At 50.5% G+C, this 231,788-nt stretch overlaps 1 protein-coding gene across 1 annotated transcript; it reads right to left on the bottom strand.

Moving 5' to 3' along the window:
- Nucleotides 1-69,482: 69,482 nt before the first annotated feature.
- LOC140428701 (uncharacterized) lies at nucleotides 69,483-219,340 on the bottom strand. Its single transcript, XM_072515431.1, is given in 15 exon segments — nucleotides 69,483-70,045; nucleotides 101,485-101,634; nucleotides 101,859-101,978; nucleotides 107,336-107,595; nucleotides 108,555-108,577; nucleotides 114,489-114,719; nucleotides 118,509-118,604; nucleotides 121,342-121,952; nucleotides 145,132-145,237; nucleotides 146,526-146,646; nucleotides 197,013-197,312; nucleotides 205,471-205,493; nucleotides 209,415-209,645; nucleotides 211,970-212,065; nucleotides 218,718-219,340. Coding segments are annotated over 15 exon segments (3,498 nt in total). The 5' UTR covers nucleotides 219,285-219,340.
- Nucleotides 219,341-231,788: the final 12,448 nt, after the last annotated feature.

The raw sequence follows: 231,788 nt of genomic DNA, 5'->3' as shown, positions 1-231,788 counted from the left end.
AGGGAAGAGAGTCAAGTGACACTCAGGAATAAAGGCAAATGGAAAATTAAAGATGTAAAGTGATTAAACAAGGAGAGCAAAATAAGAAATGTGAGAATGAAACATTAGAACAGAAGGACATGTTCCCCGTTAAGTCTGTTGATCTTTGCTTGTTTGTTACAGTAAAAGTCCTAAAATGTGAAATCGTGACCTACGATTCTTTCATTTGTTTGCTGAGGAATTCATCTCTTTTTCTTCATAGTTACCAGTCTCTATGGCGACTGTAGTGATTGTGGTGTCTTTCTCTTTCAGGCAGTACAGCCAAAAATGGTCATCTGACTTGAGGGACCAACGGGAACCGAGAGCAAGTGATCAGCCTAGAGGGGGGAAGTCCTCTCTTGGGCAGAATACATCTAGCAGGCATGGAGTAAGCATGTTAGAATGACAGACGAGTGCTGAAACCCTTCTGTACCAAGTTAATCTTTGTAGTCTGTTGACAACATCACAAGTGTGTCACAATAGGTAACAGGGACCATAACAGGAGCCAAGCTGCAAGATGGTCAAGACCAAGAACTAAATATACCAGGTTATGAAATCCCCAGGAAAGATAGGAGAAATGGTAGAGGAGAAGGAATAGCTTTCGTAATTGTAACTTCTGGAAGAGAGGGATATAGGTACATCAATACTTTAAAATGTCATAAACTTACTCGAGGAGATGCATCAGCTACCAAAGGGAAATAGGTTCCGGTATCTGCAGGTTACGGACTTTGTTAGGAAGGAGGTGTCATCCTTTCTGGCATTGCCATTCCCAGTGCTGCAGGATAAGTTGTTGTCCGAGGATGACGCTGGGGAGGGTCAAGTGGCGGATATGCGTGGGAATCTGATGAAGAGGGAGGGGGCTCCTTCCTGTGGAGGAGGATCGGCACAAGTGGGAGGAGGACTTGAGGTGGAGTTGGGGGCTGGAGTGCGGAGGGAAGCCTTTCGGAGGGTGAATGCTTCCTCGTTGTGCGCAAGGTTAAGCCTCATTCAATTTTAGGTGGTGCATAGAGCCCACATGACGGTATCCAGGCTGAGTCGATTCTTCTCGGGGGTGGAGGATAGGTGTGGGAGGTCTGCGGGGGGTCAGCGAATTATGTGCACATGTTCTGGGCATGTCCGAGGTTGAGAGAGTTGTGGAAGGGGTTTTCCGGATGTAGTGTTTAAGCTTCTGGGGGTGGAGGTGGTTCCGAGTCTGGAGTTGGCAATATTTGGAGTGTCGGAGGATCCGGGAGTCCAGTTGGGGAGAGAGGCTGACCTCTTGGCCTTTGCCTCCCTGATAGGCCGGAGCCGGATTCTATTGGGTTGGCGGGACTCGGAGTCGCCAAAGGAGAGGGTATGGGTGAGTGGTCTGGCAGAATTTCTGCATCTGGACAAAGTTGCGTTTGCCATTCGTGGGGCGGAGGAGGAGTTCACCTTGAGGTGGAGGCTGTTTATTGTCTTCTTTAAGGAATATTGAGTCATCAGCGGGGCGGGGGGGAGTTTATTTGTTCTGTTGGTGGGGGGGAATAGGCTGAAAAAAGGAGGCAGGCTCTGAGGTGGTAGGGGGGTTAGTGGGGTTGGAGGGGTGGGGGGGGGGGGCAACGCAGGCAGGGTGGGTTGTGGGTTACCTGTTGCTTTTGTCTTTTTGTGATTTTGTATATCTGAAAAATGCCTTCAATAAAATATTATTCAAAAAAAAAATGACAAACTTGTACAGAAAATAATTAGAAAGACACATGGCTTGTCAAATGCGATTTCAAACGATATGCTAAAAACCCAGACAGCCTTAAGGAATGGGCATAAGTCAAATTTATGACTTCAGTCTCCCAGGATTTTATCCAGAGTAATTTGTGACTAATCCAGGATTTAAAGTCAGAGTTCGCTGTGGACCCGGGTTCGAATCCCGGCCCCGGGTCACAGTCCGTGTGGAGTTTGCACATTCTCCCCATGTTTGCGTGGGTTTCACCCCCACAACCCAAAGATGTGCAGGGTAGATGGATTAGCCAGGCTAAAATGCCCCTTAATTGGGGAAAAAATAATGGGGCACTCTAAATTTATTTTAAAATAAATAATGTCACATCTTTGGACTGGGGGAAGAAACCAGATCACCCGAAGGAAACACACGCAGACAAGAGGAGAAAGTGCAGACTCCGCACAGTCACCCGTGGTCGGAATCAAACCCGGGTCCTTAGCACTGTGAGGCAGCAGTGCTAACCACTATGCCACCATGGTGTATAATCTAGGAAGGTTGCTGGAATAGGGTCCAATGCTTTTTTATTGCGAAGTTGCTTCAATTGGACATCCTGCGTTACAGGGAGAGGAAAACGAGGCCGAAGGAATAACAAAGATCCCCCTCGTCTACCTCACCTTGCACATCCTAACAATGGGGAGGCCTGGTTCTGCCAATCTGGGCATGATCAAAAGGTCATGGGGCTTCCTTCAGTTGATGTATTGGGTGTCTGCTCTCTTTTCCTCTCCTTAGCATTAAGGAAATCAGTGCGCCTGATGAGGAATTTTGGGGCCACAAAGTTTTAAATAGGAATAGGACATATGAACTGGAGTAAGTCATTCAGCCCACCAAGCCTGCTCCGCCATTCATTACAATCATGGCAGATTGGACACTTCTATGCCTTTTATCCACACTAGCCCATTAATCAGAAATCTAAAAAATCTCTGCTTTAAACATCAGTGACTGACCTTCCAGATCCCTCTGTAGTAGAGAATGCCAAAGATTCACAACCCGCTGTGTAAAGAAAGTTCTCCTCATCTCGGTCTTAAGTGGCATCCGTTTTATTTTAACATTGTGCCCCTGATTCTAGACTCCCCAACCTGCATCTACCCCGTCTATTCAATTAAGTATTTTGTAGGTTCCAATGAGATCACCTCTCATTCTTCAAAATGCTAGTGAAAGCAGGCCAGTTTCCCCAATCTCTCTTCGTAACACAGTCCCACCATCCCCAGAACAGGTCTGGTGAACCTTTGTTGCACTCCCTCTATGGCAATAATATCCTTTCTGAGGTAAGCGGACCAAAACTGCACACAGCACTCCTGGTGCAGTCTAACCGAGCTGCTATACAATTGAAGCAAGACCACACTCCTCCTGTACTCAAATCCTCTTGCGATGAAGGCAAACATTCCATTAGCCTTCCTTATAGCTTGCGGCACCTGCATGTTAGCCTTCAGTGACTTATGAGCAAGGACACCCAGGTCCTTTTGTACATCGACACTTTCCAATTCCTTAACATTTAGGGAATAATCTGCACAGCTGTTCCTTCTACAAAAGTGGATTACATTTTTCCACATTATACTCTATCTGCCATGTTCTTGCCCACTCACTAAGTCTGTTCAAAGCATCCTGTAACCGCTTTACATCTTCCTCACAACACACATTCCCGCCTAGCTTTATATCATCCGTGAATTTGAAAATATTACATTTGGTCCCCACATCTAAATCATTGATATAGATTGTGAACAGCTGGGATCCAAGTACTGATCCTTGCCGTACCCCACTAGCCACAGTCTGCCAACGTGAGAATGGCCCGTTTATTCCTCCTCTCTGTTTTCTGCCTGTTGGCCAATCCTTAATCCGTGCCGGTACATTGCCTCCTATCACATGTGCTTTTATTTTGCGAATTAACCTCCTGTGGGGGACTTCATCAAAAGCCTTCTGCAAATCCAAATATACCACGTCCATCAACTCGCCTTTGTCAGTTTTGTCAGTAACATCTTCAAAAAAACTCCAACAAATTTGTCCAATGTGATTTCCCATTTGTAACTCCATGCTGACTGTGCGCAATCAGATTGTCCAAGTGTCTATTTATCACAACATTGAGAATAGATTCCAGTATTTTCCCTATGACTGATGTAAGGCTAACAGGTCTGTAATTCCCAGTTTTCTTTCTCCCTCCCTTCTGAAATAATAGGGTGACATTTTCTACCTTCCAATTTTCAGGAACCATTCCAGACTCTATGGAATTCCGGCAGCTGATCACCAATGCATCCACTACCTCAAAACTCTAGAATGCATCAGCTTCCAGAACGAATCAACTTTCAGTCCCATTCGTTTCTTCAATACAACCTTCTTACTTATACTAATTTCCTCCAACTCCACACTCTGCCTAATCCCTTGGATCTCGACATCTGGGAGGTTTCCTGTATCTTCTTCAGTGTAAACAGACACAACACAGTCATTCAGCCACTCTGCCAAGGGCAGGGAGAGGGGGTTGACACGGTGGCGCAGTGGTTAGCTGATTGACTCCGCCGAGGACCTTGCTCGATCCCTGCCTCGGGTCACTGTCCATGTGGAGTTTGCACGTTCTTCCCATGACTGCGTCGGTCTCACCACAACAACCCCAAAAAGGTGCAGGATAGGTGGATTGGCCATGCTAAATTGCCCCTTAATTGGGGGGGGGGGAAAATTGGATTCTTAAAAATTTTTTATAAAGCTTTTCTACCATTTCTCTGTTCCCCATGATGAATTCTCTTGACTCTGCAATGGACCGGCAACACGGTGGCACAGTGGGTTAGCCCTGCTGCCTCACGGTGCCGAGGTCCAAGGTTCGATCCCGGCTCTGGGTCACTGTCCATGTGGAGTTTGCACATTCTCCCTGTGTTTGCGTGGGTTTCACCCCCACAACACAAAGATGTGCAGGCTAGGTGGATTGGCCACGCTAAATTGCCCCTTAATTGGAAAAAATGAATTGGGTACTCTAAATTTATTGAAAAAAACAGACTCTGCAATGGACCCACATTTGTCTTCGCCAAACACTTCCTTCCTACGTACCGATAGAACTTTTACAGTCCCTTTCTATGTTTTTTTGCGAGATTGCATTCATATTCTGTTCTCCCTTTATCAGTATCATGGCCTTCCTTTGCTGTATTCTAAAAACCTTCCAATCGTCACACTACTATTTCTGGCAATCTTATACAATCTTAGACAATCCTTAACTTCCTTGGTCAACACGGTTAACTGGCTTTTTATGTGTGTTTGCACCCTGAAGGAATGTATAGGTGCTGCAAGCTATGAAATAGTTCTTTGAAGACAAGTCATTGCCTGCGCACAGTCACACCTTTGAATGTATTTTCCCAGCCAATTAATAATAATAATACGAATCTTTATTGCCACAAGTAGGTTTACATTAACACTGCAATGAGGTTATGTGAAAAGCCCCTAGTCGCCACATTCCGGCGCCTTTTCGGGTACATGGAGGGAGAGTTCAAAAAGGCTAAATTACCTAACAGCCCGTCTTTCGGGACTTGTGGAAGGAAACCGGAGCAACTGGAGGAAACCCACGCAGACACGGGGAGAACGTGCAGACTCCACACAGACAGTGACCCAAGCCGGGAATCGAACCCGGATGGCGCTGTGAAGCAACAGTGCTAATCACTGTGCTACCGTGCCGCCCAATTGGTCCCTCATGCCTTCAGAATTTCTTTCATACGACTTTAACACCCTGCCCTCAGATTGAACTTCCTCGCTTTCAAACATAATATAAAATGTCATCATAATGTGGCCGTTCATCCCTAAAGGTTCTTTTATTTTTTAGAACTTGATTATTAACCAGCCCTTTCTCATAGAACTTACAGTGCTGAAGGAGGCCATTCGGCCCATCGAGTCTGCACGGCCCTTGGAAAGAGCACCCCATTTAAGCCCACACTTCCAACCTATCCCCTTCACCCAGTAACCCCACCTAACCTTTTTGGTCACTAAGGGTAATTTATCACGGCCAACCCTCCTAACCTGCACGTCTTTGGACTGTGGGAGGAAACCGGAGCACCCGGAGGAAGCCCACGCACACACGGGGAGAACGTGCAGACTCCGCACCAGACAGTGGCTATTTGGCCCACCGTGCCTAGGCCAGCTCTGTAAAAGAGCTTTCAAATCAATCCCAGCACCCTGTTCCTTCCCCAGAGCTTTTCATTTTCCCTCTGATTGCATATCTCAAAGAATAAGAACAGCCAGTATAAGCATATTCCATTCTGTAATGTTTTTATGCAATCTGCCTCCACCATTCTTTCAGGCTGCACATTCCGGAATGTAAGAGCTCATTGTAAAACATGTTTCCACATGTCACCTCGGATTCTGTCACCGATCACCTTGTACTCGCGCCATGTAGTTACCAACCAACCTGCCACTGAAAACAATTTCTCGAACAAAAGCCATTGGTGATCATGGACACGAATCAGATCTTCCCTTAACTTCCTCTGCAGCAAGGAGCATAACCCCAGCTTCTCAGGTATTTCCTATTCGTTATTTGCACTGTGAATTTCTTTGGTGAATTTTGTTCACCATACTCCGGTGTTGAGATTGGGACACACTTGCTCGATTGTCTATTCGGTGTTTGTTAAACCTGACTGCACTCTGCTGGGGATATTGTTACTGACACCCATACCTGACACAGGCTCTGGGTCATGGAACCAAGTTACAACCATTTATTGTTCCATGTGAAATAACATTGGAATAAAAATATGCTAAGGCCTGAGAGGGTAGAGGAGTTGTCTAGAAAATTAGACTTTTTAATAAACTGGTATTTTCCTCATAATGGAGAATCACAACAGCCGGAGAATTGTGGTCTTCCATTTTTAAACAGCTGCTGGAAGTGGCAAGGTCAGGTGGTTGAGGTGGCCATTTTGGCACAAATGAAAGTTGGCTGGATGGCACCTTGTGTACCCCTCTTATCAAAGTAAGTGTTTAGAAAGGGTCAGGAAATGTCCCTCAGCATGATGTAATCTGCTCAAACGGGGTGAACAGGAGAGGAGGTGACCACCTTGACATTTTGGGTACCTGTGCTGTATCCATTGGTCAGGAGGATTTGAACAGATGATTGACTCTGTGAAGACGGCCAGCCCCCAGAAATGGGCATATTAACAAGTGCTCGGGGACAGGGGGCAGTGTTCATTAGGCAAATCTTCAGGTTGCAGGGGAAGAAGAGGATGATGAAGATTAAGGGAACAATTTCCTAACACTTACCCGAGATAGCAGAATGCTGATATCATAAGCTACTGAGGTCAATACACCTCTCTGCCAACCCACTCTCTGGGATCGTAACCCACTCTCAATTGTCACAGGCCATATAATTTTTCTGTCTAATAAATAATGCATCATATCTAAACTGATGCTTCTTCATAAACTATCTAAAATTACTTATGAATAGGGCGGCACGGTGGCGCAGCGGTTAGCACTGCTGTCTTGTGACGCCGAGGACCTGGGTTCAATCCTGGCCCCGGGTCACTGTCCGTGTGGAGTTTGCACATTCTCCCCTTGTCTGCGTGGGTCTCACCCCCACCACCCAAAGATGTGCTGGGTAGGCGGATTGGCCACGCTAAATTGCCCCTTAATTGGAAATATTAAAATAAATAAATAAAATTACTTACAAATAATTGACTGCCTATCTTAGGTATCTATGATCCTGAATCCAAAACTCTTACATTGGTATTAATATTGCCCCAGTGAACAGTTGTGTTTTGCTCTGCCATCTCTTCAGGCCCTCCTTGGCCCTCTGATATCCCTTTTCAGCTCCTCTGGACTAATTCTACAAAATGGGCAGGATTTGTATCCTGGAGGTCGGAACATTTCATCTCGGCAAGCCCGCCTCGTTGGAAAGTACCTGCAAACATTGGAATTTCATTCCTCGGGAGAGGGAGCTAACTGGAATTAGATCTGCTGGTCTTGGGGTGCCACAGGGCGTTGCCGGGTGCCAAGTTGGCCAATTTAAAAGCCCCAGCTCGGGTCTCTGGGGCTTCAACCCAGATATAATAAAATCAATGGAACAAAAATCAGCCTTCATACCTCACCCGAAACAGCACCTCACTCCCCACATTCTCCCCATGTCCACTCATACCCCCTCATTCCCCCTACCCATGCCCTCTTGGCCCCTCTTACCTTCCATGCCAACCTATGGCCATCCCCCAAACCCCTATGGCATCTCATACCCTCCATGCCCACCTATGGCATTTCTATACTCATTCTCCATGTACACACTCTGTAGAAAGACACTATGGTAACAATAGTATGTGTGAAAAAGATTTGAAAACAGTCATTCATATCTTTGTCTTTTAAAAATACTTGCTTTTACTGCAGCCCTATAAAAGTGTCAATCATCCAGACCCTTTAAAGTATCAATAGGTGAAATTGTATGCACTTTACACTTCGCTATCTTCTGTAAGTAAACAATGTGAAATCACCAGAATGGATTAGAGAAAGAGCTGTCAATCAAGTATTATTTTCCTTGAGGTGCAGCTGTTTCAACAGAAAAATGGATGCATGGGCTCTCAGCCAAGCCCCATTATACATTCTTAACTGTCCAAGTTGCAGCAGGTTTTATTGGTGGAGGTTGGTAGGAGAGAAGGTACTATGGTTCCACAAGGGGCTGAGAAGCTCTCAAAAAAAATAGTCGGAAAGGATTAAATGCAAATGTCCTGGGAGGTCATTTCTGAGAGTCTCAAAGCAAGGACTTTGCAGCAGTGCCATAAGAAGTCTAATGACCTTGTGTGAATGATTAAAGTCAGCGAATACATCGACACGTGACATCTCCTATCCACCAAATCACCGGTTTCATTTTGCTCAATGAACTCCATCACTCTCCATCCAGCACTGCCTGACTCACATGTAACATTAAAATACTCCACTTCAGCCTCAGAATTCGACCAATGTGACCAGCCTCAACACCAGGTGCTTCAACATACCTCGAGCTATTTAGCTGTGGTAGGCTAACAAACAAACACAATGCTACACAATCACTGACATTCTTTCTTCCCTCTTGCAGAACAACAGAAACAAGCAGAGCAGAGCCAATGGGAGGTAAGGATACCTGAATTCCTGGCCCTCGACTGAGGAGATGATTCTCTGCATCGTAAGGCTGGCTACAACAGAGGCCCTGGCATTACTAAGAATATTGAAGATATTGAATATTGAAGATAACGAAGTGTGCCTGCCTTATACTCCTTCCCAACTCCCAGCTGACCATCAATCTGCTATCTGACATAATGAACACGTCGCTGATAGTGCCACCCTGGACTTCCCGCCCCACCCCCCACCCCTCCACTTTCCTTTACGAAGCTTTCCCCTTCTGTTTTTCTGCTTTCAGACATCTGAGAACTGCAGCCTGCTCAGTTGCAGTAGGCCCAGCAAGTCGAGAGTATAGCAGACAGCACTGACGAGGAGGCCCCATCACCTCAAGTTTTTTAAATAGTTTTATTCAGTTATTTTTAATTATACATAAATACAAACAATAATAATAACAACAAATTATTTCCCAATAACAACAACAGCAACCACCTACCCCCTTTCCCTGCCCCCATTTCTTTAACAGCCAATGGTGATCAACTCTTCAAAGAATAAAATGACCGTCCGCCATCTCTGGTAGAACCATCAATTGAGCCCTTCATGGTGTACTTAATTTTACGAGATATTGGCCGGGATTCTCTGAAATCCCGGCCAAGTGTTGATGCCGGTGTCGAAACTGGCGCGAGCCCAAGCATTCACCCCTTCTTCGGGAGCTTGTACGGCGCCGGAGTGCTGTGCGCTCGTGAACCGGCGTGACACAGCCGGCACGGGTCCGCGCATGCGTGTGGGTTGCCGTCTCCGCGCCGGCCCCCGGGCAATATGGCCGAGCCCGACAGGTGCCCGGTGTGGAGGAACATAGCCCCCCCCCCCCTGGAATTAGCCCGCCCGCCGATCGGTGGGCCACGATCGCGGGCCTGGCCACCGTGGAGGCCCCCCCTGGAGTCGGATCCCCCCACCCCCCCTACCAGGATGGCCCCCGCAGCCAGAACTCCGAGGTCCCGCCGGGTAGGACCGTACATAACCCACGCCGGTGGGACTCAGCCCTTGAATGGTCTTCTCTGTAGGTACTTTGCACTTGCCAAGGGTTAGCATTCATCACAGGACACTTACTGGGGACGGAGGGGGAGTGGCATTTGTCAGGATGGAGTTAGCAGTAGGACACTTGCTGGGAAGTTAGCATTGGCGTCGATATTGCCAGTCAATGGGAAATTGTCACAAGCTAAGGGGTTGCTGCAAGAATCCAGTAAGAATCAGTGAATCCAGGGCTTGCCAGGATTAGCAGGGTTGAAGTCATAGCCTCAAGAGAGTGGGGCTCAGCAAGCAGCTGTGCAGCTGTGAAGTTTGGAATTTCAACAGTTACAGTAGACTGGTAAGTTGTCTTGAGGGTGGCATGGTGGCACAATGGCACTGCCTCTTCACATCGTCAGGGACCCGGGTTCAGTTCCAGCCTTAAGGTAACTGTCAGTATGGAATTTGCACTTTCTCCCCTGTATCTGAATGGGTTTGCTCCGGATGCTCCAGTTAACTCCCACAGTCCAAAGATATGCAGGTTGTGGTGAATGTATTTCACCTAATGTATGAGCTGTCTGTACTGTCTGTATAATGATGTGACCCTGGAAGTGATGGTACGGGCTACTTCCAGGTACTGTACTGGAACCCCGGTGGGCTCCGCCTTCACCGGGGCCATATATAGTCCGGCCACCTGTGGGTGGCACTCATTTGTACAGCTGACTCTGGCAGGCAAGTTCATGGATATTAAAGCCTAATGTTCGCTCGTTCCCACGGTCTCACAGTGAATTGACAGTATAACACAGGTATAAATTGCCCCTTAATGTCCAAGCAGGGGATGTACCCTTGGGTTTACGTTTAGTAAAGTCCAAATCCCTACACAACACCCCATCCGCACCAGGGCAAAACCTGTCGTCATTTAAAATTCAACCCGTTACTAATAACACTGATAAATTGAAACCTAATCATATATTAATCCCAGCCACTTTCACTTGACAACGAGAAATCAGATGACATTTTATTTTTTATAAGCACCAAATCAGAGATAAAATAACACAGGATATCATCTGATCAGGTCTGAAACTCCAGCATGACTGACACCCACTTGTAATGAGTATTTGCAAAGATGAAGCTCTCCTCTAGTGACGTTTCTGTTGCTGCTGATTATTTATTATTCATTGACTGCTGCTTCTTACTGAACGAATTGAGGAAATCAGTATATTTTTGATGCTGTTAGTGATAAGCTCAATGACTTCTGGTTGGCACACTTGTGCTGTATCTTTCTCAGCACAGAATCACCCTGTATCCACATCTCTGAAGCACAGTAGGTCACAGATCACAGGAACTACAGTGCAAAAGAAAGCCATTCAGCCTATCGAGTCTGCACCGGCCCTTGGAAAGAGCACCCTACTTAAGCCGCACGCCTCCATCCTATCCCCTTTATCCCCGTAACTCCACCTGCACATCTTTGGACTGTGGGAGGAAACCGGAGTGCCCGGAGGAAACCCACGCACACACGGGGAAAACGTGCAGACTCCGCACAGACAGTGACCCAAGCCGGGAATCGAACCTGGGACCCTGGAGCTGTGAAGCAACTGTGCTAACCACTATGCTACCGTGCTGCCCATAATCATCTCTGACCCCGCCCCAACCAATCATCAGTGCACTGATTGGCTTTGCATCACCCTCCATTTACTGGCCTCATCTGGGAACATGGGGAAAATTACATCGGAAAAGGCCATTTAGCCCCTTGAACCTGTTCTACTCATCAATTATGGTTCATGGTTGACCTTTGACCTAGCTCAATATATCCACCTTTGCCCCTTATCCCTTAATACCTTTGGAGAAAAAATAGGTCATCAACCTATGTTTTAAAATAACGCCCAATCTTGCATCGGTTGCCGTTTGTGGAATGGAGGTCCACATTGTTACCACCCATTGTAGTAGAGGATCCGAATCACACTCTTGAAAAAGTAGACTCTATTTTTTTTGTTTTATCCCCTAGCCCTAGACTCTCCAACCAGTGTAAAAAGTTAATGGGCTGGATTCTCCGTCAGCGGGGATCCTCCACTTCGCCGGCAGCGCACTCACGCCCGCGGATTTCCCGACGACATGGGGGCGCCCACAATGGGAAACCCCATTGGCCGGCTGCCAGGACGGAGGATCCCGCTGCCGGCGGGGGCACGCCACACCGGAAAACGGGTGCAGCGGGACGGAGAATCCCGCCCCCTGCCTCTCTCCCAAATTTTGATCAAATCATTCCTTAATGTTGTAAATTCCAGGCAGTGCACCCGTAATCTGAGTAATCTCATCTCATAGTTTAATTCTTGAAGTCCAGGTATTATTCTGGAAAGTCTATGCTGCATTTTTTCCGAGGTCGATAAATCGTCACCACAGTGTGATGCCCACAACTGCTCCAGTGAGGTGTGAACCACACCTTACACTCCCTTGTATTGGTATAAAGACCAACATTCCATTCATGAAAAAAATTAGCACTTGTTCATGGTATCTTTCTGATTGTTTTATCTGGACAACAAATCATTTTGGACTTCCGCTCTTTCTAACTTTTCACTGTTTAGGAAGTAACAAATTCTATCCCTTTTCAGGTTCAAAGTGGATGACTCAGCTTTTACAACAGTGAAATCCATTTGCTACAGTTTTGCCCATTCATTTAGTCTATCAATATCTCTTTACAATGATACGCTTTCATCTACACTGCTTACAATACCATCTTTGTGTTATCAGAAAATTTAGATATTTGGCTTCCCATCTCATCGACTGAGTCATTAGCAAATACATTGAATAGCTGAGATGTGAACGTAGATTCTTTTTTTTTTATAAATGTTTTTTATTGGGTTTTTGAACAAGGTATATTTACAGTTATATACACAGAATAAAATTTATATAGAAGAGAAGAAAACTGAGAGAGAAAAAAACTGGTACGATATTGTGCACTAGCTCAACAACAGCAACTCTGTACAGTTAGCAATATTATTTTTAACACCACATGCACCTGTTTGTGGGAGGAGGGGAGGGGGGGTCAAGAGGATAGTGAGACAATGAATGAAATGGGAGTTTAAAAAAAAATGTATTTGGCAGATGCCTTGAAATCTTCCCCCCGTTTTAACCATTTGCAATTGCAGTCAAAACGTCAGGGCAATGCAGGTGAAGAATCTGTTAAAATGGATCATCAGGAATTTCAGTAGGGAGTCTATCACCTTCTAGATGGACACCTGGGGCGAGATTCTCTGACCCCCCGCCAGGTCAGAGAATCGCCGGGGGGAGGCATGAATCCCACCCCCACCGGTTGCCGAATTCTCCGGCACCGGAGATTTGGCGGGGGCGGGAATCGCGCCACGCCGGTTGGCGGGCCCCCCCCCCCGCGATTAACTCCCGCTGCTAGAATGCTTGTCCCGCCGGCGTGGATTAAACCACCTACCTTACCGGCGGGACAAGGTGGCGCGGGCGGGCTCCGGGGTCCTGGGGGGGGGGCGCGGGGCGATCTGGCCCTGGGGGGTGCCCCCACGGTGGCCTGGCCCGCGATCGGGGCCCACCAATCCGCGGGCGGGCCTGTGCCGTGGGGGCACTCTTTTCCTTCCGCCTTCGCCACGGTCTCCACCATGGCGGAGGTGGAAGAGACTCCCTCCACAGCGCATGCGCGGGGATGCCGTGAGCGGCCGCTAACACTCCCGCGCATGCGCCGCCCGGCAATGTCATTTCCGCGCCAGCTGGCGGGGCACTTCCGTTCAGAATGAATTTATCAGCTTTAGCCTTGTGTTATTCTCACAGGAAAACGCTGGACACACATATCCAGCAAATGTGGCCCCAAATGTGTGTAAGTGTATCACTGTGTCAGCGATCTGATAAAATGACACAGTCCCTCCGTCATAGTTCAATGTTACTCGGATCCTGCTGATAGGGAGCTGGAGTGGGAGGCGAATACACTTGCTGTTATGATGGGCTTCCAAGTTGCTAAAGCAGAGATGCAAGCACCAAGCTTTGGCGGTGTTCCGAAGATCAGAATTATTACCCACCTTCTGTATATTCCCAAAAGCGATCCCGATCCCCCACCAATTACCATCAGTTTCCACATCCCAGGAATGGCATCCCAAGTAGAAACTCTGTGTGCAAAGGACTTGAGAATGGCCTTTAAACCTCTCTGAGTTAGTTAATAGGACTGTTCCTGATTACTGTATGTCATCGAGCTCAGATTATCTGACAGAATCAAGTGCTTGTTTGCTGTATTTGGATCCATGGTCAACCATGAAAGTTCTCCTAGAAAGGAAAGGAATAGGTTTATCAGATCAATGATTGACAGCTGCACAGTAAGACTGGAGGCATTTTGCAGATTATAGGAGATGAACATACTTTTCACACTGTATTCTGTGCTCGTTACATATACATATATCAAGCTGAATCATTATTGATTAGATTCCCTTTCCAATTGCGGCAATATGTACAAACACTCACAATTCAACAAATGCAACATTGACGTCAATGTCTAGGCGGTCCCTTGCTCAGAAGAGGCCTACTTGGAGTAATCTCCTGATTGAAGGAAGTTGACAAAGGAATTTATGGAATGCATCAAAGCAAAAGAGAAAGCCTATAATGTGGCAAAGAGTAGTGGGAAGTCAGAAGATTGGGAAGGCTGCAAAAACAAACAGAGGATAACAAAGAGAGAAATAAGGAAAGTGAGGATCAAATATGAAGGTAGGCTAGCCAGTAACATTAGGAATGATAGTAAAAGTTTCTTTAAATACATTAAAAACAAACGGGAGGCAAAAGTAGATATTGGGCTGCTCCAAAATGACACTGGTAATCTAGTGATGGGAGACAAGGAAATAGCTGAGGAACGAAATAAGTACTTTGCGTCAGTCTTCACAGTAGAAGACATGAGTAATATCCCAACAATTCAGGAGAGTCAGGGGGCAGAGTTGAATATGGTAGCCATCACAAAGGAGAAAGTGCTCGAGAAACTAGGAGGTCTAAAAATTGATAAATCTCCGGGCCCAGATGGGCTACATCCTAGAATTCTAAAGGAGATAGCTGAAGAAATAGTGGAGGCGTCAGTTATGATCTTTCAAAAGTCACTGGAGTCAGGGAAAGTCCCAGAGGATTGGAAAATCACTGTTGTAACCCCCCTGTTCAAGAAGGGAACAAGGAAAAAGATGGAAAATTATAGGCTAATTAGCCTAACCTCGGTTGTTGGCAAGATTCTAGAATCCATTGTTAAGTATGAGATTTCTAAATTCTTGGAAGTGCAGGGTCGGATTAGGACAAGTCAACATGGATTTAGTAAGGGGAGGTCGTGCCTGACAAACCTGTTAGAGTTCTTTGAAGAGATAACAGATAGGTTAGACCAAGGAGAGCCAATGGATGTTATCTATCTTGACTTCCAAAAGGCCTTTGATAAGGTGCCTCACGGGAGACTGCTGAGTAAAATAAGGGCCCATGGTATTCGAGGCAAGGTACTAACATGGATTGACGATTGGCTGTCAGGCAGAAGGCAGAGAGTTGGGATAAAAGGTTCTTTTTCGGAATGGCAACCGGTGACGAGTGGTGTCCCGCAGGGTTCAGTGTTGGGGCCACAGCTGTTCTCTTTATATATTAACGATCTAGATGACGGGACTGGGGGAATTCTGGCTAAGTTTGCCGAGGATACAAAGATAGGTGGAGGGGCAGGTAGTATGGAGGAGGTGGGGAGGCTGCAGAAAGATGTAGACAGTTTAGGAGAGTGGTCCAAGAAATGGCTGATGAAATTCAACGTGAGCAAGTGCGAGGTCTTGCACTTTGGAAAAAAGAATAGAGGCATGGACTATTTTCTAAACGGTGACAAAATTCATAATGCTGAAGTGCAAAGGGACTTGGGAGTCCTAGTCCAGGATTCTCTAAAGGTAAACTTGCAGGTTGAGTCTGTAATTAAGAAACCAAATGCAATGTTGTCATTTATCTCACGAGGCTTGGAATATAAAAGCAGGGATGTACTTCTGAAGCTTTATAAAGCATTAGTTAGGCCCCATTTAGAATACTGTGAGCAATTTTGGGCCCCACACCTCAGGAAGGACATACTGGCACTGGAGCGGGTCCAGCGGAGATTCATACGGATGATCCCAGGAATAGTAGGCCTAACATACGATGAACGTCTGAGGATCCTGGGATTATATTCATTGGAGTTTAGGAGGTTGAGGGGAGACCTAATAGAAACTTACAAGATAATGAATGGCTTAGATAGGGTGGACGTAGGGAAGTTGTTTCCATTAGCAAGGGAAATTAGGACCTGGGGGCACAGCCTTAGAATAAAAGGGAGTCACTTTAGAACAGCGATGAGGAGAAATTTCTTCAGCCAGAGAGTGGTGGGTCTGTGGAATTCATTGCCACAGAAGGCGGTGGAGGCCGGGACGTTGAGTGTCTTTAAGACAAAAGTTGATAAATTCTTGATTTCTCGATGAATTAAGGGCTATGGAGAGAGAGCGGGTAAATGGAGTTGAAATCAGCCATGATTGAATGGTGGAGTGGACCCGATGGGCTGGCTTTACTTCCGCTCCTATGTCTTATGGTCTTCTAGTCTTATGAAGGGACACAATTCTTTCAGGACACCTGGCAGCAAGAAGAAGCCCGGAAAAGGAGCCTGAGAGAGCAATAGAAGTGACCTAAAGTTCAAGGACCAATCCCACCGCCTGAAGGAGGCCATTCAGCCTATCACGTCTGCACTAAGCCTCTGAAAGTGCACCTACACCACTCCCCCACCCTACATCTGTAAACCCACCTAACCTATCCAACCCTGACACTAAGGGACAATGTTTATCATGGCCAATCCACCTAACCTGCGCATCTTTGGACTGTGGGAAGAACCTGGAGCACCCGGAGGAAACCCACGCAGACACGGGGGGAACGAGCAGACTCTGCACAGACAGTCACCCAAGACAGAAATTGAACCCGGGTCCCTGGCGTTGTGTGGCAGCAGTGCAAACCACTGTGCCACCCTGTTTTGGGAGGAGTACTCCAGATTTCCACTGACTTTTGTGGGAAGAAGTGCTTCCTCACTGACTCCGGTATTGCCCATCTACACATACTGTGTAAAGATTACCAAACCGGTGAGCTTAAATTCACACTCTTTTCCATCCTTGGAGAATGGTGTGAAGTGTTGGAGGGGTCTGCAGCCTGGATAACAACCAGCTGAACTACATCGCGAGCTCTCCTTCCAAGAAGTCCTGGAGTGAACTAAAAACAGAAAATGCTGGGAAGACTCAGCAGTTCTGGCAGCATCGTGGAGTGGGACTTCAACCTGGCTCAGGGGCAGGAGTGCTACCCATTAAGCCACACGATCTCCATGGCAACATACAGAAATGCAACTCCATTGCATCTCATCATTCCAACTGAGTGTTCAGTCACTACATACCTGGAGGCCAGGTTCTGTGTACGTTTTATCTTGCTATTGTAAAACTGAGCCAGAGGATGGGATTAGATCTAGCCTTAGAAACTCAGCAGTTTTTCACTAGCCTGTTAACATAGGTTAGAAATATTAATGCATGTTTAGCACTTCAGCACTCGATATAGATGTTCCTCGCATGAAAATCCTAGTTACCAAACAGCGAGGGAAATTTTTTTTTTTTTTAAAACTAGCTCAGCAATGGCCAAGTACAACTAGCTGTATTTATAACATGGGGATTAACTCCATCTACCCCTCTCGCTGCCTGGGGAAAGCGGGCAGCATAATCAAAGACCCCTCCCACCCGGCTTACTCACTCTTCCACCTTCTTCCATCGGGCCGGAGATACAAAAGTCTGAGAACACCCACGAACAGACTCAAAAGCAGCTTCTTCCCCGCTGTCACCAGACTCCCAAACAACCCTCTTATGGACTGAACAGATTAACACTACACTTCTGTATGCTTCACCCGGTGCCGGTGTCCATGTATTTACATTGTGTACCTTGATGCCCTATTATGTATTTTCTTTTCTTTTCTTTTCATGTACGAAATGATCTGTTGAGCTGCTCGCAGAAAAATACTTTTCACTGTACCTCGGTACATGTGGCAATAAACAAAATCTAATCCAATATAGTTTGCAGGACCAGAGAACAAAACCTGACCCTGAGCCAAAGCAAGGAAACAGGGCTTCACGGAAAATAGCTTGTCTCAGCTGACAACAGTTCGGTGTCTGCAAAAGGACACTCCTTTAAGACACTCCTTAAAATCGACCTCTTTAAGGCAGCTGGTCATCAGCCCAGATGATCCATATCAACCACCTGCAGAGCTCCCTGATGTCATAGATGCCAGTCTTCAGCCAATTCGATTCAATCCACATAGTATCAAGAAATGGCTGAAGACACTGGATACGGCATGACAATGGGTTCAGACAATATTCCAGCACTGGTACTGAAACTGTATGCTCCAGAACCTTACACGCCCCTAGCCAAGCAGTTTCAATACAGAATCAACACTGACATGTGTGTGATAATGTGGAAAATTGACCGCGTATGCCCTGTACACAAAAACAGGACAAATTCAACCTAGCCAATTACTATCCCATCAGCCGACTTTCAATGATCAAGAAAATGATGGAAGGGATTGTCATCAATGCTATCAAGCAGCACCTCTTAGCAATCATCTACTCACTTATGCTCACTTTGAGTTACATAGATTATCATAGAATTTACAGTGCAGAAGGAGGCCATTCGGCCCATCGAGTCTGCACCGGCTCTTGGAAAGAGCACCCCACCCAAGGTCAACACCTCCACCCTATCCCCATAACCCAGTAACCCCACCCAACACTAAGGATGTACGGCAAACAGGTCTGTAGTTCCATTATCTCTCTCCCCCCCTATTTTTTTTAAATAGTGGGGTAACATTTGCAACCTTCCAATCTGCAGGAACTGTTCCAGAATCTATTGAATTTTGGAAGATGATCACCAATGCTACCTCTTTCAACATTCTAGGATCATGGGCGAAATTCTCCCACAACGGCGCGATGTCCGCCGACTGGCGCCAAACCAATCAGACGGGCATCGCGCCGGCCCAAAGGTGCAGAATGCTCCGCATCTTTGGCGGCCTAGCCCTAACATTGAGGGGCTAGGCCGACGCAGGAGGGATTTCCGCCCCGCCAGCTGGCGGAAATGGCGTTTGTTGCCCCGCCAGCTGGCGCGGAAATGCGGCGCATGCGCGGGAGCGTCAGCGGCCGCTGTCAGTTTCCGGGCGCATGCGCGGGAGCGTCAGCGGCCGCTGTCAGTTTCCCGCGCATGCGCAGTGGGGAGAGTCTCTTCCGCCTCCGCCATGGTGGAGGCCATGGCGGAGGCGGAAGGGAAAGAGTGCCCCCACGGCACAGGCCCGCCCACGGATCGGTCGGCCCCGATCGCGGGACAGGCCACCGTGGGGGCACCCCCCGGGGTCAGATCGCCCCGCGCCCCCCCCCCCCCAGGACCCCGGAGCCCGCCCACGCCGCCTGGTCCCGCCGGTAAATACCAGGTTTGATTTACGCCGGCGGGACAGGCAATTTCTGGGCGGGACTTCGGCCCAGTCGGGCCGGAAAATCCAGCGGGGTGTCCCGCTAACCGGCGCGGCCCGATTCCCGCCCCCGCCCAATCTCCGGTACCAGAGACTTCGGCGGGGGCGGGATTCACGGCGGCCAACGGCCATTCTCCGACCCCCCGCTGGGGTCTCACTTCCAAGAAAGTGAGAGGGGAACACACAAATAGCAGACTGCAGGCATCCAGAGGGAAAAAATATAAACTGATAGCATGCGTCTTTTCTACGTGAAATCCAAATTAGAAACAAAAAACAAAATAAATTAAGTCATATACACAGTTGCAAGAATATATCTGCTAATGTATATATGAGGAAGGAGGATCACACATTTGTGTGTGAATTTTAGCGTAAGGAATATTAAAAATTATTCTGTGGTGCATGGTAGGGGGGACCAATAGCGTCTAAAACAGGATATTTTGCCAAGGTCACTCAGCTCCTGACCTCATTACAGCCTTGGACAAAATATCGGAACTCCAGGGGTGGGAGAGAGTAACTGCCCTTGATGTCAAGGCAGCATTTGACCAAGTGTGGCATCAAAGAGGCCTAGCAAAACTGGAGTCAATGGGAATCGAGGGAAAACTCTCCACTGGTTAGAGTCATACCTGGCACAAAGGAAATTGGTTCTGGTTATTGGAGGTCAGTCATCTCAGTCTTGAGACATCACTACAGGAATTTCTCAGGGGAGTATCCAAGGCCCAGTCATTTTTAGCTGCTTCGTCAATTACTCCCTTCCATCATAAGGTCAGAAGTGCAGGATGTTTGCTGATGACTGCACAATGTTCAGCACCATTTGTAGCTTAGAAACTGAAACCATCCATGTCCAAATGCAGCAAGACTTGGACAATATCCAGGCTTGGGGTTGGCAATTGGTAAGTAAAATTCATGCCACACAAGTGCCAGGCAATGACCATCTCCAACAAGAGAGAATCTAACTATCACCCTTGACATTCAATGGTATTACCACTGCTGAGTCCCCCACAATCAACATCCTGGGGGGTTACTATTGATCAGAAACTTAACTGGACTAGACATACAAATACTGAGGCTACAAGAGCAGATCAGAGGTTAGGGATCCTACAACGAGTAACTCACTTCCTGACTCCTCAAAGCCTGTCCACCATCTAGCGGGCTCCACTCTGGAGTGTAATGGATTACCCTGGATGAGGTCAGCTCCAGCAACACTCAAGAAGCTTTACACAATCCAGGACAAAGTATCCCGCTTGATTAGCACCCCTTCCACAAACATTCACTCCTTCAACCAGCAACGCACTGTTGTGGCAGAGTGTACCAGCTATAAGGTCCGCTTCAGGAACTTACCAAGCCTCCTTAGAAATCATCTCTCAAACCCACGACCTCTACCATCTAGAAGGACAAGAGCAACAGATACATGGGAACACCACCACCTGCAGGCTCCCCTCGACGTTACACACCATCCTGACTTGGAAACATAACGCTGTTATTAGGTCAAAATCCTGGAACTCCCTCCATAACTGCACTGTGGATATATCTGCACCACACAGAGCCATAGAATTCCTAGCGTGCAGAATGAGGTCATTCGGCCCATCGAGTCCACATTGACCCTCTGAAATCGCACCCTACCTCTGCCCACCTCCCCGCCCTATCACCGTAAACCCATAACCCCATCTGACCGGCACATCTTTGGACACTAAGGGGCAATTTAACATGGCCAATCCACCTAACCTGCACTTCCTTGGACCATGGGAGGTACCCAGAGGAAACCCACACAGACACGGGGAGAACATGCAGACTCCACTCAGACAGGAATCAGAATTGAACCCGGGTTCCTGGTGCTGTGAGGCAGCAGTGCTAACCACTGTGCCGCTGTGCCACCCACGGACTTCAGTCGTTCAAAAAGGCAGCTCACCATCAAGTGATAAAAGGGATGGGCAATAAATAATGGCCTAGCCAGCAAAGCCCACACGCTGTAAATAAATAAACTAAAGGATATTAAGGAGCAATCCAAGGTGAAGAGATCAGCCCAACATCACAAAAAGCATCTATCAGAAACCCATAGGAGCCCAACATACTGTACAACAACTTGTATTGGAATGGTGTCATTAATGTAGTAAAATGCATGACAGGATCGTAAGCCGGAAAATGTGGTGCTGAAAATGTGACATGATGGAAGGAGACATGAGGAAAGTTGAAGAAGATTTTATGGAGCATCTTAAAAAAGCAGAGATGGAGAAGTTTAAGTGGGGTGTTTGGGGCCATAGGGACAGGATTAGCTCATGCAGACTCCCAAACCTGTTCTGCAGTCAATTGGATACTGTTGGATCTGGGTCTTAACTCCATCTACCCACCTTGGCGCCATAATCCTACATATCTCGTAAAATGTTGTCAGTGCCAGTTTTGACATTTTCAATCGTCATTCCATGTTTTTTGCGTGACGGATCCAGATTTCTACTATCCTTTGTAAGAAAAAATGCTTCGTGAAACCACCCTTGAACTACTTAGCTTTTTTAGGGTTGTGTCCGTTAACTCTGGATTCCCGCACCCGAGGGGATATTGCTATCAACCCTATCAAATCTATTAAAGATCATAAACAACTCAATTAGACCATCTCTTAATCTTCCGTACTTGCGTAAAGAATACAAGTCTCGTCTAATTCATCTCATAACTGAACCTTTGCAACCCTGGTGTCATTCTTGATATCTTTCTGCTGCATCATCGCCAAGGCAAATCTATCCTCGTTGGGATGTGGTCCCCATGGTTACACCATATGGGATCGAAGAGAGCATGATAGAATTGGGCCAAAAATTCAACCTTTCGTATTCAAGCATCTCGGAGATAAAGGCATTCGCCTTTTAAATCATTGTTTTTGCACTGGTCCACTAACTTCTAGTTATTTCATTTCTCGGACCACTATACTATCGTAAATGCATATGTTAAATCATATCTGCTACTTATAATAAAAAGAGGAAGCCCTGGAAAAACTCAGCAGGTATGACAGCATCTGTGCAGAGAGAAACAATTAATCTTTCAAGTCCATTATGACTCTTCTTCGAAATATAAATGGAGTTAAGATGGAATTCCACAGTGTTTTGCTTTCTTACATATAAACTGCTTTGATAACTGGTCTCTTATCAGGATGTTCATATATAGAAGCAATATTAAGAGCAAATTTTGCCCATCCCATCCGTGGCGGGTTTTATGGTGGGTGGGTATCTAACTGCAGGAAAAAAGGCGGAATCCCGCCAATTTGCAAGTCTCCTAATAGCAGGTTAATGTCCGGTCTGTTATCCCAATGTCTAATATCATAAACGCCATTTGCCCTCATTTAAATTCCATGAATGCTCATTTTTGACAGCTGCTCGCCAAATCTCCTCCCGCCTTCCAATCTTTACATTGGCCTCAAACTCAGTCCATCACATGAACCTGCCTCCCATCCATTGACTCTGTCTACACCTCCCGTTGTCTTGGGAAAGCGGGCAACATAATCAAAGACCCCTCCCACCCGGCTTATTCACTCTTCCAATTTCTTCCATTGGACAGGTGATACAAAAGTCTGAGAACACGCACAAACAGATTCAAAAACAGCAGTTACCAGACTCCTAAATGACCCTCTTATGGACTAATGGACTTATGGACTGATCTGATCTCTTCCCAGATCTTCTCTACTGAGCAGTACTACACTCAAGTATGCGTCACCCGATGCCTGTGTCTATGTATTTACATTGTGTATTTTATGTTTGCCCTATTATGTATTTTCTTTTCATGTACGGAATGATCTGTCTGAGTTGCATGCAGAACAATACTTTTTACTGTACCTCGGTACACGTGACAATAAACCAATCCAATCCAATCCAGTCCAATTCACTTGAAAATGTGTGGCACGCACAAGTCGGACCTCAGTACACTTGTGACTTTGAAGTGATTGCAACCGATATAGCCTAACTGCCATAGCGCTGCGCTGCCCATGTTGTGCTGAACACCATTCTGCTGGGGCTGCAAGGCTGGTCAGCTCCTGTTCTTTGCCGATATTGTCCACAAGGACACCACCGTACTGCCCTAAGCATTCAGCGTCCACTTTCAGACACTGACCAGTTCTGCGCCCAGGGTTGGGGGGTGCAGGTGTCTTCTGCTCCCAGTGTCTAAAAGGACACCACTGTGCTGTGGTACTCAGGCAGAACTCCACTTTCACAAATGAGAATTTAGACTGGAGATGGGGTGTGAGGGGGTGGGGATGATAAGCGCAAGGGGGGCAATGAGGGAGAAATGCTGTGCAAGGACTGTGAGTGCGAAGACAAGGGGATCAATGGGGTAGAAAGACTGTGCAAAAACACTGAGGAAAGAAAGGAGGCGCAATGGAAGGCAAAGGGGCAAGGAAGTGGAGGAGGATGAATAACAATGAAAGGCAGAGAACAGAATGAGTGGTGGAAAGCTGGCAAGGGTATATGAAGCACTGACAAACAAGGGGGTCAAAGGGATAACACATTTTTGACTGGAGGGGGTTCACGCAGGTTCTGGAATAGGATGGCGAGGGGTTGTTAGTGTTGTATGTGACGGGTGGATCACACAAGACTGGAGAGGTTTGGGAGGGGCACAGTAGTCTTTAGTCCTCAGAACAATGGGGAACACTGTGAAAGTCCAAGTCCTTGGTCTCAAGCTTGCAGTGAGGAGTCACAGAGTGTAGACATTCCTATAGTGATGTGGGAAGGAGTGACAGATTACAGGCAGTCCAACGGTTATGTGGACCTCATAGTCAGATGACAGAGACAGGAGGAGCAAGGTCTTAGATTCCAGGATGTTATAGACGGACTGGTTAGATGGGTAGAAGTGTGGCAAATGGAATTTAACCATGAAAAGTGTGAGGTGATGTATTTTGGGAGGACTAATAAGGCAGGGCAATGTACAATGAATGGTCGGACCCAAGGAAGTGTAGAGAATCAAAGGGACCTTGGTGTATACGTCCACAGAATCTCTGAAGACAGTGGGACTGGTGGATAAGGTGGTTAAGAAAGCTTATGGGATTTTTGCCTTTAGTAACCAAGGCATTGAATATAAGAGCAGGGAGGTTATATTGGAGCTGGTGAGGCTCCAGCTGGAGGACTATGAGCCGTTCTGGTCATCACACTACAGAAGGATGTGAATGCACTGGAGAGGGTGCCGAGGAGATTCACCAGGATGGTGCCTGAGCTGGAGTGTTTCAGTTATCAAGAGAAGGCTGAGGTGACCTGATTGAGGTGCATAAAATTATTAGGGACATGGATCGGGTGGATAAGAAAGTACTATTACCCGTAGTGGAGGGATGAATAACCAGGGGCACAGATTTAAGGTAAGGGGCAGGGGGTTTTCATCCAGAGGGTGGCGGGAATCTGGAACTCACTGTCTGAAAGGGTGGTAGAGGCAAGAGCCCTCACAACATTTAAAAAGTATCTAGATGAGCACTTGAAATGCACTTGAAGGCTACGGGGCAAGTGCTGAAAAATGGGATTGGAATAGATAGGTGCTTGATGGCTGGCACAGACATGATGGGCGGAATGGCGTCTTTCCGTTTTGCACTGAGTGCTGAATTTGGTGCTTTTTGAGTGCGATAGTGAGAGTTTGGTGACCGAGGGAGTATAAGGCTTCATTTTTATCTAAAGTTTAGTCTTTCTTTTATTTAGTTAATAAACTTAAAAGTTGCTGTTTGGTTTAGAAGAAGGTGAATTTTCAATCAGCTTTAAACAGGCTTCTACTTCTAGGCACTTGCAGCTGGAGCTTGTTAATTAGTTAATTGGATTAGGCCAGTTTTTCAGAGGCTAGATTCACAGTATAAAAGTGATCCCCTACAGTGCAGACTTTGTTTGCACTGAGTGCTGAATTTGGTGCTTTTTGAGTGCGATAGTGAGAGTTTGGTGACCGAGGGAGTGCTGAATTTGGTGCTTTTTGAGTGCGATAGTGAGAGTTTGGTGACCGAGGGAGTTAGGTGAGGAGGGAGTAAGGTGCTCCTTTCATTTTGTTTCCGACATTTCCGCAAAGAATGCAAAGAGAGCCAGGTGTTTACAGGAAGTGTAGCTGACTGGGAGCAGAGTCGGAGGGCGGAGATCTAGTTAGTCCACACAGCAGCTATATTCTTTAAGGTAAGAGGGGATGGAGGCTAGGCCAGTTACATGCTCCTCCTGTAGGATGTGGGTGGTGAGGGATACCACCGGTGTCCCCACTGACTATACCTGCGGGAAGTGCACCCAACTTCAGCTCCTCAAAGACCGTGTTAGGGAACTGGAGCTGAAGCTGGATGAACTTCGGATCATCCGGGAGGCAGAGGGGGTGATTGAGAAGAGTTACAGGGAGGTAACCACACCCAAGGTACAGGACAAGAATAGCTGGGTTACAGTCAGGGGGAAAAAAACAAACAGGCAGACAGTGCAGGGATCCCTCGTGGCCGTTCCCCTTCAAAACAAGTATACCGTTTTGGATGCTGTTGGGGGGGATGACCTACCGGGGGAAGGCCCTAGCGGCCAGGTCTCTGGCACTGAGTCTGGCTCTGGGGCTCAGAAGGGAAGGGGGGAGAATAGAAAAGCAATAGTTGTAGGAGATTCAATGGTTAGGGGAATAGATAGGAGATTCTGTGGTCGCGAGCGAGACTCCCGGAAGGTATGTTGCCTCCCGGGTGCCAGGGCCAGGGATGTCTCGGATCGTGTCTTCAGGATCCTTAAGGGGGAGGGGGAGCAGCCAGAAGTCGTGGTGCACATTGGTACCAACGACATAGGTAGGAAAAGGGGTGTGGAGGTAATAAACAAGTTTAGGGAGTTAGGCTGGAAGTTGAAAGTCAGGACAGACAGAGTTGTCATCTCTGGTTTGTTGCCGGTGCCACGTGATAGCGAGGCTAGGAATAGGGAGAGAGTGCAGTTGAACACGTGGCTGCAGGAATGGTGTAGGAGGGAGGGCTTCAGGTATTTGGATAATTGGAGCGCATTCTGGGGAAGGTGGGACCTGTACAAGCAGGACGGGTTGCATCTGAACCAGAGGGGCACCAATATCCTGGGAGGGAGGTTTGCTAGTACTCTTCGGGAGGGTTTAAACTAATTTGGCAGGGGAATGGGAACCGGATTTGTAGTCCAGCAACTAAGGTAGCCGATATTCAGGACGCCAAAGCATGTAATGAGGCAGTGGGGAAGGGAACACTGACAAAGGAGAGTATTTACAGGCACGGAGATGGGTTGAAGTGTGTATACTTCAACGCAAGAAGCATCAGGAATAAGGTGGGTGAACTTAAGGCATGGATCGGTACTTGGGACTACGATGTGGTGGCCATCACGGAAACTTGGATAGAAGAGGGGCAGAAATGGTTGTTGGAGGTCCCTGGTTATAGATGTTTCAATAAGATTAGGGAGGGTGGTAAAAGAGGTGGGGGGGTGGCATTATTAATTAGAGATAGTATAACAGCTGCAGAAAGGCAGTTCGAGGAGTATCACCCTATTGAGGTAGTATGGGTTGAAGTCAGAAATAGGAAAGGAGCAGTCACCTTGTTAGGAGTTTTCTATAGGCCCCCCAGTAGTAGCAGAGATGTGGAGGAACAGATTGGGAAACAGATTTTGGAAAGGTGCAGAAGTCATAGGGTGGTAGTCATGGGCGACTTTAACTTCCCAAATATTGAGTGGAAACTCTTTAGATCAAATAGTTTGGATGGGGTGGTGTTTGTGCAGTGTGTCCAGGAAGCTTTTCTAACACAGTATGTAGATTGTCCAACCAGAGGAGGGGCAATATTGGATTTAGTACTGGGTAATGAACCAGGGCAAGTGATAGATTTGTTAGTGGGGGAGCATTTTGGAGATAGTGACCACAATTCTGTGACTTTCACTTTAGTAATGGAGAGGGATAGGTACGTGCAACAGGGCAAGGTTTACAATTGGGGGAAGGGTAAATACGATGTTGTCAGACAAGAATTGAAGTGCATAAGTTGGGAACATAGGCTGGCAGGGAAGGACACAAGTGAAATGTGGAACTTGTTCAAGGAACAGGTGCTACGTGTCCTTGATATGTATGTCCCTGTCAGGCAGGGAAGAGATGGTCGAGTGAGGGAACCATGGTTGACAAGAGAGGTTGAATGTCTTGTTAAGAGGAAAAAGGTGACTTATGTAAGGCTGAGGAAACAAGCTTCAGACAGGGCATTGGAGGGATACAAGATAGCCAGGAGGGAACTGAAGAAAGGGATTAGGAGAGCTAAGAGAGGGCATGAACAATCTTTGGCGGGTAGGATCAAAGAAAACCCCAAGGCCTTTTACACATATGTGAGAAATATGAGAATGACTAGAGCGAGGGTAGGTCCGATCAAGGACAGTAGCGGGAGATTGTGTATTGAGTCTGAAGAGATAGGAGAGGTCTTGAACGAGTACTTTTCTTCTGTATTTACAAATGAGAGGGGCGATATTGTTGGAGAGGACAGTGTGAAACAGATTGGTAAGCTCGAGGAAATACTTGTTAGGAAGGAAGATGTGTTGGGCATTTTGAAAAACTTGAGGATAGACAAGTCCCCCGGGCCTGACGGGTTATATCCAAGGATTCTATGGGAAGCAAGAGATGAAATTGCAGAGCCGTTGGCAATTATCTTTTCGTCCTCACTGTCAACAGGGGTGGTACCAGGGGATTGGAGAGTGGCGAATGTCGTGCCCCTGTTCAAAAAAGGAACTAGGGATAACCCTGGGAATTACAGGCCAGTTAGTCTTACTTCGGTGGTAGGCAAAGTAATGGAAAGGGTACTGAAGGATAGGATTTCTGAGCATCTGGAAAGACACTGCTTGATTAGGGATAGTCAGCACGGATTTGTGAGGGGTAGGTCTTGCCTTACAAATCTTATTGAATTCTTTGAGGAGGTGACCAAGCATGTGGATGAAGGTAAAGCAGTGGATGTAGTGTACATGGATTTTAGTAAGGCATTTGATAAAGTTCCCCATGGTAGGCTTATGAAGAAAGTAAGGAGGCATGGGATAGTGGGAAATTTGGCCAGTTGGATAACGAACTGGCTAACCGATAGAAGTCAGAGAGTGGTGGTGGATGGCAAATATTCAGCCTGGATCCCAGTTACCAGTGGCGTACCGCAGGGATCAGTTCTGGGTCCTCTGCTGTTTGTGATTTTCATTAATGACTTGGATGAGGGAGTTGAAGGGTGGGTCAGTAAATTTGCAGACGATACGAAGATTGGTGGAGTTGTGGATAGTAAGGAGGGCTGTTGTCGGCTGCAAAGAGACATAGATAGGATGCAGAGCTGGGCTGAGAAGTGGCAGATGGAGTTTAACCCTGAAAAGTGTGAGGTTGTCCATTTTGGAAGGACAAATATGAATGCGGAATACAGGGTTAACGGTAGAGTTCTTGGCATTGTGGAGGAGCAGAGAGACCTTGGGGTCTATGTTCATACATCTTTGAAAGTTGCCACTCAAGTGGATAGAGCTGTGAAGAAGGCCTATGGTGTGCTCGCGTTCATTAACAGAGGGATTGAATTTAAGAGCCGTGAGGTGATGATGCAGCTGTACAAAACTTTGGTAAGGCCACATTTGGAGTACTGTGTACAGTTCTGGTCGCCTCATTTTAGGAAGGATGTGGAAGCTCTGGAAAAGGTGCAAAGAAGATTTACCAGGATGTTGCCTGGAATGGAGAGTAGGTCTTACGAGGAAAGGTTGAGGGTGCTAGGCCTTTTCTCATTAGAGCGGAGAAGGATGAGGGGCGACTTGATAGAGGTTTATAAGATGATCAGGGGAATAGATAGAGTAGACAGTCAGAGACTTTTTCCCCAGGTGGAACACACCATTACAAGGGGACATAAATTTAAGGTGAATGGTGGAAGATATAGGAGGGATATCAGAGGTAGGTTCTTTACCCAGAGAGTAGTGGGGGCATGGAATGCACTGCCTGTGGAAGTAGTTGAGTCAGAAACATTAGTGACCTTCAAGCAGCTGTTGGATAGGTACATGGATTACGGGAAAATTATATAGTGTAGATTTATTTGTTCTTAAGGGCAGCACGGTAGCATTGTGGATAGCACAATTGCTTCACAGATCCATGGTCCCAGGTTCGATTTCGGCTTGGGTCATTGTCTGTGTGGAGTCTGCACGTCCTCCCCGTGTCTGCGTGGGTTTCCTCCGGGTGCTCCGGTTTCCTCCCACAGTCCAAAGATGTGCGGGTTAGGTGAATTGGCCAATGATAAATTGCCCTTAATGTCCAAATTGCCCTTGGTGTTGGGTGGATGTGTTGAGTTTGGGTAGGGTGCTCTTTCCAAGAGCTGGTGCAGACTCAGGGGGCCGAATGGCCTCCTTCTGCACTGTAGATTCAATGATAATCTATGATTAATCTAGGACAAAGGTTCGGCACAACATCGTGGGCCGAAGGGCCTGTTCTGTGCTGTATTTTCTATGTTCTATGTTCTATGTTCCGTGCTGTAAACTCTCTGACTCTCTGAGACTGTCCAGCGTGCAGTGGGCATGCAGGAAGAGGAATCATTGGGAGCAGGGTGCATTCCAGCTGCTGGGAGAGGCAGGGGCCGTGTGCTCCAGAGGAAAAAGGAATTGATAGCTTTCTCACAGTGGCTGTCCCTGGGCCTGGCTGTCGCTGTACTGGGCTGCAGCCAGTAAAGCTATAGCAACTGGAGGCATCGGCAGCCTGTAGATTGGAAACACACAGTAAAGGTGGTGGGGAGGAGGGCAGTGCAGTATATGAAGCTCTCCTCGGTGCAGAGATTGACCTCGGTAGGTGACAAGGCACACAGCTTCTAAATGGGGTGCGTATAGATCCACATTGGGCATGGGCATTTCACAGGTGCTCGGCTTGGGGAGAAGGATAGGAATGTCCACCGCAACAACTATAGAATCCACTATTATTGGGTGAGGCTGGAGAACAACACGAGGAAGCTCGACCTCCACGTCGTGAGGATTGGGGCATATATCTGGCTCATGGACAACGAGAGAATTCCGTCTGGAAATAAAAGTGAAGGACCACCATCTTGCTAAAGTGTTGGCATTGGCTCAAAACAGAAGTAACGGTCAATCTGATTGGGAGGGTTCTAAGGCAGTGGAACAAGGGTACTCAGAACTCAGCAGCTTCACATCACAGTCGCTGCATCTCAAGAATAACACTTAAGACTGTAGTCTTTGTGAATTCAGGCAATATTGAGGCACAGCTGCATCATATATGGCATTTCATCAATGAAAAATTGACATTCATAATGGGCCAAAGGACATCCACCCACTGACCATGAGGAACTGATTGGTCAATAGTATGCCACATTTGAGGTTGGGGCATGTAATGATATATATAGCATATCATCTTTGTATGTATGAATGATCATGTAGAATAATGTGTAATTACAGCATCCAGCCACGAGATGGAGGAAGAGCACATCACACAACCCACACGGTGGTCCACGTGCTCTTGGAGTGAGTTAGGAGAGAGGATTGGAGACAGTCGTGTTTTTCAGTAGTTCTGTGTATTGTAGTTATTTGATTTAATACTTTTTCGGCATACTGAAGAATTCACAATTTATAACGTACTATAAATAAATTGACTTTGATTTAGTACAAAGTCTGCATGTTCTTTGTAACAACACTACAACCTTAATAATATTAATTTAAACAAACAAAGAACATCACATGGTACCAGGAAATGGCTGTCAGAAAGAAAAGGGTATTTAGATCTAGCAATTCGACAGAAAACATTGAAGAAAGAAAACATTGTACGAAAATTGAAAAATCCAAAGATCGACTGTGAAGAAAATAGTGTACCTCATAGCAGATGAAGGATGGACTGCTTGAAGACTCCATAATAGCTGTGTGGTATTATCAGGTATTGCAGTACCCGAGAGGCTGAAGACCATTGGTTAAACCTAGGAGCTGTTTGGTATGTAGCTCCACCCTGACAGGCGGGGTATAAGAACCGGTACCGTCCCAGCAGCCCTCATTCTGTACCGAAGCTGCTGGGGAACAGTTCTAGTCTATTAAAGCCTTCAGTTATGTTACTACCTCATCTTTAATCGTAATTGATTGTGCATCAATTTAATAGACTACACTTAAGCTGAAAGGATAGATCTCCGAATCAAGCCGGAGTGTCTACAACTCAGCCCCCACACGGAGAACTCGGCGGCGATATTTAAGCACTGGCTGGCATGCTTTAAAGGCTACCTCGAGACGGCCGGAGGCACCCCCTCAGGAGAACAGACACTGCATCTCCTGCATTCAAGGGTAAGCCCTGGGATCTACAACCTCATCGAGGAGGCGGAGGACTGTGATGCTGCGATCGAACTGTTAAAAGGACATTATATCCGCCCTGTAAATCAGGTATACGCACGTCACCTGCTTGCAACTAGACGGCAAAGCCCCGGGGAATCGTTGGAGGAGTTCTACAGTACGCTACTGGTGCTGGGCAGAAACTGTGGCTGCCCGCAAGTTTCGGGGAGCGAGCACACGGAACTTCTAATCCGGGATGCCTTCGTAGCAGGTATGAGCTCCTCAGAGATCTTCCAAAGACTCTTAGAAAAAGACACCCTGGGATTTAGAGAGGCATGGGCCCTGGCAGGGTCCATGGACGTTGCCTCCAGAAACGCGCAATCCTATGCGCCCGACCGTGCGGCGGCCCCCTGGGCTGCGTGGCATCCCGCAGCGGCAGCCCCACAGACCTTCCCCGTGTCCCTGCAGGCCTGCGCCGTAAGACGGCCCGCTAACTCCGTCGGGCCCCGCTGTTTCTTCTGCAGGCAGGCGAAGCATCCCTGCCAGGGCTGCCCGGCCCACACCTCCACCTGCAAAGGGTGCAGCAAGAAGGGCCATTTTGTGGGGGTCTGCCAGGCACGAGCTGTGGCCGCGGTCTCCAGCGACTCTGGACCACCACAGAAACCTTTCCTTCGGGCCCCAGACGGCCAGCACTCACCACCACCCCCCTATCATCGGACCACGTGCAACCCACGGGCGCGGCCATCTTGCCCCTTGGACACCACGCTGGACGGATGGACGCTGCCGCCGCCAGGACGATGACCTGAACCATTACTTCCACTCCCACCCTCCACAGCACCTCACAGGAGGGTCAGTCCTCCCGCCACTCCTGCCTAGGCCCCCCCACCCACCGACGGCCCCTACAGGCGCCCCCCTCTTGTGTCAACCGTTTGCCCCACCAGCGGCATCTAGGGGTGACGAAGCTGCCATGGAGGCCGAAGCCACGCTCCCAGAGTCGCAGACGCCCGGAGCCCCACCAGAATCACCACCGAAGCCCAGACGATCCAGGAGGACGACCAGGCCACCGGACCGACTGATTGCTTCAGTGCAACTATAACTGTAAATGAACACTGACTGTATATATCTTCCACGCTTGTAAATATTCTCGACAACTCTGTAAGGAGGTATCACGGTACCTCCATATCTGATCATACCATGTTAGATGCAATTGTAACCACTGGCCACCACCCCCGCCGGACTATTTTTTAACAGGTTATGAATGTGGTGTTATCAGGTATTGCAGTAACCGAGAGGTTGAAGACCATTGGTTAAACCTAGGAGTTTACCATTGGCTGTTTGGTATTCAACTCCGCCCTGACAGGTGGGGTATAAGAACTGGTGCCGTCCCAGCAGCCCTCATTCTGTACCGAAGCTGCTGGGGAACAGTTCTAGTCTACTAAAGCCTTCAGTTATGTTACTACCTCGTTTTTAATCGTAATTGATCGTGCATAAACCTGCGCACATCAGGTAACATAGATGTGAATTGAGGTGTTTTTAGACAGCAGTTCATGCTGTATTTACAGGCTCTTGGCTTACAAGATGCCTTCGACGAGAGAAAAATTGCATTATTCTTAACAGGAGCGGGTCCCAAGGCTATTGAATTGTTTAACTCTTTTCAATTTGACAACAAGGAGGCCGAAAAGATCTATAAGAAGGTAATAGACCTATTTGATCGGCATTGTAACTCTCAGACTAACAAGAGCATCGAAAGGTTTTATTTTTCGAATGCATTTGCATGAAACGGCCGAAACAATAGATAGCTTCGTCAGAGATCTGAAGTTAAAAGCACAGACCTGCAGCTTCGCAGAGCACATGGTTCCTTAGTCAGAGACCAGTTCGTGTGTCGCTTCCAGAGCGCTAAACTGTGTGAGCGTCTGTTAAGAGAATCCGAATTAAAGCTTGCTGATGAGATTCAAATATGCAAAACAACCAAGTAACACTGAAAAGAGATTCACCTCCATGAAAATGGCGTGAAAACGGCAGCTTCCAGCGATGACATTAATGCTGTGTCGCTGCTCATCCAAAAATATGGTCCGAGCGGCCATTTTAGAAAAAGTGTTGAGGTCAACATTTCATGTAAGAGGTGTGGATAGACTCACCCTCGATGAAAATATCCTGCATCTGGAAAAATATGCGCCAAATGTGGCAAAAAGAACTATTTTGCGCCACAAAGCATGTCCAGTGAGATGCAACAAGTGACAAAGGTTAATGAAATCCATAAAATGCAGAAGATAAAAAATACATCAGTGAAAGATAGATTAACTGAAAACAAGCACTATGTTGATGAAAAGAGAGCTGTAAGACTGGACGATACATTTTTTGTGGGTGTAGTCACTGCCAATGAAGAATCAAAAATAAAGAAAACTTAAAAATAAATCTCAATAGTCAAAAATACGGATGATTGGCCAATTCAATAATATTCAACAAAACTCTAATTGATATGAAACTGGATACTGGCTCTAGAGCAAATCTAATAACTCAAGACGATGTAAAAAAAACTCAAGTTAAACCAACAATAGAAGACAGCAGCTATATTTTAAAAGACAATAACGGAAAACAAATAGCGACCTTCGGAACCTGCAAATCTGCAGATCGAAGTTAAGCGACAAAGATTTTTCATCAAGTTTGCAATTGTACAAGCAAATAAAATGTCTTTTTAGCATGTGAGAAATTGCAGCTAGTGCAGCAAGTAGATAGCGCAGACTGAATACAACTGCCGCGCAAGGCAACCACAAATGTAAAGTTAACACAGGCTCCGAATGATAAAGCCAATCAACTGGCTTATTTTCCATAGACAGGGAAGAGAAAAGAAGATTCCACTGAGCGGATGATGGACCGAGAAGGTACGGTGCTTTCGAGAGAGTGAAACAATCCACAATTTTCATGTCTGAAGTCGACAAGGACAAGAGAAGTTTCAAAGGAAAACCAGCAGAAGCTTTCAAAAGAAAAGCAGAGAAGCCTGACAGTGATTTCATTGGGAAGCAAGGCAGAAATGTCAGTCCGGGAAAGTGAACTGCAAAAAGGATGGATCTGAAGAGGACAAAAGAAACTTTGAAAAGCTCAAAGATAAATCAGATAAGCCAAAGGGAATGATCTTGAGCACAAAGAGAAACGACAGAGCGATAATGCTTAGACTAGAAGAAGAAGTCAAAGCAAGAAATACAACCATCCGCAACAAGATCAACACCAGAAGAAAATGGAAAAGAAATAATATGATAGGTCGAGTAAAGAACTATCTAAATTGAACCTGCGCCAACTTTAGTGGATTCACTCTATATGGATATTGCTTACTTGGAACAGTACTTTCTGCATTTACATTGTGTATAATTACCTTTGAACTTCCTAATATGTTCCCACATATGTGACTGTAATAACTCTTTCAGGTCACTCCGATTTCACTCTGGATTAATTAGCCAAATTTCTTATTACTTCCTCTTGTACAATCTAATTTGAGGAATGTCAAATTCAGAAACATCTGGATTCATCTCTCCTCCCTGAGTTACAATGATGAATCCATCCTCCTTCTTTCCTTCCCTTTCAAAATACCTTTCGAGCAAATTAACATTACACACTGTCAGTTCTCCTTCTATCTGGCCTTCTTATCAAATAATTCACCTTATTCAAATTCCTTTCAATTTGATAAGGCCCACTAAATTTTGCCTTTAAATGTTCATCTACCACTGGCAGTAACACTAATACTTTCTCCCCACTATCAAAACTACCTGTTTTTGACTTCTTATCCACCTCTTTTATCAGCACATGCTGTGATAATTTTAAATGGAATTCCTAAATCGCAATCCTCTGGATCATCCTGACTATAGGCCTTCAATATGGTCAGTGAGGTTTGGTGCCACCTCCCTTACACACCCTGAGATTCTGGTTGATAAGCAGGTGATTTAAATTGCATTACCCCAAAGCTATCCATAACTTCCCTGAATAACTTCAACATAAAAATTGATCCTTGATCTGACTAGATTTCTTTTGGTAATCTGTATCTGGTAATACAAAAAATAGTTAACTCCTCTGCAACCCTCTTAACTGTAATATTTCATAATGGAATTCCGGAAACCTAATAGATACATCCACCATAGTCAACAAATACTGATACCCACTTTTCATTGTAGGAAGGGGTCCCATGCAGTCGGACCCTAGTAAAAGGTTCCCTGAATACCAGAATAGTGTATTAAAGATACTGGTTTGATTGCTGCTTGACGTTTTCCTATCACGTAACATGTGCAATATGTACAACAAAATTCAATTACATCTTTTTGAAGTCCAGGCCCATAAAAAATGTTTGTATTTCTGCACGAGTGTTCCTTACTCCAAAATGACCCCGACTGGAACCCTATGCACTACCCACAATTCTCCTCTTCTGGTGTCAGGATTCTGCCATAATTCTTCCTCCGTTCTGTGCTTCCATTTTAATTCCTGTCCTGCTGACTGCCTTTAATCTACAGTCATCTTGTTAGCTGCTGCAACATTGGAATTTTTGCTTAAGCTACAGACTAAGCGACAGACTTTAAGAAAACCTGACCACCCCTGTGGTCTAATGAACTAGCCCAAGAATTCCCAATTTTGCATTGTAGCAGAGCCCATGATGTCAGTTTGATAGACTTGGCAAGCAGCCAATTGGTGAGTTTGGAATTCAGAGACATCACCTGTTTTTGCTTGAGATAGTGGAGCCATTCAGAACATTCCGGAAGAAAGGTGGGTCATGTGAAGAGCTCCATTTTTGTCCTGAGTTCTGTGAGAAGATTCAGTCAGGAAACAGCTGGAAGACACTCGTTCTCTGTTCTCTCGTTACCAGATGATTTAAGAGGCTCCTAGCCAGACCTGGGAAGGCACACCTATTTAAAAGACACAGGCAGCAGCCCGTTCTGTGAAGGAAACTATTGGAGTGAAAGGCTGCATACTGGTTCTTCCAGCAGGTATGTAACACTTTAATACTCTGTCCGAATGACTGGGAAAACACAGCTGAGAACTCTCTTCATGATACAGCCAGAGTTTCTGCACAGAGATCAGGTGGACGGAAAAGTCTGTAATTTCTCAGGCATAAAGCACCAGTAATATCTCAGGGATACATACGGAGGTTGCATCTGATTGTCAAAGGACAGAATTGCACCGACTTGAATCTCTTGTGTAAAGCAATTCCCCAGAGGGTCGCATTCGGAGAAGACTGGTGTTTACAGAGACTACAACCCCAGTGGTGAAGATCCTCAAATCTCTCATACCATTTAACCCCTGTTATTTATGAACCTTTCCTTCCCGCCCTTACCGTGTGTTTGTCTTGTGTATGTCTGGTTGGAGGGATTTGGGAATAGGTAAACTAGTAGACCACTGTTCCATTATTTCCATTACATGTTCATCGTTTACTCTTGTTATAAATAAACAATTTGTCAATGTTTTACTGGTAAATCTGGTGCCTGTAACACATTGGAGAAGTTAAGGGTTAAAGATCTCAGGAAAACACACAAAATATTGGTTAATTCACTTATGTTGTTATCCCAGGGACTGTGGGGCTGGAACTGAGGCACGCTCACCCTGAGTGTTGTGACACTGGTAATAACTTGATGAACTTCTGCCTGTTTCTCTTCTGCCCGATTACATAAACAGCTCCACTTTCTTATTAATACATTATTTCTAATGTAATAACTCTTAAGTATACATGCAGATTCTATTTCTGTATATGCTTTCTGATACAACTGCTTTATCTATGAATCCGTCTGTTGTAACTCTACCACCTTTCCTGAACTAACGATATCAGCTTCATCCTTCACCTTCCCTTGTTTTTTATCAGCAATCTGGTCAAAGATTGTTTCTGAGAACTGAACCTCAGCCTCTGTGGCTTTGTGGTCTTGTTGTTGCACAACCTGGAAAAACCCTAGGATATGCTTCATGCAACACTTCAGTTGTTTGACTTTCCACTGGCTCTCCAACCACAGTAGGCATCATTCCCACCAATGATCCAGCTATATCATTACTCAGGATAAACTATACTCTTGAAAGGGGTAATTTCCCTTTTACTCCGACCACTATTTCACCATTTTTACCAGACTCTCTTACCTTACCTTACATATTAGCATATTTTCTGGCAACACTCATTATGTACTACAGAGCTCCTTATCCCTCACCATTAAAGATTGACTTTCTGCTGTATCCCTTCAGATTTCAACGTTCTTACCTCTTCCACCTTGTACCAATGAGTAAATCTTATCCTCACAAATAAAATCTTTAAACAAATCTTATCATCCAACCTCTGAACAGACTGTACACACTTTTGCACCTCTTCAGGTGCAACCATGGTTGCTTTTGGCACCTGATTAAAACCCGACTGGCTTATTATGTTTTAAGGACTCTGGGCTGGATTCTCCGCTCCTGACGACGAAATCGCTTTTGGCGACGGGGCAAGAATCCGTTTTGGCGCACAAAATCGGGACCGGCGGCGGCTCTTCAATTCTCCGTCCCCCCTGAAAATCGGCGTACTCATGGAGTATGCCGCGCCGAGTATCCACCGCCTCAGGCCATTGCCTGAGGCCCACCCCGTGATGCTCCAACCCCGGCCGGCCGGATTCCCGATTGCGTGAGCCTCTCATGCTCCCACCATCCAGGATCCTCGCGTGGTGGCGGTGGACTCTGTCCTGGGCCACCACAGTCGGAGGAGGAGGAGGAGGGCTGATAGGCAGTCAGGGGGGGGCTTCATTCAGAGCTGGGGGCAATGTGTGTGGGTGGCCTGGGGTGCGCGAGCGGCAGTGCGCGGCATTATTTTGCCGGTCCAGGTCTGCGGGCTGAGTCCGCCATGGAGCTCGGCGCGGCCTCTGACCCAGAAGTGCGGGGGGCCGCATCGGCAGCTCTACAATGGCTGCCTGCTAGCCCCCAACAAAACGGGGAATCTGTGGCCTTTTCCTGGCGTAAAAGGCCACAATTCCCCCGACAGCGGGGGGGGGGGGGGGGGGAGATAGTCCCAAAATATCAGAGAATCCAACCCTCTATCTTCCCAATACTTTTCTTAAGCAACCAACAATGTGTCTTTGTGTCCAAATGTATTACAATGAAAACACTTGATTTTTCTTATCTCTCTTCCACCCTCATAAGGTTCCTCTTTACCCTGAGGCAAAACCTCTTTAATATATCCAACCATACTTTTGCCTTGACCACCTGTGGATTTCTCATTTCCCCAGTTTCTATTCTTCACAGACTGTAAATGATATTGGAAACCAAACCGTGATTTATTAATTATCTGCTATTTCTGCAGCCTGTCTAGCAGTTTTAACCCTTTTCTCTTTCACATGAGTTCTCATTGCAGGGAAAGTGAATCCTTCAGAATTATAGTTTCCCTAAGAGCGTCATAAATTAGGCAATTTCAATGTTATTATCCACCTCAAAATTATTTTGTTTGATCCTTTCAAATTCTATATACATCTAACCTGGCTCTTTCCTCAAACATCTAAACCTCTGTCTAAACTTCTGGCACTAGATTATATGCACTTAAAATTGTTTTTCTCACCTCATTATAATCTCTAGCTACCTCCTCTGACAATGATACAAACACTTTGCTACCTCTGCCTACTAATTTTGATGGTTTCTGGCCAATTCAATTGCTTAGCTACTTTCTCGAAAGAGATTTAAAAAACGGCATCCACATCTTTATTTTCAAACCTTGACACTGCTTGAACACAGTGAAACATATCCCCAGTGGCTTTTGGACTAGGAAGGGATACTCCTCCTTCTAAGATTTTCCTTATATTCCGCCGTTAACTCCAACTTTTTAAGTTGATATTTTCTATGCTTTTCCAACTCCCTCTCCTTCAGGTCTAATTTCATGGGCGAAATTCTCCGTTATCGGCGGAAACTCCGCCGATCGGTGCAAAAAACGGCGCAAATCCCACTTGCGTCACGTCATAAAAATGAGCCGATAGTCTGCGGCCCGAAATGGGCTAGCAGCGACGTAACAGGATCCGCGCTTGCGCAGTGGTTCACGCCGTGCAGCGTCATATGCGCTGCACGGCGTGACGGCTCATAAGGCCGCGCAGCTCCCCCCCACCCGACCGGAACAGCCGACCGCAACACCCGACTTGATGGCTGGCCGTCGCTCAGCCCCGAGGTTCGAGTCACGCGATGTGGAGGCGCTCCTGGATGCGGTGGAGCAGAGGAGGGACGCCCTGTATCCCGGGCACGGCCGCAGAGTTGCCCCACGCCACAGCCGGCGTCTGTGGAGGGAGGTGGCAGAGGCCGTCACCGCTGTGGCCCTAACACCACGGACAGGCACCCAGTGCCACAAGAAGGTGAACGACCTCGTCAGAGCAGGCAGGGTGAGCGTCCCCCATATCCCCCATATCCCCTCTCCCCCAAATCCCCCCCTCCCCCATATCCCCCCCTCCCCCATATCCCCCCCTCCCCCATATCCCCCCCCCATATCCTCCCTCCCCCATATCCCCCATATCCCCCCTCCCCCATATCCCCCCTCCCCCATATCCCCCCTCCCCCATATCCCCCATATCCCCCCTCCCCCATATCCCCCCTCCCCCATATCCCCCATATTCCCCCCTCCCCCATATCCCCCCTCCCCCATATCCCCCATATCCCCCCTCCCCCATATCCCCCCCTCCCCCATATCCCCCATATCCCCAAGTGAATCCAGCCCTAACCTTAACCTCTGCAATGCACGCGCAACCGATGGCGTGCATTCATATACCTGCCTAACACTGTTGCCTTTTACCCCTGCCACCACCCCCCCCCCCCCCCCAGGAGAAGGGCGCACACAACAATAGGGAGCATGTGAGGACTGGAGGAGGGCCCGCTGATGAGAGGCCACTGACCGTACACGAGGAAAGGGCCCTGGAACTGGCTGGCGGACCTGAGGGCCGGGAGGTTGCTGATGCAGAGGTCGGGGCCCCACGAGCAAGTGAGCCACCAACAGCCCGTCCCCATATCCCCCCTCCCCGATATCCCCCTCTCCCGTATCACCTGATCACTGCCTGATGTCTAACCATGCATGCTTCATTGTGTATCACAGGACCAAACGTCCAGGCACCCATCCCCGCAGATGCAGACCGCCCGCAGGATGCCCCTCGGAGACCACGGGAGACGGAGAGACCCGCACCCTCCAGCATGCGACGCCCGCAGGATGCCCCTCGGAGACCACGGGAGACGGAGAGACCCGCACCCTCCAGCATGCGACGCCCGCAGGATGCCCCTCGCACACCACGGGAGACGGAGAGACCCGAACCCTCCAGCATGCGACGCCCGCAGGATGCCCCTCGGAGACCACGGGAGACGGAGAGACCCGAACCCTCCAGCATGTGACGCCCGCAGGATGCCCCTCGGAGACCACGGGAGACGGAGAGACCCGGACCCTCCAGCATGCGACGCCCGCAGGATGCCCCTCGGAGACCACGGGAGACGGAGAGACCTAGAGCAACAGGGAGACGACACCCCCGTCACGTGCGGGAGCGACCACCCAGCGATGAGGGGGGCAGCCACAGGCCCCCGTCACATCCGAGCCAGGACACCCCTACCCGGGACACCACTACCCAGGACACCCCTACCCGGGACACCCCTACCCGGGACACCACTACCCGGGACAGCACTACCCGGGACAGCACTACCCGGGACAGCACTACCCGGGACAGCACTACCCGGGACAGCACTACCCGGGACACCCCTACCCGGGACACCCCTACCCGGGACACCCCTACCCGGGACAGCACTACCCGGGACAGCACTACCCGGGACAGCACTACCCGGGACAGCACTACCCGGGACACCCCTACCCGGGACACCCCTACCCGGGACACCACTACCCGGGACAGCACTACCCGGGACAGCACTACCCGGGACAGCACTACCCGGGACAGCACTACCCGGGACAGCACTACCCGGGACACCCCTACCCGGGAAGACGAAATACCGGACAGTGACTCAGAGTGGATGGGTGGAGACGAACCCCCACCCCAAAGTGCCATGGACTCAGAGTGGGACGAAGAGCACGACACAACGCCACTGCTGTCACCAACACCCTCCACCATCGCAGAAACACTCACCACGGTTGGGCACTTTAGTGATGAGGCGTCTGGTACACTCACTGGTGCGCACAACACAGCCGTCCCGGTACAGCAGGTGGAGGTAGGAGCAGCAGAGGGACCGGGCGGTCGGAGGGCAGCCCAGGCCAAGCGAACATCTGCCGCCCAGATGGATCCCGGGTTCCTGCAGTTACCACACCCACACATAGATCCGATGCAACCACTGACACGGAGACGAGCGAATAGGGTGACGGGTGGCTTGCGGCGGCTGCGGTCGCAGGTGGAGGAGTCCACCCGCGTCCAGGAGCTGGGAGTGGTCCCGGTCATGCGTGCCACCCAGGCTGACACCGCACGGGTGGCGTCCGCGGTGGAGGCAATGGGTGCGACGGTGTCAGACATGGGGAACGGTTTGCGAGGCCTGGGGCCTTCCGTGCAGGCGGCGTCTGTGGCCCAGGAAATGGCTGCCCTCTCACAGGAGGCCATGAGCCAGTGCCAGCGCCAGATGGCAGAGGCGCTCAACGCCATAGCCCAGTCTCAGCACGCCATAGCCCAGTCTCAGCAGGCCATGGCCCAGTCTCAGCAGGCCATGGCCCAGTCTCAGCAGGCCATAGCCCAGTCTCTGCAGGCCATGGCCCAGTCTCTGCAGGCCATGGCCCAGTCTCAGCAGGCCATCGCTGAGGGCATCGGCGCCAGTGGCCATGTGCGAGCTGGCGTCGCACTGTCGCAGACAGGGTTCGACAACCCCCTGGGCTCCATGGCTGCAAACCTGCAGACCCCTGTCGATACCAGCACGGGCCTCCAGGACTGGCAGCGCCAGATGTCGGGGGCGCGTCGGATGGCCAGTCCGTTCGCATCCCCCACCCATGTAGAGGCCTGGGGGCCATCGGGCACCCCGAGGGAGGAGGAGGTGGTGTGGTCCGTCCCGGCTCCCTCTGTAGGGGAGGTCCCGGTACACCGCGACACCTCGGACTCCCCCCCTTCCGTCCCAGGTGCATCGGGTGGGCAACGGGCAGGACAGGCTGGCAGCTCGCCATCCCAGTCGCCCGGGCCGCAGCCTGGCCCATCTAGGCCAGGACGCCCCAGGAAACGGCCGCCAAAGGGATCCAGTGTCAGAGGGCAGGAATCACAGGAGTCCACCTCCAGTTCTGCTGTACCGTCTGGGGAACCACGTAGACGTAGTCAAAGGGCCCGTAAGGCCAAACAATTAGACACTGAGTAAGTTGGCACGGGTGCAGGGCACAGATGAGTTTTAGGCGCTAGGGCACGTGCATGAACTCCTTTGGTTATTAAAGTCAATGTTACACCTACCGAAGCTGCCTTTGTGCTCTGTCCAAAGTGTGCGGGGGTGTCATGTACGTTGAGCGCAAGTGTGTGTGTGAGGGGTGGTCTTACCTCAGCCCCAGGTGAGTCTGCCCCCTTCCCCCTGGGCCGCCATCAACATCCCCCGGGCAGAGGACGGGACCGTGCGCTGCAGTGTCACAGCCGCATGCAGGGATGGTCCGGGTGGATGGTGGTACTGTGGCCATGGGTCAGACATAGTCCAACGATGTAGAGCCAGGAGCTCATCGGAGGCGGGTTGTCATCATTCTCCATGGCCTGCGATAGACACGCGTCCACCCGCAACTGGGTGAGCCCGGCCCGTTGTGCCGCCGGTGGATCGGCAATTGGGAGTGGGGGGGTGGTGTGCATGCGGGTGGGGTGTGTGGGGTTGGGGAGGGGGGTGAGGGTGCTGGGTGGGTGGATGGGTTGGGGGTGTGGGTGGTTGGCTGTTGTCATGGTGTGCGGTCTGTGGCCATACTACCCGATTCCCACGCCCATCTAGTCAGTGAAGCGGGCGTCTATCAGTCTGTCCCGTGCCCGCTGGGCCAGCCGGTAACGGTGGACAGCCACCCGTCTGTGTCTACCCCGTCTGCCCTGACCATTGCCCCCATCCCCCTCATCTGGGGAGGACTGGGCCTCTTCCTGCTGCTCCTCCACTCCGCCCTCCTCTGCCTGCGGCACATCGCCCCTCTGCTGGGCTATGTTGTGCAGGACGCAGCACACCACAATGATGCGGCCGACCCTATCTGACCGATACTGGAGGGCGCCCCCAGAGAGGTCCAGGCACCTGAAACGCATCTTCAGCACGCCAAAGCACCTCTCGATCACTCCCCTTGTCGCTACATGGGCATCATTGTAGCGGTTCTCCGCCTCATTGCGTGGCCTCCGTATAGGTGTCATCAGCCACGATCGCAATGGGTAGCCCCTGTCGCCCAGCAACCAGCCCCTCAGCCGGGGATGGCGTCCCTCGTACATGCCGGGGATGGATGACCGCGACAACACGAATGAGTCGTGTACACTGCCTGGGTGACGGGCGCAGACGTGCAGGATCATCATGCGGTGGTCGCAGACCACCTGTACGTTCATCGAATAGGTCCCCTTCCTATTAGTGAACACGGCCCTGTTATCTGCAGGTGGCCGCACGGCGACGTGCATCCCATCGATCGCGCCCTGGACCATGGGGAACCCGGCAATGGCAGAGAAGCCCACGGCCCGGGCATCTTGGCTGGCCCGGTCCACGGGGAAGCGGATGTAGCGGTGCGCCATGGCATAAAGGGCATCTGTCACTGCCCGGCTGCACCGATGCACCAATGTCTGCGATATGCCGGACAGGTCCCCACTCGGTGCCTGGAATGACCCCGTTGCATAAAAGTTCAGGGCCACCGTAACCTTGACGGACACGGGGAGAGGGTTTCCCCCGCCAGTGCCACGCGGTGACAGGTGTGCCAGCAGGTGGCAGATGTGTGCCACGGTTTCCCGGCTCATCCGGAGTCTCCTCCTGCATTCCCGGTCCGTGAGGTCCTGGTATGACTGCCGGGGCCGGTACACACGGGGCGCCCTCGGGTGCCTCCGTTGCCGTGGGGCCGCGACGTCCTCCTCCCCCTCCTCGTCCTGTCGGTCAGGTGTCCCTCCAGCCTGGGCGGCTGCCGCCTGCCCCTCTGCGGCAGCCTGCGCCGCCTCTCTGGCAAGCTCCTCCTCCTCCTCCTCCTCCTCCTCATCCAGGGCAACATAGACATGAGCGGCTGCCACCACGGCGGCCAACATCGCTGGATGGTCTGAAAACATGACGGCGTGGTGGGGGGGAGGGGAACGACGACATGTCATCATTGCCCATATCCCCTCCTCCCCCCAGCCAGGTGGCATGGACCGCATGGGTCCAACTGTTGGAGGCTGGCACCTGGCCAGGTGGACCAACTCATTTGCCCTCCCATCACCCACCCCGGCACGGACCCCCACCCCCCCCCAACCTCCACCCCGGCACGGACCGCCCCCCCCAACCTCCACCCCGGCACGGACCCCCTCCCCAACACCCACCCCGGCACGGACCCCCCCCCAACCTCCACCCCGGCACGGACCCCCCCCCAACCTCCACCCCGGCACGGACCCCCCCCCCAACCTCCACCCCGGCACGGACCCCCTCCCCAACACCCACCCCGGCACGGACCCCCCCCAACCTCCACCCCGGCACGGACCCCCTCCCCAACCTCCACCCCGGCACGGATCCCCTCCCCAACCTCCACCCCAGCACGGACCCCCCCCAACCTCCACCCCGGCACGGACCCCCTCCCCCCCAACCTCCACCCCGGCACGGACCCCCTCCCCAACACCCATCCCAGCACGGACCCCCCCCCAACCTCCACCCCTGCACGGACCCCCTCCCCAACCTCCACCCCGGCACGGACCCCCTCCCCAACCTCCACCCCGGCACGGACCCCCTCCCCAACCCCCAACCTCCACCCCAGCACGGACCCCCCCCCCCAACCTCCACCCCGGCACGGACCCCCTCCCCAACCTCCACCCCAGCACGGACCCTCCCCAACCTCCACCCCGGCACGGACCCCCCCCCCCAACCTCCACCCCGGCACGGACCCCCTCCCCAACACCCAAACCAGCACGGACCCCCCCCCAACCTCCACCCCGGCACGGACCCCCTCCCCAACCTCCACCCCGGCACGGACCCCCTCCCCAACCCCCAACCTCCACCCCAGCACGGACCCCCCCTAACCTCCACCCCGGCACGGACCCCCCCCCAACCTCCACTCCGGCACGGACCCCCTCCCCAACCTCCAGCCCGGCACGGACCCCCTCCCCAACCCCCAACCTCCACCCCAGCACGGACCCCCCCCCCAACCTCCACCCCGGCACGGACCCCCTCCCCAACCTCCACCCCGGCACGGACCCCCTCCCCAACCTCCACCCCAGCACGGACCCCCCCAACCTCCACCCCGGCACGGACCCCCCCCCCCAACCTCCACCCCGGCACGGACCCCCTCCCCAACACCCATCCCAGCACGGACCCCCCCCCAACCTCCACCCCGGCACGGACCCCCTCCCCAACCTCCACCCCGGCACGGACCCCCTCCCCAACCCCAACCTCCACCCGAGCACGGACCCCCCCCCAACCTCCACCCCGGCACGGACCCCCTCCCCAACCCCCAACCTGCACCCCAGCACGGACCCCCCCCCCAACCTCCACCCCGGCACGGACCCCCTCCCCAACCTCCACCCCGGCACGGACCCCCTCCCCAACCTCCACCCCGGCACGGACCCCCTCCCCAACCCCCAACCTCCACCCCAGCACGGACCCCCCCAATTTCCACCCCGGCACGGACCCCCCCCCAACCTCCACCCCGGCACGGACCCCCTCCCCAACCTCCACCCCGGCACGGGCCCCCTCCCCAACCCCCAACCTCCACCCCAGCACGGACCCCCCCCAACCTCCACCCCGGCACGGACCCCCTCCCCAACCTCCACCCCAGCACGGACCCCCCCCCCAACCTCCACCCCGGCACGGACCCCCTCCCCAACCCCCAACCTCCACCCCAGCACGGACCCCCCCCCCAACCTCCACCCGGCACGGACCCCCTCCACAACCCCCAACCTCCACCCCGGCACGGACCCCCTCCCCAACCCTCAACCTGCACCCCAGCACGGACCCCCCCCAACCTCCACCCCGGCACGGACCCCCTCCCCAACCTCCACCCCGGCACGGACCCCCTCCCCAACCTCCACCCCGGCACGGACCCCCTCCCCAACCCCCAACCTCCACCCCAGCACGGACCCCCCCCAACCTCCACCCCGGCACGGACCCCCCCCCAACCTCCACCCCGGCACGGACCCCCTCCCCAACCTCCACCCCGGCACGGACCCCCTCCCCAACCCCCAACCTCCACCCCAGCACGGACCCCCCCCAACCTCCACCCCGGCACGGACCCCCTCCCCAACCTCCACCCCAGCACGGACCCCCCCCCCAACCTCCACCCCGGCACGGACCCCTCCCCAACCCCCAACCTCCACCCCAGCACGGACCCCCCCCCCCCAACCTCCACCCGGCACGGACCCCCTCCACAACCCCCAACCTCCACCCCGGCACGGACCCCCTCCCGGCACTCCCCCGGAGCCCAGCCTACTCTAACCACCCCCCCCCCCCCCCCCCCCCCCGCCGCACACACACACAAGCCGAGACACACCTCTCCTCAGGCAATCAGTCTGCGGCCACGCCATTTCCTGCCCAGAGCCAACCCCCCAGGCCGTCACTCACCTCCTCGCTGGTCGGCGTGAGCCTGGAGCACCGGGTCACGCCGATGAAAAGGAGGTTTGATTCACGTCGACGTGAACGGTCATCACGTCGACGGGACTTCGGCCCATCCGGAAGGGAGAATATCGGCAGGCCGAAAATCGGCTGCCTTGCGCAGACCCGTGACATTCTCCGCGGCAGCTGCGCCATTAACGCCCCGCCGACTTTTCTCCCTTCGGAGACTTCGGCGGGGGCGGGGGCGGGATTCACGGCGGCCAACGGCCATTCTCCGACCCGGCGGGGGGTCGGAGAATGACGCCCCTGAAGTTCAAATTCTCCCCCATACATTTTTCTCTTCCCATTACTCCACTCTCTTTTTCTTTCTCAGCCCTCTCTTTTTCCTTTGCTTCTAATTCCAACTGTTTAATGTCTTTAGTACATTGTAATTGTTTAATTTGCAGCTGGGTCTTAGTTAATTCCAATTACTTTCGCCACAACTCACATTGTATATCTTCCAAATTTAAATGCTGAGCTATTGCTTTAATTATCTCTATACCTACCTCCTCATCCCTGCAGGTAACATGAACTGCAACTTATCTACCAATTCCAAAAGTTTTGTTTAAACCACCTTTTGCAATCCACCCAGCATTATCTCTCCAACACCCAGGAAACGTAGCCACTGAAAGAGTCATTTTAAAGTCACTCTCTATTAAACTATTAAGCATCAACACTTGAAAGCAGCTGCTCATAGAGTCATAGATGTTTACAGCATGGGAACAGGCCCAGCTTGTCCATGTCGCCTAGTTTCTACAACTAAGCTAGCCCCACTTGCCCGCATTTTTCCCATATCTCTCTATATAACTGCCCAAGTAACTGTCTAACTGCTTTTTAAAAGACAAAATCATACCCACCTCTACCACTGCCTCTGTCAGCCGGTTGCAGATCTTCACCACCCTCTGTGTGAAGAAATTTCCCCTCTGGTCTGATTTGTATCTCTCTCCTCTCACCTTAAACCTATGCCCTCTAGTTCTGGACCCCTCTACTTTTGGGAAAAGATGTCGACTATCTACCTTAGAGCTCTTCGTAATCGCTGTCCTTTATTTCAATAATCCCAAACCGAACAATGAATTACACTTTTTAAAACCCTGGCAAAGAGCCCTCAACTTTGTCAGGTTCGCGGACAAGAACCTAATTATTTACAATTTGGCAAACTGTGAGGAAATGTTCCTGCATCACAGGAGTGACAACACTGACCCAGTGGTATCTTTTATGTTAAAGCAAACTTTAATTTAAACACAGAATGAACCACGTTAACAACAGAGAAATGGTGTTACGGTTAACAGTTGTTAAGAAAAAGAAGACATTTTGACTTACTTCCTAAACATGCTAACATGGGCTGGATTTACCGACCAACCCGCCACATGTTTTACGGCTGCGGAGGGGACCCTGGTAGTGCGATCTACTGGTCCCTCCATTGTCAACAGGATTCCCCTTTGGCTGCACCCCTCGTTGCCAGGAAACCAGTGCACCGGCATGGGACCGCAACAGCTGGTAAATCCCGCCCCATACTTCAATTAAGCAATATAGTTCAAATACCACTCATAAATAAAACAACCAAGGTTTTTACTTGCTTTTCTCTGTGCAGGATCTTTGGAGAGAGAACCTTTCTGGACCAAACTGAAACACCCCTGTTCAGATTAAAATCTGAGGAAGAATTAACTATTCAGACAGACTTGGCTCCTCCCTTAATTACATAATCTGTACCCAAAGCATCAGGCATTCTTCTGTCTCCTCCCACAAAACATCCAATTATCTGTTTAGCCAGGAGCACACAATACCTCTTATAGATTATTTACACCCCAGTTTCCTTTAAAAATAAACAATATTCCATTAACTAGTTAACTGTAAACAAGTAAATGGTTCTCAAATCTATTAGCAGAGCACTTCACCTGCAAGATCAATGATTGCCTCACTTTTACGATCTTTTCAACACAGCTTTATTGGATTGGATTTGTTTATTGTCATGTTTACCGAGGAGCTCAAACAGATCATTTAATACATGAAATTAAAATACATAATCGGGCAAGATTAACATAATAGGGCAAGAAAATACATAATAGAGCAAAAAAATACATAATAGCAGACATACTGACTTTATGCATCTTAACCCAGGTTTTAATAACATTACCGCAACAAATATTTAAAGTATGACAATTTCTTACATTCATAACAGTATAATAATCCAACTTTTCATGTTTTTTTTTTCATTTTGTTTGAACTAATTAGTGCTCCTGTGACTGTTCATTCACATTTTATTTTTTAAATGTAAAAGTTACTGTCTTTCGTGCCAGGGTTCCATTCTTGGACTTTACCATCCAGTTATAACATCAACTGGGGTTATAACAAAAGTTATAATAAAAAGATTGATGATCTTATGAGTGAATGGACTGCAGCGTTACAATCTCTCCTGATTTTCATTTGCTTTGAAGTGAAAGACAAATAATTATCCAGTCTGCATAATTTGCATTTCACCGTGGCTCCTTTGACATAACATTCCAAACCCACGACCTCTACCACCTAGAAATACAAAGGGCATCGGATGCATGGGAACTTCACCAGCTAGACTGTCTCCTTCAGGTCACCCACCGTCCTGATTTGGGACAATGCCCTTCACTGTCACTGGGTAGAAATCCTGGAACTACCTTCCCAACACTGTGAGTGGATCTACACCACATGGACTAAAGAGGTTCAAGAAGGCAGCTCACCACCACCTCTTTTCAAAGGGAAATTAGGGATGGGCAATAAATGCAGCTCTAACAAACGTCACCCGCATCCCATAGACTAATTTCAAAAAACATCATCTGATATGCTGGGTAATTCCGACGAAGAGTCTGTCAAAAATGGGTCATCCATGGCAATTAATAGGGCTTCTTTTACCTTGTAAGTGGACACCTGTCTGTCACTCACCTGGGGCGAAATTCTCCGGAAACGGCGCGATGTACGCCGACTGGCGCCCAAAACGGCGCAAATCAGTCAGGCATTGCGCCGCCCCAAAGGTGCGGAATGCTCCACATCTTTGGGGGCCGAGCCCCAACCTTAAGGGGCTAGGCCGGCGGCGGACGAATTTCCGCCCCGCCAGCTGGCGGAAAAGGCCTTTGGTGCCCCGCCAGCTGGCGCGGAAATGACATCTCCGGGCGGCGCGTGCGTCAGCGGCCGGTCACGGCATTCCCGTGCATGCGCAGTGGAGGCGGTCGGAGAATCTCGCCCCTGATCTTCAGTGCAGTAATTCCACAGAAGCTTAGGAAACAGTCAATGCAAGTGTATAAGGCACAATTCTATGAAACTGAATGTCCTATGAAAGTGGTTTCTCAGAACACCTCCGCTATTAAGCACTTATCAATACCTCATGCAAAGGTCAGTGTGGTAATAACTTAGGCACCTGGAGTAGTTTCACATAAAAAGAAAGAGAGATTGACACTTATAATGTGAATTTCACAAGCTCCAGATGTACAAGGTACTTGAGAGACGATTTTGTTTTGAAGTCTCATCACTATTTTAATATAGGAAACATGGCTAATGTGGGCACAGTAAGAAGTCTTACAACACCAGGTTAAAGTCCAACAGGTTTGTTTGGAATCACTAGCTTTTGGAGCATTGCTCCTTCCGCAGGTGATGAAGGAGCTACGTTCCAAAAGCTAGTGATTCCAAATAAGCCTGTTGGACTTTAACCTGGTGTTGTAAGACTTTTGACTGTGCTCACCCCAGTCCAACGCCGGCATCTCCACATCATGGCCAATGTGCAATATCCTACAAACAGCAATTCAATTAATGACCTGATCAACTCTTGTCTTACTCCTGGTTGAAGAAGAAATATTGGCCAGGGCACAAGGACATCTGCTGCTCTTCTTCAAAATAAAGCCATGGACTTTTTATTGATCCTCCGGTCCATTCGCAAGCTGGACCCAGACCTTCCTGTCGCTGCCATTCCAACCCACCATCATTCTTTCATGTCCACATGTCCGTCCTTGGCCTGCTGCAACGTTCCAGTGAAGCCCAGTGTAAAATGGAGGAACAGCACCTCATCTTCTGATTAGGGACGTTACAGCGTTCCAGGTTTAACATTGAGTTCAACAACTTTATAATCTTTATTAGTGTCTTACATTAACACTGTAATGAAGTTACTGAGAAAATTCCCTTGTCACCACACTATGGCACCTTTTCGGGTACACTGAGGGAGAATTCAGAATTTCCAATTCACCGAACAAGCACGTCTTTCCAGGCTCTGAACTCTCTCCTCCGTCTTCACCCCATTTTTATTTCTATCAATTTATTTTCATTTCTTTTATTGATATGTTTTCCCCTTCCATTGTTCCCCTTCACCCACTTGAGCCATCTGTTCCCTGTTCCTGTTGCCCTTTAGCTCACTGCTCACCTTTATTTTGCCATTCTCAAATTCTAATCTTTTTATGTGCCCCTATCAGGACCCTTCTTAACCTTAATCACCCACATTTACATTCCTTTTGTCTTTCTGTCCTCGATATCTTTGTCAATCTCCTGTCGTTGGTCCCCTGTCCAGCCACCCCCCTCCCCCCCCCGCCCCCCCCCCCCCCCCCCCCCCCACAACAGTATAGATCTGACCCTATTACCAGTTCTCTTTAGCTTTGACAAAAATTCAAAACATTAGCGCCCTCCTCTCTACACAGATGCTGTCAGACCTGCTGATATTGTCCAGCATTTTCTGTTTTTGTTTCATGGATCTTTTATGTCCACTTAGTGGGCAGACAGGGCGTTGACTTGATGTCTCATCCAAAAGATGGCACCGCTGACAGTTCAGCACTCCTTCAGTACTGCGCTTGAGTTTCAGCCTAGATTTGGTGCTGACAATACTGTGGGAACTCACAAGAAAAGGCCAGTTAGTTCAGTGGCTGGCAACCACTTCTGCTTTCTCAGCTGCAAAACTCTCCAGCCACTGCACATTTATAGAAACCCAGAAATCAGATGCAGTGAGCTCAATAGCACATGACATTGAGGATGAGCAGCGTGTGAAATGAGAAACCACTAACACATTACGCACGACAGTGAACTAACAACAGTGCGGTCTAAACATTGTATCGTATACTCACTTTATTCAATGGAATGTACTGCAATCAAAAATTAACAACTTCAAAAATAAATGGACATGTGCAGCTCATAGGGTCATACCTTTGCATTCAAACAATATAAATGTACACATTAATCTGTATTCTGTCATCCTCAGAGATGACTGAAAAAGAACAGTTGGCAATCGTCCAGGCTTACCACACTGTCTTCAGTACCTTGTCATTCCCCCCATTCCCTCTGACCAAAGAATTTATTTCACACGCTCACAAGCTATTTCTTCTTTTATAAAATAAATTTAGAGCACCCAATTATTTATAAAAGAAATGCAGTGACGGCTCAAGAAATGCATGCAGGAGGTGTATGGTGTAAATGTTTTTAAAAATAAATTTGAGTATCCAATCATTTATTTTTCCAATTGAGGGACAATTTAGCATGGCCAATCCATATTTTTGGGTTGAGGGGGATGAGATCCATGCAGACACGGGGTGAATGGCAAACTCCACAGTGACCCAGGCCCGGATTTGAGCTTGGGCCGTCAGCGCTGTTAGGCCGCTCTAAGCTATTTTTTCTGAACAATAACATCGCAGCACAGTGGTTAGCACTGCTGCCTCACCGCTCCAGGCTCCCAGGTTCAATTCCGGCCTCCGGTGACTGTGTGGAATTTGCACGTTCTCCCCGTGTGTGCATGGGTTTCCTCCGGGTGCTCCGGTTTCCTCCCACAGTCCAAGAATGTGCAGCTCAGGTGGATCGGCCATGTTAAATTGCCCCTTAGTGTCCAAAAGGTTAGGTGGTGTTACTGGGTTACAAGGATAGGGTGGAGGCATGGGCTTGGGTAAGGAACTCTTTCCAGTGCAGACTCGATGGGCCAAATGGCCTCCTTCTGCACTGTAAATTCTATGATTATATCGTCAGCCTCTGACCATTTGGAGAGCACAGGCATATCTGTTGTAACATTGTGTTACGGTTGTTAGAGGTGAATCATTTCAGCCCCAAGACAACCCTGCTGGAGTTCTGGTTCACTAATGTCCTTCAGGAAAGGTCTTACCTGGTCTGAGCAATATCTGATGCCAGCACCAAACCAATACTTTTTGATCTTCAATGCTGTCTCAAGTTATCTGGTCAGGCAGCTTGGGATGACCACAAATCCAGCCTTGCCAGAGACACCGACAATTTGAGAACAAATACTAAAATAAATTAAAATCTCTCAGAAATACAAAATGAATTGGGCCATATAGTTAATTGTAACTCAATCTAACTCAATCATTGAAAACAGCGCGAGAAGAGAGAGAGCCGGGACAGTGAAAACAGCGCGAGAAGAGAGAGAGCCGGGACAGTGAAAACAGCGCGAGTGGAGAGAGAGCCGGTGTGGTGTTGGGTGCTCTGATGCACAGATGAACCAACACAGTTGTATTTGGTACAACTCTATTTTATTTCAACTTCTATATACAATTCGTTCTGGATACTCTGCACGTGGTGTCTCCCTGAGTGTGTAGTGTAACAGGTCTGTCCTTGTCCTGGTCCCCAGCTATACTGGCCACCAGGTGTCATGTTTGTCCTTTTATACTGTCCCTGTCCTTGTCTGTGATTGGTTGTGGTGTTGTGTGTTCTGCTTTGTCTGTTGGTGTGTCTATCATGATGTGTGTGTTTGAATATCATGACATCCCCCCTTTTTCCAAAGATATGTGCCTACTTGGTTATAAATATAATCGTGTCGTGTGTGCATCTAAGAGTGTGTGTGAGTGTTATTTACAGCATGTGCATACGACGTAACTATATACATGGGGCGATGTCGGGTGCGTCATGCTAATGAGGTTGTACCGTAACAAAACATGAATGCAAAAAACTTTGACTAGTGGTCCGGTCAAACGATATCTGGAACGATAAAACAACAACAGGTTATAATACAGCAGTGTTTAACGTTTAAACGTATGAGCAGTGTTATAAGTCTAGTCTAATAGGTGTGCGACGAATTCGGGTTGACCGCCTCAAGGGTGGGTCAAGAACCACCGGCTGATGTGCAAGCCTGGCCACGGGTGGCGATGGAAGGGGCATGATCCATGGCAGCTCCACAAAGTCATCCTTGGGAACCAGGGGAGGATCCGGCGTGTGCGTACGGTTCCGTTGCGAGCGTGGAAGGCGGCGCAAGGCTCGCCGATTGCGCCTACGCACCAATCCATCCGCCATGCATACCAGGAATGAGGTGGAGTCTTTTTTCTTTTTATGTTTGTGGTGGTGCCGCTGGACGGCATCTTGTAGCCGATGGGTCGTTGCCATTGAAGAGGCACCATCACTAATATCATGCAAGGCGATGAATGTGCCAGATGTTGAAGTCGGCCGAGACCGTGCATGCTGGTTCCGGCCACATACTGTGCTGGAAGGGCGACTCCGCAGAGAAACGTCGAAGCATGTCGCCTTGGAGAGAGAATTGCTGCTCGCATCAACGTCTGGCGATGGCGCGAATTGGTGTATCCGTCTTGGACCGCCGGTGCTGGTCATCACTGCCGACCCAGTGTGACTGCCACGCGATCCATTCCCTGTCGCCGTGGCATCCGCCGTCACCCTGAGCGTGCCATCACCGAGGCCGCGACACTGCCCCTCTGGAGCAAAGTCTGGCGTACGCGAATCAGAGCCGGCGCTTGGCTGCTCCCCATCTGGAATCCGGTCTGCCTTCCGTCGATGCTCCCCGTCCGGAGTCCCAACAGGTTCACTGGAGGTAGCCGAGATTCCCTGAAGCTGCACTTCTGGAGTCGGAACATGCAGGAATGCACCGACCAGTGGAGAGGCTCGAGTCATCAAGGGTGGAAGCGGTGCGGCGCAACCACAGTCATCAGTGGTCCCACCGTGATCGTCGAGTGCCTCTGTACGCACTAGGCGAGGTCTGTCACCTTGCACCTTTTGCATGGTGTAGCGCACAAAGACTCCGTGAGACGAATAGAGTGAAGTCGATGAGGCTTTATTAAGCGTGTCTGTTCCCCAGCAGCCCGATAGTAAACTGGCCTGCGGGGGAAGACACCGGCTTCTTATACTTCGCCTTCAGGGCGGAGCTTGAGGTCAACGGCCAACCAGGACAAGGGATCTGTCAGCCAATGACATTAGGGCTTCCAGTCCCACATGACCCCCAATACATACTACCACATTCACCCCTTGTCAAAAATGAACCCGGCGGGGTGATGCTTCGTATGGTGGTAAGGGTTTACAGGGCTGGTCCTGGGAGGATAGAACAGTTACATGGTAGTACAGTATTGGACAGTTTCATCCTGTTACAACTATTTACAGAGGGTATAGGAAAAACAAAATGTTCATTGAACAGTCCATCTTTGTTTTACATCGACGCCACGAGTCGGTCGGGCGGTCTGGTCGTCCGTGTCGATCGCCTCGGCCCCGGCGGTGGTGGTGGTGCTTGTACCAGTGTTGTCGCCTCCGGTTTCAGCTGTCAGTGCAAAGGGGAGGGGGACTGATCCTCCTGGGAAGGGGGCGGTCGCGGGGTGCGGCGGTGGCAGGAAGGGGGGCGTTTGGGTTGATGGTGTTGGGGGGGTGTGCGTGGTGCCGGCGGGCGCCAGATCCCGCAGGGAGACCGTGTCCTGTCGGCCGTCGGGGTACTCCACGTAGGCATACTGGGAGTTTGCGTGGAGGAGGTGAACCCTTTCGACCAACGGGTCCGCCTTATGTGCCCGCACGTGCTTTCGGAGCAGGATGGGTCCTGGGGCCGCCAGCCAGGTCGGCAGCGACGTTCCAGAGGAGGACCTCCTAGGGAAGACAAGGAGACGCTCGTGAGGCGTTTGATTAGTGCTTGTACATAATAACGACCGGATGGAATGGAGAGCGTCCGGGAGGACCTCCTGCCACCGTGAAACTGGGAGATCCCTGGACCGTAGGGCCAGTAGGACGGCCTTCCAGACCGTGCCGTTCTCCCTTTCTACTTGCCCGTTCCCCCGGGGGTTGTAGCTGGTCGTCCTGCTTGAGGCTATGCCCTTGCTGAGCAGGAACTGGCGCAGCTCGTCACTCATGAAAGAGGACCCCCTGTCGCTGTGGACGTATGCGGGGTAACCGAACAGTGTGAAAATGCTGTTCAGGGCTTTAATGACTGTGGCCGCGGTCATGTCGGAGCAGGGAATGGCAAAAGGGAAGCGGGAGTATTCGTCCACTACATTAAGGAAATATGCGTTGCGGTCGGTGGAGGGGAGGGGCCCTTTGAAATCGAGACTGAGGCGTTCAAAGGGGCGGGAAGCCTTAATCAGGTGCGCTCCATCTGGCCTGAAAAAATGCGGCTTGCATTCCGTGCAGATGTGGCAGTCCCTTGTGACTGTACGGACCTCTTCTAAAGAGTATGGGAGATTGCGGGACTTGATGAAGTGGTAAAACCGAGTGACCCCCGGGTGGCAGAGGTCCTCGTGGAGGGTTTGGAGGCGGTCAATTTGTGCGTTGGCACATGTGCCATGGGATAGGGCATCGGACGGCTCGTTCAGCTTTTCGGGACGATACAAGATCTCATAGTTGAAGGTGGAGAGCTCGATCCTCCACCTTAAGATCTTGTCATTTTTAATCTTGCCCCGCTGTGCATTATCGAACATGAAGGCTACCGACCGTTGGTCAGTGAGGAGAGTGAATCTCCTGCCGGCCAGGTAATGCCTCCAATGTCGCACAGCTTCCACTATGGCTTGGGCTTCCTTTTCCACTGAGGAGTGGCGGATTTCTGAGGCGTGGAGGGTTCGGGAGAAGAAGGCCACGGGTCTGCCCGCTTGGTTAAGGGTAGCCGCTAGAGCTACGTCAGAGGCGTCGCTCTCGACCTGGAAGGGGAGGGACTCGTCGATGGCGCGCATCGTGGCCTTTGCGATGTCCGCTTTGATGCGGCTGAAGGCCTGGCAAGCCTCTGTCGACAGAGGGAAGGTCGTGGTCTGTATTAGGGGGTGGGCCTCGTCTGCGTACTGGGGGACCCACTGGGCGTTGTACGAAAAGAACCCCAGGCAGCGTTTCAGGGCTTTTGGGCAGTGCGGGAGGGGAAATTCCATGAGTGCGCGCATACGTTCGGGGTCGGGGCCTATTATCCCATTGCGCACTATGTAGCCCAGAATGGCTAGCCGATCGGTGCTAAAAACGCACTTGTCCTCGTTGTACGTGAGGTTCAAGGCTTTGGCGGTCTGGAGGAATTTTTGGAGGTTGGTGTCGTGGTCCTGCTGATCGTGGCCGCAGATGGTTACATTGTCGAGGTACGGGAACGTGGCCCGTAACCCATGTTGATCAACCATTCGGTCCATCTCCCGTTGGAAGACCGAGACCCCGTTTGTGATGCCAAAAGGGACCCGTAGGAAATGGTATAATCGCCCGTCTGCCTCGAAGGCTGTGTACTTGCGGTCACTTGGGCGGATGGGGAGCTGATGGTAGGCGGACTTGAGGTCCACGGTGGAGAAGACTTTATACTGGGCAATCCGATTGACCATGTCGGATATGCGGGGGAGAAGGTACGCATCTAGTTGTGTGTACCTGTTGATGGTCTGGCTATAGTCAATGACCATCCTTTGTTTCTCCCCTGTCTTCACTACTACCACCTGCGCTCTCCAGGGACTATTGCTGGCCTGGATTATGCCCTCCTTTAGTAGCCGCTGGACTTCGGACCGAATGAAGGTCCGGTCCTGGGCGCTGTACCGTCTGCTCCTAGTGGCGACGGGTTTGCAATCCGGGGTGAGGTTCGCAAACAAGGACGGGGGTTGCACCTTGAGGGTAGCGAGGCCGCAGATAGTGAGTGGGGGTATGGGGCCGCCAAATTTAAACGTAAGGCTCTGTAGATTACATTGGAAATCTAATCCCAGCAAGGTGGGGGCACAGAGTTGGGGAAGGACGTTAAGTTTGTAGTTTTTGAATTTCCTCCCCTGTACCGTTAGGGTAACTATGCAGAATCCCTAGATCTGTACGGAGTGGGATCCTGCAGCTAGGCAAATCTTTTGTGCGCTGGGGTAGGTAGTTAAGGAACAGCGTCTTACTGTGTCGGGGTGTATAAAACTTTCCGTGCTCCCGGAGTCGACTAGGCATGGCGTCTCGTGGCCATTAATTAGGACCGTTGTCGTCGTCGTCTGGAGAGTCCGGGGCCGAGCCTGATCGAGCGTAACCGAAGCGAGCCGTGGTTGTAGTAGTGGGGTGGGGTCCGTTGTTGCCGTCCAAGATGGCGTCGGGGATGGACAAAATGGCCGCCCCCATACATCGCACGTGGCTGGGGGGTCACAAGATGGCATCGGGGGTGGACAAAATCGCCGCCCCCATGCGTCGTACAGGTCGGGGGCGGTCCAAGATGGCGGCGCCCCTCCTCCCCTCGTGGTGGTCGGGACCCAAAATGGCGGCATCTGCGGGTCGCACAACGGCGCCCCTCCTCCCCTCGTGGTGCTCGGGACCCAAAATGGCGGTGTCTGCGGGTCGCACATGGTGTGCTGGGGGGTCTGGGGAGCGCTAGGACCGCGCGGAGTTCCCTCACTGCGAGCGCCAGGGCCGCGGGCGCTAGGACCGCGCGGAGCTCCCTCGCCGGGGACAGCGGTGGCCGGGGCCCAAGTCGGCGGCGCCGGCGGGTCAGGCGTGGGGCCGCGAGCGCAAGGAGCGCGAGGAGCTCCCTCACCGGGGACAGCGGTGGTCGGGGTCCAAGTAGGTGGCGCCGGCGGGTCAGGCGTGGGGCGCGGGACGGGGGTGAGGGTGGCGTTCGGGACGCGAAAAACCCCCTCCTCTACGTGGAGAGTGTTGGCCGGGACCCAAAGCGGGAGCGCCGGCGGCGGGTCGTACATGGACTGCGGGGAGGGGGGTTGGGGGGCGTAGGCGGCGTGCAGGGCTCCCAGTTCTCCCGGGGCCGCGGTGGTCGGGACCCAGAGCGGCTGCGCCTGCGGGTCGTACAAGGCGTGTTGGGGGGGGTTGGGAGGCATAGACTGGTTGTAGGGCTCCCTGTGGCCCCGGGACGGCGGCGACCTCACGGGATCGGCACACCACCGCATAATGGCCCTTTTTCCCGCAGCTTTTGCAGATGGCTGCGCGGGCCGGGCAGCGCTGTCGGGGGTGTTTCGCCTGGCCGCAGAAATAACAGCGGGCGCCCCCGGTGCGACTCGGCGTTTGGACTGCGCAAGCCTGTGGGGTGTCCGGGGGGGGGGTAGGGGGTTTGCCGCGACGGGTACATACGGGGCCAAATGGCCTGCCGCGCGGTCGGGGCCGTAGGCGCGGGTATTACGCGCGGCCACGTCTAGGGAGGCTGCTAGGGCCCGGGCCTCGGAGAGTCCTAGCGACTCTTTTTCTAGAAGTCTTTGGCGGATTTGGGAGGATTGCATACCTGCCACAAAAGCGTCGCGCATTAACATGTCCGTATGTTCATTTGCATTCACCGACGGGCAGCTGCAGGCTCGTCCCAAAATCAGCAGCGCGGCGTAGAACTCGTCCATCGATTCTCCGGGAGCTTGCCGTCTTGTCGCGAGTTGGTAGCGAGCGTAGATTTGGTTAACTGGGCGAATGTAGAGACTTCTCAGTGCTGTGAACGCCGTCTGGAAATCGTCGGTGTCTTCAATGAGGGTGAAAATCTCCGTGCTCACCCTCGAGTGCAGGACCTGCAGTTTTTGTTCGTCTGAGACTCGGCCTGTGGTCGATCTGATGTAGGACTCGAAGCAAGTCTGCCAGTGTTTGAAGGCTGCTGCCGCATTCACTGCGTGGGGGCTGATCCTCAGGCATTCTGGAATGATCCTGAGCTCCATAGTCCTTTTTAGGCACACTTAATAAATTGTAGCACACAAAGACTCCGTGAGACGAATAGAGTGAAGTCGATGAGGCTTTATTAAGCGTGTCTGTTCCCCAGCAGCCCGATAGTAAACTGGCCTGCGGGGGAAGACACCGGGTTCTTATACTTCGCCTTCAGGGCAGAGCTTGAGGTCAACGGCCAACCAGGACCCGGGATCTGTCAGCCAATGACATTAGGGCTTCCAGTCCCACATGACCCCCAATACATACTACCACACATGGGAAGTGGGATGCTGTCGTCACTCGTCTCACATCCCGTGGATAGATCCTCATTAGCAGCTTGCTGTTCACTAGTGTTGGGTAAATTGTCAAAGTTTTCATCTGGTGGTGCAAACCATGTCGGTGGACTGTCATTGTCTTGCCGTTGTCCTTCATTTGGGCTTTTCTTCTTTGGAATTTTAAATCTTCCCCCAGACATTGCAGAACCTTGTTTATTACCCTCAAGTTCTCCCATATGTATGGCCTCGAACGTAGGATCCAATGTTTCTTTCGACATTGTACTATTTTCCAAAGAACATTCCGTTTCAATTTTCTTCTCAGTTACCTCATATGTATCTTTGTCTAATGTACATGCCTTCATAGTCTCTGGTTCTGATTTTGCTGGGACTGGCATAGTCACAGTCTCTCTGTGTTTTTGCCCACATTATACTCCCCAGACATAACTGCTTAATCTCTGGGGTTAGTGTGGTACAATGGATAATCGGGTCGACCTTATCTGCATCTTCAACATTAGTGGAGAGCACACTTGGTTCACTTGAAACTGCTACGGGTTTTAAGTTCTTTATCTGGCTACTCGATGTCGGTGTCCTCAGGATTCTTGCTCCAATGTTCTGCTCATTTATCAGTGGAGTGTATATAGATTCAATGCAGTTAATGTTCCCCTCAAGGTTTGAAGAGTCATTACTGACTAACTGCTGGTCTCCGAAGTTGAGACTTTGCGGTGTTGTGTTGAAGGGAGACATTTGTCCTGCTGTAGGTATGATTCAGGTTGTGTTATTTCCATTACCTGAGGATCAATGTCTTGTCCATTTTTTTTATCCGTACTAAAACACTGGCAATTCTCAGTCTGCTCCTTGCAAGTTAAACATACAAGTAATTTCTTTAGCAAATCCTCAGCATCCTTCTGTGACCATGCAGCATTATTAATCTCTGTTCGGCTATAATGATCCTGAAGGTCAGCGCATAAACCTTTTTCCTTCGGGCTTGGAAGAGGAGATTCCTTTGGCTTGTCTTCAGTTGGGCTTGAACAGTCATCAGCGATGTGCCCTTCATTGTAGCATGAGAGACCGTCATGGTCATGCTGCTGTGTAGTGGAGCATGGTAGGCTGTTATAGCCTTCTTGCTGTTCACGTGAGCATGGCAGACTTGCATCGTCTGCCGCTGGTTGGTCAGGAGAGGTTGCTAGACCATCATGATCATGTTCCTGCAAGGACTGCGCATCGGAGTCAAGCGTTTCTTCTATCGTGGAGGCTGTCCACGAGCTCGCTGTGGAGGCTTGTGACTCTGGAGTCACTTCTTGTTCGCGCAAGGACTGCGCTCTGGAGTCTTGCATTCCTTCTATCGTGGAGTCTGTCCACGAGCTCGCTGTGGAGGCTTGTGACTCTGGAGTCACTTCTTGTTCATGCAAGGACTGCGCTCTGGAGTCTTGCATGTCTTCTTTGATAGAGTCGGGAACGCTGAGCGGGACGTGGACCATGCTCTGTGTGGCAGCAGGCCGCTCTCTGTGGGCTTGCACCGCTCCCTGTCTGTTAATTTCAGGCTGCGGCACAATCCTGCACTGATGAGTTGGGACGTCATATCTGCTGGATTGAAGATCCTCACATCCGAAAAATGAATCCGCATCTGCGTCGGATTCAATGTGGGGGTCGCCAATGTGCAACACGAAAGGTTCGTCCGAGTCGTAGTCGTCTAGGACCATGGAGCTATCATTGGGCTCGCGAGGTCCGGAAACACTGTAAAGATCGTCATCGAAGTATTCGAGGTCGGAATCATCGGCTTGTGCGTAGGTAACTGCTTGTCGGAGGGTTCTTCAGCGGTCAAATTCATCTCCTGGGTCAAATTGCGGCAATATGCTGTCATTCCAGGTGAGGGAAGGTTGTTTTACAGCTTTAACAGATTTTTGTTTTTTTGATTTGGGACGTTTCCCTTTTAAATTGGATTTGGGACGTTTCCCCTTTAAATTGGTGCGGTCTGGGGCCTCTGACATCCTGACGCTCGGTATGTAGTAAGTAGGAATCGACTGCGCATGCGCAGGTCGCTGTTCCTTTCCCGATGGCCGTTTTCTTGACTGCGCACGCGCAGCGTCTCGCGCATGCGCAAATGAAACTTCCGGTTCTGCGCACTGCTCGCGCAACTGTGCTAGCGTGATACCTTTAGCAAGATGGCCACCGACCTCGACCCAACTCTCTCTCAGGCCCGGGATTTCGGCCTCTGGGAATTCGGCCTCCGGGATCCCGGCCACGAGGTGAGTACTGACGCTTTTCTTACCGTTACTTGCCGATTGGAGTGCGTTTTCCTCACAGTATTTGGCGAATTTGTCCAGGACTGCCTGGTAATCGTACCTTTGTTGCCTCCTGAAGAACTTGAACCTTGTGAAGATTTCTTTTGCTCTTGCACCGGCGATGGTGAGGAGAAATTCAATTTTTTCATTATCATCCAGGTCTTTGAGTTCAGCTGCCACCAGGAACAATTCAAACACTTGCCGGAATCGCCGCCAGTTTTCGTGGAGATCGCCGTGGCACTGGAACGGATGCGGAACCGGGAGCCAATACATCTTGCCTGGGTACTGCTAGTTGTCTCTGTACACTGAGGTATGCGGGCAGGTATCGATCCACTCCTGTACCATGTGGTGTTGGGTGCTCTGATGCACAGGTGAACCAACACAGTTGTATTTGGTACAACTCTATTTTATTTCAACTTCTATATACAATTCGTTCAGGATACTCTGCACGTGGTGTCTCCCTGAGTGTGTAGTGTAACAAGTCTGTCCTTGTCCTGGTCTCCAGCTATGCTGGCCACCAGGTGTCGTGTTTGTCCTTTTATACTGTCCCTGTCCTTGTCTGTGATTGGTTGTGGTGTGTGTTCTGATTTGTCTGTTGGTGTGTCTATCATGATGTGTGTGTTTGAATATCATGACAGCCGGGACAGCGAAAACAGCGCGAGAGGAGAGAAAGCCGGGACATTGAAAACAGCGCGGGAAGAGAGAGAGCCGGGGCAGCGAAAACAGCGCGAGTGGAGAGAGAGCCGGGACATTGAAAACAGTGCGAGTGGAGAGTGAGCCGGGACATTGAAAACAGCGCGGGAAGAGAGAGAGCCGGGAGATTTAAAACAGCGCGAGTGGAGAGAGAGCCGGGACATTGAAAACAGTGCGAGTGGAGAGTGAGCCGGGACATTGAAAACAGCGCAAGAAGAGAGAAAGCCGGGAGATTTAAAAAGCGCGAGAGGAGAGAGAGCCGGGAGATTTTAAAAGCGCGGGAGATTTAAAAAGCGCGGGAGGAAAGAGAGCCGGGACATTGAAAACAGCACGAGAGGAGGGAGAGCCGGGAGATTTTAAAAGCGCGGGAGATTTAAAAAGCGCAGGAGCTGCGAGTCAGAGCGGAGATTTTAAAAGATCGCGGCCTAGTTTCGGGAGCCGTTCGGAGGAGGAGCAGTCTCTTCAGGGAGAGAACCTGAGAACATCTAAGACACTCAGAAGGTAAGAAGGTAAGTAAGTGATTTTTACTCATTCTTACTTTTATACCTTTTTCAAATTGTGTGTGTCGGGGGGGAAACTGAAGTGACATCACAGAAAAGCTGTGACCTGAGTGGCTGGTTGGGAATCTACACTAAATTAAAAAAATTAAGCATTGGTAACTAATTAAACATAATTACTTAATTATAATTTAGAGGGGTATCTAAGCCAGAGATCGGAGAGTACTATATTTAGCTTTCGCATTTATATTAGAAATCTAGTGCTAGGAAACAGATAGTTAACAGTAACTTTAAAAAAAAAAAATTTTTTTTAAATGTTTAAACTTTTAATTTTAATTAATTGACCCAATGTCAGTTAGAGGGGTGCAGTGCTCTGACTGTGAGATGTGGCAGGTCAGGGAGGCTTCCAGCGTCCCGGATGGCTTCATCTGCAGAAAGTGCACCCAACTGGAGCTCCTCACAGACCGCATGGTTCGGTTGGAGCAGCAATTGGATGCACGTAGGACCATGCAGGTGGCGGAAAGCGTCATAGATCGCAGTTATATAAATGTGGTCACACCCAAGGTGCAGGCAGAGAAACGGGTGACCACCAGAAAGGGCAGGCAGTCAGTGCAGGAATCCCCTGTGGTTGTCCCCCTCTCGAACAGGTATACCCCTTTGGATACTGTTGGGGGGGATAGCCTAACAGGGGAAAACAGCAGCGGCAAAACGGCTGGCTCTGATGTTCAGAAGGGAGGGTAAAAGCGTAGAAGAGCAATAGTAATAGGGGACTCTATAGTCAGGGGCACAGATAGGCGCTTCTGTGGACGTGAAAGAGACTCCAGGATGGTATGTTGCCTCCCTGGTGCCAGGGTCCAGGATGTCTCCGAACGGGTAGAGGGCATCCTGAAGGGGGAGGGCAAACAGGCAGAGGTCGTTGTACATATTGGTACTAACGACATAGGCAGGAAGGGGCATGAGGTCCTGCAGCAGGAGTTCAGGGAGCTAGGCAGAAAGTTAAAAGACAGGACCTCGAGGGTTGTAATCTCGGGATTACTCCCTGTGCCATGTCCCAGTGAGGCTAGAAATAGGAAGATAGAGCAGCTAAACACGTGGCTAAACAGCTGGTGTAGGAGGGAGGGTTTCCGTTATCTGGACGACTGGGAGCTTTTCCGGGGCAGGTGTGACCTATGTAAGGACGGGTTGCATCTAAACTGGAGAGGCATAAATATCCTGGCCGCGAGGTTTGCTAGTGTCACACGGGAGGGTTTAAACTAGTATGGCAGGGGTGTGGGCACAGGAGCAATAGGTCAGAAGGTGAGAGCATTGAGGGAGAACTAGGGAATAGGGACAGTAGGGCTCTGAGGCAGAGCAGACAGGGAGAAGTTGCTGAACACAGCGGGTCTGGTGGCCTGAAGTGCATATGTTTTAATGCAAGAAGTATCATGGGTAAGGCAGATGAACTTAGAGCTTGGATTAGTACTTGGAACTATGATGTTGTTGCCATTACAGAGACCTGGTTGAGGGAAGGGCAGGATTGGCAGCTAAACGTTCCAGGATTTAGAAGTTTCAGGCGGGATAGAGGGGGATGTAAAAGGGGTGGCGGAGTTGCGCTACTGGTTAGGGAGAATATCACAGCTGTACTGCGGGAGGACACCTCAGAGGGCAGTGAGTCTATATGGGTAGAGATCAGGAATAAGAAGGGTGCAGTCACAATGTTCGGGGTTTACTACAGGCCTCCCAACAGCCAGTGGGAGATAGAGGAGCAGATAGGTAGACAGATTTTGGAAAAGAGAAAAGCAACAGGGTTGTGGTGATGGGAGACTTCAACTTGCCCAAAATAGACTGGGACTCACTTAGTGCTTAAGGGGCTTAGACGGGGCGGAGTTTGTAAGGAGCATCCAGGAGGGCTTCTTAAAACAATATGTAGACAGTCCAACTAGGGAAGGGGCGGTACTGGACCTGGTATTGGGGAATGAGCCCAGCCAGGTGGTAGATGTTTCAGTAGGGGAGCATTTCGGGAACAGTGACCACAATTCAGTAAGTTTTAAAGTGCCTGTGGACAAGGATAAGAGTGGTCCTAGGGTGAATGTGCTAAATTGAGGGAAGGCTAATTATAACAATATTAGGCGGGAACTGAAGAACATAGATTGGGGGTGGATGTTTGAGGGCAAATCAACATCTGACATGTGGGAGGCTTTCAAGTGTCAGATGAAAGGAATTCAGGACCGGCATGCTCCTGTGAGGAAGAAGGATAAATACGGCAATTTTTGGGAACCTTGGATAACGAGAGATATTGTCGGCCTCGTCAAAAAGCAAAAGGAGGCATTTGTCAGGGATAAAAGGCTGGGAACAGACAAAGCCTGTGTGGAATATAAGGAAAGTAGGAAGGAACTTAAGCAAGGAGTCAGGAGGGCTAGGAGGTTTCACGAAAAGTCATTGGCAAATAGGGTTAAGGAAAATCCCAAGGTTTTTTACGCGTACATAAAAAGCAAGAGGGTAGCCAGGGAAAGGGTTGGCCTACTGAAGGATAGGCAAGGGTATTCACCAAAGAGAAGAAATTGGTAGATGTTGAGTCTGGAGAAGGGTGTGTCGATAGCCTGGGTCACATTGAGATCCAAAAAGATGAGGCGTTGGGTGTCTTAAAAAATATTAAGGTAGATAAGTCCTCAGGGCCTGATGGGATCTACCCCAGAATACTGAAGGAGGCTGGAGAGGAAATTGCTGAGGCCTTGACAGAAATCTTTGGATCCTCACTGTCTTCAGGTGATGTCCCGGAGGACTGGAGAATAGCCAATGTTGTTCCTCTGTTTAAGAAGGGTAGCAAGGATAATCCAGGGAACTACAGGCCGGTGAGCCTTACTTCAGTGGTAGGGAAATTACTGTAGAGAATTCTTCGAGACAGGATCTACTCACATTTGGGAGCAAATGGACATATTAGTGAGAGGCAGCATGGTTTTGTGAAGGGGAGGTCGTGTCTCATTGACTTGATAGAGTTTTTCGAGGAGGTCACTAAGATGATTGATGCAGGTAGGGCAGTGGATGTTGTCTATATGGACTTCAGTAAGGCCTTTGACAAGGTCCCTCATGGCAGACTGGTACAAAAGGTGAAGTCACACGGGATCAGGGGTGAGCTGGCAGGTTGGATACAGAACTGGCTAGTTCATAGAAGGCAGAGAGTAGCAATGGAAGGGTGCTTTTCTGATTGGAGGGCTGTGACTAGTGGTGTTCCGCAGGGATCAATGATGGGACCTTTGCTGTTTGTAGTATACATAAATGATTTGCAGGAAAATGTAACTGGTCTGATTCGTAAGTTTGCAGACAACACAAAGGTTGGTGGAATTGCGGATAGTGATGAGGACTGTGAAAGGATACAGCAGGATTTAGATCGTTTGGAGACTTGGGCGGAGAGATGGCAGATGGAGTTGAATCCGGACAAATGTGAGGTAATGCATTTTGGAAGGTCTAATGCAGGTAGGGAATATACAGTGAATGGTAGAACCCTCTAGAGTATTGACAGTCAGAGAGATCTTGGTGTGCAGGTCCACAGGTCACTGAAAGAGGCAACACAGGTGGAGAAGGTAGTCAAGAAGGCATACGGCATGCTTGCCTTCATTGGCCGGGGCATTGAGTATAAAAATTGGCAGGTCATGTTGCAGCTGTATAGAACCTTGGTTAGGCCACACTTGGAGTATAGGGCGGGATTCTCCACCCCCCCCCCCCGCCAGGGTCGGCGAATCGGCGGGGGTCAGCGTGAATCCCGCCCCCGCCGGTTGCCGAATTCTCCGGCGCCGGAGAATTGGTGGGGGTGGGAATCGTGACACGCCAGTCGGCGGTCGCTCGCAGAGGCCACCCCGGCGATTCCCGGCCCGCGATGGGCCGACGTCTTGCTCGTTCTATGCAGGTCCCGCCGCCGTAAATTGGACTAGGTCCCTTCCTGGCGGGACCTGGCGGCCCGGGCGGGCTCCGGGGTCCTGGGGGGGGGGGGCGGGGCGGCGCAGGGCAATCTGGCCCCGGGGGGTGACCCCACGGTGGCCTGGCCCATGATCGGTGCCCACCGATCCGCTGGCGGGCCTGTGCCGTGGGGGCACTCTTTCCCTACCGGCGGTCGTGTAAGCCTCCGCAATGGCCGATGTGTAGGTGAACCCCCCCGCACATGTGCGAGGATGACATTAGTAGTCGCTGATGCTCCCGCGCATTCGCAGCCCCGCGCTGGCCGGCGGAGTCCCTTCGGCCCCGGGTGGCACGGCGCCAAAGGCATTCCACGCCGGTGGCGGGGCACCAACCACTTTGGGGTGGGCCTAGCCCCTAAAGGCGCAGAGGATTCGCACCTTTGGGGCGGCCCGATGCCGGAGTGGTTCACGCCACTCCGTCCCACCAGGATCACCCGCCACACCGGGTACGGGAGAATCCCACCCATAGTATTCAATTCTGGTCGCCACACTACCAGAACGATGTGGAGGCTTTAGAGAGGGTTCAGAAGAGATTTACCAGGATGTTGCCTGGTATGGTGGGCATTAGCTATGAGAAGCGGTTGAACAAACTAGGTTTGTTCTCACTGGAACGACGGAGGTTGAGGGGTGACCTGATAGTGGTCTACAAAATTATGAGAGGCAGCATGGTTTTGTGAAGGGGAGGTCGTGTCTCACTAACCTGATAGAGTTTTTCGAGGAGGTCACAAAGATGATTGATGCAGGAAGGGCAGTGGATGTTGTCTATATGGACTTCAGTAAGGCCTTTGACAAGGTCCCTCATGGTACATTAGTACAAAAGGTGAAGTCACACGGGATCAGGGGTGAGCTGGCAAGGTGGATACAGAACTGGCTAGGTCATCGAAGGCAGAGAGTAGCAATGGAAGGATGCTTTTCTAATTGGAGGGCTGTGACCAGTGGTGTTCCATAGGGATCAGTGCTGGGACCGTTGCTGTTTGTAGTATATATAAATGATTTTGAAGAAAATGTAACTGGTCTGATTAGTAAGTTTGCAGACGACACAAAGGTTGGTGGAATTGCGGATAGCGATGAGGACTGTCAGAGGATACAGCAGGATTTAGATTGGTTGGAGACTTGGGCGGAGAGATGGCAGATGGAGTTTAATCTGGACAGATGTGAGGTAATGCATTTTGGAAGGTCTAATGCAGGTAGGGAATATACAGTGAATGGTAGAACCCTCAAGAGTATTGAAAGTCAGAGAGATCTAGGTGTACAGGTCCACAGGTCACTGAAAGAGGCAACACAGGTGGAGAAGGTAGTCAAGAAGGCATACGGCATGCTTGCCTTCATTGGCCGGGGCATTGAGTATAAGAATTGGCAAGTCATGTTGCAGCTGTATAGGACCTTAGTTAGGCCACACTTGGAGTATAGTGTTCAATTCTGGTCGCCACACTACCAGAAGGATGTGGAGGCTTTAGAGAGGGTGCATAAGAGATTTACCAGAATGTTGCCTGGTATGGTGGGCATTAGCTATGAGGAGCGGTTGAATAAACTCGGTTTATTCTCACTGGAACGACGGAGGTTGAGGGGCGACCTGATAGAGGTCTACAAAATTATGAGGGGCATAGACAGAGTGGATAGTCAGAGGCTTTTCCCCAGGGTAGAGGTGTCAATTACTAGGGGGCATAGCTTTAAGGTGTGAGGGGCAAGGTTTAGAGTAGATGTACAAGGCAAGTTTTTTACACAGAAGGTAGTGGGTGTCTGGATCTCGCTGCCAAAGGAGGTGTTGGAAGCAGGGACGATAGTGATGTTTAAGGGGCATCTTGACAAATACATGAATAGGATGGGAATAGAGGGATATGGACCCAGGAAGTGTCGAAGATTTAAGTTTCGACGGGCAGAATGGTCGGCACAGGCTTGGAGGGCCGAAGGGCCTGTTCCTATGCTGTATTTTTCTTTGTTCTTTGTTCTGTGTTCATTGAATCTCACAGTTTTAGCTCAGAATTGTACTCACAGCAAAATGCTGGATACAAAGGCCCAGCAAATGTGTCTTTAAATGTGTGTAAGTGTATCCATGTGTCAGTAACCTGGCAAAATGACACAGTCCCTGCACGATAGTCCAATTTAACTCGGACCCGGTTGATGGATGAACGCAGTGGTATTTTTGTGCAAATGCCATTATGATGGGCTGACAGGCTATCTATGCACATATACAAGCACCAAGCTCTTTCAGTGTACCGAAGATCAGAATGGTTACCCTGCTTCTGTATATTCCCATAAGCAATCCCTATTCCCCACCAATTACCAGCAGTTTCCACATCCCAGGAATGGCATCCGAAGTAGAAACTCTGTGTGCAAAGGATTTGAGAATGAAATTTAAACCTCTCTGAGTTATTTGAGTAACACTGTTCCTGATCACTGTATGCCACCGATCTCAGACAATTAGACAGGATCAAGTGTTTGTTTGCTGTCTTTAAATCCAGCGTCAACGAGGAAAGTTACCCTGCAGAGGAAAGGAACAGGTTTATCATATTCATGATTCACAGCTACATGGTTAGAGTGACAGATAGTGGGGGCTCCACATAACCTTTTTACACTGTATTCTGTGCATGTTGAATTCACATCAAGCAAGCTCAATCCTTGTGAGTTAGTGCTGGCGTCCACTGTGGATAATCTGCACTAACACTAGCAATTCACTAGCAATTCAATATATTCACTGCATGCAGCAAATTGTGGAAGCTATCCTTGTTTATTTTTAATGAGGATTAACCTCCCCCACCCCCGATTACCTACGTTATATCTTTCTTCAAAGGGGTCCAACATTTCACTTTACTCATGCATTCTTCACCAATGTCCCACATTCTACCCTCTGAAAACTTGCTGTCATCCAATGTTCTACTGCTGATGTACTAATCAACATCAGGGCCAAAATTCTCCGTTATCGGCGCAAAGTCCGCCGATCGGCGCAAAAAACGGCGCAAATCCGACTTGCGTCACGCCGGAAAAATGGTTGAAAAGTCTCCGGCCCAAAATGGGCTAGCAACGACGTGACGGGATCCGCGCTTGCGCACGTGGTTCACGCTGTGCAGCGTCATACACGCCGCACGGCGTGATGGCTCATAAGGACGCGCTGCTCCCCCCCACCCGACCGGAATACCAGACCGGAACACCCGACTGGATGGCTGGCCGTCGCTCAGCCCCGAGGTTCGAGTCACGGGATGTGGAGGCGCTCCTGGACGCGGTGGAGCAGAGGAGGGACGCCCTGTATCCCGGGCACGGCCGCAGAGTTGCCCCACGCCACAGCCGGCGTCTGTGGAGGGAAGTGGCAGAGGCCGTCACCGCTGCAGCCCTGACACCACGGACAGGCACCCAGTGCCACAAGAAAGTGAACGACCTTGTCAGAGCAGGCAGGGTGAGCCTCCCCCCCCCGCCCGATATCCATATCCCCCCTACCCCATATCCCCCCTCCCCCATATCCCCCCTCCCCCATATCCCCCCTCCCACATATCCCCCATATCCCCCCTCCCCCATATCCCCTCGCCCCCATATCCCGCCTCCCCCATATCCCCCCTCCCCCATATCCCCCTCCCCATATCCCCCATATCCCACCTCCCCCATATCCCCCATATCCTCCCTCCCCATATCCCCCCTATCCTCCCTCCCCATATCCCCCCTCCCCCATATCCCACCCCCATATCCCCCTCCCCCAAATACCCTATCCCCCATATTCCCCCTCCCAATATCCCCCATCCCCCATATCCTCATCCCCCATAACCTCCCTCCCCCATATCCCCCCTCCCCCATATCCCCCCTCCCCCATATCCCCCATATCCCCCCTCACCCATATCCCCCCTCCCCCATATCCCCCTCCCCATATCCCCCCTCCCCCATATCCACACCTCCCCATATCCCCCCTCCCCCATATCCCCCTCCCCATATCCCCCCTCCCCCATATCCCCCATATCCCCCCTCCCCCATATCCCCCTCCCCATATCCCCCCTCCCCATATCCCCCCTCCCCCATATCCACACCTCCCCATATCCCCCCTCCCCATATCCCCCCTCCCCCATATCCACACCTCCCCCATATCCCCCCTCCCCCATATCCCCCCTCCCCCATATCCCCCATATACCCCCTCCCCATATCCCCCCTCCCCCATATCCACACCTCCCCATATCCCCCCTCCCCCATATCCCCCCTCCCCCATATCCCCCTCCCCATATCCCCCCTCCCCCATATCCACACCTCCCCCATATCCCCCCTCCCCCATATCCCCCCTCCCCCATATCCACACCTCCCCCATATCCCCCTCCCCCATATCCCCCCTCCCCCATATCCCCCCTCCCCCAATCCCCACATCCCCCCTCCCCCATATCCCCAAGCGAATCCAGCCCTAACCTTAACCTCTGCGATACACGCGCAACCGATGGCGTGCAATCATATACCTGCCTAACACTGTTGCCTTTTACCCCTGCCACCACCCCCACCACCCCCCACCACAGGAGAAGCGCGCACACAACAATAGGGAGCTTGTGAGGACTGGAGGAGGCCCCGCTGATGAGAGGCCACTGACCGAACACGAGGAAAGGGCCCTGGAACTGGCTGGCGGACCTGACGGCCGGGAGGTTGCTGATGCAGAGGTCGGGGGCATACTAGCAAGTGAGCCACCGACAGCCCGTCCCCATATCCCCCCTCCCCCATATCACCTAATCACTGCCTGCGTGTCTAACCATGCATGCTTCATTGTGTATCGCAGGACCAAACGTCCAGGCACCCATCCCCGCAGATGCAGACCGTCCGCGGGATGCCCCTCGGAGGCCACGGGAGACGGAGAGACCCGGACCCTCCAGCATGCGACGCCCGCAGGATGCCCCTCGGAGGCCACGGGAGACGGAGAGTCCCGGAGCCTCTGGCATGCGACACCCGCAGGATGCCCCTCGCACACCACGGGAGACGGAGAGACCCTGACCCTCCGGCATGCGACGCCCGCAGGATGTCCCTTGGAGACCACGGGAGACGGAGAGACCTGGAGCAACAGGGAGACGACACCCCCGTCACGTGTGGGAGCGCCGACGCAGGCGTGTGCCACCCAGCGACGAGGGGGGCAGCCACAAGCCCCCGTCACAGCCGAGCCAGGACACCACTACCCAGGACACCCCTACCCAGGACACCCCTACCCGGGACACTCCTACCCAGGACACCCCTACCCGGGACAGCATTACCCAGGAAGACGAAATACCGGACAGTGACTCAGAGTGGATGGGTGGAGACGAACCCCCACCCCAAAGTGCCATGGACTCAGAGTGGGACGAAGAGCACGACACAACGCCACTGCTGTCACCAACACCCTCCACCATCACAGAAACACTCACCTCGGTTGGGCACTTTAGTGATGAGGCGTCTGCTACACTCACTGGTGCGCACAACACAGCCGTCCCGGTACAGCAGGTGGAGGTAGGAGCAGCAGAGGGGCCGTGCCGTCGGAGGGCAGCCCAGGCCAAGCGAACATCTGCCGCCCAGATGGATCCCGGGTTCCTGCAGTTACCACACCCACACATAGATCCGATGCAACCACCGACCCGGAGACGAGCGAAGAGGGTGACGGCCGGCTTGCGGCGGCTGCAGTCGCAGGTGGAGGAGTCCACCCGCGTCCAGGAGCTGGGAGTGGTGCCGGTCATGCGTGCCACCCAGGCCGACACCGCACGGGTGGCGTCCGCGGTGGAGGCAATGGGTGCGACGGTGTCAGACATGGGGAACGGTTTGCGAGGCCTGGGGCTTTCCGTGCAGGCGGCGTCTGTGGCCCAGGACATGGCTGCCCTCTCACAGGAGGCCATGAGCCAGTGCCAGCGCCAGATGGCAGAGGCGCTCAACGCCATAGCCCAGTCTCAGCAGGCCATAGCCCAGTCTCTGCAGGCCATGGCCCAGTCTCTGCAGGCCATGGCCCAGTCTCAGCAGGCCATCGCTGAGGGCATCGGCGCCAGTGGCCATGTGCGAGCCGGCGTCGCACTGTCACAGACAGGGTTTGCCAACCCCCTGGGCTCCATGGCTGCAAACCTGCAGACCCCTGTCGATACCAGCACGGGCCTCCAGGACTGGCAGCGCCAGATGTCGGGGGGGCGTTGGATGGCCAGTCCGTTCGCATCCCCCACCCATGTAGAGGCCTGGAGGCCATCGGGCACCCCGAGGGAGGAGGAGGTGGTGTGGTCCGTCCCGGCTCCCCCTGTAGGGGAGGTCCCGGTACACCGCGACACCTCGGACTCCCCCCCTTCCGTCCCAGGTGCAACGGGCAGGACAGGCTGGCAGCTCGCCATCCCAGTCGCCCGGGCCGCAGCCTGGCCCATCTAGGCCAGGACGCCCCAGGAAAAGGCCGCCAAAGGGATTCAGTGTCAGAGGGCAGGAATCACAGGAGTCCACCTCCAGTTCTGCTGTACCGTCTGGGGAACCACGCAGACGTAGTCAAAGGGCCCGTAAGGCCAAACAATTAGACACTGAGTAAGTTGGCACGGGTGCAGGGCACAGATGAGTTTTAGGGGCTAGGGCACGTGCATGAACTTGTTTGGTTATTAAAGTCAATGTTACACCTGCAGAAGCTGCCTTTGTGCTCTGTCCAAAGCGTGCGGGGGTGTCATGTACGTTGAGCGCAAGTGTGTGTGTGAGGGGTGGTCTTACCTCAGCCCCAGCCCCTGGGCCGCCATCAACATCCCTCCGGGCAGAGGACGGGACCGTGCGCTGCAGTGTCACAGCCGCATGCAGGGATGGTCCGGGTGGATGGTGGTACTGTGGCCATGGGTCAGATATAGTCCAACGATGTAGAGCCAGGAGCTCACCGCAGGGCGGGTTGTCATCATCCTCCATGGCCTGCAATATACACGCGCCCACCCGCAACTGGGTGAGCCCGGCCGTTGTGCCACAGGTGGATCGGCAATGGGGGGGGGGGGGTGTGCATGCGGGTCGGGTGGGTGGGGTTGGGGAGGGGGGTGAGGGTGCTGGGTGGGTGGATGGGTGGGGGGTGTGGGTGGTCGGCTGTTGCCATGGTATGCGGTCTGTGGCCATACTACCTGATTCCCACACCCATCTAGTCAGTGAAGCGGGCGGCTATCAGTCTGTCCCGTGCCCGCTGGGCAAGCCGGTAACGGTGGACAGCCACCCGCCTGTGTCTAGCCCGTCTGCCCTGACCATTGCCCCCATCCCCCTCATCTGGGGAGGACTGCGCCTCTTCCTGCTGCTCCTCCACTCCGCCCTCCTCTGCCTGCGGCACATCGCCCCTCTGCTGGGCTATGTTGTGCAGGACGCAGCACACCACAATGATGCGGCCGACCCTATCTGACCGATACTGGAGGGCGCCCCCAGAGAGGTCCAGGCACCTGAAACGCATCTTCAGCACGCCCCTTGTCACTACATGGGCATCATTGTAGCGGTTCTCCGCCTCATTGCGTGGCCTCTGTATAGGCGTCATCAGCCACGATCGCAATGGGTAGCCCCTGTCGCCCAGCAACCAGCCCCTCAGCCGGGGATGGCCTCCCTCGTACATGCCGGGGATGGATGACCGCGACAACACGTATGAGTCGTGTACACTGCCTGGGTAACGGGCGCAGACGTGCAGGATCATCATGCGGTGGTCGCAGACCACCTGTATGTTCATCGAATAGGTCCCCTTCCTATTAGTGAACACGGCCCTGTTATCTGCAGGTGGCCGCACGGCGACGTGCATCCCATCGATCGCGCCCTGGACCATGGGGAACCCGGCCACGGCAGAGAAGCCCACGGCCCGTGCATCTTGGCTGGGTCCACAGGGAAGCGGATGTAGCGGTGCGCCATGGCATATAGGGCATCTGTCACTGCCCGGATGCACCGATGCACCGATGTCTGCGATATGCCGGACAGGTCCCCACTCGGTGCCTGGAATGACCTCTTTGCATAAAAGTTCAGGGCCACCGTAACCTTGACGGACACGGGGAGAGGGTGTCCCCCGCCAGTGCCACGCGGTGACAGGTGTGCCAGCAGGTGGCAGATGTGTGCCACGGTTTCCCGCCACATCCGGAGTATCCTCCTGCATTCCCGGTCTGTGAGGTCCTGGTATGACTGCCGGGGCCGGTACACATGGGGCGCCTTCGGGTGCCTCCGTTGCCGTGGGGCCGCGACGTCCTCCTCCCCCTCCTCGTCCTGTCGGTCACGTGTCCCTCCAGCCTGGGCCGCTGCCGCCTGCCTGGGCGGCTGCCGCCTGCCCCTCTGCGGCAGCCTGCGCCGCCTCTCTGACACGCTCCTCCTCCTCCTCCTCATCCAGGGCAACATGGACATTAGCGGCTGCCGCCACGGCGGCCAACATCGTTGGAAGATCGGAAAACATGACGGCCTGGTGGGGGGGGGCGGGAACGACGACATGGCATCATTGCCCATATCCCCTCCTTCCCCCCAGCCAGGTGGCATGGACCGCATGGGTACAACTGTTTGAGGCTGGCACCTGGCCAGGTGGACCAACTCACTTGACGCCCCATCCCCCGCCACGGCACGGACCCCTCCCCCCCATCCTCCTCCCCGGCACGGACCCCCCCCCATCCCCCTCCACGGCACGGACCCCCCCCATCCCCCTCCCCGGCACGGACCCCCACATCCCCCTCCCCAGCACGGACCCACATCCCCCTCCCCGGGACGGACCCCGCATCCCCCTCCCCGGCACGGACCCCCCATCCTCCTCCCCATAACGGACCCCCCCCTCCCATCCTCCTCCCCGGCACGGACCCCCCATCCCACTCCCCGGCACAGACCCCCCCCATCCTCCTCCTCGGCACGGACCCCCCCATCCTCCTCCCCGGCACGTACCCCCATCCCCCTCCCCGACACGGGCCCCCCCCCCCCATCCTCCTCCCCGGCACGTACACCACCCCATTCCCATCCCCGGCACGGACCCCCCAACCCCATCCCCGGCACGGACACTCCATCCCCCTCCCCGGCACGGACCTCCCATCCTCCTCCCCGTAATGGACCCCCCCTCCCATCCTCCTCCCCGGCACCGGACTCCCCCCCCCCCCCCCATCTTCCTCGCCGCGCACATGACCCCCCCCCCATCCTCCTCCCCGGCACGGGCACCCCCCCCCCCCCCCCCCCCCCCCCACACCCCCCCCCCCCCCCACACCCCCCCCCCCCCCACACCCCCCCCCACACCCCCACACCCCCCCCACCACCCCCCCTCCACCCCCATCCCCCACCCCGGCACTGACCCCCCCCCCCCATCCTCCTCCCCGGCACGGACACCCCATCCCCCTCCCCGGCACGCACTCACCCCCCCACCATCTTCCTCCCCGGCACGGACCCCCCATCCTCCTCCCCGTAATGGACCCCCCCTCCCATCCTCCTCCCCGGCACGGACCCCCCATCCCCCTCCCCGGCACGGACTCCCCCCCCCCCCCATCTTCCTCGCCGGCACTGACCCCCCCCATCCTCCTCCCCGGCACGGGCACCCCCCCCCCCACCCCCCCCCCCCACACCCCCCCCCCCCCACACCCCCCCCCCCCCCACACCCCCCCCCCACACCCCCCCCACCACCCCCCCTCCACCCCCATCCCCCACCCCGGCACTGACCCCCCCCCCCATCCTCCTCCCCGGCACGGACACCCCATCCCCCTCCCCGGCACGCACTCACCCCCCCACCATCTTCCTCCCCGGCACGGACCCCCCATCCTCCTCCCCGTAATGGACCCCCCCTCCCATCCTCCTCCCCGGCACGGACCCCCCATCCCCCTCCCCGGCACGGACTCCCCCCCCCCCCATCTTCCTCGCCGGCACTGACCCCCCCCCCCATCCTCCTCCCCGGCACGGGCACCCCACCCCCCCCCTCCACCCCCATCCTCCACCCCGGCACTGACCCCCCCACATCCTCCTCCCCGGCACGGACACCCCATCCCCCTCCCCGGCACGCACTCACCCCCCCCACCATCTTCCTCCCCGGCACGGATCCCCCCCCCATCCTCCTCCCCGGCACGGGCACCCCCCCATCCTCCTCCCCGGCACGGGCACCCCCCCATCCCCCCCATCCCCCCCCCCCATCCCCCTCCCCCTCCCCCCCCCACCCCCCACCCCGGCACTGACCCCCCCCCATCCTCCTCCCCGGCACGGACACCCCATCCCCTTCCCCGGCACGGACCCCCCATCCCCCTCTCCGGCACGGACCCCCCATCCCCCTCCCCGGCACGGACCCCCCATCCCCCTCCCCGGCACGCACTCCCCCCCCCCATCCCCCCCCCCCCCCCCATCCCCCCCCCCCCCCCCCCATCCCCCACCCCGGCACTGACCCCCCCCCCCCCCATCCTCCTCCCCGGCACGGACGCCCCATCCCCCTCCCCGGCACGGACCCCCCATTCCCCTCTCCGGCACGGACCCCCCCATCCCCCTCCCCGGCACGGACCCCCCATCCCCCTCCCCGGATCAGACGGAGTTTAAATCGGATGCGAGCCTTGGTAACTGTAAGGACAGCACACCACTCGTCGTCGGGATCCACACTGAGGATCGAGAGGCGTTTCACCGTTGTGGTGGAAGGCAGCGCATGTGTAGTTATGATGCCCACCCGGTATGGGGACTTGAGGCACTCAGCATCAGGGTCTGTTGGGCTGTCGGGTTTGGAATCTGGCGTGTCTTGTTGTATTGAGCGGACACCTCTGCGCCGCAGCTGGGATCGCTGGCTGCTGAGTGGTGGAGCAGATCTGCAAAGGGCTGCGTAGTGGCCAAGCTTGCCACACTGTAGACACCGGCGTCCTTTTGCCGGACTTTGCCACTTTAAGTGGGCGGAGCCACAATTCGGACACATCATGACGCCGACGTCAGCGCGTTCCGTGCGCCATCGCGCATACGCAGTGCGGTCGGTCGGCTTACGCACCTGCGCAGTCAGGTTGTCGGCCTCGTCGTCCACTCGGTCGTGGCGCGCATGCACAGGGACCCGGGAAAAGCGCGCGAAACGGCCACGCTCCTCGATGCTCAGGCCCTGCATTTGTGCAATGGCCTGCACCCGTTTGTCCTCGTGGGAGGCCAGCTTTGCAGTTTCTGCTGCCCTGATGTGGACTAACGATTCTTAGCATGCTCATGGACAATGCACGTCTCGATCGCGACAGAGAGGGTCAACTGTTTGACTTTCAGGAGCTGCTGCTGAAGGGAGTCGGAGTGGACCCCGAAAACGATCTGATCCCGGATCATGGAATCAGTGGTCGAGTCATAGTTACATGACTAGGATGCGCAGATGGGTCACGAAAGACTGAAAAGGTTCATCCTTACCCTGAAGTCTCTGCTGGAAAATGTACCGTTCAAAGCTCTCATTCACCTCAATGTCGCAGTGGTTGTCAAACTTCAGCAGGACTGTTTTGAATTTTGTTTTGTCTTCTGCCTCACGTTCGCTGACGGCGTTGTAGATGTGGATGGCGTGGTCCCCCGTGGTGGAGAGAAATAGCGCGATCTTCCTGGCATCCAATGCTGCTTCGAGGTCGGAGGCCTCGATGTACAAGAGGAACTTTTGCTTGAAGAGCTTCCAATTGGCGCCGAGGTTGCCGGAGATGCGGAGTTGCGGAGGAGGCTGGATGTTTTCCATTTCACCGGGTGGCTGCTTGCTGGACAATGCTGATTCACTCGAGATAGGTCCGTCAAGATCAGTATCACTCTGGTACCATGATGTGTGCGGCAGGTTGGTTCGGTGTGGACTGCACTTGATGCAGCGATGCGAGAAACAGACCTCAAACACTGTAGAAGATCCAACACGTTTTTATTGAATGATCGAACTAACATACATATTTAACTGTGGGTCGACACTATACTGAACTGACTGGAGACCTTGTACTAGCCTGACCAGACTTACTAGCTACCGCATGGTGTTTGCACTGTGCTAGCTCGTGGACTCTGACTGTCTCAGTGGCTGGGTCCCGAGAGAGCGGGAAACCTAGTGCCCTCTGGCTTTATAGTGGTGGTGTCCTGTCTGGTGATTGGCTGCACTGTGCTGTGTGCTTACTGGTCATCCTGTGTGTCAATCACTGCCTGTCTGCATCTCATTATATACATGAGTGGATATTATGACAAAGGCAACACTGCAAATACTGAAAGAGGTTGGAACCTTCTTGGGCTACAACCTTAACATGGGGAAAAGCGAGACATTCCCAGTAAACCCAAAAGGGGGAGGGACAGAGCTGAAGGGGCTCCCGTTCAAAGCAGCCCAGAACAGATTCCGTTACCTGAGATCCAAATAGCCAGAGACTGGACACAGATCCACAAGTGGAACCTGACCAGCCTGGTGGAGTGTGGTAGTCACCACTGATGTATATATTAGGTGCTTTGCGGTAAGGCCCTGTACTACAGGTATGGAGGTAGTTCCCTGCCTGCTGGCTCCGCCCAGTAGGCGGAGTATAAATGTGTGTGCTCCTCGTACAGCAGCCATTTCGCCAGCTGCTGTAGGAGGCCACACATCTTAGTGTAATAAAGCCTCAGTTGCATCCAACTCTCGTCTTTGTGTAATTGATCGTGCATCAATTTATTACACTAAAGTTTTCAGAAGATGGACCTCCGGATCAAGCCGGATCGCCTGCAGCTGGATCCGCAATCAGGCAACGCCAAAAAGGACTTTGAACATTGGCTAGCCTGTTTCGAAGCTTACATCAGGTCTGCACCAGTCCCAATTCCGGAAGCTCAGGAGATTCAGATCCTCTACACGCGGCTGAGCTCCAACGTCTTTCCGCTTATCCAGGACACGCCGAACTACGACGAAGCCATGGCGCTACTGAAGGAAAACTATGCTCAGCGGACTAACACGCTCTACGCCAGACACATCCTCTCCACTCGTGGTCAACTTCCTGGTGAGGCAGTGGAAGGTTTCTGGCGTGCTCTAATTCCCCTAGTCAGAGACTGTGACTGTCAGTCCACCACGGCCACAGAATACTCGAACTTGCTCATGAGAGACGCTTTTGTTACGGGGATAGGGTCGGATTACATAGAACATAGAACATAGAAAATACAGCAGAACAGGCCCTTCGGCCCACGATGTTGTGCCGAACCTTTGTCCTAGATTAATCATGGATTATCATTGAATTTACAGTGCAGAAGGAGGCCGTTTGAGTCTGCACCGGCTCTTGGAAAAAGCACCCTACCCAAACTCAACACCTCCACCCAACACCAAGGGCAATTTTGGACACTAAGGGCAATTTATCATGGCCAATTCACCTAACCTGCACATCTTTGGACTTTGGGAGGAAACCGGAGCACCCGGAGGAAACCCATGCAGACACGGGGAGGATGTGCAGACTCCGCACAGACAGTGATCCAAGCCGGAATCGAACCTGAGATCCTGGAGCTGCGAAGCAATTGTGCTATCCACAATGTACTGTGCTGCCCTTAAGACCAAATAAATCTACACTATATAATTTTACCATAATCCATGTACCTATCCAATAGCTGCTTGAAGGTCCCTAACGTTTCCGACTCAACTACTTCCACAGGCAGTGCATTCCATGCCCCCACTACTCTCTGGGCAAAGAACCTACCTCTGACATCCCTCCGATATCTTCCACCATTCACCTTAAATTTATATCCCCTTGTAATGGTTTGTTCCACCCGGGGAAAGTCTCTGACTGTCTACTCTATCTATTCCCCTGATCATCTTATAAACCTCTATCAAGTCGCCCCTCATCCTTCTCCGTTCTAATGAGAAAAGGCCTAGCACCCTCAACCTTTCCTCGTAAGACTTACTCTCCATTCCAGGCAACATCCTGGTAAATCTCCTTTGCACCTTTTCCAAAGCTTCCACATCCTTCCTAAAATGAGGTGACCAGAACTGTACACAATACTCCAAATGTGGCCTTACCAAAGTTTTGTACAGCTGCATCGTCACCATCGCGGCTCTTAAATTCAATCCCTCTGTTAATGAACGCGAGCACACCTCTATCCACAGCTCTATCCACTTGAGTGGCAACTTTCAAAGATGTATGAACACAGACCCCAAGATCTCTCTGCTCCTCCACATTGCCAAGAACTCTCCCGTTAACCCTGTATTCCGCATTCATATTTGTCCTTCCAAAATGGACAACCTCACACTTTTCAGGGTTAAACTCCATCTGCCACTTCTCAGCCCAGCTCTGCATCCTATCTATGTCTCTTTGCAGCCGACAACAGCCCTCCTTACTATCCACAACTCCACCAATCTTCGTATCGTCTGCAAATTTACTGACCCACCCTTCAACTCCCTCATCCAAGTCATTAATGAAAATCACAAACAGCAGAGGACCCAGAACTGATCCCTGCGGTACGCCACTGGTAACTGGGATCCAGGCTGAATATTTGCCATCCATCACCACTCTCTGACTTCTATCGGTTAGCCAGTTCGTTATCCAACTGGCCAAATTTCCCACTATCCCATGCCTCCTTACTTTCTGCAGAAGCCTACCATGGGGAACCTTATCAAATGCCTTACTAAAATCCATGTACACTACATCCGCTGCTTTACCTTCATCCACATGCTTGGTCACCTCCTCAAAGAATTCAATAAGATTTTTAAGGCAAGACCTACCCCTCACAAATCCGTGCTGACTATCCCTAATCAAACAGTGTCTTTCCAGATGCTCAGAAATCCTATCCTTCAGTACCCTTTCCATTACTATGCCTACCACTGAAGTAAGACTAACTGGCCTGTAATTCCCAGGGTTATCCCTAGTCCCTTTTTTGAACAGGGGCACGACATTCGCCACTCTCCAATCCCCTGGTACCACCCCTGTTGACAGTGAGGACGAAAAGATCATTGCCAACGGCTCTGCAATTTCATCTCTTGCTTCCCATAGAATCCTTGGATATATCCCGTCAGGCCCGCGGGACTTGTCTATCCTCAAGTTTTTCAAAATGCCCAACACATCTTCCTTCCTAACAAGTATTTCCTCGAGCTTACCAATCTGTTTCACACTGTCCTCTCCAACAATATCGCCCCTCTCATTTGTAAATACAGAAGAAAAGTACTCGTTCAAGACCTCTCCTATCTCTTCAGACTCCATACACAATCTCCCGCTACTGTCCTTGATCGGACCTACCCTCGCTCTAGTCATTCTCATATTTCTCACATATGTGTAAAAGGCCTTGGGGTTTTCCTTGATCCTACCCGCCAAAGATTGTTCATGCCCTCTCTTAGCTCTCCTAATCCCTTTCTTCAGTTCCCTCCTGGCTATCTTGTATCCCTCCAATGCTCTGTCTGAACCTTGTTTCCTCAGCCTTACATAAGTCTCCTTTTTCCTCTTAACAAGACATTCAACCTCTCTTGTCAACGATGGTTCCCTCACTCGACCATCTCTTCCCTGCCTGACAGGGACATACATATCAAGGACACGTAGTACCAGTTCCTTGAACAAGTTCCACATTTCACTTGTGTCCTTCCCTGACAGCCTATGTTCCCAACTTATGCACTTCAATTCTTGTCTGACAACATCGTATTTACCCTTCCCCCAATTGTAAACCTTGCCCTGTTGCACGCACCTATCCCTCTCCATTACTAAAGTGAAAGTCACAGAATTGTGGTCACTATCTCCAAAATGCTCCCCCACTAACAAATCTATCACTTGCCCTGGTTCATTACCAAGTACTAAATCCAATATTGCCCCTCCTCTGGTCGGACAATCTACATACTGTGTTAGAAAAGCTTCCTGGACACACTGCACAAACACCACCCCATCCAAACTATTTGATCTAAAGAGTTTCCATTCAATGTTTGGGAAGTTAAAGTCACCCATGACTACTACCCTGTGACTTCTGCACCTTTCCAAAATCTGTTTCCCAATCTGTTCCTCCACATCTCTGCTTCTATTGGGGGGCCTATAGAAAACTCCTAACAAGGTGACTGCTCCTTTCCTATTTCTGACTTCAACCCACACTACCTCAGTAGGGTGATACTCCTCGAACTGCCTTTCTGCAGCTGTTATACTATCTCTAATTAACAATGCAACCCCCCCCCCCCCCCACCTCTTTTACCACCCTCCCTAATCTTATTGAAACATCTATAACCAGGGATCTCCAACAACCATTTCTGCCCCTCTTCTATCCAAGTTTCCGTGATGGCCACCACATCGTAGTCCCAAGTACCGATCCATGCCTTAAGTTCACCCACCTTATTCCTGATGCTTCTTGCGTTGAAGTATACACACTTCAACCCATCTCCGTGCCTGCAAGTACACTCCTTTGTTAGTGTTCCCTTCCCCACTGCCTCATTACACGCTTTGGCGTCCTGAATATCGGCTACCTTAGTTGCTGGACTACAAATACGGTTCTCATCCCCCTGCCAAATTAGTTTAAACCCTCCCGAAGAGTACTAGAAAACCTCCCTCCCAGGATATTGGTGCCCCTCTGGTTCAGATGTAACCCGTCCTGCTTGTACAGGTCCCACCTTCCCCAGAATGCGCTCCAATTATCCAAATACCTGAAGCCCTCCCTCCTACACCATTCCTGCAGCCATGTGTTCAGATGCACTCTCTCCCTATTCCTAGCCTCGCTATCACGTGGCACCGGCAACAAACCAGAGATGACAACTCTGTCTGTCCTGGCTTTTAACTTCCAGCCTAACTCCCTAAACTTGTTTATTACCTCCACACCCCTTTTCCTACCTATGTCGTTGGTACCAATGTGCACCACGACTCCTGGCTGCTCCCCCTCCCCGTTAAGGATCCTGAAGACACGATCCGAGACATCCCTGGCCCTGGCACCCGGGAGGCAACATACCTTCCGGGAGTCTCGCTCGCGACCACAGAATCTCCTATCTATTCCCCTAACCATTGAATCTCCTACAACTATTGCTTTTCTATTCTCCCCCTTCCCTTCTGAGCCCCAGAGCCAGACTCAGTGCCAGAGACCTGGCCGCTAGGGCCTTCCCCCGGTAGGTCATCCCCCCCAACAGCATCCAAAACGGTATACTTGTTTTGAAGGGGAACGGCCACGAGGGATCCCTGCACTGTCTGCCGGTTTGTTTTTTTCCCCCTGACTGTAACCCAGCTATTCTTGTCCTGTACCTTGGGTGTGGTTACCTCCCTGTAACTCTTCTCAATCATCCCCTCTGCCTCCTGGATGATCCGAAGTTCATCCAGCTTCAGCTCCAGTTCCCTAACACGGTCTTTGAGGAGCTGAAGTTGGGTGCACTTCCCGCAGGTATAGTCAGCGGGGACACCGGTGGTATCCCTCACCACCCACATCCTACAGGAGGAGCATGCAACTGGCCTAGCCTCCATCCCCTCTTACCTGACAGAATATAGCTGCCCTGTGGACTAACTAGATCTCCGCCCTCCGACTCTGCTCCCAGTCAGCTACACTTTCTGTAAACTCCTGGCTATCTTCACACTCTTTGCAGAAATGTCGGAAACAAAATGAAAGGAGCACCTTACTCCCTCCTCACCTAACTCCCTCGGTCACCAAACTCTTACTATAGCACTCAAATGCACCAAATTCAGCACTCCCTCGGTCACCAAACTCTCACTATCGCACTCAAATGCACCAAATTCAGCATTCAGTGCAAACAAAGTCTGCACTGTAGGGGATCACTTTTATACTGTGAATTTAGCCTCTGAAAACTGGTTTAATCCAATTAACTAATTAACAAGCTCCAGCTGCAAGTGCCCACAAGTAGAAGCCTGTTTAAAGCTGATTGAAAATTCACCTTCTTCTAAACCAAACAGCAACTTTTAAGTTAATTAACTAAATAAAAGAAAGACTAAACTTGAGATAAAAATGAAGCCATATACTCCCTCGGTCACCAAACTCTCACTATAGCACTCAAATGCACCAAATTCAGCACTCAGTGCAAACACTCAGTACATCCGCCAGCGCCTCTTAGAAGGGGCCACGCTCGATCTCGCGGCAACCAAAAAGTTGGGCTCTCGCTGACGGTCGCTTCGCGCAACATCCAGGCCTACACCCCCGGCCATGCGGCACACCCCTCCTGCACATTGTGGAGTCCGCAGGCGGCCGCCCCAACGGGGACCCCACTCAGCCAACCCCACGCCTGTGTTGCGCGGCAGCCAACCAACCCCGGGGGTCCGAAATGTTACAGCTGTGGACAGCCAAAACACCCCCGACAAAGCTGCCCGGCCCGGAGCGCCCTTTGCACGGCCTGCAGCAAGAAGGGACACTTCGCTGCGGTGTGCCAGGCCCGCGCAGTCGCTGCTATTGTTCCGACCTCCCCTACGTACGGCCAGTGGGCGCCGCCATCTACCCTCCCCAGACCACGTGCGGCCCTTGGGCGCCGCCATCGTACCAGGACCCATGCCCCCCAGGCACCCCATCGTCTGCCACCATCGACGACCAGTTGCGTCTCGCCTCGGTCACAATTGACCAGTCCCTCCCACTCAACCTAGCAACGGCCTCTACCAACGTGAAAATCGATGGGCAAGAGAGCTCCTGCCTGCTGAACTCTGGGAGCACCGAGAGCTTCATCCATCCCGGTATGGTAAGGCGCTGTTCCCTTGCGGTACACCCCGCCACCAGAGAATCTCCCTGGCATCCGGTCCCACTCCGTGGCGATCCGGGGGTACTGCATAGCCACTCTCACTATCCAGGGCGTGGAGTTCAGCGGCTTCCGCCTCTACGTCCTCCTCAACCTCTGCGCTGCCTTGCTACTTGGCCTGGACTTCCAGTGCAACCTCCAGAGCCTAACTGAAATTCAGCGGGCCCTACCACCCCTTACTGTGTGCGGCCTCGTGACCCTAAAGGTCGCCCCACCTTCCCTATTTGCAAACCCCAGATTGCAAACCTGTCGCCACCAGGAGCAGACGGTACAGCGCCCAGGACAGAACCTTCATCAGGTCTGAAGTCCAGCGACTGCTTCGGGAAGGCATCATCGAGGCCAGCAACAGCCCCTGGAGAGCCCAAGTGGTAGTTGTGAAAACTGGGGAGAAACACAGAATGGTCGTGGACTACAGTCAGACCATCAATAGGTACACGCAACTCGATGCGTACCCCATCCCACGCATATCTGATATGGTCAATCAGATTGCACAGTACCGGGTCTTCTCAACTGTGGACCTTAAATCCGCCTACCACCAGCTCCCCATCCGCAAGGCGGACCGCCCATACACTGCCTTTGAGGCAGATGGCCGCCTTTGCCACTTTCTTAGGGTTCCCTTTGTCGTCACCAACGGGGTCTCGGTTTTCCAACGGGAAATGGACCGAATGGTTGATCGGAACAGGCTGCGGGCCACTTTCCCGTACCTGGACGATTTCACCATCTGCGGCCACGATCAGCAGGACCATAACGCCAATCTTGCCAAATATCTCCATGCCGCCACCCTCCTCAACCTAACTTATAACAAGGAGAAGTGCGTGTTCAGCACGAACCGCTTCGCCATCCTCGGTTATGTGGCCCAGAACGGAGTTCGGGGGCCTGAACCCGACCGCATGTGCCCCCTCATGGAACTCCCCCTACCCCACTGCCCCAAGACCCTCAAACGTTGCCTGGGGTTCTTTTCTTACTACGCCCAGTGGGTCCCAAATTATGCAGACAAGGCCCGCCCACTCATTCAATCCACTCTTTTTCCCCTAATGGTCAAGGCTCACCAGGCCTTCAACCGTATTAAGGCTGACATCGCCAAGGCCGTGATGCACGCAGTCGACGAGACGTTACCATTTCAAGTCGGGAGCGACGCATCAGACATCGCTCTAGCCGCCACCCTCAACTACGCAGGCAGGCCCATGGCATTCTTTTCACGAACCCTTCATGCCTCCGAAATTTGGCATTCCTCCGTCGAAAAAGAGGACCAAGCCATCGTTGAAGCTGTGCGGCATTGGAGGCATTACCTGGCCGGCAGGAGATTCACTCTCCTCACTGACCAACGGTCGGTAGCCCTCATGGTTAACAACACACAGCGGGGCAAGATCAAGAACGATAAAATCTTGAGGTGGAGGATCGAGCTCTCCACCTACAACTACGAGATTTTGTATCGCCCCGGTAAGCTCAACGAGCCCCTCAATGCCCTATCCTGAGGTACATATGCCAGCGCATAGGTGGACCGACTCCAGACTTTGCACGACAACCTTTGTCACCCGGGAGTCACACATTTGTACCACTTCATCAAGGCCCGCAATCTGCCCTACTCCGCCGAGGAAGTCAGGACAATCACCAGAGACTGCCAGGTCTGCACGGAGTGCAAACCGCACTTCTACCAGCCAGACCGTGCGCGCCTGGTGAAGGTCTCCCGCCCCTTTGAACACCTCAGCGTGGACTTCAAAGGGCCCCTCCCCTCCACCGACTGTAACATATCCTTCCTCAGTGTGGTGATGAATATTCCAGATTCCCGTTCGCCATCCCATGCCCCGACATTAAGTCTGCCACCGTCATGAAAGCCCTCAACACCACCTTCGCTCTGTTCGGCTTCCCCGCCTACATCCACAGCGACAGGGGATCCTCATTCATGAGCGATGAATTGCGTCAGTTCCTGCTCAACAAGGGTATCGCCTCGAGCAGGACGACCAGCTATAACCCCCGGGGAAACGGGCAGGTGGAGAGGGAGACTGGGATGGTCTGGAGGGCAGTCCAGCTGTCCCTACGGTCCAGAAATCTCCCGGCCTCCCGCTGGCAAGAGGTCCTCCCCAAAGCACTACACTCCATTCGGTCGCTCCGATGCACTGCACACCCCATGAACGTCTCTTTGCCTTCCCCAGGAAGTCCACCTCCGGGGTGTCACTTCCGAATTGGCTCGCAGCTCCAGGACACGTTCTCCTCCGTAAGCACATACGACTCCACAAGGTGGACCCGTTGGGTGAGCGGTACAGCTACTCCACGCCAACCCACAATATGCCTACGTAGCGTACCCTGACGGCCGCCAAGATACTGTCTCCCTCAGGAACCTGGCACCAGCAGGCACACACACACACCCCTCCGGCCCGGCGCCACCCTCCTTCCCCCCCCCGGCGCACCCAGCCGCAAACCCCGCCCCAGGACAATCCGTCCTCCCCCTGCCCACACCCAAGAATGAAGATGATTTTGTCACGCTCCCCGGAGTCACCGAAGACCAGACCGACACTGGAATCACCGCCATCACTGCGGCGCTCCCAACGGCAGATCAAGGCTCAGGGCCGACTGAACCTATAACTTGATCGGGGCTCTTAAAAAAAAATCATCCTTCAGCATAATCCTCCTCCAGCCCCGCTGGACTCAATTTTTTTTCTGTACTTTAAAACATCTACTTGTATATAGTTCACCACCCAATTTTAACAGGGGGTCAATGTGGTAGTCACCACTGATGGATATATTAGGTGCTTTGTGGTAAGGCCCGATATTACAGGTACGGGGGTAGTTCCCTGCCTGCTGGCTCCTCCCAGTGGGCTGAGTATAAATATGTGTGCTCCTCGTACAGCAGCCATTTTGCCAGCTGCTGTAGGAGGCCACACACCTTAGTGTAATAAAGCTTCGATTCCATCCAACTCTCGTCTTTGTGTAATTGATCGTGCATCACTGCCCCCTGTCCCCACTCTTATTCGCGCTAGCGATCAAACCCCGGCGATAGCCCTGCGGGATGCAAAAAGCTGGAAGGGAATCCGGAGAGGAGACAGAGAGCACAGAGTCTCACTCTATGCAGATGACCTGCTCCTCTATGTCTCGAAGCCACAGGAGGGACTGAAGGCAATACTGCAAATACTGAAAGAGTTTGGAACCTTCTCAGGCTACAAACTTAACCTGGGCAAAAGCGAGACATTCCCAGTGAACCAAAAGGGGAGGGACAGAGCTGAAGGGGCTCCCGTTCAAAACGGCCCAGAACAGATTCCGTTACCTGGGATCCAAATAGCCAGGGAAAAGACCTTCAATGGTAGGACTCACCCCCACTCTCCCTGGCGGAAAGAGTGCAGACGATCAAGATGAACGTACTGCCAAGGTTCCTCTTCCTATTATATCCATCCCAATCTTCATCCCCAAGGCCTTTTCCCAAAACATAGACAGGCTAATCATGGCATTTGTGTGGGGGGACAGGAACCTGAGAAATCCCAAACTGACACTGCAAACAGGGTAAGTCAGAGGGGGCCTGGCTCTACCGAATATACAATACTACCACTGGGCAGCAACGGCAGAAAAAGTGAGGGGATGGGTACAAGAACCCAAATGGAAGAGGCATCCTGTAAAGGAACGACCCTCCGGGCCCTGGCCACAGCAGCACTCCCATCCTCCTCAAAAAGGTACACAACGAGCCCAGTGGTAGCGGCCACGCTGAGAACGTGGACCCAGCTGAGACAACACTTCGGGATAACCAAAATGTCCCTTATGGCCCCCATCTGCGGCAATCACAGATTCCCCCAGCCATGCTAGATTTTCAAAAGATGGAGGCGGGACAGGGGCACACTGACGGTCGGGGACTTCTACGTAGGGCGCAGACTGGCGACACTGAACGAACTGACGAGGAAGTGGAAACTAGCAAGAGGGCAGGAATTGAGACACCTTCAAATAAAGCACTTCCTCCGCAAAGAGACAGTAGGGTCCCCCGGGCCCCAGAAATCACACTACTAGGGGACCTGATCGGCACAAGCAACGTGAAGGGGGGCTCTGTGTGAAAATATACGGACAGCTACTGGACAGAGCCCGAACACCACTGGACGGGACCAGACAAAAATGGGAGGACGAACTGGGGACAGAGGTGGGATGGGGACTCTGGAGCGAAGCACTGAGCAGGGTGAGCTCCACCTCCTCCTGCGCAAGGCTAAGCCTAATGCAGCTCAAAGTGGTGCACAGAGCACACCTGACCAGAACCCGAATGAGCAGGTTCTTCCCGGAGGTGGAGGACAAATGTGAGCGGTGCCAGAGGGGCCCGGCCAACCACACCAAAATGGGGTTGGGGGGGGGAGGGGGGAGGTGCGGGGGAGGGGGGGGGGGGGGGACCACAAGAGAAGATGAAGGGTGCTGATACAAATGGGGGGGAGGAGGAAGGGGCGATATCATAGACCGATCCAGAGGGCAGCAAAAGTACGTCCAGTTAGTCAAATGAAGGACAAAACAAATCTCTCTATAAAATAAAGCAAATTAGCGCGGGCAAGAAAAATGAAATGTATATAAGTAACAACTGTTTATAAATCTGAGAAAAGCCAATAAAAAGATTTGTTTTTAATGAAAAAATGATTTGTGAAACCCATTTTTGGGGGGTTGGTCCGTTTGTTCTTGTTTACCGCACCCAAGAATATATTGCTATCTGCCCTTTCAAATCTATTAAACGTTATAAACAACTCAATTAGACCATCTCTCATGATCTTCCATACTTGAATTGGGAATACAAGTCTCGTCTATGTAACCTTGTAACTGAACCTTTGTAATCCTGATATCATTCTGGTGAATCTGTGCTGCACCATTTCCAAGGCCAATACATCCTGGCTGGCATGTAGTGCCCAGAACTGAACATGGTTACTCCATATGGGATCTTAGGAGAGCTCAATAGAACTGGGCCAGAATCTCGACCCTTTGTATTCAAGCATCTTTGAAATAACAGCTAGCATTCCATTTGGCTTTTATATCATTTTTAATTCCTCTTCACTAGCTACTAGTTACTTTGGTACTTTGACCACTAGACAAGAGTAAATGCATATTCTAAATCAGATCTTCTACCTATAATAAAAGCAGAAAATGCTGGAATGTAAACAAATGTGGGTGGGGGGGTGCGGGGAGGGGGGGGGGGCTGATTTATTTTTCTGTTTGTAAGGGCGCATGCCCCACTTTGCTTTGGATTGGGTGTTAAATTGTTAATCGTTTAGAGGGTTAAGTTGCTTTGTTTTGTTGGCATATTGCCCTGTATTTTTTGTATTATTTTCGTTTTTGGAGTGTTCGGTAAAATTGTTGAAAAACCTTGAATAAAAACATTTTTTTCAAAAACTATTGGCCTAAAGAGCCCCTCCGCAGCTCAAAGGGGACCATATCCTTTGAAAGTCTCCAGCATCACATATGTCAGCCTTCAGCAGGTTTAGGAGCATCTGTGGGGAGAGAAATAGCATTTCAAACCCATTTTGAACCTTCATCGAAACATAGGCTGAAGCCACAGTCCTGAAGGAGAGATATATCGGGTTCGAAAAGTTAACTCTGTTTCTCTCTTCACAGGTGATGCCAGACCTGAAGAGTTTGTCCAGCATTTTATGTTTCTATCTCAGATCTCCAGCACCCACAGTATTTTGCTTTACTTTTTTTATATGCATTTGAGACAGCTAGTCTCCATTTGGTGTATGAACCTATTTCTCCGCCTGCTTATTTCTAAACTGTCTAGTATTCATTTATGGAAGCATGATTAAGATTTTCTGAACCACACATTGCTATAATAGAACCACAGAATTCCTACAATGCAGGAGGCCATTTGGCCTATCGAGTCTGCATCGACCCTCAGAAAGAGTACTCTACCTAGGCCCGCTCCCTTGCCCTATCCCGTAACCCCACCTAACCTGCACATTTTATGGCTGTGGGAGGAATTCCGAGCACCCGGAGGAAACCCAGGCAGACACGGGGAGAAAATGCAGACTCCGCACAGACAGTCACCCAATGCCAGAATTGAACCCGGGTTCCTGGCGCTGAGGCAGCAGTGCTAACCACTGTGTCACCATGCCGTTACATAAGAATACCACCCTCACCAAAAAGATATTAGAATAGCTTGACTTACTCATCAATCATCTTAAGGCATTCTAATGAGACCTGCCGAAAAACCATAGAATCATAGAGTTTTCTTCACTTGTATAAGATAAACAATGTGGAACATTAAAATTGTTGCTTCTCCACAGATGACGGCTGCTCTGCTGAATATGTAAGCATTTTCTGTTCTTGTTTTTCACAGTTAGGTTGTCCCTTGTAATGTAGATGTATATGGCAATTTGTATGCACACAGCAAGAACATTCATCAATGAGGCAGATCCATTTTAATGTTTTCAGTTGAGGGTTATGAATTGGACAAAAAAAGAAGGGAGCCTCCACAACTCTTCTTCAAAGAGGAGCAACAGCCTTTGGTGAGCCCCAGCATTACAGATATCACTCTCCAACCAACTCAGTTCATTCCACATGATATCAAGAGACAACTGACTGCACTGAATAATGCAAAGGTTATGGCTCCTGACAGAATCCTGGGGATGCCATAGGGGAATAGTCATAGGCAATAGTCATAGGGGTCTCTATAGTCAGGGGCACAGATAGGCGCTTCTGTGGACGTGAAAGAGACTCCAGGATGGTATGTTGCCTCCCTGGTGCCAGGGTCCAGGATGTCTTCGAACGGGTAGAGGGCATCCTGAAGGGGGAGGGCAAACAGGCAGAGGTCGTTGTACATATTGGTACTAACGACATAGGCAGGAAGGGGCATGAGGTCCTGCAGCAGGAGTTCAGGGAGCTAGGCAGAAAGTTAAAAGACAGGACCTCTAAGGTTGTAATCTCGGGATTACTCCCTGTGCCACATGCCAGTGAGGTTAGAAATAGGAAGATAGAGCAGCTAAACACGTGGCTAAACACCTGGTGTAGGAGGGAGTGTTTCCGTTATCTGGACCACTGGGAGATCTTCCAGGGCAGGTGTGACCTATATAAGAAGGACAGGTTGCATCTAAACTGGAGAGGCATAAATATCCTGGCCGCAAGGTTTGCTAGTGTCACAGGGGAGGCTTTAAACTAGTATGGCAGGGGGGTGGGCACGAGAGCAATAGGTCAGAAGGTGAGAGAGCATTGAGGGAGAACTAGGGAATAGGGACAGTATGACTCTGAGGCAGAGCAGACAGGGTAAAGTTGCTGAACACAGCGGGTCTGGTGGCCTCAAGTGCATATGTTTTAATGCAAGAAGTATTACGGGTAAGGCAGATGAACTTAGAGCTTGGATTAGTACTTGGAACTATGATGTTGTTGCCATTACAGAGACCTGGTTGAGGGAAGGGCAGGATTGGCAGCTGAACGTTCCAGGATTTAGATGTTTCAGGCAGGATAGAGGGGGATGTAATAGGGGTGGCGAAGTTGCGCTACTGGTTCGGGAGAATATCACAGCTGTACTACGGGAGGACACCTCAGAGGGCAGTGACGCTATATGGGTAGAGATCAGGCATAAGAAGGGTGCAGTCACAATGTTGGGGGTTTACTACAGGCCTCCCAACAGCCAGTGGGAGATAGAGGAGCAGATAGGTAGACAGATTTTGGAAAAGTGTAAAAACAACAGGGTTGTTGTGATGGGAGACTTCAACTTCCCCAATATTGACTGGGACTCACTTAGTGCCAGGGGCTTAGACGGGGCAGCGTTTGTAAGGAGCATCCAGGAGGGCCACTTAAAACAATATGTAGACAGTCCAACTAGGGAAGGGGCGGTACTGGACCTGATATTGGGGAATGAGCCCAGCCAGGTGGTAGAAGTTTCAGTAGGGGAGCATTTCGGGAACAGTGACCACAATTCAGTAAGTTTTAAAGTACAAGGACAAGGATAAGAGTGGTCCAAGGGTGAATGTGCTAAATTGGGGGAAGGCTAATTATAACAATATTAGGCGGGAACTGAAGAACATAGATTGGGGGTGGATGTTTGAGGGCAAATCAACATCTGACATGTGGGAGGCTTTCAAGTGGCAGTTGAAAGGAATTCAGGACCGGCATGTTCCTGTGAGGAAGAAGGATAAATACGGCAATTTTCGGGAACCTTGGATAACGAGAGATATTGTAGGCCTCGTCAAAAAGAAAAAGGAGGCATTTGACAGGGCTAAAAGCCTGTGTGGAATATAAGGAAAGTAGGAAGGAACTTAAGCAAGGAGTCAGGAGGGCTAGAAGGGGTCACAAAAAGTCATTGGCAAATAGGGTTAAGGAAAATCCCAAGGCTTTTTACACGTACATAAAAAGCAAGAGGGTAGCCAGGGAAAGGGTTGGCCCACTGAAGGATAGGCAAGGGAATCTATGTGTGGAGCCAGAGGAAATGGGTGAGGTACTAAATGAATACTTTGCATCAGTATTCACCAAAGAGAAGGAATTGGTGGATGTTGAATCTGGAGAAGGGTGTGTAGATAGCCTGGGTCACATTGAGATCACATTGAGATTAGGCGTCTTGAAAAATATTAAGGTAGATAAGTCCCCCGGGCCTGATGGGATCTACCCCAGAATACTGAAGGAGGCTGGAGAGGAAATTGCTGAGGCCTTGATAGAAATCTTTGGATCCTCACTGTCTTCAGATGAGCTTATTCTTAAGACACAATCTACAGCAGTCAGCATAAAGGTTAACAAACAGTTTTTTCTAACTCGACTGAAGGACCGGACACATCTAGCAGGTCTGACACCAAGTATGGAGGTTAGGGAATGATCCATAGAAAGATGAAGGGTAGATAAGTGGAAATAACACTCACTTTGCCTGGATGTACATATGTAACCTCTTTACTGTAACATTTAAAACAGATATGATCAAATGGAATATTCTTGGCTATGTAATCATACTTTGTATATACGTTACTTTTGTGAGGGCCACGAAGAATCCAGCACAAGTTTTAAGGATACAAAGTAATAACATTTATTTACAATAACATATATATATATAACAGCAGCAGCAACTTCCCTTGCTGCACACTATTTCCTGCTGGTTCCTAAACTGGCGAGCTTTATTTATACTAGGAGTTTACAAATGGTTTCTCCGCCCCCCTCATTGGGGAAGCTCATACTCCCACAGGATTGTGGGATTGTCATTAGTCCCCAGCCAATGGTAAGTAGGCAGGTTATAACATCCCTCCCCCCCAAAGTCCAAGGAATCCACCGAAGACCCTGGCGAAGGAGGGCGTCGGACTCGTTTTGCCGCAGGCCGGACACAATTTGCACGCGGCGCTGGATCAGGTGGCGTGTAACGAGACGGAGACCGGCGCTTCCGTGATGAACGGCGCAACGGTTGTACATCCACGGCCCGTGGACCTGAGGATTCCCCCTCTGATGCATCCTGTGTCTCCATCTCGGAGTCAGAGTCTGCTGCCTCCGTCATGTCAGCATCTCTATCTCCATTCGGTTCTGTAATGACCTGCGCAGGCTTCGAGTGAGGCACCAGTGGAAGATTGTGAGGACTACCTTCCCTTGTCTCTGGTCTCTGCGGCTGTAGAAATGAGCTCCGGGGGCGGGGAATCTTTTGAGGGGATAGTCTTCTAGACCGAACGTTATCTACATGTTTGCGCTGGAGACGACCCTGGGCTTGCACCTGGTAAGATATCGGGCCCGTTTGGCGAAAGATTACACCAGGAACCCACTGGGTACCACCAGCAAAATTGCAAACGAACACTGGGTCACCGGGCGCATACTGCCGAATCGGCCGATGCCGAGAAAATCCCTGTCCCTGCCGTTCTTGTGTGCGGCGTACTTTTGCGCCAATGTCCGGGAAAACCATACTAAGGCGGGTGCAAAGTCTCCGGCCCATTAAGAGGTCTGTGGGAGCTACCCCAGTCACCGCATGGGGGGTGGTCCTATACGTAAACAAAAAGCGAGCCAGTCTCGTGTCCATTGATCCGGAAGACTGCTTCTTTAGTCCTCTTTTGAATGTCTGCACTGCGCACTCTGCCAACCCATTTGAAGCCGGGTGGTAAGGGGCAGTGCGGATATGGCGTATGCCGTCCATCTTCGTGAACCTCGCAAACTCCTCACTCGTGAATGGAGTGCCTTATCCGTGACCAGCACCTCGGCGAGGCCATGCGTACTAAACGACAAACGCATCTTTTCAATTGTTGCGCAGGACGTTGTCCCCTGCATCTTATGCACCTCTAGCCATTTAGACTGGGCGTCAATTGATAGAAGGAACATGGATCCTTGAAAAGGGCCTGCGAAATCTGCATGCAAGCGTGCCCAAGGCCGCCCTGGCCATTCCCAGTGATGTAGGGGCACGGCCGGCGGAAGCTTCTGATGCTCCTGGCAAATGGAGCAGTTTTGGGCCACCTTCTCAATGTCGGTGTCGAGGCTTGGCCACCAGACATAACTCCGGGCCAACATTTTCATTTTGGTCACGCCTGGGTGCCCATTGTGCAAGTCTGTTAGTATCAGCTCCTGGCCTTTTTCTGGGACAATCACACGAGTCCCCCACAAGAGGATGCCGTCTTCCACGCTGAATTCTGACAGCTTGGAGGAAAATGCCCTCAACTCGCCTGGGAGCTGTCTATGCTGCCCACCATACAGGGCTATGTGCCGAACCTTTGACAGGACTGGCTCCGTCTGGGTCCACTCACGGATCTGTGATGCCGTGACAGGCAAGATGACAATAAGATTTAGGGTTGCAACCACCTCACCGGTCGTGGGGGTCGACATGGGGCCGGTCGATAAAGGCAATCGGCTCAGTGCGTCGGCATTTGATATCTGTGTACCTGGTTTGTGCTCCAGAGAATACTCGTATGCAGCAAGCAACAAAGCCCAGCGCTGGATCCGTGCGGAAGCAATGGTCGGTATTGGCTTATCCTCTCTGAAAAGTCCCAGCAGAGGCTTATGATCAGTCACGATAGTGAAATGGCGGCCATACACGTACTGTTGGAAGCGTTTCACCGCAAAAACCACTGCCAGGCCCTCCTTCTCGATCTGCGCGTACTTTTTCTCCGCTGCAGTCAATGTGCGGGAGGCGAAAGCTATCGGTCGCTCGGCCCCGTTCTCCATCCTGTGGGACAGGACGGCCCCAATACCATACGGGGATGCATCACATGTGACGAGCAAAGGCTTTCCAGGGTCATAGTGGGTTAGTAACCCAGGCGACGACAATTGTTGCTTTACCCGCCGGAAAGCGGTTTCTTGCGGCTGACCCCAAACCCAGGTGTGATTTTTCTTTAGCAGAAGGTGCAAGGGGGCCAGCGTAGTTGCCAGATTGGGAAGGAACTTCCCGTAATAGTTTACGAGACGGAGAAAAGAACGAAGATGCGAAGTGTCAGTCGGGGTGGGGGCCTGTTGAATTGCACGCACCTTCTCTGCGACGGGGTGCAAACCTTCAAGGTCCACCCGATAACCTAGGTAGACTACTTCCTTTGCCTGAAATACGCACTTTGTGCGACGTCAACGGACTCCAGCCTCCGAAAGGCGTCTAAGGACAGCCTCCAGATTTTCCAAATGTTCCTGCTCCGACGTCCCTGTAATCAAAACGTCATCTAAGTAGACAGCCACACGTGGTAAACCTCTCAAAATGCCCTCCATAACACGTTGAAAATTTGCGCAGGCAGAGGATACTCCAAAGGGCAACCGTGTATATTCATACAGGCCCCGGTGTGTATTAATCGTTACATATGGTCGGGAGGCAGGGTCCAGCTCCAACTGCAGGTAGGCGTGACTCATATCTACTTTTGTGAACGAGAGTCCACCTGCAAGCTTCGCGTAGAGATCCTCTATGCGAGGCATTGGGTATCGGTCGAGTCGGGAAACTGTATTCACTGTAAGTTTATAGTCGCCACACAAGCGAACTGTGGCGTCTGGCTTCATTACTGGTACAATTGGTGTTGCCCAGTCAGCAAAACGGACGGGCCTGATAATACCCAAACACTCCAAACGAGTGAGCTCCCCTTCTACATTCTCGAGCAAGGCGTAAGGCACCGGGCGTGCCTGGAATTAGCGCGGCGTGGCTCCTGGTTCAACATGGATACAGGCTATGGCCCCTTTTATTTTCCCCAAACCAGGCTGGAATACATCTGGGTATTGTCCTAGCACCTCAGTCAACCTTTCAGAAACTGTTTGGAGGATGCAAATGGCGCAACCAGTCCCGACCCAACAGGCTGGGCCCATGGCCGCGCACCACGATAAGTGGGAAACGCCCCTCCTGGCGTCCATAAACAACAGGGGTCATTGTAGTTCCTGCAATGTCCAGTGGTTCCCCCGTGTAGGTGGCCAACCTGGCCTGTGAGTCGGTTAATGTAAGGGTCTGTATACCCTGCTTGATGCGGTCGAATGTCCTCTGGGCGATCACGGAGACCACTGCGCCAGTGTCCGACTCCATCTCAAGCGGGTGGCCATTGACCCGTACTGTCACCTTAATGGGGGCCACACGGGGAGCTGCCACACAATGCAACTGCAGGCAGTCGTCCTCCGTCTCCACGTCCTCAGGAGTAGTTGCCGCAGGTTCATCCACATGGAAGGTACGGCCCCTGGGCTGGTCCCAGATACGGCCCCTGGGCTGGTCCCAGTTTCGGTCGGAACGACGGAGCCTCTGGCGCCCCCAGGACCGCCGTCCGCGACGGGGTCGGCGCCTCCAAGTCTGACACGGACATGGCTCCTCATCCATTGGTTCTGGAGAAGGCTCCCTTCGGGGAGGAATGTCCGACGGCCACTGGCGTCAGTCCGGACGTTGCCTCGCCCAAGGTACCGCAGGAGTGCGGGGGGACGTTTTCGGACGGAAGGGGTTGCGCCCCAAGGCATGCACTTCCATTCCCTGTAGCTCCTGCACTCCTCGTTCTGCGCTCTCTCGGGACAATACTATTTGAATGGCCTGTTGAAAAGTCAATGTTGGCTCAGCTAACAACTTTCTCTGGGTGGCCGCATTGTTAATACCGCAAACCAAACGGTCGCGTAACATTTCCGACAAGGTCTCACCATAGTCACAGTACTCCGCAATCCTGCGTAGCCTGGATAGAAAATCGGCAAGGGATTCTCCAGGGGTCCTCTCAGCGGTATTAAACCGGTTACGCTGGACTATCGTGGACGGGGTTGGGTTAAAATGTTGCCCCACTATATTCACAAGTTCATCAAACGTTTTGGTGTCCGGTGCAGCTGGGTACGTAAGGCTCCTAATCACCCCAACGTATGCGGGCCGCAGGCGGTGAGCAATATGACCACCTGGCACTTGTTTTCGGTGATATTGTTTGCCCGGAAATAGTAACGCATCCGTTGTGTGTACTGGTTCCAGCTTTCCAGCGCAACATCAAAAACATCCAAACGTCCGTAGAGAGGCATGGTATAATAGAAAACAACTTCCAACCTGTATCCAACAAAAATCCAGGGAGGTGGCTTCAGCAGTGTAGACAGCTATTCACTTTAACATTCGGCACCAGTTTTGTGAGGGCCACGAAGAATCCAGCACGAGTTTTAAGGATACAAAGTAATAACATTTATTTACAATAACATATATATATATATATAACAGCAGCAGCAACTTCCCTTGCTGCTTACTTCTTCCTGCTGGTTCCTAAACTGGCCAGCTTTATTTATACTAGGAGTTTACTAATGGTTTCTCTGCCCCCCTCATTGGGGAAGGTCATGCTCCCACAGGATTGTGGGATTGTCATTAGTCCCCAGCCAATGATAAGTAGGCAGGTTATAACAGTTACTCGATTGTTTACTTTGGCAGAGTCAACTCTGGAGGTTTATCTCTGAAGCTGGGCTCTCACAACGCATTGGTCAATAAACCATGATTCTGTACCTGAGACTCCTCCAATTATTTAATGAAATATTCACCTGAGGAAGGAGCAGCGCTCCAAAAGCTAGTTACATCGAAACAAACCTGTTGGACTTTAACATGGTGTTGTAAAACTTCTTACTGTGCTCACCCCAGTCCAACGCCGGCATTTCCAAATTAATGAAAAAAAAACACCACAACACCATGACTTTATAAAAAGAAAGATCCCAACTGATATATTCTTTAACCCCATTCTCCAGCCTTAGTTTTGTAACTATTAAATTTTAGCTGGTCATTGACTTCCAGAAGCAAAGTACTGTACACACCCCTGTCAGCATCAACGGGGCCGAGGTGGAGATGGTTAGCAGCTTCAAATTCCTAGGGGTACACATCACCAAAAATCTGTCCTGGTCCATCCATGTCGACGCTACCACCAAGAAAGCACAATAGTGCCTATGCTTCCTCAGTAAACTAAGGAAATTCAGCATGTCCACAAAAACTCATACCAACTTCTACAGATGCACCATAGAAAGCATCCTATCTGGCTGCATCACAGCCTGGTGTGGCAACTCCTCGGCCCAAGACCACAAGAAACTTCAGAGAGTCGTGAACACCGCCCAGTCCATCACACGAACCTGCCTCCTATCCATTGACTCCATCTACACCTCCCGCTGCCTGGGGAAAGCGGGCAGTATAATCAAAGACCCCTCCCAACCGGCTTACTCACTCTTCCAACTTCTTCGATCAGGCAGGAGATACAAAAGTCTTGAGAACACGCAAGAACAGACTCAAAAACAGCTTCTTCCCCGCTGTTACCAGACTCCTAAACGACCCTCTTATGGACTGACCTCATTAACACTACACCCTGTATGCTTCATCCGATGCCGGTGCTTATGTAGTTACATTGTATACCTTGTGTTGCCCTATCATGTAGTTTCTTTTCTTTTCTTTTCATGTACTTAATGATTTGTTGAACTGCTCGCAGAAAAATACTTTCCACTGTACCTCGGTACACGTGACAATAAACAAACAAATCCAATCCAAAAGAACCAGTCAATATGAACTGCCTGGGATAGGTAATTCATTCAGAGTACATGCGGAAGGACTGTGGGTGATGGTGGTGGGAGGGGAGGGGGCGGGCGGGGGGGGTGCGCAGATTATGTCGTAGAAGGCCGTACAAGTATCCAGCAGCTTATAGGCTATAGTGAATGAACTGCTATAAAAACACTTGCAGCTAATGTGTTTCCATTGGCATTCTGCAAAGTCTCTGCCTCCATTTCCTTCAGTGCTGTCTTCTGATGGGCGTTCTTGGCAGTGGTACCGTAGGCCATTCCTATCCCGCTCAGCACCATCTCCACTTTACCAGCCACCATTTTGAGGGTTCAATGTTAATGCTGCTCTTTACACCATTTCCTGAGCCAGCTCCAGGTTTGTTAGGCATTATGCAGAAAATACCAACTCAGATTTGTAGAGGGACATGTACCTGAACTCATCCCATAAATTCTCCCACATATAACCTCACGCTCTCTGCTGTTCCCATTACTGTCTCGCCACCTGTCGTGTAGATTTCCCCTTGCTGAGCCTCGGCTATATAATGAAACCTCGCAGCACAATAAAGCGTGGGTAAAATAGAATCATCCCCACTCCATGTCATTTACTTTCAGTATTATAATCGCACCTTTGGATACTCTTGATAATCTTTCCAATGCACAGGTGTTCTGTTTGCTCTCACTTGAGCTGGCTTCTGCCATCTGTTGCACTAATCTTTCTCTTGTCGAGGATTTGGATCTGGTTTCTGTCGGCCTATCGCTCTGGTGGGCAACTGTCACTGTAAATAAGAAACAGACCAAGAAGATTAGGAACAGCAGACGGTATTGATGCAAGAGGCAATGACACAGACAGAATGGGGACTACAGATAGCGAGACAGTCTGTTTGGGTACGTTGGACATTAAAGTAAATTCTCAAATCCATAACATGTGATCCCACTGTTGGTGGTCCCTATATTTTACTATTTTTGAGTCTCCTTGTGTAAAAGTTTCCAGTTTACCCACCTGAATAGCTCAGTTGAGATGGGAAGCAACCACGCAGTTCTGTAGTCGTGTCATTTAGAGATGTTGCCTGAGGTTCACTTGATATTGTGTCTTTTAAGATGCTGCCCATGGAAGATGGTGCTGGAAATAAAATTTAACAAATACTAGTAATAATTGAGAGATGGTGTACACAGGGCTGAAAAAACAGGATTCATGCTGGAGGTAGATTCAAGCGCGACTTTCAAAAGAGAACCGGGCAATTATCTGAAACAAAAACAATTGCAGGGCTACAGGGAAAAGTTGGAGCAATGGGACCGAGTAGAACTAAGCCCCTGCAGAGAACCAGCATGGATATGACAGGCCGAATGCCCTCCTTCTGTGCAGTATCCATTCTATGATTCTATGTGTACTTCTGCTGGCTATGCTGTAATGAGAGCTATCAGCTGAATATTAGCTGAGGGCAGACTGGGAGTCAGTCAGTGCAATTTAGGAGATGTCGATACCCCAGTCCACAGACATAATATCATTGCTGCCACTGCTCAGCAGCTGGGGGCTCTTAAAGGTACATTGTGTTAAGAAAACAAATGTAGTTTTAAGGGATTAATATTTGCATTGGTATTTGAACATTTGAAATAAGTTATAGCTTTAAATGGATTTAATTTAGTATTTCTGTGTCTGGAGGGGTAAAATCTATAGTTACATTCATGCTGGACAAAGGTGTTTGTATGTGTTGGGGCTGGTTGAGTTCAATCAGTGTTTCTATTGTGCTTAGAGAGGGCTATGGCATTAAAAATAAATAAACTAGCAGTGGTTGCTTAGCAACCAGGGCCTTGTTGGGTAAAGAAGCTTTCAGTTTTAGTTTAGCTGATCTGATTGCAGTTGATGATACGTAGTGAGAGAGAAGGCAGCTCTCATAGCTCTGCTCGAAGCAGTTGATTTAGAAGGCGAGAGAGGGAACATCTCTCTCAGCTTTGCTACAAGAAAGGCTACACTATGGACTAATGGTTAGGAAAATAGATGCCGGAAATCTAAATTATAGATAGTTAAGGCAGCTAGAGAAATGGAGAGAAGTGTCCTAGAGGTCTGGAGTTCAGACCAAGGTAAGGTTCAGAAGAATTCAAGGAAGAGTAAACAATATATTCTGAGTTAACGTGACAATTGCAGTAACCAAACTTGAAGTGGGACTGCAGCCATCAGAGCTAAAACAAACACCTGAAGCCATTTTAATATAATCCAGAAATCGAGAGTTAAAGCAAGTATAAATGTTTGCACAGCAGTCAAGACATAGAAATCCGAAAGGGGGTGGTGTAAAATCCTGGACTGGATTCACTGTTAGAAGTAGAGCGGAAGCTTTGTTTAAAAGTGTTATTTGGAAAACCTGGTCTGGATTTCAGACTGCAAACCAAGAAAGGAAAAAGCATACTGAGGAGAGACTATTTTAAAGAGTGTTTAGAAGTGTTCTTGGGAGTGGGGTTTGGAAACTCTCATGTGACACTCATTTGTGGGGGTTCTGAGGAAAAATCCACAGATATTAACTTGGGTTCAAGGCGGAGTGTGTATATTTGACCATCACCATCTTGTGTTTTTATAAGGGACCTTTAGTGTTAATGAGACCAATTTAGCTTAAGAGATGTAGTTTGTAATCCATGTTAACCTTTAAATCTGTGTGTATTCGTGAAACTAATTCGGGAGCAAAGGAGCATTGGATTATAATCCAATTTTCCATGCTTGCTAGACTAATGTTCCTCCATGTTTTATAAAATTAATAAATAGTTATGATATTTTGAGTAGGGGCTCCATTCTAGGATCTTCCTGTCCAGTTAAAACATCAACTGGGATCACATCAATTCCTTGGCTTTGGACCCAAGCTCCTGGGTAATAATGTAAAGAAGTAACATTGTATTACAATCTTTCTTAATATTTGAAGTTGGATTGAAATGAAAATCGCTTATTGTCACAAGTAGGCTTCGAATGAAGTTACTGTGAAAAGCCCCTAGTCACCACAGCCTGTTTGGGTTATTCAAGGTGTTAAGAAACCCCGCTGATGTTAAATGTGAGAATATCCTAGAACCCAAAAGTGTAACTTGGAACACAGGTTCTTAGTGGTGTACATTTTCAACGAGGTATTCGGTGAGAAAAATCTGTGAACCAGGGAGGAATAGTCCTGTTATTGTGTAAACAATTAATGAAGAATATTTATTAACGTAAAAGGAAAAAAACTGTCTGTGTTTGTCTCTGTCTCCCTGTTCCCCGGTCCATTTGTGGTATGGATATTCTATTTTTCCCTTTGATGTTATCCACCCTACAAAGTCGGCTTTTTGCATATACATGCCAACTTCCTTGTCTCTCCACTTTGAAGTTACCTTTTCTATACCCCGCATTGTTTTCCTCTCGTCAACTAGGTAAACTCTTGTTTTCTCACTGATATGTTAATTTGTATTCCGCAGACAGCTCCCTGTTTTATTTACTTTTATCCCAATTTAATTTTTTTAAATCTTAATTTACCCCAATTCTCAACAAAGGTCTGGGGTGGGATTCTCCATCCCACCAGCCCCGTTTTCTGGCATGGTGCACCCCCGCTGACAGCGGGTCCTCTGTTCTGGCAGCCGGCCAATGGGGTTTCCCATTGTGGCCATTCCATGCCGTTGGGAAACCCAACGTGTGTGTGTGCGCTGCCGGCGAAGCGAAGGATCCCGCCGATGGAGAATCCCGCAGCTGATGTATCTTCTGTTTAATTTCCCTCAGCTTCAGGCGCAGGGAGCCAGACCCAAGGACCAGCAATTGAGTTATGAGCCCTCCTGACATCTGAATGATGGATTGAAATTAGCCAGAATTATTACTTTCTCCTTGTTAAAGGTTTTACATCTATTTCTGAAATAGATTCCAATTCCCCAAATGTTATGAGGGGTTGAGTGAAACTACTCGATCAACCTTCTTTCCCCCAAAATAACTTGTGAGCCTTTGATACGGAAGTATAAATAGGATGATACAAGTTTTAAACACAAAAAAGTTTATTCTGAGACAACATGCAATTGTGGTGGTTCTACAAAAGGTATAAATTGCAAGCTCGATCAATCCCAAAACAAAAAGCTAGCTTGATCTTATTTACATTAGAAAATCATGTTTAGACTTTACTTGTAACAGATACAGCATTTTACACAGAAATGAGGATGTCCATCAAACATTAAAGTAATATATGTGGGAATCGCTAGGGTCAGAAAAAGGTCAGAATTCAATCGATGAGCATCTAATGAATCTGAAGATTTATGCTGGGGTTGAGATATTTATAACCTAATTTTTCACCTCATATTCTTGTATTAATTAGAACATAGAATTCCTACAGTGCAGAAGGAGACATTTCCGCCCATTCAGTCTGCACCAAAGCTCTGAAAGAGCGCCTTACCCAAGCCCACTCCCCGCCCTATCCCCATAACCCCACCTAAGCTGCACATCTTTGGACACGAAGGGACAATTTAGCATGGCCAATCCACCTAACCTGCTCATCTCTGGGCTGTGAAAGGAAACCGGAGCACCCGGAGGAAACCCACAAAGACATGGGGAGAAAGTGCAAACTCTAGTTACCCAAGGCTGGAATTGAACCCAGGTCCCTGGCTCTGTGAGGCAGCAGTGCTAACCACTATGCCACCGTGCTGCCCATATTTTATATTATTTGACCCTCATTCCTTCACAACATTAGGAGTAGGTAAATGAATCCAGAAGCAGAACTCAACTAAGAAAGTAGACAATGGCCCCGGCTGGAGACTCACCTACAATACTCCCAGAGGAGAAGCTGAGAATTCCACACACGCATTCTAAAGGAAGAGCCAAATACTGGAAACTTGTCAGCAACATATGGACTATAAATTATCTTCTGAACCATACAGTAATCTTAAACATGGAATACAGTGTTAGAATTTTGTAACTAAGCATTGCTAAAGCTGAAGTTTGTTTACAATTGTTTCAATCGTAATTTAGACTCTTGTCATTTAGTAGCATGGGATATAGTGCTTATTGGAATCATGATCGTTTAAGTTGCGTTGTCAGAGATGTTATTAAATAATGCTACTTAAGGAATCTCTATGAATAGCTTCATCGGTGGTGACCTTAAAAAGTGGGATTTAATGACACTTTCCTCAGTCATGCACTACATTCCAGTTGTGACAGAATTGGTTTGTGTAAACCTCAAGAATCCATGCCTTGGCTATGCAAACATGCAGATACAACTTTGACATTATTGTCAGATTGTAATCTAATGTTCCTAAGTGTGGTGACAAAAGGACTGTCACGATTTCCGTGATGCTGATTGTTAATATTAGCTTGTGTGTGTAGCAGAAGAAATGCCAAGGTTGGCACCCTTGACATCTTTCCCTGTAGCTTGGTTCTAACTCACCCTATCATTGATTGCAACATCAAACAGGGTTTCCCTGCATTTTGTAAAATAGTTCCCACTTGTTCAATTGCATCTTTTGTAGTGTTGGGTGTTCTGATGTACAGATGAACCAACACGGTTGTATTTGGTACAACGCTGTTTTATTTCAACTTGTTATTTACAGTTCTGTCTTGATACTCTGCACGTGGTGACTCCCTGTATGTGTTGTTAATCAGGTCCTGTCCTTGTCCTGGTCTCCAGATCTACTGGCCACCAGGTGTCGTGTTTCTTCTCTTATACTGTCTCTGTCCTTGTCTATGATTGGTTGTGGTGTTGTGGTGTTGTGTGTGCTGATTTGTCTGTTGGTGTGTCTATCATGATGTGTGTGTTTGAATATCATGACATCTTTCACCTTACCACCTGTAGCACACCATTCAAGACTCAACTTTAGAAGCAAAGTATTTTACTCACTACCAGTGTGTTTTTATAATTGTAGTTCTGTAAATAGATATGACAACTAGATTTAGCCTGAATACTGGGGTTGGTGTTTACTCCATCATGGCATAGATGGTGATAACCATTGGGCAATACATTGTCTGGAATTTAATAGTATCTCTAGCATGGTTAACTCTGTGCCCGATGTAATGTTATAAATGTCAGACTGTAGGAATTGTGGGGCTGCTTATAGAAATTATAATTCACTTCAATTCATATGAAATATGAAAAAAATGTTTGTGATATATCCTGACACCCAGTTAAAAAGGTAAATTACATAATCTAATGACAAAGGGAAAAAAGTACTAAACACAGGAATATACCAGACAGTGTGACCCAACTGTTTCACCGTGTGTCTGACACTAAGAAGGGCCGCATACTGGAGTATGTAGAAGGCAGTATAAAGAGGATAAGTAATTAGAACAAAGGCAGATGAATATTCAACTATTAGGTGGGGATCACGAATATTTACTCAGAAGATTGAATGGAATCAGCAATGTTTACGGTAAATTTGATTACAGATCATTGATACCATTCCATATAAATTCTCAGCTCTGTGGCTGTCCGTCACAGACTGTGCAACTGTGTCTGACTGCATTTGCCTCAAAGTTTTCTTTGAATTTCTCAAAGACTTATTTCCATGTTTTAAACTGAAACAGAACTTTCATACTTGTTTGAGGCGGGGGTGGGCTTGCTAGTTTTCTCTGTGGTGGAGTCGTTCCAGCTGATTCTTTCCTGCCCACTGAACGGTCATACGATCCTATCACTTGCACAATCGCCAAATCGTACTGTTTCATTTCCTCCATCTTCTTTTTGGCAAGCTGAGATACGTTGGACAGATTCAAGGCGAGCTCTGGAGTATCCGGATATTTGATTTTCTGACACTCAATAACTCTGTAATGGCAGAGAAGGCAATGCTTTAATCCATGGAGATTTCAGGAAGAAATAATACGGTTAACAGGTGATTGCTGCAAAGACGAATGCTCTTTCTGAAATTGGCCAGTTTACCATCCTGAAAAAGTCACAATCCAGGAATCTGCAGCGATTCCACCAATCACAATGATTTCCAGATACAGCCTGGATTGTCACTCCCTGAGGTGGGTAACACGAGTTGGGAAATTTCCCATCTCCCTACCTCTCTGCTGGAAGGAGCTGTGCAAAACCTCATGAAGGAATGTCCTCACGCGTATCTTGAATCTGTGGAATTTTATCGGAATATGTCAATTGTGTCATTTCTGGGGGTTTGGGGGATTACGAAATTTCTCTGTTTCACAATTGAACGATCTGTCATTACTCAGTTAACACCTGATCTGAAAGGCAGTCCCTCTGACAATGCAGCAGTCTCTCAGTGCTGCACCAAATGGTTAAGCTTTGCAATGTGCTGATTCCCCAACTAGAATCCTGTACCAGCAGTACTCGGAGCCAAGAGACCATCAGCTGAGTCACATTGGAATGTTCTCGCTGTCTGTGTGGAGTTCGCACGTTCTCTCCGTGTCTGTGTATGTTTCCTCCGGGTGCTTCGGTTTCCTCCCACAGTCCAAAGATGTGCATAGATGTGCCATGCTAAATTGTCCTTAGTGTCCAAAAAGGTTAGGTGGGGTTACGGAGATAGGGTAGAGGCTTGGGTCTGAGTGAAGTGCCCTTTCGAAGGGTCAGTGCAGACTCGATGGATCAAATGGCCTCCTTCTGCACTGTAGGGATTCTATGGTTCTATGATTTTACCAACACTTCAAACCAGCGCTTTGGAATGCGTGAACGGTTTAGAAAACGTCCTCCCAACCTTTCAGTCTTCTCTCAGATACTAATACAGATTCCCACCAGCAGCAATTAGCCTATGACTGAAAGAAACTTACTTCGAAGTGAGCGCCTCTGAATTCTGTGGATAAAATGAGAGAAGACTGATCAGCATACAATGAAATGAAACAAAGCGAACGAGCTTCAGATCAGAGAGTTGAGAAGAATAGAAGTGAGTCACTGTCATGGAATAAAGAACATTTTGCTCTGGGCCATTCTGAGGGCAGGCATGAGGCAACTCCAAAAACAATGCTTGGGCAGCAAAGAGGTGCCCCAGCAACATCCGTGTTCAACACAGAATCACAAGCTGGTTATCAGGACAGGCCATTCCCCAGCTTAGCTGGTTTAATCAGGAAGACCCTTGAGCTGCAACAACCAATTGGTTTTGAAATGATGCAAGTGCTTTCTGCTCGATAATTCCTGTATTCATTTCTCACTGAAGATTAAGTCCAAAATTTAGTCGCTTTTATAATTTAAAGTAATTTCAGGCCTTATCTTTTTTGTGCCAGGTATCCCCTCCCTCACCGAAGCTGCTCTAACAAAGTCATGACCAATATTCTCGATGAGTGTGGTACATTATTGTTCCTTTCCCTCCTCGGCCCAAGATCGCAAGAAACTGCAGAGTGTGGGGAACTCAGCCTAACGCATCACACAAGTTTGCCACCCCCACATTGATTCTGTATACACCTCCCGCTGCCTCAGGAAGGCAGCCAGCATTATCATAGACCCCTCCCACCCAGGCATTGCCTTCTTCCAGACCCTTCCATCAGGCAGAAGGTACAGAAGTCTGAAGACCCGCACATCCAGACATAGGAACAGCTTCTTCCCCACAGCTACCAGACTCCTCAACGACTCCCCCTCGGACTGATCTGTTCCCTGTAAGAACACTATTCACGACACCCTATGATGCTCTTGTGCATGTATTTGCTTTGTTTGGCCCCTTGTTCCGCACTGTAACCAATCACTGTTTGTTGATGTACCATTTGTCAATGTACTCTGTTGATTATTCTTTTTGTCTACTATGTATGTACTGTGTACGTTCCCTCGGCCGCAGAAAAATACTTTTCACTGTTCTTCGATACATGTGACAATAAAATAAAATAAAATAAAATAAAATCAACATCTCTGCCATATTATTCTCTTTCGTGGTCACAGAGGAGTCCACAAAGAGAGTTCAACTTATCAATGTAAACTATGTAAAGCATAATTCAAATCCCAACCGGGACTGCACACAACATAATAACATCAGAACAAGGTAAAAGATAAATGGGTTGACGGCACAAATCATCGTGAATGAGTATCATTTAATGGTCATTACAGAGACATGGTTGCAGGGGGGTCACCACTGGGAGTTAAATATCCAGGGGTATCAGACTATTCGGAAGGACAGGCACAAAGGTAAGGGGTAGGTCTGATATTTAAGGATGACATCAGGGCGCTAGTGAGAGATGATATAGGTTCTGTGAAGAAAAAGGTTGAATCCATTTGGGTGGAAATTAGAAATAGTAAGGAGAAAAGGTCACTGATAGGCGTAGTCTATAGGCCACCAAATAATAACATCACAGTGGGGCGGGCATAAAAAAACTGATGCATGCAAAAATGGAACGGCAATTATCATGGGGTATTTTAATCTACATGGCGATTGGTCAAACCAGGTCAGTCAATGCAGGCTTATCGCTTCTCGGACTTTTTGCTCAGTGTAGTATCTGCTCTGCCTTTTGGCTCAGATCTGGTATGTCTCTCTTGTGGGGACCATGAATTGGATTCAATTTAAATTTTTTTTGAAGCAGGCAAGGAGCCAGATTCGAGGTTTTCCCCTATCCACACTCTGATCCCTGGTTTTGTAACTCAGAAAAAGTAATTTTAAAAAAAGCCAAGGCAGCCTTGAGGAGGAGTTCATAGAATGTATCCACGGCAGTTTCCTCGAACAGTATGTAATGGAACCTACGAGGGAGCAAGCTATCCTACATCTGGTCCTGTGTAATGAGACAGGAATAATTAATGATCTCATAGTTAGGGGTCCTCTCGGAAGGAGCGATCACAGTATGGTTGAATTTGAACTACAGATGGAGGGTGAGAAGGTAAAATTCAATACCAGTGTCTTGTGTTTAAAGAAACTGCAATGGCATGATGGAGGAGTTGACTAAGGTAGACTGGTAGCAAATACTTTGTGGTGGAACAGTTGAGGAACAGTAGAGGACTTTCAAAGCGATGTTTCACAGTGCTCAGCAAAAGTATGTACCAGTGAAAAGGAAGGACTGTTGAAAAAGTGATAATCAGCCATGATATCTAAGGAAATAAAGGAGGGTATCAAACTGAAAGAAAATGCATACAGAGTGGCAAAGATTAGTGGGAAACCAGAGGATTGGAAAATCTTTACAGGTCAGCAGAAAGCCATGAAAAAAGATATAAAGAAAAGTAAGATAGATTATGAGGGTAAACTAGCTCGGAATATAAAAACAGATAGCAAATGGTTCTGCAAATATAAAAAATGAAAAAGAGTGGTTAAGGTAAACATTGGTCCTTTAGAGGACGAGAAGGGAAATTTAATAATGGGAAATGAGGAAATGGCTGAGGCATTGAACAGGTATTTTATGTCGGTCTTCACAGTAGATGACACAAATAACATGCCAATAATTGATGGCAAGGAGGCTATGGCAGGTTAGGACCTAGAAACAACCATTATCACTAAGGAGGTAATGATGGACAAGCTAATGGGGCTGAAGTAGCCAAGTCTTCTGGCCCTGATGGAATGCATCTCAGGGTACTGAAAGAGATGGCGGGGGAAATAGCAAATGCGCTTGTGGTAATTTACCAGAATTCGCTGGGCTTTGGGGCGGTTCCGGTAGATTGGAAAACAGCAAATGTGATGCCACTGTTTTAAAAAGGAGGTAGACTAAAGGCGGGTAACTATAGACCAATTAATTTAACTTCTGAAGTGGGGAAAATGCTTGAATCTATCATCAAGGAAGAAATAGCGAGACATCAGGATAGAAATTAATTTGGAGTTCTAATGCAGGCATTTTCAAAGTCAGGGGTGCGACCCGTGAGTGGGTCACGGGCGGGTGTCGGGAGGGTCGCGGAGCTGTCCATCGCGGCGCTCCCGATTGCACAAATTCATGCACAACAGCTGCAGTAGCTGGCTTTTAACAATGCTGGCTGCTGCGGTCTTCATAAAGGCTGCGAGCATATATAAAAATGGGGCCGTAGTGCGCATGCGCAGCGATGAGCAGGCATGCATGCGCAGTGCGCCCACATTTTTTTTAAAAGCTCAAAGCCTTTTCTGAACATCAAACAAAATTCCTTCTTAATCCATTTATTTTAATCTTGCGCCTTTCTTTTTTTTTTTGTCACCCAACATTCCTATACAATGTGAGGAGGGCCAGCAGCACTCCCGAAAGGAACCAGCAGTGCATTCCACAGATAGGTTCACTTAGCTGGCCAGCTTCAGTGGCCACAAGCTAGGATGTTGAGTTCCGTTGTTTGTTTTCACATGCTTGAGCACACACTCAAGGGTTTGACCAGTGCGCTTTCGAAGATCTTTTTACAGCAAAACAAAACTAGGGCAAAGTTAATAGCATCAGTGAACACCTTGAGCGCATTCAGCAGCAAAACTCGTTTTCAATTTCCTTATGGATCCAAACAGCTCAGAATCGATCGACACTGAATCGATGGCCACATTTTTATCTTGAGATTTTATTTATGTTGTGATTTTGTTAACAATTTTGTACACATTTTCTTGATATTGTCGCAACCTTTTTGAAGGCTGCTCGCAGCCGGCAAACTTAAAAGCCGGCTGCAAAATATTCGGGAAGAATGATGCGATTGGTTGCTTTCTGAACATTGATGCTGATGAAGTGGAAGTCTCTTACTCCAAGAATGGTCAGGATTTGGGTGTCGCATTTAAGATTGGGAAAGACAGCCTCGCTCACAGAGCCTTATTTCTGCATGTTCTGTGCCACAATTGTGCTGCGGAGCTTAACTTTGGACAGATAGAGACTCCATACTTTCCCACACGGGAAGGCTTCACCTTCATCCAACAGGTTCCATTGGAGGAGCATGTACGAGGACCAAAGGGACCGAGAACCATTTCCTCCATTTTGTCAGCCACAAACAAGGTAAGAGAAAATGGTGGGTCGCGAAGGTCGGCCGTCGTGGGTCGCAAAGGTCGGCCGGCGTGGGTCATGAAGATCGGCCGGCATGAGTCGCGAAAGTCGGCCGGGTTGGGTCCCGAAGGTTGGCCAGTTGGTACAAAAAGGGTCCCCGGAAAAAAAGTTTGAAAAACACTGTTCTAATGTGTCAAAGTTTGCAGATGGCACTAAGATGAGTGGTAGAGCAAATTGTACAGAGGACACTGAAAGTCTGCAGAGGGATATAGATAGTTTAAGTGAGTGGGCAAGGGTCTGGCCGATGGAGTACAATGTTGGTAAATGTGAGGTCATCCATTTGGTAAGAATAACAACAAAATGGACCATTATTTAAATGGTAAACAATTGCAGCATATTGCTGTGCAGAGGGACCTAGATGTCCTTTTGCATGAATCGTAAAAAGTTAGTTTGCAGGTGCAGCAGGTAATTAGGAAGGTAAATGGAATTTTGTCCTTCATTGCTAGAGGGATGGAGTTTAAAAACAGGGAGGTTATGTTGCAGCTGTATAGGGTACTGGTGAGGCCATCCCTGGAGTACTGTTTTGGCGTACAGTTTTGGTCTCCTTACTTGAGAAAGGATGTACTGGCACTGGAAGGTACAGAGGAGATTCACTAGGTTGATTCCGGAGTTGAGAGTATTGGCTTATGAGGGGAGATTGAGTAGACTGGGACTATACTCATTGGAATTTAGAAGAATGAGGGAGGATCTAATAGAAGCAGATAAAATTATGAAGGGAAAAGTTAAGATAGAATCAGGGAGATTGCTTCCACTGGTGGGTGAAACTCGAACTGGGGGGGCATAGCCTCAAAATAAGGGGAAGCAGATTTAGGACTGAGTTGAGGAAGAATTTCTTCACCCAAAGGGTTGTGAATTTGTGGAATTCCCTGTCCAGTGAAGCAGTTGAGGCCACCTCGTTAAATGTTTATAAGGCAAAGATAGATAGTTTTTTGATCAGTAAAGGAATTCAGGGTTATGGTGAGCAAGCGGGTAAGTGGAGCTGAGTCTACAAAAAGATCAACCATGTTCTTTTTGAATAGCAAAGCAGACTTGAAGGGCCAGATGGTCTACTCCTGCTCCTAGTTCTTATGTTCTTATGTACTGAAGATTTGCTCTTCAGAACTAGATTTGGTCCGAGCAAAGATGTTCTGGTACAGATACTACATTGGTATCCATTTCCCACCAGCAGCATTTAGCCTATGAATGAAAGAAACTTACTTTGAAGTGAGCTCCTCTGAATTCTATGGATAAAATGCTCAGTTTGGGTTCTGACAGGGCCACTTGGCTCCAGAGCTTTGTTATCGCCTTGGTACAAACATGGATATCAAGCTGAATTCTGGAGGTGTGCTGGCAGTGACCGCCCTTCATATCAAAGCAGCTTTTGACCAAGTTGGACCCCAAGGAACTCATGTAAAGCTAAGTCAATGGGAAGCAGGCGAATAGCTCTCCACTGGTTGGGTTATGTTTGGCATGAAGGGCCACAAAAGTGTCAGAAAATTATGACATACACCTTGCCTGTGGCTCTTATCAACTAAAGATAACCATATGAAAATCTGGGCACAGACTACCAACTGCTGCTGATTTTAGGTTCATATTGAGAGATTAAAACTGATCCCATATTAACTGGTTATTTATGTCTAATCCTGTCTGGGCACCATATCAACAAGTATCTCACCAATAGTTCTTGTCTTACAAAACCTTTGTGAGATGTCCTGAGGAGTTGATAATGTGTGAAGTTTTTTCAATCACACACTTGAATAGACTTAGATAAGGCACAGCATCAATATCAGTGTCTTCAGAAGTGGGGGAAGAGCAGGACGGAAACAAGGGAAAACAAATTCAGCGTACCTGAATAAATGATATACAGTCCTTCTCCATCAAATTCTGTGCTTCTTCCTTTGTTAAGTTCAGCTGTTCCACCATACTCTGTAACGTTTTTGAACAGCCCTGAATCGCAGAGAGTCGGCAGTGCTCCTCCTTATCAATCATTCTCAGTACATACTCTTCATCTTTGTCCAATTGCTTCCTCCTTTCCGAGAACTTCTGCAACAGTTTTCCTTTCAGCTCACTGGTGATTGTCTGAAAATCCATCCCACACTTTCATTACAAACCACGCTCACACCAGTTTGTTGATCAAGGATACTGTGTAAGTATCGGGAAATGTGCTTTTTATGCACAATTGAATAGAACAGATTGGATTATTCCCAGTTTTTCCTGTCTAGGAACATTGAACATAATTTCATAGGAACAAGAGTAGGTCATTTAAATGCACAAACATGTCCTGCCAGTCAATGAAATCATGACTTATGTGCAACCTCTAGCCACCTTTGCACCATCTCCATCATCTGTGGTTAACATAAATCTATCAACCTCAAATTTAAAGTTCACAATCAGTTACATTTTACTTTAACCAGGACATTGTATAGCTGAAGCAGGACCTCTATCACCTTGTGTTCCAGTCATCCAGATAGAAATAGCATGAACACTTTATTATTATTTTCGGGGACTGTTCCGGCATCATCATGTACATCTTTTTCCACTCTCTCCAGTGCCGCTATGGGGGCGATTCTCCGATATGGCGGCCAAGTGTTCGCGCCGTTGTGAATGCCGTCGCGATTCACGACGGCGCAAACAGGGCCCGGGTACATCCTATTCTGGCCCCCATAGGGAGCCAGCACAGCGCTGGAGCGGTTCACGCCGCTCCAGCCTCCGTGCCGCGCGATCCTGCGCATGCGTGGGTAACTTCTTACACGCGCCGGCCCCAACCCAACATGGGGCCAGTGTTCAGGGGCCGGCCGCGGCGGAATGTAGGCCCGGGGGGGGGGGAGAGGCCGGCCCGCCGATCGGTGGGCCCCGATCACGGGCCAGACCCCTTCGGAGGCCCCCCCCCTCCCACGGTGAAGGAGCCCCCCCCCCCCCCCCCCCCCCCACAGGCCTACAATGGAATCAAATTCTCGTCCCCGCAGAGTTCCCGCCAGCAGCGACCAGGGGTGGACGGCGCCGGCGGGACTCTGTCGTGTCGGAGCGGCCCCGATTCCCGTGGCCTGCTCCGGCGCCGCGCCAAATGCACCGGCGCAACTGCCGCCGGTTCTCCGCACCTCGGAGAATCGCGCGCCGCGTCGGGGCGTCGAGGTGCGAGTCCTCCGATTCTGTGGCCCTGCGCGGGGCTCGGAGAATCGACCCCAATATTTTTTTTTATACTCTGACAATGAGAACTGTACACAATGCTCCAAGTGGTGGTCTAACAATACAAGTTTGGCACTGCATCTTTACTTTAACCCCTAGAGCTTACTTTGTATTTCTGTGACCTCATTAACCTATGTTGCGACTTTTAGTAATTGGTGGATTTATATCCTCCTTATTTTTCTTGCCAAAATATTATAGCCACATTTAATGATGTTGATATGCCCATTCTGTTAGTTTGTTAATATCTTCATGTAATTTTTCACAGTGCTCAGTAATGACTAAATTTGGGGTCATCAGTAAGTTTTGAAATTGTGTTTTAGATCCCAAAGTATAAATTATTAATCTAAATTGTGAACAGCAGTGTCACCACGCTGATCCTTGTGGAACACGACTTCCCATTTTCTGCCGCTCTCAATAACCCTTTATCCCCCACTCTGTACTTATTGTCTTGAGGCCAGCGAGCAATCCATTTTGCTACTGAATCGGGCTCTGCATTCTCTGACCTTAGTCATTCATCTGTTGTATGATACATCATCAAAGGTCTTTTGAAAATCAAGATAAATGACATCTACTGAGTGGTCCTTGTATCCTCTCTCTATTACCTGTTTAAACTATTCAGCAAGGTGATTGAGTAAGACTTTCTCTTCTGAAACCCATGCTGACTATTGTTTAACTGTAACAGGACATCGCTGAGTTAGTAAGGTGGGCAGACAAGTGAAATTTAGTACCGAGGAGTGTGAGGTGATGTATTTTGGCAGAAGGGATTGGGAAAGGCAAATAGACGACATGGCACAGTTCTAAAGAATGTTCAGGAACAGAGGAATCTGGTATCCATGTGAATAGAAGTTTGAAGGTTTCAGGGCATTACCAAAGCAGGTGGGATCTCAGAGTTCACATTGAGTACAAAACCAACAAAGTTAGACTGAACCTGCATCAAATTCTGGTTAGACCATAGCTGGAGTATTGACTGCAGTTCTACCACACTTAGGGAGCATGCGATTGCCCTTCAGAAGGTGCAGAGGAGATTTACCAGAATAGTTCCCTGGATGAGAGAGTTTTGCCACAAGGTTAGGTTGGAGAAACTGGTATTGTTCTCTTTGGAGCTAAGGAGGCTGAGGGGAGATTTGTTAGAAATGTACAAGATTTAGATTTGATAGAGAAAGAAAAGCTGAAGGTGCAAGGACCAGGGACACAGATTTAAGGTTTTGGGTGAACGATATGGGGGGAGGGGGCAGAACGTGAGGGAAAACTATTTTATGCAATGAATTATAATGGCCTAGACGGTGCTGCTTATGTGCATGATTTCAAAAGGAACTTGGATTGTCACTTGAGGGGAAAAAACGTACAGGGCCATAGTGATAGGGCAGTGGAATGAGGCTTGCAGGATTGGCTCAGGGCAGTGTTTTTTAACTTTTTTTTCGGGGACCCATTTTTACCAACCGGCCAACCTTCGGGATCCAACCCGGCTGACCTTTGTGACCCACGCCGGCCGACCTTTGAGGCCTACGCCGGCCGACCTTCGCGACCCACACCGGCCGACCTTCGTGACCCATGCCGGCCGACCTTTGCGGCCTACGCCGGACGACCTTCGCGACCCACCATTTTCACTTACCTTGTTTGTTGCTGACAAAAATGGAGGAAATGGTTTTGGGTCCCATTGGCCCCAATGGTCCCTTGATCCCGTTGATCCCCCGAACTTGGAAAAAAAAAGGTTGCAACCATATAAAAAAAAAATGCGGCCGTACTGCGCATGCGTACCCGATCATTGGTGCGCGTGCGCATCATTTTGTGCATGCGCACCGATGATCGGGCAAGCATGCGCAGTGCAGTCGCATTTTTTAATCTGTTCCTGGCCATTTTGAAGGCTGCTCGCAGCCGGTATTATTAAAAGCCGGCTGCTGCGGCTGTTGCGCGCGGATTTGCGCGATCGGGAGCGTCGCGATGGACGGCTCCGCGACCCTCCCAACACCCTAACGCGGGTCGCGCCCCCGAATTTGCAAATGCCTGGCTTACGGGACCAGCTTTGGATGGGCCACATCAGCCCAAGGGAAGTAAAATAATTCTCAGTCAATGTATATAATATTATGCTACACAATATTCGCTATCTTTCTAGCAGACCTATAACCTGATATATTCACGTCCCAATCTTGACTATCTTGCAGTCATGTCTCAATAATGGCTACCGTGCCACGCCCCTCCCAGCCGAATAAGCATCTCCAGTTAATTACATTCCTTCCTTACAACCCCTGCTTTTGTATAAAGAATACTTATTTGAGCCACAAACCTAAGTTTCCCTCCTGCATTAATGCTTTGTTTGCCCCGTTCTTGTCTTTCTCTCCTGTTTTAATTACGTAGCAACTGAAAACTTTGACATTCCTGCTCTTTCAGTTCGCATATCAAGTACAAAATGAACGTCACTGTAACTGAAACAGGAAGTTGTGTAAATCCATGCCGAAAACAATCCGTTCGTGTATCAGATTTCTGGTGAAATCCAAGAGCATTTTAATGTGAGTCAAACCCGAGGACCCTCAGCTTGTAACATACTCCCAGCGGTGTGTCATTCCCTGTATTGTAAAGAATTCACATTTACTAATCTAACAGGTCCAACTTGATGAAAGGAACAGTTTCTGAGATGGATATTTCTCTGTAGAAATGAAAAGCTCATTGTGCAATAGGTTTTACCTTTAACTCAGCTTCTGATTTCTCCAAGTCTTTATCTTTGATGGAACAGTTCTGTTGAACTCTCTGGAGTTTTCCAACTTCACTCTTCAATTTTTTCTGTGAAGACAATGAAATATTTCAAATCGGAACTCTGAACTTGAATTTATAAAGAAATTGTTTCAATGCCACCTGAATCTTGGCAACCAAGTGGCTCAGGAGATGGTCAGTTTCTGCTCACTGAACATAAATATTAGGCGTAACCTCGTGGTCCCAACGGAGGTTAGACTCATTCGCAGGGGATGGAATTGAACCAAAAGCGGGTGGCTCCCGACGGTGGACTCAGAAGTGGGTGCCACATCTGTTCTGGTGTTGGGAGCGCTCACACATGCAATAACGGGGTAAATTATAAATGCCTGCAGAATGCACGTTTGCGATGGTTAATCACGCAGCAGGTGTGAGAAGGAAGTGCTCTCTCCTGCCGTCACTTGACCCCATTGACCATTCTATAAAAGCCACCCTCATTTTCGAAGACTTTCGGAGTCCCAGGCTGATGATGGACCTTTGGCCTCGGCCAAGATAAACCTGCTGGAGATGCAAAGATAGGCGGGAGAAATTCCGGCAGAGGTGCCAGAGGCGTTTCGGGAACTAGCACAGGTAGCGGAGTCATCAAAAACCTAGAGTTGCACCAAGGCTCCGGCATGTGAGAACATGGCTTCCTCCATGGAGAGGTTTGTGACCACTATAGAGAGCCACGTCGAGCACGGAGCTTGTATGCATTCCTTCCCTCTAGTCATGGGCTCAGTACAGCAGTGACCAAGTGAGAGGGGAACAAGGAGACTGGACCTTGCTCCAGGTGTCCCTTTTCTTGGGGGATACAAGAAGGTACTACTGTGCATGAAAATGAAAATCGCTTATTGTCACAAGTAGGCTTCAAATGAAGTTACTGTGAAAAGCCCCTAGTCACCACATTCCGGCGCCTGTTCGAGGAGGCTGTTACGGGAATTGAACCGTGCTGCTGGCCTGCCTTGGTCTGCTTTCAAAGCCAGCGATTTAGCCCTGTGCTAAACCATTGAGAGGAAGGAGGAGCACCAACTAACCGCCACATTAACATCCTCTCTGGCCTTGGCCAAGGTGAGCAGCTACTCCTCATCCCGACTACTGGTGCCAGAGGGCTTTTGGCAGGCTGGGTTGAGGAGGGAACCACGGAATACCATTGCCATAGAAATTTAGCGCTACCATGAGGCTGACTAACATCAGCTTCCCTCCAAAACCATGGGCCTGTTGTACTTGTTGTCGGAGCATACACAGGGAACTGACTGCTTCCTAGGAAAGCCTTTGCCAAATCTGGCACTGCCTCCGAAGGTATTTAGCGCGTGTTCTGAACACAGGCAGATGTGCTGGTGTTCTGCAGCGATGATGATGGTCCTGGTTGCCTTCTTCATGGCCTCTCACATGCTCGGCTGATGCAGTCTGGGGACCTGGTGGCCAGTGTTCATGTTCAGCCATGGCCTTCCTCTGGTGAATCCTCTCCTCCCCCGACCCATTGTTTTAAAAGAATTGGATGTAATAAGACCCATTTCGGGTCCACAATGCCTTGGAAATACAGGACCAGCTGTTTGCAACTATGGACCCAAACCCTGGATTCTGGCTCCCTTCGGACTCAGTTTCCACCTTGTCCCCACACATACCTCTGCCTTGCTGTACTTCTGTTTGAGACCCCGACAACCACCCGACAACCACCACCACCATCTTGCCAGTTCAACCACTGTGCCGATTGTAATCCTGACAGCTACCCTCTCCACACACACCCACCTTCCTCCTCCCGCTGCCCATCCTTGCCTTTATTGGAGCATTTAGCTTCTCCTGTTCATGACCCTCTTTGCTGTTGATTTAGATGAGAGCAAAACCCTCACCTAACATCCAGAGATTTAAAAACCTCGCCTGGTGTGTGCCATCTTTAAGCCATCAGCAAACAGGAGGCGGACTGACTTAATCTTGAAGAAAGGCTGAATTTGGTAAAAGTCTCATTTAATGAACATTCAAGGAATTTCAGAAGCATGGTGGAATGTTTCCTGACACCGGATGATGTGATGCTAGCTATGCTACTGACACACCATCCCGGCTTGGGTCACTTGCTGTGCGGAGTCTGCACGTTCCCCCTGTGTCTGCGTGGGTTTCCTCCGGGTGCTCCGGTTTCCTCCCACAAGTCCCGAAAGACGCGCTGTTAGGTGAATTGGGCATTCTGAATTCTCCCTCAGTGTACCCGAACAGGCGGCGGAGTGTGGCGACCAGGGGACTTTCACAGTAATTTCATTGCAGTGTTAATGTAAGCCTACTTGTGACAATAAAGCTTATTATTGTTACATTTTATTTTGTGAACTCCACCTGATGTCGGGAAACCGATGCTGTTGCTTTCACGTAATGATATCCTCTTCCCCGCCTTGTTTCCTTTTCCCTGAGGCTCCATCAAATCCGCACAAGGAATGGGGAGGTTATTAAATCATGCCCACAATGTTTTTACCCTATACCCAACTTGTATTCCCTGTGAGTAAAGGGACCATTCCGAGACTGTGCGAATGTAAAACTGTCCCAATTTACTTTTCAACCCAGAGACTTTGACTGCAGTATTTTCAGCCACACATTGGGCTGGATAATCGCTGCAGTGTAGCATTCCTGAAACATGTTTCCACTTGTCAAGGCATGGAGAACATTCACTTTTGGAAACATTCACCAAATGTCACTCCACATAAGGGAGGCTTTTTGCTCTTTTACACCGATAATACTTGAAAAGGTCTTCGGTTGGCAAGAAACCACAAGTCATGAAATCTGAGACAAGAATAAAATTGGATCTTACCTTCCTTGCATCTTGTGCCTCATCCAGGTTCACTATTTTATGGGATCTGTGGTTGCCTGTTAGTCCACATGAAGAACACACACAGACTCCATCATCCTCACAGAAATACTCAAGGATCTTCTTGTGGTCTGGGCATTTTCTCCGAGTGAGATCAGTCGGAGGGTCAACTAGCTCATGATCTTTAAAGATGTCTTTTGTCAAATGCGGCTTCAAATGAAGGGGGCAAAAAGAGGTCTCACATTTCAGACATGTCTTCAGAGCTGGAGATTGGCTCTCGCCGCAGTGATCACAGGTAACAGTGGGGGTGCTCCCCTCCAAACTGGGCTCAGGGTTGAATTTCCTGTGACAGCAAGGACAGCGGAACCCATTCTGATCACTTACTTGAGGCCAAACATCCTCGATGCACTTGAGGCAGAAGCTGTGGCGGCAGGTTAGTGTGATAGGGTCTCTGTACACCTGGTGACACACAGCACAGTTCAAATCCTCTTCACAAGCTCTGGCTTCCATCCTTCTGAGCTCCCCACAGAGGAGAGGCTTCACGGAGTGCAGCCAAGTCAATGAGAGCAGCAATATTATGCCCAGAGAGATTGCAATTGATAGTTTCACTTTCACTGCAGGTTAGCACTCTGCATCGTGTTATACCAGTTCAGCAACAATAGTTCAAGTTTCCAATTTCACAGTTTACAGCCCGAATGTTGTTGGTAAATATTCATTAGTATCAGTGCGTTTCTTTCATTCTGTTTTAGAATATTCAACTGTGGAAACTCTGCAAAAAGTTACATTCAATAAAAATGTCAAGGACTTCTAATATTCAATGATGATTCGTTGATGATGTTACAATGTCTCTTTTTGGATTTAGTGATAACTCCGAACATAGTGGTTAGCACTGTTGCTTCACAGCGTCCAGGGTCCCAGGTTCGATTCCCGGTTTGGGGCACTGTCTGTGTGGAGTCTGCACGTTCTCCCCGTGTTTACGTGGGTTTCCTCCGGGTGCTCCGGTTTCCTCCCACAAGTCCCGAAAGACGTGCTGTTCAGTAATTTGGACATTCTGGGGCGTCATTCTCAGACCCCCCCCAGCGGGTCGGAGAATGGCCGTTGGCCGCCGTGAATCCCTCCCCCGCCGGTTGCCGAAGTCTCCGAAGCGAGAAAAGTCGGCGGGGCGTTAATGTCGCCGCTGCCGTCGGAGAATGGCACGGGTCTGCGCAAGGCAGCCGATTTCCGGCCTGCCGATATTCTCCCTTCCGGATGAGCCGAAGTCCCGTCGACGTGTTGACCGTTCACGTCAACGTAAATTAAACCTCCTTTTCATCGGTGTGACCCGGTGCTCCAGGTTCACGCCGACCAGCGTGGGGTGAGTGACGGCCTGGGGGGTTGGCTCTGGGCAGGCGATGGCGTGGCCGCAGTCTGAATGCGTGAGGAGAGGTGTGTCTCGGGTTGTGTGTGTGTGTGCGGCGGGGGGGGGGGGGGGGGGGTGGTTAGAGTGGGCTGGGCTCCGGGGGAGTGCCGGAGGGGGTTAGTGCCGGGGAGGGGGATGGGGTGTCCGTGCTGGGGAGGAGGTTGGGGTCCGTGCCGGGGAGGAGGATGGGGGGGGGGTCCGTGCCGGGGAGGGGGATGGGCGGGGGTCCGTGCCGGGGGTGGAGGTTGGGGGGGGTCCGTGCCGGGGAGGGGGATGGGGGGTCCGTGCCGGGGAGGAGGTTGGGGTCCGTGCCGGGGAGGAGGTTGGGGGGGGGGGGTCCGTGCCGGGGAGGGGGATGGGGGGTCCGTGCCGGGAAAGAGGTTGGGGGGGTCCGTGCCGGGGAGGGGGATGGGGGGTCCGTGCCGGGGTGGAGGTTGGGGTCCGTGCTGGGGAGGAGGTTGGGGTCCGTGCCAGGGAGGAAGTTGGGGGGGGGGGTCCGTGCCGGGGAGGGGGATGGGGGGATCCGTGCCGGGGAGGAGGTTGGGGGGGTCCGTGCCGGGGAGGAGGTTGGGGGTCCGTGCCGGGGAGGAGGTTGTGGGGGGGGTCCGTGCCGGGGAGGGGCATGCGAGGGCAAGTGAGTTGGTCCACCTGGCCAGGTGCCAGCCTCCAACAGTTGGACCCATGCGGTCCATGCACCTGTCTGGGGGGAGGAGGGGATATGGGCAATGATGACATGTCGTTGTTCCCCTCCCCCCCACCAGGCCGTCATGTTTTCCGATCATCCAGCGATGTTGGCCGCCGTGGCGGCAGCCGCTAATGTCTATGTTGCCCTGGATGAGGAGGAGGAGGAGCGTGCCAGAGAGGTGGCGCAGGCTGCCGCAGAGGGACAGGCGGCAGACGCCCAGGCTGGAGGGACACCTGACCGACAGGACGAGGAGGGGGAGGAGGACGTCGCGGCCCCACGGCAACGGAGGCACCCGAGGGCGCCCTGTGTGTACCGGCTCCGGCAGTCATACCAGGACCTCACGACCTGGAATGCAGGGGAGACTCCGGATGAGGCGGGAAACCGTGGCACACATCTGCCACCTGCTGGCACAACTGTCACCGCGTGGCACTGGCGGGGGACACCCTCTCCCCGTGTCCGTCAAGGTTACGGTGGCCCTGAACTTTTATGCAACGGGGTCATTCCAGGCACCGAGTGGGGACCTGTGCAGACATCGGTGCATCGGTGCATCCGGGCAGTGACAGATGCCCTATATGCCATGGCGCACCGCTACATCCGCTTCCCTGGGTACCGGGCTAGCCAAGATGCCCGGGCCGTGGGCTTCTCTGCCGTGGCCGGGTTCCCCATGATCCAGGGCGCGATCGATGGGATGCACGTCGCCGTGCGGCCACCTGCAGATAACAGGGCCGTGTTCACCAATAGGAAGGGGACCTATTCGATGAACATACAGGTGGTCTGCGACCACCGCATGATGATCCTGCACGTCTGCGCCCGTTACCCAGGCAGTGTACACGACTCATACATGTTGTCGCGGTCATCCATCCCCGGCATGTACGAGGGACGCCATCCCCGGCTGAGGGGCTGGTTGCTGGGCGACAGGGGCTACCCATTGCGATCGTGGCTGATGACGCCTATACGGAGGCCACGCAATGAGGCGGAGAACTGCTGCAATGATGCCCATGTAGCGACAAGGGGAGTGATGGAGAGGTGCTTTGGCGTGCTGAAGATGCGTTTCAGGTGCCTGGACCTCTCTGGGGGCGCCCTCCAGTATCGGTCAGATAGGGTCGGCTGCATCATTGTGGTGTGCTGCGTCCTGCACAACATAGCCCAGCAGAGGGGCGATGTGACGCAGGCAGAGGATGGCGGAGTGGAGGAGCAGCAGGAAGAGGCGCAGTCCTCCCCAGATGAGGGGGATGGGGGTAATGGTCAGGGCAGACGGGGTAGACACAGGCGGGTGGCTGTCCACCGTTACCGGCTGGCCCAGCGGGCAGGGGACAGACTGATAGACGCCCGCTTCACTGACTAGATGGGCGTGGGAATCGGGTAGTATGGCCACAGACCGCACACCATGGCAACAGCCGACCACCCCACACCCCCCACCCATCCACCCACCCAGCACCCTCACCCCCCTCCCCAACCCCACCCACCCCACACGCATGCACACCCCCCCCATTGCCGATCCACCTGCGGCACAACGGGGCCGGGCTCACACAGTTTGCGGGTGGACGCGTGTCTATTGCAGGCCATGGAGGATGATGACAACCTGCCCTGCGGTGAGCTCCTGGCTCCACATCGTTGGACTATGTCTGACCCGATGGCCACAGTACCACCATCCACCCGGACCATCCCTGCATGCGGCTGTGACACTGCAGCGCACGGGTCCCGTCCTCTGCCCGGGGGCTGTTGATGGCGGCCCAGGGGGAAGGGGGCAGACTCACCTGGGGCTGAGGTAAGACCACCCCTCACACACACACTTGCGCTCAACGCACATGACACCCCCGCATGCTTTGGACAGAGCACAAAGGCAGCTTCTGTAGGTGTAACATTGACTTTAATAACCAAACGAGTTCATGCAACGTGCCCTAGCCCCTAAAACTCATCTGTGCCCTCCACCCGTGCCAACTTACTCAGTGTCTAATTGTTTGGCCTTACGGGCCCTTTGACTACGTCTACGTGGTTCCCCAGACGGTACAGCAGAACTGGAGGTGGACGCCTGTGATTCCTGCCCACTGACACTGGATCCCTTTGGCGGCCGTTTCCTGGGGCGTCCTGGCCTAGATGGGCCAGGCTGCGGCCCGGGCGACTGGGATGGCGAGCTGCCAGCCTGTCCTGCCCGTTGCCCACCCGATGCACCTGGGACGGAAGGGGGGGAGTCCGAGGTGTCGCGGTGTTGTACCGGGACCTCCCCTACAGGGGGAGCCGGGACGGACCACACCACCTCCTCCTCCCTCGGGGTGCCCAATGGCCCCCAGGCCTCTACATGGGTGGGGGATGCGAACGGACTGGCCATCCGACGCCCGCCCGACATCTGGCGCTGCCAGTCCTGGAGGCCCGTGCTGGTATCGACAGGGGTCTGCAGGTTTGCAGCCATGGAGCCCAGGGGGTTGGCAAACCCTGTCTGTGACAGTGCGACGCCGGCTCGCACATGGCCACTGGCGCCGATGCCCTCAGCGATGGCCTGCAGTGACTGGGCCATGGCCTGCTGAGACTGGGCCATGGCCTGAAGAGAGTGGGCTATGGCGTTGAGCGCCTCTGCCATCTGGCGCTGGCACTGGCTCATGGCCTCCTGTGAGAGGGCAGCCATGTCCTGGGCCACATACGCTGCCTGCACGGAAAGCCCCAGGCCTCGCAAACCGTTCCCCATGTCTTGACACCGTCGCACCCATTGCCTCCACCGCGGACACCACCCGTGCGGGTGTCAGCCTGGGTGGCACGCATGACCGGCACCACTCCCAGCTCCTGGACGCGGGTGGACTCCTCACCTGCAGCCGCCGCAAGCCACCCGTCACCCTCTTCGCTCGTCTCCGGGTCGGTGTTTGCATCGGATCTATGTGTGGGTGTGGTAACTCCAGGAACCCCGGGATCCATCTGGGCGGCAGATGTTTGCTTGGGCTGGGCTGCCCTCCGACCGGCCGGCTCCTCTGCTGCTCCTACCTCCACCTGCTTGTACCGGGACGGCTGTGTTGTGCGCACCAGTGAGTGTAGCAGACGCCTCATCACTAAAGTGCCCAACCGAGGTGAGTGTTTCTGCGATGGTGGAGGGTGTTGGTGACAGCAGTGGCGTTGTGTCGTGCTCTTCGTCCCACTCTGAGTCCATGGCATTTGGGGTGGGGGTTCGTCTCCACCCATCCACTCTGAGCCACTGTCCGATATTTCGTCTTCCTGGGTAGTGCTGTCCCGGGTAGGGGTGTCCTGGGCAGTGCTGTCCCGGGTAGTGGTGTCCTGGGTCGTGGGCGTCCTGGGTAGTGGTGTCCTGGATAGTGGTGTCCTGGGTAGTGGGTGTCCCTGGCTCGGATGTGACGGGGGCCTGTGGCTGCCCCCCTCGTCGCTGGGTGGTCGCTCCCGCACGTGACGGGGGTGTCGTCTCCCTGTTTGCTCCAGGTCTCTCCGTCTCCCGTGGTGTGCGAGGGGCATCCTGCGGGCGTCGCATGCTGGAGGGTCCGGGTCTCTCCGTCTCCCGTGGCCTCCGAGGTGCATCCTGTGGGGCGTCGCATGCTGGAGGGTCCGGGTCTCTCCGTCTCCCGTGGCCTCCGAGGGGCATCCTGCGGGCGTCGCATGCTGGAGGGTCCGGGTCTCTCCGTCTCCCATGGTGTGCGAGGGGCATCCTGCGGGCGTCGCATGCTGGAGGGTCAGGGTCTCTCTGTCTCCCGTGGCCTCCGAGGGGCTTCCTGCGGGCGGTCTGCATCTGCGGGGATGGGTGCCTGGACGTTTGGTCCTGCGATACACAATGAAGCATGCATGGTTAGACATCAGGCAGTGATCAGGTGATATGGGGGAGGGGGATATAGGGGAGGGGGGATATGGGGACGGGCTGTCGGTGGCTCACTTGCTAGTACGCCCCCGACCTCTGCATCAGCAACCTCCCGTCCTCAGGTCCGCCAGCCAGTTCCAGGGACCTTTCCTCGTGTTCGGTCAGTGGCCTCTCATCAGCGGGGCATCCTCCAGTCCTCACATGCTCCCTATTGTTGTTGTGCGCGCTTCTCCTGTGGGGGGGGGGGGTGGCAGGGGTAAATGCAACACTGTTAGGCAGGTATATGAATGCACGCCATCGGTTTGCGCTGTGCATTGCAGAGGTTAAGGTTAGGGCTGGATTCACTTGGGGATCTGGGGGATATGGGGGAGGGGAGATATGGGGGATATGGGGGAGGGGGGATATGGGGGATGTGGGGGAGGGGGGATATGGGGGAGGGGGGATATGGGGGAGGGGGGATATGGGGGAGTGGGGATATGGGGAGGGGATATGGGGGACGGGGATATGGGGGATATGGGGGATATGGGGAGGGGGGATATGGGGGAGGGGGATATGGGGGAGGGGGGGATATGTGGGAGGGGGATATGGGGGCGGGGGGATATAGGGGGAGGGGGGGATATGGGGGACGGGGATATGGGGAGGGGGGGATATGGGGAGGGGGATATGGGGGAGGGGGGATATGGGGGAGGGGGGATATGGGGGAGGGGGCATATGGGGAGGGGAGATATGGGGGATATGGGGGAGGGGGGATATGGGGGAGGGGGGATATGGGGGAGGGGCGATATGGGGGAGGGAGGGATATGGGGGAGGGGGGTTTATTGGGGAGGGGGGATATGGGGAGGGGGAATATGGTGGATATGGGGAGGGGGAATATGGTGGATATGGGGAGGGGGATATGGGGGAGGGGGGATATGTGGAGGGGGGATATGGGGGAGCGGGGATATGGGGAGGGGGGATATGGGGGAGGGGGGATATGGGGAGGGATGATATGGGGGAGGGGGATATGGGGGAGGGGGGATATGGGGGAGGGGGGATATGAGGGATATGGGGTGGGAGGATATGGGGGAGGGGGGATATGGGGAGGGGGTATATGGGGGAGGAGGGATATAGGGGAGGGGGGATATGGGGAGGGGGATATGGGGAGGGGGATATGGTGAGGGGGATATGGGGGAGGGGGGATATGGGGGAGGGGGGAAATGGGGGGAGGGGAGGATATGGGGGAGGGGGGATATGGGGGAGGGGATATGGGGAGGGGGGATATGGGGTAGGGGGGATATGGGGGAGGGGTGATATAGGGGAGGCTCACCCTGCCTGCTCCGACGAGGTTGTTCACCTTCTTGTGGCACTGGGTGCCTGTCCGTTGTGTCAGGGCCGCAGCGGTGACGGCCTCTGCCACTTCCCTCCACAGACGCCGGCTGTGGCATGGGGCAACTCTGCGGCCGTGCCCGGGATAGAGGGCGTCCCTCCTCTGCTCCACCGCGTCCAGGAGCGCCTCCACATCCCGTGACTGGAACCTCGGGGCTGAGTGGCGGCCAGCCATCCAGTCGGGTGTTCCGGTCGGGTGTTCCGGTCGGGTGGGGGGGAGCAGCGCAGCCTTATGAGCCGTCACGCCATGCGGCGCGTATGACGCTGCACGGCGTGAACCACTGCGCAAGCGCGGATCCCGTTACGTCACTGCTAGCCCATTCCGGGCCGGAGACTTTCGACCCATTTTTCCGACGTGACGCAAGTCGGATTTGCGCCGTTTTTTGCGCCGATCGGCGGACGTTCCGCCGATAACGGAGAATTTAGCCCCAGAATTCTCCCTCAGTGTACCCGAACAGGCGCCGGAATGTGGCGACGAGGGGGTTTTCACAGTAACCTCATTGCAGTGTTAATGTAAGCCTACTTGTGACACTAATACAGATTATTGCTAATCAAAGTGCCCAGTTGTCCTGTGAGCCCCCAATAAGGTTCCAAAAACAACAATAAATAAAGGGATTCTTGCTCTCATAACATTTCCAAAAGTGAACAAACAGCCTAAGCTGGACTGTTTACTGGCATAAAAATGCAGGAAGGAAAACTCCAGGACAGAGACCACATTGCGAAGTGTATCGTTGTGGCTGCCTCTCGGTCACAAGATTGTGTCTTAAAGTCCCACTCAAGTGCATAATCCAGACTGACAGTTCAGTGCAGTACTGGGGGTGCGAAGAGTCAGAGGGTAAGATAAACCAGGGGGCAGTGCCATGGGGCAGTCACTGGCAGTGCCTGGGCAGTTCCTGCCCAGGCGTGGCTCTCCACCCTTGGACTGATCGACCTACCTGAGCTCCTCTGGGCATCCTGCCCGCATGGTGCGCGCCGTGGGAGACCAGTTGTAATTCACAGCGGTATGCACGAAAGGCAACGTGAATGTATCATCCCGATAATGAGATTCAAATTTATCATAATGACATTTTGTCGGGACTCCTGATACGTCACTGGCGGGGTTGATGCAGTCCCGGTGAGGATTCGAGCTGACGCAAAATGTGAATTGGGCTTTGCGTGAGATGTTCCGCTCCCGTCACAATAAAATAAAATCCAGTTCAAAGCTTTCAGCCTTCTAACCAAACACGCAGACTATACTTTAAAGGGCAATTAAATTGACTGCATGAAAACCACTTCAAAGGTTTCCAACATTTTAAAAGGATCATTTTTACCTTTGTCTCACAGACCTTTCCACTTGGCAGACTGACAGAATTTTTAAAGGGTTTAGGGGTACAGATGGGGTCGCTTTCACTTTATTATGAGGGATGTGTATTTCAGAGACACTTAGAGGTGGATTCTTCGTTTGGGAGATGATGGGCGGGATTCTCCGTCCAGCGACGCCGGAATCGGAAATCGTGATCGGGCAGAGAATCTGAGAGATTAGGTGTCCCCCCCTTTCAGTTGAAGTACAGACCCCAGCGTGCCATGCAATAGCACAGGAAAGGCAATTTTGCCCCCAAAATGTCTAACTGCCACGGAATGGCACGTCGGGATTGCTCCTATTGCCAGCAGGAATCACTCTGGCTTTCCCACTGGTGGGAAAACTTTGAAGTGGTTCAGTAAGACCGCATCCATTATGTTCATCTATTAACCTTATATCACCTTTCGTATCTCACCTATCTTTACGTCATTTTTTTTATTGACGATAATTTAAAATCCTTGCATTTTTTTGTTTCCTTATGATTATGACAACGTGATAAGACTCAGTCACATTCTTAAAATGCTTCAGCAAGTCCAGTGTGACTCACATTAATTTTAATTATTGGATGGTGATTGTTCATTTGTCATTCTGTCCACTCTGGTAGGCTTTGCGCACGTGAAGTTAGAGACAACCTGAGTGAGAGAGCCTGAGTGAGGGTTGAAATTTAGCCATTTGGAGCAGTGTGGTAATTCGGTGCAGAGTGGGAGGAGGTGCTTTTTCCCTTTTGTTTTGTTTTCTTTCTTCTGGCTTTGTAACTGTTAATCTGCAGGGAGAGATCCAGAGAGCATCTTGGGAAGGTAAGTGATACAAATACCTTTTCAAATTGTGGGGGGGGGGGGGACCTGAAGTGACATCACAGTAAAGCTGTGACCTGATAGGCTGGTAGGGTGAACAGCCAGAGGTCGTAGTACACATAGGTACTAACGACATAGGCAGGGAGAGCGATGAGGTCCTGCAGAAGGAGTTCAGGGAGTTAATAATAATAATAATACATTAGGCAGTAAGGTAAAAAGCAGGACCTATTGGGTTGTAATCTCAGGATTACTCCCTGTGCCACGTGCCAATGAGGCGGGAAATAGGAGGATAGTGCAGCTAAACACGTGGCTAAACTGGTGGTGTAGCTGGGAGGGTTTCAGATTTCTGGACCATTGGGATCTCTTTCGGGGCAGGTGGGGCCTGTACAAGAAGGACGGGTTACATCGAAATGGGAGGGGCACCAACATCCTGGCGAGGAGGTTTGCTAAATTTACTTGAGAGAATTTAAACTAATATGGCAGGGCTGTGGGAACCAGAGTGTTAGCTTAGAAGGTGTAATAACTGAAAGAGAAATAGAGAACAAAATAAGAGAACAACATCATCCTCAGGCAGAGCAAAAAAGGTAACAAGTGTGAGAAGGGAGGTGGTCAATGCAGGATTGAGGGTGCTATACCTAAATGTGCACAGTATACGGAACAAGGTAAATGAGCTTGTTGTGCACATTGAAATTGACTGGTATGATGTTGAGGGCAGCACAGAGATGTGGTTGCAAGATATCAGGGCTGGGATCTAAATATACAAGGATATGTATCCTATTGAAAGGACAGACAGATGGGCAAAGGGGGCGGGGCATTGTTAGCAAGGAATGAAGTTAAATTGATCGCAAGGAACGATATAGGATCAGAAGGCATAGAATCTCTGTCGGTAGAGTTGAGGAATCGCAAAGGTAAAAAGACCCTGATGGGAGTTATGTACAGACCCCCTAGCAGTAGTCAGGATGTTGGGCAGAAAATAAATCAAGAGATAGAAAAGGCATGTAAAAAAAGCTGTATTACAATAATCATGGGGGACTTCAATATGCAGGTGGACTGGGAAAATCAGGTTGGTAGTGGCTCCCAAGAAAAGGAATTTGTGGAATGTCTATAAGATGTTTTTTTGGAGCATCTTGTGACAGAGCCTACTAGGAAACAGGCAATTCTGGATTTGGTGATGTGTAATGAGGCAGACTTGATCAGGGAACTTAAGGTGAAGGAACTCTTCGGGAGCAGTGACCACAATATGATAGGATTTACCCTGCAGTTTGAGAGGGAGAACCTGCAATCAGATGTAACAGTATTACAATTAAATAAGGGTAACTACAAAGACATGAGGGAGGAGCTGGCAAGAGTTGATTGGAAAAGGAGCCTAGCAGGGAAGACAGTGAACCAACAATGGCAGGAGTTTTGGTTTTTCTTCCGGAAGGCGCAACAGAAGTTCATCCCAAGGAGGAGGAAACATGCTAAGGGGAGGACAAGGCATCCATGGCTGACGAGGGAAGTCAAGGACAGCATAAAAGCAAAAGAAAAGCATACAAAGTGGCGATAATTAGTGGGAAGCCGGAGGATTGGGAAGCCTTTAAAAGCGAGCAGAGGACAAATAAGAAAGCAATATGGGGGAAGAAAATGAAATATGAGCGTAAGCTAGCTAGTAATATAAAAGGAGATAGGAAGAGGTTTTTTTTCAATACATAAAAGTTAAGAGAGAGGCAAAAATAGACATTGGACCACTGGGAAATGGCTGTAGAAGTAATAATAGGAAACAAATAAATGGCAGAGGAACTGAATTGTTACATTGCATCAGTCGTCACGGTGGAAAACACCAGTGGAATGCAGGAGAACCAGGGGGCAGAGGTGAGTGCAGTGGCCATCACTAAGGAGAAGATTCTGGGGAAACTGAAAGGAGAAGGAAAATGGATAGTTCACCTGGACCGGATGGACTACACCCCAGGGTTCTAGAAAAGGTAGCTGAGTAAACTGTGGAGGCATTGGAGGTGATCTTTCAGGAATCACTGGAGGCAGGAAGGGTCTCAGAGGACTGGAAAGTGGCTAATGTAACACTGCTGTTTAAGAAGGGCGGAAGGCAGAAGATGGAAAATTATAGACCGGTTAGCCTGAATGTGGTCATTGGTAAGATTTTAGAGTCCATTATTAAAGATGAGATTGCAGAGTACTTGGAAGTGCAGGATAAAATAGGACTGAGTCAGCACGGCTTTGTCAAAGGAAGGTCATGTCTGTCATGCTGGAACTGTATAAAATGCTTGTTAGGCCACAGATAGAGTATTGTGTGCAGGTCCAAAGTCCATATTATAGGAGCGGTGTGACAGTGCTGGAAAGGGTGCAAAGGAGATTCACCAGGATGTTGCCTGGGCTGGAGAGTTTTAGCTATGAAAAGAGACTGGGGTTGTTTTCCTTGGAGCAGAGGAGGGGCTGGATTAGCACAGGGCTAAATCGCTGGCTTTTAAAGCAGACCAAGGCAGGCCAGCAGCATGGTTCAATTCCCGCACCAGCCTCCCCGAACAGGCGGCGGAATGTGGCGACTAGGGGCTTTTCACAGTAACTTCATTTGAAGCCTACTTGTGACAATAAGCAATTTTCATTTCATTTTTCATTTCAGGAGACTGAGGGGGGACATAATTGAGATGTATAAATTTATGAGGGGCATAGATAGAGTAGACAAGAAGAAACTTTTCCCCTTGGTGGAGGGATCAATGAGCAGGGGGCATAGATTTAAGGTAAGGGGCAGGAGGTTTAGAGGGGATGTGAGGAAAATCCTCTTTACCCAGAGGGTGGAGGGAGTCTGGAACTCGCTGCCTGAAAGACTAGAGGAGGAAGAGACTCTCATAACATTTAAGAAGCATTTAGATGTGCACTTGTGAGCACTTAGGCCATTGTTTTTGACCGGCGCAGACGTGCTGGGCCGAAGGACATTTTCTGTGCTGTAGACCTCTCTGACTCTATGAAAGCAGAGATTACAAAGTGTTGTAGGCGGGAGGAGGTTACCGAGATAGCGAAGGGCAAGGAGATGAGGGATTTGCCGCTATGAAGCAACAGTGCTAACCACTGTTAACGTAACAAAATGTCCCAAGGAGCATGATCAAACAAAGGTTGACACCAAGTGACCAAGAAGGTAATAGCTTGGGCAAAGAGATTGGTTGTAAATTATGTCTTAGAGGATGAGAAAGAAGTCAAAGTGTGTATGGGTAGGGAGGGAATTCCAAAGCTTAGGGCCCGGCAGCTGAAGGCACAGCCACCAATGGCAGAATGATTACAATTACACTTACAACCAGAATTCACTGTGCGGAGATTGCAAAAATATCCGAGGGCTAGAGGAGCTTACAGAGATAGGGGGCGAAATTCTCCCCCAACGGCGCGATGTCCGCCGACTGGCGCCAAAAACGGCGCCAATCAGACGGGCATCGCGCCGGCCCAAAGGTGCGGAATGCTCCCCACCTTTGGGGGCCGAGCCCCAACATTGAGGGGCTAGGCCGGCGCCGGAGGGATTTCCGCCCCGCCAGCTGGCGGAAATGGCGTTTGGTGCCCCGCCAGCTGGTGCGGAAATGCGGCGCATGCGCGGGAGCGTCGGCGGCCGCCGACAGTTTCCCGCGCATGCGCAGTGGGGAGAGTCTCTTCCGCCTCCGCCATGGTGGAGGCCGTGGCGGAGGCGGAAGGGAAAGAGTGCCCCCACGGCACAGGCCCGCCCGCGGATCGGTGGGCCCCGATCGTGGGCCAGGCCACCGTGGGGGCACCCCCCGGGGTCAGATCGCCCCGCGCCCCCCCAGGACCCCGGAGCCCGCCCACGCCTCCTGGTCCCGCCGGTAAATACCAGCTTTGATTTACGCCGGCGGGACAGGCAATTTCTGGGCGGGACTTCGGCCCATCCGGGCTGGAGAATTGAGCGGGGGGGGTCCTGCCAACCGGCGCGGCCCGATTCCCGCCCCCGCCCAATCTCCGGTACCGGAGACTTCGGCAACCGGCTGGGGGCGGGATTCACGGCGGCCAACGGCCATTCTCCAACCCGGCGGGGGGTCGGAGAATGACGCCCAGGGAGTTTCAAAGTCATAGAGGGATTTAGAAGAAGGATAAGTATTTCAAAAATTGTTGAAAAATACATTCATCTTGCACTAATCAAGACAATTCACAAGAATACCATGTAAGGGGAAAAATAAATGAATACAGTGTGAGAAGCGAGTGCAGATTGGTTGGCAATGGACTCTGATTTGTTGAGTCATTGCCATGGAAAATACATCAGTGACCGACAGTTAACTGCTAAGCACTGTTTGAGATCTAAATCATGCAGTTTGACTCTGATTGGACTAGGTATTTCCCTGCGGAATGACCAGTGAATGACTGTCACTTATTTTGTTTAACTGAAACAAAATGTAATGTGTCTACATGTTCTTCCTGGCTTCAAAGATCAGGGTCCTGTGTATTAATATATGTAGCTCCCAGTACATGGACATCTGCCGCACTGCGAGCCCGACTGACAATCTTAAATTGGTTGCCAGCATAATTCTTAGCATTCTGAAGATTATTCAGCTAATGTTGTCCAATCACAGATTCATATCAGGGGCGAAATTCTCCGGAAACGGCGCGATGTCCGCCGACTGGCGCCCAAAACGGCGCAAATCAGACGGGCATCGCGCGGGCCCCAAAGGTGCGGAATACTCCGCATCTTTGGGGGCCGAGCCCCAACCTTAAGGGGCTAGGTCGGCGCCGGACAAATTTCCGCCCCGCCAGCTGGCGGAAAAGGCCTTTGGTGCCCCGCCAGCTGGCGCGGAAATGACATCTCCGGGCGGTGCATGCGCGGGAGCGTCAGCTGCCGCTGACAGCATTCCCACGCATGCGCAGTGGAGGGAGTCTCTTCTGCCTCCCCCATGGTGGAGACCGTGGCGGAGGCGGAAGGGAAAGAGTGCCCCCACGGCACAGGCCCGCCCGCGGATCGGTGGGCCCCAATCGCGGGCTAGGCCACCGTGGGGGCACCCCCCGAGGCCAGATCGCCCCGCGCCCCCCCCCAGGACCCCGGAGCCCGCCCGCGCCGCCTTGTCCCGCCGGTAAGGTAGGTGGTTTAATTTATGCCGCATGGGACAGGCATTTTAGCGGCAGGACTTCGGCCCATCCGGGCTGGAGAATCGCGTGGGGTGTCCCGCCCCCGCCGAATATCCGATGCTGGAGACTTCGGCAACCGGCGGGGGCGGGATTCACGCCAGCCCCCGGCGATTCCCCGACCCGGCGGGGGTCGGAGAATTTCGCCCCTAATGTTGGGCGCTGCGTTTTGAGTTTTGCAAGCAAAGGCTGGTTGGTTACAGTCTGTAATTTGCCCATTACGAATAACGGTTAATACGATTTGCCAATTTCTGGGACATACAGTCTACATACCTAGCATCACATGAGCACTGTAATTCATATACCACATTGTTCATTTGTGTGATAGGCAGAATGCATTTTTGCCTTGAAGACAGTATCCTGTTTGTGGCGAATGCCACTCATGTTGCTGCATTGTAGCAGGGCGAAACAGCTAGCTTCACCTGTTGCTCAAAGTTGTGAGATACATGACCCTTTGGTAGACTCGGTTATTTTCCGACCTGAAGGTGATGGCCTGTCTGCGTGACAGACAACATGACATTATCTGATCAGAATAGCCATTAACCCCCAGGATGTCTTTGATGTGTCCCATTTCAGCATCAAACTTGTATGGGTGAGCAAAAAGCCCTATTTATGAGGTTACCTAGAAGACCAATCTTTCAGCGCATGGAAATTTAAGAACTCCAACTATGAGTCCACTTGCCAACCAATCAGCACTCTCTTCTCATACAGAATAAATTTGTGATCCTGCCTTACATTGGCATTCTTGCAAGATGAAACGCTTGGACAGAAACAAATTTTGGGTGAGGCAAATGTACAGGAAAGGCAAGGTGGGAGAGTGGCCAACCGAGAACATTGGAATAGCTGAGTCTAAAGGTGACAAAGCAGGAATGAGGCAAATAACTATCTGTGACTACAGTGGCTTGGTGTTTGCTAGCATTTTAAAACTACTGCAGGAAACAGCAGGTACATCATCTATGGTATACGTCATGCACCACAGTTTTTCTCTAATTCCACTAATTCACACACTTACACCCACATTTTCTGCTCTCCAGATGGGCGGAGAACAGCCGTACCGCAGAAGTTGCACAATTGGATATTTTGCATGTTCCAACGCAATGACTCCGTGGGAATTTCCCAGGAAGTTTGAACTTGCGATATAATTCCACTGGGGTCCTCATAAAAAGTCTCCAACTCCGAGTTAGAGTTGGAGACTTTGGAAGGATTTCGACTTACTTACCTGGATAATTAGCAAGGAAATGATAGACAGGAAAAATCCTAGTTTAACTCATGGGAAACTATAGAAGTGACCTCCCATTCACTCACACTGACCCCCCACCCCCACCAGTTCCCCCCTCAACGCTCTGACTCTTCCTCCTCCCACCACAACCACCCGACTATCCCAAACTCTCCAATAACCTGCCCAAACCCGCCCCACAAAGAAACCCCCCAAATCGGACCTATCTCCCACGCCACCCAACTGCCCCCTGATGCCACCAACACAACCTCACTAGCCACTCCCCCTGACCCTTATAATGCCACCCGACCTGACCCAACTACCCATTCACTCACCAACTACCCTACCCACCTGCCACCATTCCATTTTACCTAACGTCTACCCAAAAACCTCACTTACCAGTCTACCTACCTTTTTTTTATTTGTTCATGGGATGTGGCCGGGCAGCATTTATTGCCCATCCTTGAGATCATTTAAGAGCCAACCACATTGCTGTGGGTCTGGTGGCACATGTAGGCCAGACCAGGTAAGGAAGGTAGATTTCCTTCCCTGAAGGACATTAGTGAATCAGATGGGTTTTCACGACAATCAGCAATGGTTTCATGATCATTAGACTTTTAATTCCAGATTTTTATTGAATTCAAATTTCACCATCTGCCCTGGTGGGATTCAATGCTGGGTCACCAGAGCATAAATCTGGGTATCTGGATTACTGGCCCAGCGACAATATCACTACCCCGCCAACCTGCCACCCACCATCTCATCCAATTAAATTCTCTTTGTAGTTTTTAAGCTCTTTAATCACCATGTATGGTGCCAAAAAAGGGGCATGGCTTGTCTTTCCCTGATGATTCAGTGCTATGAAGAAACAGCTCCATCTCAGGTGGACTGCATGGGCGGGATTCTCTGACCCCCCCCGCTGGGTGGGAGAATCGCCAGGGATCGGCGTGAATCCCGCCCCCGCCATCCTCCTAATTCTCCCAGCCCCAAAAAACCGGCCTGGCGTGAGTCGCGCCGCCCGCCGCGACTCAATGGCCGCCGGGGCTGCCCGTATTCTCCGGCCCGTGATGGGCCGAAGTCCCGCCTGCCTGTTGCCGGTCCTGCCGCCGTAAATTGGAGTATGTCCCTTACCGGCAGGACCTGGCGGCACGGGCGGGCTCCGGGGTTCTTGGGGGGGGGATCTGGCCCTGGGAGGTGCCCCCATGGTGGCCTGGCCCGCGATCGGGGCCCACTGATCCGCGGGCAGGCCTGTGCCATGGGGGCACTCTACCCTTCCGCACCGGAGGCCGTGGTCCTCCGCCATTCCCGGTGTGGAAGCAAATCCCTCTGCGTATGCGTGGGTATGACGCCAGCACGCGCTGGCGCTCCCGCGCATGCGCCGACTTGCGCCGGCTGGTGGAGGCCCTTTGGCACCGGTTGGCATGGCGCCAAGCCCCTTTCCCGCCGGCCGGTGGGGCGCCAACCACTCCGGGGCGGGTCTAGCCCCCGAAGGTGCGGAGGATTCCGCACCTTTGGGGCGGCCCGACACCGGAGTGGTTCACGCCACTCCGTCCCGCCGGGTAGGGGTGAATCCCGCCCCAGATTTCTGGAGAATCTGGGATCAGAAGTCCCATCCAGAAAGGCAAAGCTCCAGCAGAGAAAATCAGGAGCAGAGAGGGAATCCAATGGTGATTGCCAATCCTCGGATCATTCAGCCCGAAATAAAAGAACATCGACCTGAAATGTTAACTTTGTTTTTCTTTCCTAAAGGTATTGCCGGACCCTTTGAGCATTTCCAAGATGTTCTGTTTGTATTTCACATTTCCAGTATTTGGGATATTTGATATTGAACTCAAACAGTTACCTGTATTCTGTCTCCCCATTGTGTTCTACCATTAGGCATGTCCTGATCCAAATCTCACACATGGGTGATATTTTTGTGTCACCTACTACAGAAGAGTAGCTGAGGTAGTTTCTTGTTGCCGTCCTCAAAGTTTTTCACTTTGCACTACCTGCTCCTTAAATGGGCTGCAAACAGGCCGAAAATGCCCCTATTCACCTTTGATAGAGGACGTATCACTCGTATCCATCAGCTGTGAGTACCCATAGCTCAGAGTTAGCGCTCTGGTCTCCACTCATTACTGGTGGCCATTGTGGGATTAGAAGTCTCTGACTCAGAAGTCGGGACACTACTTTAGAGCCAGTGGTCACTCCATTCAGAGGCATGTATCCTGCTGGATGTTTAGCCGATATGTAAAAACCTTCTTCATCTAGAGGTAACATGCTCAATTATTCTAGGGTTGTCAAACTACTGTCCACCACAGCCAAAATGGGCTTGAACACACTGTTGACAATATTTTGAACCACTCACAAAGATGCATAGCCAACTGAACTAACCATCGCCAATGAAGATTGCAATCAAGTTACTAGGGCAGTATGATGTGGAGTTTACGAGGGCAGTTTGATGTGGAGTTTACAAGGGCAGTATGATGTGGAAGTATAATTTGGAGGTGGAAATTATAGAAATTTGCATTAGGAGATATGTAGGGGGTTAGATTGTCAACGGTTAAATTCCGATGGTGAGTAAAGGCTTTATAACTTGTAAAAGATCATAAATAAGTAAAAGGTGCAGCCACCCAGTTAAGCCAGAAAAGTCTTAAAGTAGTTTGCAAAAAGTAGTTTGTGTCTGACGTTTTTTAGATTTCCACAGCAGAGTGGAAGGTTTTTGAGACGTCTTGTGATATAACTTTCCTACAGCACCGGTGAGTTGGCCTTGTGGTAATATTCCTGGTATTTTGTAGTTAAACATTTACAAGGGAGTGTTGCCTCGAGGGTGTTTACCTCTAACCAAGTGAGAATCTTTTGAGGGATGTTCTCAGTCTTTTACGCTTAAGTTTGTTTGTGTTAATAAATGTTTTAGTTCAATGGTTACAATTCCAAATTTATGACTTCTGAATTTCGTGGACTTTCTTTCTCGTTGTCAGAATGCAGCAAAATAGGTTGTGATAAGTTGGCCAATGTTCTCTTTGGGAATTGGTTTGCATTGCAATTGACATCTGCTGGAACATAATAGTCTCAGGTGTCCAGCAGAATGTGAAAAGTGGGCAGAAACAGATTGGAGTGGGGTTTCTCCCATTGGGTTGGCTGTGAACCTGTTGCAAACAATGGGAAGTCGGCCAATATAATAATTGGGTCCCACATCCTGTGCTTCTGGAGGTAAAATGCAGGAGCCCCTGTTGTTGGGCACATGGGGGAACATATAATGCAAAAGGTAGAAATTTCAAAACAATATTTAAAAAGATAAGAGTCCATGGTGTTGGGGGTGGTATATTAGCATAGATAGAGGATTTGTTAACTGATGGAAGACAGAGAGTTGAGATAAAAGGGTAATTTCCAGGATGGCAACCTGTAACTAGTGGAATGCCACTGGGATCCGTGCTGAGGCCATAACTTTTAAAATGCCCTAGCACTGCCACGGTGCCAGCACCAGTGCCAGGATACTGCCCAATCATGTCTCTCCCTACACCTTACACTGACCTTTACATCCTGGCGAGTGCCCCCTCAACAGCTGCAAGTTTTGCAGAAGTTATTCTAACCCTCGCTGACGTGATGGGGGAATCCCTACCTGGGAATTCCCTATCTTCTGGCGGGGAAGCCATTTAAATACACTGACCGGGAACCCCGTTGCATCACCTTCGAGGGGTGGAGTAAATCCAAGAATGGGATCTCGCCGATGATATTCTCGTTCCCGCAGTCTCGCGGGATTTTGTCGCCGAGGTCTCCCTTTCCGCCCACGGTGAATGCCTCCCCCCACAACCCCCCCCCCCCCCACCGAATCAGCAAAGACAGTTGCAGCTTAGTCAACTGCGCATCTGTTAATAAGTTGGTGAGAAATACTCCAGATATTGATTATCTTCAGCACTATAATTTTGATACGGACAATCTTTTTTTAAAATTTGTTTTATTGGTTTTCAACAAGAGATAAGTGACAGAAAAATAAAGCACAATACATTGATACCGCTCCCCTCCCCCCCCCCCCTCCCCCCCCCCCCCCCCCCGCCCCCCTACCGCAGTAAACATACCCTCTGCAAAAAAAACACACAATTTGAATAAACAATCGGCATTATCATAGAATCATAGAGTCCCTCCAGTGTAGAAGGAGGTCATTCGGCCCATCGAGCCTGCACTGCCCCTGTGAAAGAGCAGCCTTATTAGGCTCACTCCCTTACCCTGTCCCTGTAACCCCACCTAACCTTTGGACACTATGGGCAATTAATCATGGCCAATCCACCTCACCTGCACATCTTTGGGCTGTGGGGGGAAACCGGAGCACCCGGAGGAAACCCACGCAGACACGGGGAGAACGTGCAGACTCCGCACAGACTGTGACCCGAGGCCGGAATTGAACCCAGGCCCCTGGTGCTGTGAGGCAGCAGTGCTAACCACTGTGCCACCATGCCACCCAGTGGTGAACTGTTTAAAGAAACATTTTGCAGTGGATTCTCTTATGGTATATTAAATCTTCTCCAAATGAAGAAAAGACATAGGCCGGTTCTACGTTGCGTGTTTGCCCCGCTACCACTGCCAGTTAGGACGGAGGCTTTGCCCCTCAGCCAAATGTACCATTCACTGCAGCAGAACCGGAGAATCCCGCTGCCGTGAACGGGGGGAGAATCCCGCCGCCGTGAGCGGGCGGAGAATCCCGTTGCCGTGAACGGGGGGAGAATCGCACTGCCGTGAACGGGCGGAGAATCCCGCTGCCGTGAACGGGGGGAGAATCGCACTGCCGTGAATGGGCGGAGTATCCCGCTGCCGTGAACGGGCGGAGAATCCCGCTGCCGTGAAAGGGGGGAGAATCCCACTGCCGTGAACGGGCAGAGTATCCCGCTGCCGTGAACGGGCGGAGTATCCCGCTGCCGTGAACGGGGGGAGAATCCCGTTGCCGTGAACGGGGGGAGAATCGCACTGCCGTGAACGGGCGGAGTATCCCGCTGCCGTGAACGGGGGGAGAATCCCGCTGCCGTGAACGGGGGGAGAATCGCACTGCCGTGAATGGGCGGAGTATCCCGCTGCCGTGAACGGGCGGAGAATCCCGCTGCCGTGAAAGGGGGGAGAATCCCACTGCCGTGAACGGGCGGAGTATCCCGCTGCCGTGAACGGACGGAGAATCCCGCTGCCATGAACGGATGGAGAATCCCGCTACTGGGAATGGACGGAGAATCCCGCTGCCGTGAACGGACGGAGAATCCCGCTACCGGGAATGGACGGAGAATCCCGCTGCCGTGAACGGACGGAGAATCCCGCTACCGTGAACGGACGGAGAATCCCGCTGCCGTGAACGGACGGAGAATCCCGCTGCCGTGAACGGACGGAGAATCCCACTGCCGCGAATGGACGGAGAATTCCATTGCCGTGAGCGGGCGGGGAATTCCGTTGCCGTGAGCGGGCCGTGAACGGACGGAGAATCCCACTGCCGTGAACGGACGGAGAATTCCATTGCCGTGAGCGGGCGGAGAATTCCGTTGCCGTGAGCGGGCCGTGAACGGACGGAGAATCTCACTGCCGTGAACGGACGGAGAATTCCATTGCCGTGAGCAGGCGGAGAATTCCGTTGCCGTGAGCGGGCCGTGAACGGACGGAGAATCCCACTGCCGTGAACGGACGGAGAATTCCATTGCCGTGAGCGGGCGGAGAATTCCGTTGTCGTGAGCGGGCCGTGAATGGACGGAGAATCCCGCTGCCGTGAACGGACGGAGAATCCCGCTGCCGTGAACGGACGGAGAATCACGCTGCCGTGAACGGACGGAGAATCCCGCTGCCGTGAACGGACGGAGAATCCCGCTGCCGTGAACGGACGGAGAATCCCGCTACCGGGAATGGACGGAGAATCCCGCTGCCGTGAACGGGGGGAGAATCGCACTGCCGTGAACGGGCGGAGTATCCCGCTGCCGTGAACGGACGGAGAATCCCGCTGCCGTGAACGGACGGAGAATCCCGCTGCCGTGAACGGACGGAGAATCCCGCTGCCGTGAACGGACGGAGAATCCCGCTGCCGTGAACGGACGGAGAATCCCGCTGCCGCGAACGGACGGAGAATTCCATTGCCGTGAGCGGGCGGAGAATTCCGTTGCCGTGAGCGGGCCGTGAACGGACGGAGAATCCCACTGCCGTGAACGGACGGAGAATTCCATTGCCGTGAGCGGGCGGAGAATTCCGTTGCCGTGAGCGGGCCGTGAACGGACGGAGAATCCCACTGCCATGAACGGATGGAGAATTCCATTGCCGTGAGCGGGCGGAGAATTCCGTTGTCGTGAGCGGGCCGTGAACGGATGGAGAATCCCGCTGCCGTGAACGGACGGAGAATCCCGCTGCCGTGAACGGACGGAGAATCCTGCTGCCGTGAACGGACGGAGAATCCCGCTGCCGTGAACGGACGGAGAATCCCACTGCCGTGAACGGACGGAGAATCCCGCTGCCATGAACGGACGGAGAATCCCGCTGCCGTGAACGGACGGAGAATCCCGCTGCCGTGAACGGACGGAGAATCCCGCTGCCGTGAACGGACGGAGAATCCCGCTGCCGTGAACGGACGGAGAATCCCACTGCCGTGAACGGACGGAGAATCCCACTGCCGTGAACGGACGGAGAATCCCGTTGCCGTGAACGGACGGAGAATCCCACTGCCGTGAACGGACGGAGAATCCCGCTGCTGTGAACGGACGGAGAATCCCACTGCCGTGAACGGACGGAGAATCCCGCTGCCGTGAAGGAACGGAGAATTGAACCAGGATGAAACAGTGGGTGGTTTGGGGGACCTCCAAGTTAATAGAATTTGCCTGAGGGCTATTAACAAAGCAAATGTAATGACGACTGCCTTAATCTTAGTGCGACTGGCCAGTTTGGGTAGGTTGCCAAATATGGGGCGGGATTGTCCGACGCCCCGTCGGGTCGGAGAATCGCCGAGGGGGGTGGGGCACGAATCCCACGACGCCGCTCCAACGCCGGTCCGCTGATTCACCGCCGACCGGAGAACCGCCGCCAATGGCACCGGCGCGGTCAGCGCAGCGCTGGTCAGGGGCCACTCAATGCTGCCCCCCCCCGGCGATTCACCCCACGCAATGGGCTGAGTGCTCGCCGAGTTCGGCTGAGTCCCGCCAGCGTCATTGTCGTGTGATCCTACCCGGCGGGACTTTGGCGTTCATACTGCGGGGGGCGGCCTAGTGGAGGGGGAGGGGGGGCCTCCACGGTGGCTTGGCCCGCGATCGGGACCGACCGATCGGCGGGCGAGCTTATCCCGGTGGGGGCCTATGTTCCTCCGCGCTGGGCCCCTGTAGGTCTCCGCCATGTTGCGTCGGGACCGGCGTGGAGACGGCAACCCACGCGCATGCGCGAACTCGCGCCGGCCGTGGCGCACATGCGCGAACTTGCACCGGCCGTGGCGCGCATGAGTGGACCTGCGCCGCCCGTGCTGACGCCCGTATCGGCAGCTGGAGCAGCGTGAGGCTCTCCAGTGCCATGCTGGACCCCTGTGCAGCGCAGTACGTCTGCTCCTCGGGGCCAGATGACGCCATCGTAAAACGCTCCGGCGTTTACGACGGCGTCAACGCTTCGCCCCAGGATCGGAGCATCCCGCCCGTGGTTATCAAAGGTCAAGGCGGCAAATTAATAGCTAAGACTTTGGAAAGAGTGTCAAAGAAGGATGTCCAAAACCCAGCCAGCTTCGAGCACGACCAGAACAGGTGGGTATGGTCAGGGGCAATGGAACACCGGTCACATTTGATGCTTGTATTGGAAAGAAACTTGTGAATTCTGGCCTTGGTGAAGAGAAATCTGTGCGAAACGTTAAATTGAACAAAGCTTAACTAAGGACAGGAGGATGTGGAGTTGGTCCAGAGAAGGTCCCCCTCCTTCCTCGTCCACAGGTTCCACTTTCCAGTTATTTCTTATTTTGGGAAGAGGGGAGGGACTAGAGGACAGCATGAGGTCATTGCGATCTTGAAATTAAACCTCCGCGAGCTTGAGGCAGAGACTGAATCCCTTCCAATGTGCTGGAGGTAGCTGAGGAAAGGATGAGCAATGGAAGCGAACAAAACTACGGGTCTGAAATGAGCGGCAAAGAGTACATTGGGACAAATTAAATTGGGCTGCAGGCTTGTTAAAGCTGGGAAAGGAGCCATCTACAAACACATCAGTGAAACACTCAAGTCCTTTCTCCCCCCACAAAGCCACCTGACAGAAAAAGAAAAAAGTAAGTAATTTTGCTGTTAGATTATGGAAGGAGATGCATTTTAAGTATTTTAAAAAAATGTACCAATGTCATTGGCAAGACCAGCATTTATTGCCCGTCCTCAATTGTCCTTGCGAAGGTGATGCTGAGGCTCCTCTCTGTGAAGCCACTATTAAAATGCTGTCAGGTAGGAAAATACATAATATTGACCAAGTAATTATTCAGGAACAGCAATATATTCCAAATCAGATGAAGGCAAATGGAGTTTTGGCCTTCATTGCTAGAGGGATGGAGTTTAAGACTATGGAGGATATGCTGCAATTGTATAAGGTGTTAATGAGGCCACACCTGGAGTATTGTGCTCAGTTTTGGTCTCCTTACCTGAGAAAGGACATACTGGCGCTGGAGGGTGTGCAGAGGAGATTCACTAGGTTAATCCCAGAGTTGAGGGGGTTGGATTACGAGGCGAGGTTGAGTAGACTGGGACTGTACTCGTTGGAATTTAGAAGAATGCGGGGGGATCTTATGGAAACATAATAGATTATGAAGGGAATAGATAGGATAGATGCGGGCAGGTTGTTTCCACTGGCGGGAGAAAGCAGAATAGGGGGCATAGCCTCAAAATAAGGAGAGGTAGATTTAGGACTGAGCTCAGGAGGAACTTCTTCACCCAAAGGGTTGTGAATCTATGGAATTCCCTGCCCGGTGAAGCAGTTGAGGCTCCTTCGTTAAATGTTTTTAAGATAAAGGTAGATAGTTTTTTGAAGAATAAAGGGATTAAGGGTTATGGTGTTCGGGCCGGAAAGTGGAGCTGAGTCCACAAAAGATAAGCCATTATCTCATTGAATGGTGGAGCAGGCTCGAGGGGCCAGATGGCCTACTCCTGCTCCTAGTTCTTATGTTCTTATGTTAAGTCAGGATGTTACGCGAAGTGGAGGTGAATTTGGAAATGATGGCGTTCCCATGCGCTTGCTGCCATTCTTCTTCTCAGTGTTGGAGGTTTTGGGTTTGAAGGGTAGAGGAGGGTTTTCCAGCTGTTCTTGCCGGCGGCAACCCCCCACTGCAGGTTTTTCAGTGGCAGGAGGTGGATTCAATGGGAAATCCCATTGACGGCCGTGGGACCTGGAGATCCCATCACTGGCCAACGGAAGGCCATCTCTCGCCACCGAGAAACATGTCGTGGGGGCCCGCAGAAAATCCCCCCTGCAGTGTTTGAAGATGTGATGGCGAAAATCTTCTAGATGGTATACATTGCAGTCACATAACACTGTGTTGCTGTAATTAACGCACTAAACTCTTCTTTACAATGTTCATTATGGCAGTCTGGTGCTCCTGAGATTGTCTCATCCTCTGCGTGACAAGTTGATTGACAGTATCCAGGTTCAGGGTTCTATCCTGAGTTCCAGTTGCTCTGTGAAGAAAAAGGAAACATTATTTATTGGCGGAAACATTTCAGATCAGAAACTCCAAAGGGTAACAACTAATAACAGCAACAACCAAGATTTGTAGTAACATTGACCAGCAAATTGGGTTGTGAAATAAATTCATTCTGTGGGTGGGATTCTCCGGAAAGATTTCTAAGTGTGGTAGCGAGTGGGAATTGCAATAAACGTCCCGGCGCTCTGCCCAGTGAGGCCGGCAACGCTATTCAACATTAATTGGTCCACTTAATGAGGCCTCATGGGCTTCTCGCCGCAAATGAAGGCTGGCCAGCTGATTCGCTGGGACCCGGCTCACCAGCGCCCTCACTAACAAGGTCGAGCAGCACTTAAGCTGCACTTGCTCAGCCAACCCCAGTTAGCTCACACAAGGAGACCAGCCCCACGATTCGGAGACGCTGACCTGGGGAGTCTGCTAAATGCTGTGGAAGCCAGGAGGGATGTCCTCTTCACCCAAGAGTCCAGGAGGGTCAGCCACAGGGCTGCCAGGGACAAGGTGGCGGTGACAGTGAGCTCGGGGAGTGTGACCAGGAGGACTGACCTCCAGTGCCGGATAATGGTCAATAAACAACATTGGCAGCACGAGTGAGTAGACACTAACGTTTACCCCCCCCCCCCCCGAGACCCTACCACCCCTCCCCCTTCAACTCCCCCAACCCTTCCTCCACCCCCTCCTCCCTTCAGCCCCCCAACCCCTCCTTCACACACCCCTCCCACCACTGTGAACTGCGCATGTGGCTAATGATGCCCTCTGTCTGTCTCCTCAGGAAAAGCTCTCCCACAATCGTCAAGAGAGGGCCCAGACTGGTGCTGGTGTGCCATTGAGGCAAGAGTTACCCTCTGGAGCAATGGTGTTCTGCATGGCATGGAAGCCCATAAGGTAGTCCTATGAAGTGCACATGGTGAAGACAGCGAGGGTGGAGCAGCAGAGTCTGGTGGACTCCATTCTTGAGGTGGACCAGCAGTACTCACTTGCCCCTATCTCAGAGTTGTTGGCAAGTAGGAAAAAGCTGCTGACACAATTCGTGCTATTAACAACAGAGGGACATATTTTATGAATACGGGGAGAAAGCCACCAGCTCAGGTGGCAAACAGCTTCCAGGGAAATCGGCAGGTATGCAACACGGGCGGTAGCCTGGTTTCGGCCCCATCTCAAGTTTTGAACCATTGTATCAGGGTCTTTATAGATTGGAGCCGCGAACAGAGGAATCGGTCATGACTGACGTTTTGGGCAGTTTATCCATCCCAGTACCGCACACGCAGCACCCAATATCCAAACACCCAAGGATGGGACACAGCTCTGGAGACATGTCCACGGCCGGAGGGTGGGTGAACGCTACGAGGAGGGGGGGATGCCTGGAGAAATGGGCCACGGGTTCAGAAGTCGGCCCGCATTGCAAAAGGTGACAAAGGGAGGAGATGGAGAGGAGCGATGAGTTGTAATCCCTGTTGGGTCCAGAGGAAACTATAAAATGCATTGGGCTGATCCAGTTTGGCAAGGCCCCTGTCGGGATGGCTTTCCCATTGAATTTTATCAGATGTTCTCGGAGCAGTTTGAGCCCTTAATTTTGGATATTTTTAATGATTCCTTATCCCAGGGTTCGTTGCCCCTCACACAGGCCTCTATCTCCTTGATTCTCAAGATGCTCATCCATTTCCGAGGTGGGATTTTCAACTCTTGCAGGAGGCAACATGTTTTCAAAACTGGATATGAGATCAACAACTCTTGCTAGAAGAAGATTTGAAGCAGTACAAAACCATCAACACACATAAAGGGTTGTTTAAGTATAATCATTTGGTTTTTGGTGAATCCACCACTCTGCAGATTTTTCAGAGGATGATGGACAACCTGTTACAAGGCAGATGGCCGTCTACTTGGATGACATCTTATTTACGGGGAAGACTGAGGAGGATCACCTCAGCAATCTGAACTTGGAGAATAAGGTGAAATCCTATTCAGCATGTCAGAGGAACCAGAGGGTGGAGTCACCAGCAACACTTCATTCTTGGGATTGGCCTGACAGGCCGTGGTCCAGACTGCATGTGGTCTTTGTGGAACCGTTCGTGAATCACATGTTTTTGGTTGTCGTAGATGCGCAGTCGAAATGATTGGAAGCATACATCATGAGTATATTACAGCTTCTGTGACAATTGAGAAGCTACGCCAAATGTTTTCAACTCATGGTCTACCAGATTAGCTTCTGTTGGATAACAACACTGAGGTTACTAGTGAATTATTTCAAGAATTCATGCAAAAGAATGGGATGTGCCGTTTCATTCAGCTTCAAATGGTTTGGTAGAGTGAACTGTTCAAACTCTGAAGGAGGGATTGAAGAGGGTGGCAGGTGATACTCACATAGATACATAGATACATAGAAGATAGGAGCAGGAGGGGGCCTTTTGGCCCTTCGAGCCTGCTCCGCCATTCATCACGATCATGGCTGATCATCCAACTCAATAGCCTAATCCTGCTTTCTCCCCATAGCCTTTGATCCCATTCTCCCCAAGTGCTATATCCAGCTGCCTCTTGAATATATTCAATATTTTAGCATCAACTACTTCCTGTGGTGATGAATTCCACAGGCTCACCACTCTTTGTGTGAAGAAATGACTCCTTATCTCTGTCTGAAATGGTTTACCCTGAATCCTCAGACTGTGACCCCTGGGGCGAAATTCTCCGGAAACGGCGCGATGTCCGCCGACTGACGCCCAAAACGGCGCATATCAGACGGGCATCGCGCGCCCCAAAGGTGCGGAATACTCCGCATCTTTGGGGGCCGAGCCCCAACATTGAGGGGCTAGGTCGGCGCCGGACAGATTTCCGCCCCGCCAGCTGGCAGAAAAGGCCTTTGGTGCCCCGCCAGCTGGCGCGGAAATGACATCTCCGGGCGCTGCATGCGCGGTAGCGTCAGCGGCCGCTGACAGCATTCCCGCGCATGCACAGTGGAGGGAGTCTCTTCCGCCTCCGCCATGGTGGAGACCGTGGCGAAGGCGGAAGGGAAAGAGTGCCCCCACGGCACAGGCCCGCCCGCGGATCGGTGGGTCCCGATCGCAGGCCAGGCCACCGTGGGGGCACCCCCCGGGGCCAGATCACCCCGCGCCCCCCCCCCCAGGACCCCGGAGCCCGCCCGCGCCGCCTTGTCCCGCCGATAAGGTACGTGATTTAATTTACGCCGGCGGGACAGGCATTTTAGCGGCGGGATTTCGGCCCATCCAGGCCGGAGAATCGAGTGGGGGGGACCCACCAACTGGCGCGGCGCGATTCCCGCCCCCGCCGAATCTCCGGTGCCGGAGACTTCGTCAACCAGCGGGGGCGGGATTCACGCCAGCCCCCGGCGATTCTCCAACCCGGCGGGGGGTCGGAGAATTTCGCCCCCGGTTCTGGACACACCCACCATCGGGAACATCTTCCCTGCATCTACCCTGTCTAGTCCTGTTAGAATTTTATAATTCTCTATGAGATCCCCCCTCATTCTTCTGAACTCCACCGAGAACAATCCTGACCTAGTCAATCTCTCCTCATATGACAGTCCCGTCATCCCAGGAATCAGTCTGGTAAACCTTCGCTCCACTCTCTCGATAACAAGAACATCCTTCCTCAGAAAAGGAGACCACAACTGCACACAATACTCCAGGTATGGCCTCACCAAGGCTCACAAAGCACACAAGACTTTTATTCCAGTACCGCATCATGCCACAATCCACAACCGGGCTTTCTCCAGCAGAATTGTTTTTTTAAATAAATTTAGATTACCCAATTATTTTTTCTCCAATTAAGGGGTAATTTAGCGTGGCCAATCCACCTAACCTGCACATCTTTGGGTTGTGGGGGTGAAACCCACGCAAGCACGGGGAGAATGTGCAAACTCCACACGGACAGTGATCCAGAGCCAGGACCGAACCTGGGTCCGCAGCACCATAGGCAGCAGTGCTAACCACTGCACCACCACATGCCCAGCTCCAGCAGAATTGTTGTTAGGCAGAAGGCCGAAATCTCATTGCTTCACCAAGACCTCAGAGAAAAAGTGAACAGGAAACAAAAGAAGCAGAAGGAGGGACATGACCAGCAGCTCAAAGAGAGGCAGCTCAAACCAGATGATCAGGTTTGCATGAGGAACTTTTGTCGTAACCAAAGGTGGTTACCGGGAATAGATTTAAACCAAAGTGATCCAGTTAGTTGAGTCTTGAGTCTACAACACGGAAGAGTTGTTCGTAGACACCAAGACCAATATTCGTTTACGTTATGACTTGGAGTCAGGAAATGTTTCAGAGTCAGCGATCATTACAGGTAGCAGGGCCGAAGGTAACGCTGCTTGTGGTGTTCACCAGGGAGTGGTTCCTGCGTTTCCAGGTTTGCCGGTTGACTCTGCCGAGGTAGTGGAAGAGGAACGCTCATGTTTAGATTCTCAATCTACCTCTTCGCCTGTGGTCTCAGATCCAACACTGGATTCACCAGTGACATTGCTTAAGTTGCAACAGCAAAGCTCTTGACAGACGTTTGTATCATTAAGACATTGGGCGCCATCCTTCGCAAAAGGGAACAAAGTCCCTTAGTGAGCGCATTCATCCAGGTGCCTCCCGGCACTCGCAGTGCCAAGAAACAGGTGGCGATTCGACGCTACTCATGTTGAATAAGGGGCTTGAATGGGAAACGCGCGGCCGAGATCGCAGATAGCCCCGTTTTTTACAATGGGGAGCTCCGCTTGCTCCGTTGTAGCGAGAGATCAGGACGTCATGGCCTATCTCCGAGGCCCACAAAAAAAAATCCCGGACTTCCCCCAGCCCGAACGCAACATGAGAGGGTCACCCCCCCCCCCCCCCCCCCCCCGGCAACATGGGAGCACCCCCCCCCCCCCCCGGCACCCTCTAGCACCCACGGTGGGCAACCCCGGCCCAATCACGTGCACGCAAAGAATGCCAGCTTGGTACCTTGGCAGTGCCAAACTGGCACCACGGTAGTACCCCTGCCAGCTGGCAGTGCCACTTGGGAACCTTGGCAGTGCCAGGATGGCACCAGCAGTGTCAGGGCACCACCCTGCACAAAGGGCATGCAGCTGGAAGCCTCCGATCCCCTTGGAGACCCCGATGAGTGCCATTCCATCTAAACGGCGCTCGGCCGAGGTCTCCGAGGCGAAGGGATTGAATCCCAAAGCCTCAGGTACCTTGGAATTCTGCAAATGAGAGTAAGGCTTACTGCCTCGCTCTAACATGCATATTTGCCAAAACGTGACCCTGCCCATTGTGGGCGGGATTCTCCTCGCAACGTCTCGCGAGATTGTGTTGAATTACGGCTTTCACCGGCCACGCTGCCACACAGCGAGATGCTTTTCCAGTGCAGCGTGGCTGGCAGATCGCGCCAAATATTTTTGCTGTATTTCTATCGTGATGGGGGTTTGAAATCTAAGGGGGGCGTTGTGTTACAGAGTGTCATTTTGAGTGTCGAGTGTTCTTGGGCGAAATTCTCCGGAAACAGCGCGATGTCCGCCGACTGGCGCCCAAAACGGCGCAAATCAGACGGGCATCGCGCCGCCCCAAAGGTGCGGAATGCTCCGCATCTTTGGGGGCCGAGCCCCAACCTTAAGGGGCTAGGTCGGCGCCGGACGAATTTCCACCCCGCCAGCTGGCGGAAAAGGCCTTTGGTGCCCCGCATGCGCAGTGGAGGGAGTCTCTTCTGCCTCCGCCATGGTGGAGACCGTGGCGGAGGTGGAAGGGAAAGAGTGCCCCCACAGCACAGGCCCGCCCGCGGATCGGTGGGCCCCAATCGCGGACCAGGCCACCGTGGGGGCACCCCCCGGGGCCAGATCGCCCCGTGCCCCCCCCCCAGGACCTCCGAGCCGGCCCGCACCGCCTTGTTCCGCCAGTAAGGTAGGTGGTTCAATTTACGCCAGCGGGACAAGCATTTTAGCGGCGGGACTTTGGCCCATATGGGCCGGAGAATCGAGCGGGGGGGCCCGCCAACCGGCGCGCCGCGATTCCCGCCCCCACCGAATCTCAGGTGCCGGAGACTTCAGCAACCGGTGAGGGCTGGATTCACGCCAGCCCTCGGCTATTCTCCGACCCGGCGGGGGGTCGGAGAATTTCACCCCTTCTGAGCATTTCTGTCCACAGATGCTTTCAGACCTGCTGCGTTTATCCAGCATTTTCTTTTTTCACCTCTGGTAACTGGCATCTCTGTTAATAATAACCTTTATTATTGTCACAAGTAGGCTTACATTAACACTGCAATGAAGTTACTATGAAAATCCCCAAGTCGCCACACTCCTGTTCGAGTACACAGGGGGAGAATTCGGAATGTCCAAATCATCTAACAAGCACTTCTTTCAGGATTTGTGGGTGGAAGCCGGAGCACCCGGAGGAAACCCACGCAGACACGGGGAGAACGTGCAGACTCCACACAGACAGTGACCCAAACTGGAATCGAACCTGGGACCCTGGCACGGTAAATTATTTTTTCTCTTAAATTTAAAGTACCCAATTATTTTGTTCCAATTAAGGGGCAATTTAGAGTAGCCAATCCACCGACCCTGCACATCTTTGGGTTGTGGGGGCGAAACCCACGCAGACACGGGGAGAATGTGCAAACTCCACAAGGACAGGGACCCAGGGGCGGGATTCGAACCCGGGTCCTCAACGCCGTAGCCCCAGTGCTAACCATTGCGCCACGTGCCACCCGCTGGCGCTGCAAATTAAGTAAGTAGATCCATCCTATCCACTCCATCAAGGTCACATCATTTCGTGGCCTCAATTATATTTTAAAGATTCCAATGTTAGTTTTCTGAAATGCTAGTTAATATTCTTTAGCAATGTGTATGGTTAGTCGAGACAATGTAGGTTTTTAGTCACACGTGCCTGGGGGTTGGTCGGGGGAGGCAGCAGTACCACTGCACTGAGAAAACATGATGGTGCTGTCTTGGAGCCCTAAAACTGGAAAAATCCTAAAATGATAGAAACATTGGCAGCGAATCTCATTTGACTGCAACGTGACCGGTGAATGCCGGGAGAGGCTTCTTGCCAGCCCCCCGCCAGGATTCTCCGGAGTCCCGCGAGACGTTGAGTCGGAACCCCGCCCCAAATGTCTGTATGGGGGTGACTAGTAACAACCGCTGTTTTACTACTGCTCCTGCTTTCAGAGTTATTACCATTATTACTGTTCTGCTGAGTTACTGTTCTTGTTAAAGAGCGTTATTTAATTATATAAAGAAGTTCCTTCCTTTAAATAACACACTTGACTACCTACTTTGTGGTTTCAAGTTACCACAGGCGTGATTGAGCGGACTGCAGTTTAGGTCCGCTGAAAACTGCATTTTAGCGGGTCGTTTCTCGGCGGCTGCAGCGCCAGAAGACATACCGCTATCCAACGGTACCTCACCATTTATTTTGGCCTCAGAGAGTTCCTCCCCACCGAGGCAGCACATCGGGAGATTTCCGATCACCATCACGAAAGGCTCCTCGCAGATCGGGGCGCCATTTTGTCTGCCGGCCCTTATCTTTCACCACCCCTATCTGGTCCCCCAAGGTGTTTCTGACCCCCCCCCCCAGGGGTAGGATTCCGGGAACACCCCTCACCACCCTCCCCTTCCACCTAGCAAAGACCCTCCGGGCCCTACCCCTGGCAGTGCCAACCTGGGCCCCCGACACCCTGTCACTGTCTGCCTGGCACCCTGGCAGTGCCACCTGGGCACCTGGCAGTGGCACAGTGGCACTGCCAGGGTGCCAAGCTGTCAGTGCCAAGGTGCTCAGGTGCCAGGGGGAGTGCCTTAATGCCACCTTGCCTTGTCCCTGACCACCCGGGGTCTCCAATGGCCTGGGAGACCCCCAGGTGCCGTTACACCTGGAGCGCCTCTGGTGGACCAGTACTAAACGGTGCCCTGGTGAGGTCTCCCGGGCACGGCCATTGAGTACCAGGCACCGGGTGAATCTGGCATCCGGGTATTTAAATGAGCAATTGTGCTCTTTTAAATATCCAGATCTGGATCTCACCCAGCAAGGAAGAGATCCAGATCGTGGCGGGCGGAGTGAGTCAGCTGACACACGCGAGGTTTCGTGTCTGGCATAGAGCCTGGTTTAGGGCTTGCGCCTATTTTACCCATTACTCCCGCATCTGTACCGAGCTCTAAGGTCATGAATGACAAAGTCCCAGAGCGGCACGTGGCTACGGCACTGAGGTCCCAGGTTTGAACCCGGCCACAGCCCACTGTCCGTGCGGAGATTGCACATTCTCCCCGTGTTTTCGTGGGTTTCACCCCCACAACCCAAAGATGTGCAGGTGGATTGGCCAGGCTAAATTGCCCCTTAATTGGAAAAAAAAATAATTGGATACTCTAAATTTATTTTAAAAAAGAATGACAAAGTCCCATAAGGGTGCAGACAACCAGTGAGAACTAGACGCCCACAAAGCTCCTGACAGACTCCTATATAGTTAAGACGTTACTTTTGTTGTATTTCTACCCTGATGGGGGATTGAAATTGTGGTAAACCACGTTATTGTGTTTATTGTATTATATTCACAGTGCTGTATTGTACATGCCTGGGCTTGTCCTGGCTGGCTCCGCCTGTGGCTCCTCCCCTCAGGGCTTCTGTATAAAAGTGGCAAGTCTCCGCCTCCGGACCCAGTTCGGGTCCAGAGGCAGGAGGCTTGCTGTTTAGTGTATTAAAGCCTCAGTTACGTTTATCACTCGTCGTCTATTATTGATGGTGTATCAATTTAATGCACTAAACTCTTCACTCAAGATGAACTCCTCACTCAAGCCTGATTGCTTGCAACTGGACCCACAGGCAGCTGATGCTACAGAGACTTTTGAACACTGGCTAAGCTGCTTCGAGGCCTACCTCACATCTTTCAAAGAAGACTTCACGGACCTCCAGAAGAAGCAGGTCCTCCACGCACGGGTGAGCCCAGGAGTCTTTAACTTCATCAGGGACGCAACCACGTACGCGGAGGCGATAACGCTGCTAAAAGGACATTATGTGAAATCCGTCAACCAGGTATATGCTAGGCACCTCCTCGCCACGAGACGCCAATGCCATGGGGAATGACTCGCGGAATTCCTGTGTGCCTTGCGCATCCTCTGTTGAAACTGTGACTGCCGCTACCCAGCATGCGGAGCTGCTGATCAGGGACGCCTATGTCGTGGACATGCACTCGAACTATATCCGCCAGCGTTTATTAGAGGAGGGGACACTCGGCCCCCCAGAGACAGTCCACCTCTCCAACTCACTGGAGGTGGCCTCCCAGAACATGGGGGCCTACACCACTGACCGCGCTGCACCCACGTGGGCGCAGCCATCAACCGACGCGGTCGCGATGCAAGCCTGCGCCGTGCACCGGTCCTCCAATGCCGAAGGCCCGAAGTGCTACTTCTGCGGCCAGAATAATCACCCCCGACAACGCTGCCCGGCGCGGAACGCGACTTGTAAAGGCTGTGGTAAATAGGGCCACTTCGCCAAAGCCTGCCAGGCCCGAACCCCCCCTAAGTCTTCTAGGCCCAGCAGCACTGCCTGCGGCCTGTCGGGGCCACCCTCAGCTGCCACCATGTGCGACCCGTGGGCGCCGCCATCTTTAATCTCAGCCGACACGTACGCCATCTTGGACGCCATCCTGCACCTCGCCCGCCAGGTGCGACCCACAGGGGCTGCCATCTTGGACGCCATCTTGCACCTCGCCCGCCACGTGAAACTTATGGGGGCCGCCATCTTGGGACTCCTCTGCTGCCTCCCGGGAACCCAGCTCGCCCGACCATATACTGACCGCCGCTACCGCCGGCCGGTCCACCGACCATCTTCTGACACTCGCCTCCGTCACACTGGACCAGTCCCGGCCGCACCACCTCGCGAAGTCTACAATGACCATCCAGATCAACGGGCTAGAAACAGCCTGCTTTTTCGATTCTGAGAGCACAGACAGCTTCATACACCCAGATACGGTAAGACGCTGCTCCCTCCCCATTCTACCCACGACCCAGAAAATCTCCCTGGCTTCCGGATCCCACGCAGTGGAGATCCGGGGGTACTGTGTCGCGACCCTCACTGTGCAAGGTGTAGAGTACACCAACTTTAGGCTCTACATCCTCCCCCATCTCTGCGCTGCCCTATTACTGGGGCTCAACTTCCAGTGCCACCTCCAGAGCCTTACCCTAAAGTTCAACGGACCCCTGCCCCCCCCCCCTCACTGTCTGTAGCCTCGCGACCCTTAAGGTCGCCCCACCCTCCCTCTTCGCAAACCTCACCCCGGACTGTAACCCCGTCGCTACCAGAGGCAGACGCTACAGTGCCCAGGACAGGGCCTTCATCAGGTCGGAGGTCCAGCGACTCCTGCGAGAGGGGATCATTGACGTTAGTAACAGCCCCTGGAGAGCCCAAGTGGTGGTCGTCAAGACTGGTGAGAAGCACCGGATGGTCATCGATTACAGCCAGACCATCAACCGGTTCACGCAGCTCGATGCATACCCCCTCCCCCGCATACTGACATGGTCAATCAGATTGCGCAGTACTGAGTCTTCTCTACAGTTGACTTGAAGTCTTCGTACCACCAGCTCCCTATCCGCCCGGAGGACCGCCAATACACTGCCTTTGAGGCAGACGGCCACCTCTATCACTTCCTCAGGGTTCCCTTCGGCACCTCCCACCAATGTGGTCTCGGTCTTCCAAAGGGAAATGGACCGAATGGTTGACAAGTATGGGCTGTGGGCCACGTTCCTGTACCTAGACAACGTCACCATCTGCGGCCGTGACCAGCAGGACCATGACGAGAACCTCCAGCGCTTCCTCCACACCATGATACTCCTGAACCTAACTTATAATAGGGAAAAATGTGTCTTTCGCACAACCCGCCTGGCCATCCTCGGCTACGTCGTGGGACACGGAGTCCTAGGGCCCGACACCGACGGCATGCGCCCCCTCCTGGAACTCCCCCTGCCCCACTGCCCCAAGGCCATGAAGAGATGCCTGGGGTTCTTCTCTTACTATGCCCAGTGGGTCCCCAACTACGCAGACAAGGCCCGCCCACTGATCAAGTCCACCACGTTTCCCCTGGCGAATGAGGCCTGACTGGCCTTCGATCGCATCAAAGCAGACTTTGCCAAAGCCGCGATGCACGCGGTGGACGAGTCCATCCCTTTCCAAGTGGAGAGCGATGTGTTGGATGTTGCTCTGGCCGCTACACTCAACCAGGCAGGCAGGCCCGCGGCTTTCTTCTCCCGTACCCTCCATGCCTCTGAAATTTGACACTCCTCCGTCGAAAAGGAGGCCCAAGCCATAGTAGAAGCTGTGCGACATTGGAGGCATTACCTGGCCGGCAGGCGATTCACTCTCCTCACTGACCAATGGTCGGTTGCCATCATGTTTAACAATACACGGCGGGGCAAAATAAAGATCGACAAGATCCTGAGGTGGAGGATCGAGCTCTCCATCTACAGCTATGACATTTTGTATGTGCCCGGGAAGGTGAATGAGCCCCCAGATGCCCTCTCCCGCGGTACATGTGCCAGCGCACAAGTAGATTGACTCAGGGCCCTCCACAACGACTTCTATCACCCCAGGGTCACCCACTTCTTCCACCTTATCAAGGCTCGCAACCTGCCCTACTCTATTGAGGAGGTCCGTGATCAGGGACTGCCAGGTCTGCGCGGAGTGCAAACTGCACTTCTATCAGCTAGACAGAGCACATCTGGTAAAGGCCTCTTGCCCTTTTGAGCGCCTCAGCATGGACTTAAAAGGGCCCCTCCCCTCCACTCATCGTTGATGAGTACTCCAGATTCCCCTTCGCCATCCCCTGCTCTGACATGACCTCTGCCTCCGTTATCAAGGCCCTGCACAGCCTTTTCACCCTGTTCGGGTTCCCCGCCTATATCCACAGTGATCTGGGCACCTCCTTTATGAGCGACGAGTTGCGTCAGTTCCTGCTCAGCAAAGGCATCGCCTCCAGCCGAACGACCAACTATAACCCCCGGGGAAACGGACAGGTGGAGAGGGAGAATGCGACGGTCTGGAAGGCCGTCCTCCTGGCCCTACGGTCGAAAAGTCTCCCAGTCTCCTGCTGGCAGGAAGTCCTCCCCGATGCGCTCCACTCCATCCGGTCGCTTCTATGTACGGTCACTAACCAGACTCATGAGCGTCTGTTTGCCTTCCCCAGGGAGTCCACCTCTGGGATCTCGCTTCTGTCCTGGCTGACAGTCCCGGGGCCCGTCCTTCTCCGCAAGCACGCGAGGAGCCATAAAACCAACCCCCTCGTCGAGAAGGTACTGCTGCTCCATGCGAACCCCCAAAATGCATACGTGACACACCTGGACGGGCGGCAGGACGCAGTCTCCCTTCGGGATTTGGCTCCTGCAGGCTCCCCGTCGACAATCAACACCACCCCCGACCTTACACCATCTCACCCCACCTCCCTCACGAACTGATTCCCGCAGGCTCACTGAGGACAAGCATCACCACCCCAGCCCATACACCACCCCCCACTTCGTTGACTCAACATCTGGGTGAAGAAGATGACAACACGCTCCCGGACGCGCAGGTCTCGACGCCGGCGCCAACACCATAGCCAGGACTGAGGCAGTCACAGTGGAAGGTCAAGGCCCCCGACAGACTTGACCTTTAAAACCACTTCATCCCCGCCGGATTTTTTTTAAACAGGGGGTGAATGTGGTAAACCACGTTATTGTGTTTAGTGTATTATATTCACAGTGCTGTATTGTACATGCCTGGGCTTGTCCAGGCTGGCTCCGCCTGTGGCTCCTCCCCTCAGGGCTTCTGTATAAAAGTGGCAAGTCTCCGCCTCCGGACCCAGTTCGGGTCCAGAGGCAGGAGGCTTGCTGTTTAGTGTATTAAAGCCTCAGTTACGTTTATCATTCGTCGTCTATTATTGATGGTGTATCAGAAACCTAAGGGGGGAGTAGTTTACAGAGTATCATTTTGAGTACAGACTGTTCCTATAAATGCTTCTGCCCACAGATGCTGCCAGACCTGCTGAGTTGTCCAGCATTTTCTGTTTTCTCCCCTGGCAATTCTGTGAAGTAAATTGATCCGTCCTATCCTCGACCTCGAGGTCATATCATTTAATTATCCTCAATTAATTTTTAAAGATTTCATTTTTAATTTTCTGAAATGCTACTTAATACTCTTTAGCAATGTGTATGGTTAGTCAAGACAACGTAGGTTGTCAGTCACAATTACCTGACAGGGGTTGGATTGAACCCTGCATTTGATTGAATGCCAATGTTCCTCTGTGGTCGCTGGACAGATCGTTGCATTGAAAATTGATGAGCACTAAAATGATAGAAACAATGACATTTGTTATTGTGAATAAATAATTCATGAAAAATTGAAAGAGCAATTTAACAAATCAAATAAAGTACAGAAATGTTTAATTATTGAAGCGGTTAAGCGGGGACTCCCAGTGGCGTAATGTAGAGGGAAGACCTGCATGAGGTGAATCCTGCTGGAGTACTGAATGTTTTGCTCCTTTTCTTAACACCAACTGAGTGGTTACTCTTGAAAACCCACAGAATTAGTGTAATAACGATCTTATATGACTGAAATGCCCAAAAAAGGCACGGAAAAGGAGGCTGAGAGCAGAATTTCATTGACAGAGTCAGAGGCCTCAGAGCTCATCAGCAGGTAAAATGGTGGAGTCAATTTCTGGTGCTCTGTCCACTCCGCTAACAGCTGATGTACTTCCTCGCTCCTTGGCAAAGGAATTCAAAAAGCACCAACGGACTATGAGAAATGAGCATTTTATGTTGTTTTTACATGTATAACTTTGGTTCATAATTAAGGTGTCAACAATAGGGCTTGATGGGAAATTAAGATGTCAAGTGAAGTTCTGTGTAAGCTACAGTGAGCAAGTTGTTGTAACTATGTACAGGGCTGACCTTCAGGCAGGAACGGGATGTACAATAACAGAAACCATTAAGCAAGGGGGAAGACAGCAGGTGCAAGCAGGGGGCCTCATTCTTATCTTTTAATTGACGGTCCAAGGATATACCAGGAGCTAACAGAAACCACTAAGCAAGGGGGAAGACAAAATGAACATAACAAGTCCAAATAAGGAATCACTGATAAGGAAATTGCCCTTTCGGCAGTTTGTGGGATGTGTTTCTCACAGATTGTATATACCAAAGTGATGCTGTCTGAATTCTTTGTGTCTGCCAATGTTGATGGGCTGCACCCGCTCTTGCAAGATCGATTGAATAAAATACTTCTTCAGAATTTGACTAAGTGTAAATTATTATCAAGTGAGCGGTGTTTCTCACAATTGGGGGCTCGTGCCGGGATAGTTTTCATTGATCGAGGGGGGCGGCTCAAGAGGAACCGAGAAGATGCGTCCCGTTATTTAAACGGTCTCGTACTTTGTCTTGAGTAGTTACCTACAGTCAACTGAACACATTCCTAGGGTAGTCATTCTGAAGAAGCACATAACGTATTATAGTGGCAGGCACGCTGTGAAAGTGAAAGTCAGGCAACTCTGTGCACGGAGCAAGGTAAGAAAAATGACTTTTAAGTATTACATTGTTGACTTGGGTTCGTATCTAGACATTCGTATAAGTGTCTGGGCGGATTGATGATATAAGGACTCTGGAGTTTATATCTAGACATCCGGATAAGTGTCTGGGCGGATTGATGATATAAGGACTCTGGAGTTTATATCTAGACATCTGGATAAGTGTCTGGGCGGATTGATGATATAAGGACTCTGGAGTTTATATCTAGACATCCGGATAAGTGTCTGGGCGGATTGATGATATAAGGACTCTGGAGTTTATATCTAGACATCCGGATAAGTGTCTGGGCGGATTGATGATATAAGGACTCTGGAGTTTATATCTAGACATCCGGATAAGTGTATGGGCGGATTGATGATATAAGGACTCTGGAGTTTATATCTAGACATCTGGATAAGTGTCTGGGCGGATTGATGATATAAGGACTCTGGAGTTTATATCTAGACATCCGGATAAGTGTATGGGCGGATTGATGATATAAGGACTCTGGAGTTTATATCTGGACATCCGTATAAGTGTATGGGCGGATTGATGATATAAGTACTTTCAGAATTGTGATTGTTTTGACGGACCGGTCATAACTAGACACTTTACTTAGAAATAAGTGAAAGTTGATTACATTACAATGGGAAGTAAAAACTCGAAACAAGGAGACGGCGCCGATAAGAAAATCCCTCAGAATATCCCACCAGAAAGTCCAGTGGGTCAGATGTTAGTGAATTGGGATTTTGAGAGTTGTACAAAAAATAAGGACATAAAAACAATGATAAAAGTTTGTTGCTTCATATGGATAAAAGAAGCAATCCGTAAACCCTCAGTCTTTTGGCCGAAATACGGTTCAGACGAAGATTGGGTGTGCCAAATTTTGAATATATATGTCAATGATAAAAGACCCTGTTCCGATAAAGAAGTAAGTTACGCGAGTTGTTGGCTTCCCAGCAGGAACGCCACCAAAATATATCCATTAATCCCACAGGGCGAAGACGTTCCCACCGCCCCTCTTAAACAATGGGACGTCCTAGATAATTTGTCACCCCCTTATAAGAATAAGTCAAACGACGATAACTCGCCAAATGACAAACAAGTGAATAAAGGCAAATCAGAGGAAGCCCCTGAAGAAGAAGGAGAGAGTAAAATGATATTAAGATCCACAAAAGGACAGGGAAAGGAACCAGAAATAACAAAACTGAACCCCCTTCGGGAAGTCTCGATTGGAGATGGAGATGTAGGATTTGTAAATTCTCCTTTAAATTCAGGAGAAGTCAGAGCATTCAGAGGGCAGCACTGTAGCCTTGTGGATAACACAATTGCTTCACAGCTCCAGGGACCCAGGTTCGATTCCAGCTTGGGTCACTGTCTGTGCGGAGTCGGCACATCCTCCTCGTGTGTGCATGGGTTTCCTCCGGGTGCTCCGGTTTCCTCCCACAGTCCAAAGGTGTGCAGGTTAGGTGGATTGGCCATGATAAATTGCCCTTAGTGTCCAAAATTGCCCTTAGTGTTGGGTGGGGTTACTGGGTTATGGGGATAGGGTGGAGGTGTTGACCTTGGGTAGGGTGCTCTTTCCAAGAGCCGGTGCAGACTCGATAGGCCGAATGGCCTCCTTCTGCACTGTAAATTCTATGGTAAAAAAGAAATGAAAACGTTAATGGAAGACCCCTTAGGACTGGCGGAACAATTCGATCAGTTCTTAGGTCCTAATATATACACATAGACCGAATTAATGTCCATTATGAGTATCCTATTCACGGAGGAAGAAAGGGGTATGATTAGAAGAGCAAGCATGCGAAAGTGGGAGAATAGTCACCCGCCAGAGTTAAATGGATCACCGGCAGAAGAAAAGTACCCCAATCAGGACCCACAATGGAACCATCAGGAAGAGAGCCATAGAGATCATATGAAAGATCTGAGAAATATTATCGTATAAGAGAAGTGGTGCCCAAGGCACATAATCTAAATAAAGCATTCTAAATTAGACAGGAAGGGATGGAAACCCCCTCAGCATTCTTAGAGCGACTTCGGGAATCAGTAAGGAAGTATTCTGGACTAGACCCTAACGACCCAGTAGGACAGGGACTACTGAAGGTCCACTTTGTGACCAAATCCTGGCCTGACATACATAAAAAGTTACAGAAAATAGAGGACTGGAATGAGAAATCTCTAGATGAATTACTGAGAGAAGCACAGAAGGTATTTGTAAGACGGGAGGATGTGAAGGAAAAACAGAAAACGAAAATGATGGTTGCAACTGTAAATGAGGTAGTGAGCAAACAGGGACAGGCGGGTACAGGAGAACCAAGAAGAGGGTATCAGGATGTAGGATTCAGAGGAAGAGGACGTGGCAGAGGGAGTCGGAGAAGACGAGGAGGATACAAAAATAGCCAACAGGCGGGTTGTTTTAACTGCGGGAGACGGGGGTCACTTCAGACGGGACTGCCCGGACAGGGAACAGGAAGCCAGAGCTGCTAATGACATGAATTACACAGATACCAAATAGGGAGGTCAGGGGTTCCCCCTCTCGGGGATTCAGCGAGAACCGTTGCTAAACGTAGAGATGGGTCCCCATAGAGAAGATACCGTGTTCCTAGTGGACACCGGAGCGGCAAGATCATCTTTGAATTTCAAACCAAAGGGGGCGGAGGTATAGGAAAAAAAACTAAATGTTTCGGGAGTAAAAGGAGAGAGTTTTGAGGTCCCCATATTTGAACCCATAATCCTCCGATTACAAAATGAGGAAGTCAGGGAAATACTCTTGTACATACCTGGTCTGAGCTACAACCTATTGGGAAGAGACTTGATCATCAAATTAGGACTGGAGATTGGCGTAGAACAAGAACAATTAGTTATCACTATGGCCACTTTAACGGAAGACCAAGAGAAAGAGATAAATCCAGAAGTCTGGGCAATGTTTGAAAACAGAGGTGGACTCAAAATAACTCCTGTTGAAATAACTTTGAGACAGAAAGGGGAGGCGGTGTGTGTGAGACAATATTGAATTTCAGCGGAAGGTAGGTAAGGATTAGAACCCGTGATAGACAGATTGATATCAACCGGATTGATCGAACCCTGTATGTCTCCATATAACATCCCGATCTTGCCCGTAAAGAAGTCAGATGGGACTTACCGAATAGTGCAGGATTTGAGGGCCATAAATAGAATAGTTCAGGTGTGACATCCAGTCGTCCCTAACCCATACACTATTTTAAGTAAAGTGCCCAATGAACACAAGTTCTTCAGCGTCATTGATCTTAAAGCCGCATTTTGGGCATGTCCCTTAGCTCCAAATAGTAGGGATCTATTCGCCTTCGAATGGGAAGACCAGAAAACAGGGCGTAAACAATACAGATGGACGGTCCTCCCGCAAGGGTATACTGAATCTCCCAACTTATTCGGACAAGCACTGGAAAAGGTTCTGGAACAATTCCGGGTGACAAAAGGACGTTCCCTACTCCAGTATGTAGATGACTTGTTGGTTTCTGGAGAAAACAAGGGAGAGGTAGAACGAACCACAAACAAATTGTTAAATTTTCTGGGAGAACAGGGATTGCGGGTATCAAAGAATAAGCTCCAATACGTAGAAAAGGAAGTTAAATATCTAGGGCACCTGATAAGTGCGGGAAAAAGAAGGATTAGTCCCGAGCGAATAGCAGGCATTCTGGCAATAAAAACCCCAAAAACGAAAAGAGAACTCCGAAAATTCCTGGGACTGATCGGCTATTGCAGACTCTGGATAGACATGTACGCTCAGAAAACAAAGGGACTGTATCTAAAGTTACTAGAGGAAGAGCCAAACATCCTCAAATGGACAGGCGAGGAGGTTAAACAGGTGGAAGATCTGAAAAAGGCACTCATGACGGCTCCCATCTTGGCCTTACCCTCCTTAGAGAAACCGTTCCACCTATTTGCCACCGCAGATAAAGGAACGGCGTTACGAGTCCTGACACAAAAGTTAGGGGATAAAAGGCAGCCAATTGCCTTCTTGTCCAAGATATTAGACCCAGTGTCCCGGGGGGTGGCCAGAATGTGTTCAAGAAATAGCGGCCACGGCCATATTGGTTGAAGAAAGTAGAAAACTGACGTTTGGGGGGTCCTTGGTGGTTAGCACCCCGCACGAAGTCCGCACCATACTTAATCAACGGGCAGGACGATGGTTAACGGACTCTAGAATCCTCAAATATGAGGCCGTATTAATGGAAAGAGACGATTTGTGCCTCACAGTGGATTCTTCCCTGAACCCAGCCACTTTCCTGTGGAAAGGGACCAGGAACAATGAACAAACAGAGGTGCAACATGAATGCGCAGACATCATAGAATACCAAACTAGGGTTAGACCTGATCTCCGAGACATCCCGCTGCACGCCGGTAAACGTATATTTATAGACGGGTCGTCCCAGGTCATTCAGGGGAAAAAGCATAATGGGTACGCGGTAGTAGATGGCAGCGAACATAGAGTAATAGAAGCCGACAGGCTACCTAACTCTTGGTCGGCTCAGACCTGTGAATTATATGCATTAAGCCGGGCTTTGAAAGAACTAGAGGGCAATGATGGAAGCGTCTATACAGATTCAAAATATGCATTTGGAGTAGTACAATATATTTGGGAAGATATGGCAGGAACGAGGATTGATAAACAGTAGAGGAAAAGAACTGGTCCATGAGGAATTGGTAAAGCAAGTCCTAACAAATTTGATGCTCCCCAGGGAAATAGCAGTAGTACATGTGAAGGGACACCAACGAGGAGACTCGTTGGAAATAAGGGGTAATAAATTAGCAGACGAGATGGCAAAGGGAGCGGCCCTGAACCCCGAACCCATAACCATGTGTATTATGACCCCAGTCATAAATACTCCCCAGGAGATACCATATTTCACGGAGAAAGAGAAAGAGGAATTAAAACAGTGGGGTGTGGAGGAGGATTCAACGGGAAGATGGCGGATGCCGGATGGCCGGGAAATGCTGGACAAACCAACAATGAGAGACATAATGACTAATTTACACTCAGGAAGTCATTGGGGAATTCAGGCTATGTGTGACATAATCCTAAGGAAATATGGGTGCAAGGGTATGTACACTGTAGCCAAACAAGTATGCGAGGGATGCATGTCCTGTATCAGAATCAATAAGAGAGCCCTTAGAAAACAGACTATGGGTTGGAGAGAACCAAGCCTGAGACCCTTCCAAAGCATGCAGGTGGATTTCACTGAACTACCACCCGTGGGAAGGCTGAAGTACGTGTTGTCCTGGTAGACCACCTTACGGGTTGGGTGGAAGCTTACTCTACAACCACCGCCACCGCAGGCGGAGTCTCTAAAATCATTCTGGAGCAAATAATTCCCCGATACGGGTTGGTAGAAAATATAAACTCGGACAGGGGAAGTAATTTTACCTCTAAGGTTTTACATGAAACCATGAGAAGTTTGGAGATAAATTGGGACTTTCACACTCCTTGGCACCCCCCCTCATCGGGACGGGTGGAAAGGATGAATCAAACCCTTAAAAATCATTTGTCAAAAATAATACCAGAAACTAGGCTCCCCTGGACAAAATGCTTACCGATAGCCCTTCTAAGAATCCGAACTGCTCCAAGAAAAGATTTGGGGTTGTCCCCATACGAAATGTTGTTCGGATTGCCATACCTTGGAACAATGGGAGAATTGCCCATTGCAGAATGTAAAGATATCTATGTAAAGAAATATATACTGGCACTGTCTTCCTCATTATCATTCCTCAGGAGACAAAGACTGCTAGCGCAGACACCTCCCCTTGAATTCGCAGTCCACAAATTTAAACCAGAAGATTGGGTACTGGTGAAATCGTGGAAGGAAACCAAGCTTCAACCCACTTGGGACGGACCGTTCCTGGTCTTGTTAACCACAGAGACTGCCATACGAACCGCGGAAAAAGGTTGGACTCATTACAGCAGAACGAAGGGTCCCGTTAAATCACCACCTGAACAGGAACAATGGCATGTGGAGGCCACTGAGGAACCATTAAAGATAAGATTGAAAAGACACTAAATCCTGAACTGTTCAATAATATGACGAAACTACAGCTAAAATGGACTATGCAATGTATAATAATATTAATGATGTGGGAGTTAGGAATCGGTCATATGTTTACATTGACAATCCCAGAAAATCGGTACCCTCAGGTAATACGGACTGATCTATGCACCCTCATAGACTGCGAGTCAGCGGGGAATGGAAAGGAGTTTAGGGTGGAGTCTCTCCATTATTACCGAGGGGGGATGATTACGGAGAGGGAGGGTTGGCTGAAAAGGTTCTGCCAATTGCCCAGAGGGGCACCACCGGTCGCATCCATTCACCAGATTAATGGAAATTCCCCCTCAACGTGCAAGGCTGGAACTTGTCACCCCGTATACATCACCGTAAAACACACGGCCTGGATCGAGACAGGCAATAGGGTTTGTTCACTTAGACATGAGATATTCGGGGTAAAAATGAGAAATGGCGAGACTGAATGCTGCTTCCGTATCTCATTAGACCAGGGAGCAACTCCCACGAATGGAACTAGGAACGACAAGGCGGAGGAAGGACAGGGAGTCAAAATAATTGAAGTAAAAGATTTAGAGCAAGCCTTTGAGATAGAGACCGGCTATGAGGGACAGAATGCGTGGATTGAGAGGGTGAGGTATTCGGCCCAGTCGCTGAAGAAAGACAATTGTTATGCTTGCGCATCAGGTAGACCACAGGCCCATATGGAGCCCTTTCCAATGGGGTGGACAGAAAATAGAGGGAGCATGGAATGCATGATGGCCTTGTACCAAGATGCGACAGCCTGGGCAACAAGACCTGCACTGCCCTATTTCTGATGTTTCCTCCTGTTAATAAGAAACTATCAGCAAACCCTCCCTCCTTCTTGGTTGCCGTGACGCATCACAAATCGTGTATAAGTCGTTCTGATATGGGGCTAAGTAAAGATATGGGAGAACTCAAGACTTGTATTGAGACTAAGAACGTGACCACCCAGGGCAATTACTCATCACTAAAAATACCACGTGCGGATATATGGTGGTATTGCGGAGGAAAGATCCTAAGACCCACTCTACCCCCCCAGTGGAAAGGGACATGCGCATTAGTTCCTCTCGCCATTCCGTTCAGTATAGCCTATGAAAGACAAGAGGAGAGGGGGAGTGTAAAAGGGGAACGATCTAAACGGGGCATACCCACCTCATTTGATGACAGGATTTACCTGGACCCCGTTGGCATTCCCAGAGGAGTACCAGATGAGTTCAAAGCCCGAAATCAGATTGCAGCTGGGTTCGAGTCCCTCTTCTGGTGGGTTACGATCAATAAGAATGTGGATTGGATAAACTATATATACTATAATCAACAGAGGTTCATCAAATATACCAGGGACGCCGTAAAGGGCATAGCAGAACAACTGGACGCAACCAGTAGAATGGCCTGGGAGAATAGATTGGCTCTGGATATGATTTTGGCAGAGAAAGGTGGTGTATGCGTTATGCTCAAAGGACAATGTTGCACGTTTATCCCCAACAACATGGCACCCGACGGATCGATTACCCGTGAGCTACAAGGGTTAACCACTTTGGCTGAGGAAATGGCAGACAACTCAGGGGCAGACACATCCATGACTGGGTGGCTTGAATCAATGTTTGGGAAATGGAAAGGGTTAATTGTATCCATCCTCACCTCCATCATCGTGGTGATAGGAGCATTGGTGGCAATAGGCTGTTGCATCATCCCGTGTGTAAGAGGCTTGGTGCAGAGGCTCATCGAAACAGCCTTGACCAAGCAGATACCATTACCCCTGGGTAAGGGAGGCCATGATACAATTTGCCTACTAGAAAGAGGGAAGACTGAAGGAGAGGACGACCCCATAGAAAGAGAGGTTGAGAGGATGTTGGACAATTTTGGGGTAGGTTAGAAGGGGCTACATAGTGTAAAAAGCAACAAGAGTAAAAAGAAAAAAAGGGGGAATTATGAGAAATGAGCATTTTATGTTGTTTTTACATGTATAACTTTGGTTCACAATTAAGATGTCAACAATAGGGCTTGACGGGAAATAAAGATGTCAAGTGAAGTTCTGTGTAAGCTACAGTGAGCAAGTTGTTGTAACTATGTACAGGACTGACCTTCGGGGAGGAACGGGATGTACAATAACAGAAACCACTAAGCAGTCGATTTCAGCGGGAGCAGAGCAGGTTAGTCAATTTCAGCGGGAGCAGTGCGGAAGTGATTTCTGGGAGGTAAGTCTCTCCTTTAAAAACACTTGCCATTGCAAGAGCAGGCCAGTCGATTTCAGCGGGAGCGGAGCAGGTTAGTCAATTTCAGCGGGAGCAGTGCGGAAGTGATTTCTGGGAGGTAAGTCTCTCCTTTAAAAACACTTGTCTTTGCAGGAGCAGGCCAGTCGATTTCAGCGGGAGCGGAGCAGGTTAGTCAATTTCAGCGGGAGCAGTGCGGAAGTGATTTCTGGGAGGTAAGTCTCTCCTTTAAAAACACTTGCCTTTGCAGGAGCAGGCCAGTCGATTTCAGCGGGAGCGGAGCAGGTTAGTCAATTTCAGCGGGAGCAGTGCGGAAGTGATTTCTGGGAGGTAAGTCTCTCCTTTAAAAACACTTGTCTTTGCAGGAGCAGGCCAGTCGATTTCAGCGGGAGCGGAGCAGGTTAGTCAATTTCAGCGGCAGCAGTGCGGAAGTGATTTCTGGGAGGTAAGTCTCTCCTTTAAAAACACTTGTCTTTGCAGGAGCAGGCCAGTCGATTTCTGCGGGAGCGGAGCAGGTTAGTCAATTTCAGCGGGAGCAGTGCGGAAGTGATTTCTGGGAGGTAAGTCTCTCCTTTAAAAACACTTGTCTTTGCAGGAGCAGGCCAGTCGATTTCAGCCGGAGCGGAGCAGGTTAGTCAATTTCAGCGGGAGCAGTGCGGAAGTGATTTCTGGGAGGTAAGTCTCTCCTTTAAAAACACTTGCCTTTGCAGGAGCAGGCCAGTCGATTTCAGCAGGAGCGGAGCAGGTTAGTCAATTTCAGCGGGAGCAGTGCGGAAGTGATTTCTGGGAGGTAAGTCTCTCCTTTAAAAATACTTGTCTTTGCAGGAGCAGGCCAGTCGATTTCAGCGGGAGCGGTGGGCTAGTGATTTCTGTGAGACCTTCACAGGAGCAGGCTATTTCAGCGGTAAACACTTACCTGGTCCCTTTTTCGGTCCCACTTTGCTGTTTTTAAAAAAATTTTAGTGTTTAAGGCGGGAACAGGAAGTTCGACCCGCGGACTTCTGGGAAGACCCTCACCAATAAATTCTGGTGGAGAGGAAACCCGAGACACTACACACGTAGTGTCTCCCACCCGCCCACCCTCCTCTAACCTAATAATAAAACCCATTGGTGTGAGGTAAGTACCATATTTTATTATTATTATTTTTTTTTTAAATTTAATTTAGTTGTTAGCCAGATCTTGGTAGAAAGTTAGAGGGATGGCAGGGAAGGGAGTGCAATGTTCCTCCTGCAGGATGTTTGAGGTGAGGGATGCCGTTAATGTCCCTGCTGATTTTACCTGCAGGAAGTGCTGCCATCTCCAGCTCCTCCAAGACCGAGTTAGGGAACTGGAGCTGGAGTTGGAAGAACTTCGGATCATTCGGGAGGCAGAGGGGGTCATAGATAGCAGCTTCAGGGAATTAGTTACACCAAAGATTGGAGATAGATGGGTAACTGTAAGAGGGACTGGGAAAAAGCAGTCAGTGCAGGGATCCCCTGCGGTCGTTCCCCTGAGAAACAAGTATACCGCTTTGGATACTTGTGCGGGGGGGGACTTACCAGGGGTAAGCCATGGGGTACGGGCCTCTGGCACGGAGTCTGTCCCTGTTGCTCAGAAGGGAAGGGGGGAGAGGAGCAGAGCATTAGTAATTATGGACTCGATAGTCAGGGGCACAGATAGGAGATTTTGTGGGAGCGTGAGAGACTCACGTATGTTGCCTCCCAGGTGCAAGGGTACATGATGTCTCGGATCGTGTTTTCCGGGTCCTTAGGGGGGAGGGGGAGCAGCCCCCAGTCGTGGTCCACATGGGCACTAACGACATAGGTAGGAAAGGGGACAAGGATGTCAGGCAGGCTTTCAGGGAGCTAGGATGGAAGCTCAGAACTAGAACAAACAGAGTTGTTATCTCTGGGTTGTTGCCCGTGCCACGTGATAGTGAGATGAGGAATAGGGAGAGAGAGCAATTAAACACGTGGCTACAGGGATGGTGCAGGCGGGAGGGATTCAGATTTCTGGATAACTGGGGCTCTTTCTGGGGAAGGTGGGACCTCTACAGACAAGATGGTCTACATCTGAACCTGAGGGGCACAAATATCCTGGGGGGGAGATTTGTCAGTGCTCTTTGGGGGGGTTTAAACTAATGCAGCAGGGGCATGGGAACCTGGATTGTAGTTTTAGGGTAAGGGAGAATGAGAGTATAGAGGTCAGGAGCACAGATTTGACGTCGCAGGAGGGGGCCAGTGTTCAGGTAGGTGGTTTGAAGTGTGTCTACTTCAATGCCAGGAGTATACAAAATAAGGTAGGGGAACTGGCAGCATGGGTTGGTACCTGGGACTTCGATGTTGTGGCCATTTCGGAGACATGGATAGAGCAGGGACAGGAATGGATGTTGCAGGTTCCGGGGTTTAGGTTTTTAGTAAGCTCAGAGAAGGAGGCAAAAGAGGGGGAGGTGTGGCGCTGCTAGTCAAGAGCAGTATTACGGTGGCGGAGAGGATGCTAGATGGGGACTCATCTTCCGAGGTAGTATGGGCTGAGGTTAGAAACATGAAAGGAGAGGTCACACTGTTGAGAGTCTTCTATAGGCCTCCAAATAGTTCTAGGGATGTAGAGGAAAGGGTGGCGAGGATGATCCTGGATAAGAGCGAAAGTAACAGGGTAGTTATTATGGGAGACTTTAACTTTCCAAATATTGACTGGAAAAGATATAGTTCGAGTACATTAGATGGGTCGTTTTTTGTACAGTGTGTGCAGGAGGGTTTCCTGACACAATATGTTGACAGGCCAACAAGAGGCGAGGCCACGTTGGATTTGGTTTTGGGTAATGAACCAGGCCAGGTGTTGGATTTGGAGGTAGGAGAGCACTTTGGGGACAGTGACCACAATTCGGTGACGTTTACGTTAATGATGGAAAGGGATAAGTATACACCGCAGGGCAAGAGTTATAGCTGGGGGAAGGGCAATTATGATGCCATTAGACGTGACTTGGGGGGGATAAGGTGGAGAAGTAGGCTGCAAGTGTTGGGCACACTGGATAAGTGGAGCTTGTTCAAGGATCAGCTACTGCGTGTTCTTGATAAGTATGTACCGGTCAGGCAGGGAGGAAGGCGTCGAGCGAGGGAACCGTGGTTTACCAAAGAAGTGGAATCTCTTGTTAAGAGGAAGAAGGAGGCCTATGTGAAGATGAGGTGTGAAGTTTCAGTTGGGGCGATGGATAGTTACACGGTAGCGAGGAAGGATCAAAAGAGAGAGCTAAGACGAGCAAGGAGGGGACATGAGAAGTATTTGGCAGGTAGGATCAAGGAAAACCCAAAAGCTTTCTATAGGTATGTCAGGAATAAGCGAATGACTAGGGAAAGAGTAGGACCAGTCAAGGACAGGGATGGGAAGTTGTGTGTGGAGTCTGAAGAGATAGGCGAGATACTGAATGAATATTTTTCGTCAGTATTCACTCAGGAAAAAGATAATGTTGTGGAGGAGAATGCTGAGACCCAGGCTAATAGAATAGATGGCATTGAGGTACGTAGGGAAGAGGTGTTGGCAATTCTGGACAGGCTGAAAATAGATAAGTCCCCGGGTCCTGATGGGATTTATCCTAGGATTCTCTGGGAGGCCAGGGAAGAGATTGCTGGACCTTTGGCTTTGATTTTTATGTCATCATTGGCTACAGGAATAGTGCCAGAGGACTGGAGGATAGCAAATGTGGTCCCTTTGTTCAAAAAGGGGAGCAGAGACAACCCCGGCAACTATAGACCGGTGAGCCTCACGTCTGTAGTGGGTAAAGTCTTGGAGGGGATTATAAGAGACAAGATTTATAATCATCTAGATAGGAATAATATGATCAGGGATAGTCAGCATGGCTTTGTGAAGGGTAGGTCATGCCTCACAAACCTATCGAGTTCTTTGAGAAGGTGACTGAACAGGTAGATGAGGGTAGAGCAGTTGATGTGGTGTATATGGATTTCAGCAAAGCGTTTGATAAGGTTCCCCACGGTAGGCTATTGCAGAAAATACGGAGGCTGGGGATTGAGGGCGATTTAGAGATGTGGATCAGAAATTGGCTAGCTGAAAGAAGACAGAGGGTGGTGGTTGATGGGAAATGTTCAGAATGGAGTTCAGTTACAAGTGGAGTACCACAAGGATCTGTTCTGGGGCCGTTGCTTTTTGTCATTTTTATCAATGACCTAGAGGAAGGCGCAGAAGGGTGGGTGAGTAAATTTGCAGACGATACAAAAGTCGGTGGTGTTGTCGATAGTGTGGAAGGATGTAGCAGGTTACAGAGGGATATAGATAAGCTGCAGAGCTGGGCTGAGAGGTGGCAAATGGAGTTTAATGTAGAGAAGTGTGAGGTGATTCACTTTGGAAGGAATAGCAGGAATGCGGAATATTTGGCTAATGGTAAAGTTCTTGGAAGTGTGGATGAGCAGAGGGATCTAGGTGTCCATGTACATAGATCCTTGAAAGTTGCCACCCAGGTTGATAGGGTTGTGAAGAAGGCCTATGGAGTGTTGGCCTTTATTGGTAGAGGGATTGAGTTCCGGAGTCAGGAGGTCATGTTGCAGCTGTACAGAACTCTGGTACGGCTGCATTTGGAGTATTGCGTACAGTTCTGGTCACCGCATTATAGGAAGGACGTGGAGGCTTTGGAGCGGGTGCAGAGGAGATTTACCAGAATGTTGCCTGGTATGGAGGGAAAATCTTATGAGGAAAGGCTGATGGACTTGAGGTTGTTTTCGTTGGAGAGAAGAAGGTTAAGAGGAGACTTAATAGAGGCATACAAAATGATCAGGGGGTTGGATAGGGTGGACAGTGAGAGCCTTCTCCCGTGGAGGGAAATGGCTGGCACGAGGGGACATAGCTTTAAACTGAGGGGTAATAGATATAGGACAGAGGTCAGAGGTAGGTTCTTTACGCAAAGAGTAGTGAGGCCGTGGAATGCCCTATCTGCTACAGTAGTGAACTCGCCAACATTGAGGGCATTTAAAAGTTTATTGGATAAACATGTGGATGATAATGGCATAGTGTCGGTTAGATGGCTTTTGTTTCAGTGCAACATCGTGGGCCGAAGGGCCTGTACTGCGCTGTATCGTTCTATGTTCTATGTTCTAAGGGGGAAGACAGCAGGTGCAAGCAGGGGGCCTCATTCTTATCTTTTAATTGACGGTCCAAGGACATACCAGGAGCTAACAGAAACCGCTAAGCAAGGGGGAAGACAAAATGAACATAACAAGTCCAAATAAGGAATCACTGATAAGGAAACTGCCCTTTCGGCAGTTTGTGGGATGTATATACCAAAGTGATGCTGTCTGAATTCTTTGTGTCTGCCAATGTTGATGGGCTGCACCCGCTCTTGCAAGATCGATTGAATAAAATACTTCTTCAGAATTTTTTTAAACAGGGGGTGAATGTGGTAAACCACGTTATTGTGTTTAGTGTATTATATTCACAGTGCTGTATTGTACATGCCTGGGCTTGTCCAGGCTGGCTCCGCCTGTGGCTCCTCCCCTCGGGGCTTCTGTATAAAAATGGCAAGTCTCCGCCTCCGGACCCAGTTCGGGTCCAGAGGCAGGAGGCTTGCTGTTTAGTGTATTAAAGCCTCAGTTACGTTTATCATTCGTCGTCTATTATTGATGGTGTATCAGAAATCTAAGGGGGGAGTAGTTTACAGAGTATCATTTTAAGTACAGACTGTTCCTATAAATGTTTCTGCCCACAGATGCTGCCAGACCTGCTGAGTTGGCCAGCATTTTCTGTTTTCTCCCCTGGCAATTCTGTGAAGTAAATTGATCCGTCCTATCCACGACCTCGAGGTCATATCGTTTAATTATCCTCAATTAATTTTTAAAGATTTCATTTTTAATTTTCTGAAATGCTACTTAATACTCTTTAGCAATGTGTATGGTTAGTCAAGACAACGTAGGTTGTCAGTCACAATTACCTGACAGGGGTTGGATTGCACCATGCATATGATTGAATGCCAATGATCCTCTGTGGTCGCTGGACAGATTGTTGTATTGAAAATTGATGAGCACTAAAATGATAGAAACAATGACATTTGTTATTGTGAATAAATAATTCATGAAAAATTGAAAGAGCAATTTAACAAATCAAATAAAGTACAGAAATGTTTAATTATTGAAGCGGTTAAGCGGGGACTCCCAGTGGCGTAATGTAGAGGGAAGACCTGCACGAGGTGAATCCTGCTGGAGTACTGAATGTTTTGCTCCTTTTCTTAACACCAACTGAGTGGTTACTCTTGAAAACCCACGGAATTAGTGTAATAACGATCTTATATGACTTAAATGCCCAAAAAAGGCACGGAAAAGGAGGCTGAGAGCAGAATTTCATTGACAGAGTCGGAGGCCTCAGAGCTCATCAGCAGGTAAAATGGCGGAGTCAATTTCTGGTGCTCTGTCCACTCCGCTAACAGCTGATGTACTTCCTCGCTCCTTGGCAAAGGAATTCAAAAAGCACCAACGGATTATGCTGGCGGTCCTCAGGAAATTAATCAAAGATGCCTTGGCCCTCGGCAGCACGGTGGCGCAGTGGGTTAGCCCTGCAGCCTCACGGCGCTGAGGTCCCAGGTTCGATCCCGGCTCTGGGTCACTGTCCGTGTGGAGTTTGCACATTCTCCCCGTGTTTGCGTGGGTTTCGCCCCCACAACCCAAAGATGTGCAGGCTAGGTGGATTGGCCACACTAAATTGCCCCTAAATTGGAAAAAATTAACTGGGTACTCTAAAGTTATAAGACAAAAGAAAAGACGCTTTGGCCCCCATTCAAACTGCTCTGGAGATAACCAATCAGTCCATGAAAACCCAAGATATGGAAGTGGCCCTGTCGTACCACTGCGATCGGATTGTCTCGCTGGAATTGCAGGTGGCTTCGTTGGTCGAAGCAAATGAATGGTTGAGGGCCAAGACGAATTTCTGAGAAAATTGATCCAAGAGGCAGAATATTTGAATTGTGAGTTGCCTGTGGGGATGGAAGCCAAACGCACATGGTGTACTTCTTAGGCATGTTCGGTGGGATGGTAGGTGAGGGTGGATTCACATCCCCACCTGTGTTGGATCGAGCCCATCGTACACTCCGGCAGAGGCGTTGTCATGAAGTTACACCGCATGCGGTGATAGTGAGGTTCCACCGCTTCAGGGAAAAGGAGAGAGTTTTCATATGGGCGAAGGAGCACGGGACTTTAAAGGAAGGCCACCCTATCAGGTTCTAACAAGACACGGTGCTGAATTGGTGAATAAGACGGCTGCGAACAATGGTGTCAAGGCCACCCTGTACAAAAGTGGAGTCCAGCTCGGCTCAGAGTAACTTTTAAAAAAAATCTTTTTATTGGCATTTCTCATATTTATAAACAGTTGTATAGATACACATCACATTTTTCTCACCTGCGCTAATTTCCTTTCTTATACAGAGATTTAGTTTGTCCTTCGTTTAACTGACCCTACGTGCCATTCATTGTCCTCTGGATCGGTCTATGGTTCCTCCCCTTCCCCGCTCACCCCGAAGATTGCCACGATTGGGCACGGCTTCACCCTCACCCCCACAACGTTGGACATTGCCTCGGAGAAGGCTGTCCAGAACCCAGCAAGCTTGGGGCAAGCCCAGAACATGTGGGTGTGGTTGGCCGGGCCCCTCTGGCACCGTTTACATTTGTCCTCCACCTCTGGGAAGAACCTGCTCATTCGGGTTCTGGTCAGGTGTGCTCTGTGCACCACTTTGAGCTGCATTAGGCTTAGCCTTGCACAGGAGGAGGTGGCGTTCACCCTGCTCAGTGCTTTGTTTCAGAGTCCTCACCCTACCACTGTCCCCAGTTCATCCTCCCATTTTTGTCTGATCTCGTCCAGTGGAGTCCGGTTAAGTTTGTAGCCTGAGAAGGTTCCAAACTCTTTCAGTATTTGCAGTATTGCCTTCCGTCCCTGCTGTGACTTCGAGACATAGAGGAGCAGGTCACCTGCATAGAGTGAAACTCTGTGCTCTCTGTCTCAGAGTAACTTGAGGGAAAAGACTAAGGGTGGGATTCTCCGCTTGCCGACGACAAAATTGCGAACGCGATTGGATGCAGAATATCTTCCAACGCCAAAATCAGGATAGATGCCGGCCTGACGCAAAATCGGCATTTTCCGGCATCCCGAAATTGGCGTAAGTGCGCAAGCTGCGTGGCCTGAAGGTGCAGCAGGCATATCATTAGTGGGCCTGACACCAGATGGTCTGGGGCCTCCACAATTCACCGTCTCCGATGGGTGGGCCGATTTCCCGATGGCGTGGTTCACTTGTGGTTTCAAAACTCGTGAACCTGCCGTCCTAGCTGCTGAGCGACAGGAGGTAGGAAATGTTGTGGAGTGACTACGGGCTGCTGGCCCGGACACTGGCCATGCTAGCTGCAGTGGGGGGCCCCCTGCCAAGGCCGGGGGAGGGGAGGGGGGTGACAAGCTGAGCAGCCGGGGTGTCCCACCCACAGGACTGGGGAGGTACCCAGGCACTGACCGCCATTACGGTAGCCATCTTGCTGCGCACCCATTGGTCACCCACCTCGGCCCCTGGTTCTACACAGTGGCAACCGGCCATATGGGTGTGCCCACCCCCGTACACCCCGCACAGCACACCCCCCACCCCCAAACACCCCGCCCAACTTGCCGTCACCCTCTGGGGCACCACCCAGAACCACAACCAAGGCAGCCCCAGTGAGGGCAGTGCCAGCCAACGGTACCCATGGCAGCAAGGACGGGCGCCAAGCCTGGGGGCACCGATGGTGCCGGATACCGATGGGGCAGGGGTGCAGGGGTACACACATGAACAGTACATTGAAGATTGGAGCAGGAGGAGGCCTTCTGGCCCTTCGAGCTGCTCCGCCATTCATCACGATCATGGCTGATCATCCAACTCAATAGCCTAATCCTGCTTTCTCCCCATAGCCTTTGATCCCATTCTCCCCAAGTGCTATATCTAGCTGCCTATTGAATATATTCAATGATTTAGCATCAACTTCTTCCTGTGGTAATGAATTCCACAGGCTCACCACTCTTTGGGTGAAGAAATGACTCTGGGTCTGTACTGTACATGTCGCAGTTTAGAAGGATGAGGTGAGATCTTATTCAAACTTACCAGATACTGAGACCAAACAAGGCTGCGCAAGAAGTAGGTACACCTGGTCTTTCATTCGGCTTTCCATAAGACCGTAAGACCATAAGACATAGGAGCAAAATTAGGCCACTCGGCCCATCGGGTCTGCTCCACCATTCAATCATGGGTGATATTTTACTCATCCCCATTCTCCTGCCTTCTCCCCATAACCCCAGATACCCTTATTAATCAAGAACCTATCTATCTCTGTCTTAAAAACACTCAGTGATTTGGCCTCCACAGCCTTCTGCGGCAAAGAGTTCCACAGATTCACCACCCTCTGGTTGAAGAAATTCCTCCCCAGCTCTATATTAAAGGATCGTCCCTTTAGTCTGAGATCGTGTCCTCTGGTTCTAGTTTTCCTATAAGTGGAAACATCCTCTCCATGTCGACTCTATCCAGGCCTTCGCAGTATCCTGTCAGTTTCAATAAGATCCCCCCGCATCCTTCTAAACTCCAACGAGTACAGACCCAGAGTCCTCAACCGTTCTTCATACGACAAGCTCTTCATTCCAGGGATCATTCTTGTGAACCTCCTCTGGACCCTTTCCAAGGCCAGCACATCTTTCCTTAAATACGGGGCCCAAAACTGCTCACAATACTCCAAATGGGGTCTGACCAGAGCCTTATACAGCCTCAGAAGTACATCCCTGGTTTTGTATTCTAGCCCTCTTGACATGAATGCTAACATTGCATTTGCCTTCCTAACTGCCGACTGAACCTGTACGTTAACCTTAAGAGAATTGTGAAGGACTTCCAAGTCCCTTTGTGCTTCTGATTTCCTGAGCATTTCCCCATTTAGAAAATAGTCTATGCCTCCATTCCTCCTTCCCAAGTGCACAACCTCACACTTTCCGCATTGTATTTCATCTGCCACTTCATTGCCCACTTTCCGAGCCTGTCCAAATCCTTCTGCAGCCCCCTTGTTCCTCAGTACTACTTGTCCCAATACAGATCTCTGTATCATCTTCAAACTTAGCAACAGTGCCTTCAGTACCTTCTTCCAGATCATTAATGTATATTATGAAAAGTTGTGGTCCCAGCACACACCCCTGAGGCACACCACTAGTCACCAACCGCTATCCTGAAAAAGACCCCTTTATCCCCACTCTCTGCCTTCTGCCAGTCAGCCAATCCTCTATCCATGCCAGGACCTTACCCTTAACACCATGGGCTCTTAACTTATTTAACAATCTCCCATGCATCACCTTGTCAAAGGCCTTCTGGAAATCTAAATAAATCACGTCCACTGGTTCTCCTTTGTCTAACTTCCTTGTTACCTCCTCAAATAACTCTAACAGATTTGTCAGACATGACCTCCCTTTGATAAAGACAGGCTGACTCAGTCCTATTTTATCATGCACTTCCAAGTACTTTGTGATCTCATCTTTAATAACGGACTCTAAAATCTTATCAATGGCCGAAGTCAGGCTAACCAATCTATAATTTCCCGTCTTCTTCCTCCCTCCCTTCTTAAACAGTGGTGTTACATTAGCCACTTTCCAGTTCTCTGGGATCCTTCCTGCCTCCAGTGATTCCTGAAAGATAAACCATCAATGCCTCCGCAATCTCCTCGGCTATCTCTTTTAGAACCCTGGGGTGTAGTCCATCCGGTCCAGGTGATTTATCCACCTTCAGACATTTCAGTTTCCCCAGAACCTTCTCCTTAGTGATGGCCACTACACTCACCTCTGCCCCCTGGTTCTGGAGCTCTGGCATCCCACTGGTGTCTTCCACCATGAAGACTGATGCAAAGTAACTATTCAGTTCGTCTGCCATTTCTTTGTTTCCTGTTATTACTTCTCCAGCCACGTTTTCAAGTGGTCCAATATCTATTTTTACCTCTCTTTCACCTTTTATATATTGAAAAAAACTCTTCCTATCTTCTTTTATATTACTGGTTAGCTTGCATAAATATTTCATCTTCTCTCCCCTTATTGCTTTTTTAGTTGTCCTCTGCTCGCTTTTAAAGGCTTCCCAACCCTCTGGCTTTGCGCTAATTCACGCCACTTTGTATGCTTTTTCTTTTGCATATATGCTGTCTTTGACTTCCCTCATCAACCATAGATGCCTTGTCCTCCCCTTAGCATATTTCCTCCTCCTTTGGGATGAATTTCTGCTGTGCCTCCCGAATAACCCCCCAAAACACCTGCCATTACTGTTCCACTGTCTTCCCTGCTAGATTCCTTCTCCAATCAACTCTGGCCAGCTACTCCCTCATGTCTTTGTAGTTACCCTTATTTAATTGTAATACGAAATTCTTACATTTGATTCCAGCTTCTCCCTCTCAAATTGCAGGGTATATTCTATCATTTGTGGTCACTGCTCCCAAAGGGTTCCTTCACCTTAAAATCCCGAATCAAGTCTGCCTCATTACACATCACCAAATCCAGAATTGCCTGATCCCTAGTAGGGTCTGTCACAAGCTGCTCCAAAAAAGCATCTCTTAAACATTCCACAAATTCCTTTTCTTGGGATCCACTACTAACCTGATTTTCCCAGTCCACCTGCATATTGAAGTCCCCCATGATTATTGTAATACAGCCGTTTTTACATGCTTTCTCTATCTCTTGATTTATTTTCTGCCCCACCTCCTGACTACTGCTAGGGGGCCTGTATATAACTCTCAACAGGGAGTTACCTTTGCAATTCCTCAACTCTACCCACAGAGATTCTATGCCTTCTGATCCTATATCGTTCCTTGCTATCGATTTAACTTCATTCCTTCCTAACAATGCCGCGCCCCCTTTGCCCATTTGCCTGTCCTTTCGATAGGACATATATCCTTGGATATTTAGATCCCGGCTCTGATCCCCTTGCAGCCACGTCTCTGTGATGCCCACAACATCGTACCGGCCAATTTCAATGTGCGCAACAAACTCATTTACCTTGTTCCGTATACTGCGCGTATTTAGGTACAGCACCCTCAATCCTGCATTGACCACCTCCCTTCTCACACTTGTTACCTTTTTTGCTCTGCCTGATGATGATGTTGTTCTCTTATTTTTGTTCTCTATTTCCCCTTCAGTTATGACACCTTCTAAGCTAACACTCTGGTTCCCACCCCCTTGCCATACTAGTTTAAATCCTCCCGAGTGACACTAGCAAACCTCCCAGCCAGGATATTGGTGCCTCTCAAGTTTAAACACAACCCGTCCTTCTTGTACAGGTCCCATCTGCCCCGGAAGAGATCCCAATGGTCCAGAAATCTGAAACCCTCCCTCCTACACCACTGGTTTAGCCACATGTTTAGCTGCACTATCCTCCTATTTCTAGCCTCACTGGCACGTGACACAGGGAGTAATCCTGAGATTACAGCCCCAGAGGTCCTGCTTTTTAGCTTACTGCTTAACTCCCTGAACTCCTTCTGCAGGACCTAGTCACTCTTCCTGACTATGTCGTTAGTACCTAACTGTACTACGACCTCCGGCTGTTTGTTCTCCCCCTTCAGGATCTCCTGTGTTCGTTCAGAGACATCTTGGACCCTGGCACCAGGGAGGCAACACACCATCCTGGAGTCTCTTTCACTCCCACAGAAACGCCTATCTGTGCCCCTTACTATAGAGTCCCCTATAACTATCGCTCTCCTGCACTTTGCCCTCCCCTGCTGAGCAACATAGCCAGTTGTGGTGCCACTGTTCTGGCTGCTGTTATTTTCCCCTGATAGGCTATCCCCCCCAACAGTATCCAAAATGGTATACCTGTTAGAGAGGGGGACAGCCATAGGGGATTCTTGCACTGACTGCCTGCCCTTTCTAGCGGTCACCCATCTGTCTGCTTGCACCTTGGGTGTGACCACGTCTCTACAGCTCCTATCTATGACGCTTTCCGCCAACTGCATGCTCCTCTGTGCATCCAATTGCTGCTCCAACCGAACCACGCGGTCTGTGAGGAGCTGCCATTGGTTACACTTGCTGCAGACGTAGTCGACTGGAACACTGGAAGCGTCACAGATCTGCCACATCTCACAGTTGGAACACTGCACCCCGCTGAGTGACATTTAAGCACTAGTTAATGAATTTATAATAAATACTTGAATTATTGTTAGATTGAGTTACAATTAACTATATGGCCCTTGTGCTAGATTTCTACTGTAAAATTAAATGCTAAATACTAATCTCTGCCCTCAGGTTTAGTTACTCCTCTACCTGGTTAATTAATAAGTTTTAATTAGTTTTTTCAATGTACTTTTTGTCAAATTTAACAGACTCCCTACCAGCCAATCAGGTCACAGCTTTACTGTGATTTCACTTCAGTTTGGCCTCACAATTTGAAAAGGTATTTGTATCACTTACCTTCCCAGAATGCTCTCTGAATCTCTCCCTGCAGTTTACCAGTTACAAAGCCAGAAGAAAGAAAACAAAATAAAAAGGGAAAAAGCACCTCCTCCCACTCTGCACCTAATTACCACACTGTTCCAAATTACCAAGTTCCAATCCCCACTCTGGCTGTCTCACTCACTCAGACTGTCTAAATAAGTACTTTGCGTCAGTCTTCACAGTAGAAGACATGAGTAATATCCCAACAATTCAGGAGAGTCAAGGGCAGGGTTTAATATGGTAGCCATCATGAAGGAGAAAGTGCTAGAGAAACTAAGAGGTCTAAAAATTGATAAATCTCCGGGCCCAGATGGGCTACATCCTAGAGTTCTAAAGGAGATAGCTGAAGAAATAGTGGAGGCATTAGTTATGATCTTTCAACAGTCACTGGAGTCAGGGAAAGTCCTAGAGGATTGGAAAATCGCTGTTGTAACCCCCCTGTTCAAGAAGGGAACAAGAAAAAAGATGAAAAAATATAGGCCAATTAGCCTAACCTCGGTTGTTGGCAAGATTCTAGAATCCATCGTTAAGGATGAGATTTCTAAATTCTTGGAAGTGCAGGGTCGGATTAGGACAAGTCAGTATGGATTTAGTAAGGGGAGGTCGTGCCTGACAAACCTGTTAGAGTTCTTTGAAGAGATAGCAAATAGGTTAGACCAAGGAGAGCCAATGGATGTTATCTATCTTGACTTTCAAAAGGCCTTTGACAAGCTGCCTCACGGGAGACAGCTGAGTAAAAAGGCCCATGGTATTCGAGGCAAGGTACTGACATGGATTGACGATTGGCTGTCAGGCAGAAGGCAGAGAGTTGGGATAAAAGGTTCTTTTTCGGAATGGCAACCGGTGACGAGTGATGACCCGCAGGGTTCAGTGTTGGGGCCACAGCTGTTCTCTTTATATATTAACGATCTAGATGACGGGACTGGGGGTATTCTGGCTAAGTTTGCCGATGATACAAAGATAGGTGGAGGGGCAGGTAGTATTGAGGCGGTGGGGAGGCTGCAGAAAGATTTAGACAGTTTAGGAGAGTGGTCCAAGAAATGGCTGATGAAATTCAACGTGGGCAAGTGCGAGGTCTTGCACTTTGGAAAAAAGAATAGAGGCATGGACTATTTTCTAAACGGTGACAAGATTCATAATGCTGAAGTGCAAAGGGACTTGGGAGTCCTAGTCCAGGACTGTCTAAAGGTAAACTTGCAGGTTGAGTCCGTAATTCAGAAAGCAAATGCAATGTTATCATTTATCTCAAGAGGCTTGGAATATAAAAGCAGGGATGTACTTCTGAAGCTTTATAAAGCACTAGTTAGGCCCCATTTAGAATACTGAGCAATTTTGGGCCCCACACCTCAGGAAGGACATACTGGCACTGGAGCGGGTCCAGCGGAGATTCACATGGATGATCCCAGGAATGGTAGGCCTAACATACGATGAACGTCTGAGGATCCTGGGATTATATTCATTGGAGTTTAGGAGGTTGAGGAGAGATCTAATAGAAACTTAAAAGTTAATGAATGGCTTAGATAGGGTGGACGTGGGGAAGTTGTTTCCATTAGCAGGGGAGACTAGGACCCAGGGGCACAGCCTTAGAATAAAAGGGAGTCACTTTAGAACAGAGATGAGGAGAAATTTCTTCAGCCAGAGAGTGGTGGGTCTATGGAATTCATTGCCACAGAGGGCGGTGGAGGCTGGGGCGTTGAGTGTCTTTAAGACAGAAGTTGATAAATTCTTGATTTCTCGAGGAATTAAGTGCTATGGAGAGAGAGCGGGTAAATGGAGTTGAAATCAGCCATGATTGATTGGTGGAGTGGAGTCGATGGGCCGAATGGCCTTACTTCCGCTCCTATGTCTTATGGTCTCGACTCCATGCGCACAAAGTATTAACACATAATATAATGTAACATTTAACAGGACTGAGTCAAGCTCGCCTTCCAAACTGTGGGAGACCCTTAAGGTGGTCCTTGGGGGGGGGGGGGGATTATTTCCTATAAAGAGCATTTTGTGAGCACAGTGAGGGTGGAACAGCAGAGGCTGGTAGACTCTATTCTTGAGGTGGACCACCAGTACTTGCAATGCTCATGGGGCAAGTTTTACGAATTTGGGGAGAACATAGAACATAGAACAATATAGCACAGAACAGACCCTTCGGCCCTCGTTGTTGTGCCGAGCTTTGCCCGAAACCAAGATCAAGCTATCCCACTCCCTGTCATTCTGGTGTGCTCCATGTACATGTCCAATAACCGCTCGAAAGTGCCAAAAGAGTCCTGAAAGTTTCTAAAGTGTCCAAAGAAGACCAGTCATCTTTTGGCTCACCAGCTAAAACGGCAAGCAACCTCCCGGGAGATCACACTCTGACCAGTAACCTTATTTCCACGTTCCCCCACTCTCCCTCCTTGGGTTTATGCGACTTTTGAATCTTTTTACCACAATCTTTACAAATCAGGGGCGAAATTCTCCCCCAACGGCGCGATGTCCGCCGACTGGCGCCAAAAACGGCGCCAATCAGACGGGCATCGCGCCGGCCCAAAGGTGCGGAATGCTCCGCATCTTTGGGGGCCGAGCCCCAACATTGAGGGGCTAGGCCGACGCCGGAGGGATTTCCGCCCCGCCAGCTGGCGGAAATGGCGTTTGTTGCCCCGCCAGCTGGCGCGGAAATGCGGCGCATGCGCGGGAGCGTCAGCGGCCGCCGACAGTTTCCCACGCATGCGCAGCGGGGAGAGTCACTTCCTCCTCCGCCATGGTGGAGACCGTGGCAGAGGCGGAAGGGAAAGAGTGACCCCACAGCACAGGACCGCCCGCGGATCGGTGGGCCCCGATCGCGGGCCAGGCCACCATGGGGGCACCTCCCGGGGTCAGATCGCCCCGCACCCCCCCCCCCAGGACCCCGGAGCCCGCCCACGCTGCCTGTTCCCGCCGGTAAATACCAGCTTTGATTTACGCCGGCGGGACAGGCAATTTCTGGGCGGGACTTCGGCCCATCCGGGCCGGAGAATTGAGCGGGGGGTCCCGCCAACCGGCGCGGCCCGATTCCCGCCCCCGCCCAATCTCCGGTACCGGAGACTTCGGCGGGGGCGGGGGCGGGATTCACGGCGGCCAACGGCCATTCTCTGACCCGGCGGGGGGTCGGAGAATGACGCCCCCGATGTCTGCCTTTTGGACGGCCTACCCATATCAACTGTTGAGGTGGAGAGGAGCGATGAGTTGGCATCCACTTTGCATCTTGATGAAATTTTAAAGTGTATTGGTTTAATGCAATGTGGCAAAGCCCCTCATCCAGGTGGTTTTCTGATTGAATTCTACAAAAAGTTCTCGGAGCAGCTTGTGTCTTTAATTCTGGATATGTTTAATGACTCCTTATCTTAGGGATCGCTCCCTCTACCCTCTCACAGGCCTCCATCTCTTTGATTCTTAAGGAGGATAAAGAGCTGACAGAGTGTTGGTCGTACCGCCCGATTTCACTGTTGAACGTGGACATCAAGCTATTTGCCAAGGTGCTGCCGCTTTGGCTGGAACCCTGCCTGCCAAATATATTCTCGGAGGGTCAGATGGACTTCGTGAAGGGTCGACAATTTTCGGTCAATATACTTCACCTGTCCAATGTTGTCCTTGTCCCCCTTCTCGGTGCCTGCACCGCAGGTGATTGTTTCCCTGGATGCCGAAAAGTTATCGGATAGAGAAGAGTGGGAGTACTTATTGGAGGTTCTTGGACGGTTTGAATTTGGTAACAAATTTATTTCTTGGATTTGTCTACTGTCTCAGGCCCCCACTGCAAGTGTTCGTACGAATGCCCTGAACTCTGGCTATTTTTCATTGAACAGGGGCACGAGGCAGGGCTGTCCACTGTCCCCACTCTTGTTTGCTTTGGCAATAGCGCCGCTTACTCTCGTGTTTATGTCCTCTGTTAAGTGGAGGGGGATAAATTGGGGAGGGCTGGAGCATCAGGTATCCCTTTAAGCAGATGACCTACTTCTTTATATTAAGGGCCCAGTACCTTCCATGGATGACATAATGAAGATGCTTAGCATTTGAGGCTCCTTTTCTGGGTACAATTTGAACTTGGTCAAGACTGAGTGTTTCCCGGTTAAACCCCCTGGGAGGAGGACCCATCTGGGAATGTTACCTTTTCGCCTGGCCAGGACTAGCTTTCGTTATCTGGGGGTCCAATTGGGCCTCACTTCATAAATGAAACTACACTAATCTGGTTAGCGTATTAAATCGGACTTGCTGAGCGGTATGAGATCGAAATGAGAGGATGAATATAAACATGAGGTGTGGAGGGAGACTCTTCACAGGGTCAACTTCACGCCTTCATGTGCCCAGCTGGGTCTGATTCGATTCAAGGTTTTGCATAGGATGCACTTGACCAGGCTGAGGATGAGCGTTTTTCCCCTGGGGTGGAGGATAAGTGTGAACGTTGCTCTCGTAGGCTGGCTAACCAGACACATATGTTCTGGTCCTGTCCCAAGTTTATTGGCTTCTGGCCCTCTTTCTGGAACACCATGTCAGGGATACTCTGTGTAGGCCATGTCCGCTGGTGGCCATTTTAAGGGTGTCCAATTCAATGGTAGCTCAATGGGGGGTGAAGGCGGATGGGAGCTCCAGGATTTTGACCCAGTGACAGTGAAGGAACAGCATATATTTCCAAGTCTCGATGGTGAATGACTTGGAGGGGAACCTCTTTCTTGGACTGTATTGATGCATCTCAGAGAGCAACATGAAGTATGGAGAAAACCTGAATATTATTGCACTTTGTGTGATGACCAATTTGAAAGGTTTGTAATATTCTTTCAGATATTTTACGAACGAAGTATATTTTTGGAAAGAAAAAAGGGAACCTCTAAGTGGTGGAGTCTGCTGCCCTTGTCCTTCTCAGTGATAGTGGTCATGGGTTTGGAAGGTGCTCTCGAAGCAGTGCATCTTGTAGATGGTACACAATGCTGCCACTGTTTTCATCAGTGGCAGAGGGAGTGAATGAAGATGTGACAATCAAATGGGTTGCTTTGTCCAAGATAGTATTGAGCTTCTGAGTGTTGTTGAGACTGCACTAAACCTGGCAAGTGGGGATTATTCCATCACACTCCTCACTTGTGCCTTGTATTACGGGCCAGTGTTTAGAGAACCACAAAGTGTATCATGGAGTTCACCTGAACATAGAACATTGAACTGTACAGCACAGTACAGGCCCTTCGGCCCATGATGGTGTGCCGATCTAGTCTGAAACAAAGATCGAATCAACCTATTCCCAATCATTCTAGTGCACTCCATATGCCTATCCAATAACCGCTTCAAAGTTCCTAAAGTGTCCAACTCCACTACCATAGTTGGGAGTGCGTTCCACGCCCCAACCACTCTCTGAGTAAAGAACCTACCTCTGACATCCCTCCTATATCTTCCACCATGAACCTGAAAGTTATGCCCCCTTGTAACAGCTACATCCACCCGAGGAAAAAAATCGCTGAACGTCCACTCTATCTATCCCTCTCATCATCTTATACACCTCAATTAAGTCACCTCTCATCCTCCTTCGCTCCAATGAGAAAAGCCCGAGCTCCCTCAACCTTTCCTCGTAAGACCTACCCTCCAATCCAGGCAGCATCCTGGTAAATCTCCTTTGCACCCTTTCCAATGCTTCCACATCCTTCCAATAATGAGGTGACCAGAACTGCACACAAAACTCCAAATGTGGTCTCACCAGGGTGATGTATAGTTGCAGCATATCCCCTCGGCTCTTAATCCCCCTGTTAATAAATGCTAACACACTATAGGCTTTCTTCACAGCTCTATCCACTTGGGTGGCAACTTTCAGAAATCTATGGACATGAATCGAGATCTCTCTGCTCCTCCACATTCTTCAGAACCCTGCCGTTAAACCTGTAATCCGCATTCAAATCTGTCCCACCAAAATGAATCACCTCACACTTATTAGAGTTAAACTCCATCTGCCACTTTTCAGCCCAGCTCTGCAACCTATCAATGTCTCTTTGCAGCCTACAACAGCCCTCCACCTCATCCACTACTCCACCAACTCCATCACCCAAGTCATTGATAAAAATCACTAATAGCAGAGGACCCAGCACTGATCCCTGTGGTACACCGCTGGTGACTGGGCTCCAGCATGAAAATTTACCATCTACCACCATCCTCTGTCTTCTATGTGATCGCCAGTTACTGATCCAATCGGCCAAATTTTCCTCAATGCCATGCCTCCTTACTTTCTGCATGAGCCGACCATGGGGCACCTTATCAAACGCCTTACTAAAATCCATGTATACGATATCAACTTTTCTACCTTCATCTATGTACTTAGTTACCTCCTCAAAGAATACAATCAAACTTGTGAGGCACGACTTACCCCTCACATATCCGTGCTGACTATCCTGGCCCATAACTTTGAATAGATTGTGGTTATGGGGAGCACAAAGGCCCACTTTACAGGTGTGATGCAACAGTGAGCTAAAGTACTTGTAAATTAAAACAATGTTTATTTATGAAACCAGTTAACACATTATAAAACCCCACAGTAAACATCTCAACAATTATCAACACCAATCATCCCCACAGATACAATATTTTATAAGTAACCCTTAATCTTTCCTTGAAACATCCATAAGACAAAAGACCCTTTTTAAACGCAGAGATCAGGTTTAAATTCTCAACTGAGAGCAGTTATCACTTTGAAATCATCCAAATGATCTGGAGACAGTCTTTAGATTGCAGAGAGATCCTTATACAGCTGCTTGCTTTTCCTGCAGCTATCCAGCTCTCCAAACAAAACTAAAACACACCGTGTAGCAGACAGCCCAAAGCGAAAGTAAAAGCAGGCAGACAGCCCAGCTCCACCCATTCTCTGACATCGCTGCAGCCATTTGACAAACATCCATTCCTTAAAGGTACACCCACTCCAGCTATTTTATAAACACCCATTTCTTAAAGGTACACCCACTACAGCTATTTGATAAACACCCATTTCTTAAAGGTACTCTCATATGACACCTCCCCACAAGAAAAAAATAAACCATCGACTTCCAGATGGTTTCATTTTTCACCTTTTCACTTTCCTTTAAGAAATATTGACAGTGTCTAACAAAACAAAATTTGCAAACATTTATAATAACATAGTCCATTTTAGTTCTTCTTCCTCCAACTGGATTCCTTCTTGATTGACAGTCTCTCTGGACCAGAGGGTCTCTGCACGAGGAGAATGTGCAAACTCCACACAGTCACCCAAGACCAGAATTGAACCTGGGCCCCCGGGGCTACAAGGCAGCAGTGCTAACCACTCTGCCACCGTGCAGATTTCGTAGGGAGAGCTGGATAGCTGCAGGACAAGCAAGCAGCTGTATAAGGATCTCTCTGCAATCTAAAGACTGTCTCCAGATCATTTGGATGATTTCAAAATGATGATTGGTGTTGATAATGGCTGTGTTCTAGATTACCCAGCCAGGGAAACATTCTCTCAGCATCTACCTGCCGTGTTCCGAAGAATTGGATATGTTTGATTTCAATCATCTCTTGTTCTCCTGAATTCCAGTGACTCTGGACCACCTTATTTAAAATTAACGTATAGGTTGTGAGTGCCACTTTAAGGCCCAAATTTATTGCATGTGTCTAACTGCCTTGAAAAAATAGAGAGAATGTCTACTCAAACTTTAATCTTTACAGCACCTCGAGGTTTAGTCTGGATTCAAATATCTTGGGCATTCCATGGGTGGGATTTTCCAGTCTGTTTATCCACTGTTGGGATCACCCGGTCCAATGAAAATCAATTAACGTCTGGCATTATACGGCGGTGGGTCCCCCCACAGCCGACATGGAAAATTCCCGGGCATGTGTCTCTAATTGGACCGCATGCAACAACTATTGATACCTTTGCAGATTGCAATACAGATTTACATCACCTGCTTAGGTTCCATTTTTTTGAAACTACTGACTGATATTTCTTGGTATTGCTTACAGTGAGGCAGAAGATACAGGTTGTGTAATAACCCTCACGTGGCCCACGGGGATGCCCTAATCGATCTCCCCCTGGGACCCATGAAATAGGAGCTTCCGCACTAGTGGGTTGAGGCCCACACAGCTGGGGCTCATAATTAGACTGCATAGAAGCCGGCCCACACAGGGACCACAATCTTAGCAGTCCCGATGGGGACATGCTGTGTGTGTGTGTATGTATGTGTATGCGTATGTGTGTGTGTGTATATGTGTATGTGTGTGTGTATATGTGTATGTGTGTGTGTATATATGTGTATGTGTGTGTGTATATGTGTATGTGTATATATGTGTATGTGTGTGTATATGTGTATGTGTGTGTATATATGTGTATGTGTGTGTGTGTATATGTGTATGTGTATATATGTGTATGTGTGTGTGTGTGTATGTGTGTGTATATGTGTATATATGTGTATGTGTGTGTATATGTGTATGTGTGTGTATATATGTGTATGTGTGTGTGTGTATATGTGTATGTGTATATATGTGTATGTGTGTGTGTATGTGTGTGTATATGTGTATATATGTATATGTGTGTGTATATGTGTATGTGTGTGTATATATGTGTATGTATATGTGTGTGTATGTGTGTGTGTATATGTATATGTGTGTGTATGTGTGTGTGTGTGTATATGTGTATATATGTGTATGTGTGTGTGTGTGTATGTGTGTGTATATGTGTATATATGTGTATGTGTGTGTATCTGTGTATGTGTGTGTATATGTGTATGTGTGTGTATATATGTGTATGTGTGTGTGTGTATATGTGTATGTGTATATATGTGTGTGTGTATGTGTGTGTATATGTGTATGTGTGTGTATATATGTGTATGTGTGTGTGTGTATATGTATATGTGTGTGTATGTGTATGTGTGTGTATATGTATATGTGTGTGTATATGTGTATGTGTGTGTATATATATGTATGTGTGTGTGTATGTGTGTGTATATGTGTATATATGTGTATGTGTGTGTATATGTGTATGTGTGTGTATATGTGTATGTGTGTGTATATATGTGTATGTGTGTGTGTGTATATGTGTATGTGTATATATGTGTGTGTGTATGTGTGTGTATATGTGTATGTGTGTGTATATATGTGTATGTGTGTGTGTGTATATGTATATGTGTATATATGTGTATGTGTGTGTGTATATGTGTGTGTATGTGTATGTGTGTGTGCCACTGTAGCAGCCATTTCTTTTCACATTGAATAAACCACCATTTACTCAACTACTCAGCCTCCTGGGTCTTCATAGGTGGTTACTCACATCTACCTCTGGACAGTTGGATAAGTGCATAATTCTCCTACCTTTGTTGATCTGTTTGAAAATCCAATAATGGTGTGTCATCTTCAAAGGGTGAAAATCTAAATGTTGGAAATAATGAAAATAATTTTCAATAATAAAAATGAATGGAAACTAGATGAGTTTCTGAATTTTCTAGACCCTTGAAGAGATGGATTGGGAGGTAGTAGAGATGGCAAAATAGAGGAGAGGTGAGGGAGGGGAGCCTGTTGTTTTCCCACTGCTCTGCCACTTTGCGGTGGGAAGTTCAGTGATTCGGACGCCTGCCAGGAGGCCAATTGAACAATTTCCCTGGCCGGTTAAGGGCCATTTTCCACTTCTGAGGGCAGATTTTCCCTCGTTGAGTGGGCCCGTCACCAGGTGGGAAGATTTCGGATGATGTATGGCTGCCTCTCAGTGGGATTCATCACGTGCTCCTTCTTTATCGCAACGCATGGCCAAAGCTGGCAAAGGCTAAACCTTACGGCCAAGGTGCTGCTGCCCATCGACCCCATCACGTTCTCTCCATCGACGAGGCCTACAAGCCTCAGCACTTGCGCTGCCATTCCTGATTGTGCCCTTAATTTGTTCCTTAATTCCCGTACCAGCCTCCCCGAACAGGTGCCGGAATGTGGTGACTAGGGGCTTTGCAGGGTAACTTCATTTGAAGCCTACTTGTGACAATAAGCGATTTTCATTTCATAATTAGGTGGCCCTGACAACAGCCTGTTAACCAGCCCCTGTCAGCAACACGCTGCCCCGGGTTCCACTGCCGGTGGAAGTGAGATCACCTCCATCTTTCAGTTCCAGCAGAAAAGCTTGTACATTACCAGCAAAATTCAGCCCAATGACTAAGCAAAATGCAGAATCATGAACTAAATTTCATCGAGGAAAATATCGAAATAATCTATTATACAATTGGGCGAAGTAAAATGTTAAAATTATCATTTTTAAATGAATTACAAAACATCTACCACCACCCTCTGTCTTCTATGTGAGCACAGTACGAAGTCTTACAACACCAGGTTAAAGTCCAACAGGTTTGTTTCGATGTCACTAGCTTTCGGAGCGCTGCTCCTTCCTCAGGTGAATGAAGAGGTATGTTCCAGAAACATATATATAGACAGATTCAAAGATGCCAGACAATGCTTGGAATGCGAGCATTAGCAGGTGATTAAATCTTTACAGATCCAGAGATGGGGTAACCCCAGGTTAAAGAGATGTGAATTGTATCAAGCCAGGACAGTTGGTAGGATTTTGCAGGCCAGATGGTGGGGGATGAATGTAATGCGACATGAATATATATGTTTCTGGAAAATACCTCTTCATTCACCTGAGGAAGGAGCAGCGCTCTGAAATCTAGTGACATCGAAACAAACCTGTTGGACTTTAACCTGGTGTTGTAAGACTTCTTACTGTGCTCACCCCAGTCCAACACCGGCATCTCCACATCATGTCTTCTATGTGATAGCCAGTTACTGATCCAATCTGCCAAATTTCCCTCAATGCCATGCCTCCTTACTTTCTGCATGAGCCGACCATGGGGCACCTTATCAAACGCCTTACTAAAATCCATGTATACGATATCAACTTTTCTACCTTCATCTATGTACTTAGTTACCTCCTCAAAGAATACAATCAAACTTGTGAGGCAAGACTTACCCCTCACAAATCCGTGCTGACTATCCTGGCCCATAACTTTGAATAGATTGTGGTTATGGGGAGCACAAAGGCCCACTTTACAGGTGTGGTGCAACAATGAGGTAAAGTACTTTTAAATTAAAACAATGTTTATTTATGAAACCAGTTAACACATTATAAAACCCCACAGTAAACATCTTAACAACTATCAACATCAATCATCCCCACACATACAATATTCTATAAGTAACCCTTAATCTGTCCTTGAAACATCCATAAGACAAAAGACCCTTTTTAACGCAGAGATCAGGTTTAAATTCTCAACTGAGAGCAGTTATCACTTTGAAATCATCCAAATGATCTGGAGACAGTCTTTAGATTGCAGAGAGATCCTTATACAGCTGCTTGCTTTTCCTGCAGCTATCCAGCTCTCCAAACAAAACTAAAACACACCCTGTAGCAGACAGCCCAAAGCGAAAGTAAAAGCAGGCAGACAGCCCAGCTCCACCCACTCTCTGACATCACTGCAGCCATTTGACAAACACCCATTTCTTAAAGATACACCTACACCAACAATTTTATAAACACCCATTTCTTAAAGGTACACCAACTACAGCTATTTGATAAACACCCATTTCTTAAAGGTACTCTCACGTGACACTTGTAGATGGTGGACAGGCTTTGGACGGTTAGGGGCTGATTTACTTGCCACAGGATTCCTAGACTCTGACTTTTTCTTGAAGCCACAGTATCAATGGTAATCCCCAGGGGTTACTGAGATAGGGTGGGGGAGTGGGCCTAGGTAGAGTGCTTTTTTGGAGAGTGCAGACTTGATGAGACCAATAGCCCCCTTCTGCACTATAATGGTTCTATGATTCCATCAGAAATGGATAGTTTGCTGCATGTCCATCATCGTTTACAGATACAAAGATGCCAGCGATGTCAATAACATTGTACATATTGATAAAAACAACATTTATTCTATGGTTGGGCCTGAATCCTCTGTAAATAATTATAATATTGGTGGAACAGCATCACCTGCAGGTTGTCTTCCAAGTCCACATCTGACAGACGTACATATCAGGGGCGGGATTCTCCACTCCCGTGCCAAAGTGCCCACGCTGCCGTGAACGCCGTCGAGGTTCACGAAGGCGCGAAACGGCCCCTATCCCGACCAATCCAGGGCCCGATAATGGGCTAGGATCTGGGCCGCGTCATCTACACGCGCCAGGCCTTGTCGCCGTGTAAAGGCGGCGCCGCATACATGACGCGGCCGGCGCCGCATAACTGGCGTCACCCAGGCATGCGCGGGTTGGCCGGCGCCAACCCGCGCATGCGTGGTTGCCGTCCTCTCCGAGTCCGTCCCGCAAGAAGATGGCGGACGGATCTTGCGGGGCCGCGGAAGGAAGGAGGTCCTCCTTCAGAGAGGATGGCCCGACGATCGGTGGGCACCGATCGCAGGCCATCCCACATTTGAGGTACCATTCCGGTGCAGGATCCACCCTCCCCTCCCCCGCAGGCCGCCCCCCCCCCCCCAGCGTTCCCGTGCTGTTCCCGATGGCAGCGACCAGGTGTGGACGGTGCCGGGGGGAACCCACCGTTTTGGCCTGGCCGCTCGGCCCATCCGGCCCTGAGAATAGCAGGGGTGCCGGAGAATCGCCATTTTGGGTGTCTCGGGCGATTCTCCGGCCTGCGCCGCGGGGAACTCGGCACGGCCGTTCTCGCCGCTTGGGAGAATCGCGGGAGGGCGTCGGACCGGCGTCCCGGGAAATTTTGGCGGCACAGGCGATTCTCCCAACCGGCACGGGAGTGGAGAATCCCGCCCCCTGTCTTTTATTGGGGGTCACTTTCCTAGAATACCTGACCTGCTATTATTGTGAAAACAATATTACAAGAACTGCGATGGTTCAGCTAAAAGGCAAGTAATGCAGTCAGTAATACCGCCTTGGCATTGCTGCCTATATCAAGAAAATATATATTTTAAATAATACAGGAGGTAACTGGATAAAGGTAGGAATGGAGCTCAATCTTCAGTAATGTCAAAATATTTCTGAAGGTAAGGTTTGAAATAACTATTAAATAACTTATTAAACTTAAGCCAATAAAAGACTCGGGATCAGATGCTGGTACGTATGTGGGGAAGATGTTGCAGGAGATGGTCGGGCCGATGTGTTTGACAAGCCGCCGGAGGTGGACAGGGCACATAGGGTGCTCGTACGTAAGCCCCAGGGTCGTGGGCCCCCGAGGGCCATGGTGGTGAGGCTACATCGATTCCTCGACAAGGAGAGTATCATGACGTGGGCCAGGCAGACAAAACGGTACATGTGGGAAGAATCAGAGATCCGGGTGTACCAAGACTGGGGACCAGAACTTGCAAAGAGGAGAGCAAGTTTCAACAAAGTTAAGGCGGTCCAGTTTGCGAAAGACATTAAATTTAGACTGCTATGCCCGGCTCGTCTTTGAGCGACCTACGAGAACCGGGAGCTGTACTTCAACCCTCCGGAAGAGGTGGCTACTTTTATGAAGGACAATAATCTGCCTTAAGAACTTTTAAATTCAAACTGTGGTGGACTGAGTTTGGGGGAAGAGATAAAGTGGGGTGGAGAGAAAACTGGTTCTGTGTTTTGTTTTGACTTGTTTAAAATTTCAGTCTTTCTAAATCTGTGAGTTAAGTCACGATGTTCGGGAAGAAAAGGTTTTTTTTTCTTGTGTAATTTGATATGATTTATTGCTTTATGTACTGGATTACAGAGGAAAAAACTTTTAAAATGCTGATGCGACCATCAATTCACCCGAGACAAGAGTAGAAATAAATTATGGCTTTAATCAAACTAGAACAGTGCCTGCCTGCGACTGATCTAACACTGAGAGCCGCCTGCAGGTCGACTGCACTTTATACCTCCCTTCAAGGGGAGGAGCCATGGGCGGAGCCCATACAGGCCCCAACATGTTACCTTATGGATAATACCATACAATGGCCCATAGGTGGAGCCCACAAGGGCAACAGCATAGCACAGATACACATGGTGGATTATTACTGTAATACATTCACCACATTCACCCCGTTAAAAAAACGAAGTCTGGCAGGGGTGACAAGTTCATAAGTTCAGCCGGTCCGGCGCACGGATTGTACGCTGTGAGCGCCGAAGCTCCGGCATTGTTGCTGGCCCGGGTGTCGAACTCATCCGTGCTGGCATCGGTAGTGAGGGCACCGATGCGGGCACAGGCGTGGACTCCGGGAGCGTCTCTTCTGGAGCTTCATTCCTGTAGGTCGGTGAAGGGAGGATGACAGACGGGAGGGGGTGCTGGTCGGGGTAGGTTGGGTGGGATAGGATGGGGTGGCGGTGGTGGTGGAACCGGCGGGTGCCAGGTCCCGGAGGGAGACCGTATCCTGTCGGCCAGCAGCGTGTTCGATGTATGCGTACTGGGGGTTGCAGTGTAGGAGCTGGACCCTCTCGACCAGGGGGTCGGACTTATGGCTCCTGACGTGTTTGAGGAGCAGGACAGGCCCCGGTGTCTTCAGCCAGGATGGAAGCGAGGCCCCGGAAGTGGATTTCCTGGGGAATACAAATAGGCGGTCATGAGGGGTCTCGTTTGTGGCCGTGCAAAGTAGGGACCTAATAGAGTGAAGCGCATCGGGGAGGACCTCCTGCCAGTGGGAGACCGGGAGATTCCTAGACCGTAGGGCCAGGAGGACGGTCTTCCAGACCGTCGCGATCTCCCTCTCCACCTGCCCGTTTCCCCGGGGGTTTTAACTGGTCGTCCTGCTCGAGGCAATGCTCTTACTGAGCAGGTACTGACGCAGTTCATCGCTCACGAACGAGGAGCCCCGGTCACTGTGAACGTACGTGGGGAAACCAAACAGGGTGAAGACACTATGTAGGGCTTTAATGACGGTGGCTGCGGTCATGTTGGGGCGAGGGATTGCAAAGGCGAAGCGGGAGAACTCGTCGATGATGTTGAGAAAATAGGTATTGCGATTGTTGGAGGGGAGGGGCCCTTCGAAATCGAGACTGAGGCGCTGAAAGGGCCGGGATGCCTTTACCAGGTGGGCCTTATCTGGTCGATAGAAGTGCGGCTTACACTCCGCACAGTTGGCAGTCCCTGGTCGTGGCTCTGACCTCCTCAGTGGAAATGAAATGAAATGAAAATCGCTTATTGTCACAAGTAGGCTTCAATGAAGTTACTGTGAAAAGCCCCTAGTCGCCACATTCCGGCGCCTGTTCGAGGAGGCTGGAACGGGAATTGAATGGTGCTGCGGGCCTGCCTCGGTCTGCTTTCAAAGCCAGCGATTTAGCCGTGTGCTAAACCGGCCCCTGGAGTAGGGCAGGTTGCGGGCCTTGATGTAGTGGAGAAGCCGGGTGACCCCCGGGTGGCAGAGGTCATCGTGGATAGCAAGTAGTCGGTCATCTTGCGCGCTGGCGCATGTGCTGCGGGACAGGGCATCTGGGGTTTCGTTGAGCTTCCCAGGACGATATTGTAATTATAGGTAGAGAGTTCGATCCTTCACCTCAAGATCTTATTGTTCTTTATTGTGCCCCGCTGCGTATTATCGAACATGAAGGTTACTGATCATTGGTCGGTGACGAGGGTAAACCTCCTACCAGCGAGGTAGTGCCTCTAGTGCCATACGGCTTCCATGATGGCTTGGGCCTCCTCTTCAACTGAGGAGTGCCGAATTTCGGAGGTGGTGAGGGTTCGCGAAAAAAACGCTACTGGTCTGCCTGCTTGATTGAGGGTAGCGGCGAGAGCGACCTCTGATGCGTCATTTTCCACCTGGAAGGGGTCAGACTCGTCTACCGCACGAATTGCGGCTTTGGTGATGTCCGCCTTGATGCAGCTGAAGGCCTGGCAGGCCTCAGCTGCCAGTGGGAAGATGGTGGCCTTAATTAGTGGTGGGCTTTGTCCGCATAATTGGGGACCCACTGGGCGTAATATGAAAAGAACCCGAGGCACCTTTTCAGGGCCTTGGGGCAGTGGGGGAGAGGGAGTTGAGTGGAGGAGACTCAGCTTCTGTTCGTTGGTGACGTAAGGCGTGAAGGAGGCGGCGAGATAGGCCTTGAAACAGCGGAGCCAGTGCAAAAAAATTTATTTCACCTCTGCGGCCTGCGGACCGAGGTCCAGTTGGTCAGGTTTGAGGGCCGATTCCATAGTGGCGTTGTAGTTGATTAAATTGATGCGACCATCAATTCACTCGAGATAAGAGTAGAAATAAACTGTGGCTTTAATCAACTAGAACCGTGCCTGCCTGCGATTGATCTAACACTGAAAGCCGCCTGCAGGTCGACTGCTCTTTATACCTCCCTTCAAGGGGAGGAGCCATGGGCGGAGCCAACACAGGCCCCAACATGTTACCTCATGGATAATACCATACAATGGCCCATAGGTGGAGCCCACAAGGGCAACAGCATAGCACAGATACACATGGTGGATTATTACTGTAATACATTCACCACAGTTGCGACGGGGGGGGGGGGGGGGGGGGGGGTTCTATTCTGTAAGAAAGATGGTCGATTCTTGCATGCATAATTTTGCTTAAGCTGCTTGAAGCTTCTTCTATTGTGTTTGATTCTGTTTGAAGGTGATGGGACTGATAAGAATCGGTTAAAGGGAGAGGGGTGGGCCCTGATGCCTGCACGTTATGGGGTGGTGTGTTTGTTTTTGGGGATTGTTGTTACTGTGTTGAGTGTTTGTGCTATGTTTAGGGGAGATAGAATCTGGCAGATGGCAGATTTTTTGACGCCAGAGGGTGGGAGCTGATGGGCTAGCTGGACAGCTAGTTCACGGGAACAAAGTGGGGGGAGAGCTGAGGAAAGACGAAGTGGGGGGGGGAGGGGAGGGGGGAACTGCTGACGGGTAAGGGACAGTTAGGAGACTGGGGATGGAGATCAGGTGGCGGTTGCGGCCAAGGGGCGGATCAAGTGAGGTGTGGAACACGGGCTGGAGCTGGCCTAGGAAAGGTCATGGCTGATCGGCAGGGGAGGTCGGCAAGGGCCCCCCCGACCAGACTGGTTACGTGGAATGTTCGTGGACTGAACGGGCCGGTTAAGAGAGCCCGTGTGTTTGCACACCTGAGACAGTTAAAAGTGGTCGTGGCCATGTTACAGGAGACACACCTGAAGCTGGGAGTCCAAATTAGATTAAAGAAGGGATAGGTCGGGCAAATGTTTCATTCAGGGCTGCACTTTAAAACCCGGGGGGGTGGCTATCCTGATTAATAAAAGGGCGACATTCGAGGTGCGGAGGATAGAGGCAGACCGGGAGGAAGATTAGTTATGGTTAGCGGGAAGCTAGAGCGAATGGCAGTGGTGCCGGTGAATATATATGCCAAACTGGGATGATGTTGTGTTTGTCAGGAAGGTGCTGGGGAAGATCCCAGACCTTGACTCGCACCAACTGATCATGGGGGGTGACTTTAATACAGTCCTGGACCCGAGGTTCGACAGGTCGACTGCTAGGTCGGGGAACCTATCAGCAATAGCGATGGAACTGCGGGGGTTCATGGAGCGCATGGGAGGGGTATATCCGTGGAGATTTGAGAGACCAAGGAGCAGGGAATATTCATTCTATTCCCATGTACATAAGGCGTACTCCAGGATAGATTGCTTTGTGCTAGATAAACCACTGTTAGCAGGGGTTGAGGACACTGAGTACTCAGCAATTGTGGTTTCAGATCATGCACCACACTGGGTAGACCTACTGGCAGACACGGGAATGTCCCAGCTCCCACAGTGGAGACTAGATACAGGGCTGTTAGCAGGTGAGGAGATCTGTGAGCGAGTGAGAGAGCTAGTATTCCTGAAGGTAAATGAGGAGCTGGTGGAGGCACGGGGGGGGGGGGGGGGGGGTGATAGATGAATTGGGGGGCGATCCAATCGGGTAAAGCCCCGGGACCAGACAGATTCCCAGTGGAATTTTATCAGAAGCTCTCTGGGTTACTGGGGCTACTCCTGGTTAAGGCTTTTGACGAGTCCAAGGAGCTGGGAGTACTCCCCCCAACGTTATCACAGGCATCAATTTCTCTCATCCTGAATTGTGACAAGGATCCGGAGAGCTGTGGATTGTACAGGCCAATCTCCCTCTTTAATGCAGATGCCAAATTATTGGCAAAGATCCTGGCCACTCGAATAGAGGATTGTGTCCCGGAGATAATTGGGGAGGATCAGACGGGATTTGTGAAGGGCAGGCACCTGACATCCAACATTAGACGGCTTCTTAATGTAACTATGATGCCAGCGGAGGGGCATGAGGCTGAGATGGTAGTCGCCATGGACGTGGAGAAGGCTTTCGACTGGGTGGAGTGGAAGTATCCATTGGATATTTTATTCAGGTTTGGGTTTGGGCAGGGATTTGTGGAGTAGGTCCGATTACTGTAACAGGCCCCGGTGGCAAACGTAAAAACTAACCAAGTTCGGTCGGAATGCTTTAGTCTATGTCGGGGGACAAGGCAGGGATGCCCGCTCTCCCCATTACTGTTTGCCCGGGCAATAGGACCCTTAGCAATGGCCCTGAGAGCAGCGAATGCCTGGTGGGGTATAATGAGGGGGGGAGGGGGGGTGGAACACAGGGTCTCTCTCTATGCTATAAGTTAAATATGGGAATGGGCGAGATGTTCGTGATCCAGGCACGGGGCAGGAAAGGAGGCTGAAGGAGCTACCTTTTAAAGTGGTTGGGAAGAGTTTTAGGTATCTGGGGATTCAAGTGACAAAGGATTGGGGGTAGCTTCACAAGTTAAATTTGGGCATAGCAGTGGCTCAAATGAGAAGGGATTCCCGCAGATGGGACATGCTCCCACTGACGCTGGTGGGGAGGGTTCAGACGGTGAAGATGACTGTTCTTCCGAGACTGTCTTTCTTTTTTCAATGTCTCACGATTTTTGTCCCGAAGACTTTTTTCAGAAGTATGAATGCGGCGATATTGAGGTTTATATGGGTGGGTAAAACCCCGAGATTAAGAGGGCACTCCTGGAATGGACCCGCGGAGAAGGGGGCTTGGCACTCCCGAGCTTTATTAACTATTACTGGGATGCCATAATATCGATGATCAGGAGGTGGGTAGTGGGGGAGGGGTCGGTCTGGGAGCGGATGGAGGCAGCATCCTGCAAAGGTACGAGTTTGGAGGCTTTACTGACTGGCAACCCTGCCATTCTCGTCGGTTTGATACTCTACAAGTCCGGTGGTGTGGGGGCAATGATATGAGACTGGTCACCGATCTGTGACAATCACCGGTTTGTCCCAGGGGGGAGGCTGAATGGGGGCTTTGCGATATGGCAGCGGGCAGGGATTGAGCAGTTTGGGGATCTATTCATCCTGGAGACCTTTCTGACCTTGGAGACATTAGAGGAGGAGTTTGATATGCCGGGTGGGAACGGGTTTCGGTACCTTCAATCATAGATTATCATAGAATTTACAGTGCAGAAGGAGGCCATTCGGCCCATCGAGTCTGCACCGGCTCTTGGAAAGAGCACCCTACCCAATGTCAACACCTCCACCCTATCCCCATAATCTAGTAACACTACCCAACACTAAGGGCAATTTTGGACACTAAGGGAAATTTATCACGGCCAATCCACCTAACCCGCACATCGTTGGACTGTGGGAGGAAACCGGAGCACCCGGAGGAAATCCACGCACACAAGGGGAGGATTTGCAGACTCCGCACAGACAGTGACCCAAGCCGGAATCGAACCTGGGACCCTGGAGCTGTGAAGTAATTGTGCTAACCTCAATGCTACCGTGCTGCCCAAGTATGGACTTTGTACTGAGGCAGGTCCCAAGCTTTCCTCGCCTCCCCCTGAGGGGACTACAGGATAAAGTGCTGTCAAAAACAGGGGTTTGGAGGTGGGAAGGTTTCGGAGATATACAGGGAATTGTAAGAGTGGGAAGGGGCCCCTATCAGAGAGGTGACGAGGAAGTGGGAAGAGGAGCTAGGAGGGGAGCTGGAAACTGAACTGTGGAAAAAACATTGAAAAGGGTAAATGCATCCTCGTCCTGTGCTCGACTTAGCTTGATTCAGTTCAAGGTAGTCCACAGGGCCCACATAACGGTAGCCCAAATAAGTAGGTTCTTCGAGGAGGTGGAGGACAGATGTGGGCGGTGTGGGGTAGGCCGGCCAACCATGATCATATGTTTTGGGCATGTCCGAAACGGAGGGAATTCTGGCAGGGATTTGCAGATGTTTTGTCAGAAGTCCTGGAAGGTAGGGTAACTCCGAGTCCAGAATTGGCAATATTTGGGGTGTCGGAAGATCCGGGGGCAAAGGTGGGGGAGGGAAGCCGATATACTGGCCTTCTCCTCCCTGGTGGCCTGGAGACGGATCTTGCTGAGATGGAGGGACTCGGAGCCCCCGAAGTCAGGAGTGTGGGTCAGCGATATGGCAGGGTTTCTCAGTCTGGAGAAAATCAAGTTCGCTCTGAGAGGATCAGTACAGGGATTCGCCCGGGGTTGGCGGCCGTTCATCAATTTCTTTAATGAAAATTGAACGTCAGCGGTAAGGGGGGGGAAGGGGAAAAGCGGAGGGGGGGGCGGTGAGGAAAACAGGAGGCAGGGTAATGTTAAATAAGGACCGGGGAACGCAGTTTACAGGTAATTGGGGATGGGGCGGGAGAAGTGGGGGGCGTGGTTTATTGTTTGCTGTTCCTTTAGGGGGTATTTTGTGCGTCGACCCGTGCGGTTGTTTTAGAAATGTCAACATATTAAATTGTGAAAATTACAAATAAAATAAAATATTTTCTAAAAAAAAAAGTGATAATCTTTCAACGGGTGCAGGTTAGGATCAGGTATGGGATCAACTAAGAGGTCCAAACATGGGAAAGCAGGCACAGCTGAAAATTGCCCACCAAGTCACACGCCATCCTGAGCAAATCCTGAAATTCCCTTCCGAACAGCGCTGTGGGTGTATCTACACAACGTGGATGTATGGGCCCATCAGCAACTTCTCAAGGACAGTTACAGATGGGTAACAATGAATTTGAGCTGGGAAATTTAAGAAATGTATTAAACTGAGCGCTGAACTGATAAAATGGTGAATGTTTTCATGCTAAATTGAGAAAGAAAATCTTGTGAGGATTGGTTGTGTGTAGCAGCTATAATCCTGAAGCAACAGTGGGGGGTGGGATTTGCAGGCAGGATTATTGTGCCAATGGGCCTGCAGGCTTGAGAAACACTTGGAAGATTGGCAACAAAAGATGCTTCTAAGGGCCATTAAAAGAAATTGCAAGGAATACAAGAAATAGATGCACCAGGCCCTTCAAATCTGCCTTGCCATTCAAAATGCTCATGGCTGATCTATGCCGGCCTCAAATCCTTTTCTGTGACATTTCCCCAGAGCCCTCTATTCCTTGGTCTATCAAATATTTATCCACCTCCATTTAAATACATCCAAGCCTTTACCAGAGAATTTCAGAGATTAATCACCCTCTGCGAGAAGCAGGGGACCAAAACTGTAAGCAGCACTCCAGGTGAGGAAAACGCACACACAGCTAAGAGGCTAGCACAAATGAAGCAACCAACGGTTACCCAAGCTGGAGGTTAGATAGTTAGGGCCGTGAAGCTGGTCCACTGCACCACTGGTGGGATACAGAATGATGCCAATGATGCAGGTTTAATCCCTGTTTTGGATGTGGCACTTCACTATTTTGCTTTTATTTTGAGGAGATGCTGGCATTGGACTGGGGTGAGCACAGTAAGAAGTCTTACAACATCAGGTTAAAGTTGTTTGCAATCACTAGCTTTCGGAGCACAGCTCCTTCACCAGGTATCATGCTTGTGGAGTGATTCCCTTTAAGCTATGTGTAAACAATTGTCTCTCTTCAATGGAGATAGATACATGTTTGTGGGCTCTGGCCAAATACCCAATAATAGGGATGTAGCTCCATCTTCTGGTAGAAGTCCAACATGGTGGCCACAGAGCTACTCCTTTAATAATGGGAATTTCTACCCAAGAACCACTGTGTGTGTTAGTTGTGTCACTGTGGGTAGCATCCTTATGTCTAAGTCTGATGGCTGTGGGTTCAAGCCCCAACACTATGGATCTGAGAGCAGAAATACAGGCTGACAGTCCAGAGGAGTGTGTCACTTCTGGAGGTGCCATCCTTTGGATGGAACATTAAACACAGGTCTTGCCTGTTCTCTCAGGTGGATGTCAAATGTCCTGTGGCATTATTTTGAGGGAGTGCATCCAGGTGTGCCCTGGCCAACATTCATCCCTCAATCAATATCACTCAAAACAGCTGGTCTGATCACTCTTCGATTGCTGTCTGTTGGAGCTTGCTGTACGCAAATTGGCTGCTGTATTACAACAATGCTTACACTTCGAAATTGCTTCATTGGCTGTAACAATACCTGGGCAAATCCTGAAAGGTAGTGTATATTGACAAATCTTCCTTTCATTTAGGGGCATAAGTGGTGATGCCCAAATTAAAAATATTATAGCTATCAGCCTGCGTGCAATTAGCAGAAGTGACTGAAGAATATTTTCTGGATATTCAGGAAGTAATCCACTTTTGTTCAAGGAGAAATTTTCAAGACCAGTTTTATTCAACAATGAGCAAAGTTTCATTCAATCAAGATGCAAATATCAAACTGTTGTATCCCCACGGACAATATTCCGTCCAGTAATTAACAGGTAAGCCTGGTTCCAACCCAGTTTCCTGCCATCAACTCCACTCCCAGATTCCCAACTACAGCACTTGGTATATAACTGAAATAAACTTACCTGGAAAGGAGTTGTTTAGAGCCCTGTAAATAAAAGAAGAGAAGATCAATCAACAAAGTGAGACAATCCCTGACCAGATACAGAAAGACCTGTGCACTATCCAGGCTTGGGCCAGCAAGTAACATTCCCATCACTGAATGCCCCACTCTCAACATCCTGGGGACGGGCATTGACCAGAAACTTAACTGGACTAGCCATATAAATATTGTGGTCATAACAGCCGATCAAGGCAGGGAATCATGTGATGAGTAACTCACATCCTGACTCCCCATAGCCTGTCCGCCATCTACAAGGCACAAGTCAAGAGTGTGATGGAATGCTCTCCACTTGTCTGGGGAGTTGCCAACAACACTCACGAAGCTTGACACCATGCAGGTTAAGGCAGTCGATCCACAAACATTCACTCCCTCCACTACTGGCGCACAGTACCATCTACACGACGCACTGCAGAAACTCACAAAGGTTCCTTGGTCAGTACCTTCCAAACCCACGACCACTACCATTCATTAGGACAAGGGCAGAAGATACCTGGGACCACCGCAATCTGGAGGTTTTCCTCCAAGTCATTCAGAATCGTGACTTGGAAATATATTTCCATCCCTTCACTGTCGCTGGGTCAAAATCTTGGAACTCCCTCACTAACAGCACTGTGGGTGTACCTACACCTGTACCTCAGGAACTGCAGCGGTTCAAGAAGGCAGTTCACAACTACCTTTTCAAGGGCAATCAGGGGTGGGAAATAAATGCTGGTCGAGCCAACAAAGCCCAAATCCCTTGTGAATAAAAAAAAGTTGAATACGACAAAGGGAATGATATTTAGGTTAAAGAATGCAGCAGGCAAAGTGAATCACAATAATTGAATAGTGAAACATTTGTCTACAGCACATTCTGAGTCAGGTGTGAGGCAGCAGCAACAATGAGTGGATAATTCACAAATTAAAGCAATTCAGGTCTTTTGATGTTTCATAGAACTGGAAGATGTTGTAAGACCATAAGACCTAGGAGCAAAATTAGGCCACTCGGCCCATCGAGTCTGCTCCGCCATTCAATCATGGCTGATATTTTCTCATCCCCATTCTCCTGCCTTCTCTCCATAACCCCTGATCCCGTTATTAATCAAGAACCCATCCATCTCTGTCTTAAAGGCACTCAGTGATTTGGCATCCACAGCCTTCTGCGGCAAACAGTTCCACAGATTCACCACCCTCTGGCTGAAGAAATTCCTCCTCATCTCAGTTTTAAAGGATCATCCCTTTAGTCTGAGATGGTGTCCTCTCGTTCTAGTTTTTCCCACTAGTGGAAACATCCTCTCCACGTCCACTCTATCCAGGCCTTCGCAGTATCCTGTAAGTTTCAATAAGATCCCCCCTCATCCTTCTGAACTCCAATGAGTACAACCCCAGAATCCTCAACCGTTCCTCATACGACAGGTTCTTCATTCCAGGGGTCATTCTTGTGAACCTCCTCTGGACCCTTTCCAAGGCCAGCACATCCTTCCTTAGACACAGGGTCCAAAACTGTTAACAATGCTCCAAATGGGGTCTGGCCAGAGCCTTATACAGCCTCAGAAGTACATCCCTGGTCTTGTATTCTAGCCCTCTTGACATGAATGCTGACATTGCATTTGCCTTCTTAACCGCCGACTGAATCTGCTCGTTAACCTCAAGAGAATCTTGAACAAGGACTCCCAAGTCCCTTTGTGCTTCTAACCTCACACTTTTCCACATTGTATTTCATTATTTGTTACAGATGAACAGCTTGTAAAGAGTAACAGAGCCAAGGAAAAGGGTGGGGATGCGAAATTCGCCTCAGACACAAGAGAGAAAACAATCTGTAAAATAGGTCGGCAGAGGATAAGAGATGGTAAAGTAACAGAAGTGGTAATAGCTCAGTAGGTCTTGTGACACAGAGGGTAGCCTCCCTTCCTCTGAGCCAGAAGGTCTGGGTCCAAGTCCCACCCCAGGACTGGATGGCCAAGGATGGTGCATTCATAATGCGGCCAAACAAGCAGAGTGGCAACCTGCAAAATCCCTCCAACACGCCAATGGCTGGTGGTAAGATTGGGAGAGAGTCCTGAGTCAGCCAGGTTTTTTAAATAAATTTAAAGTACCAAAATCATTTTTTTCCCATTAAGAGGCAATGTAGTCTGGCCAATCCACCTAACCTGCACATCTTTGGGTTGTGGGGGTGAGACCACGCAGACAGGGGGAGAATGTGCAAACTCCACACAGGCAATGACCCGGGGCCGGTATCGAACCCGATCCTCGGTGCTGTGAGGCAGCAGTGCCAACCACTGTGCCACCGTGTCGCCCAGGTCAGCCATCCTCAAGCTATAGGCCCCTGGCGACAGACTATCCACCTGTTCAAGGAATTACTAGCCATTGGAATGTGAGAGGACTGAATGGGCCGGTCAAGCAGTTGTGTGTGTTCATGCGTTTGAGGAGCCTCAAGATGAATGTGGCATTATTACAGGAAATGCACCTGAAGATCGAGGATCAGAGTAGCCTGAGGAAAGGGTGGATAGACCAGGTCTTTCACTCACGATTAGACAGGAAGCTGCGTGTGGTGGCGGTGCTAATAAATAAGCGGGTAACGTTTGAGGTTGGGAACATAGTAGCAGATTCGGGGGGGGAAGGCTCATGGTGGTGAGTGGAACATTGGAGGGGATGCCAGTGGTCCTGGTGAACGTCTATGCCCCAAATTGGGATGACGTTGAATTCATGAGGCGGGTGCCAGGGAAGATCCCGGACCTGGACACGCACCGGCTGATAATGGGGTGGGGGGATTTTAATACGGTTATCAAGCCAAGATTGGACCGATCAAGTCCTCGGTCGGGGAGGGTGTCGGCAGTGGATAGGGAGCTAAAAGAGTTTATGGAGCGCATGCGGAGAGTGGTCCCATGGAGGTTTGGGAGTCTGAGGGCGAAGGAATTTTTGTACTTCTCCCATGTGCACAGGGTGTATTCCTGAATCGTGATTGTGGTCTTGGACCATGAGTCACATTTGGTGGACTTGCAAGTGGACCCGGGGAGGGGGCCCAGCGCCCACAGTGGAGGTTAGGTGTGGGATTGTTAGCAGATGAGGAGGTGTGTGAGCGGGTTAGGGTCGCTATTCGGGGGTATGTGGAGCTGAATGAAAAGGGTGAGATATGGGAGGCGCTTAAGGCAGTGGTCAGGGAGCAGTTTATACCAATACGGGCACATAGGGACAAGACGGAGTGGGCAGAGATGGCTAGTCTGGTGGATAAGATCCTGCAGGTTAATAGGAGGTATTCAGAGGCCCCGGAGGCGGGGTTGTCTTGGAGTATTACGGGGAACAGGTGGAGATGATGAAAACTTATAGCTCAAGGTATAAAAAGGACAGTAGCAACATGGATACCAAATTGGCTCAATAATGGGAAAAAGTGAGTAATGGATATTTTTCAGGATTGCAGTGGAGTTCCCCAAGGGTCGGTATTGGGACCCTTGCTTTTCCTTGGTGTGCAGGGGACAATTTCAATGTTTGCAGATGAAACTGGAAGTGTTGTTGAAGCCGCAGTCACACAGGTAAGTGGAGAGTATTCCACTACATAGAACATAGAACATTACAGCGCAGTACAGGCCCTTCGGCCCTCGATGTTGCGCCGACCTGTGAAACCACTCTAAAGCCCATCTACACTATTCCCTTATTGTCCATATGTCTATCCAATGACCATTTGAATGTCCTTAGTGTTGGCGAGTCCACTACTGTTGCAGGAAGGACATTCCACGCCCTTACTACTCTCTGAGTAAAGACCCTACGTCTGCACTCCTGGCTTGAGCCTTCAGCTGTCAAACTCTCCGCAGTCCACTAGCCAGTTGCTTTTTATACGAATGCATCCAGAATAGTCACTAGCCTGTTGGTGGTTGTGGAAGGAATCAACAATGAGTTCACAAGAGAGGTGATATTCGGAAAAATAAATCGTACCTGAATAAAGGAGAGATTATCCATTTGCTGCATCATCGGTGTTTCAGCATCTATTAATGTCATCTCTTCCATCTGTTTTGCCAGTGATTCTGAACAGCTCCTGATATTAAAGAGCACACGACACTCTTCATCGTCGATCAGTTTCAGTGTGTACTTTTCATCTTCTTCCAATGTCTTCCTCCATTCCGAGAACTCCTTTGACAACTCTCTTTTCAGCTCAGCGGTGAGTTCCTAAAAATCCATCCCACACTTTCATTACAAGCTGTTCTCGCACAGAATAGCGTGGCCAATCCACCTACCCTGCACATCTTTGGGTTGTGGGGGCGAAACCCATGCAGACACGGGGAGAAGGTGCAAACTCCACGTGGACAGTGACTCAGGGCCGGGATCGAACCTGGGACCTCGGCGCCGTGAGGCAGCAGTGCTAGCGACTGCGCCACCGTGCTGCCTCTCTTCCTGAACCATTGAGGTACATTGAGTGAAGACCTGTACTCCCAGAATATAATTAGGTTGGGAATTGTAAGATATTGATTGAGCAGTACGATCTCTACAGTGCTGGAGGAGAACCCTACCTAGGTCCGCTCCCCCACCCTATCCCGTAACCCCATAACCACACCATTTTTGTTGTTGTTTGAATTTAGAGTACCCAATTACTTTTTTTCAAATTAAGGGGCAATTTAGCGTGGCCAATCCACCTAACCTGCACATCTTTGGGTTGTGGGAGTGAAACCCACGTAGACACGGGGAGAATGTAAAAATTCCACATGGACAGTGACCAAGGAGCGGGATCGAACACGGGTCCTCAGCGCCGTAGGCAGTAGTGCTAACCACTGTGCCGCCCAACCCCATAACCACATCTAACATTTTGGACACTGAGGGACAATTTGGAATGGCCAATCCACCTAACCTGCACATCTTTGGACTGTGGGAGAAAACCGGTGCACCTGGAGGGAACCCATGCAGACACCGGGAGAATGTATTAATTAATTGGTCAAAGGCTTAACTGGACTAGCCAAATACTGTAGCTATAAGAGCGGATCAGAGAATGGGAATTCTGAGGTAAGTAACTCACCTCTTGACCCCCCCAAAGCCTGTCCACCATCTACAAGGCTCAAGCCAGGAGTGTAGTGGAATACTCTCCACTTACCTGTGCGACTGCAGCTTCAACACTCCAGAAGAGCAACATCATCCGGGACAAAGCATCCCATCTTGTCGGCACACCATTCAACACCTTAATCATTCACTTCCTCCAATACTGGTGCACAATGGCAGCTCACCAAGGCTCCTTTGCCAGCACCTTCCAAATCTGTGACCTCTAGCACCTAGAGGAACAAAGTCAGCAGGTGCATGGGAACACTATCCCTGCAGGTTCCTCTCACCCGCTCCCATCCTAACTTGGAACCATAGTGTTCCCTCACTGTTGCTGGGTCAAAATCCTGGAACTCCCTACCTAATGGCACTGTGGGTGCACCAGAACCACATGGGCTACAACAGTTCTAGAAGGCAGCGCACCACCACCTGCTCAAGGGAAATTAGGAGTGGCCAATAAATTCGGGCCTAGCCAGTGAAGCCCACATCCCTCGAATAAATTTAAAAAAACACGGGCTACATCAGTTCAAGGCAATGGCTCACCAAAACCTGGGTAGTGCGCGAGTACTCAAGAGTTACACATGGACTTCTGCAGTTCAAGCAGGTAACACACCACCACCTTCTCAAGGGTCATTAGAGATATGCAATAAATGCAGGCCTTGCCAGCGACACTCGTCTCCATTGAATTAAAAAAAGAATGACATAGACTCGAGTGTTGAGAGCATCATATCAAAATGTGTGGCTGACGTAAATCTTCGACGTATTCTGAATTGTGACGAGGCTTGTGTTAGACTTCAAGGGGACATAGGAAGGCCGGTGGAATGGGTAGATAGGTGACAGACATCAAGGCGGGATTCTCCGGTCCACCAGCCGTGTGTTCCTCGGCGGCGCGCCCTCGCCTCGCCGGCAGCAGGATTCTCCGTTCCCGCCACCTGTCAATGGGATTTCCCATTGTGGTCATCCTACGTCACCGGAAAACCCGCGGCCGTGGATGCGCTGCCGGCGCGACGGAGAATCCCATCAGCGGAGAATCCCGCTGCAATTCTTTTTGAGGGCACTGTAATTCCCGGGAAGCTCACAGCGTGCACACCCCATGAGGATGAGTGGCCATAATCCAACCACGACCAGAGTCAATGGAGATAAGGCAGGTCATGCTGAGTTACACCCCAACGTCCTGGCCCAATGGTGGAGGACATTTTTGTCCTTCTATTAACATTTTCTGAGCAACCACATCACCTTTTAAATCAGGTCTTCGGTTAAGTCATTTTCAGAGATTACCAATAACACGTCTAACGTGGGGTTGGAGATAAGCACTTTACACCACGTTAAACACATGGCCACTTGCTGCAATCAGTGACATGTCCCTAACATGACCAGCCTGATTTATCAACACTCTTTCTGTGGCATGTGTTTACACAGCTCCAAGGAAAGCTCTTTCTAAATCCAGATGCACACAATTTTCCTACCTTTATTTCAGTTTCTGATTTCTTCAAGCCTTTTTGTTTAGTTGAACAGTTTTTCTTAACTCTATAAAGGTTGGCAACTTTTTTCTTCAACTGGTCCTAAAAACGAGGATTGAAACAATTGGTGAGTATCGCAGCCGGACGGTAGAAATGAGAGATCTCATCTGGGTTCACAGATGTAGGTTTCTTCCCCCGGGGGGGGTGGTGATAGCTCGGGGCCTGGACAAAGTAGATGGGGAGAAACTGTTTCCACTCATGAACGGTTCGAGAACACGAGGGCACAGACCTAGAGAGCGTGATTAACCGGCCTCATCGCCCCCGACTTGGTGTCACGACAAGGTCGCTCATGAGATTCGTGGAGCTCGAGAAGTCTCACGAGATTGAACCGAACCTCAATCTCACCCGGGCTGGGAGTGATCCAGATCAGCATATTTAAATGGTCCATTAAGTTTGCTGGATTCTCCCGGCACCCGGGAACTAACGGCCTCCCCACCGAAGCCTCAACTGGGTGCCGCTTAGTACTGGCCCATACAAATGTGGACGAGGTGTAATTGCACCTGGTTGGGGGGGGGGGTCTCCCAGTCCATTGGAGACCCCTGGGTGGTTGGAGCCAGGACAGAGTGGCACAATGGCTCTCCCTCTGGCGCCCGTGCAACTTGGCACTGCCAGCGTGCTAGGGTGGCAATGCCAGGGTGGCTAGGTGGCACTGGTAAGGGTCAGGGCCTGAGGAAGCCATTCCCATAAATGGGGTGATAAGGTTGCTATGAAGGTTGGGGAGGTGAGTGGCGGGTATGAAGGGGCCTCATAAAAGTTGGGGGGGGGGTGAAGGGTGGGGTTCCTGAAAGGGGGGGAGCCTGAAAGGGGGATGGGGAGGCTTGAAAGGGGGGGAACCTCGGTGATCTCATAGTGGGGTGTCCTTACTTGGGGGTGGTGTGGGGTAATGCCCCTGTGTGCTGGGGGGGTGACATTGTCTGTGGGTGAGAGGTGTGGGGGAACCTCAAGCTCATGTAGCGATCGGGGTACCCTTTCAAAATGGCGGCCGATCTCGGAGGAGCCGGTCTCACTGGCGGGTTCAGCTCCCCACTGCTGAAAACATTTCTTAGTATGGGCTGAACTGGGGAGAAACTCCCCAAGGGCCATGTGTGCGTGAATACCGGTGTGGATCTCACCCAAAAACACCCTGTCAAACTTGCCCAAAATGACACTTGGACCATAAGACCATAAGACATAGAAACAGAATTAGGCCACTCGGCCCATCGAGTCTGCTCCATCATTCAATCATGGCTGGTATTTTTCTCATCCCCATTCCCCTGCCTTCTCCCCATAACCCCTTATCCCCTTATTAATCAAGAACCTATCGCTCTCTGTCTTAAAGACACTCAGTGGTTCGGCCTCCACAGCCTTCCACAGATTCACCACCTTCTCGCTGAAGAAATTCCTCCTCATCTCTGTTTTAAAGGATCGTCCCTTTAGTCTGAGATTGTGTTCTCTGGTTCTAATAATAATAATCTTTATTATTGCCACAAGTAGGCTTACACTAACACTGCAATGAAGTTACTCTGAAAATCCCCTAGTCGCCACATTCTGGCGCCTGTTCGGGTACACAGAGGGAGACATCAGAATGCCCAATTCACCTAACAAGCATGTCTCTCGGGACTTGTGGGAGGAAACCGGAGCACCCGGAGCAAACTCACACAGACACGGAGAACATGCAGACTCCGCACAGACAGTGACCCAAGCCAGTAAAAACGTTACATCTGATTCCAGCTTCTCCCTCTCAAACTGCAGGGTAAATTCATAAGACCATAAGGCCATAAGGCATAGGAGCAGAATTAGCCACTCGGCCCATTGAGTCTGCTCCGCTATTCAATCATGGCTGATATTTTCTCATCCCCATTCTCCTGCCTTCTCCCCATAACCGCTGATCCCCTTATTAATCAAGAACCTATCTATCTCTGTCTTAAAGACACTCAGTGATTTGGCCTCCACAGCCTTCTGCGGCAAAGGGTTCCACACATTCACCACCCGCTGGCTGAAGAAATTCCACCTCATCTCAGTTTTAAAGGATCGTCCCTTTAGTCTGTGATTATGTCCTCTGGTTCTTGTTTTTCCTCCAAGTGGAAACATCCTCTCCATGTCCACTCTATCCAGGTCTCGCAATATCCTGTATCCCCCTCATCCTTCTAAACTCCGAGTACAGACCCAGAGTCCTCAACCGTTCTTCATACGACAAGCCCTTCATTCCAGGGATCATTCTTATGAACCTCCTCTGGACCCTCTCCAAGGCCAGCACATCCTTACTTAGATAAGGGGCCCAAAACTGCTCACAATACTCTAAATGGGGTCTGACCAGAGCCTTCTACAGCATCAGAAGTACATCCCTGGCCTTGTATTCTCGCTCTCTCAACATGAATGCTGACATTGCATTTGCCTTCCTAACTGCCAACTGAACCTGCACATTAACCTTCAGAGAATCGTGAGGAAGGACCCAATTCCGTTTGTGCTTCTGATTTCCTCAGCACTTCCCCATTTCCCAAGGATGTGGATGCTTTAGAGAGGGTGCAAAGGAGGTTCACCAGGATGTTGCCTGGTATGGAGGGTGGTAGTTATGAAGAAAGGTTGAGTAGATTAGGATTGTTTTCGTTGGAAAGAAGGAGGTTGAGGGGGGACCTGATTGAGGTCTACAAAATTATGAGAGGTATGGACAGGGTGGATAGCAACAAGCTTTTTCCAAAGAGTGGGGGTGTCAATTACAAGGGGTCACGATTTCAAGGTGAGAGGGGGAAAGTTTAAGGGAGATGTGCCTGGAAAGTGTTTTACGCAGAGGGTGGTGGGTGCCTGGAACGCTTTGCCAGCGGAGGTGGTAGAGGCGGGCACGATAGCATAATTTAAGATGCATCTAGACAAATATATGAACGGGCGGGGAATAGAGGGAAGTAGATCCTTGGAAAATCGGCAACAGGTTTAGATAAAGGATCTGGACCGGCGCAGGCTGGGAGGGCTGAAGGGCCTGTTCCTGTGCTGTAATAATCTTTGTTCTTTGTATTTAGAAAATAGTCTCTGCCTCCATTTCTCCTTCCAAAGTGCATAACCTCACACTTTTCCACATTGTGTTCCATCTGCCACTTCTTTGCCCACTCTCCTAGCCTATCCAAGTCCTTCTGCAGCCCGCCTGCTTCCTCAATACTACCTGTCCCTCTACAGATCCTTGTATCATCTGCAAACTTAGCAGCAGTGCCTTCAGTTCCTTCTTCCAGATCATTAATGTATATTGTGAAAAGTTGTGGTCCCAGCACAGACCCCTGAGGCACACCACTAGTCACCATCTACCGTCCTGAAAAAGACCCCTTTACCCCCTCTCTCTGTCTTCTGCCAGTCAGCCAATCCTCTATCCATGCCAGGATCTTACCCTTAACACCATGGGCTCGTAACTTATTAAACAGTATCCTCTGTGGCACCTTGTCAAAGGCCTTCTGGAAATCTAAATAAATCGCGTCCACTGGTTCTCCTTTGTCTGACTTCCTTGTTACTTCTTCAAAGAACTCTAACAGATTTGTCAGACACGACCTCCCCTTGACAAATTCTATCATGTTGTGGTCACCGCTCCCTTAAGGTCCCTTCACCTTAAGTTCCCTACTCAAGTCTGCCTCATTACACATCACCAAATCTAGAATTGGCTGTTCCCTAGAAGGCTCTGCCACAAGCTGCTCCCCCCCAAATCTCTTAGACATTCCACAAATTCCTTTTCTTGCGATCCGCTACCAACCTGATTTTTCCAGTCCCCCGTGATTATTGTCATAGGGCTGAATTCTTCCGCCCCGCCCACCGACTGCTAATACGCCAAGGGTGAGCCGCGTATACAACATAGAACATAGAACAGTACAACACAGAACAGGCCCTCCGACCCTCGATGTTGTGCTCAGCATTGTCCAAAGCCAAGATCAAGCTATCCCACTCCCTGTCATTCTGGTGTGCTCCATGTGCCTATCCAATAACCGCTTGAAAGTTCCTAAAGTGTCCAACTCCACTATTACAGCAAGCAATCCATTCCACACCCTAACCACTCACTGAGTAAAGAACCTACCTCGGACAACCCTCCTATATCTCCCACACTTTATCTTATAGTTATGCCTCCTTGTAACAGCTACATCCACCCGAGGAAATAGTCTCTGAACAGCCACTCTATCTATCCCCCTCATTATCTTATAAACCTCTATTAAGTCGCCTCTCATCCTCCTCCGCTCTAAAGAGAAAAGCCCTAGCTCCCTCAACCTTTCCTCATAAGACCTATCCTGCAAACCAGGCAGCATCCTGGCAAATCTCCTTTGCACGCTTTCCAATGCTTCCACATCCTTCCTATAATGAGGTGACCAGAACTGCACACAATACGCCAAATGTGGTCTCACCAGGGTCATGTAGCGGCTCTTAAACTCAAACCCCCTGTTAATAAACGCTAACACACTATAAGCCTTCTTCACGGCTCTATTCACTTGAGTGGCAACCTTCAAAGATCTGTGGACATGAATCCCAAGATCTCTCTGTTCCTCCACATTCCTCAGAACCCTGCCGTTGACCCTGTAATCCGCATTCAAATTTTTTCTACCGAAATGAATCACCTCGCACTTATCAGAGTTAAACTCCATCTGCCATTTTTCGGCCCAGCTCTGCATCCTACCAATGTCACTTTGCAGCCTACAACAGCCCTCCACCTCATCCACTACTCCACCAATCTTGGTGTCATCAGCAAATTTACTGATCCACCCTTCAGCCCCCTCCTCCAAGTCATTGATAAAAATCACAAATAGTAGAGGACCCAGCACTGATCCCTGTGGTACACCGCTGGTAACTGGTCTCCCGTCTGAAAATTTTCCATCCACCACCACCCTCTGTCTGCTATGTGATAGCCAGTTACTTATCCAATTGGCCAAATTTTCCTCTATGCCACACCTCCATACTTTCTTCATGAGCCGACCATGGGGAACCTTATCAAACGTATAATGGAGAACTCCATTGACCTCGGACGGGATTCTCCGGTCGGCGGGCGGATGCGGCCGGAGAATCCCACCCTTAGAAATTGTTCGGTTGAATTCCGCCCAGGAAAATTGTTTTCATGCAGTTATTGGTTAGACTCTGAAATGCTCTGTCTGCAAGTGTAATGGAGGCAGGTTCAAATGAACCATTCCAAAGGGAATTAGACTGATAGCTGAAAAGGATGTGCAAGGAAGGTTATGGAGAGAAAGTGGGAGGATGGAACAAGGTAAGTTGCCCATTTGGAGAGCTGGTGCTGATTCACTGAGCCAATTCTGTAACATTTCTGTGAATCTACTCCTGTTTTTTTCCCTGTTGAAGTAGAGTGCCCTTTTCACAGTATATCTATTCAGATAATTGCAATGCGATGATTAAAGTTCAGTTCATTTTACATTTGTTGAATTGTGCCCTGAACGTCATGAACCTATTGGGCGGGATTCTCCATCAGCCGCCTGTTTCTCAGCAGCGCCATCCGCTGGTGGCGAGATTCTCTCCTCCCGCCGCTTGTCAATGGGATTTCCCATTGAGGCCACCCCTACGCTGCAGGGTTAAGCTGCCAGCAGGAATAAAGCATCCCAACAGCCGGAGAATTCCAGACAATAACTTCACCAATTGTGGGGTATATCTATACCAGAATTGGCAAAGCGGCGTGCGGCTTTTAATAAGGCGGAGTCAACGCTATTCAGGTGTGGAGTCAGGTTTGAAATGGTGTAGCCGGCAAGGCTGAGGGGGAATATCGATCGAAAGATCATTTTTTTCAATATTTCGAAGGAGCTTTTGTCAAGGAGCATGGGCTTGATTAAATGAATTTGATTGGGACATTAATGGGGACGGTTGGGAGGGGTTGCTTTGAGATGTGTTTTGGTGTGTTTGGGATTAAGGGGGCTACGGTTGTCGGGGGGAGTAGTGGTGAAAGTAACATTTGATGAATATGTGGCCCCCGGGGGAGTTTAAGTAGGGTGTTGGACTTTAGTTACTCTTCCGTAGCCAGGACAGGCTGGGGAGCATCATTGTTCTTTGTACTTTGAGCATACACCCTGTTATCTATGCCAGCTGTAAAGTTTCATCTAGTGAATGGGAGTGTGGGGGGAGCGATGAGGACTTGTTGGAACTGCTTGAGCAAAGATCAGTGAGTCTAGCTTGTTTGTTCGGTGTGAAGAGGTTTTTTTCTCCCATTACTTTTGCTTCTTTTGCAAATTGCTTCAAATCTTTGCCCTCTCTCTCTCTCTCTCCCCATTCTTTCACAAGTCTTTCAAACCGGTGTTGATAACACTATCCATAGTCACATGTGTGCACTGTGAAAACAACAAGACACCGTTCAATTATGTAAGCCCTGTTTCAGGCCTCATGAGCTCTCTGCTTCTACATATATCCCTACGGATAAGCAACAGGTCCCAGTAGCTCCCCTGTGGAACTTGCCAATGGTCAGAGCCTGGGGTAAAGGAAGGGGAGGAGGTGCCCTCAGGCGGGATCCTTTTTTAAAACAAATTCAGAGTACCCAATGCATTTTTTCCAATTAAGGGGCAATTTAGCGTTGTCAATCCACCTAACCTGCACATCTTTGGGTTGTGGGGGCGAAACCCACGCAAACACGGGGAGACTGTGCAAACTCCACACAGTGACCCGGAGCCGGGATCGAACCTGGGACCTCAGCACCGTGATGGGGGGATCCTGACCTTTTCTGTAGGCCCTTTACCCCAGCACCTTAAAAATCAATACTCACCTTGATTTTAGCTGCTGCCTGATCGAGACTCAGCAGAGTGTGGGATTTGTGCCTCCCTATCACTGTGCAGGATATACACACACACTTTTCATCCTGTTCGCAGTAAAACTCAAGAATTTTCTTATGATCCTTGCACTGCCTCTTTGTCAGGTCTGCCAGAGGCTCGATCAGGGCGTGGTCACTGAAGGTCTTTTTTGTCAAATGTGACTTTAAATGGAGGGAACAAAATGAGGTTTCACATTTGAGGCAGGTCTTCACAGCTGGAGCTGGATTCGCAATGCAGTACTCACACATAACAGGGGCAGATTCAGCCTGAGCAGCCTGGGACTGATTGTACTTCTCCACTATGTTACACAGAGTGAAGTTTCTCTCCAGAGAGGGCCTGGGGTTGAAATTCCTACGGCACTGAGGGCAGCTCACTCCACCTGGCAGTCCTAAATGTGCCCAAGTGTTGTTGATGCATTTCTTACAGAAGCTGTGCTGGCAGGGCAATATGACAGGGTCCTGGTATATCCGGAGGCAGACGGAACAAGTCAACTCCTCGGCCAAAGATCCAGCAGTTTCCATCCTTCCAACCCTGCAAAGACAACGCTTGAGCAGAAAATATTGTGAAACCAGAGCAGGAAGTGAAAGACAAAAAGTCAGTGGCTGGGTAGTCGTGTATCTGGAGAGGGTAAACATATTTGCTTTCAGTTTCAGGGTTGAAGTTAACCCTTTAAATTCTGGAATATTAAACAGTAAGAATACAAGGGCACATTTTAACTCCCGGCATCAGGGCTTAATGGTGAAGGCTCATAATTACTGCCCCATTCTCACAATGTTAAAGATATAAGTCCACTCTTTGCCAGCGATCCCTAAAATAACTGCTTCTGGCCTCACACAAAATGCTACAGGATTTCCTTTCCGGCAAGGGCCAGGAAAAGCGGTGCTGCCCCTCCAGAGCATACAAAAAATACAATAATCATTATTGTCACAAGTAGGCTTACATTAACACTGCAATGACATTACTGTGAAAAGCCCCTAGTCGCCACATTCCGGCGCCTGTTCAGGTACACAGAGGGAGAATTCAGAATGTCCAATTCACCTAACAAGCACGTCTTTCGGGACGGGTGGGAGGAAACCGGAGCACCCGGAGGAAACCCACGCAGACACGGGGAGAACGTGCAGTGACCCAAGCCGGGAATCGAACCCAGGACCATGGCATTGTGAAGCAACTGTGCTAACCAGGTCAGGATCCGCCGTAAGGGCACCTCCTCCCCTTCCTTTACCCCAGGCTCTGACCATTGGCAAGTTCAGCAGGGGAACTGTTAACTTTCCTGCACTCCCACAACTGGCATCACTGGGACCTGTTGCTTATCCGTAGGGATATATGTAGAAGCAGAGAGTTCATGGGGCGTGAAACAGGGTTTACATAATTGAACGGTGTCTTGTTTTTTTCTCAGTGCAAACATGCGACCATGGATAGTGTTATCAACACCAGTTTGATATATTCCTTTTTAAAATAAATAATTTCACCCTCGGTACTTCCGACATCACGTTAACAAACCCCCACCAAAATCCCTCCAGCTTCGGGCAGGCTCAGAGCATTTAAACCTGACTCGCGGGCCACACGCACACCACCCACACTTATCCTCCATCCCCTCAAAGAAACTCCTCATTCTGGCCATCGTCGCATTCTCCCTGTGGACAACTTTAAACTGGATAAGACTCAGCCTGACACATTCACCCTCCTCAGAGCCTCCTCCCATAACCCAGCTTCCAGCTCTCCCCCCAGCGCCTCCTCCCACATCCGCTTAACTACTCCTATCGGGTCGCCCTCAATTCTTTATATACCTCTGACCTCCCCCGCCCTCACCAACCTCTGTTTTCGGCAGCAGCTTGTCCTGCAACCCAGGGGGCGGCAGGTCAGGAAAGGACGGTACCTGTTTTCTCACACAATTCTGCACCTGTAAGTATCGGAACCCGCTTCCGCTGGGCCACTCATATTCCTCTACCAGTCCTTCCAAACTTGGGAAGCTGCCCCCCATGAATAAATCCCCAAATAGCTTGATCTCCACCCGCCTCCAACTCTGAAACCCCCTCGTCCAGTCCCCCCGGAGAAAACCGATGATTCCCACAAATCGGAGCCCGAACTGAGGCCGCTTCATGCCTCAGGTACTGCCACCACTGTCCCCACACCCTCAGGTGCTGCCACCACTGTCCCCACACCCTCAGGTGCTGCCACCACTGTCCCCACACCCTCAGGGCTGCCACCACTACCGGACCTGTGGAGCACCTGGCCAGCGAGAACGGTAGAGGCACTGTCAACAGCGCCCCCGAACTAGTACCTTAACACGAGGCTGCCTTCATCCGCTCCCATACCGACCCCTCCCCCACTGCCCACTTCCTTACCATGGCTATATTTGCCATCCAGTAGTAATTCATTAAAGTTACCAAGGCCAGCTCACACACCCTCCCTCGACCTCGCTCCAAAGCGCCTTCTTTACTCGTGGGGCCTTTCCCGCCCACACAAATCCCAATACCAATGTGTTAACCTTCCTAAAAAAGGCCTTTGAGATAAAAATTGGGAGGTTCTGGAACACAAACAAAAACCTCGGGAGCACAGTCATCTTCAGGGACTGCACCCTCCCCACCAATGACAGCAGAAGCACATCCAACCTCTTAAAATCCCCCCGTGATTTGCTCCACCAGCCGGGCCAGATTCACCTTGTGTAATTGCTCTCAACCCCACGCCACCTGGATGCCCATTTCCTGAAACCTGCCCCCACTACCTTAAACGGCAACTCGCCCAGCCTCCTCTCCTGCCCCCTCGCCTGGATCGGGAAGACCTCACTCTTCCCCATGTTTAATTTATACGCCAAAAACCGGCCAAATTCCACCAAAATGTCCATAAGATCCGCTATGCTTTCAGTGGGTCCGATATATATAGCAACAGGTCATCCGCATATGACGAAAACCTATGCTCCACCGCCATCCCCCGCTCTCCCCACACTATCCCTTTCCAACCCCTATACACTCTCAGCGCGATTGCCTGTGGCTCTATCGCCAATTTGAAGAGCAATGGGGAGAGTGGACATCCCCGCCTCGTCCCAAGATACAGCCTAAAGTACCCCGAAATCACCCGATTCATTCTTACACTCGCCACCGGTGCCTGGTACAACAATCAAATCCAATCCACAAACTCCTGCCCAAACCGGAAGCGCCCTAAAAACTCGCACAAATATTCCCATCTACCCGATCAAATACCTTCTCCGCGCCCATCGCGACCACCATCTCTACATTCCGCGTCCCTCCGAGGTCATCATTATGACAGTTAACAGGCATCTGATGTTGGCCGACATGTGTTTCCCTTTTACAATCCCTGCCTGGTCCCCCACTATCACCCCGGCACCCAATCCTCAATCCATGAGGCCAAAGTTTTAGCCAACAACTTGCCATCCACATTCAATTGTGATATTGGGCGGTAGGACTCTCACAGTTCCGGGTCCTTATCTTTCCCCAGGATCAAAGATATTGAGGCCTGCAATAACATAGGAGGGAGCTCACCCTCTCACCCTTCTCCCTCACCTAATTAAATGTCCTCACCAACAGAGGCCCAGGTGTCCCAAAGACTTTTCATAAAATTCGACTGGAAAACGGTCCGGGCCCGGGGCCTTCCCTGCCTGCATTGTCCCCATATCCTCCGTCACCTCCACCAGTCAATTGGTGCTCCCAGCCCCTCCACCCTGGGAAATTCCGGCTCGTTCAGAAAATACCGCATTCCCCCCCCCCCCCCCCCCCCCACCCCCGACCGGGGGCTCCGATTCAGAAAGCTTCCTGTGGAATTCTTCAAATACTGCATCACCCCCACCGCGTTTAATACCACTCCACCCTTGCTGTCCTCACCCTGCCAATCTCCCTCGCCACCTCCTGCTTCCTGAGCTGGTGGGTCAGAGTCCTGCTCGCCTTCTCCCCGTGCTCATACACTGCCCCTCTGGCCCTCCGTAACTGCCCCACTGCCTTCCTTGTGGACACTGGCCCAAACTCCATCTGGAGCTTCTGCCTCTCCTTTAACAATCCCGCCTCCGGGTCCTCTGCGTGCCTCCTATCCACCCCAAAATCATGTCCACCAACCCTGCTATCTGTGCTCGCTCCTCCTTCTCCCTTAGCGCCAAACTCGATATAAACTCCCCCCTAACTACTGCCTTGAGCAACTCCCACAGTGTGTTGGCCGAGATAAGTTGATAAGTTCCACGTACCCCCAAATGGCGGCCCTCACCCGCTCACATCCCTCCTCCTCCGCTAGTAGTCCTACATGCAGCCTCCACTGGGGGCGCTGCCCCCCCCCCTCACGATCCACTCGCAAGTCCACCCAATACGGCGCGTGGTCTGAGACCACGAGCGCAGAATATCCCGAATCCACCACCTCCGCCAGCAACGACTTACACATCACAAAAAATCAATCTGCGAGTAGACCTTATGCACATGGGAGAAGTATGAAAACTCCTTCGCCCTCGGCCTCCCGAATCTCCACAGGTCCACTCCCCCCATGCGCTCCATAAACCCCTTCAGCTGCCTCGCCACCGTCGACACTCTCCCCGACCTCAAGCTTGACCGGTCCATCCCCGGGTCAATGACTGTGTTAAAGTCCCGCCCCATAATCAGCCGGTGCGAGTCCAGGATCTTCCCCAATACCCGTCTCATAAATTCCACAGTATCCCAGTTTGAGGCATAAACATTTACTACGACCACTGGCATCCCCTCCAATTTCCCACCTACCATCACGAACCTCCCCCCAGAATCCGCGACTATATACCCCACCTCAAACACCACCCGCTTATTCAGCAGCACCACCACCCCACGCATCTTCAAATGTAACCCCGGATGGAAAACTTGCCCTACCCACCCTTTCCTTAGCCTTGTCTGATCCCTGATTTTTAAAGGTATCTTGTGTAAAAAGGCCACATCCACCTTAGATGCGCGAAAACACACAACTGTTTGACTGGCCCATTCAGCCCCCTCCGTCCCATGTGACCAGTCCGGTCGGCGGGCAGCCCATACCCCATCCCCCCGCTGATCAATCACACCCGTTCTTAGGCCAGCGCCCTGCCGTGCCACGCGGCCTTCCAGGCCCACCCCCGGATGTCCACCATCACCATTCCCTCCCATACATAATGCCACAGCAACAACACCTTCGTCAGCAGCACCCCCTTTCCCTTCCCTAAGCAAAATAACAATCCCATCCCCCTCTACTTCACTAATCCGCTGCTCAGCTTCCCACTGCGCTCCCATTCACTAGCGTGCCCAGCTAGCCTGGCAGCCCCCGCCCATTCACTAGCGTGCCCAGCTAGCCTGGCAGCCCCCGCCCAAGGCGTCTAAACCTCCTACCCACAACTGATTCCCCTCTCCGCCCCGCTCGCACACCTAGCAACCAACAGTGCAAACAAGAACAAACAAAAGAGAAAGAAAACCCAACAGTCCAAAAGGTGCACTCACCCCCTCATCGCATCGAGACATCTCGGAGGAGAAAGTTCCCCATTCCCCAACAGAACACAAAATAAGGAATTGCCAAAGAACAGGAAAAAAGAAACCACACACACCGCCCCCCACATGTTCCCCTTCACCTGCCAGTCTATGGTCTCTCAAAAACTCCATTGCCTCCTCTGGTGTTCCAAAATAGTGCTCTCTGTTATTAAGGGTCACCCAGAGGCGAGCTGTGTACAGCATCCCGAACTTCACCCCCCTTTTTAAAGAGGACAGCCATCATCCTGTTAAACCCGGGCCTCCTCTTCGCCAGATCCTGATACACTCACAGCTCACTCCCCTCCCGGGTGCATCTCCTTGTCTGCTTTGCCCATCTCAGGATCTATTCCTTATCTAGGAACCGGTGAAGACGCACCACCATTGCCCTTGGCAGGGCGTTCGCCTACAGCCTGCTCATCAGCACCCTGTGCACTCGACCGAACTCCAAGGGTTGGTCAAAGGTGCCCTCTCCCATCAGCATTTCCAGCATTCTGGCCACATAGGTGGCAGCGTCCGCTCCCTCGATGCCTTCAGGCATCCCTACAATTCTCAAGTTCGGCCTCTGGGAGCGATCTCAAGGTTTTCACCTTCTCCTGTAGCCGCTTCTGGGTCTCTGGCATTACTCCCACCTCAGCCGACAATGAAGCCAACTGTTCCGTATACTCCCACACCACCTCCTCCACTTTCCGGATAGCCTGGTCCAAGGGACTCCAGCCTCTGCTCCACTCGGTCAATTCTCGACTTCAACAGGTCTACCGCCTTGGCTAGGTCCTCATGGGCCTCTCGCCTCTGTTGGCTGAACTTCTCATTTAAGAATTCCACCAGTTGGTCCATCGACCATTGGGTCGCAGCGCGGGCCCTGCACCCTCCGCCAACTTAAGCTGTGGCGCACGCAGATTCTCCTGCTCCAGCTGCTCCCTTCTTCTCGACCCACTTCTGGTCCATGGATCCATCCACCAGTGGAGTTAGACTTCCCTCTGGCCAGCCCGACACATTCTTCAGCCACACATCCGAACGGAGGAAAGGTCCGACAAAAACAGCCTCGAGCGGGAGCTGCCAAATATGCGACCGCTCGCACCATGACTGCCACCGGAAGTCCGGTTTGATATATAATCCTAATCCTGCACCTTTCACACTCATGTTCTACCCCCAGGAAAAGCCTGTTCATCCGGGCTCTCGTCATGTGAGTCCTGTGCACTACCTTGAACTGGACGAGGCTCATCCTAGCAGAGGATGGGGTTGAGTTAATTCTGTGCATGATCTCATTCCAGACCCTCCCTCCGAGCTAGATTCCCAACTCCTCCTGCCACTTCTTCCTTATTGCTTCCATTGGCGCCTTATCAGTAGCCACCCATAAATGTCTCCAATCTTCCCCTCGCTCAGCTCATCCCAAGTCAACAACTTCTCCAGCAGCGCTCATTCTGGCAGATGGGGAAATGAGAGGAGTTCTTTGCTTGCAAAGTTCCAGACTGGAATATATCTAAATTTGCTCCCCCGGCAACTCACATTTCCTTCAATTCCTTCAATTTTGCAAATCTTCCTTCAATAAACATGGCCCTCAACCATTCTACTACATCCCTGTGCCACCTACCATACATCGCATCCAGTGAAATCACACGCTTGAGTGATTGGAATGCACTTAGTGCTTGGAATGCACTTACCACTCTTTGTGTGGTCAACGTTTACAAACTTTGGGGTTTCACCACTTAGGCCACTGAACCGTGAAGGGAGATGAATGAATCAAGGCTGCAGATGGTTTGCAGAAGTTGTCAATCACAGACCACTACTCCACAGCTATGAATGGCTTGCAGTTAATTGATCTGTGGGAACCAGATGCAGGTCACAGCTGCTCTCCATCCAGGAATTGCCACATGGTGCTGCAAGGTAAGTGTTGCAGCTGTAATTATTCTCATTGCCCCTGTCTGGACTGCTCTCTAGCTTCCAGACGGGGATCTCACTTCTGGAGGGGGTATATGTATGTGGGGAAGGGGAGGGGGGGGGGGGGGTCCCTTTAGGCAGGAGGTCCCTTGGGGGTCCCCCTATTACAAGGCTTCCTGTGGGGTATCGCCCTATCACAGGGTCCCGGGGGCAGGGGGGGAGTGGGTCGGAAGGAAGAGTGGGGGCAGGAGGGTGCACCCAGGTAATCCAGGAGTGGGGAGCTGCTGTGTGGTGGGGGGAAGGGGGGGTTTTGGGGCTGAATTGCAGAGCGGGGGGGGGGGGGGTGAACGGCCATATGACTTCGCTATCGGACCATCCACTCAAGGTGAAGGCTAGATAGCAAGATTCCCTGGGAAACCCTCGTATTGCACGCCATGCATAAATTTGCGCGGTGTGGAAAACTGAATTGGTTACTGGTTGGCACTCCTAGGAGGATCTTAAACCAGTTGCAATTCAGGTCAGGCAGGAGAACATAGGGTGGGATTCTCCGACTGCCGACGGTGAAATTGCATTCAACGATTGGCCGGATAATCCGTTTTTACACCAAAATCGAGGCGTGGTGCCATTTCCCGGGAGCTCCTCCCCCTCCAAAACGGCGTCAGCGGTAAGTATGTCGCACGCCGTCGGGACTGCCTCACGACGTCACCCGAGGCCCTCCCCCGATGCTCCGCCCCCAATGGGGGATCAATGACCAATTAGGAGTGCCTCGCAGCGAGGGGCAGCGCGGTGGCGCAGTGGTTAGCGCTGATGTCTCACGGTGCCGAGGAGTAGGGGGTAGGTCAGGGGAGTGAATCTAGGTAGGTTGCTCTTTCAGAGGGTCCTTGCAGACTAAATGGCCTCCTTCTGCACGGTCTGGATCCTATTCTATGATTCTTAGTTCTCCTGAGTTACTTATTCAGCTAAGTCTCCGATTTTAATTGAAGTTTTGGATGGTTCCCATTTCCGGGCAATTGGCCATCAGATGTTTGACATTCCTGAGGAATTGCTGTCCAGTGCTTGTGTGGCAACCTCCATGGGGTCCCCCGTGCATCTCCTGGGTATATCCCAGGAGTGACCCTCGGGGAGCTCTGTGGTTCTGGGCTTATAGATAAATTCCCATTGGCAATGCAGCAGCAACCTTGAGCTCACCGACTGGTTGTGCACAAAGAGTCCATTCAGCCCATCGGGTCTGCACCGATCCTCCGAAAGAGCACTCTATTTAGGTCCACTCCCTCACCCACCCCACCCTATCCCCATGACCCCATAACTTAACCTGCACATCCCTGGACACTAAGGGCAATTTAGCACGGCCAATCCACCTAAGCTGCACATCTTTGGACTGTGGGAGGAAACCGGAGCACCCGGAGGAAACCCATGCAGACACGGGGAGAACGTGCAGACTCCGCACAGACACTCAACTGAGGTCGGAATCGATCCGGGTCGCTGGTGCTGTGAGGCAGCGGTGCTAACCACTGTGCTGGTGAATGAGAGTGAGGGTGCCCCCAAGACGGAAGCCAACTTTCTTAAACTTTAAATAAACAAGTCCTCAGTAGCCTGTGTGCGATGGGTGGGGGGAAGGCGGGGGGGGGGGGGGGGGGGGGACAGAGCCTGTGGCTGTAACTGAAGTCAGGCAGATGTCATGATATGCATCAACATATCATGGTGCAATCACACACACACTGACACACTGATGGACATACAGTGGCAGCAGCCCGCTCAGAGCACAGAGCTCACAGCCTGCAACACAGACATTCACCATGTGCTGAGTGCCTCACCTAGATAGTGATAGGACAGGGTCTACAGATAAGCTGGTAATGCACGTACCCAAGCTTACAGTATGTTATTACAGTTGAGTTGTTAATAAAATAGAGTTACACCATCTCCAGCCGCGTTGACCTGTTTGTAGACCAGAACACCCAACACGACATGGATCCAGGAGTGGACGCATACTAGCCTCTGTGAGACCTACCTGCAACTTATCAGCAATCCGCCATCCTGCAGCATGGAGAACATCAACCCGCCGCCGCCGTTACGCATCGCTGGCAATCTCGGGGTGAATTGGAAGCTTTTTAAACAGCGCTTCCAGCTCCAAGGAGAATGCATCGGACACCAGGAAGATTGCCCTTCTTCTCTCCACGGCAGGGCAAATTGCCATCCACATCTTTAACTCCCTTACATTCGCGGACGGCAAGGACAAAACCAAATACAAGACGGTGCTCCTAAAATTTGATGAACACTTCAGCGTTGAAGTTATCAAAAGCTTCGAAAGGTACCTGCTCCAGCAGCGCCTGCAGGGTAAGGATGAGCCTTTACAGTCTTATTCAATGCACCTCCGCATCCTCGCGCAGTCCTGCGGCTATGGGCCCACCTCTGACTCCATGATACGCGACCAGATAGTTTTCGGGGTCATGTCGGACACCCTGCGCCAGCAGCTCCTTAAAATCAAGCAACTCACCCTAGCGATGGCCATCGAGACCTGCGTCCTGCATGAGAACGCCACCAGCCGGTACTCACACATCCAGGCGGCTGAAACGGCGCGGCAGGGGCCCCACGAGGCGGAGCGGGTCCAGACGATCGAGTGCCTCACGGCCCGCGGCCCAGAGGAGGGCGGCCGTTTCGCACGCTTTCTGAGGCCTCCTGCGCTTGTACGCGCCAAAAGAGGGGACGTTGACGCGGAGGAACGCGGTGCGCAACGAACGCACTGACGTCATGATGTGCGGCAACTGTGGCTCCGCCCATTTAAACCGGCAATGTCCGGCCAAAGCGCGACAATGCCTACGCTGTGGTAGGTTGGCCACTATGCTGCCTGCTGTCGAGCACCCCAGCCTGCCAACTCGCAACAGTTTAACCAGCCTCGCAGAAATGTTCGGGCAATTCAACCCACGTTCACCGAGTCCGATCCTGACATCATACAGACCAGTGACACCGAGGACAGGGAGCCTTTCCGCATTGCTGTCATCAACAAGAACAAGCTGTCCCCGAGTCGAGCGCACCAGCCGCTGTCGGTGCACAGCATTTATCCGGACGACGAGTGGTCTGCCACCCTGATGGTCAACCAATCCCAGATCACATTCCGCCTGGACACGGGTGCTTCCGCAAATCTCGAGTGGTCAGCACTTCAAACCCTGAGGGTCAAGCCAGCAATTCTTCCATCCATCTGTCAACTGGTCGACTATAATGGCAACGGCATCCCCGCCACGGGGTCGTGCCAACTCGAAGTGACGCACAACTCACGTAAAGCCATCCTACCCTTCGAGATCGTGGGCTCTTCAAAGGACTCTCTGCTAGGCGCACAGGCGTGCAAACTCCTCCACCTCGTTCAGCGAGTACACTCTCTCTCTCCAGAAGGCACGTCTGACTTCCAAGATGTGGAATTCAAGGCGCAACTAAACTCAATCCTCTCTCACAACCAGGATGTTTTCGAGGGCATGGGCACACTGCCCTACACATACAAAATCCTGCTCAAACAGGATACCACCCTGGTAGTTCATGCACCTCGCAGAGTCCCAGCACCCCTCAAGGACCACCTCAAGCAGCAGCTGCAGGACCTTCAGGACCAAGGAGTGCTTTCCCGGGTGACGGAGCCAACTGCATGGGTCAGCTCCATGGTGTGCGTCAAGAAGCCTTCCGGCGAGCTCCGGATCTGTATTGACCCGAAAGACTTAAATCGCAACATAATGAGGGAATATTACCCTATACCCAAACGTGAGGAGATCACGTGCGAGATGGCTCGGGCAAAAATATTCACCAAGCTTGATGCCTCAAAGGGCTTCTGGCAGATTCAATTGGATCAGTCCAGCATGAAGCTGTGCACTTTCAACACTCCATTTGGCAGATACTGCTGCAATAGAATGCCATTTGGAATCATATCGACCTCTGAAGTTTTCCATCGCATCATGGAACAGATGATGGAGGGCATCGAGGGCGTGCGCGTCTATGTGGACAATATCATTATTTGGTCTAGGAGCATATCAGTCGCCTCCAACGCATCTTTCAACGGATACGGGACCAGGGCCTGCGCCTTAACAGAGCCAAATGTTCTTTAGGCCAAACCGAGCCCAAGTTCTTGGGGGACCACATCTCCCAGTTGGGTGTGCGGCCGGATGCCGACAAGGTGGCAGCCATCACGGCCATGCAGAAGCCCACAGACAAGAAGGCGGTGCTACGCTTCCTAGGAATGGTCAACTTCCTGGGAAAATTCATCCCTAACCTCGCTTCCCACACCACAGCTCTCCGGCACCTTGTCAGGAAGACAACTGAATTCCAGCGGCTTCCCACCCACCAGCGTGAATGGGAGGAGCTCCAGGTCAAGCTCCCCACCGCCCCGGTACTGGCGTTCTTCGATCCTGCAAGGGAGACGAAGATCTCGACTGACACCAGCCAATCCGGCATTGGGGCAGTCCTCCTGCAACGAGATGACGCCTCTTCATGGGCCCCTGTCGCCTATGCGTCACATGCCATGACCCCCACAGAGCAGCACTGTGCGCAAAGTGAGAAGGAGTGCCTAGGCCTGTTGACTGACGTTGACAAGTTCAACGATTATGTGTATGGCCTTCCCCAGTTCACTGTGGAGACTGACCATCGCCCGCTGGTTGGCATCATCCAAAAGGACCTTAATGACATGACCCCCTCGCCTCCAGCGCATTCTGCTCAAACTCCGGAGGTATGACTTCCAACTTGTATACACCCTGGGTAAGGAGCTGATCACAGCAGGCGCTCTGTCCAGGGCAGTCAACACATCGTCCGACCCAGAGGGGTTCGTTGGCCAAGTCAACGCACATGTAGCCTTCACTTCTGCCAATCTGCCGGCCACTGACGAATGCCTTGCCCACATTCGCGGTGAGACTGCGGCTGACCCCCTTCTGCAACGTGTGATGCGCCACATGACAGACGGCTGGCTCAAGGGACAATGCCCACAGTTTTACAACGTTCGAGACGACTTGGCAGTCGTGGATGGTGTCCTCCTGAAGCTGGACCGCATCGTGATCCCACACAGCATGCACCGGCTTGTCTTAGAACAGCTGCACGAAGCCCATCTCGGCGTTGAGAACTGCGGAGGGCCCGAGAGGCTGTATACTAGCCGGGAATAAATGAGGACATTGCCAACACTGTGCTCAATTGCCCCACCTGTCAGCGGTTCCAGCCGGCACAACCACGTGAGACCCTTCAGCCCCATAAGTTGGTCACGTCCCCCTGGTCGAAGGTGGGCGTGGACCTATTCCATGCGCTCGGCAGGGACTACACCATCATCATCGACTACTTTTCCAGCTATCCTGAGGTCATACGCCTGCATGACACCATGTCATTGGCTGTTATCCGGGCCTGTAAGGAGACCTTTGCTCGCCACGGCATTCCGCTCACCGTGATATCAGACAATGGCCCCTGCTTCGCGAGTCAGGAATGGTCTTCCTTCGCTAGTGCATACAACTTTGCACACATGACGTCCAGTCCCCTGCACACTCAGTCAAATGGCAAAGCAGAGACGGGCGTCCACATTGTAAAAAGGCTCCTCTGCAAGGCTGCTGATGCAGGATCTGACTTCTGCCTCGCCTTGCTGGCCTATCGCTCGGCCCCACTGTCCACGGGCCTATCGCCGGCCCAGCTGCTTATGGGTCACACCCTCAGGACCACTGTGCCATCCATTCACGTTCC

Source organism: Scyliorhinus torazame, chromosome 8 (assembly GCF_047496885.1).
Source record: "Scyliorhinus torazame isolate Kashiwa2021f chromosome 8, sScyTor2.1, whole genome shotgun sequence".
NCBI classification, from domain to species: domain Eukaryota; kingdom Metazoa; phylum Chordata; class Chondrichthyes; order Carcharhiniformes; family Scyliorhinidae; genus Scyliorhinus; species Scyliorhinus torazame.
This window is presented reverse-complemented; position numbering and strand designations above follow the sequence as displayed.